The sequence below is a fragment of the Meleagris gallopavo genome, chromosome 15 (genome assembly GCF_905368555.1).
Source record: "Meleagris gallopavo chromosome 15, MGAL_WU_HG_1.1, whole genome shotgun sequence".
NCBI classification, from domain to species: Eukaryota; Metazoa; Chordata; class Aves; order Galliformes; family Phasianidae; genus Meleagris; species Meleagris gallopavo.
The window spans coordinates 15,783,497-16,041,287 of record NC_139418.1 but is presented as its reverse complement, the minus strand read 5'-3'; the positions used below and the strand labels follow the sequence as shown (position 1 = coordinate 16,041,287).

Here is a 257,791-nt window from a genome sequence, read left to right as displayed (position 1 = left end):
TGTAACCCTTCTGTAGGTTATAATAGGGGTTGGAGGGCTGAGGACGTGGCTGGAACTACATGAGCTGCGTGGTGCTGTCTGCCAGTGTGACCACAGGGTGAATTTGGCTGAGTGTCCCTTTTTGTGCGATACATCCACCAGCCTCTGCAGCACATATAGGGGGAGGGCCTGGAAAGCCTGTGCCCTCCTCATTGCCTCCTCTCCTTTGAATTCCTGTACTGATACACAGCCAGTGGAGAGGAGGATCTTGAACAGAGATTTCAGAGCAGTGCCATGTCCCACTGTGGGGCGCTGAGCCCCCCAAGTCCCCTCCCCTGCACCACACAGTGCGTCTGCCATCCACCTCTACCACCTGCAGAGATAATCACATTGGCCAGAAGTCACCCTTAGTTTTACAGCAGTGGCAATTGAATGCAGTTGGAGATGTGACTTCTAAATGAGAAGTGGTGCCACTAGGGCCTTCATAGGACAAACAGCTCAGAAGGGGCTCTGTGTCCCCATATATCTGTGCAAACATTCCTGCTCACTTTCAAGGCTTGAGTAACGCCACAGCTGGCTGCTAAGCTGTCCATAATGTCCCCAAGGTCAGAGGAGAGTCCCCATGTGAGCTTCTTTGTGTAAAAGGGAAAAAGGAAACACTTTGTGAAGCCACCAAACTAACCTCTGTGCCCAAAGTGCGTCATAAAAACCAGTGGAGGAAGGGGAGATTTGGACAGTTGCCAAGTGAAGGCCATGGGGGTATTTTTCTATGGGGTATGAACTGCTCCGTGCAGCCCTACAGAGCTCAGCAGTCGCAGAGCCACCAGGTGTTCTGAGTTCTGTGGCTCTGTCTGTCCTTAGGCTGTACCTGTATGTGTGCCATGTGTTACAAGTCTTACTTGTTTGCTGGGGCTCTGGTGGCTTTTCAGTCGATGCCTTTGGAAGGAGATCTCCCTTGGTGCTGGATGGCTGGAGCCCAGCGTGGCTTTGTCCCATCCGTGCAGAGGGGAATGTCTGCAGCCCTGTGGGGTTTTGCCATTCGTGGGGATGCTTTGCCATTGTGTTGTTGCACCTGTGCAACATCAAATCCATATTGCCCACAGCAGCATTTAATAGACTTCTGATGTCAATTCAAAGTCAATAACTCAAGATCTTAATTGCAGGTTGTGTCCAAACTCTGGTTCACCTGCCATTATTTCTGTGTCAAATAACTCCCAATCTTTGGCATAATATATTTTTTCTCTGTGGCCCCAGGAAGTAAAAACAGCATTGTGAAACACGCTGCTGTGGAATAGTGTTCGTTGATCTGGAGAAAGAGCTCCAGAGTGCATCCTTCTCTCAGTGGGATAAATATCAGAGTTATCTGATCAATTGGGCAGTTGTATGGAATGACCTATTCTCTGGTTTTGTTTTTTGATGTACTCAGTGGCAATAGAAAGGAAGCGTTTCTTAAGAATTAAGAGGAAACACATTTTAAATCCCTTTGCTTCTAGTAGAGTCTTCCTTGCAGAGGCAGATGTAGAATTGGAGGCCTTCTCTGCTCTTTGTGTGCACAGCCAGGACCTCAGCTGGGGGCAGCCCCAGGGAATGAGTCTGACACCCTGTGGGTGCAATGCTCTCCATGTACAGCAACACAGCACACAGAAGACATAAGCAGCATTTGCACAAGGTCAGCGGGTGGTTGCAGCTGTACCTGACACAGAGAGCGAGGAGCAGAGCCCTGACCTTCAGTGCAGACGTTCATTCCCTGGCATTGTGCTGAATGCATGAATTGCTGTAGCTTTAGGGGGAAATCTGAGAGGCTGATTGCAGAGCTGAGGCCCTGCTCAGCCCAAGAGATGGCACTATGCTTCCATTTCACCGCGCAACAAACCAGACTTGGTGTCTATCGTGCCTCTCTCCAAAATGCTGCTTTTCCAAGGCTTTACATACAGTGAAGTCCATTATTGTGAAGGCCACAGTGCTGCCAAAAAAAGCCTTCAGCTAAAAAGTATATATCTCTAAACTAATAACACGTAATTCCAATGAAAAATAACACGCGGGGAAGGAGATTTTCTCAATTATTGATGGCCAGTGTTTGTTGTATTGTTGTGCTGAGTCTGAGGAGCCTTGATGGAGAGATGCAGCTCTTGGGGTGAATGGCACTTCCAGGGGTGTTTTATCAGTGCTACAAAGATGGGCCCTGGGGTAACGAGTGCTAATGGGGAGGCAGGGAAAATGAAGGCGATATGAGTGGGGATGGGAGTGGGGGGAGTATCCCCATGAGGGTGGCTATCCACCTCCCAGCCTGTGGGTTACTGAGGGTCAGAACAGGATTTAAGCATCAATCATGCATTGCCACTGTGGTGGGCTGCTTGGGGGAGCTTGGCTGTGTAACCCTACTGCCAAGTGTCTGTGCAGGGGGAAGGCCCAGAAAGGAGGTGCCCACTGAAGGCCATTTTAAACATGAGGCATAAAATACTTGTTCTTGTGTGTTGGTGTGGGACTTGGGTGCAGTTGTGTGGGTGTTTTTGGAGAAGGCGCTGCTACATGCTGTAGGTTTCCTGCAAGTATCTGGGTTGTGACACTGCCCTGCCCTGGCAGCTGGCTGGGATAGCTGGAAGCAGGGTTCAGCTCAGTGACACATCTCTGTAAGTGTCTGTGGCAACGCCTGAAAAAGAAAATTTGGCCAAGAAATGGAAAATTGGCCAAAAGATGGAAATGTGGAGGTTACAGGAGCGGAGACATCAACAAGCTGAGGGATCTGAAGGCACTCCTGCTCCCTGCTGAATTCACTTAGCCAGATTGCTTAATTGGAGGTGATAATGCAGCATTTTCTGATCTGGCAACAGCTATGCTGCAGTGCATGAAACTGGCTGAAAAGCTCAGGAGTAGCAGAGCAGCAGATGAAATACCCCAGCAAAGAGGGCAGGATGAGAACAAAGTTTATTTCATTAAGGAAATGCAAGAATAAAGGAGCAGAGCTTTTCAGAGCAACCTCATTAGAAACCCAGGCAAATTAGTGGCATTATGGTTTATTAAATATCATTCGGCCAAGGACAAAGAAACCTTGCAGCTGAAAGCAAAACCATAGTGACAAAAAAACACAAAGAGGAACTGTTTTCTCTCTTGAGCTCTTCCCTTCCACATAACTCCTGGTCTTAGCTCTTATAAAGATGAGGCCCATTATCTAAATGTGAATCCAGGATGGGACTGATTGGGTTTGGCACCTGAAGGGAAACATCTCAGCCAGTAATTGCATGTGGTCGTGTCCTCAGAAGAACGTGACTGGTGGAAGTGTGATCCCAAGGTCCATTTGTGGGACCAGGCTCATGTGCACTCATTTATTTTTTTCTTTGAAAGCTACTTTGCAGCAGTATGTGTGTGCATGAATACGTATTGATTTTATTAATGAAAATTAAGCATGGACAAATTTGTCTCTGGAAACCACAGGGCAGGGGGAAGGAAGGTTGGCCATGCTTAGCTTTTATGTGGTTCCCTTCTTCAGGATTCTCTGCACATCCCTGCCAGACCCTGGATTGAGATGCAGGGCTCCCCACTGCCAGGCTCCTGTCTCCAGGCTGTGAGAAGGATAAAACAGAAATAAAGATCTCCCAGCCAGCTGGATGTTATGCAAACTCAGAGCCATTTGGCCCCAACCTGAGGTTTGGGGACAGAGATACTCCCACGATCAGAAAAGAGAGCAGAGATTGGGGCTGTGGGTGCAGAGGTTTCCTAAGAGTGAACCCAAAATCGCAAAGCTCTGTTGGGTGTGTGGAGCAGGAAACAAACCTGGTGTGAAATAAACGAAATGCTGCCTGGCCTGTCCCCATAGTAATGGGAAAGTGCTTTAGGATTGCTGCACAGGGACACGAGGGATGGGGCCAAGGGTGATGGGAAGCAAAGCCATTGTGCCCCTCTGTCCTGACTCGACAAATGCTATTTCCATACCTATGGGGAAGGACTCCTTTGGGCTCTGAGTTGGGCACTGATCTGACACAAGGAACTTCAGATGGCGCAGATGTTTCCAGATCTGAACGCTTTCTGAGTTGGGATCCAGAACTTCCCGGAGCTGTGATGAGTTCAGTGCTGCTCACAGCCCAGAGAAAATCATTTCTGGAGATCTGATGATGATTTTTTTTTCCCCCTCTATAAAACGTATTTTAAAGGGCTTTTGTTGCAGTTGTTTTTTCGTTTATGCTAAAGTGAAAGTCAGGAGAAATTTCTATCAACAGTAATGCATGAAGCATATTGGGAATTGTTTGGGTCAAAAATTTTGCCCTTTTGTAAAACGATGCTTTAGGAATATTAGCACATATATTGGTTATATTAGCAATCTGTTTACCCAGGTAACTGAAGGCGAGTGCAGCCTGCTGGTTTCACAGGAAGACAAAGACAGAGTGGAGAGCGTTTGTACGATCCTGCATATAAATGACTTATTTATTTTGATAAGATTTTACTGAAATCCAAAGGAGAGATCGGAGTATAACTATAAAATACTGATCAGCATGAAATAATGCCCGCTTTCTGTGCCTGATGGGCCGAGTAGATGGGAACACCTGCCTGTATGGGCACCTTTGGTGGCTGGATAACCCATGTTCTCGTACTGATAACTCCGAAGGGTTTGACCCTCTTCTCCTCCATCACATCCAACAGAGGCAGCAGCACTTGGCTTTGTCTCCTTGGGCATCAGTGCTGCTGGCAGCAACCCTATGGAAAAGCTGTGGCACTCTCCATACACCCAGGGAGCAAAACTGAGTGCAAGATGCTCTCCTCAAGCTGCGTGCTGGCAATTTAACCAAGGTGCAAGATCCCCTTTTCTCCCCATTTCTGCTCCTTGTGTTGCCGTCTCCCGCAGGGATTCAGATTCTCCCCTGTTCCTTCCCTTTGACTCTCACCATGGTGGCTGGAGGTGGTGCACCCTCCTTTATGGCCGTGATGCTTTGCTGCCTCTTGTGAGGCCACAAAACCCTCTGACAATTTCACAGTAGTTTGGTTTGGGTTGGAAGGGACTTTAAGATCATGTAGTTCCAACCCCTGTTATAAGCAGGGACACCTCCCGGGAGGCCAGGTTGCTCTAATTTGCCTTGGAGGAGCCCAGGAGGATGGCTACTGGGTTGCTCTTACTTAAACAGCCAACCAACCAAAAAAAGCAAACAAACTCAAAAACAACCAGAAACCAAACAAAAAAAAAAAAACAAAGCAACACAGAGAGAAAGAAAGAAAGGGAAATAAGAAAATAATTTCCTTGTCAAACCAGCAGTGCTACAGTACCACTTCTGCAATTACAGTGATCGTGCATGCATAAGTGATGGGACTTTTACATAGAAGAGAAATGAGAAAAAGGTCTTTTAAAACACACTTTAGTTTCACTTTATAATTATGTGGATCCAGGCTGATGCATCATAGAGATATCACCGTGCTGAAGTATGAAATTGTTTGAACATTTATTTTTATCCCAAAGCAGTGCCATGAGCAATACTTCAGAATATTCCAAATTGACTGGAATTGTATTAGTCATATCTTTATGACAAAGACAGTAATTTAGGTTAGTGTAGAGTAGTTTAGATTGATGTAAAGTAGATTTAGAAGGTTTTGATTTCCATCACTGAAGAGCTGAAGGGTCAAACTGTAAATTAGAGGAGCACAGGGCAGAGCTGGATGTCGGCGCTGTGCAAGTATGAATAGTGCCAATATAGTTCAGAAATATATGTTATGCAGTGGAGAATTTGTACACCTGGGCAATGTAATCAAATGGTGGTGATGAAGGAAGGATGGGATTGTTTTGAAGGAGCCCTGACGGCTGAGTGCCCATGGGCACAGTGATGGCCATCCTCTTGCATGGAGCACAGCCGATTCACTCACCATCCACACCTATTGCCTGCTAGGAGTGAGCTTGAGCATCATTGTCTGCAGTGAAATAATTCATCCCAGAGAAGAGGTGCATGAGATAAGCCTGGATCCCTGTGCACAGCAGCATAAAGACACCATTCCTGTTACTTCTGTTGTTGGTACTCCAAGGAGGACCTGAAGTGTCCTTCTCCAGAGAGAGCCCCTTCCCACCAGGGAACTGCCTCTGAGCATTCCAGATTTCCTCCATTACTTTCACCTCTGCCAGAACCTGGGGGCTTTGATGCCTGCTCTTCAGCTAATTGTCTCCATGCACATGAGTGGAGCGATACACATTCATACTGGCTGCCCTCCTTGGGGCTCTGTGTGAAGACAAGGGCATCTCCACAGCACAAATTGCTTGCTGACAGTATTGGATTGCTTGGTAACCGTTTGCTTAGGGCAATTACCACTAATTATTTAACAGAATTGGAAATGCGGAAAAATAATCTATAAAGGGTACTGGGGACACATTACTGTGTGATAATGGGATTTTACAAGATAGGCAAAAAATGCCCAGCTCCAAAAGTGTCAGAGCAGACGTACAAAAAGAAATATGCTTTTTTGCTACTTGTGAAATGCCATGAAAAGAGTAAATACTGAACTGTGTTGCATCAAATGCAAGCTTAGGTTTGGGCTGGTATTTATTTATGGAGTAAGCTCTTCTTGATAATTTTGGAAGTACATAAAGTGCATCTAATTTCATTTCCCCAGCTATGTACCCATGGTTCTGCCTAAGCTAAAATTAACAGTGTTTTTTTGTCTGGACCATCTGTAGATGTAATTCTATCTTGCAGAGTACAAGCACACCCATTCGTAGCGTGGAAATGACTTCACTCTCAGTCCCTCTGAGGGGAGAGGGAGGAGAAATGCTGAAGTCCACGTTGGGTGTTCCCTCCCCTTGGCCAGGATTCCTGCTCCTGTCCCTTGTCCCCCCTCAGTTGGATGACCCAGCCTGAGCTTAGATGTATGGCAGTCAGTCATTTTGTTTTATTGCTGCTGCACTTTTGTCTGTAAGATGAGTGTGATGGAACCTTTTGTATCAGGTGGATGGTGTGAGGGCTGTTCAACTGAAAATGGTTTTGGATTGTCAATTGGAAGAGCAAGCCCAGGTACTGACTATGACTGGTTCTGGGCTTCACTCCATGTCTCCAGTTAATTGAGATGGCAAGTTTATAAGGGGCGAATTGTTTGATCACACGACCCTACAGGAACAGAAACGGGTGATGGGAGGGTGCAGCTGTAACACACTGAGGTGGGACCCTGTCCCCTCGGAGCCCAGATCCTGTGTTCTCCAGGATATCACGGAGCCTCCCTGTGGCTGCAGGGCCGTGCTGTCCCATTCTGCTCCCAGAGAGGAGCTGAGATTTCCCACTGCCCATTCCTTGTGCCTGTGGCTCGCTGACAGCGTTGTGCTCCCCTTGATGCCAACACAAAGTCATTCTGTGCCCTGAGTGCTGGCTGTGTGCTGGTGCTCTCCTGTACTGTCCCACTGGGTGCTGCTCTGGCTGTTGAGCCACCAACCAAAAGCACCACTGCAGGACTGGCTTTGCTGTTTCTGCTTTCAAGGAATATGCCATATTCCAGCTGTCAGTTTGATATTAGCACCAAAACAGTGTTTATGCGTTTGAATAAACAAGCAATTATTTGGATCTGATCTAGACTTGATTAATTCCTACATCTTCTTTTGTGCTTTATCACTTTAATTACTCTAATTGCTGGTATTCAGGAAACAATCCTTGGGCTGCAGCATGGCCTGGGAAGCACTGTGGGAGTTTGTTTACCACAAATGTGGCCTGTTGGATATTTGTGTGTGGGACAGGATCCAGAGAGGAGGATCTAGAAGGGATGTACAATAACAGTAATAACATGCATCAAGATACAATGCTTTCTGCTGAAAGGTAGTCTAATTAGTAGCGCAAGTTTGTTAACAAGCACTAATTGCAGCTTTTTAGTTGTTGCTTATAATTAGAATTCTCATTCCATCAATTCGCATTTGTTGGAGTCTCTTGGGAAAAACTCTGTGGTGCAGTCCTGTTGGTATGGAGTAGAATGGGTTGTAAGGCACAATGAAACCCATCATCTGTGGGGCTGCTCGGTGTTTGCTGAGGTGAAGCACCTCTCAGATGAGGTGTCTGTGGGCAGTGCTCCTGTTCATACAGCACTGCACGATGCTGGCAATGCTGTGCCCACTGAGCGCTGCTTTTAATGCAGAGATCTGGGCTGCTCTGCCATCAGTGCTGGAAAAAATACTCCAGTAGTGCAGATTATCAGATGTGCCCATACGTCTTCCACTCAAATGGAGCCTCATTGAATTGATTCCACATTGTTCAATCTAAGGAGCTGCTCATGGGCAACAAGATGTTCTTTAGTCGCATTTAAGTCATAATGTTATCCCTTTAATCACCTTCACATCCTGTGCTTTGGATGCTGGGATGGCTTGTGCCACTGGTGGAGGCAGCGGGGCTGCATCACCACGTGGCTCTGCAACCCCTAAACATGGGAAGTGAGGGGAAAAGCAATGCAGCCAGCTGGCCTGAGCAAGTGGCACCTCTTCTATGGCCATTAGCTGAGCGAGGTCATTGGTTTGATAGAGAAGTGCTTGATAGAGGGATATAACAGTGCAAATTAGATTTCTTGGTTAAAAAAATCTGCAATTAGAGATAGAATCCAATCAGCTGATGATACCAGGTATTTGCTAGGTAGCACTGTTAGATGCTGTTGGGAATGAATGCATTGGCACAGAACTGTTGCTTGTTTCAGAAAGTTCTGCAAAACCACAGCATGACCAAACCAAGAAAATAAAAATGTGAAAATAATGGGATCGGACTCTGCAGTGCTTTTCATAACCCCCTGCTTCCCTATCTTCATACTGACTCACATCATTATGCAAATGCCACAAATTGCAATAAAATCAATTAATGTGCTATCACATCCTGTAGAAATATTCACTCGTTAGTTTATTGCTGAGATAGTACTTCTGCTCTTTTTGCTTATGTCCAAGGCGGAGGAGGGCAGCAGTGCTCTTTTCCCCCTAGTGCAGGAGAGCAGTGGCCAATTAGTGCATCCCATTGGGTACAGAGCACTGGGATGGGATTCTGATGCTTCGGGACCTGAGGGAATAGAACAGGGTGTTGTCCAGCCCTGCTCCAAAATTTGAGCTTGCAATCTCACCTTGGAGTGAGTGGAGGCTTAAAAGGAATTTTTTATATGAATATTTCCTCCTCTGATCCAAAAGCCCCTCTGCCTACCTGGGAAGGGCAGCCCTGTCCTGCAAACTGCAAATTCCACATCACAGCAGCACAGCAAGGATGCAGCAAATCACTGCGCCTCTCTGCAGTGCAGAACTGGGTCCCTTTTTTGTGCACGTATAGTCTCTATGGGACACCAGGGAGTGCAAAGAGATACCTTGGCTAACTCACATTGCCAGGATAGAAAGATGTGTCTGGTGTTGAAAATAGAGAGATCTTCTCCCTAGATCATAGTGCATAGGTGGTTCCATTCCCAAAGGGGAAAAACAGAGAGAGAGATTTATGTAAAATCTGTGTCTGTCCATAAGCTGAGAGCCGAGTGCTGCTGTTCTCAGGGTGCCAGTTCTGAAGGAATTTTGCCCAAATGCCATTTGTTGCAATGCTGAGGTGCCCACATTGTGGGATACTGCTTTGACTTTGGATTTAACAAGGTCTGAATGTATATATCCGAGGTCTGACCCATCTGAAGGGTAGTTTGGGGGAAAGTGCAATTGCCCTATAAATAATTCACTTTGGTGCCTGGGCTACCATTCACTGTAGCCCTTTTAATACCCCATAAACTCAAATGTACCATGCTATTTCTCTTCGTTCCAAACTGCTCTCCCAGGGACAGAAAATGGAATAGCACCATCAGACCATATGCTGTGGAGACCAGAGAACAGATGAAATTGCAGCAGTGCTGACACGTGCTCTGTTTTTCTGGTTGTAAAGTTCACTTGATAAAGCAGAGCTCATTCCTTTGTCTCTATGTAACGTGTATTGAGAAAGCATTAATGTGACAAGTCCTATTTGGGGCACAACGTCATCTCATGTTTTCAGAGTGCACGTTGGGCTGCTGGACTGAGCACCAAACGGAATGGGCCACGCTTACAGAAACAACAACACGTTTTTCCTTTAAATGCTACCGTATTTCCTCATCCACCCTTTGTTGGAGGTTGGTGGGGAGAAATTGTGGTAGCATGCCATGCATTTACCCTTAGTGGAACAGCATGTGCATGGTTGTTTCTGAAGTGCAGAACGATGGGCTCACTGGCTGATGGACTCCTTGAATTTGTCGATAAGAATTCCCAGATGGGTTTTTCCTGAGTTATAAAATGCACAGCACCCTTAAGGTTTTGGTCCCAGCTGACAGGAGACCCGGATCCCGTGCTCTGCCTCGTCCAAGCCTCCATTAAGCAGTGCAAAATCGGTCCATTTATAATTTACTTCAGGGCCTAAATCTCAGAATGATGTTGAAATGAGTAAAGCTTCCTGGAAGACAGCCAGGACCCGTCCTTCCCCTTCCTTGTGCCTCTGGAAGAAGTGTTTTTTCAGCACAAAAACTCAATTAGGACAGCAGAAGGAAGCTGCAGGGGCTCCTCCTGGACTGTGTCCTCGTTGCAGTTCTCTGCACCCAGTGCTGGGCACAGGGTCTGTGTGGGGGCAAGACTGGAATGATGAATTTGCTTCCAGGTCCCAAATCTTTCCTAGCCTGGCCTAGTATCCCAAGTCTAATTATACAGTGGCGTCTCTTCTCTTAGTGTTTAATTAGTTCCTGTTTTCCCAGTGTCATAAGTCACTAATTACTGCTAAAATGAGGTATGAGATCGTGGCTCCACGTGCCCTGAGTACTCTGCAAATTCCAGATTGAGCTAAAAAATGTTTTCCCATCTTAAGATGTTTCCAGCACCTTGAATTTGGAATAATCCAAGTTTAGAGCTCCTCACAGCAGTGTATCCCTTGGCTGCCTTTCCAAACAGGGTCTGCCCCCCAGCCCTGAAAATCACCTCAAACCCCACGTCCCTGCATTTAGTGCAGTCCCATTGGCAACTGATCAGTTGCTAACATCCCCACAAGGGACACATGAATTTTGCCATACTTTTTTTTCTGAAAACAGCATTGCTTTTTCTCCCTTTGCTTGCTTCCCCATCGCTTCCATTTAAGTTTCAGTGTCAAACAAGACACCCAGTGTCCCTGCCTCTGTCTCTAGGTGACATGTCACCCCTGCCTTCAGGCTGCAGGGGCAGGTTCCATCTGTATGTACCATGCTGGAGCAGCAGCAGGCTCTGGGCTGCTGAAGGAAAGCAGCTTTCTAACGGCTTAATGTCCCCTTGGCCATAAGCTTAGCATTAACCACATGCTTAATAAATCTGCTTTCGTGCAGTGGGGCACAGAGCAGGTGACTGAGCATTGGACTTTTCCAGGCTCTGTGCCTTGGCTAGCTTGTTCCATAGGGCTGCAGGAAGTCATTGAAATGTCTCCAGTGTACGAGTTTACCCAACTGTAAAATTGGGTCTAATAAGGCTTGCTTACTTTACACCTAAGTTTAATTTCATCCTGTTGACTGTGAGATGCCACATGCAGCAGGTGTAACTGGTGGTGCTACACGTGGGCAGCACAGGGCTCCGTCCATTAGCAAAGACATGCTTATAAGAAAAACTGCAGAAATCAATCAGATAATTTACCTGGATTGTGCAACCCTGCAGGCAATGAGATGAAGGTGCTGGGAGGAAGCACATAACAGAGGGATTCCATCACTGCCAGCCTGGAGCTCACCTTGCAGGCTCCATTTGGGGAAACAGAATCACAGAATGGTTGGGGTGGAAGAGACCTTAAGGATCATTTTATTCCAAGCCCTGCTGTGGGTGCCAAGAGCCTGGGGAAGCCTCACTGCACCAGAACACAGGGACCCAGAAAAACACAACCAGAGCAATGCACTTGTGCCAGCTCAGCTGCCCTTGGGCTGCTTTGTTATGCTGTGCAGCCTGGGCATGCAGAGCCTGTATTTTGTTTTAAGTGCACACATTTATCACCTTCAGTGGTGATTTATAATGTGGAGTGGATTGGAAGGATATGGGACATGATTTGTCCTGACAGAAAGCTTTCTGTTCTTGCTTTTTTTCTGAAAGCTTGCATATTGTGGTGTGAGGCACTGGGGTACTGGTGGGTAGGGATGCCCCCAGCAGAAGTTGCCAGCCCTTATTGAGCTCCTCTGTACTGTGTGTGAGGCTGCAGGGCAGCAAGCTGAACCCAGCTTAGTCCCCTTGTGGAAGTAGTCCCAGCTTGATGGTGCTGAGTCCAAAACTGGTGGCAATCAGTGCCAAGAGATGGACAGCATGCACTGCATCATTTGCAAGCAGAGTAACCTCTCATTCCCACTCCAGAAGCAGCAGCTTTCACAAGGTGTTTAATCAGAGCCATCCCAGCCCTAAATGGGCCAATAATCACTTGTAAGATCACGGCTCCTATCTTGGATGCTAACTTTAATGCTTCCCTTGCACAGCGTTTACTCTCAGAGTTTGCAAAACGTAGAACACTTCTCAAAAATGATTTTCCATGGCTTTGAATGAAAAGTGACTTTTAAAGAATCTCTTCTATGAAGGGTAACGTCCTACGTTTTGCTTCTCAGCTTGTGTCAGTGGCGAGTTTGGTTGTGTTCTTACCTCACCCTTAAAAACACCTCCTCCCCACGTCCCACGTTGATGTTTCCATTGCACTCTGATACAAGCTGGCAGCTGACAGCCCAGGGAGCAGAGAGCAGTCCTTGGTGCTCAGCTGGGCTCCATCTGTGAGGCATTAAAGGCAATGAAGGGTGTGGAGAAAGAACAGTTTCCTTCTTTCCCAGTTTGGGGTGATCCTGCACGGACCCTGGTTTATGGGACCCTCAGCTGTCCCCTCTGCCCCCAGCCACTCTGGAATCCCAATTTGCTCTTCTTCTTCTAATCTATGCATTTGTTTGACCTTCGTGGACCTGTGCCCCATCTGCTGGGGGGCTCTGTGGTACCCCAATGCCCATGAACAGGTTGCCAGAGGTGGAACCCAAAGTTTGATGCGCTCTCAGTAAGCGTTAATGAACCTTGCAGGGAGCTGCTCACCGAAGGATGTCGAGTCCCAGCTGTTCTCCCCAGGGAAGACAACCTGGCAGAAATCTCACGCTATTTGCTGAAAGAATCCTTATTTTCTGGAGATGGTGCAGATAGACAGGAGATGGGTTAATCCTTGCTTGCAGGGGGATCGCTGCCCTTGGGGATCTAGGCTCCAACACAGCTGTTCTCTTTCCAAAATTATTTCTTTTTCCTTTTTTATTACCTCTTGGAGAAGCTGATGGGCAGAGATGGCATTACTGCAGCAGCAGATGCATTCACCCCTGCTGGGCACGGATGGCAAGTCCCAGGGCATCAGAAGAGCAGCCACAAACAGGGGAGAAGCAAAAAGCAAAAAACAAGCAAACAAACAAACAAAAAACCTTGAAGTTTATTGCTGCAATGTTGAGGCTGAACAAGTTGTGCTGGGCACAGCTCTGGCTTGCCCATAGGAATTATTTATAACCTACAAATGATGTTAAAATCTGCATTGTTTATCTTTGCATGAGTTACTGTGGACATCTTTATTTCGGAACATGCTATTGGGAAGAGCTAATGCCATGCTCTTACAGTATATTTGTTTCACCCTCCAAGCTGATGATTCCTTATGGTTCTCTGTAACTTAAGACAAAAGGAAGTGTTTTAGTTCTCAGAGGAGAAAATGCTGCGGCTTAGTGTAACAAATTTGTGGTATTACAAAGGATCTGCTCTCATCCCTTATTTATTCACGAATATGAATTGTGTTCCTACATTGCACATTGCTATAAAAAGAGAAGATGCAACACTTCTTTCAGGTGCTGTTTTGTTTTAGTAAATGGAAAGCAGTGATTGAAGCTTCTGATTCGGGTTTATTTCTGTCTCCCAGCAGAATAAGACAATCAACAATACCTAATATTGCTCTCATTTTTAAGAGAGAATGGATGAACCAGCTCTCTGCACATCCTCTGTGAAGCTAAATAAGCGTTTTGATTTTTTCTTTTCTTCTCCATTTGGTTGCAAGTGAATGTTGGTTATCACCAGCACCAACGAGGAGAAATCCTCCCAGTGGTAACTCACTGCTGTTCATATTCTCAGACAACAAATCAACGAATGCCCTTTAAATGAAGCGAATTCCAACTTTTCTCCCGTGGATGAAGTGCCTCTGGATTGTTTGCAAGGCTGAACAGGAAATCTTTGCCCCATGAAATCCCATGCAATAACTGCCTGGTGATCACTGAATGGGCTCCCTCACCTCTTGAACGCGTTTGATTGCCCACATGTTTTAAATTTGCTCACGTAACCATATGTTGAAAGCTTCCCCAAATGCTTCTTTGTCTTGTTTTCGTTCCCTGTTTTGATGTTCTAAGAACGCGACAGTCTGACGGGGCTTCTCCAGACTGTGCCAAGCAGATTGCAACCTGCTGCTCAGCAGGGAGCCCAGGCACCAGGCGTGGGAGGAGCGTTAATAGCAGGGCAGCCCAGCAAGAGTGTGAGGGAGGGAGGAGGACAAAGAATCTGTTTGGATGATTTTCTGACTTATTTTTAAGAATTGCTGATTCTTTTCCTCATGTTGTCACTGTACCCTTGTGTTTGCTGAACCACTCCAGAAAGAATAACCCTCTCTGAGGGCATGTAGTTTTCCCTAAGGTCCGTGGGGATGGAAAGGTTCTTGCAGTGGGCAGTTCTCACTTCCCAGTGGTGATATGCAGGCTGGCTGAAAAGATTGATGTGGGGGCTGTACGAGCTCCTGCCTCAACCCTCTGCTCCTCCAACGTGCTCATGCATTTGGGTGCACCAGTGGCCATGCCACGGGAAAGCTGAGATATAGAGGTGTGGGAGCAGCCTGCAGACAGCAGGGATGTGGGGAGTGCTGGTAGTGCAGGCTGGTGTGAAGCCAGCAGAAGAGGGTTTTTAGGTGTCTTTATGATAACTACCCTATATCAAGCCCCTCCTTCATAGCTGCTAAGCATTAGGAGCTAATGCAGAATGACTTCAGTTCCCAGTGCCAGCAGCTCTGGAATCTGCAGGAATTGCTCAGTGTCTTAAAGTAGCTGATTTAAGGTAGCTCCCTTCATGCCCAAAGCTGTTGTCACCCCTCAGCCTTCTTCCTTGCACGTTGGTCCAGCTGCTACCAGCTGTGCAGTTATCAGTGGAGGGATGCAGTGCTGTTCCTGCAGGCAGTCGAGATCTCATTAGTTAGTTAGTTAGTTAGAAAGTTAGGTTTTTTTCTTTCAAATGATGACTTAATATGTGGTTATTCTTCCATAACTTCAGGTTCTTGCTACCCTAAGACCATACATTTTGAGGAATTTTATGATTAAGTCGAATGAAAACAAAAATAGTTGCTTAGATCTGCATCCCTAAAACATGCACGTGTAAGTATTTACCTATTGTTTTTTTCATTTTCTTTGTTACTGAAGAACTCAGTTGTCCTCAGAGCAAGTAGAGGGCAGTTCTGTGAAATGTTACATCACTGCAGAGGTCAGTGCACGTGTCTTCCATTCACCACCACTAATGTACCTGGAACATTTTAAAACCTCACATGCTGAGCTCAGGTCTCTGGCACTGGAAGAGGCCCCTTGGTCAGCTCTTTGAAGAAGAGAATCCAAGGTCTCCCTCTCCTGGCTCACTGATTTTTGCTTTTGTTTCTCTGGATTGTCTTGTGACATCTAGATTGTCTGCAATTTGTGCTATGCTGATAACATTGTGCTGGGTGTTAGGCTCTGTTTGCAAATGTCCTGTAATGGCTTTGTACCAAAATTAAAGTGACTTAAGTAACTGAAAGAAGTGAAATAGGTTATAATGCTGGACCATACCCCATCCAGCAACAGTGGTGTGTTTCATAAAATCACAGAACCATTCAGGTTGGAAAAGACCTCCCAGATCCTCAAGTCCAACCCAACCCATCCCATCATGTCCACTGGCTGTGTCCCCCAGTGCCACATACCCCCATTCTGGAACACCTCCAGGGATGGTGACTCCCCCATTCCCTGGGCAGCTGTGGCAATGCCTGGCCACTCTTTGGAGAAGAAATTGTAGCTAATACCCAACCTGAACCTTCTTAATTCCAACAGTTCCAATTCCCAGCAGTTATCGGTAATAACTCTGTAAGAATTTTCATTCAGACAAAAAAAAATAATAATAATAATGTTATAAGGATATTATAATTGATAACACCCTGTAATCTCTGAAGACAAAGTGCTGCAGATCATCAGCATACAGCCCTCCTTCAGAAGCACACCACTGTAATTTCCTTCTTCAGGTCTTGCTCATGCCCTTGCATGTATTAAGTCTCCATAGGGATGATTAGATTCTGAATGTCTTTTAAGGTTATTCTTTTAGAACAAGGGCAGAGATTTGATGTGAAACATGAATTGTCAGCAGTCACTTCCAGAAGTGACATTCCCTGCTGAGCCCTGCTGTACCAATGTGGCACAAGCAGATACATGGGCAGCGCTGGTGGTGGTGGTGGGAGTGAAAGCTCAAGCTGAATGGGTTGTGCAAAACAGACAGCGTGTGTTTTTCTGCTCAGGAGTACCTTATATTCTTGTATCGGGTGGGAAGTGCAATTCTCCTGATCTCTTTGTGTGAGCACCAAGCGATGTTCACTGGGACTGAATGGTGGCAAACAGGAAAGTGCATAAAGAAAGCCATTTTCTGATCTCCAGTGTATTATTAGAATGTGGAATGGGGTGATACAAAATGCTTAATCCCTCTATCAGCATGGAGTCCTTAGCCTAAATGCTAAGTGGGAATGCCATGGCATGGCATTTAGACTGAGGGCTCGGGCCTGTTGAGGGATTAGACATCCAGTATGACAAAGATATGTTGATGTTATTAAAGGTAACAGCAACAAAAAAAGCCCCAAAAATTATGAGAGTAGAAGCTTGTACTCCTGAATGCCCACCAGCACGTGGCCAGCTCTGGGGCATCCTCACATTGCAGGTGTGGGAAGTGCTGCTCCTGTTCCTGCAGATGGCAGGAGGCTTTCCCAGGTGTTCCTTGCTCTGTACCTGAACACCTTGCTCTGATGTGCATCATGATGGCCACTCCCAACTGTGGCTTTTCCAGTAACTTGTTGGTAGGTTTGATGCTGCTCTGCTTTTCCCATCGATGCTGGCTATGGCCCTAATGTGAAGCACACAGAACTGATGTCTTGCTCCAGCCTTGCCTGCACCAAATCAGTGTTGTTCTCCTTCCCAAACCTGCACTGAGCTGAACACAGCACCAGGTGTAACCTCTGCACTGCTCCAATGAGAGGTGTCGTGCAAGTCCTGAGTGTTATAAAGCATTTAATAATAAAGTGTGCCTCTCAGAGGAGAAAATCCACAAATAACTCTGCAGTGGAGGGAACGCTCCGTTTTGTATTGCAATCATTGCTCAGCAAATGCCCTGGAGAAATGTTTGAAATGAGTGTGATATCTTCCAAGGAGATCAGTGCACTTCCAGGGGGATTTGGCTCACAACCCTCTGAAGCTTATGTTTCTATAGCTTTGATGCTTTATAGCCTTCTCTATTTCTGTCATAATCCTTCATTAGGTTTTGCCAAACTGTTCCAATTGCTATAGCAACTCTAATGAAATCTCGCTCCCTGAATAGCCACGCCGATTCCATCAGGCCACAATCTGCCCTTTGCAGCTAATTCCCTACCTTTCACTGCACCTCCTTTCTTTTTTCGCCTCTGAGTGGAGAATCCGCTGTGAGAAGGAGCCCAGAATTAGTAAGGCAAATATTTTTTTCCCCTTTTCACCTCAAACCGAAAGGTTTCTTCTGAAAGGAAGGGCACACATCCCCCAGGGACCATCCCTGCAGCCTTCCTGCTGCCCTCTCATTCTCCTCAGTGCTGTGCTGGCTGCCCTGCGTGCTCACAGCAGGGCGATGGGAGCCCACCTGGGCACCGAACAGCACACGTGGGGTTCCTTTCAAAGGCTGTATGAACCTGCAGGGAGCACCGTGCGTGTGCTGTGATAACATTTCTGCTATCTCACGGCTCTGAAAAGCAGGCTGGTTGCATTCAGTGCTCTGTCCCGTGGGTACATCTCAGAGCCCTCCCTTCCCCTTCTCTGATGGGAATCCAACGCTGCACTCAGCAGTGCCTTTGTTGGCATGCGGGCGCTTCTACAAGTGAATTGTAAACGTCTCTTTTGCCACTTTCCTCCTTTGATAATACATCCCTTGCATTTCTTCCATCAGCTGCCCGTGAATGAGCAGCTCTTCAGGCTGGTCAATTTAAAATAATTTGTTTAACTTTGAGTTGGGAGCAATAGGATGGAAATAAAAGATTGTGGCACAGTGCCCCGCGCTTCGGCCCAAGCAGAGAGAGCTGGGACTGTGCTCTGTGCTGGACAAAGGGCTCCTGCAGAATGAATGACTGTCATGGTTTCATGATTTTTCATTATCGGTATTCCACATCATAACATCATGCAATGTACTGGGGGTTTGACTGCTGATGCTCAAGTTCCGGGTGCCTGTCCAGCGGAGAAGAGCAGCTACGTTTCCCCAGGGGGCTTTGCGGTCAGCGAGGAGATATAACTCCCGGCAAGGTCACCTGATGCTCTCTTCTCTGCCTGCGCTGCTTCGCTTGCGCTTCTCTGCCTGCGCTGCTTCGCTTGCGCTTCTCTGCCTGCGCTTCTCGCCTGCGCTTCTCTGCCTGCGCTTCTCATCTCAGCGTTGTGGTAAGGCCGATCCACCATCAATTTCACATTCTCTCTCCTTATAAAATTCTGTTGATACCATATTTAGTAAATTACTTTGTTTTACCTCAGATTGTTGCCACTGTTTTCAATTATTTCGGGGTCCCTTATTTTCTTTTTTTTTTCCGGGGGCGCGGATCTGCGGATCCCTCCGCCCTTCTAGTCACGGAACCGGGCCGAACCAGCCCGTAAACCGTTGACATTCTTGGTGGAGAATGCGGGCAACAGTTGCTTTTTAGCTTTTTGAACAAATCTCTCTCTCCGCTCTCAGACAGCTTCATTGGGAAAGTTTATCTGTTTCACCAGTACTGTCTGAAAGCGTGACCTTGAAAAGTCCAGGCGGACGGCCAATACTCTAGGATATTTGTAAACTTTGAGCCTTGCTATCTTGTTTCTGTAAAAGAAAAAAAAAAAAAAAAAAGAGAAAAAATGCTTTCTCTACTGAAACTGCCTTTTAAGGGGCTGCATGCCACTGTCTCTTCTTTCTTAATGCTAAAAACATACTGGGCCTTAATTAAGTTCACCACTTTGCTCTATGGAGCAATAGGTATATATAGCCAATTGAAAACATGGATGGAAATAACTATGTGGCATCTGCATATTATGTGGCATACCATTCCAGAGGGAGCTGCTAATTTTACAGGGTTGGGGATTTTTAAGCAGGTTTCCAGCCTCTCCTTTGAATTCTTTATGCGGATTTTCAATGCTCACCTGATCACGTTATTAATCTCCGTGAATGTACTGCTCACCATTTCACTTATTATTAGTATTTATTATATTTTGAGGAAGTCTGCCCCAAAACCAGTAAATACTGAGTGGCAGGGAATGTGGAGAGGCCTGGGTGAGACTTTAGAGAGATGGAAATCTTCGGTGTCATGGAACTTTACTCCAGAACACCTGAAAGACCCTGAAAATTTAAACAGATATTTGAGACAGGAATGTCGCGGCTCAGGAAGATCTGAGGAGGCCCAAATTATTTGGGGCCTGGCTAATGCTTACCGGGCCTTATTCAATACTATCCTGGAGAGGGAGAGAGTTTGTGAAATTGAAAAGGAGAGTCTCAGGGAAACAGTGCAAAATGAGCGAGAGAGTATCCTGGTCGAGAGAAACAGCCTCCAATCTGAGAGAGATGCCCTCCGAATTGAGAGAGACTCCCTGCAATCCAAACTCAACAGTCTTCAATCTCAACAAGACACCCTCCAATCTGAGCTAGATACTCTCATAATCGAACGAGACAGGCTCCGAGCTGAACTGGAGGATGAGAGCATTGGAACTGACCAACCTGATCAACTACAAGAAGCACCACAATTGATGTCACTTGCCCCTGTAAGAGGACGGAAAATGAAACGAATCTCGACTCAGTTAGAAGAGAAGAAAGAAGAGGAGAGAGGTCCAGAGGAGTGGCTCCAAGATCCACAAGAAGCACCCCTAAGTCCAGGGGAGGGGCCCTCAGTAAGACCACGGTCACCGGCGCCAATGAGGGCAACAAGAAGTCCCGAAAGAGTAAGAGGTGAGCAAGATATCGTTACTATTGTTGATCGATCTCTGAAAATGAATGAAATTCGAAGTCTGAGAAAAGACTTTTCACGTCACCCAAATGAGCCTATTGCCACTTGGTTACTTCGATGTTGGGACAATGGGGCCAACAGTGTGTGGCTGGATAGTAGAGAAGCTCGCCAACTGGGTGGCATTGCCAGGGACTCAGCCATTGACAGAGGTATTAGTACATGCCAGAACCAGGCCTTTACCCTCTGGAAGCGGATGTTGTTAGCTGTAAAAGAAAGATACCCCTTCAAAGATGATCTGATGCCTGAGAAAAAGAAATGGGCTGATATGGAAGAAGGCATCTGTTATTTAAGAGAATATGCTGTGGTGGAAATGCTACATAGCCCCGATTTCATTCCTGACGAGCCAGACCAAGAGCATGATCCCGAGAGAGTCAGGTGTACACCAAACATGTGGCGTACATTCACAAAGACCGCACCAGAAAGGTACGCCAGCACATTTGCAGCAATGTATGGCAGAGGGGAAAGAAGACCCCTTATAAGTGAATTGGTTAATAAACTTCAAGACTTTGAGTTACATTTAAGCCCTCTGCGAGCTTGTGTTTCAGCCATTACAAAGGTAGCTGAAAAGCTGGACAGAATGGAAAACAAACAAGAAGATATAATAGACAAACTATCAACCGTGCCTGAAGCTGATAAATCCATGGAGGTAACGGATACATCAAATGGGGACCAGAATTCCCAAAACAGCCTATTGGAGGGGCTCATCAACTTGATTTCCTCCCAGCCGGTGGCATCTAATGTCTCAGCCATCAAAAGAAGACGTTCTCCTGCTCGAGCAAGTGACAACAGTAAGACCACATCACGTTTTGCCTTGTGGCATTACCTACGTGACCATGGAGAAGATATGAAGGAGTGGCATAAACAACCTACTCCTGTACTTCAAGCACGGGTAAGAGAGTTACAAGACAAATCAACCACCAAGGTGAACTTCTCCAAAAAGGTGATTGCTCCAGTTGCTGCAGACAATGAAGGTAACAAATAGAGGGGCCCTGCCCCCAGCCAGGGGGGGGAAAGGGATAATAGAGTTTATTGGACTGTGTGGATTAGATGGCCTGGCACATCAGAATCACGAAAATATAAGGCCCTGGTGGATACTGGTGCACAGTGCACTCTAATGCCCTCGAGTCACCAAGGGACAAAATCAATTTATATTCATGGGGTGACTGGAGGTTCCCAAGAGTTAACTATGTTGGAGGCCGAAATCAGCCTCACTGGTAAAGACTGGCAAAAGCACCCTATTGTGACTGGCCCAGGGGCTCCATGCATACTTGGTATTGATTACCTCAGAAGGGGATATTTTAAGGATCCCAAAGGGTATCGATGGGCCTTTGGAATAGCTGCTGTAGACACAGAAGGTGTTAAGCAGTTGTCTATTTTGCCTGGCCTGTCAGAAGATCCATCTGCCGTGGGGTTGCTACGAGTGAAAGAGCAACAAGTACCGATTGCTACAAAAACGGTGCACAGACGGCAGTACCGCACCAACAGGGATTCCTTGCTCCCCATTCAGAAGCTGATTCACCAACTAGAGAATCAGGGAGTGATTAGCAAGACTCACTCACCTTTTAACAGCCCCATATGGCCAGTGCGTAAAGCCAGTGGAGAATGGAGGCTGACGGTGGACTACCGTGGCCTGAATGAAGTCACACCCCCATTGAGTGCTGCTGTGCCAGATATGTTAGAACTCCAATATGAATTGGAGTCAAAGGCAGCCAAATGGTACGCCACCATTGATATTGCTAACGCCTTTTTCTCCATTCCTTTGACCAAAGAATCTAGGCCACAGTTTGCTTTCACCTGGAGGGGCATTCAGTATACCTGGAATCGTTTGCCCCAGGGGTGGAAACATAGCCCAACCATTTGCCATGGGTTGATCCAAGCTGCACTGGAACAGGGAGGTGCTCCTGAGCACTTACAGTATATTGATGACATCATCGTGTGGGGCAACACAGCAAAGGAAGTTTTTGAGAAAGGAGAGCAAATAATCCAGATCCTTCTGCGTGCTGGTTTCGCTATTAAGCGAAGCAAAGTGAAAGGGCCTGCCCAGGAAATTCAGTTCCTAGGTATAAAGTGGCAAGATGGCCGTCGTCACATCCCAACAGATGTGATCAACAAAATCAGTGCCATGTCTCCACCCACTAATAAGAAAGAGACACAATCGTTCCTGGGTGTAGTGGGTTTTTGGAGAATGCATGTTCCAAACTACAGCCTCATTGTAAGCCCCCTTTATCAGGTGACACGGAAGAAGAATGATTTTATGTGGGGTCCTGAGCAGCAGCAGGCTTTTGAGCAGATTAAACAAGAGATAGCCCGTGCCGTGGCCCTGGGGCCAGTACGGATGGAACAGGATGCGAAGAACATCCTCTACACTGCTGCTGGAGAGAAAGGTCCCACTTGGAGTTTGTGGCAAAGAGCCTCAGGAGAGACCCGAGGCCGACCCCTGGGATTCTGGAGTCGGGCGTACAGAGGGTCTGAAGAGTGCTACACTCCAACTGAGAAGGAGATCTTAGCCGCGTATGAGGGGGTTCGGGCTGCTTCCGAAGTAATCGGTACAGAAACACAGCTCCTTCTGGCACCTCGACTGCCAGTGCTGAACTGGATGTTCAAGGGAAAGGGTCCCTCCACCCATCATGCTACTGATGCCACTTGGAGTAAGTGGATTGCGCTGATTACGCAGCGAGCGCGGATGGGGAATCTCAACCGTCCAGGAATCCTAGAGGTGATCATGGACTGGCCTGAAGGCAAAAAGTTTGGAACACCGCCAGCAGAAGAGATATCACGTGCTAAAGAGGCCCCACCATATAATGAACTACCCGAAAATGAGAAGACATATGCCCTATTCACAGATGGATCGTGTTGTATTGTGGGGAAACACCGCAGATGGAAAGCCGCTGTGTGGAGCCCCACACGACAAGTTGCAGAGGCCACTGAAGGAAAAGGAGAATCGAGCCAATTTGCAGAGGTAAAGGCTGTCCAACTGGCCTTGGATGTTGCTGAACGGGAGAGGTGGCCAATGCTTTATGTTTACACTGACTCGTGGATGGTGGCAAATGCTCTATGGGGGTGGTTACAGCAGTGGGAGCAAAACAACTGGCAAAGAAAGGGTAAACCTATTTGGGCTGCTGACCTGTGGAAAGATATTGCTGCCCGAATAAAGAATATGGTTATAAAGGTGCGTCACGTAGATGCCCATGTGCCCAAGAATAGGGCTACTGAAGAGCAGCAAAATAACCATCAGGTAGACAGAGCTGCCAGAATTGAGGTGGCCCAAATAGATCTGGACTGGCAGAACAAGGGTGAATTATTTCTAGCCCGATGGGCCCATGAGACCTCAGGCCATCAAGGGAGAGATGCGACATATAAGTGGGCTAGAGACCGAGGGGTGGATTTAACTATGGATGCTATTGCGCAAATCATTCACGACTGTGACACGTGTGCCACAATTAAACAAGCCAAGAGAATGAAACCTCTCTGGGAGGAAGGGCGATGGCAAAAGTACAAATATGGGGAGGCATGGCAGGTTGATTATATCACCTTGCCACGATCTCGTAATGGTAAGCGTTATGTGCTCACCATGGTGGAGGCAACAACTGGGTGGCTTGAAACCTATGCAGTACCCCACGCTACCGCCCGAAATACCATACTAGGTCTTGAGACACAAGTCCTGTGGCGACATGGTACCCCAGAAAGAATTGAGTCAGATAATGGGACTCATTTTAAAAATTCTCTTGTAGGTACCTGGGCTAAAGGTCATGGTATTGAGTGGATTTACCATATTCCCTACCATGCACCGGCCTCAGGTAAGATTGAACGATACAATGGGTTGTTAAAAACTATGCTGAAAGCAATGGGAGGCGGTACATTTAAGCACTGGGAGAAGCATTTGGCAGAAGCCACCTGGTTAGTCAATACCAGAGGATCTATCAATCGTGGTGGTCCAACCCAGTCCAGCTCCCTACATACCGTAGAGGGAGATAAAGTCCCTGTTGTACATGTAAAGAATATGTTGGGAAAGGCAGTTTGGGTTATTCCAGCCTCTGAGAAGGACAAACCTCTTCGTGGAACTGTTTTTGCCCAGGGACCTGGGTCCACTTGGTGGGTGATGCAGGAAAACGGGGATGTTCAATGTGTACCGCAAGGGAACTTGATGTTGAGGGAGTGCAGTCAGTAATTCCTAGTGCGTGTGTTTATATTTTGTTTGTCTATATTAAGCATGATGTAGTGATGTGGAATAAGGGGTGGAATGTCATGGTTTCATGATTTTTCATTATCGGTATTCCACATCATAACATCATGCAATGTACTGGGGGTTTGACTGCTGATGCTCAAGTTCCGGGTGCCTGTCCAGCGGAGAAGAGCAGCTACGTTTCCCCAGGGGGCTTTGCGGTCAGCGAGGAGATATAACTCCCGGCAAGGTCACCTGATGCTCTCTTCTCTGCCTGCGCTGCTTCGCTTGCGCTTCTCTGCCTGCGCTGCTTCGCTTGCGCTTCTCTGCCTGCGCTTCTCGCCTGCGCTTCTCTGCCTGCGCTTCTCATCTCAGCGTTGTGGTAAGGCCGATCCACCATCAATTTCACATTCTCTCTCCTTATAAAATTCTGTTGATACCATATTTAGTAAATTACTTTGTTTTACCTCAGATTGTTGCCACTGTTTTCAATTATTTCGGGGTCCCTTATTTTCTTTTTTTTTTCCGGGGGCGCGGATCTGCGGATCCCTCCGCCCTTCTAGTCACGGAACCGGGCCGAACCAGCCCGTAAACCGTTGACAATGACCCGAGGCAGACCTCTGAACGACAGCATTCTAATGATAAAAACTGCATATTTCACAAGTTTCCAACTGAAAATTGGGGGAAGGTTGAATGGATTCGGGAGCTGAAATGGTCTGCCCAATGTGTATTAAGGGCTTTGAACGGGCATTGTGGGACTTCCATTATATCTCCCTGTATTCTACATGAACTCTGAGGCCTTCCTCCTGCCTCGTTTGTATATGTTTCTCCACAAAAGGAAATGAAAAAACTTCTTCCTTACTATGGGAGGAATACGGTTATAAAACCCAGAGATAGCACATATGTCTCCCATTGGAGGACTGCCTGACAACCACAGAGCTAAATTAGTGTATTCCATTCACTTTCAGACCATCACCTGAACTTCACCAGGAAATGGGATATTTAAAGTTGTGTGAGGAGTGGGAAGGCGACAGGTCTGTGAGTTTCAGTGCAGCTGCACTGCTCTCTGCTGATCGACGTGCTGTGCTTGATGGAACATGCCAGTGGTGTCCGAGGCTCTGGGGAACAATGCCACGTTAACAGCAAAAAAAGAAACCAGAGCTTTGGTTTCACAGAACACTCAGTTTGCAACAGTTTGTCTTTCGCTTCTTCTGGTGTGATGTCCCCGTTGTGCCCTCATCCCTACAGCCTCACCCCATGCTCCTGCATGGCCACCAGCAGCCGAGGGGCAGCAGGAGGGGCACTGCTTTGTAGCTGTGAAACGCAGCCACAAAACAGCACAATCTTGGCAGCGGGGATGTCTGTGTGCTGGGCTCAGGAAGAAATGGGGCATTGGGTAACCTGGTAGAAATGGGGAGCCTCGTGCCATGACAGACTGATGGCCCTGGTAAGGCCCTGCCATGGCTCTTACTCACCTACAGCTGTTCCTAATTTCTTGCACTGGCTGATGAGATTTGAAACACCTGCCCACATAGCCTGTTTAAGCAGTCCTTGTGTCTTGGAGGCAAAGATTTGCATGTCTTCAGGTGTAGAAATCTTGTAAAACCCAAGTCTAATTTCATTGCAAATAGGAGGAGGAGGATGCAGGTGAGCTGGCCAGACTGACAGTGTGGGTAAGCTAATCTAGAAAACTGAAGGTTGCTGTAAATGTCAGGGTTTTACTTTGCACACCAGCAGCAATGAGCTGAGCAGATGGGCTGCAATCACTGTGGGGCAGTGGCTGCAGAGAGGGCTGCAGGACAAAGCCAGGGGAGAGCTGTTGAAATCAAAGTGGGGTCTGAGTGGAGTGGGAATGTTGCAATGCCGGGGGAGTACAGGAGGTGACAGGGGGGTAAGGAAGATCTCCAGAAGCAGCGTAGGGTGTATAGGTTTAAAGGTGATGCCTCTGTGGCCAGAAAAAACGGTCCATGGTGAAAGGAGTGGTTGGTTCTGAACAGAGCCCTTCAGAAATGTTGTGGGCAAATACTGCCTTGTTGAAATTCTTTTCTGAACAGCTTGCTGTCCTGAGTTCTTTTTCCATGCTTGTGCATTTAGTTTTATGTCTGTTCAGTAAATACTCCATCATAATCTCGTGTCACCTCAAAGTCTTACAGGAGCTTGGCGGTACTTAGGAACCTCACTTTGCTCTGTTTCAGAATGCTGATTCCTTCTATGCCTTGTCTGAACTTGTTACATGTTTAATAAGCTGCCACAGCTGGCCGCTTTGTCTCAACTCTCTGCAAATGCTGCTTTGCTTTAACTTCTGCTAATCACCACAGCCAACCCACTCGTGTTACTGAAGTCACTAATCCCATGGAATATTGTGGTGTCACTCTCTAAAGCAGATAAAAAGAAAAACAAAACTCATCTGAAGCGTAACGTCAATCACAGAGAGCAGTTACACTCTAAGTGTTCGCTTCAGGGAAAGAAGAAACCTAAACCTCTGTCTTATTTCTTGTTGACAGTACATCTTTAGTTGGGAGTACTCACAAAATGCTGTCTAACTCAACGCATACAGGTTAAAATGCCATTTACCTGTAGCTCTGCTATTATCCACAGCAATTACAGCTTCCTCCTCCTGCGCCCATCTCAGTGGAAGGAGGAGGTAGGAGCATTTTGATCTGTGATCCGGAGAACAGTAGCCCCTTCCTCACGGAAGTTTTTCTGATAAAGGTACTGCAGTGGAGCTGAGAAGCCTTCAGTATTGTAGATTCCTTCATAATGAATGTTTTGCCAGCCAGAACATTCCCCTGGTGTTTTCTTTTTGCCAGATCCTATTTACGTTTCAGCCTGGCTTATTTACTGAGCAGTGTGCCCACATCTGTTCTGGTAGAGTGGAGGATCTGTTCTGGAAACTGTGTTTCTAGAAATCATTTCTGTGCTTAGGAAAATATCAGGAGCCAGGAGGGTTCCCTCACACACCCTCCTCTCCCTGTGACTCCCTGGGAATGTGACAGCAACCACAGCCAAATTCCTCACCCACTGCATTTCAACGTGCTGGTGTTTAGCTTCACTTTTCTGGCAGCACGGACACCCAGACAGGCAACAATGATGAACCCAATTAACCCAATTAATGGCATCACAGACCTTTCTGAAGTGACAGATGAGGCGGTGCAGACACTCGCTCCTTTGGGTGCCCTTTTGTCATCAGAGAACAAGGAGAGTTGGGGACCACCCAGTGATTGGCTGCTGTAATGCTGCTAATTAAGAACCTGTAGGAAGTTGGCCATAAAAACAGAACTAATCTCCTCCATCCATTTTGTCAATCCTGTGCTTGGCACAGAGTGATTGGATCGCGTAAGGTAATCTCAGTCTGATGGCATCTTTAGAAGGAGTGTGGATGAGTCAGTGAGATATCTGAGGGATGTGCTCCTGCTGTGAACTACTCACTGGTTGCTTGAGCTGGGTGTCTCCAGGGTCATCCATTCCTGCACCCCAGTGACTGCAGGGGACACTCTGGGGAGCTGGAGCAGCCAGGAGCTGCATCCCTCTGGATGGCACATCTTGAGTAAGCGCGCCTAATTGCAAATACACTTCTGTGACCTCTTGCTGCAAAACCATGAATGGTTGCTCAGCTTTGCAATCATCTCACAAAGGGGGTGAATGCAAATAGCAGCACCTCCCGTTTGTCACTGACGGATCCCACGCAAAGGAACTGCAGGAACTCTGCCTCCCCATCCACCAGCTCCCTTGAGCTGAGCTACTCTCAGTGCAGAGCAGCAGTTCTGGGTGAGCAGTGCAGGCAGGGAGCAGCAGAAGCTCTGTTTCAGAGGAGATTTTGAGGAAACTGCAGATAATATCCCAGACTGACTTATCCATTCAGATTAAATTGAGTGTAATCCTACCCCTATCACTATGCTGCTGAATGCACTTAGCGGAAGAGATTTATTTCCCCTCCTGTTATCCTTTCTTTCTCCTTTCCCCCTGCACTCCGTGCTGCTGAAGAGTTCAGGTTTTATCAAAGAAATAAAATACTTTAGCTTGAAACTTCTGCACTTCTTGTCATCTCTGGGAGATTTGGGGAGTAATGCTCATCTATTTCCAGGCTCTCTTCCTCTCCTCTGCTATTACAATTCAGCACTTCAGGGAACCATTCTGTGGGCAGACTTTAAAGGTTACTCCCTTTAATACCTTAATACCTCTTACTCTAAGGTATTCTGCCATTTTTCTCACTTAAAATCTTCAATTTTTGTTTTAAGTGACAAATGTCTCTTCCAAGCTCCCTGTTTCACACCTTTTCCAGCCCTGTGTCTCAGCACATCCTATTTCTGGTTGCAAAGAACTGCAGCAGTCCTAAATTCTCCAGGCTGCTTTGCAGTTTGCAGCCAGCAAATGAGGCTGTGGGAACACCCAGGTTTTCCTGCATGCAGTTCTGCATTCAAGAACAAGCTGAATCACGACACCATTCTTGGTGTTTTAAAATAATTTTGAGGAATAACTGAGAAATTGAGCCTTGCTGGGGCAGAGTAGGTTCTGATCCAGAGTAGGTGGCAATGTTTGGGTGTTGAGTTGACAGGTTGGTCTCATTCTCCACCCCAGGGCTGCAGGACCACTTCTTGCTCCTTATCTCCCATCACCACGAGAAGGGCAGAATGCATTACTCTTAGTACTTAATTTCATGATTTGTTGCTTAGTTACATATGTCATGAAGGAAAAGCAATAATGCTGCAATTTATGTAACTAACTGACAGCCCAAATTTGAAGGTTTGAATAGTGAATATTCACACCATGTTTATTCAAGCCATTATCTACAAGGGGGAAATGTCAAGAATAAATCCCACATCTTCTCTCGAACGTTTTTAAGGCAAACAAATGAAACTTGACAAATAAATTACTGGTTAGTCTGAACACTCAGCTGAGTTTTATATTTATCTCCATGTATGGCTGCATGAGGGGCAGCTTGTTCCTTTGCACAATGCTTTATCACTGCAACAATGGGCAGTTTCTGCTCTCTGAATTGTGCTGTGACATACAGTATAGCTGAGCCGGGCTCTGTATGGGCACAAGGGCTTTCAGGAAGGTGAAGAGTTAACTACTGAAGCAGAATGTCTTCAGTTCCTCCTCTACGTACTCTGTGCAAAATCAGCTGGGCCACATAGGAGAGCTGCTTGTTTTTCCTGGAGGAGTTTGTGTTTGGGGGTCTGAAAAGGCAATGCTTTTGCATTGCTGTACCATAACAAAGGTACAGCGGCTTTTCCAAAGGGCCATCTGTCCTGAAATAAGGAGAATAAAGAATAAATGAATTTCCTCATTACTTCTGATGAACTGGTGCTAAGATTTTGGTTTCCAATTTATTGTGATAGATTACTTCTAGAAAAGAGGGGATTATGAGTTTATAAACTTTATAAATTCCTCTATCTAAAGCACAGCTTCCCAAAACACCAGGCTCTGTTCTGTGCAGTGATCAGGAGGTGAGCTGTTCTGATTATTGGTGCACAAACATTTTTGCAGAAGTCCAGGAGTACAACCCAGCTTCTTGCAAAGTTGATAGGAACATTTCAGTGTAGCTTCTAACAGAACTTTAACCTGTAAAATGGCGCATGTAACTTTGGATATACTCTAGTTTCTTTATATTAATGTGAAGCTTGTCCTGCCCTGCATGTTAGAAGAGGATTTGCACTAATCTGACAAGTACTGACTGATCTGGTTTAAGTTGCTGGCCGATGTTCTAACTCCTGGAAGATAAACTGCATCAGCTTGTTAAGTGATGGAATTAAAAATCTGGAACCTGAGCAAAGCCCCAGCACTCTCCTTATGATTCTTCCAAGTTTACAAAGAAAGATATCCTATTGTCTGTGTTTACATTCATGTGCAAACGGTGCAGAAGCCTTGCTTCCTCAGCTCTGCTGCTCTGAGCTGCCCCAGAAGAGTTGTTAGACTTTTTTCAGGATGTTGCCTTGAGTTATTTTACTCATGAACCAGGATTTTTTTTTATGTTTTTTTTTAAAGCCAAATGTATTGCCAACTAGGAGTCCTGTAACAAAACCCCGGTGAGGACTGGATAAAGTATTGGTGCACAGGAATCCTATTTTCCATGACCCAGGGCAACAGCTCTAGCCATTTTTGGGGGTTCCTTGGAGGACCACAGTTAGTAGAACCATGGCTTTTAGTGATCAAAACTAGACTTGCCTGAAGAGTCATTTGAGAGTAGAAATTGGACCTCACATTGACTTAGTGATGGACGGGACCCTGCCATGGGAACGTAAACAATCAGGGCAGAGCTGATGTGAACAGATGAGCTCCACCGTGGCCCAGTAACAGAAAAATACAGTTCACCTGTCAAAATAGAGCATTGCACAGTGTGTGAACCGAGAGCACTGAGTACAATGGAACTCCCTCGTTAGGAAGCAGTGCTCTGCCCTCTAAGAGCCAAAGGCCCTAGGCATGACCCACAGCAGGGCTGGAAAGAAGCAGGTCGAGGAGATGTGCTTCTTCAACTGGCCTTGGGAGCAGGTTATGGGAGAGAGAAAGGCTTTGCTGTATAGGGTTTGGATGAACTGATGGACTGCACTTTTGGGGAAGGACGTGAGAGAAACCTGAGCATCCTGCCCAGCTGGCTGCAGTCAGTTCTTGTGCCAGAGAAATGCTCACGCTGGATGGCTGAAATGGCTCCTGCTGCATTCTTCCATTAGCTACAAATGCATTCAACCACACTCAGACATTTCTCAGGGTCTCTGCTCTGAAGGCAGTTAATTATCTCACTGCTGACCATTAATCTTAAGTTCTTTTATGGTGACTTGGATTTTCTACAACCAGTGTACCCAAAAGGGAACACTTAACCCCAGGGCAAGGTGGGCTAGTGGGCTGGACATAGCTACAATACCTGCTTACTTGTTGGTAATGTTTATATGCTGCTGCTTCTTGCTCCATGCTCTTCTGCTTGGGTGTTGGCACTATGGCAATGCAGACAGAAGTGTTTGTGGGAGAAACAGTGGAGTTCTTTCGCAGAATAATACAAAGAATCCATTTGTGAGCAACTTCAGCTTGTAGCATCGGCACCCTCAGAAGCTATGAATTATCACCAACTGCAATTGCAGGGTCGGCAACTTTTTTCTTAAGAAAAAAGCAACATTTCCTGCATCTCACCAGCAATCTCATCCATTCCATTCTTTGCTATATTGCTTCCTTCTCTTTGGGTTTGTAAGGAACTTTCGTTTCTTTGCCTCATTGTTTTCTCTGCTGCTCTCCTTGGTCCAGGGCTTGATTACCAGGGAATAAATTTATATAAGGTGTATTTAAATGCTTAAACGTGTTTTTAAGCAACTGAGCAAATTATTTTTTTCTTTCTTGTTCTGTGGTTAGGATATCGGCCTTGCTAAGTGATTAATCTGTCTTCTTGAACAGTGCCAAAAGCGTTGCATCAGCATGAGAGGATCTAACCTTTGAAAAATTCCCCTAGGAGCATCCGACCCAGCTGGGGATTTTGCTGCCAGCCAGAGCAGTTAATAAAAGAGGGAAAGCCAATAATGCTGCCAGAAGTTTTTGCCATACGAAAGTCAGAGAATCAGAGGCTGTCAAGTGTAATGTATGACATTATTAATATAAAGAATTTGAGATCCAAATGGGGCATTTTGTCCCAGCGATTGGGTCATGCAGAAGGTGGCCGAGGAGATGGAGAGTCTTCAGGTGGAACTTCCAGAGGGACAGCGTCTGGGCAGAGTTCTCAGAGGCATTAATCTTATCCTTGCAGGGGGAGGACATGAAGGGAGGAGAGGTTCCAGATGGAGGGGGATGCCCATGGGACACATCAGCCTTCTGTCTCTGAGGACCTCAGAGTGCAGGAAGCCTTGGATGCCGGTTGGCACCACCAGCAGGAAACCTGAGACTTTCCCTAGTGCTTTTCTACCTCAATTGCTGGCTGGTTTTGTTGTGTCTTTTCCAAATGTTACACACTGAAGTCATCCGTTCAGTCCGTGTGGGAATTTGCAGTGCCAGAGAAGAATTAATTACGCAGTCGTCATGTTTTCATAAAACTGTAGGCTGTTTGTTTAAATATGTTTTGTTCCTTTCGTGTAGATGATCATAGCCCTGATTATCTCAGCATGAGGTGCAAACGGAGCTCACACACACAGAGATGGTGTACTGGTATGGCTGGTTGGGAACCAGGCAGATAGGGAGAGATCCATGCAGCATCCTGAGTCAAGAAATGGCCTGGGGACCAAGGAGAGCTCTCATCAGCTTCTATGGAGTGAACAATTTGCTTGATAAATCCCATCCTCCTTACTGTGTGGGAACTGTCCACGAGAAAGCTGCTGTTCTTAACAATTGCTTAGTTTTAAATAATTCCTCATATCCACATGGTTTCCCTCACAGATGTTTCATTGCTGCTCCTCAGGAGGGACAGGTTGGGCTCTGGCATCCTCCATCCCTGATCACACCCCTGCAGCATATATTTGACACCATACACTTCTTTGCATGGATCTTCAGCCTAAAATGCCGTTTCTTTGAGCTTATCTGTCAATAAACAATTTTACTAGAAAACTGCCAGGTGATAAATGCTGCAAATTTGCAGATAGGGAATTAGTTTAACATGTGGATTGAGCTCCTTGGAGCTCAGCATCCCCTTATTGCTTCTCAGGTCCTCATCTGCAGCACCCTGGGCTTGTTGCTTGGTGTGTTCAATTTGTTAAAGCGCAGCTGGGTGTGTTGGCAAAGGGTGTATCTGCTTATTGTGGGATGTAGTGTTACATGGTGGCCTCTGAGCATGACATGGCACTGCTGAATTTGGAAGCTGAGAGCCCATCCCTGGTTCTTTGGGCAGGTCTGCAGCAGCACCAGGCACCCCAGTGGTGCTCAGCCCAGTTTGCCTACTTGGAGCTGGGGATCGAGCATCCCACTCACCCTATGCATCCTGTGCACCCCAAAGCCTTTGAGCTGTGAAATAGGGGAATATTTATCTTTGCAAACAGAGATGAACTCTTTCCACTTAGAACCCAGGGAATACTTACTTTGTTATTTGGTGGTTCATGCAGATCTGCCAGCAGCAGGAGGTTGCTGCTATGCACTGCATGTACATCTCAACCTGGCTCCCTTCCCCCTCCTCTCATTGCAAAGGATCATCTGTAACATCAACAAGAAAATTCCCAGTTCCCTTTTCCCTTTAGAAGCCTTCCAAGCTCGCTAATTAATGAACTTTTTTTCTCATTACCCATCACGTGTTGTTCTTCATCAGCTCCTGCTTGAACTGCAAAGTGGTGTTGAGCGGTCTTTGAGCCTTGCAGCCAGCATTGCACCCTTCCACCAGGGGAAATCTCTGGGTATTCACTTGCTTAGATACTTTCCCTTGTATGTAATAACGGAGCTTTCTCTCCAATGATTGAAATACTCATTGGTATGGTGAGGAAGGCATGCTGCTCATCCTGGTGCTGCCTGCAGCCTGTAGGCACTGATGTATTCCTCTAAACTGTTGAGCAGTTTGAGCTTAAACCTCTCTGCTCTAATAATATTTGTCTTACAATGCTGTATTAAAAAGAGGAAGAGTGAAATGCCACGAAGCTGGAAAGGCAGTGCCAAAACCACCATAGTGCACTCTTTGTGATGTCTCTATTTCAACAGCATTACAGCATCAACATGTTACTGTCTGCTGATAATCTGATAGAAAACATCCAATTTGTCTTGAGTGAGAAAATATTCAGTGCACAAAGTGCTGCTATTTTCAGACAACCCTGCCAGTGATAGGGGCCTCTGTTTGGTGGCTTTCAGCTGCCCTGCACCTTCTGCCTGCAGGAAGGCTGGGACCTGCTGGGGCCAGAACACCTGAAAGGAGCAGTAATTAAAGCCAGGTGAGATATGTCTCTGTGCTTCCAGGAGTGCTGCACCATGTTAGCTGCGTTTGACAAGAATGCTCTGTATTGATGGTATTCTGAGGGAAGAAATTAAGACCTGATTACTGATAACATTTAAAAAGTTAGATTTTTCTCACCTTGCCCTGTGTAAAATTGCACTTTTTGGCTTCAGTTCCAGCTCTTGCTGTGGTGTTTTGCCTTCAGAACTGTGCTGGGGAAAGGGGGTTAACACAGAGACTGCCAACATGTTAAGGTTTAGCTGTGCTAAGGGCAGGCTGGAACAATTGAAACATCTACAGTGAGCCTTCATGTGCAGGAAGGATAACTCACGGGGATGCCTTTCTGTTAGCTGCTGTTCTTCAGGGTGCTCAGAAAGTGGGGTGGAGCAGCACCCAGCAGTGGGATGAGGATGGGTGCTGGTGCTGTGAAGGTGAAACCCACACTCTGTGCTGGGATGCTGGGAGCAGAGCTCTGCCATTGGATGCAGCAGCTCATGGCTGCCCTTAGTGCAGCCACATGAGACAAATCGTGGGATTTCTTCAAATCCTTCCAATGTATCTGGGTGTGTGAATGACACTACCTTTATCTCTCCCGGTGTTACAAGTGTTGCTTTTTTGGCACCCATTGGTTTTAGCTGTCTTTCTTCATTTCAGCAGATAAACATTTCCAATGTGCAGTAATGCAGAGAGAAACCCTCTGCTTCTCAGTCTGTGTGGTCCTGGAGGAGCTGCTGTGTGACCCAGGGCATAGTGTAACATGCAATTCATTTTTCTCTGAAGTGGTATAGAAGCAAAATTAACACATGCTACGCTAGCGGCCCTCAGAGAGGGAAATGCAGAATCATAGGGGTTGAAAGGGACCTTTGGAGTAGAATCATAGAACCATTCAGGTTGGAGGAGACCTCTCAGATCCTCAGGTCCATCCCCAACCCACCCCACCATGCCCACTGACCGTACCCCCCAGTGTCACATCTCCAGGTATTCATAGGCACTTGCAGGGATGGTGACTCCCTTGGAGCTCTCTAAAGCATCCCATCAAATTTTGGACAGGTAAAACCTGCACCTGTACTACTGCAGAGCCTGTGTGATTCCAGGCCAGAGCCCATGGCTGTGGGGTGCTGGGAGCTGACATGCTCCTGCTCACCCCGATTTGGAGTGGGCCTCCAGACTGCCTCCAGGACAGCTGTGTCAGTGGTCACCTACCTGGTGACAAGGTGGGAGAATCAAAAGGGACAACACAAAAAAACCAGACACAAAATTTATCAGGGAAGGAAATTATCTAGGTTGATTACACTGAGCATAAATTCAACCTGGCTGGTGGTACTGAAGCCAGATGAGGAGATGGGTATGGCTGGAATGTTAAACTCATTTGTTATGATTTATTTAGCAAGATCTGACTGGGCTGAAGGGGAGTGACTGTCAAACCTGTCATTGTGTGTTGGAGGTGGTGATAGCTCAAAAGCAAGTGGTCATCTGGGACCAGACAGGGAAGTAGGAGCAGGGGAAATGCAGCAGCACCATGCTGTCCTGCCTGCATGCCTCATCCCAAGGGTCAGACGTGGAGCTGGAGAACTGGCTGCAGCCTCCTGGGGAGAGTCACTGCAGGAAAAGGATGGATTGGATGTCATTTTAAGAGATGTGGGGGATTTGGTCACCAAATTGAAACGTAGCACTTGGTGAATATCCGTGGCTGTGGCTTTGCTGTTTCCCAGGTGGATTTCATGGATTGCTGCTGCTCAGGGTTTCTTACACTCATACATACACTGATGCATGTGCACACAGTGCTCTGGAGAAGCCACGAAGCTGGAAACTACTGAACCAAATCAATATGGAATTTAAAGAGTTCCAATTATCATTCGCGTTCCTTTGAGTTATAGCCCATTAGTGGATACCAGAGAAGCAACAATTAAGTGTTCAGAGACTGCAAGCCAGGTTAATTTCAGAAGAATCAGGTTGATTTTCCAGCTGAAGATATCAGTAGAATCTCATTTCTTTCAATTTGGACATTTCATTTTGTTAGAGATACATTTGCTACGGTGCGTATCTTTGATTGCCCCTATAAAAGCAGCATTAGGGGCATTTTGCTGCTAACTCAGTAAGGAAAGATGCAATTGAAAACATAACCCAGGAACGTCTTCTTGGGATTTTTCTTACAGATCTGAAATACTGAGTGAGGGACGCTGGGAAGATCAGCTGCAAGTGGTATGGAAATGGAGAAGGAGGAGGAGGAGGGCAGGTCCAGTTTTCATGTGATGTTTATTTTGGCTCTTTATTCTTGTTGTCCTTATTGCCATTAATGAGAATATGCACAATTACTTGCTGTGCTAAATCAAAAGTGAAATGGTAACTTGGGAAGATAGAAGGCTTTCTAATGCTTGATCAGTTGCTCGAGCTCACCATTCCTGTGCCTATCTTGAGCTTTAAATATTTGCATTAAGATCCAGATTGCAAGTAACGGGTCTCAGAATAGCATATGAAACAGGAATGCTAAATGGAAATGTGGAATGTTAAAACTTGCGTTCTGGAGCTGGGCTTATCTGAGTGAGCAGCAAAGGCACTGCAATATGCAAAAGCAGTACCTCATAATGCCTTGTAGTCAGGTTGCGGGATGCAGAATTTGTTCTTCCAAGCCTGATATCTACAGTCTCATGCTGGTGCTGGTGTTCTCGGTGCAGGCTTCCCAGCAATCTGCTGGCATCCTCTCCTGTATTCTCCTCCAGTGAAAATGCCCCAGTGCAAACTCCAACGTTACAGCTTTCAGTGTTTGGGACTGCGATAATTCCTTGTTGAATTCTGATTTCCACTATCTAACTAAATAAATAGTGGCACAATGTTCTCAGCCACATGCAAAACAAAGCAGGCCAGCACCACTGCCCTTTCCCTACCACCCTCTGACCGCTGCTTCCTTTCCCTCTCTCCTCAACCTCATTTTCTGCTCATAGAGCAAACTCTGCCCAACCCCAGCACTGTGCAGTGAGAGGTGCTTGCTGGGGGGCTGAGGGAACTCAGGAGCAGCACTGCTGGAGCAACAGTTCTGAGACTGCTCCCAGCGTTGGTACTTTCAGGTTTTTCCCCCAGTTTTAGCAATTACACTTTTCTGCCTCTGCAGAGTTTCTGCTGACGGGACAGAACTGCTGGGAGCAAACACATTATTCATTGTGATTGAGTGCCTAGTAATTACTTTATATATTTTTTCAGTCCTCAAATTAAAACCACTTACTAGTAGGAACAGATGTTAAATTCAGGGCTCTTGTTGACTGTTAGTGTGACACACACACGAAAGGTTTTAAACGAGGAGGCTGATTGAATTTTAAATATGCTGATCACACCGTTGGAATTGAGTGTCCTGGAACCGGGGACAACAGAAGTGTTTCCAGGAGGAGATGGCAGAGGTGGGGTTTTCCTTTTCAAACTAAAGCACGAATCCTGCAGGCTACATACAGAACCGTACAGTGTTCTGCAGTACCAGATGTGGATTTGTGTGGTTAATACTCCAAAATGGCAAGAGAAGAGAATTTAAAGTTGAGCGTAGAGTTTATTTCCAAGTCAACACTTCAGCTACTCTGCAGGAATGGCATAGCTTTAGTTTGTCTATTTGTTAAAAGTGCACTTACCAGGAGATCCAGCACCATTGCTCGCTGTGGGATCAGTGGCCATCGTGTTCCACTGATCCCCACAGTCCTTTGCTTTAGATCCCAGCTCACAGTCCGAGCTGGGGAAGGTGATGGCTTCACTCTGTAAGGGCTGGTCACTGAAAGCACAGTATGTTATTGCATTGGATGGATGCAGCCAAGCCCGTGGATGTATTTATGAGAAAAAGGTCTATTGTAAGGTTTTGTACCATTATGTGTTCTATCACTCTGCTCGAGGTGGCTCTGATGGACAGGTGGCACCTTGGTTTGCTCCCCAGATGCTGACCACAAGCCATGGAGGTCGGCATGAAGGCAGCAATATCCACTTCCCCCACTGAAAGAGGGTATTTTCCAGCTGCCTGGAGGCATTCAGAGGGGTAATCACAGTTTGCTGAACTCTTTCCTATATTTGAGTTAGAGGTGATGCGTGCTTTGTACACTGCAATTCTTTTTTATAACCTGATTCGTAGGATTTATTGCACATAAGGAACGGAAACATGAGTTTGGAACATCATACAGTAACAATCACAATTAACATCCACAACCCGCCCGGGTGACCCCCGGTGTTCCACTTAAATCACATTGCTTTTAATTAAGATTAGTGGCCGAGTACTGCTTGTTCTAAAACATTTCACTGGCACTTCTGCAAGGAAATGCTTTAAAGTCTGAAAAGTGCCCACTTGTCCCCACGTGAACCAATGCCAGAAGGTAACAGCGGAGGGAGCGGAGTTTGAAAGAGCAGTTCTTGATCTTTTCTTTGGTGTAGACATACTTTCCTCTTGCATCCACGCTAACATACAGACTTACAGCACTTGCTGAACTTCTCAAAATGAGACAACTCCCACAGAGACAAAAAACTGTTGCACTGAGTGATCCTAGACAACCTATTGTCACAATAAGTGCCACATTACAGCAGCCTGGCACTGACACTGGAGAAAGTCTTGTGACAGTTGTCTTCTGGGGCCGCCGTGGTTTATGATGTTCATTATCCGTGGTTGCTAATAGCAGACATTGACCCTAATTGCTGTGAGGACGTTGTTCACGCTTATTACGTTAATGACAGAAGGAAGAGGCACTTCCTAAAATTTAGCGTGGCTTCACAGGAGATGCTGTGTTTATTTAACTGATTGATCATTTAAAGGTTTATTAAATGCCTTCTCTGTACAGAAACGCTGCGTAGTCACGTACGTAGGAATGAAACAATCCACACTACGGTTGTTGCAATCTGATTTTCATGTAAAAATTCCAGACTTTATGGACTTATTTACATACCAAGTCATGGTCTGGTCTCCTCGCAGTGTCAGCCTGCCACAGAGCTGGATGCAGCCGTGATTTTTTTAGTTTGGAATGACTGAAATAGAAGAGAACGCTTTGCATATTTTACTGACTTTTCTTCACCACAAAATTATTTCAGAGCACAGCTTTCTTCCAGCAGAAGGCACAAATCTTCCCCAGAACTGTGCTGCTTGTGCTCTTTGCTGGGACGAAGCCACGGCTTTGCTCTGCCCAGCGGACCCACGCTGTGCTCTCTGCTCGGTACCAGGAACAAAGCCATGGTGGAGATCTGGGGCTGAGCACCTGCAGCTGCGTGCACCCAGCTCTCAGTGCTCTGAGGAGTTCAATCACACCAATGCAAAGCTGCCCCCAGAGCCAGCGGGCAGGGCTGGGGTATCCTCCAGGTGGGAAGGTGCAGTCAGGGACGAGTGCTAGAACAAGAGCCATCTGGAGGGTCTCTGTCAGACGTGGTGATGGTGATCTCTGAGACAGACGTTGCTGAGCTGGTGAGTGAATCAGTGAGTGGAAGTTAAAAGCCGTAGCCAGGAGCATGGTGCAGTTCAGCTGACAGAGCAGAAGGAGAGGAGGTTCAGGGCAGGGCAAAACCAGGGCTGCTCTCTGTCCCTGGGTCCGCCTATGTGTTTCCCTAAGCTCAGCCATCAGCCTCTCAGCTCTCCTCATTCTGCAGTGCCTTGACTTATTACAGCAATTTAATTTGTGTCATGTTAAACTCATTGGCTTCTGAGCATGGAGCTCTGGAAGATGGACTGATAGAATTTCAGGTTCAGCAAAGGTCGTTCCCCATTTAACCCACATATCTGTTGCTGCAGCTTTTAAAACTATTAATCTGCTGGGAAAATCTCAGGGGGCAAAAAAGGATAAACCATACAGATTGGAAAGATTCCTTTTCCTTCTCCTGTCCTGATGGTTTGGGCAGATGGAGCAGCATTCCTTCATGTTGCTTTATGATGATTTTTGCATTTGCAACCACTGCTACCGAGCAGCTCAGAGCACAGATGAAGATGCTGCATCATTTGAAAAGTTTTCAGATCTGTGTGCCAAACTCATGGTTATGTCAACCTGCATTAAATCAGTCCTGCACCTTTTTAGCAGTTACTGCTTTGAACTTCTACATGAAACAGATACGCTGACCTTTACAGATAAAATACATAAATAAACCTTTGCTTAAACGTCCTTTAGAGAGCAAAGTGCTTTATTGCAGAAAGTCCCCAGTCACCCTTCTCTCTTACGTGCCAGAAAAACAGGCGAAAACCCACTGTCTGCAGGTTCAATGGCTGGGAGAGGAGTGTTTGCTACCTTATTTTCCATTTTATTTTTAACTGCATAATTCACATCAGGATGGAAAAAAGCAATGAAAAACCGCAAAACAGAAGTTAATGTTTCAACATACCTCTGTTCTCACCACCTTCCCAGCATCTGTGCTACCTAATAAAAAAGCAATCAGATGGACAGATGAGCTTTCCTGGCTCCCTTTGTTCCACAGACCGCGGGGGGCAACATCTGCTTCTCCTCATTCTCTTCCTCCTTGAGCAGGAAATTAAATACAAATTACTAAATTAAAGTAATGGAAGGAATTAACTTAATTAAAAATAAGAAAGCTGAGACTTGAGTGTTTTCACCTCTGTCCTGTAGAAGGTCATGCTGTTGGAGGGCCCGTTGGTGATGGAGCTGATGGCCACCACTCTGCTGGAGCACGGGTGGATGCACATCCACACACCCAACGTGGTGTCACCTCCCATTGATCTGTGGCTGGAATTGCTGTTGGTGGCTGATTGGTGCTGATCAACTTTGTTCCCAGCCTTGACAAGTCCACGAGAGGGGTACAGCTTCCCAGGTTAATCCATGGCATGAGCACTCGTGCAGCTCTGGGGGAGCAGTGAGCAGCCCAGCAGGAGTGCTGGATGTTCAGATGGTTCCAGACAGAGCTTGCATTTCTCACCATCCCACGATGAGCGCCTGGTTCTGATTTTCTCAGCACACAACTCATCTTTGCAGGTAGAGTTTCAATAGCTCTCATCAAAACTACAGACAATAGATCAAATATTTACTTGTTCCTTCTCGGGCAATTGTGGTTCACCAGGAGAATTCCAAGCACTCCAAGCACGGAGGGCAGCTGGGCTGCAGCAGGTGGGCACTGGGGTGATGGCACAGTGGTCCTCCATGGGGTATTGAATGGCAGTGCTGAGCACTGAGGGCATGATGTGGTTCTCAGTAGGAAAGGGTTGATGTTTGAGCAGAGAGTTGCACCTCGAGCTGAAGTGCTGAGTTGGAGCTTGGCTGAGGTCTCCGACAGTTAATTTTAATGGGTTTGAGATCTGAGCGGTGTGCTGGAAACTGAACTTGCAGCTTCGCTATTTAAAAATCAAATGATCTAAGATTCCTGTCTTCCTATGCTATCCAACCCCCCACCCTCAGGTAATATCTGCACAACCATTGACTATTTTATTTTGTTTCATTAGAAACCGTTGTGGCCAAAATAGGTTTTGCTGCTGGTGCTCACTTAACATCTCTTCTTTCATAATTCATCCCACTCACTCATCCTGAAAGAGATGCTCCTTTGCCATGTAAGCTCCTCTTCAAACACCCTTTTGGACCATGACAATACAGTGACTGTCTGTACAAAGCACTCCAGTCAGAACACCCCAATGACAAGGTACAACGGATAGCAATAAGGCCAACCTTTTGGTCGTAACCCAAAGGTGCAATGCATTTTTGTGGGACTTACAAAGGTAATTTAAAAACACATCCAAGAACTGTTAAAAAAGCAATCTGTACATGATGATCTGATTTCACTCAACCATATGGTCTTTATATGGTTCACAGCCTTTTTTTTCCACATGCAGTTTCCCCCCTGAATGGCTGCTTGCTGGAACAGCTGTGCAGGTACAGAAAACCCCAAAATCTAAAGCAGAAAGTGCAAGGATCCGATGTTTGCAAATAGATACGGATTTATTGCAGGAGAGGGGATATCTGCTCTGAGTGCTGCAGGCTTCTCTCTGCTTTGGCATTGATAGGAGGTCAGCAGATGTATGGAGACGTAATAGAAGGCTGGTGAATTTGCTTTGCAGCTCACATACATCTTATGTACCATATTTCATCAAAGACAGAAAGAGGAACTTGAGCGCAATATACTTTGGAAGTTAATTGAAGCAGACATCCAAGTCTTAAGTAAATCAGCTCTATATCATTTGACACACAACATTACTTCAATTAGTATGACTTTCACCATTATCTAGACAGAGGAAAAGATGTACCATGCTAATCAGAACATTAAAGTGACACCAGCATTTATATATTATGAATATTTACTCAACGAATGAATGCATGATAAATGAGACTGGACCAGAAATATTTCTGTGGAGGAGCTGTGCATTTCCCCCACCTCAGGAAATTCTTTCTTGTGCCTAACCCAGCTATCACGTTGTCAGTGCATCACATACCGACGCTTCTGCTCGTGCCATGGCTCGTGCAGGGATTTCTGCACGCACTGGAGCTGAGTTTTCTGAATGGCCATGAGTCTGAGGCAGCTCTCTTATGCCTATTTGTATGCTGGTTTACCTAAGTGCAGATAACAGATCAGAACCCGGAGCACTGAGCCCAGTGTTCACTGTTGGAGCACTGTGAGCACAGAGTCCCTTAGCTAACGTGTGGAGCATCTAAAGCTGTGCATGTTAAAGGTCCAAAGTCCTTGTGGCTGGGGACATGCATGTCCCCATCCTCCTTCGCACTCCCAGGGTGAGGTTCATGGACACAGCAGTGTCCATGTTTCTTTCTGGATGGTGTTTTCTTGGGAAGGGACGTCTTTCCAAAACCAGAAAAATGATGACATCAAACCTGCCCTCTGTTTAATATGGAACGTGTGTCTCCAAATGCTGACCCAGAGCACTGAGGTCAGGGGCTGCACTGAGATTTGCCTAGTAAGCCCACAAAGCTTTCTTGGAGCGTGTGCTGACCACTGACAGGGTTTGCAAGTGTGTCTGGTGTGGCAGATCAATTTAAAATGAAAATGCATGAATGTCATCGAGAGATATCTTCAGTGCTATGCTCATATGCCCAAAGGGACAATGTGGTTTTCTATTACTGCTCAGGAACTCAGTAGCACTGCTCAACTGGTTTGCTTTTGTTTTTTACGTTGTGCTGCTGGTTCAACCAGAAGTACAGACAAGCTGTATCAATGGCAGGAAAGCATTCAGCCTCCAAACCCAGGTTGCTCTAACATTCAAACAGTGGTCACTATTGAAAAGATGGTAGTGTTGTGCCTTGGGAGCAGGTGGGGGTTGGTTTGATGCTTTCCCTGAAGTTCACTGTTTTGTCCGTGTATCTTTTCTAGCACTTTTGGGTATAGGCATGCCACATCCATTGCAAGTGTAGGTGTGTGTGTGCTGAGAGGGCTGTATGATGACAGTAGGACTAGGTGATCTCTTTCCAACCTTGTGATTCTGTGAAGTCCCTTGATTTTTGAGGACTTGATACTGTGACTTTACTACTGATGTGACTTTTCTACCACAGCTTCTGCCTTTGCCATGCCTGTGTATGCATGGGGGTGGGGGAGAGTTCTGTATTTTTTGCCAGGTGTGGAAGTGACCTGATTTCCACACTTTGCCTTACATCTTACTGACATTATCTCGCCGTGGGACAGGGGTGAATGCAAGAGGAGCCGGGTGCGAGTTGATTCTCCTGCTATCTTATTGTCTGCAGTACATAAATCTTGAAAAGTGTGCTTTGAATGGGAAAGGATACCAACTTAATGATACATTTACTCTAACTACTGCGGGGCATGCACAGAATCCTAATGTGTGCTGCAGACTCTCCATTGTAACAGATGTTGCTCTCTGGTTATAAAGTAAGTTTATTGCATTAGCTGCCTGTAAGCAGTTTACTCTCTAAAAGATTCATAAAGTAAATTAAAATTATCTAATTATCTGTTATCTAATTTAATAGAGAGATAATCTTGGTCTTCAGATATTACACATATGTTATGATATTACAAGCCAGCATGCTAGAGATCCCTTTCTGTCACATATGGTCACGTCCAGAGCGGCTGCAACAGGAGGGCTCAGTGGGTTATCATCACTGTGTATTGCTATTTTCTGTGGGTGAGACAAGGGGGAATGGTTTCAAACTGGAAGAGGGGAAATTTCAGCTAGATGTTGGGTAGAAATTCATCAGAGGAGGGTGAGTTGCTGGCACTACTGCCCAGAGCTGTTCTGCCCCATCCCTGGAGGTGAGCAATGCCATGGATGGGCTCTGGGCAGCCTGAGCTGATGGAAGGAAGCCAGCCTGTGGTAGGCATGGGGCTGGGGGGCTGAAAGATCCCTTCCAACCCAACCATTCTATCCAATTCAGCTGTTCTGTGGTGCTGGGTATGGCACAGTGCTGGGCTGGGCTGAAAGCAGTGGTGCCCATCACTCAGAAAAGCACCTGGTGCTGTGGCACAGCCCATTGCCCTGTGCTTTGAGTTCAGCGTGGGAGCGGGGTGCTGGCTGGGAGCAGGAAGTCTTTAGGGGAGAATGAATGAGCCCTCCTTTTACTGTAATGCTGACATCTACATCTTGTCCTGTAATTTCCTGAGTCATTATAACAAATTGCTGGTGTTGGTGTCACTCATTTCCCCACAGCTCTCTTTACTCCCGGTCAGCATGCAGCAAGATGCAAATGGTATTTCAAAATGAAAAGTCATAGGTGTTTCCTGGATGCCATCCAGAGAAAGGAGCAGGGATTTCAGGCAGAAATTGGATCAGACCGCATGGAACAATCTCCTGAACATCTCAGACAGCCAACAGATGGTGGTCGTGACATGAAGAGCTTCCTCACCTGGGAAACACATGACATTAAGCAGCAAAAGTGTGCATTTAAATTAAGGCTGCTTTAAAAGGCTGTTAATAAAGAAAGGCCAAAGCAGCATTAATGCCGTGTCACAGACTTCTGCACTGCTGAAGGAGGAATAGAGGGACACTGTCCTGACTCCACGAAATGCAAAGAAAACCCACATCATCTTTGGGGAGCTGCTAGGACATACCATGTGTATATATACATATGTGTGTATGGAACACAACATTAGGAGAGTCATCATAGCTGTCAGTCACCTTTGACCTTCCTTATATCAAACTTCTTTCTCTTTGGGGCTTCTCACTGTGTGTCCGCCCCACATGAGCACGGGCTGCAGCTCCTACTGAAGCACAGCTCCTTTGCCAACAGAACTGCAAAATACCTGTAAAAATGGCAGAAATGTGGAAGCACAGAATATGAAATATAGGCCAAGGAGGAATTTCATTAGAAATATTGGAGAAAAGAAAATAGCAAACCAGTATTAGTTCATGGTGATGTTCAGGATTTCCCCTTTGCCGCTGCTATTCCTCTGCAGTGACTACAATGGAGCTCCTGAGATACATGTGTTAGTCATGAAAAGATGTCATGAGGTGCCCACCTCTAATACTACCGGGTTCTGTACCTGCAGGAGTGTGCTTTCTGTTGGGCTGGGCAAAAGTAGCAGCAGGAAAGCTGTGGCGCTGGGTTTTAATGCTCTGCGTTGTTAGCGATAACTACTTAATATTTTACTCATATATTCCTTTGGGTCCTTTTAAACAGCAGCCTTCCTAAGCACAGCAGAAAGAAGTAATGTGATAAATTAAGCTAGGTCAAAGAGGAGAAATTATTTTAAATGAATACAAACATCTAATTTGTCTGGACTTTTAATGAATTGAAACGCCAAAGTTGCTAGAGATGACAGCATTGTAAATCCTATTTATCTCTGCTAAACTCTCCTTATTTCTTCCCACTCCTCCTTCCTGCACTCATACATCAAGTCAACGTGGTGTGACTTGCTCTATCGAGGTGCAACCACCAGATATGGTCTCCAGTCCCACAGGACAACCCTTTGGGTCCAACATGAGGCTGTGCCAACCTGAAGCCCTTCCCAATGAACATGGGGAGAGTTTTGGTCAAGTGAGGAGATGGCAGCTGGAAGGGAACTTCATTTGCTGCAGGAAGGCTGAAAAATGTGTGAGCTCAGTTAGAAAATGCTGATTAAAGCACATAATGGAAGAGCTGCAATAGGTTGAGAAGGTGTCGGTGGCAGCAGGGCAGGGCTGTGCTGCCTGTGAGGCTGTAGGAAGGTGAAGACGTCAGTTTTAAACATGTACCTGCTTTATTCTGTTACAAAGGATGACAAAGCCCTTTTCTGTTGGTCACAAAAGGCTCATATTTCCACTCTAGTTGCTCATTCTTGGAGCCATAGCAAGTGCTCAGTAAATTCTGTCCTTCTGGGGGAACACTGCCACGTTGCACCACGTGGATTTGAGGGAAACGGTTTTTGGCCAAGCCAAGAACTTCTCAGAAGCCAAGGCTGTCCCTTAGCACAGGTCTGGCCACGGGCAGGGAACAAGCTGGACATCCCTGCGTTGCAAATACTAAAAAACACAGGTGTGCAAAAATACAATATAATGAGAGTCTGGGAGTTGGGTGACATCCATCACTACTGCCCAAAGGATTTTTCCCTGTCCCACAGACAATGGTGTCTCCTTAGATGGGGCAGTGCTGGCTGCTGACCCCAGGAAAAGGGACACTGATCTGCAGCTCTGTGCGCCCAGCACCCTGCAGGGATGATCTCATTCATCTGCAGTGACTCCATCATAACAAATGCTGTTCTGAACAGTGGCCACATTCTATTTTACAGGAAACAGACAGACCAAGGAGAAATCTGTTCACACTGTGCCGCGGAGAGTAAGATGAAGGCTTTTATTTACTTGGAAGCCAGTCAGGACATTAGTTTGGGTAATAAAGGCTGGCTGGGAAAAGGCACCCCTGGGGCTGAAGCTGTGAAGGCACCGGGCTTTTGGTGAATGCATCTTTGCTTTATGAGCCCCCTGCACCAGGGGAGGGATTTTTTCCCCGTATCCTTCTGGGTGAGGAAAAACTTTGATGGGGAAAAAGAAATCACGGGAATGCCATGTGGGACAGCAGCCTCCAAAACCCCACCAGAGAGCCTCCTGTGCTCTGCACCCACTGCTCAGGCAGCACTGGGAAAAGCCCACCTGCAGCAGGCAATGGGCTCATGGCTTGTAGGAGGGAGAGGAGCCAGGTTTTGCTTTTTGCTGAACCTTTGTCTTAGATAAAGCTGCAGATGCATCTACCACCTGCCTGTTTCCCTGACGTGGTGATGGCATGGAGCAGTGCACTCTCCTGGTTTTGCAGAGGGGAAGCAGATCCTGCAACAGGGACGGGAGCAGTGGGAGAACAGCAAGAGCAGGCAGTCAGCCCACATCCAAATTGCAGAAACCAGGCAGCACCTTCACTGCTGCCCTCTGTAAAGCAAGGTGCCAGCCCTGCTGGGCAAAGACATGCTGCCTGCACAATAGCTGTTAGGAGTGAACTTCTTCCTTGTCGTGTCGGGTGCGGATGGAGGAGCTTTGGGGTGTTCATTACCACATCCCAGCCCTGGAGCCCCCCGGGGGCCTCTGAGAGGAGAAAACAAATGAAGCTGCGCTCGCTGACCGTAACACAAATTGACTGCTGCTTGTGCTGATGTTTTCGACATAATTCATTTCAGCTCGAGCATGTTGGCTATCTGCATAATTTCTCCTTGAGTAGTTTTACTGCCATATGGGACACCGCGGACCTCGGGCTGCTGCTCTGCCTGTAACCCCCTCGCTGGAGTGATGCTCAGAATAATGCATGGTCCTGCAGCCTCCAAAGTGCCACCACAAGGGCTGGGGCTGCAGGTGGGACCCAGGGGCTCTGCACACCTCGCAGAGCAGCCCTGTGCTGCAGGAATGAGCTTTGAGGGGTCAGAGAGGATTTAACCTCTGAAGTTGGGGGTTTTCATTACCAATGATTTGAGCTTCGAAGGTAGGAGAGCACACAAGGAAAAGGACCAGCTGAGCCCTGCTGCACAGGAGGGGTTCAGAACCTCTTTGCAAAGCCTGTCCTTTACTGCTCAGCCTTAATGCAAAGCATAACCTCTAGCAGTGTTTGCTGCAGATAGCGTTGTTGACAAGCAGTCTTTCAATGCAGACCTTGTGTCTTAATTAAATGGAATTTGTTTCAGCAAATAACGCTTGTCAGAAGCACTTCTTTTTGCCTTAGGACTCTTACAAAGATGCCATCAGACATTTCGATAATCAGCCATCTGTGTCTCGGCGTTCCGATGGCTCCATTTGAAGGCAGACTTCTTGCCAGGCCAAATTTGTAATTATGAATGACAGAGGAACAGCAGAGCCATTGGAATGGAGCACTGTGCCCCAGGACAGCAGCAGCTCACCACTCCCGCCCTCCGTGCCCCAAACCCACTGCACCCTACACAGCTGAGCTCACTGTAAGAAGCCTTTGAGCACAGACTGCAAAAAGGGGGTGGTCTGCAGTCACCAACCACCCCAAAAGGATAAACCAGACAACATCAGCACAAGTTTGGAAAGTTTTACTGTGAAATAGGCAGGGAAAAAAAAAAGAAAAAAGAAAAAAAAGGAGCATTTACAGTGTTTCTAGAGAAAGCACTCCGTGGGATTGGCTTTCACCCCTCTCATACACCAGGTGCGGCTGCAAAGTAAATACAAATGCATCCCACCTGTGCTGCCCGGTGGGACATTGGGTGGGAGCTGCCTTTATATTCCCAGTGCTGCCTTCAGAGCAGTGCTTGCAGGACATCTCGGCAGGGAATCCACAAAGCACCATGGCTATGCTCAGGTATTTGTCTAGTTAAATGCAAGTTAATGTTGCTCTTCTGTATTTAAGTCTTGACAAAAGCGTTTGGTTTTTGTTGCTTTCTTAGTTAATGACGAGCGTTCATCAGTTTCCATGTATTCATTGGTTTTCAGTGGCCTTAGGGGAGGAATAGCAAGCCTTTTGCTGCAGGTCTGTCCTCTTAGTGGGGTTCCTACCTGCTTGGGCTGTCCTTTGTGGCTGAGCTGTGGGGATGGGGCAGTGGTTGCTGTAGGAGGGCTCAGCACCTTCCCAGCAAGGAGCTCGGGTCTGGTGCTGTGCTGTAAGGGTGCAATAATGGCTCTTCCCATATGTGTAATTAAGGGTATGATGAATTTGTGTTTTTTTTTTTTTAAACCATAGTGCATTGTCTTAAGTTGTGCTAAAACTGCTTATTTAGTGTAGGAGTTGCTGCTTTTCCTTCTAAACATAAATAAATAATCACAGTAACCTTTCCTCCTCCTCCCTTTCCCTTCTCCTCCCTCCCCATTTGATACACTAATACGTGCTGGGTTCTGGCTGTGCTGTGCTGCTTTTGCTGGCCAAAACTCTGTGACCTGTGTTTCTCCAATGGTTTGGCCGTGCTGTACTTTCTGCTGGCTTTTCAATGCTGTATTTTGAAGTAAATCTCTTGGAGGCTGTGTAGGAGTAAGACCAGAGTGCAATGCAATGCTGTGTGTGCAGCTCAGTGCAGCACCTGTTCCTGCAGGCTCTGGGGTGCAGCTGTGTTGAAAGTATGAAGGGACAGGTGTCTCTTCTTTTAATTAAAAAGTTACTGGCACCTGCCTTCCTGCTCTGCTGTCCTTTCACAATTTAAAAAAGAAAAAAAAAACTTTCCTTTTTCTCTCTTGTTCTTCTCTTGTTTTTCTTTTTTTTTTTTTTTTTCTGCCTTCTCCCACTTTCTTTTGCCGTGCTCTTTGCCTTGCAACTAGAAGCATTTGGAAAACACAAAAATAATTGCTCAGAGCTGTGATTTAGCAGTGGGTTGTTAGAGTTAGGCTAGTATGGTCATGTTGTGGTTGGACTTGATGACGAGCCAGTCATGCCTGGGAGGACTAAAGGTACCCAAGGGCCTTACAGTGAGGCACGTAGGAGCACTGGAGCAGTGCATGAAGAGCTTTGGGCATCGGTGTGGCCATGCAGTGATGGGGTAGGGCCAGGTCCAAAGCAGTTCTGTGCTGCTCCTGTCCCACATGGGCTATTAGTCCCATCTGTTCACACTGATACCTGAAGCAGTGGCTTTGCATTCTGGGGACGTTTCCACGTGTAAATAGAGGTAAAATGGCCTGCCTGTTGAGCTGCTTCTTCCAGGCTGGTGTGAAGCATGCTTTCTATTTTGTTCATTGAAAAACCAACCCCTTGGTGGCAGCAGGTTGGAAATGAGCTACACTTCAGTGTCTGTGTGCTCTTGGAGCAGACTGATTGGTCCTTGCTTCCCCACCTGGCTGGGAACTCATCCCGTGCTCAGTGCCAGACACAGCTACAGCATCTCTTTAGTAGAAACACAAGAGCTTTCCTGGTCCCCAGGGAGAGAGATTTCCCTGCTTCCGAGTGTTTGGGGGAACGTGTTCAAAAAAAAAGGAAGTGCAAAGCAGTGAGTCAGGCAATAAAGGTGATGTCAGATGTAATCCAGAATGGAAGCTGCATGCTGGCTACTTGTCTTGCAGGATAATCTTTGTTCATAGAAGCAGACATTAGATATTAGGAGAAATGTCTTCTCCAAAGAGCAGTCATGCACTGGCACAGGCTGCCCAGGGAGGAGGCAGTCACTGTCCCTGGGGGTGTTGCAGAAAAGGGCAGATATTGCACTGAGGGATGTGGTTTAGTGGTATGGTGGTGACTTACTGGTGGTCAGACTAGTTGAACTTAGTGGTCCTTCCAACTGTAATGATCCCAGGATTCTATGACTCTCCCCACGTTTTTTCTAAGGGGGAAATGATCCAAGCATGCGGTGGTGATTTATAGGACCGCAGTCAGTTACAGACTGCCCAGGGACAAATGGGTCAGTCCCAGTCCCAGGGGTTCAACAGAGAGAAAGAACAGTTATGTGATTCACTCTGTGGAAGTTTGCTTGGAATAATGCCCTGAATGGGCAAATATACAGGCAACATGTCATGCCAGTGTTGCACTGCTGATGAACAGCCAGGCCGTGTGCTTGTGTTCACTTCTAGGTCTTCCCAGCCCCAGGTCCTGCTTTATCTGATTTGTTGACCTGCTGTAAGGTCAGGTGAGGAATTGGCTGTTTTCCTCACAGAGCAGAGTGCTTGGCCTCTTGATCTGCTTCACACAGTGCCAAGCATGCTGCTGGGCGCTGCAGTAATTAAGACATAATCATGGTATTAATCAAGTAAATAAGTACATGTTGACAGGTCATCAGGACTGCTGTGTCTCATGTCAGAGTTGTTTGTGGGGTTAGCATGGCTCAATGGCCAAATCCCTTCTGCTGTTGGGTATCTCAACATGGCCAGGTCTCTTTTGGTTGAGCAGCTCAGCACTCAGCTGGCTCCAGTTGACACTGACCCCATAGCAATGCCAACCTCGCCCACTGAAACCTCTTGGAATTGTGTTACTTCATGTGGTGGTAAAGGGGGGAAAAAAAAAAGACTTGTGTTAAATGCTGAGAAAAGGTTGCTTACTGTCAGTTTTCATCTTAAGGCACTTGAGACTTTTCTCTCCAAGTGAGAACATCACGTGTGGGCAGTTTCAAAACAGTCACTGGGCTGCATAGGTAGAGAGGTTAAGTAAAAAATCCCATTTAGAAAATTGCAATATTGAGAGAAATACTCGGGGAAGATGGTATTTGCAGTGTAGTATTTGCATTGTAGTATTTGCACTAAGTATTTGCATTATACTGCTAATAAACATCGGCACTGACTGGAAAAAACATCTGATCTTGGGACCAGAGACTTACTGTCAACCGGGAATTTTTGTTTTCTGTGATCCTGTGTCAGAATACCCAACTTGTGTAGAACAACTAAACTGTTGTTACTTCAATTTCCTTTCAATTAATCACTGTGATTAATTACGTCAGTTTATTAGGTAGGGATTGTTAACTGGTGGAGCACACAGCGGGAAAGGAAGGGCAGAGAAGGCAGTGCAGCCTCCTTCTGGCAGAGCTGGAAGGCAAAAAAAAGACTTAAACACTTTCTGAGTATATATAAAATTTCTGTGTCGTAACAAAAAATAAAATCCGAGTAACAAATGTGCAGCACTTTAATGTCAGAACTGACCGTCATTGGAGCTGTTCACAAGTAGTGTGGACAATCTAAGTTGTACTTCATTTTCTAAGTATGATAATATAACCATTAGGATAATTTAGAAAACACATCACCAGAACTTGGGCTGAGGGGGAAGGAAGGGAACATCTTTGGAAGGTCCAAGTGGGAGTTTTCAAGTGAACGCTAGTCCAATATTTTGCGACAAACAGGGAGGAGTGAGGTCTGTTACACATCTTTCACAGCCTACATATAAACCAGCCTCAAGAGTATTTACCTGAACAGATATTTACAGGTTGTTTTTTTTTTTCTTTTAAGTATTCTTAAAAAAGTAATATTTGATCTATGACACAATGGACGTCTCTACAGGGAAACATAGGCATAACAAAATATTCGAGAAGTCATAAAAGAGAACACGAGAGCAGTGTTTGGCCTCAGTAAAACACATTTAGGATGACTGCAATGTATGGATACAGCTTTGCTCAAGAAAGGAGTTGTGCATATTTAAAGGTACTTACAAAGCTGGTCTCCTCCTTTTCTTGACATGGGTATGTTTCCTAACCAGATGAGTAGAAAATCATGGACACCATGCATTGCTAAGGGAAGGCTATGCCAATCTCTTTTATATGCCTGTGCTGCAATGAGGGGATAGTCTCTTCTAACCCCTATGGCTCATCAGTGACAATACATGTAGGTTTAAGCCTATGAGCGTTGAAGGGCAATTTAAAGGACGCCGTGTTGAATGAATTCATAGGATTCACCTCCTCTGTCTGTCTGAGCGGATTTGTATATGCCTTCTATAGAACCGAAATGGTTTAAATTACTTCACGTCTACAGCCATGCTGAAATGCTTCTCTTTTGGTTACAGTTGAGCACTTAAAGCACAGATCACCATTGCGAGTCTGCATCCTTTTCACTCCCTCGCTTCAAGCCCCTCTGTGTGCACTGTGAAACGGCTGACTTTAAGCACCTCTGCTGGAAAATAATTACTGCGCCTCTAAATATCTCTGGGTGTGTGTGTGCGGTGCTGGCTTCCATACAACTCTGGGCAATAAGGTCATGCTCAAAAGGAGCTGGGCCTTCCAAAGGACAGTGCGTGGCACTGATGCAGCAGATGTTTACCTGCGGGGAGAGCTTGCCCCCCAAACCAAGGCCGCATTTCAAAGCAGTGCTGGGATCCAACTGCTCACAGCTGTCTGTGCACAGTGGCTGTGGTGCTCCCATGGCTTTGCACCATTTGTGAGCCAGAGCTGCTCCTGCCCTGATTACTTCACAGTAATGAATATAGAAAATTACAAAAAGCAACTAGAAAAGTTTTTTTTTTTGTCTTATCGAATGGATCTGTACTTCTGTGGGAACTGAAGTGGAATTTCTTGATGCCAGCTGTTGCGTTCTTGGGTAATTCTGCTGGTTTTACATGAACTTCTTTGCTCATAACTAAAAGATAATTGGCTATAAACGAATGTACTGGAAATGAGGAGAAAGAAAACAAAGAATGGTTTTCCAGAATGTCTGAAAAGAAACAGGCAAGCAAAGGCTACAACTAGAAAATGCGTTTTCTGCTTAAAATGCTTAAAATACCTAAAATACCCTCTCCGATTGTAGTTATTTTATGAAGAGCCTAGCAACTTCAGCACTACTAAATATTTGATGAGAGCAACCAGCAACTTCCAGAAGTGCTGCTGCCTCCTACGGGACTGACTGTGATTGATTCTCTGCCTACTGAAGAGCAGATTTTGCATCCTGTGCCCAAGCTGACCATGCTCACAAAATGCTTAAGGACTAACACCTCCTTTTTTTTTTTTTTTTTTTTTTTTTTCTCTCTCTCTAACAAAATCTGATCCCTCCCAGTCCTTTCTGGCTTTTACACGCTCTAATGGCCTGGATATTTCATGCTGAATTTCTCCTATGCAATCTTATATGTATGCGTTAGAAGAGGCAGACTCGTAACATTGCTTTCAGTAGTACCAGGAGCAAAATTAAGCACCAAAGACAGCAAGCTGACAGTTACTATTTCTGTTGTGCCTCTTTCTGCAACCACATCCATGAATCCCAAAGCCAACCTGCAGAGAAAATGGATCGGTTTTCATTAAATCTCTCTCCCAGGTCTCTGTGGTTTGAAAACTGCTCTCTGATGGTTAATTTCCTTTGTCATCGTGTATTTTAGATGCAGAAATTGGGCAGGGCAGCTGGCATGGTGGGGGGTGGGGGGGAGAGAATGGGTGGTGTGAATATAACAAAAAGCCCTTCAATATGGAAACTCAAAATCGGTTTTGTTCTACAGAATCACTAGGTTTTGTGGCTTACGTGGTAGCTCAGTGGAGATATTTGCTTCCCAGCATTTTCTCATAACCACAACTCATACCCCCAAATAAAAAAATATCCCTTCGAAACCACTTCCTATTAGCAGAGCATACCTTGTATTATAAAACTTGCGAGTAGACCAGTGTTGTACCATGAAGCCTATACAGGGTTGGTTTGTTTTTTCTTTTTTTCTTTTTTCCCCCAGTGTAAAAAATATACAATGCTACTGCTCACTTGTTGCAGCATAAAGGTCCAACTGGTACTGTCTGCCGAAGGCTCTGCTGCCCCTTCATACCTCCCCAACCCAGACCACTGTGTTACCCCTCCTTATACCCGAAACCTCACAGCGTAACGTGTTTTGCCTCCCATTTATAACAAACAGTGACTCTTTGGCTGGCGTAATGAGATACTGTCCAAACAGCCCACTGTCTTTAATAATTCTGTTGTAGCTGCTCCAGGGCCAGTCTTTGGATGTGATAGGGTCCTTTAAATTCTTCAGTACATTCATTTTCCCTGTTGACAGCTCTACGACAAGCACATCTGTTTGCAAATGTGAAGTCGCATATATATAGTACTGATTGCCTTCGGTGAAAGAGGGTTGAAATGTCAGATCAGATACGTGTATGTTTGTTTGTAAGTCATAAATCAGCTTGATTTCCCCCTGGACGGTCACAGTCTGGACCTGGATCCTGCCTCCATCCCCATCCGCGCTGACCAGGAAGCGGCCATCCGGGGAGATGTGAGGTGTGCCCAGCACGGCACCATTGGTGCCAATGACAGCATCGGTGACGCTGTCGATGAGGAGCTGTGGGGCAGCAGCCCCCTGCTGGTCCCTGCACTGCACCAGGAAGTACCCCCCCAGGTGGGTGTAGGCCATGGTCTGTGGAGCACAGCTGTGGTTCCTGAAGCTGATGGTCTTGATGTGGGTCACTGTTTCCAGGTCGATCTTGCGGATGGCGGGTTTGGATTTGTTATAAATGAAGCCAAACCTGAAAGAGAAAACATGACACTGAAGTCATCTCCAGAAACTCAGGGATAAGCTTGGAGAAAGAAGGAAGGCAGCAAAACGGGGAGGTTCTGTCCTCTTTATTTTGTGTGCAAGTCTGGCTTCAGCAAGAAATTCCTCCTGTTTCAGTGCTTCTCCTTGTGCTACAAGGAGGAATTCAGTTACAATTAGCAACCTGATGCTGGAAGCTTGAGTGTGTGCTTGGCTAACGTTCTCCAGATTCCACATCTCAGTAACAATGACATCAGAGCTTGGGGTATTCTGTAGGCAGGCACTAACAAGCGAAGTATTCAATCTGTTTCAGATTCAATCTGTTTCTCTGGGTGGAGAGCAGCTCTGACTTCATGTACCCACTGAGTGACCCAACCCTGCATCCTAAACTGGAGCATCAGAGGGCAGAGCAGACTGTCCCAGCAGCCTGGAAGGTAGGAGCAGAACGAGCAAAGGTGGGCTGATGAAACGTGTCTTTGTTTTCTTACTCGAGAAGGCCGACAACAGTGAGTGGAGAATAAATGTTCTCTAGAAGATGGATGTTGCAGCAAAGCTGACCTTTGCTGAAGACAAAAAAAAAAAAAAGTCAGGAAAAGCCACGAAAGGTTTCAGCTTAATTTGAGCGGAGCCCCTGGAAGCAGCCTGTTTGTGTTCCCCTGGATTCACAGGTCACTGGTACTGTCTTAAAAAAAAAAAAAAAAAATTAATTTTACATTGAATCTCTTCTTGTCCATTCAGTGCAGAGGGAAGGAAATGAAGCGAGCACTTAATTTTGCATCTTTTCCCTGAAAGATGTAAAACTGCTCTTTGGAACATAGAGGACTGTGCCTGCTGCAGATAATAGATATTTTGCTTAAAACACTGCATTTAATTTTTTTCTCCTTAATCCATCTGTCAATGAGATGCTCAGCAATGATTTCACATCTAAGGACTAAGCCAATGCAGTGTATGATCCCATGAAAATCACTGGGCTAAGCCTCTCATTTTTCCATTATACTCACATCCATTAGAGACTTCACAAAATACCTGCAGTAGAGATTCACAGTGCAGTCTGTGTGGGGAAATTGAATATGGCACTTATGCTTCCCTTGGATGAATGCATTTTAAGTACACTTTAAAAGATGCTTCTCCTTACAGTGTTTTTTTTCCTTGAGACTTCAATTCTTGGCCAAATGCCTCAAGAAGTTTAAAAAAAAAAAAAAAAGTTCTTATCACAAACTTTAATTTAAAAAAGTGGGTCAGGATGTATCTCATGTGCATAGAGCTGCAGAAGAAGCTCAGTGCTCATGTGAGATCTGTGATGCAAAATCTCAATGAGAACCTTGCGCTTAAAGAGATTTTAATAGACAGCAACTTACCCTGGGAACTCATACACATGGATACAGTTCCAGATATCCATCCAAAATAACAGGCAGCCAAAAGACATATGCAGGAACATTTGCATACAAATATTTTTGGGCTCTCAGAAGAGATTGCTTAAATATTCACCTTCCTGAGAAATGCTGGTATCACCATTTATTGTTTCTGAGTGGAGAATTTAGCACATGATCCCAGTAAGTCTCATTAGACTGTGAGCAATTATTTTTTGGGCTGAAGGTGAGAGGGAACTGAGAAAGATCTGGCCCTGAACAAATGAAATAGGAAATTAGGCACAGCGTTGTCTGCTTTGCACAGGGAAACCTATCTGCAATTGCCTACATTTAATATTTCTCATGAAAGATCATCTGTTTGCAGCTGATGAATTGTACTGAAGGAAAAAAAAAAGCAACAAACAAAACAAAAAAAACCCAGCACATAAAAGGAGTGAAAAAAAATTCAATTATTCCACCTTCCTGTGTTTGAACCTGGATGCACCTCCTCATCCCAATCCATAACGTTTAGCAGCCACTCAACTCTCACTTATAACAATGGTTTAAAAGCAAACTGGAAAGAGGAGGTAGGGGAAAATGAAGAGTGACAGCCATGAAGTATGTCTTATTTTATGTTTCAGCAAGCAAAGTTATTTTGTATCACATTCAACCCCAAATCATTTAAGCGTCACCCTCCGTCCTCAGTGATCATTGCAGGGAATCTAAGCTTAATGTAAGGAGTTGATTATGATTTCTGGAGAGTTTAACTTAGTTAAACTGTATTGGTGACAGGAGATGATTAAGCAGTTGTGGTAATGTGGTAAGAAGAGTATAAATTGCTGTGAAGTTATCATCCATTTTGATTACTTCAATGGGAAGCTTCCTGTTCCTGCTGGGAAGCAGTCAGTATTACTCTAAGTTATTAGTATGTTAGTTATAAAATCTCATTAACCACTACATCACATTAACATTCAAAACTGATAGTTCAGAGAACTGATCTTCTTTCTAATGTGCACTGCATATCATTTTTTCCTGCTCAAACCCTGCTCCTCCCAGCCAGAGCCAAGATTTGAAGAAGCACTTGTAAACGTGGAAGAGCTCTGCTTTATGCCTCAAGCAGAACAAATCTTTACCACTAAGGGCGATAAATCTTTGATCCAAAAAGCAGCTTCCAGGCAGAGAAGCCAACCTTCCAACCACTGTGTTCCTGGTACCGACACACCAGGGCAATGCTGCACAGAAGCCCGGCTGGCCAAGCCAAGGTTTGAGCCCCCATGCCAGGGCCAAGGGAAGCCAAGATTTGTCCCTTGCTGTCTCACTGGTTTGCTGAATAACAACTAACCAACATGCTCAATCATTTCTCCTTTTTTTTTGTGTGTGTGACAATGATAACAAGAGTATTTAGCTCAATCACACGTCCATTCATTAACATCTGTGAAGTGCTGTACGGATGGGTGACAGGTCCCACGAGCAGTGAGCAGTGTGGCCACCGTTGCTATTCATTAAGATCATTTCTTACCTAACGTGATTAATAATAAGATTTGTAGGTGGTATAAAGAAGTCATCCACTCCTTTGAACGGCGTGCGGATCACATGCTGCTCCTCCCCTGCGCTCGCCTCCGCTATCACCTGCAATAAATACATAGGGAAGCAGAGACTGAGGCAGAAAGGTAAATACAGATTACACGGTCAAACATGGTACCTTGGCTTTTCCCAAGGATGTAGTAGACTCAAATTGATTAACGACTTCAAAATACCGTTTGGTGTGTAGCTGCCTTGAAAAAGTGGGCTAATAAATAGTAGTTGAGGCTTGACATTTGTAAGGTAAGTACACAACTCTGCTTTCATAAGGCATTTATATTGCAAGAAAGAGCAGTCGTGCGGAGCTGAAATAGCACGACAGCACAAAAACCACAATAATTTATTCCTCACTGTCTCAAACAAACATTTAGTTCATGGTCATATTTATTAATCTCACTTAGGTGCAGAGTGATAATTTACCAGCCTGAAGGCTCAGACACTAACTCACAGTGCTTAATTATCACTTTGAAGGAGAAGACCTGTCCATCCATCTGCCACACCATGCAGGACTCACGGGCTGTGACAAAGTCCCTTCTTCAGTTCCTCCCATTCTGTCCCCCAGCACAGGGACCTTTCCACTACCACAGAGACTCCTCACCAGACATAGAGAGGCACCTTTCAATACTTCAAATGTTCTCAGACAGTTTTGCTTGGCTCAAGATGACTTCAGTCCATTCATTAGGATACTCTGTTCATGCAATGCGCAACAGCAGTTGCTTTGAATTTATGACCACATAATTCATTGAGGAAATGCTAAAGCCTTTCAAGGTTTAGTTCAGGCAGCTGTTCCAGCCATGCCATTTAGATTTCTTCCAATTAAACTGCTCAAGAAAGATGTCTGTTCTTGCACAGTGCTTTCTCAGGGCCACAGACAGCACTGCATGTTTCCTTCTCAGGAGCCCATCATGGCCAAACAACAGCATCCCCTCAGCTAGCTCATGGGCCGTGTGACAAACCTCTGACATCCAAGAACTGGTGGAAATTTAGGGCAGCTTCCATGGTAGCATTTTTTTGTTCAAGAACATTTGATTGCGCTTCTGCTTGCCTCATAAATCAATTTCACCAAATGAGCTGCTGGTCACCTTTTGGGAAAGACAGTGGGAAAAAAAACCCAAAAGAATCTGCTGGTGTGGATGCTGATCTCACTCACCACATGTGTAACTAACTGCACTTTATAACGATAACAGAAAGCACTATCTGAGCTGGAGCCTCATAACAAGTTTCCAGCTGTGCAGATGGTGTGTTCTTCTCAATAATCACATGCTTGAGACATCGCTCCTTTAATTACAGAAACCTCTCACAGCTGGATGGAGGAAATTAAGTCAGAGAGAGTAAAAATAGCCCATTTTGTCTCCTTATAACCTGCACAGCCCCACTGCAGCCCTCAGGTGAAGTGAACTGGCACCGGTGCCTCAGAACCTTTTTTCCTTTTGCCTCCATTCTGTTGCTGGTGTCTTTTCCTGGAAATGCCCAAAGTGCACCCTCTGCATGTGCTGTTTTCAGGTCAGAAAGCACAGAACCCCTTCCCCACGCCATCCTCACGCTGTCAGGGAATGCTTTCATGCAGCTCTAGAAGCAAATTTTATGGTACAGAGAATATTCACCCTTCTTCTGTGGGTCTGGAAAGGTTGGGCAGCAAGTGCTGGAAATTAACTACTGCAGAAGGGAACGTCTGGCTGGATCAGATCAGGGCTGGTGTCAGATTGTCAAAGGACATACAGCAGCAGCAAAACGCCCAATTAGATGCCTGCACTTCTGTGCCATCGACACGAGACGAGCGAATCCCGCAGGGCCATGCAGAAAAGGAAGCTAATTGGGATGGCCAAACCCGTGTGCACCGCCGTGCCCTGAAAACCCACAGTGCTGCTGAGCACAGGCAGCAAAAAGCAGAGTCACAGAGACAAAATGTGTCCCTCAGGTCCTGTTTTGCTCTTTATGCCTCTTTCATGCCCTTGAGAGGTGGGTTTTTTTTTTTTTGGCTTCTTTTATTTTTTTGGGGGGGAGAAGATGTGAAGCTGGATTTACAGAACCCTATCAATGACTTCTTTTTACTTCATAATACACAGCTTTCAGAAGCACTGAACAAACTACCTTCCCTCTTATGGATTTGCATTTTACTCTGAGAAGAATACTATTGTGCCATCACCACTGGAAAAGAATAAAAGAAAGCTGAAGGCTTGTGAGAGGGAAGCAACAAAATAAACAGAGTTTAAGGAAAACAAGAAACAATTTAGTGCATAGGCAGAAAACTTGGCCTCCCACATTAAAGGCTGTTAAATTACTTGCAAGCAGCCCACCACCCACTGTGCTCAGCAATGGAAGGACTCACCTGCAGTGTTGGTGACGATCGCCGCATATCACCCCAGCTCAACACCCACACCTGGTCGTGGGATTTGTCATAATGCAGTTTGGTTGGCAAAGGGTCCACGTCCACAGACTTAAAAAAAAATAAAATAAAATGGGAGATGATACATGTTTACATAGTGACACAAATGTCCCTAGGCACATGGCAGTTATATTAGCTCACTGCTGACATTCCCATGTACCACTGCTACACTCATTTGTAAGCTTTGTACAGTTACCTTCAAATCAATCTGGGGATCAGCAGCAGCTCCAGCAATAGAAAAGCTGGCTGCTCGGCTCCATTCTCTGGCTGCACATCTTGCTCTGTTCCTTGCAACCAGCAACTCAGGGCTCAACTGCCCCTGCCCCACCTGCATCAGCTCATTCTTCCTGACCTGCTCAGAATGGTGAAGGAGCACCATTTTACCAGGGTAGCTGCAAACCCAACTGCAGACGCAGCCCTGAGATGATGATAAGCAGCTCATAAGGGATTCTTTTCCCGGCAGTGTGGTTTCAGAATAACACTGTGGTCCCATGGGTGAAAATAACACAGGTGCAGCATCACGCAGAGTGACGTCAGATCCCCTGGACAGAAACCTACTTTTGTTTTCCCATAGCAAAGTCTTTTGCCATCAGTGAATAAAGAGTTAGCTTTGTAGGTACCTGCACAGCTTTCTGTGTCTGGATGTCGATGACCATTACTCTGTTCTGCTTAGGCTGTGTCACATAGATGTATTTGTCTCGGACATTGACTGCGGAGGCCCAGAGGCAGGACTGAGTGCCTTCCCCTTCCACTCTGGGACAGATCTCCTCCTGCAGAAACAAAAAGGAGGAAAAGGGGTTTAATGTCTGCAAGTTCAGAGGCTGGAGCAGTATGAAGTTTGGCTTTGAAAACCACAGAAAACAACTCCACGATGGCTTTTTAAAAATTATTATTTCCTTTCTTGGAAAATGTGAAATAATTACTCGGCGTGGCACTGCGCTGCAGCCTGGCTCTGCCCCAGGACATCACGCAGCCGGACCTCTGGCAGACACACACTGCATTTAAATGATGATGTTGTCTGTGGATCTGCATTTTGAAGGACACCCTGGTTTATCAAGACTAGCAGTGCTGTCAGCATTTATATTAACTACATCACAGCTTTATATTTTTTCATACGTTCTTCATTTTCAGCTTGGGAGAGCCTGCCCTGTGATGGCTGTGAACAAAGACATGGGAGCGAAGCAGGCAGGGTCCCATCAGATGTGGCTCTGACATAGAAACTTCCCCCGTTCCAAAGGAACCAAATCGCGATGCCTTGGACCAAACCCTGATCTCAGCTGCCTTGTGCCCTATTCTGTTCCAGATCTCCTCCCTTTGAGCCCCGTGCACAACCTGTACTAGCTTCCGTGGGAGCTCACTGGGACCCTAAGTAGGAAAAACCCTAAGTAGGAAAAGTGACATGGGATCTCAGCAGAATCTTTCTCCTTCTCCTGACTTTCCCTTCTGCTGAGATGCTTTATGGGAACAAGCATTTGTGTTGGACCCAGCTGTGATGTGGAAAGGACAAACCGAAAGGAACGTGTACAACAGCACAAGTGTTTGGTTTAAATCCTGTCAGCACAGCAGCTGGGTCACTTTAAATGATGGCATTGCCCCTAGGGGGGAAGCAAATGGAGCAGCAAAGCTTGCTCAGAGTAAGAGGATGCAGAAACAAAAGCAGTGCCACCACCAAGTCTGTGTCAGAGCAATGAGTGGGAATACAGAGACTGCACCTGCAAGCAGCACAGCCCTGTCAAGAACTTGCTGGAAGCCACGTGCAAGGGATGAAGTGATACTACAGCAAGGTACAACATGCTGCAAAAGCACCAAACAGGCTCTGGACTGCCCTCCTCATCCTCAGCAGTGCTGAGAGCTCCTCGGCCACAGCACCAACCCCGCCAAGGAGAGCTCACCCCTCTTTTCTGCTACACTGCTTTGCTGCACTTCTAATAGCAAACAAAACCACTTTTAGTGTAGGAGCCCTCCTAAAACTGCAGGATGATATCACTATCCACATGGCAAACACTCAAGATGCTGAAAGGGAAAAAAAAAAAAAAAAAGCCAAACCTCCCTTCAGCATGGCAAAGGGCCCTGTGATATCTGCAGGAAATGCTGAAAGGTCTCTCTGTAAGGCAGCCAAATAATGGTGATAAAAATCCCTTTCATGCCCATCACTGTGCTGACATTCTCTCTCTCAGTGCCCTCTCTCTGCAGTGCTTTGCACGCCATTTCTCCAGAACCACCCCTTCAACATTTACAGCTCTTTGTAAAGGAAACACAAGGTGTGTACACCCTTCTGTAGTAACAGCTGAAGTGTGGGTTAATAATATTAAGTCCATGCTAAGGGCCAATCCTGGGGTGAGCATCGCTGAGTTTCCAGTAAGGTTTATAAATATGTCAGTGGAAAAAAAAAAGTCAACAAACCTAAATCAACAAAACATTATCAACCACGAATGTATGAGACTTGGAAGAACACCAAATGCAGGCTTACAAGAAGATGGTGACCCATAGCAGCAGTGAACTGACAGCAAGGCTGAACCCTTTTCCTCAGAAGGGAACCACATGCTCACCTCTCTCTGTTAACTGGGTCTTCCCTTAAAACTAAGCAAAGAAACAATTAAGAAAGCATCTCCTGAGCCTGTCCCTTGAGGAGGTGCAGTAGTTCACAGAATCACAGAATCACAAGGTTGGAAAGGACCTACAAGATCATCTAGTCCAACCGTCCTCCCATCACCATTACTACCACAAGCACTAGGCCAGGTCTCGCAGCTCCTCGTCCAGACACCTCTTGAACACTGCCAGGGACAGCGACTCCACCACTCCCCTGTGCAGCCATTCCAGCACCTGACCACTCTCTGAGAGAAAAAGTTTTTCCTCATGTCTAACCTAAACCTCCTCTGGTACAACTTGCGGCCATTTCCTTGGGTCCTCTTTGTTGCCTGGGAGAATGTATTTCTGTGCAGCACACACACAGGTCACTGGCAACGCCTGGCCTCCTGGAGGCCATCCTCTCCACATCCCTCCTTCCCTCCCTGCTGTGCTTTAATCTGGGAAATTGATCCCACACTTCTCCCACGTGGAGGTCTCTTAATTTTCAAGAGCAGATGATGCACCCTGGGGATGCTGTGCGAAGCCCACCAAGGTCCAACCTTTGAGGCAACGACAACCTTTCAAGAGACTAGGAAACATTCCCCAGCTGTCAGTGCAGGACTTACATAACTGGAGAAGATCCTCTCCTCGGGCCTGATGTGCCTCCGGATTTCACATTCGTTTGGCTGAAGGACTGTGATCCCATCATCAGAAAAGACATAGAACATATTCCCCACGCTCAGGCCTTGAAGGGAAATAAAGCAAAAGAAGCAGAATTTTTTCTCTATGTATCCTCCCCAAACAAAATCTGCCTTACATAAAGTCGGTCATTCGGATGCAGTCGGTGCATTCACAAAAATCAAATTTCATGTCACAACGAGGGCTTCAAGGAGTGAAGAGGTACAGACACCTTCAAAAATGCATTGCCTTGGTGGCTGCAGCCGTGCACGACTGTCACTGCTCAGCTCTACACCGATGTACGCAGCAGGACGTGGTTCACACAGCCCCTGCACGACACTGCAACCAACTCAGACTGCGGCTTTGTTTCCCTATGAGTTCATTCAATAAAGTTTGCTAATAATTTGAGAACTGAGAGAGAAGTTTCAGCTGAAATTAGTCATAGGGTTGTCCTATTACAGTCAACTTCTCATACCATGCAAGATGCATGCGCTTAAAGATGTCCGCAAATAAAAATATATCCTCTGCTTCCTTAAACTCAATGGTAGCCACCAAAACAAATACATTTTTGAAATCTTGCAAACTGTAATTCACAAATGTGGAGTACTTCAGCATTGCAATAGCACTCATTTATCCACAACAGGGGCATTCCAGGAGATCTGGGGAGCTGTCTGTCACTGCTTTGCTTTTAGGTCACGCTTTCTCATTTCTGTCATGCAGAAATGTCATGAAACACTGACAATTTAGTCCTTCAGCTACATGCAGTTGCAGGAATGTGCATCTTTAAGAAATGTTTGGGATCTTTTCCAACACTTGAGTTAGAAAGATCTGAGCATCATTTTTTTTTTTTTTTAATTATTTTTTTGGTACCACCAATAAATGTTTGCAATGACCACTGTCACCCCCAGTAATGTTGATAGTGTACTTATCTGCCAACAGTATGGTGTTAATTTGTAATTTCTTGTTAATTATATTTTAAGCTTAGAGAAGTAAGTTCCCAGTTCTACGGATCTGAACATCACAGCGCCTTCAGCTGGGCCAGTGGTGGCAGCTGCCTACAGAGTTTCTCACTTCTCAGAGGTGGACTGCAGGATTAAGGCAAATCATCATAGAAAACTTCACAGTATGAACACATATAATTTGAATAAATGTCTTTTTTGGAGAATTTCATTCAGGATAGAGTTCAGAGAGGCTAGGAGGGTTTTTTAACTCAAAAAACCCTCTAGTTGTGCCAAATAAGTGGCTTCAGAGTACAACTTCTCAGCATCGGGTGTTGCTGTTTGGACAATGTTGAAGCTGAGTCTCTCTACAACACAGCACAGAAATACCCCAGTTTGGGCACCGGGAGCTGGGATCCTCAGATGTGATGCCACAAGAGGGATCATGCACAGGGAAAAAAGGCACTGAACTCCCATTGACAACTAAGTTACCTTATTGGCTGAGTGCTCATTTTACGAATATAAGGTGAAAGCATTTCACTGGGGCATTTTGGACCAAAATCTGCACTCGCAGCATGCACACAGCTCCCACCTGCTGCAATGGGATTTGAGTGAACACATCAGAGGGCAGAGCTTGGCCCCACCTGGAATGAGTGCACACACTTCCACGAGGAAAAGGTTTTAATCCTAACAAGTGGAAACAGGCAGGCAACAAACTATGATCATTGTGAAGATGCTCACCGTTGTTTTCATGCACGATAGCAGCATGATTATTTGATGCTCCGAATACAATGAGTGTGTATTTCAGAATTAAGGCCTTAATTTGTCACAGAATTACTTTTGTAATGATTTCACCTCAGTAGGCTTTGACTGGGCAAGTCCCACCACTTACTTTGGAGTAAAACGAGTGCCAGTTTTCCTGGTGACTGGACACCATTTCCTAACAGCACCGAGGTACACTGAGGGTGCACCCTTGTCAGAGTTTATGGAATGAAATCAACATGCTTTTGCAGTCAGTAACCTTCACATTGATTTTTAAACAAAGCAAGCTTTTTGCTAGGCAAACTAAGTGTTCTGCTGTGACTTGAAAGGTATTGCCAAGTCTTGGTTGGGGTACAAACATGAACAAGCCCATGGGAACCAGCAAAACACGTCCTCTCTGGGACACTTGCTGGCTGAAGATGTGCCAACAACAAGAGCTTTCCTTATTTGAGGAACAGAGTGCCATCTAAGACGGGCGAATTTGTCACTGGGGAATACTCTCCTCTGATCCAATATGTGAATAATTCTCCTCAGTTTAATCTAAACGCTTGGAAGTATTTTAGAACTTACATAAGGTAACTAAAAGGCTTTCAGCTTTTTAAGTGCGTGCCTTTATATAACTGATGGCTGCCTGCTGCCACGATAGGCTCCTGTTATCCAAGAATAAAGCAAGCAACACTCACTGTGAAAACAAAGGCTGGCACGAAAACAAATCTCTACTTTACAATTGGGCTACTCACAGCTTTTTATCTACAAAAACTAAGAACTTACTTGCATATTGAATAAATATTGCATGAGCTTCCAGTCTCATGTTTAACTGGCAGGTCGTGCTATGTGCACTCACTTCTGGAGCTTTCCTTCTGGGTGGTCTATGAAAGGTGTTGAGGACAGACTGACTTAAAGTGACAAACTACTCGTGATACAGCTCTGACTTGCAGCAAAAGCTTGTTCCATGCAGTGTTCTGACTGGGATCTTCCTAAGGGCTGTAGCTGACACAGGCATTGTGCCGTGAGGATGTGATCATTTAAAGGGAGCTCAAGTCTACCAATCCATCTGTTAATACTTCCCCTGCTCACACAGACATTTTCACTTTAACAGAATATGTTAAAATGCAAAAACCGAGACAACATTCCTCTCTCCAGGCTTTCTCTGTGCCACATTTCACATGCTTGATTCCATTCAGTGGATTCTTTGCTTGGAATGGAGGTACTGGACAAATACTGTAGAATGTAGCTGGGAATAAACCTCCTTTAAAGATGCTGAATTGGTTAGGAACATCAGCAGCAAATCTGCTCTCAATGCCTGTGTTTTCCCTATGAACTGCTCATAATTTGTTAAAAATGAGCAAGGTTGATAAACATTAAGTCCAAATTGTTAAATACAGTTATATTAAGATTTTTTGCAACCAACTTTTTAGTTTTCTTTAAGCATTACTACGCTTCTACATCTGATAGAGTTATCCAACTCTTTAAAAAGGAGCACGAGGGATGATTAGATGCACTAAAGATTTAACTTTTGAGCAGAAGGGAAACTGCAGTTCTTAGTGCCTGGAATGCCATTTTAAGGAACACTGGCGGTATCAAGGCACTCTGTGGCCATGCATCAGGCACCTGCAGGTGGCATATTTGGGGATAAAAGCTGGAGAACTGTTTCATATGGTCTCCAGCTGGTTGCTCTGGGTGGGTGCACATCCCTGCACTACCAGTAGGACCTCAGGTGCACCCCGGGGCAGCACTGGTCACTGAGGGCTGGCACTTTCCTTCTGCTCCCAAAACCATTTGAGCAAATCAGAGAGCTGCCAGCCAGTGCGTGGAGCACAGCTCTCATTTGGGTAGATGCAGACGTTCCTTATGAAATGGTCTCCAAAGCCCTTTCCTAAGCAATCACCTGAATAGAGGGGCGCTAGCAGCAGGCAGCTCTGCTGTGCACAGAGACCTCTGTGGGGCTGGAAGGGCTGCAAGGTCCCGGCTTCCCCACATGCATGTGGCAGACCTAAGCAGCAGCTTATGCCTGCACTCCTTGGGCAACTCAAGAGCCTTCTCCCTGCAGGATGCCCACTGTGGGCATCTCACTGTGTGTTTTAGAAACGTTCACAGTACTAGTGCATACAAAATCAAATCAGCTCTGACTTCAGGTGCCTCCACAGTATATTTGAGTCAATTAGCTGTTTAGGATGCTTTACCTCTCATTTAGCTTCCAAGGTACGCAGATGTTGACCTTGTGCAGGGCACACTATAAATTTAATCAAACTAAAGATCTCAACTGCCAATTAAAACAAGGAGAAACGGGGCAACCTTTACCCTGCATCGATTTAAAGGACAGAGGGAAGTAAAACTTGAGGGATTTTTTTCTGCTTAACAGACAAGAACACCATTTTGTTGCTCACCTAGTAAACATCAATACATGCTACTGAGGAGAAAGGGCTTGAATTGTTTGCTTACAAATGCAGCATATTGAATTTATGCCTTACTCGGTCGATTATGGTAATTTGGGAGCACTTCTGACACTTGCATAATTGTTAATGTAGCTTGAGAATCTCAGGCTACTTGCTTTGGTGGCAGTTTATATGAAATCCGCATTTTTATGTATTTTATTTTTATCTATTATTATTTCACGGTGGGAAGACGTAAGAAGCTATCAGCAGGATTGATATTGCTGGAGCAATACCTCTCAATTGAATACTTTAGCTTTTAAGCTTCTGCTCTGTACGTAATCTGGTAACTGCAAACGTTGGCAGAGTTAGTGGCAGGTCAGTGGAGAATGGCCCATCATGGAATTACTAAAGCAGACAAGCACATTATCACTACGACAAAAGAACTTTACTGCAGTACCTTCCTCTCGCCACAGTATGTTTGCAACTGCAGCATCAGAAAATTGGGGAAGCCAGAAAATAATCAAGAAAAAGAAAAAAAAACAACAAAGAAATGTCAAAATTTTCATTGTAGCAAGTAACTGGATTAATATTCACGTTTAAATGAACTGTTTAACTTGTGAAAAGTCCGAAACATTCATCCCAACACAGCAAACCATCAGGACAGGTGCTTATTTCAGAACACATCTGCTCTGCTTAGAGGCAATTCTGAAGCTATGACGCGGGCAGAATCCTCGCTGAAAGGAAGACAACTTCAGCCTGTGCAAAGATCAAAGTCTTACAGAACTGAAGATGCCATCTTTAAATGTAATTGGAGGTATGGTACAGGCTGTGACTTTCCTATGAGCACACATGAGATCTTTCAGAAGCCGGAGATGGGCAGTTATGGCAGCTACACGCTTTGCAGCATTTCTTCTCTGAATTTCATGTGAGAGCTGCGTTCTCTTTTAGGATTCAGACCCTACATCTATATTTGAATTTCTATTTAGGATACATCCAATTATTTTTCAACATACTGTAATTTTCCTTGCTCGAGTATTCATGATATTAACAAGAGTACATAAATCTGTTTAATGAGGAAAGGAATATATTTCCCGAAGAATTGCCATGAGAATGCATATTTATGGCCAACTTCTGTACTAACAGCCAGAAAATAGCAAAAATCACATTTGCACCCAGACTTTTAGTATCACCAAGAACCCAGGCAATCTCCCAGGTAGTTAAGGCAGCAGAATTAGAAAGGCTCAGGCCTCTGTAAGCTTTTCCATAGGGACGACTAATCACCTCCTTCATTAATTGTGTTCTGGGGACAGCACAGACAAGGCAACAGTGCCACGCTCCAGTGGGAGACATGCAGCTAGGAGTTGCTGTGCGAACATTTATCTCTGAAGTGGAAGATAATTTCATGCCAAGGGAAACCTATTTTCTAGTTAGAGATGTAAATAAAGACAAAAATAAATAATCCAATCAGAGCATCTTTCAAGCATCTAAATATTTGAGAAATTCAACTTGCAACTAGCTGAAAAAGTCTTGTACAGAAAACAAAAAAATGTATTCTGAAACCGTATCTCGTTCCACAAAGTATTACATTTTGGATTCTTTGACATCTAAAATACTGCCAGTTCGTTACTTCAGTAAAGCTGTTACCCATACCAGCACAATTCTGGCACATGAAAGGCACCACTGTCCTGCACAACCGGTTTTATTTTTACCTTCCCCACACAATTCCTTCTCAAAACCATAACCAATCCTTACGACTCAGAGCCCCACGTAATGCATGCAATGGATTAAATTATTGAACTGCATTTGTGTCATCTCACTTTAAAGAAAGAAATACGTGGTAAATGAAGCTTACGGGTCTTTCGTGCAGAATCTTCTATGAAAAGTGAAGATATGTCCTCATCCACTCCCACTTCATTCTTAGCAATGCAGGTATAGGCACCAGTGTCTTCATAGCGAACACTGCTGATGTGGAGCTCACTCCCGTTTGCTGCAAGAGAGAAACCCATGAGCAGAGCTCCTGATCGCTGCTATCCAGCTCCATCACAGCCTGCTGTTCCCACTACATCAGCGGGGGCTTTGGGGGAATCCTTATGAGGGCTGATGTGTTGCTTCTTTCCATCAGCACGTATGAACTTGGTGTCAGAAATGACCAAAGGAAAATCCTGAGGATACAGTAAGTTAAAGGTATGCCTTGTTAAATATTGCTTGGTTCAGTGGGAAAACAAAATTAACACATTGGCTTTGCAAATGGTTTTTCACCACATCACCAAAAAGTTGGGTTTGGGAGAGGTCTCTCTAAACTCCTCCCATCACTTTGATTTTCCAAGTGGGATCATTATCCAAAACCTTTGGAAGATTTTGAGATGTTGCACCCAAGACAAGAGTAGCTGTGCTACCAGTGCTGGTGAAGGGCTGCAGTGCATCGCGGAACAGTCAGGGCAGCAGGGAGCTGTTTTTTAATTAATTTATTTGCACTTTGCAAAGAAATCCAATTGATTTTCATTGCGTCTGTTCCATCCTTATTTGCAATGTAGGGACCAACAGAAGGTGGCTGAGAGAAGACACAAACAAACCATGTAATGCCTCAGACCCAAACAAAATTTAATGCACTGTTCCTCTGATGTGCAAAGACACACGCAGGAGGAAAGGCAGCGCAGAATCAGGAGCAGTGTCTTTTAACAGAGCACTGTTACCACTTATATCAATCAATACTGTATTTCCCGAGAAATTCACCAGAGAAAAAGATAAAAAGGAAGAACAGGGGCTTTACAACACCATTTTCAACAACTGTGGCTTAGTGAAAGTACAAGAACTTCCAGCTTAAAGTGCAAAATAATCCTCCTTAATCCCCATCTACAATACTTTAATTAATCACAATTCCGTTCTTACCTAGGAGCGTGAGCTGTTTGGATAGTTTTGGCACGATATCCATGCCGTTCTTCAGCCAGGTAATTCGGGGATTAGGGATGCCTTCAGCATGGCACTTGAGGCTGGCCGACACGCCGGGCTCCTGCGCCTGCGTCTCAGGGTAGACGCGGATCACCGGCGGCACTGCGGGGACACGGAATGGAGATGCTGAGCTCAGCCACCAGCCCACGGCTCTCAGCTCAAAGCTACAGCCCAACTTGGAGCAGAACACAGGAAATAATAGAAGAGAACAAACTAATAAAGCAACGCCAGGGAACAACTTGGAGGTTGGATGTGGTGCTTAGGCCATTCTGGCTTGCCTTCGTTAAGCGACTGATTGAACTTGGGTGAAGTTGGATTAACGCCTAAGGAAGGTATTCATACATTGAGAAATTAAAGTTTAAATTCTATTGAATCCTTTTAAGGGAGGAATTCAGGCCCTGCGCATTGTTTTCCTATTAGATAGACCACAAGTCAACATTTTAAATATGCATAAGAAAATGGCCTATATATTTACTACCTGTTATTCTAAACAAATAAAGGGTTCGTAACTTATTCTTCTGAGAGGCTTTCAAACTGTGACTTACCTTGTTTCAGGAAGGCACCTCTGAACCATTTAATACACTAAATTGGCAGAACGACCAATTATATTACCATTTCAGACAAGCCCATCGATTTTCAATCATGCTGCTTTATTGCTCAAACCAACCAGACTTAATACTTCCCATTAACTATTTCTTAACAATATTCTCACTTTCTCTGTACAGTGCTCCTCCTGGCACTCCCAGGGCACACATATTCAAGAATTAAACTTATTAACAGTTTTCAATGATAAAATTTTTGGGAGAACCAGAAGCATTCCAGTTAGCAGTGCTGATGGCATTGGAAGGGTGATCTTGGGCTGCTCTGCTCCATAATCAAGTGGTCAGCTTTGAGCAACACAGGAGTTGTTGGGACTCAACATGCACCTATGGGAAGTTGTTCTCTTTTGTAAATCCATCCTCAGAATCACACCTGGATGCAACATGTGGGTCTGGGCAACCCAGGGGCCCGACTCAAGGAAAATGAGCCACTCGTGCCAACGTCAGCAGGGGCTGACAGAGGGTCAAGGAGAACGTGTGAGCGTGGATGGAGGGCACAGCAAAGCACAAATGAGTCAGTAAAAAACTTCCACTGGAAAACACTGGTTTAAAGTACCTAACTCCCTACTGTGCTTTTACACAGTCCATCGTTAGCCTACAGGACTGACAAAATTAAACACACTCAACAGTTGCTTTACAATAAAATGAAATCTGGGTTTGCAGCATGCTATATATCCATACATCCATCTGGGGATAGTTTGAATAATTACGCTCACTAGCACACACTTTACATCTTTCTATTTCTATTTTTTTTTATGAGCCTTACCAGAGAGAGACGTATTTTACCCCTGTCTAACCCACCAGCTGCTTAAAAAAGCACTGAGTCATCAGCTCTGGTTAATACTTGGAATGAAATCAGCCATGACAGAAAGCCCTCAAGTCTACTTGTTTTTATAGCTTTAAAAGAGAGAGATTGTTCAAGTGTAATCTAAGAGGAAACGCCTGGAGGCAACTGGGAAGCAAAAAAAAATGAGGACATTTAGCAAAGGCATATCTTTAAATCCCGCTTCTGCACTGGCCAGGTGGACTTATTTCCTTTTCTTCCACTTCTTTTGTTTACAAAGAAAAGGAAATATGGCTGTAAGGAGCACACGGCAGTCAGCACAGCACTGCGTGAGAGGTTTTTTAATCAGGAGGATACCAAAAAGTTAAGACTTTTTTTTTTTTTTTTTTTTTTTAAATTGGGTATGCAGTTTCTAAATAAAAGCACTCGCTTTTTTTTTTTTTTTTAACCTTCTCTTTATGCCATTACTGTCAGGACTGATGCTCTGCCTGACTTCAGGAGATGCCCAATGGAGTGGGAGAAGAGCAGAGAAAGCTCTGCAGCTGGAACAGCCGGGGCTGCTCTGAGCATCAATATGAGATACAGCATCCATGTAGTTTGGATGAATAAGAGTCAGGAGCTTCTAATTCCTGCTATACCTTGGAAAGCAAATTTCAATTTCTATGAGCAAATATTTCCAGGTACAATAAGAAACTCATTTCCATCCACTTTGACAGAATTGTACAAAGGTCCTGCAGCCAATGCCTGTTTCACATGAGATCTGTTTGCTACTAAGAGCATTTGTAGAACTAAATTTAGGTCCACTGAAAGCCTACGTAATTTACTGAGGTTCAGAGATTAATCACAGAATCACCAAGGTTGGAAAACACCTACAAGATCATCCAGTCCAGCCACCCACCTACCACCACCATTTCCCCATTAAACCATGCCCCTGAGTACAACAAGAAGCAGGTGGTTTGCCTTCTAGAAAAACCTCATTAAAAAGAATGTCACAGGACTCAAGCAGGTGAGATTCCCAAACCCCGGTGAAGCCAACTGGTGCTCAATGATCCAGAGAGCTTCTCCAACTCTCCGGAAGGAACTCCTTGCACAATGTAGCTCAGGGGTCCCAGACACTGCATCGACATTCTGTCTGAAAACTGGCTGAACTTGAAATTACAGCAAGGTGTACATCTCTCAATAGTGATTGCTAAGGAGACTGCTTGTTTTTTCACCTTGCAAAAAAACGTGTTGCACCTCTGTTCTTGCTTTCTTATCATTCTCCTGCTCCTTTCATTTTAAAACTTTTTATTTCTCCTCACTTGTCTTGCATAATTCATTGCACAGGTAAATTATTGCATGCAGCTGCCTTGCGATAACAGCAAACTGCAGAATGCATTTTTATTGTCCTTGTTACAAATTAATACATTCCAAGTAAGCACACTTTACTTTAAACTTGCAAAGATTTCAGCTCCAGACTTTGGAATATATGGATTACCCTTTGCTATTTCCCTTGGTGAATATATATCATTACTAACCATTACTGTGCCTGCAGCCAAAGGCAATATAAAAAGGCTATTATCTTAAGCAAAGTTGAAAGAAAAAAAAAAAAAAAGGCACTCAAACAAGTAGGAGATTAGGTAGGTTGCCTACTACTGCATACTGAGTAGTCCCTTCCTTACAGTTCCTTACAGTAAAACGACTCAGGTGATAAAGCACACGATGGGTACAGATAGCACTATCAAGCCCTAAAGACATGCATTGCTGCTGCAGCACCTATATACTGCAGTGGTTATTTAAATTAACATGTTAATCATTCATTTCAGATGGTTTAATCTTCCTATTTATGAGTTGAAAGGAGTTTGCAGCCTTATGTATTTTCTCTTGAAATGCCACATTAACAAAACCTGTGTTTAAAACATCTCTGTTATTTGAAAACTTGTCCTATTGGACATTGGGCTGAAGATTGAATTGTTTTTTTTCCAACTAGTTTCAAGGAATACAATATTCTGATTTATGCTGATGTTTTGCAGAGTGCAAGGACCAAGGAAAATGATGCCCCACACTCAGCAGTCTCTTGATTTGCAAACTATCAATTTTCATAGTTGATTACAATTTTATGAGATTCTTTATCCTCACCAACTCTTTTTCCTCTTGAAAGTGATAAATGGCCTTTCTTCCCTGCAGTCGGTGCATGCTGAACACATTTCCCAAGCAATATCCATACGCAGGAGAGAACATAATTTTCCTACTGTTCTTCACTTTTCCTGATCAAAGTCACAGCACCCAAGATGAATTTTTCATTCTTAAACTCAGTGCTGCCTTTCAATAGGTTTGTTTTTTCCACAGACACGAATGGCCACATCTACAAAAGCACTGATTTACATGTTATAACTGCTGGGAATCCTAAGGTCAGTGAGCTCACCCTAAAGATACCCCAACCACGTGTCACGTGTGTTGCTTTGTGCCCCTTGCCCAGCAAACACCACCCAATGGTTTGGGCCATCCATGGGGTGGGCTTCGTGTTTTCTGCTTAGCAGAGCTCTCACCTCGGTCTGTCCACAGGAGCCTCTGGGTCTGTCCGTATTATTTATGGGATCCCAGAAGAGCTGAGCAAGTCCCGATGAATACTGCACAGTAAGCACTGCTTCCTGTAGCCCTGCGCTAAAAGCTCTGATAAATATTTCAGTGGATTTGCTCAGTAGTTTGCACAGGAGCACCAGGGCAGGATTGTTTGGATACCTGCCCAGGTACCTCAGAGGACTGCGTGTTTCACCTGGTTCTACATATTTAGATGTGAATACAAGGGAAGCATTGTATGGCATTCAGCAAAACCATTTTTTTTTCCCCCCTCTTCAGCTAGGTCAGAAAAAAAAACCAAAACAGAGCACGCAAAGAGGGGGTACGTGGCTGGGATCGGATTATTTTAAGGAGAAAGAGGCAATAAAAGGAAAAGACCTTGTAAGATGAAGCTATGAGCCTCAGCAATGAGCCAGACAGTACAAAAAGGATCAGAGGACCCTGGGAGAGGGGCTGCACCTCCCAAAGGCACTGAATCAACTGAAACCTGCCCAAAGCAGGGGCCTGCCTGCACAGACACAGAGCTTGGCAAGGACTGGGGATAAACCCACTGCTTCCAAGTGGTTTTTCTTTTGCTCCTTATTCCCCATAAAGAAACTTGGAGTTTTCTCTATTTCAAAAAAAAAAAAAAGAAAAAAAAATGGATTTTTTTTTTTTGTAGAATGAAATAGAACAAAACAAAAACTAAATCCGAACTGTCTGTTTGATGTTAGAAGTGTATTATCCCCTCCCTGGGGGAGGCAGGCAAGCAGATACATCCCAGTTCTGGCTGACTTACTGCTGTCACATCCCCTTACAGCTTTAGCCTAATACGGAACAGCAGCAGCAAAAAGTCCACATTGAAGATGGAGTTTTTAGTCTGATACAGACAGACAGAGAGAGTCCCCAGTGCTGAAAAGAGACAATGAACTATACTTAGATTCTCTACATCTTCACTCAGTTCAGCTCAGCTTTTCCCCTCTTCTCCTGTCAGGAGAAATTCCTCAATTTGTCCTTTACGGCTCTAAAAAGCAAGAAGGATTTCTGAGATGTGCTCAGCCTCGGGATGTGTCTGAGGGTGAGCAGCGTTGTGCTGCCATCGGCCCTGCAGCCCCACCATCAGCAGCTACATAAGCAGGGACACCAGCAGGAACTTGGAGATGTGGGCAGCCTGCAAAATCCCGGTTCTGCATAACCTAGTGGCTCCTCTGGGAATACCAGGTGCTCTAAAACAAAGTGCTTTCATTCTACAGCGTTTTCATAGAATCATTCAGGTTGGAAGAGACTTCTAAGATCACCACATCCAGCCCCAGCCCACCCCTATGCCCACTGCCCATATCCCCAAACGTCACATCCCCCCACTCTGGAATAACTTCAGGGACAGTGACTGCTCTGCTCCCTAGGCAGCTGTGCCAGTTCCTGACTGCTCTTTGGAGAAGTTTTCCCTCATACCCAAGCTGAACCTGCCCTGGCACAACGTAAGGCCATCCCCTCTCATCCTATTGCTGTTACCCAAGAGCAGGGGCTGACTCGCACCTCACTACAATCTCCTTTCTGCAGCTATGGTTTTCTAGTGAGCCTGGGCTGACAGCAGAATGCACGGCATTTTTCTGCAGTGTTTAACAACCACGTAGCAACACTGAAAATACAACATATAATATAATAATCATAATTATTCTTTTTTTTTTTTGTATCATTGAGTTCTTGCACTAATAAGAAAACCCACATGCAGCTACGCTATGGAACTTCCACTTAAAAAGCAAACATGGAGCTCAACCCAAGCAGCAGGCACAAGCACACTGCAGCTCTGAAACACGAGCACAGTCCTCCCTGCACTCTCCTCAGCTTTCCTCCCATTCTGGTTTTAGTTTCAAAGCATTAGGGCCTTAAATTCTCAGTGATGATAAAGACTACATTGTCGCCTGCCAACTAAACTCCATTCAGGCCTCATAATATATCACATAATATAATGGGATTAAGTTGTTAGCATGCTTTCCTTTCAGCTGCCATTCGTCAAACAAATAGCACTTTGAGGAAGGAAACCTATTTTCCCAGCTGCAGCACACACAATCTAGTTATCCATATTGCTCAGATTTTGCAGTTTACTCTCTCAAAAGATGACAAATTATTATGTGGAAACATTAAGTCTGTTTTCATTCAAATCAAGCGGATGCTTCGCACTCTTCCCCAGGCACTCGCTATGGGTGGAGCACGTAGGCATGGCCGAAGACCTGAGCTGCAGCCAAACTTACACCCAACATCTGAGCACTTCCTAGAGTGCCTAAATGTCTCTACGTGCTGTTTCCCTTTGTATCAGCCTCTGTTAACTGGGTGTAGTTATCTGCTCTCATCTGTTGATAAGCCCTCTTTGGCAGAGGTCTCTGCACACCTATAGAAGTAACTAAACAATAATTTTCCTTGTAAAGGATCTACTGTAACAAAGCTGCTGATTCAATACATTCATAGCAGAACGCAGAAGAATCTGAAGTAAAGAGGGGATTGGATTTATGTCAGCACAGGTTTCAAGTTGGACAGTGATTTCGTTGGTCCCTTGCACTCTCATTCTCACCCCAACAAAGAGTTGGGGCAGTGACATCTGTATCCCATTCCTGTGTGAACTGGACACAAAATGGGAACATGAATCACACCCAGAGGGCTGGATTACCTGTGGGATTACATCACACGGGTGCAGTGCAGAGGGACCCTGCAGGCAGGGGCTGAAATGCGTCCCTTGCTCTGTGCAAGGGGAAGGATGGGCACAAAACAAGTGCCCCACAAACACCCGTCTGAGTCAGCGTGATTTTAAACTCAGCCCAAATGGGTCTGAGCCCAGAGAAAAGATGGCAAATATCTGAATGAAAGTGCCACCAGGCTCAAACATGGCCCAGGAGTGGCTGAATGAGATGCTGGAATACGGCCCGCGTGTTTTTCTCACTCGGAAACCATTTGCCCTCATTTTGCAGCCCAGCGGGTTGTGCCTTCAGCTGATGTGAACAGCCCTCTGCTGAACCAAGCTGGCTACAGCCAGGTAATGACTTGTATATAGCTGTGAGGTGGATCACTAGTTTTGGAAACACAGTGCTGTATTTATTTAAATATCCTAGCCTATTTCATGCAACAGAAATTATTCTCTGGAAAATGAAAGTATTGAAGCAACAAAAGCAGTCATTAGTCCAAGAGAGGCTCTGAAACACCGCTCTAAAACTCTCTGGAAATGCTACACAAACGGTAAAACAAGCTGTCAGTGCCAGTTACAGCCCAGCTAATGGCACACACGTCCCCCCATGCTCCCTTTCTTTCGACTGCCCGTGCGATAGCACAAGTGAGCCAACTGCTGGTGCCTTTGATCTGCTACACAAAGCCAATTTGTTGCGTGGCTCTTCGTGCCTTTGTGCGAAGATTAACCCGCAGCTTTGCTTACAGGAACGTTTTCAGTGGATTGTCACACATGCCATTTACTAACCATTCACCTGAAGGATGTGGGTCTGATACAGCTCTTCGTAGCCGTAGGCATGACAGGTGTAATTGCCCATGTGAATAGTTGTTACCTTGGTGATGTAGAGGGAATCGTCTTCTCCAAAATCCTGTAGCAACAAAAGACAGGAAAGGCACCTTATTATTTAGTAAAAGTGTGTTACACGCCGCGGGAAGGGAGGTGACCTGCTCAGCGGTTTGGAGAGCAGCACAGCTTGGGAACACAGCCTGAATTCCGAACAGCAAATTTCAGAGTTCGTAAATCAATGCGAAGAAGAAAATGAGCAGCAATTTCAGAGTAAGGCAAAGTAACTCATCTGAGAATATGAACTTTTGTGCCGGTTGTTAACAAGGTGCTTTTTGCACATAAAAAAAAAAAAAGATAGCAATCTCCAGCTGTTTAATTTATAGAGAAATTTAACATCTAGCCGTTAACCTCAGGTGCACAGCACACAACTTCGGGGCGGGTTGAGGCTTCCTTTAGCTGTGCTGCTCCTCAGGAAACACACGGTAACCTTGAGACTTGATGAGGAAGAGCTGAGGCTGTTTGTCAGCTCTCAGACCACATCCCAGGCAGAAGAAAGGGGAAAAAAAAACAAAACAAAACAAAGGCTTTCTTTCAGAGAAACTTCCTTGGAATCAGCCTGCCTGCATCTATAACTGGCTGACAAGTATCCTTCTTTTTATCCCTTCCCTTTCCCATGTCTGCTGTCACGCTGCAATGTTTGGTTGTCAGCAGGGTGCAGGTCTGTTTTTAGGGAGGTTTGGGCACTGAATATTTTGCATAACTCCTCTGTTTAGGAATATATGTCAAATTATAGTTAACAGAACAGTAGCACTGATGGGTACACAAAGCAGCTTCTTTTGTTACTTCTATTTACAGCCCCCAAAGTGTTCATACCTTCACGGAAACTCAGAAGGATATATTTAAAGAACAGTTAATGAGCTTAAAGAATGATTTTCCCTTAATTAACTCCATGCATGAAGTATGCTAAATTCAACTCCTCGCACAACTTCATCACAAAAGTAAGGTAAAAAGCAATTAATAATCAGGGTGGCATGAAACCAACGCAACAGGGGGAGTGTTGGAGAGCTGGAATGGCAAAGTCACACTCCTTGTGCAATCCCTCTGCCTCTCCTCCTCCCCACAGCCCAGCCCTGGGCCAGCAAAGGCAAGTGTGGGGTCTTCCCTAATTTTTAGACACTACAAGGCAGAGTTTGCAGGTGGGACGACATTTTGCTTCTCTTCTGATCTGAGGGGGACAGAAATAACAGCACTGCTGCTGCTCTGACAGCGCCGTGGGCACAAACGCATGCACGGATCTGAACACGAACAAAGCCAAAGATGCTCCTGAAATTCGTTACCTACAACCAAAAGCATCTCAGATACGAGTGGTGCTTTGGGCGTCAGGCAGATTGGGCATCCAGAACAAACAGGCTAAGCTACCCAATACATCACAGATATACACACTGAAAATTTCCCATTTCCAGCATTTGCCTGCTTCCTGGCCAGCTAGATCTTTCCTGCTGAACAACAAAGGTGCAGGAATAACTGCAGATAGAAGAGCTATCACCCCTGCTCAAATGATATTTGCACGAGATAGAGAAGACGCATGCAGCAGAGGGGACTCAATAACAGTTTTTCAAGTTAAGCCCAAAGCAACTCAGATTGAGTTCAGGTCAATAAAAGCAGGACGACCACTTTTATGGAATGATTTATACGGAGTGGTGGAAATACAGTAGAATGCAATCTTTTCAGTTCTAAGCACATCGCTTCCTTTAAGATATCTCAGGAAAATATTGTGAGTGCTTGGTTTGTGCTCTGTAATTGTCTTTTTATGGACAGCCTGGTTTTTTTCAATCCGTACAAATGTATTAATGTAATACATTTAATACAATAACTCCTACAAAAAACCAACTGATGCCAGATTACAAGAAAAATGCATTTGGAGAGGAAGAGAATAATCCTGTAAAGAGAACCTTTTGTTAGTAAAAAAAAAAACATGGTTTATAGCATTTAAAAACTATTTTCTATCTTCCAGCACTTAAAAAAGGTCATCAAATACAATCCAGGCAGTGCTGTACCCTTCCTGTCAGGCTCAGAAGGGAAATAATCTGCTCAACATTAGAGCTCACATGAGACCACAACGTTATTGAGAACCCCAGGGTTCGGGGTGGGAAGGAAAACGTAATCACCAAATTTAGGTTCAATACTGAATCTCCTGTTGCTACAAAAAGAACACTGAATTCTGTAACAAATCAGTGATTCTTCCCGTGTGCTTATTTATTGCAGCTTACAGTTTCTCCCTGCATTTCCCTGTGGATGTAATTACTGCATGAAGATTTCACGGTTACATTTGATATATATGCATGCATTCTTATACGCAAACACTTTCTGTTTATTCTCTGTTATATAAAGATACAATTTTTCCAATAAAACTTCTCAAAAACCATTTACCATAAAATCTTTTTAGAGTCAAGTTCTGAGCTTGTTCCACCATCCATCCATCCTCCCACCCACCCCTCCATACAAACACATTCATGTAAGTTTCTTGGGGAGAACTGGAGGGAAGAGGTTGAAATAGGCAAAGGGAACGAGAAGAATTCATGCTTAAAAAAGGCAGAGGAAACATTTCTGTGTGCTTTGACTTTTTCAGATGGCTTTGTCTTGCAAAGCCAAGTTCCCAAGTCACCACGAGCCTGAAAGCACTCAGAAGGAGCCAGAAACATCTATAAAAATGATGTAACACAAGTCTTCCCCCCTAAAGCTATCACACCTTTCAAGCAGAGCATCTCATGGCTGCCCAAAGTCACACTGCTGTGCAACTCTGGGAGCTGGGTCTGCCCTACAATTCCCCCACAATGCAGAAAGGCAAACTGCAGAGACATCTTTATGTACAGACCCATGGCAAAGGATAAGCAAGCAGGAGAAAGGGAAGAAAGTCACTTCTGGGGCATAGTTATCCTCTGTTACTGCTGAAGCTGAGTTTTCTCGTGAAGGGGAAGAAATAGAAGTGATGAAAATCTAGGAGCAAGAGACAGAAACCCTTCTAACAGCTACAGAGCAACAGCAAAGCTTGCAGGAAAGCAGTCAGGTAAGGACAAGGTGTTCTCACCTCCATTTTATGAATTTCATTATAAGATAACATTATATGTTCTGGGTTAAAAACTAAATAAATAAATAAATAAAATCAGCAAGCTGTGCTTATAATTTCTCATAATTGATAAGGTCGTCTAGTGACAGCTGACAAATGGACTCCCCCAGCAGTTCATCTCGTTCTTTCTCCCTTTTTGGAATCAAAGTTCTCTGCCCTTCATGAGCTTCTTTTACACCTTGCAGCTACCCTTCAAACAAATATATCTCGGGATACATTTGAACTTTTCAAGATTAAAAGAAAGCCACCACCCTGCACTTAAATTGATAACTGCTCAGTAATCTGAAAAACACAACCCATGTTGCCACTGCATACACTCCATTTCAAGAAATAACAAAGCAGATAAAAAAACAAAAAGGATATGCACTTTTTTGTACTGAATTTCCCTTCCATCACCACTGATAAGGTAAGGCATCAATTCCTCCAAACAGAAGATTTTTCATATTTATTTACCCATTCCTCCTTTCTAATACATTCCCTGGTCATGCAATCTGCTGCTGCTCGGAGACACGGTGCTTAGAAATGTGTAAAACATCACCTATTGCTTGTAAATCCAGCTCCTGTTCTGTCACAGGTGCAATGCATTATGGAGCTGGAATGCCACAAATCTCCAGCTCTGACACACTGGGATGGCAGTGGGCACAGTGCTGGGGCAGCCCACTGACTGCGATGGCATCCATGTGCTTCCCTTCTCAGAGCTGTTGCAGAAAGCTTTCCAAAGGACTTGGGGTTGTTCCGACACAGAGGGGGAGCATATAGGAAACGCTTTGAAATTTTGGCAAAAAGGAACTGTTTTCCAGGAGGTCTTATTTTAAAGAGCAATTAGCATATGGCAGATTCAGGGTTTTTTTTATTTTTATTTTTTTTAAATCATAGAATGGCCTGGGTTGCAAAGGACCACAACGCTCATCTCATCTCAACCCCCTGCTTTGTGCAGGGTCACCAGCCACCAGATCAGGCTGCCCAAAGCCACATCCAGCCTGGCCTTGGAATAGAAGGCCAGAGTAACTCCCACTTACTGGAAGAAAACAAACTCAAACTAGTCTTAAATGGTTGGAAGGAAGAAACCCAGATGAGCTCAAGGAAACACAGCTCCGGTTCCTCCTCCAGACAAAGCCAGTCCTGGCACTGAGGCTTGCTGGTGTCACTGGTTTTCCACTAGAGGGAAATCAACGCTGTCACACTTTCATAGCAACCAACACAGAGATGAAAATTCAACTGTTTGCTTTAAAAAGCCAGCCTGATCCTCAGAGTCCTGGAAATCTCTCTCCGATAATGCTTACGGGATTCTAAAACAAAATGTACCCAAGCATTTAATGAGATGCAAAATCTCCAACAATGGCCATCACTTGGAAAGTGATTTCTCCACACTAATCAAACGTCTCTGATCTTTTTTTACAATAGACTCGTGAGTGATTCATATAAAAATAATAAAAACTAAATTAGTCATGGCCTCTTAAATCACTTTCTTTGGTGCTCTTAATAATTCATTTGCAGAGACAAGCTGAGAACTTATGCTTCATTAATATTATTTGTTCTTGGTTTTACACACGGCATCTTACACTTTAGTACTCTACATGGAGAAAAATTCAGCCTTAAGCAAATGCCAGAAAACTGTTGCAAACAGCTCAGTGGGATATTAATTTATCTCTGTTCCTGTTTTGCTGCTTAAAGAATTTAGCACAACAGAAGACTTTGCTGGTGAGCCAGAAAAAGTTTTTTTCTTGAATTTTTTGGATACAGCCTTTTAAAATAACCGTACAATTATAGCACAGATAAAAATGGATGACTTTATATCCTGAGAAACCCAGAGAGATGATAGGATGAGGAAAATCCACGGTGGGTCTTCCTGCTGGTGGAAAGGAGGGATGACTCAGTGAAGCGTGTCTATTGATCGGATTTACCACCCATTGCAGAGAAAAGCAGTGAGTCTGATCAAACAACAACTGACTCTGGGAGAAAACAGGATGCAACAACTCCAGCTTTCTGCCCACGGCACAGAGGCAGAGACTTTGGTTGGTAACCCAACTCTTGGTTGCATCAGCCTGAGCAAGCGTTGGACAGCACATCTGATTCCAAAGAGCCCTCATCCATCTCACCATCACAGCTCTTCTGATGCTTTCTGTAAGCATGCCAGCCCAGTTCGGCACTTGACAGTAGTTGATTTTAATTGGCTCGCTCCTTTCTTCCTGCTCATTTTTAGAAATTTCACGCTGTATTTATAGTTCTTCTCTGTTATAAAACCCAGACAGAGCGTATGCAATTCATCTCTAGGAGAGTTACATCTCACATGTCTCAAAAATTTCACAAGGTCTGTGCCCATCTGTAAGAAGTACAAACCAAACCACCCAGGCTGCTGAGAGAAAGCCTTCCTCCACAAAAATGACAAGTTTAGGGAGGTGAACCCTTATCATCTACGGACAGTTAGGACCAGGTGAACAACTGCACTGTCCCCATGCAAGTATTCCTGCATCTGCAGTAACCACCTGCAAACTTTGGGCTGTGACACAAAACTAAGCTCCCCCACTGAAGGCACCAAGTGGATACAACTTCTGTGGTCTTTACTATAGAAAAGTGAGAAATGACATTCAGAAGATACTGTAAGCATTAATTTTCCACTTGACCTCTATTTTAGAGCCTCCAAGACCTGAGACACTACAAGCACTGAGTAATTTCTTAAGTTTTGATTCGAAAAAGAAAAAACCTTGGCTTTAAATATGCAAGTTCCTGTAACGTACTCACATCACTGTATTTACTGCAGCATTCAGGATGACATGGGGTTTGATCATCTTAAAGGCCTCATTCCTATTAGCAGGATATTAAGTGGGGTTATTCACACCTGATCTTTTTATTATTTAACAATGGAATTACTTTAAAACCATCAACAGGGACGTTTCTACTTCATGCAGCCTGTTCTAACGAGCAATCTGGTCCAGGTGACTTCTACTTTTAAGGTGGGCCATTTGCTTTGGTCTCCAAACATTACACAACTGAACCTGCATGAAGTTGGCACCTGTCTCTTCTGGAGAGGAGCACTCAAGACATCAAGAATTTGGCATGTGGATCTCATGTTGGATGGACACCCTCTCCCTGTACTTTCTACGAGATCAGCTAATCGATACACACAAGTGACAATAGCAAATGAATGACGGCCACACATTGCTAGTTCCCAGGAGCTGTGCTTTTTAGGGCCATTATTGATTTTTCATCAGACTAGGAGAAAGCCTTCATTCCCTGAGTGCCTTCCCTGAAGGGAGCTGGCTCTGGAGTCTTCCATTTGTTCCTAGACGAGGATTTCTTTTGCAGAGAAAGGACACGCTACCCTACTCAGCATCTGAAGAAACGAAGAAACCCACGTTTTCATCACGAGCAACAGAGAGTGCATTTCTGAACCAATGATCTAATGTAGATCTGGGTTAAACTGTACAGATGAACACATAAAGAATAATGAGAGCTGCTCACGAATTAGTTCAAGCTATTTGCATCGTACTTGGTAACTCACCAAATTCTTATCTACCTGTGCTCTGTTACACTTGTTTTCTTATGATAATATGCTCTTCTCTGTTTGTGTACGTTTTCATTGTGCTGCTATAGATAAGCTTTTGTTTACAAGTTTTGTTCATAAATTTATGTATTTTTCTCCAGATAATGTTAAATCACATGAAACAATACCCTATAAATACATTTAACTCCACAAGGAGGTTTTTTTATGTTTTCAAATTGAGGAATGCTTTCATAATCACAGATTTAGGACAGCATATTGCTTTTTCTTGGGAGGCAGAAGGATATTGTTTTGAAAGATAACACATTTTAACCAGTTTGCTATTTGTAGTGAAACATCAATTTGCAGCTATCACAACCTCACCCGTTTCAGCTACACTAGTTATTTTCTTCATCAGAAAAGTTGATGTGACTTTTTTTTAAATACAGCTGCAAAAGCATTTATAATGGATAAATAACCTGGATGGGAAATGTATGAATAAATAATATTTTCATGCAAAAAGCAATCTTAAATGTTTGCAAGAAAAATCATTTAATTACATGTACCATTAAGATGGCTCTTTTGTACCAGCTATGTGACAACTCATTAACAGAGCTCTTCACCAACAAGACAAATTAATGTTGCTTATGAAAGCTTCTGATTAAGAGAGAAACGGAAAGTTATTAATACTTTGTTGCCACTCGAGATATCTCATAAAAATGATTTAAGTAAAGCACATAAACATCCAGGCATTACAGTAATCTTCAGCCTCTCGGTTCTGCATGAATTTCGGATTACTTTGGTTTTTGTTGAACTTGTCACTTCTAATATTAATTTGGAACGCCGTCAACCTTCTCATATCACATTTATCAATCATCTGAGGGGAATAAAGCCACAAAGGACTTTGCAGTGGTTCCTTCCCTCTGCTGTGCTCATATCGTCTTTGAAGAGTTCTGTTTCTTCTGACTTGGACCAATATTTTCATCTGATTTCCTCAATTAGCATTTAGAAGAGAAAGAGTTTAATTGAAATATAATACAAGGATTTTTCCAAGTGCGTGAATATCTTGTAAGTTTCTATGTGATTACCACTGTGCCAAGAGCAGGGAGGATTTCCTTGAACTTAAAAAGGTACAATTAATCTCCTGTTGCACTTCCAATTAGTCAAATTGCTAACCTTATTGTGAAAAGCAGAAATGCAATTGAGTTTCTGCTTGAGGCACTCTAAAAGAAAACTGAAGTAATTTCATTAACTGACTTCAAGTGTATTAAGAAGCACACTGCCTTCACTTCCCTGCTGTCGATGTCCTTAAAGAGATGATTGTTTCATGTCCCTTATGGTTGCTGACCCACACTGCAACCATAAAGCAAACACCGCAGTTCTGCCCCTGGTGCCTACAGGCAAGAGCTAACCCCGAGCACAGGCATGCTCACACTTCCAAAGGGCCACCTCCACCACCAAGTGCACCCAGCCTTCAAGGGCCCACCTGGGCAGCCGCAGACACACTGCCCAAAGGGGGAAATAAAGGGGTCACAGTCCCCACACTGCCTCACCTCAAGTCACCAGCCCAGAACGCAGATGGAAATGGTATATATGGAACATGAAGAGCTTTACAGTTTAATTAAAGATGGAAAAGATGCTGAAGTGTTTATTAGATTAAAAAAACATTGACGCGCAATAGCACCAGGTGTTATATGACGATGTGAACTGACACACAAAACATCAAAATTGAGCATAAATCCCGTTTTGCTTCCTTGTAAGAGCCCGAGTGCTCTGTTTATATGGTTTCTCAGTGATATCAATTCAAGCAGATAAAAACAACTATATATTTTTTTCCTGCTATTGCATAGGACTGTCCAAAGAGCGTGTAATCATGCAGATCCAGTTTATGTTCAAAGATCTAAGTCTTCCTAACATTTAGCAACAAATGCTCAAGTGAATTACTCATAAGTAAGCCAGAAGTCCACTTGGACCAGCACTAAATTATGAAGGAACTGGCATTTGAGCTTGAAAATTTACTGCTCCAATCCTAATTAAAATAGTTGGGTTACAAAGCCTCAGAGCCACATGCTGTCCTCCAGGGATGCCTCTGTGCTCCACTTCCCAGATTGTCATTCTGTTCTCCATTCACACACCAGCTTCAAATATTCTTTAAAAAAAAAAAAAATAAAATAAAATCAATGCGATCACAACCAAAATTTCATAAAGACAATACAAATGCCTGGAATTTTCATTAGTTTGGGCCAAAAGATTCTATTACTACTCTTGAGCCTCCAGAGGATGAGGAAATAGGATTTCAGAACAGCTGACTCTCACCTTTAACTCAATTGGGCTCAGCAGCAAATCTGAGCCTCAAAACAGGACATCTCAGATCCACCCAGCAAACATCACTGCCCATAGAAAGGCTCCTTCTACATTCTGATCACACAAAGCTGTTGAGTTTGCTTGCTGTGGATTAAACTAAACATGCTGGCAGCAAGTGTAATCTTTACTCAGCTTAATCTGCATCGAGAAATAGATCTGTTCTGAAGAATATTTGGACAGGACCATAAGCTGTCAGGTTGGCCATTTTCCCACTCCAGGAGGGAACGGCGGATTTTGCGTATTGCATCTTGGTGGTGTCCCATGTATTTTTAGTGCAGTGACCCATTATCCCAACCACAGCTCTGATGGATGGCTGGAAGAAATCCTATCAGCTCTGCAAGCCTTGGGCTGGCTGTGCAATCCTAAGCATCCTCAGCACTGCTCCTTACAAATCCGTGCCAACACCGCAGTGGGATGTTTGCTGGTTTCACACTGCATGCCATGCTCCAAAAGGCAACAAGAAATGCATTTGGAAAAGGTAATTCTTGCTTTGAGTAAAAGAAAAATTTAAATAGCTGTAATTACTGAATTTGTGTGTACAGTAATCACTTACATATAGCGTGTACTAGGCTCCTACTAAGGCAGAGGCAACAAATAATGTGTTATGTTGCAGTAAAGAGTAAAACAAAGACTTTTTGCATTTCAGCAACCCCAGATACACAACAATTTAGGGAGCTATGGCTGTAACAACTCTGAACTGAGTGGTTATCAAATTAACAAGAGCTGAACAAAAATATAAATCAACTCTTTCTGTAGCGTAATTAAAATAAAAACTGATTTACCGTGTACTGTAATGCAAAGAGAAATTAAATACGGACCATATTTTTTCTACATGACTCTCCAGTTTCTCCATAATTAAATGTTATTAAATAAATGAGGAAGTTTACGCCATTACTCAGGTATTGTTTTTACTATCACTTGTGACTCACACATCAGACCAGCGCTGCGAATTAAAAGAGATCCATCTCCCTTCCTGCCACGGTATCACCACACCCTGCTGAATTACCCCCTATTTTGAACTGCTCATCAGAAAGCCTGAGCACTGAGAGACGGGAGCAGGCTGAAAGGCAAGGGAAAGGGGAGAAACAGATTTACTCGATTTAGATAGAGGAGAGATTTCACTGCCAGCCGTCAATGTGTTGTTTCATGCTCTCGATGAACCTGCAGCTTTGTACTGGGAATGAGAAAGCCGAGAGGTTAATGGTGTGGAGAGCTCCTTTCCCTGCTTTCCAGGGCTGCTCTGGTTGCACTGAACAAGGAACAGGGGATGAAGTATCAATGCTAAGCAAATTGCAGTAACCTGAGCATTCCAAGAACCCACGCTCTCAGCTATGATGATTAAGACATTCCTATAAAAACAGAACATCATGCCAGCTTTGTTTTTCATGACAATAACGAGACAAAACTTGTTCCTTTCAAACTATCCGCTGTTAAATGAAGCCGTATTCAATACACAAGAAGGAGTAACTCAGGACTTACATTGATGTCTTCCAGGTCAAGGAAGTTGAGGATGATGCCGTTGCGCTTCCAGATGATGGGTGGCCGCAGCGCCCCGCGGATGCTGCACGTCAGGATGGTGCTGAGGCCCACTGTGATGGTGGTGATGCTGACCCGCTGCTCCTCGGGCAGGCTGAGCTGGACCACCTCTGCAAAGGAATAACACCGAATAGCACCAAGGTTCCCTTTCTTCTCCATTCCAGGAATAACTTTGAAGGATTTTAGCAAGGCGTTGGGTGTTTAAAAAATAAAAAATAAAAAAATCTCCAAGCAACAAAGCCAAGAGGGAAGCTTTCCCACTGAGAGGCCCGCTGCCATTATACTGCCTCAGCGAGACAGAAACTTGGCCTGGGGAATGAGCCTCTCCCCCCACCCCCCGAAGCCCCTCTGTCCTCATCCCACTGCATTTGGTCCCAAACAGGGACCAAAGAGATGGATGCTGCCTTGCCCCAGGCTGTGTGCTTTAAGAAAAGCAAAGTGCAGCATTGCTGACACTACAAAACACCACGTGGGCTCGTGTTATTCCCTTCCTTGCACGAGCTGGCAGAGCTACCCTATTCATCAGGCTCATTCTCATGTATCTGCAGTGTGACCCACACAAGATCTGTGTATCACTTGCAGTGTCTCCGCACTGGGAAGATTTAAATGCCTCATGCACTTTCTTCCGCTGACTTTCAGTGACTGCAAACACCATTTTTATCATTTCAAGTCAGAGCTTAAGATGTGATATCGTCTTAAGAGTTAACAGCTTTTGTGGTAAAATCCTCTTCACCTGGCCTCCACTACAGAAGCGTACTCAATAAAACCCAACACCTACTTCTTCAAGGAACATCTTCCATCTCTTCATACCCTCTACATGAAAAACTGCTTTTAAAACTCTCAAGTAGCAATTCCGGAAGATCTGTTCATTAAAATATTTGATGTCTTCCCCAACCTGGGCAGCCGACAGGATTCACTTTAGGGCTCTTTCTGATGATTGCGAGCCCCTCGTGTAGAACCCACTTGTGCAGCCGTACTGAGCAGCTCTGCATCCCTTCTCCACCCAAGTGAGAAGTCAATTCAGTGTGCCACAAACCATATTCACTACCGGAGGTCCGAGGCTGATTTAGGGCTGCAAAGATCAATACATTGCACGCCGTGTCTGCCAGCCATGAGCTGTTCTCCCACTTAATATTCTCAGCACTGCTTAGAAACACCATGAGTTAAAATAAACAGCTGTCAATCTATCAATCAAAAATTAGGAAAGTCTGACCAACATCATGCTATTACTTGGGGTGCAGTCACTCCCATAGAGTGGACACAAGAAGAGGCTGGCCATCAAACTTTCATGCCCCTGAAATCTTAAAGCCCAGATGGAGTGACAGAGGAGGAGCAGGAAGAGGAGAACATCACCACCCACCGTCAGGTTAGCAGCAAAGCCAGGAATGAACACCTCATTAAACACCACCTCATTAAGCCACACCTCATTAGGCATCACCCTTGGATATGTGCTGGAGGAGGAGATCTCATGCTGGGGCCAGTGTACGATGCAGTGCCCCAGCTCTGTGCCTTCACCCCCCGCCCAAAGCATGTAAACCCCATAGAGGTGCTGATAACAGTTACTTCCTGCATAAAAAAAAAGAGCTCCTTTTAAAATATTTTTTTATTAATAAAATATTTGGAGAACACTTGACAGGATAAAGAATCAATAATTACAATAACTCGTAGCACGGAGTAGAGCTAATGAGGACCATCTCTTCTTGAGGAGAAATGAAATAAAGGATCATTCATTTGTGAGAATTCTTTTTTCCTTCTTACAGCTGTTCTCCTTAATTCTATGTGCCATTTCTCACACTGCCCAGTCCCCAAGCTCCAGTGGTCCCTTAAGAAGACACCTGGGGCGGCTGCCACACATCAAGGAACTGAATCAGATCAAGATGGGACTTTTTAGGCTACAGCATGTATGTAATACAGATAGATCACTTAAATAAATCACATACCCCCCTCAAAAACTTCTATGGAATATATTTGAAGGCATCCTATCATGACCACATTGACTTTCAAGAGTCTTTCTATTAATAGAGGATTATGTTGTGTGGTTTTAGTCACAGCTTTCTTGGCATTGCTAGAAGAAAAAAAAAAAGCACTTACACAACCAGGTGCCTTGGGATGGAAACGGAGATGCCCTGTGAGGAGATGAAGGTTGTGCTCCTTGGTTTGAAAGCACAAGTCTTCTTAGAAAAATCAGAATCTTGTACTTAAGCTGCAGACCTCAAACACTCTGATGCTGGTTGTACAAATTACTCAAGTCACCATAATGATTTTGGGTGGAATCCTCTAGATTAAGTATTGAGCTCCTCATTTTATTTTTAAAAGTCTTTACGAGATAAAAGGATTTTTACCACACACATAAAAACCAAACAGAAATGAATGGGGAACATTCAAAGCATGCTCACTTGAAGAACACAGGCTGGAATGGAATCTGGTCCTAAAATGGGGCAATTTCAAGTTTATTGGGAAATTCTGCAGCACAGTAGCTCTGTATACATTCCATGGATTCTGCAACTACCACTCCTAGCTTATCCCATTTATCAAGCCGTGTCAAACCTTGTATTCTTCATTGATATTTCATCTGAAGCAAATTCTCAACCTACTGCAGCGAGAGGAAAAGTGGTTCTTGTAACCCATCTGCCACCAATAGGATCCCAACGCTTGTGACTCAACTTTGGGTAGATCAAGACAGGGGTACCACCTGGGTAACAGCTTTACAAAGGAACAGATGCAACCACGTTTGCCTACGGCATTTTGCCAAATTCCAAATTAAATCACAGTCACTAGGACTGGGCAGGAGGGCGGTTCAGGGAAATCCTGCTCCTCACAGCCCTTTTTTCTGCTGCTATCCCCATCCCAGAGGGGCTGTGACGCAGTGCAGATCATTGGGCCAACCACGCAGCTGTGCCGCCATTTAAATTTCTCGCAACACGTTTGAGATGGTGAAGGCTCACCAATTCCTTTTCTTGTTAAAAAATGCCAAGATACCGCCAAACGTTTCCCTACACCCCTCCTCCTCTCCAATTTTATTTCTTAAGGCTCTAAAGCAGGAGTTGTGCTGCACCTTTGCACGCTCTGCATACTAATGCACGCAGGTATTACTTGTTGTGCTGTTTTATCACGGAAATCTTTCCTCTGCTGTCATTTGCAGCCCGCCAAAGGCAATCATAATTTCACAATGAAGACATGTATAATTGAGGTCATTATAGGGAGCAACCTGGAATGAGCATCTATGGAGGAAAACTCATTGATTTAGCACGGCATAGAGATAATTTACATAGTAAATGTCGTTTCCCTGCGTGCCTTTACTCATGCTACACTATGCAGAAAAAGATTTCATGTTTTTTTTTTTTTTTTTTTAAAGTGCTTTGTATCATTAATTAGATCTTTTCACTTAAACCTAAAGAAAATATATTTTTAATATACATGGTTACCACCTTTAATCATTGTTACTTTTGTTCACGGGCATCTCATCCCGCTAAAACAGAATACGGAGCAAAGGACTTTATTGCTTAGAGTATGCTGAAGGGACAAGGAAATAATTTTTTAATCTTATAACTGGCTCTTGGATAGTACACAGTGTACCAAAACATAATGCTGCTGGAAGCAAGGGATGGGAGAACTCACTGTTACAGAAAGTCTCCTGCACAGATCCTCCCCTCCCAGTTAACTCACACAGACCTTTAGCTTGGGCAATGGAGCATGGGTAACACAGCCCCAAACATGCTTCCCCAGCAGTTGGTCAAGTTAGGACTGATTTAATGGGATGCAAACTTTTGCCTTCACTCAGTTCCCCAAATCCGGCAGCTGTGTTCAGTACTGAGGCAGTACGCCGGTTATTGCCTTATGGCCAATACTGCAGCACAAAGGTCAAGGGTGATATTAGCATTTGTTTCAACAGATAGAAGTCTTCTTTCTGATCACAGTTGCAGGTGAGGACCTAACTGATTCAAGAAAGCCAAAGCAATTAGTGGGTAAGAGGATAAAATAAGATATTCCTTTTTAAAAAAATTACTTTTTCTCCAATATTTTTGATGAAAAGCATTTGGCTTGGTATAGAGAAGATCAGTTTTGGAACCTCTTAAACCTGAGAGTATTGCAGCTAATGGATTTTAAAATGACTGTGCTGCAGGTGAGGTACAACTGACCATGAGATCTGGCCAGCCAAAGAATGACTCCAACAAGAGGTGATACTGTCTGGAATGGGATGTGGTCACTGCAAATGTTAAGGGCAGTTCACAGTGGGTCTGGATGTGTAAAATGCTGCCTAACACACTTGTAAATTACTCAGATTAGCATTATAGTATTTTCCAAACACCCTGTGATTTAGATTCTACCCTACTCCATGGAGCAAATGAGTGAATTAATAAAACCAACGCCACACAAATCACCCCGGGTCTGCGTGCTCATGCAAAGCTGTCACAGTGCTGCCTCCAGGACCAGCTCCAGAAGAAGTGTTGCCATGTTAACACAATTTGCTGGAGATTAAGGCTCGACAAGCCCATCCTCTCCAGCAATATTTACATCCCCTCACCTGTCTGCTGGCAGTGATGGATTACCCATCACCCAACCTGAGACGAAAACTCCATTTTCCAAACACCAACCTTGAATTATGGGAAAGCCAAGAATGTTTGCATTATTAATTAACCACATTAGAGCTGTTAATGGACTCGATGCAAGTTGTTCACCATTAATTAATCTGGAGAATTCCAACAGCTCCCACCTGGGTTCAGAGCAGGGGATGGGATCGGGCTTCTGGCCTCACAACCTGCAAAGAACATCACCAGCCCTCCATGGGATGCTCAGAGAGTTTGGCTTCCCAGGAAAAGAGCGACCACAACCCAGCCTTCCTCCGAGGCGTAGAGGTTTAACTAATGTGAATAACAAAATGATTTCTAATGCTAAGTAGAAATGCTCATACCTCAGCTGTATTTTGTAGCTATAATAATTCAAGTTCTTAATGTAATTTATAAATCCTCGGGACCTTGGGCATGCTACTTCAGGAAGTATCTTATTGTAAATTCTCCACTAAATTAGTAATGCTGTTTTCTAAGTCATAAAAAGGCATAATTATACTTCTAGCAGTATGAGAGAATTCAGCACTTCAAGCCCTCTTCTGTCATTACTCAGAAAGGCCATGGGTGAGGGCTCCTCAGACAGGTCCCAGCATGGCACGGGAAGCCTGCAGCCCATCTTGTTGCAGAATCTGGCATAAATACATGCAAAACATCAGTGATATCCAGCACTGTGCTGCAGGACAAGACCCTGTCTCACATTCCTGTCAAGAGTGGACACCCTTCTAACCTGTGTGAGTAGGAACCCAAGATCCAACATGATCAAGCAGATAATAAGGAAATACTGCAATGCCTTTTCCCACTTTTCAGCTCAGCTTTGCCACATGAAGTTGTATCAAGAGCGTTCACATTGCTAACAAGCTTGCTAAAACCATTTATATTGACTTTCAATCAAAAACAGCTTCTTGATGTACTGTATTCTAAAGATCAATTTCTTTTCTTTTTAAGAAAACAAGCAGTACACTTTCCGTTGTAAAATCCCATCCCTGCCCTCCTGTTATTAATCAGAGAACATTCACTTTGTGCAGAAAGGGATAATTCATTCATTCTTGAAAGTACATGAATAAATATAAGTTGCTCAGTGCTTAATTATCTAATCTCCTGAGGGTGATAAGTGATGGATTCATTATGTAAATAGGCACAAGTAGTCTATTTTAGAGAACAGCTTACATAAATGCATTTGTTTTTATTTTAAATTCCTATTTCCCACATATTGAGAGCAGTGTTGATATGATTAATTTTTGATAAAATATTCCCATGTTGTGTCAACAGTGTCCTGCCTACACCATAACAGCCATGCATTTTCCCAGTCAGTTTATTAATTTGAAAGGTAGAATTGCTAATGGCCCGATAGTCTCATCATTACTTCTGGTAATCGTGATCGTTGCAACACTTGACTCCAAAGATTTGTCTCTTTTCCTAAGAGTCAAGAGTGCCCTCCCAAGAACCGAAGGACACAAGTACCAAAGTTTTCCACTGAACTCACAGGAAAAAAAAAGAACACCGTGGTTTGGGACAATTGAGAAGCCTCACCTGCTCTCTGTAGTTCTGCACTTTACTACATCCAGTCGGAACTGAAAGAAACCATTAGTAGCAACTGCAGTTTCACCACCCCAAAAGCAATAGTTGCCTCGTGCAAAAGGCTTCTCATTACTGGGAGTATGGAGGTTTTTGCCATTCCATTATCAATTCCTTAGCTTCAAAATGGGAACTCTTTGGAATGGTTCTTCCAAAGGAATGGAACTTTCAAGAGAAGTCACTATCTATATTTAAAATGTGGTATTTGAGTTTCAGAGGACCAAAAAATATGAAACTACTGAGCTTTTTTTTTTTTTTTGAACTTCAATAAGCTACAGTAGCTGAACTGATTTATACCTGATTTAAGGCAGAAAAGGATAGCTTCTGGTATGGGACATGGCATGCCAAGTTTCTCCCAGAAGTGAATTTTTATGGCTGCACTATAAACCCCTAGGGTTTATCATGGAAATGCTGTCAGATCATTAAGTACAGCATGACTTGTGGGAACCACTGTAATGTGTACGTAAATTACTTAGCAAATAGAGCAGAGTCAGGCTGCAGGGTGCGTGGGGTCCAGGAAGCATTCCCATGCAATGTAACAGCACCGAGACCCCTGAAATGGCTGCATTGAATGGCTGCAATCTTATCTTCCCCACCCATTTCACTTCAGGGTCTGGGCCAGCAATATGCAATAAATGTGATAAACTGAAAAATGCATGAAACAGGAAACAAGGAGCCGAGAAAAAGGGCTCACACTGCTTTTAAAGCCTAGATTAAGGGTTTCTTTAAAAAAAGAAAAAAAAAACAACAGAAACCCCGAGCATTTCAAATGGCATCTATTTATTTCCTTCATACTCTCTCATATTATTGCGTTCATAAACCACCACGTCAATGATACCACACTCTCAAGTTGTAAATAAGCATTCATAATAGTATTCACAGAGCTTTCACTACTCTTTGTATGGATGACTGCAAACTTAGTTGTGGTAATTACATGGATCTGGCATCTTTCCTGACTGTGGCCACACTCAGGACACTTAAAAAAAAAAAAAAAAAAAAAACACAAGGACTCAGCTTTTCCAGGCTCACACCATCCAACTGGAGCTATTCTACCCTTCTCCTTCACCTTCCAGCCATTGCTCACTTGGGTTTTGCTTCATTCAAGTCACAGTTCAGCCTCTCCCCAGGGCTTTTTTGGTGCTTTCCATACCAACAGCAACCTTGCTCTCAAGCCAGCAGTATAAAACCAGAGCACATTTCACTTGAAAATTGTGGTTATGTAACTGGAGGAAAAACAAAGGCATATGCAACTATTTCTGTCACGTGCTCCGGGCTCACACCGCTGTATGGAAATGCCTCCTCCAGGCTGCAGAGTGGGATGGCTGATGGCAGGACCTGGCTGCCCCAGGCTGAGCTCAGCATACCCAGAGGAACTGTTTCTCCATGTGCTGCTGTCCTGCCTTGGAAGGGCAGGCATCAGCCCAATCTGATGTATGCTGCAGCAACACGCAGCTCTGGAAATGAAGAAATGGCACAGATTTGCCTGGGAGAACTGCACCGTACTTAGACTTACAGAATCACAGCACGGTTGGGTTGGAAGGGACCTCACAGCCCTCCCATGTACTCCTGCTGCAGGCTGGCTGCCCTGCATCAAATCAGGCTGCCCAGGGCCCAGCCGTGGCCTTGGGCACCTCCAGGGATGGGGCAAAGCCATCCACCTTCTGCCAAGGCTAAGGCACAGTGAGGCTGTGCTGCAGCAGCCCCCCCGATAGCATCTCCTGTTTTAAAAACATCCGTTGATAAGAACTTCTGGATCAGCACTCTCATGCACGCCCTTCCATCTTGCAAACACAAAGGGTAGGTGAAAGTCAGAAATGTAAAGACGGCACAGAATTAATTTGGCAAGAAGCAGATAATTAAAAATAACATTTCCTTCTGGTGAGGTAGGTGAATGGAACCGAAGCACAGCGAGCAGCCCCTGGAGAAGAATCCCCTGCTTCATGCTCTCAGCACATCTTTTGTCCCAGTTAAACCTTTCCCAGCCCAATCCCCTGCAGTTCAGAAGCTTTTCAGAACCTGCAGAAGGGGCCGGGCCATGCCCAGCGCTGGTACCAGGCCCAGCAGGCAGTGCGGATCTGCTGCACAATATTGAAGCAGCATTTGAAAGCCTGGCATTTCCGTGAGTTTTTATCTCTGCAGGGAATTGCAAGATGGACAACAAAGGGCTGGGAAGCAGCTCTGCAGAGAGGGTCGGAGTTGGGGATGCCTCAGTTTCCCGGCAGAAAAGCCTGAGGAAGAACCAACCCATCTGGAAAGGTTTCTCAGCATGCGAGGCAACAGGGGCTGTGCAAATAGCCACAGGCGTGTCATGTCTGTGGATTTCTCATTAAAATCCCTCAGAGGTTCACAGATAAAATCCACATATAAAACTGAAATTTAATTATACAAAAGTACTTTGAAGCAGAGATTTGCAGTGACTGCTGCAACTTAAATTCCAGTAATACAAGAATGATAAATGCTGCATCGCTGGAAGTAACAGGGAAAACAAATCATCTGCGCTATCATACAAAAAGGCATTTTGAAAAGCAAGATATGGCAGCAAAGCCCAGTGCAGCCAGTACTCCTTGTGTACCAAGCAACAACATCAGCTTCTTGAACCTCTGCAATCTTCAGAGCAAAATGATTTATAGGAGCAGTCCTTTCTTACAGATGCTATGACACATAACCCCAGACACCAGCAGGGCCAGGCAGTAGGGCAGCAGCTGTGGGACACGGGCAGCACAGGGCTGCAGCCCCTTCTCCATCCTGCAGCACAGAGCAGACCCCTTGTTTACAAAGCAGCTGTGCAATATTTTCATTCTCTTATCTTACATCCTCGACTTTATTTTCAACTACTCACATTTGGCTCCGACAGCAGAAATGGTACATTTCTTCATGTTTATTCCCTAACATCCTTTGCTGTTAAATCCCCTTCAGAATCACCTTTGACACTTGCCCTCAGGGGCTGTGCAGCCTCACAGCAGGATCGCAGCACCAACATCTCTCAGCCCTCCAGCCACGGCCCTCCTGAGCCCCAACTGCTCCAGCTCCCACCATCCCAGTCCTCCTGCTAGTACCCGGTTTCCTTCACCCCATCCCAGTCTCCTCTCCTCACTGCTTCATTCCTTGAGGCTCAGATGAACACAGACTGCCCCTCCCTCCCATCCCCACCTCACCATGCCAACTGGATGCAAACACAGCTTCAGCCACCTGTTCCAACCCAACAGTATGTAAATAATGGGCATATTTAATAGGATCATAGAATGATTGGACTGGAAGGAACCTTACATTCCATCCAGTCCCAAGCCCTCCGTGGGCAGAGATGCTACCAACATCAGGCTGCCCAGGATCTCAGCTATTTCTATTGCTCCTTCCAAATAACCCAAGAATCCGTAGAGTTGGCAGGGACCTTTAAAGGTCGTCTAGTCCAACTCCCTTCAATGAACAGAGACCTCCACAGCTCGATCAGGTTGCCCAGGGCTTGATCCAGCCTTGCCTTGAAAGTCTCCAGTGATGAGGTGTCAAATTATTCCCTTCTTGGATCCTACCAGCTGCATCTCATCAGCTCTGTGCTACCAACCAGGTCCTCCCTCTGCAGGTGGGACCACAGCACTGACACTCCTCTGTTTGGTAACTGGTGCTGAATACTGACTCTTCAGACCACGTGCAATAGGTACATGCCTTACTGACATTTAACAATCACAAACTGGAATTAGCTCAATAAACAACATCTGAGGAGCACGCATTGCTTTATGTGCAATGAATTACTCCTGGTTAAGTCTGTAATGTAAATACAAATACAGTCTTTAAATAAATATTTAATTTACAGCAGCCCAGAAGAAACTGAGTGGACCAAATGAAAGCTTGTTTAATGCTAAATTATTTGCTAGCAAAGCGACCATATGCTGAGTGCCACAAACAACAACATTCATCACATCAAGAGTCTGGGGATATTTTCTTTTAAGATCTTTGGCACAGCACTCATCACAAATATTACCAAGCAGATGCTCTGTTTTTCCAAGAAACAATTCACTCCTAACTACAAACACTTGGAGGGTGCATTGCCCCTCAAAGAGGCAGTGAGAACATGCTGGGCTCAGCCAGGGAGGGACATGGTGGGAAAGGGAAGGCTGGGTGGGACTCATCTCTCCTAACACACCTGACTAACTCCTGACTTGAACTACCAGTGCAGATCTATCAGGTGACTTGGGATGGTTTGTTTGTACCTGTCTGGTCTGTCTGGTCAGGGCTCATCGTAGTGCTCAAATTGCAACCCCACATGCTGGCATTTACAAAACATCTTTTCCATTACATTGTGCACACAGGCACACACAGACCTTGACCCCCAGCCAAAGCGCTGCTATATTAGATCCTTAAAGTAACCTTAGGAAAGCTCTTACAAGGAATGAGATCTCAGGCTGGGAGTGAGGCAGAACCATCTCAGGAGTAGTTAAAGCAGCATCCCTTCCTCAGAGCTGGCTTTTACCTGAGCAGCCCTCCTTGCCTGCTGCAGCAGAGCTTCTCTCCCCTCTATTTTATGCAACTGTGCAGAGCCACAGAAACAGCATATGGAATGCATTCATTTCCTCACCAAAGGTCAGATACAAATTAGTGCACCATAAAAAGCCACTATCTCAAGCACTGCTGCCTCGTTTGCTTTTCCTGGTATCTTATCTAAATAACAGCTCTGAGATAGGAAAACTTCAGAACACAGCATTAAGTGTAGCTACTGCTCACGAGGATAAAGCAAAAGTTAAAGATTTCCAACATAAAACCTATAGCCAATCTGAGTACTAACAAGATCAGTGCCTGGTTTGTGTTTTGCCAGTAAGTATAACCCATTGTGTAAATTACTGCTTTGATAATGGAATGATTTTCACAAATGTAACATGACATTCAGCCACTAGGATATAACACATACCTGCAGGGCATTTGGTGAACAGCGTTCTGCTGCACTTTAATTGATGTACAGTCCTTTGTGGCTTGTATCCCTTCAAAGCCATTTCACATCTGACAGCAGACACCATGCCTGACAAGGTCTGGTGAGATACAGCACGCCAAAAAGGCCCAACCATGACCAAGGATTCTTGGTGCAAAGCTTTGTTCAAACACATACAGAAAACAACTCAAAGACTGAGTTTTTCTAGTAGTAGTTATTAATTTTAAGTGGAAGGGATTCAATAATAATTATTTAAATTATGCAATTGGAACCAAGTGACAGGAACGGTCCTTCACTTGTCTTATAGTGATGTTTCACCTTTTACCAAACCTCCAGTTTCTCTACCCTTCCCTTCACTACATCTTCATTGAGCAACGCAGCCAAACACCCTCTCTGTTCCACCAGTGCTGATTAGCTCCTGTGCTACAAAAAGGGCATCACCAAATGAAAAATAAAATAAAATCAAAGGATCATTTGCATTGGAAGGAACCTTGAATATCATCCAGTCCAACACCCCGCCATGGGCACGGACATCTTTCATGAGATTGGGTTGCTCAAAATGCCTCCAACTGGAGCAAAAGTCAGAGATATTGCTCCTTTAGTCCAGGTCCACATTAGATGAAGCAGGGCTACAGTTCCTCACCCCTTTTCACTGAGCCACTGAGTGCATGTGACCTCAAAGCACAGCAGCATGGTCCCAAGCACCAAGGGCTGCCTTGCACAGGAATCTCTGCTCTTGGCCCCAGATTAAAACACTGCTATCCCCATAATTTTACACCCCCACCCACAAAACCATGATGATTTTGTTGTACTTTATGCACTTCAAATCATTAACACTCAACATAAATCAAGAACAATGCTCATAGAAGAATCGTCAAGGATGAATTGCTGAAGTCAGGGACATATTGTGAAAAAAGACTCTTAATGATTCAGAGTAACGTATGTCAGATGTTTGAGCAAACAAAGCATTCATAAACTACTGCAGAACTGCTCCTTCCGAACTGAATGCAGCCTTTATTCCCGTGCTACAGATAACAGTGATTGAAGGAAGGAGAAGGGCCAAGGACACCAAACCAGGTAAATCACTGTTCCCCAATATGTCAAGCAAGGCAGCATAGAAATATCATCTCTAATACATTCTACTGACTACTACTCTGTGGAAAATTGCTTAAACTATTTTTCTAGATTTTTCACTTAGCAATAGCTGAAGGTATGAAGTATTCATCCAAATGTAGGACACACGTTTAGAGAAAATGCATGCTTATCTACCAAGGTCAGAAGGCAGAACTCTGGAGCCCTGCTCACACACAGTGCAAGGGCTCTGCCCAGCAGCACCGTATGCCCTTGTCCTTGTGTGTCCCCGAGCACTGCCCCGGGAGGCTCTTGGCTGCAGCCTCTGCCAGAGCACCGGGGGAAATCACATGTGGGATGGTCTCAGAACAGTCCTGAGAAGACTTTATGTCTGAAGCTCCAGGAGGACTACATTACTGAGGGTAAGTTTGCTGCAGCTTGCAGTGGGAGATCCACATCTGCATTTGTTTTTTTGGGGCACGAAATGCAGCAAATGCCCAGGAACTCAAGAGGGTACTACAGGACTGAAGAGGATGCAGTGGTTTACATGGGGTGACTAATATAGAATGGGAGACATTGGCATTTGTCCAGATGTCAAGGTTGACAACAACTCTTCTGCTGCAAAGCGTTATGGGTGAATCTTAAATGACTACAGATGGTCAGGTGTTGATTTTGTATGTCCTTTGAAAGACAGTACTGTCAGCAAAACAGTGCCTTCTAACCAAATTTTGAAGTTCAATCCTGTCAGCAGGAAGCACTGGCTCTTTAACTGACTCATCAAAACAATGGTCTCTCAGTTTCCTCTGGTGACATTCCATTCAAGTACTGCTCTGTTGCTGGTTCTCCAGGACAAGAATATCTGCACAATTCATAATTTATTTTTTTTTTCCCCTCCCAGCAATATTCCTTTATGGAAAGAACGTAAAACCCCTTGCTTTACAGATGGTGAGCTGAAGCAGAGACAGACGTTATTTAGCTGCAGTTACACAGTGTATCTGAACCAGAACCAGACACATGCCTTATTTCCCAAGGTTACTCTTGCAGCCTCTCTGAGATTACTTTATAATCCCATTATGGGTGGAATTGCTACGTACACACAGCTGCCTTCTTGGAGAGCTCTTAAAACGTGAGCAGGGTCTGAGCTATCAGTGACTGCTATGTTCTGCTTTGACCTTGGCTTATGCTAAAGTTTGCAGAAGGGCAGAGAAGGGACAGTTACAACACACCTGAAAAAACAGACTCAGAAGCAACTGGGGGCTGGAGTAAAATACACAACCACTGAACTAACAGCCTGGCACCAGAAGAAACATCATCACAAGACTTTCTGCATTCTCCTGCTATTATACTGCACTATAAGTCATCTGAATCTGCATTGCTGCAGTTTTTTGGTCCTTGCTTGGCCTTTCCACGTGCTACAAAGCCCTATGCAGCCACATGTTCCAGAGCAGCGTGCTGCCCCATGGCAATGGTGCTGTAACACTATACTACAATGGAAAGCAGAACAATAGCAGCAGGGTGGCAAAGTCCTGGGCTGCAGCAAGTGTGGATAAGCCCAAGCGCAACAGCCATGGACACAGAAACAAAAGAAAGAAGCTGCTTACCTTTGGAAGACCTCAGATAGGCAGGAACCTCCAGCGAGATACCCTCACCTCCACTGCCAACCCTTAAATGAGGCCTGGACCAGGGGTGGATCCTGGCTCCAGCCCTTCAGGTCACTCAGCTGCATTGCATGCACCTGAGCTCCCCTTGTTGGCCCTGCCTTCCCAGCGGGTGCTCCATCACTGTGACTTAACATTTTCACTACAGATGCCTATGAGAAAAGGGCAACAATTCACCCCCTCACTTTGCTGGCACCTTTCTGGCCTCTTTTCCATTTCACAAAAACTTCTCCTTATTCCTCAGTTGTGATGGAGAAGATAGCAGTGAGTTGCAGGCAGGATGCTCCCAGCTCCGCTCCTCCTGAGTCTCATCAGCCCAACACTGCTGTCACATCTATCAGTGGAGATGTATGCAAACAGAAAACACAATGGACTAACTCATTTATTTCCACTTGTTATTGATGACCTTTCATGACTTTCATAACTCCACTTCGCTCCACCACTCATGAGTTATGAGGTCATCCGTAACTCAGGGAAATAAATGAAGTTTCTCATCAGTCTATTGTATATCCCATTTATTACCTTTTTATTACCAACCTTTAAAGTTTTATCCCCTAGTATCTTGTTTTACAGTAGCATAACATTAAGATGCAGGGATGTATATGAATCAGGCCAAAGCGGTTCCCTTCAGTTGCAGGAGGAGTTATGCTGATCCACAGACACAAGCACCATCATTTTTTATGACCCATCAGACCCTATCCAAGATCCCCTCAACCAAACTGTGCCCGTGCTGAGGATCATCTGCTCGTACTAACTGAGGAACAATGCTTTCTTCTGACTAATTTCTGCTAAGGTCATCTGTAGAACCAGGTTTGCCATAGAAATGACACAACATGTCACACAAATCATTGCCTTGAAGTTCTGGAGCAGGTTTTTGAAGGTTAGCTGCAAGAAGATAGCATGGCTGCACAGCACTGCATACAACAGATTCAATGACGATCCTTTAAAAAGCTTCAGCTGCAGCACCGCTGTGCAAACGCACAGAACGCTTTTGTCTTTGGCCTGTCAGTAAAATGCCAGGAGAATAAATCAGATGGTACAGTTGTCCTCAAGGTAATATTCAGATTTTGCTTCATGCAACAGAAAACCACAAAGAACAGGAGGCTTCCCCCCAGGTTCAGAAGCAAAGCAAACCATGAGGACAGCTAGAACTATCTTCCAGAAGTTCTGCATGACACGAGAAACTGCAACTGCAGAAATGAGCTGTTGATCAGTGCTGATAAATATGAAATAATTATCCTACATGCAGAGAATCTACAGAGGGAACAGCTGCTAATTGCTGCAGCCATGTACAACACCTAATGGGACGTCAGCATTGATTTATTAATTTATTCACGTTGACCAGAAACCTTTCAGACCATCATTTTCAGCAAGAGCATCAAACCAAAGCTATTATGGTTTGAGGAAACAAACAAAAACATTGTGCCTTCTCTTCTTGCTCACTGTACCCAGGTGGCTTTGGTAAGGAGCAAAGTGTCACTGCCCCATGAGACCAATGCTGCAGCCTCAGAACTGGCCTGAGACTGAGGACAGGGCGCATTTAACAGCTCAGTCACATGGGAGGACAGAACCAGCATTACCCATGGAAGCTTTCAAGATGTTAAAGGATTGGAGACCGGATAATACTGATATATTGCAGCACTCAGGAAGAGTGGAGAGCACTATAATAAGGAAATACGAGCAGAATGGAGAACTCAGAATAACTTCATAAAATAAAACAAGCAGATCTTCCAAAATAATTTTTTTCTGGCAATTAAGTGAAGTCAAGAATGTGGAGGGAGCACTGGCTGGTTTCTGAAGGGAAAGCTAGAAAATGAAGTGAAATAACAAGGAAATTATTTTCTCCATAGGGATCCGAGCTAAATTCCATAGTTTATGGCACCATTTCCATTGATGTTGCCCTAACAATACAAAGGTCACTGCATACATCTCTGAAGCAAGGCAGGGGACTGGTGAGTCCAGGCACATGAAATACATTCAGAATTTTAAACTGGAGGATTTTGTGCTAAACAAACCACTGCTGCACATCCATATCCAGGTTATGTCTTACCAACTCATCTGTTTATAATAAATGATAATAATTTCACTCGTGATGCATCTCAAAGAATGCTGTGTGTTATCTGCTAAGGCTTCACACCATTTGTTGAACAGATTAGATAAACTAAGGCAAATGTAGCACTCCTGCCAACTCTGACCCAAGGCTGGCAGCTCATCCTAGGAAAAGGACAGCAGAACTCAGCTCTTCTCCCTGTTAGGATGCTCAACACCCTGTAGAATCAGGTCTGTTTTATTTGCAGTGGGAAATACCTTTATTCAGTATCCTTTCTTTCCATAATTCCTCCTGATTTTGTGAACCTTCTTTGCAGAACTGTCCTGAGCCCAGGAAGAAGCTGGGTCTATAGCAGCTGAGCTGCAGAGCACACAGCCTGCAGAAGGTGGTGTTGGCAGCAGAGCAGAAGCCTTTTACAATCCTTTACAGGTGAATAGGGAAAACTCTGTAATGTTCACCATCATTATTGAGTATAGTTATTAGCTTCGAACGCTTCCTAAAACAAGCCTGTCATTAAGACAAACTTCTTGTTAATGGCAGGAATCTCCCAGCAGAAGCATTAAAAAAATCTGCAGTGCCCTGCATCATTAGCTGCCTCAGAAAGCTTCTCTGCTATTCCAGCCCCACGTCACAGTGCCAGGGCCAAGTTCTGCTCCACGCTGTGCCACTTGCACCCTGCAGCCTTTCCCACGTGCTTCCTGCTCTCTGTAAGGCCTGTCATGGCTCTGCCACGTGCTGGTCCCTTCTTCTGCACTGCAAAGAGAATGGTAATGGTGCCCTGGAGGCTCTGTTCCCATGTCTCAGACTGTCCTGCTTTCATATAATGTTATTTATAACAAACCAAAATGGCACAATCCAACCGAAGAGAGCAGCTGGCTCCTGATAGTGATGTGTGGAATCAAACTCTATAACCACAGAGCCGTCTTAAAGCAGGTATGTTTACCTCCTCACTTCAATAGATGCGATCTACACATCCGGACCTTGGAACTGGAGAGTCCCGCTGCCATTAATAGAGAGCTCTGTCTTAAAGAACAGAGAGAAGATCAGGATGCCCGTCTGCACCTGGTTAGTGAATGCAGTGAAAGCCAAAAGTAATCAAGCATGAAGTTAATAAGAAGTCCTGGATGGGGTGGGATGTAGAACGGGTATCTCGGGAGGGCTGGGTGCCCACTGTCATGCACTTGCATCACCTTTCTGTAAATAAAAGCCACGTTTCCCATTACAAAATGCAATAAAAGCAGGTAAATATTTTATGAGCCTGAGGGAACCTGACAGTTTTTTCCCTCCTTAGTAGGGCAAAGGCAGCATTAGCTCTCTGTTTCAGTACAAAAGAAGTTAATATTTTCAGTATTATGCACTATCCATAAATCCAATTTCATACCAAGTGTCTCCCAGCACCACGTGTACTGTGGGAACAGTCAATTTTAGGGATAGACTACAAGGACTTGTTTAAATATTTAATATTTCATGTTTGTGACTCCTGATTCCTGTCTTCCAAGTTCTGATTTTTCACATTACCTTGGCAATAAAAATTGTAATCATGACAGAGGTGTCTCTGAGACTCTGCACTGTTAATAACACCTGACGCCAGCAAAAACCATCCTGCACTTGAACTGACCTTGGCAAAGGGACTTCTATTGACATAACTGAGTTTCCACGGTTCTGCTCAAAACAATAGAAATACATCTTCTGTAATGCAATTTCAGAACTAGCTACTGGGCTGAGGGCAGTTTTGATTTTATTGATATTAGTTTAGTGAACACCGCATATTGTAAAACTGATAGAGTGGGAAAATGACTTCAGTAGATATCAAATTTGATGGAGCTGGTAGCTGACTGCCAACCTAAGTATGGCAACTATCACCTAAAGAGGTACTCAGTATTTCACTGGGGATATTTTAATGTTTCATATTCAGAATAACCTCAAACAGTGGCCCTGAAAACAATAAAACATGCTTGTGTAAAACTGCCATTTATGTGCAGTTACACTTCATTATCCCTATAATCTAACATGGTGGCTCAAAGAAGAGAACATGAACATTTTCTGAGTGATTTAGCAGGATGCTTTAATGATGTATTGAAAATGAACATTGACCCTATGTAATAGGTGCTAAACTGACACTCTTAAAGCACTCCATCCGTTTCACTCACACTGACTATCCTTCCTAAATCATCAGCGTGTCACTTTTATGATGCAGATCCATCCATTGAAGCTATGGGACTGTGAAATGTCATAAAAGATGCAATAAGAAAAAAAATAAAATTAAGTTGCAGGTGGCAAGTATTAGCATTTCAAAAATGTTCTGTTGCATTACACTATTATTCCACTTTTGTCAAGGGGCAACAAGATTCAATTCTCACTTTAAAGAGTCTGTGCTGTTGAATGCATTAGCTCAGCGTGCGAGGGACGCCGGTGCCAGCTGAAGGGCATTCCACAGCATTGGCAAAATGTATTTAGGACTAAATTTGATAGGACACAAGGGTCAGCCTCCTCCTCAGATGACAAAGCCATGATTGCTTCTTTTCTTCTCTGCTGCGTTCCGTGGCTCCCAGGCTCTCTGCAAATTATAGCGTTGAAAGTTTGTGCCCACCAGAGAGGCTGAAATCCAACTGACAGTGGCAAGGGAGTTAATTGGAACCCTGAAAGGTCGGGGGCTGCTTCTCCACTTGGCAGGGTTTGTCCGAGCGTTCACGCAATGAGGACGGAGGGCACTTGGTTATGGAGAACAGCACAACAGCCCTTCCCTTCAGCTGAGTTCTAACCCTTGAGCTTTAAGCGGAATGGAGATTATAAACTGAGTTAAATCCCCTGAAATCACCACGAGGCAGAGAGACACTTCCCATGCACGATGTCAAGGACTTTTAGTACTCTTTATGGACCTACGTGAGGCTCTGAGTGGGGCTATAATTAAAAAGAGTAATAATCAATAACAATTTCCTAGAGAGGAGCAGGTGGCACTTTGAGGGTACGATGCCATCAGACGTTCCCATCTTCTGAGGTTCAAGGACTCACTCTGGCTCTCACTAAAATCTGCCACCACCCGTGGATTTTTGTACCAAAAAACACCTCGGGAGAGCAAAGTTACCAACTGAAATGTGGTGAAATAACTCAGTGAACCTATTTCTATCTAGCAGCACCTAGAAAATTCCTTGTACTGCAATGCGTGAGCACCTCGAGAATAGCAGCATCTATTTATCAGACCCTGGGAAGAAGGGAAAGGGGAATGAATGTCCACCCAGGGAGTGGGGCAGGCACTGTTCTGGGAGTGCTGCTTCTTCCTAACTGACATCTGGTGGTTTTCAACTTAAACCAGCAGCCTCCATTGGAGTCTTTCAGATATCTAAGCGTGTGAATGTGAGAATGCATGTACAATACATATGCACACAGCTATACAGCCCCAAAGCATGCTTCAGTACATGCACTTCTATAGACATCCCCCAAACCCATTTAATTTCCAAACAGAAATGCACAGGAAATACTTTTTCTTTGACAAGCCTGATATTTGTGCAGTGAGTGAATTGGGAGTGATTCACCCCTACAGAAAGGAATTTGCAAAACATATTCTAACTGTTTACTATATCAAACAGTTTAAATTATGGCTGCACTTTATCTTCCCGTTCACAGAAGGCTGGCTTTTTCTTTATAGGCATTCATCTAATGGAATTCTGTCTGTACTAGTTTCCCCTGGTAGCTGGAGCCTTCAGTCAGCAGTTTCCTTCCTGGAATGGGTTTTTATTTCAGTGGGTTCTGGAGTATGTGTTACTCAGTAATAAGCACTAACCAAGCCGGGTTGATTAAAGATCAATTAAAGGATAATAAATTTTAGAACAGATTGTGGCAATAGAAGATTGCTGTGCCTTTCTGCCTAGGACTGCACATCTCAGCAATGGGAAAGCTGAAAAAAGGACATTCTCCTCGTTCTCTTGTGTCAGCCAGTGGAGGCTGATCTGTGTAGATACGGGATGGAGGGAAACAGGAGGAAGGAAGATACAGAACTGTAGAATCACAGAATCCATCAGGTTGGAAAAGACCTCTCAGATTCTCAGGCCACAGCCACCCCACTGTGCCCACTGAGCTCCAGTGCCACATCCCCTGGTTCTGGGGCACCTGATTCTGCTTCTTTCAGAGCAGAAATTTCTCCCAGTATTAAACCTGAAGGGTATGGGGTGGGAAGGGGCTGGGAGTTGCGGTGTTCCTGGCAGGGAGCGGGGTGGTGGCCATGAATTTCCTAAGGGATGCCACTGTGCTACTTATCAAAGCCAGGTCCACTTCAGGACTTAAATATAAAACATTTTTTTATACCCATATAATAAAACATTATTTTATACCCATTTGATCTCACAGACATTTCTGCCAGTAAGTGAACTGCCAAGCTCACTAACACCAAGCAGCACTCAAGAGGGTCTCCTACTCCTCCTACCCACAGCCCTCACACAATTACCTGCCATTCATTAACGTGATGGAAGTGCGTGAGACAGACAGAAGCGTAGGACGGCTCTGTTTGACTGACTCACCAAATCTCCAGGGCAAACAGAAGACATTTTCATCACACTGGGTGAGCACGAGCACTCCCCAGCCACACATCCATGCTGGGCTCCATGGATCTCAGCCATGTGTGCTGGCTGCTCTGCCAGGGCAGTCAGCAGTGCAAAGGATTAACAAGCACAATGAATTCACCAACACCAAGAGAATCCCCCTCATTTGCTCCAATGATTCTGGCTCTGGTGCTGAGCGCCCAGTCTTCTCCCCAGAACAGCTGGGGAATGAACAATGGTTTCCCACATGGACATTTCTTACGTATCATGCTAGATGTATGCAAAATGTATTAGATCTTAGGCTTGTACTTAAGGTTGCCCCCAGCACTGCTTTTGTTGCGAACAAACATTTAGAACTGACAACAAACAGACTTCAAGCACACATCAGAGAGGAACTTTATGACACCACGGAGCCAAAACCCATCACATTACCTGCCTGGTTTTGAGAATCAGCGAAACACACACACAGCATCTGTCTTTTACCCAGCACTGGGTCTTAGCATTTCTGGGGGCTGAAGTTTTAAATATCTTTTAATCATCCTAATATTCTTATTATTGTAATATATTACCAGGATATTAGATTGTGATTCAATTACAAAATGTCATCTGCAGGTAATTTATTCCTTGCTCGTTATTAATGGAATACTGTAGTCTCGGTTTTTTCAGACAGCAATGCAACTCACTGCACTACTTCAGAAAAAATCAAATTATATTTTACCCCTTATCAGCCAGTGGAAGACCCGCTTTTGCAAAGGTCTTGCTTTGCATTTTCTCCACCTGGGCTGTAAGCATTGCTCTGTTCCTGTCGGTGTCGCTGTGCCGGGTGATGCTCCCATTGCCCACATCAGAACTGGAGCAGCAGTTTGCAGCTGAGCCCTTCTTGGTCCCCCTGCATCCATAAAGACCAGTAGCATGTGTAGGCGATAATAAGGTTATGAGGATGATTAAAAGGTATTTAAATATTAAATGCTTGCAAGCAATGCCTTCAGCAAACTATTCTGGGTACGTGCAGGGCGCAGACAGAGTCCAAGCTGCAGGCTGACTCCTGCTGGTCTGGCCCCACGCAGACTCCACATGCCATTTATGGGGAAGGAAATGAGCTTTGCTGTGAAGCCTATGGAATTGAAATACCTGTCCCAGCAAAGCAGTGATGTGCCAACCCACTGCACCCGCAGCAGGGATACCACAGGGGTTAACTTCACCCCCCAGCCCCGACAGATGTTTTTCTGCCCACTTTTTCCCTGCTCTCCTCAAGCAGTAAATGGGACCAAGCAGAGCACCCTCCTGGCTCAGCCCTTTGCTGCAGCTCAGGTTCAATTTGTTCAAGCGCAGTCGTGGGTACTTTGTTTGTCTGTGGTTACTCAGACTGAAATAAATCAGCACACAAATCTAACCCCGCTCCATAAATCCCCGGGAATCTTTAAAACCACACGTGCTCCTGTGACTCCGTGCCCTCAGAGCATTGCTCAGTGCTCTGCTCCATCACGCTGCTGTGCTCTGCGCCCACAGCCACAGGGGCTGGGTGCAGGAGAGCCGTGCTGGCAGCCTGGGTGAGAGCCCAGGTAAATGTATGAGCCATCCTTAACTGCTGGAGCACACTGCATGGCAATCTGCATCAGAAATTTAAAGAGTGCATTTTAATGAGTTCCTCTGTGCTGGCATCTTGCAGATGTCAAGAGAGAGCTGCACGGATTGATCACAAAGTGTTCTTTCTGCTGGGGGTGTTCGGACGTGAGGTTAAAGGACCCCCCCACTGCACTGATAGATTCCTCTGCTCTTTCCTAATTAGAGGCAGATAATCACTGTGACAGTGATAAATGCCACTGCGCACAGCACATTTAACGTTACAAATATTACAGTGTGGTTCTTACTGCTGTGTCAAAGCCTTTTGAAGCAAATTCCAGACTGAGATTATGAAGGAAGGTTGTAAAGAATTTCCTGCTAGAAACCCATACACACCCCAGACAAGGTTACTTCAAGGCCTGCAGATCTCATTAGCAGACTGCTGCTCAAGCAAAGCACTCGTCTAACTTTCTGGTTATGGCTCTTGCAGAGTGTTTAAATCCCAGCAATGCACGGAAGCAGCAATTCAGCATGAACGCCCCGCTGGATGTTACCGCTTTGTTGTCATTAAATTTGCATGAGTGCAGGGAAACCCCAAATCCAGGAACACGTTTCATAGTAGGTAAACGAAAGGTTCTGGAGCATTTTTCTAATCGCACAGCCTTACACAAAATGGTTTTAGAACAGAAGGGGATCCACAATCCCACCGCATTTGAGAGTAACGCTGAATTATTGAAGTGAAGGTTTGCCTCTAGCTTTGGACAATGCTACCCTCGTGGGAGTCCAACACCTCTCACCATGTGACATTCCCAGGTCAGACCCTCACACTTAATTGTCCTAAATGCCCACTTTTCTAGCAAAATCATTAAATCACGCCTGAGTACCAAGGGAGCAATTTACCTCCTTCCCTGCCCAGCATCTGCCCACTGGGAGCAGAGGGAAGCTTGCTCAGAATCTCCTCAGCCTCTGCAAATGCTGAATGCAATTTTGCTTCCTCAGACCTCGAGCAGCTCATTTCCTGTGCCCACGACGTCCCCCTGTGTCAGCAGCAGACCCCTGAGAAGCTCTAATGAAGGATCAATAGAAAAATCACATAACACCTTAATGCTGATTTCCCTTCTCGCTGTAGTTACGTTATTAGTGTCACACTTCTCGGAAAGGACCGTACACGCTACTTGAATGGACAAGCAATAATGTATTGAAATTAAATTAACAGCTCTGCGTGTAACAGATTGGAATAGCCTAATTTTAAGTTACAATCATTTAATCTAGAAGACAACCAAGCAAGCAAACATCACATTTTATAGGCATCACTTCATCTTTATCTACTGCAAGGTACCAGAGAGCTGCTGCCTGGGTGCTACATGTAATGTGGACAGAAATACAGTGGAGCAACAAGACAAACTGGAACTTGGTGTGACCACGAAAATAAGATGGATCCTGCCCTCAGCCAATTCAGAAACCAACTCTACCTTCCTCTGTGCTTTTCTGTTTTTAATTGTGGCACATCATCATTCCCCACTGTTGGGTTTCCACCTTAGCAACAGCCATGGAGGTGACCTTCCCAGCACACTCCTGCTAAAACCCAATTTTTTTCTTTCCTGCGGAGATAAAAGCAGTGCTTCCCCCGTGGTTGTGCTCCAACCCCCCAAATCCTGCAGCACTCGGTGTGAGCCAAGCAATGCAAAGGCTCCAGGGGAAGGCACTGCTACCTCACTGGGGCACCAATGTCAGTGTGCATGTAAGGGTCTAACCAACTCTAACCAACTTCCCAGCTAAATTATGCATATTAAAACCTACCAAAAAGTAGTGTTTGACTTTGGGAATGGAAGAGAGCAGTGCAAAACAAATCTGCACATCTTCAACACAGGAACACATTTGCAGGGTAATTACATAGCAGGAACTCTAATGTAATTAAAAATAATGCAATATAAATTGTTGGGGAAATTTAATATTTTAGGCATGCCTTATTTCTTACTCCACTGAAAGCAGAGTTATTTTGATTCAGATCCAGGTGGCAGGAGGTTTGCAAATAAGCCAAAACACTCAGCGTGGGTATTTCATCAACCAGAACGATACAGAAAGATCACTTTGGGACTGCTAACAGCACTGAAACAATCGTATTCATGTTGGTATTCCATTAAAATTTTCGGGATTGCATCAACAACTTCAAGGTTGTCTGTGGGTTTCTCTCCCTTTGTCGTTATCTCCAGCACACCCATGAGTTTGTGACACACAACAAGGCAGACAGCACACCCATGAGTCTGCGACATTGATGCTGAGTGTGGGCAGACATTGCAGAGGTCATTCAGGACTGAGCTGCCCCACGAAGGTGTGGGAGGGCATAGGGGCAGCCTGAGGCTGACTGGGACTTTCTCAGCACGGCGGTGATTTTTTATGCAGTCCCCTATCCTGGCAGAAGCTCTCTCGTGTTCATACTGTCTATCTCGGTTTAAGGATGACTGATGCTGCTCCACCTTCTTTTGTCTCAAACCTCACTAACCCACATCAATATGATTCTTCTATCCCAGTGTAACTACATCATTCACTTCAAATATGCCCAGATACAGAAAGCAGTAAACCTTCCAGCACATGCAAACAAGCTGCAAAGCACATGAGTTCTGTCTTTAGGCAAAATCAAGATCTTCTTTATTTTCTCTCTGTTCAGAAGCGTGAAACACAAACCCTTTGTGCAACCCTCCAGTGATCTGTCGGAGAAGGACACCCACCCCTCAGAGAAGCACTGCTGGAGCATGCACTGCTGGGCGCAGGAAGGCACTCTGCTCTCTGGCTCGTGCAGCCTTTCCCCTTCTTTGCAGGAGCTGCCATGCAGGGACGGCTCCTCTGGCACTGATGCAACCAAGAGATGCTGGAAAGGTCACCCTTCAGGCACCTATGTCTCTCCCAGCCTGCTCCTCTTGTCCTTCCCCCTGCACTTGGCACGCAGCTACACACACCTCCAAGAAAACATCTCCAAGCCAGGTGCCAAGATTTGAATTGAACATTTGAATTTGAATTGCATTGCTACGCAGCCATCCTGCTTTGCAAAGACACTTATATTGCTTTATTTTCCACTGGCCCCACTCTCCAGCAATTAATGGCACCTAGCAGGAGAAGCTCCAGCTGCAGTTCCTCCACTGCTGCTTTTGTAGACTTTTAAAATAAATACGGATGTGGTCAGCTTTTGGTGAAATGAAAACAAGGAAATCTGCTACGCCCTCCATCAAAAACAGCCTTCCAGAACCACTCATTTCAAAGTATTAAAGCAACTACTCGGACTTTTTTTCCTATTTTTCATAATGCAGGTCTCTTCTGCCTTCCTTCCCTCTTTCTTGTGTGTGTGTGTGCCTATGATATTGTGAATTCATTGACTTGTGAAAGAAGTTTCAGCTTGAAGGGTGATTGCTCTATCCCAAGAATTTCCCTGTTTGTTATGTTGCAGGCGTTTCCAGCACCTCCCATCCCACCTCACAGGAAAGCTTTCCCAATCAGTGCATCACAGATTAATGAGCAATTTCATCAAATGTCTCCTGTTCTATTACACTGCTGTTAAACATTTTGTACTTGTACCTCAGGGCTTCCAATGGGTTTCTCCTTCTCAGAGCTGTCTGGTGCATGCAGCCAAGACGCAGGACAGGACAGAAAAGGACAAGATGTAACCTACCAAGCTCAGCCGCTACCAGCCTTGTTTTACCCAGTAACCCAACAAGGGGATCAGAAGAGCTTTTATGAACCTCATAAAGGGATCTCAATGGGATGCAAAAGTGGGTTAACAGGAATTCCATGAAGTTCAACAGAGAAACGCCCCAGGTGGACAGAAAGATGCTCATTCCTGCAGGATGGAAAGGTCCAGCTCCCCCAGCCATGCAGTGCACTGTCTGTAGATGGTCTGAAGAAGGTACGATGTAGCTACAGGCAGAGGCAGCCATGCCCAGCCCGGACCCCTGTACCCCTTCCTGCAGGCACCCTGCCCAAGCCACCGCTCTGCCATGAGGAACCAAGCTTTGTCCAAACCTCTAGCAAGCTGATTTGGCAAAAAACGAGAAGACATACATCTGAATGTTGGCTTGCATTTCAGATGTGCATTAAATTTCCCATCAGTGACTCTATCCGTCTTTCACTTGCCATGGAGCTGTGTAGATTGTTTACAGATAAACGAGAATGAAATGTAAACTCCCTTCAGATGAGTAAGATATACAGGCCATGTCACCGGGGCTCCACAGCACACATTTATATAAAACAATGGCCTGCGTATGCATGGAAGAGCAGCTATTTCTATTTGGCAGTGACACTCATCCCTGCCTGATATAGAAGTATCATTACAGCAGGCCCCAGCTGGAATTGTTCATAAAGAGCAGGATTTTATTTCAAGTGCACCAGTCTAATTTCAGAGATGTACACACGAGTCTATGAATTTCTGCAGAGATATAACGTTAGCCCGATGATAGTGTATTTTATTAAAGAGAGGCTCTAAAATAGCAATTTCATTATTTCCATTTCTGCAGGAACGGTAACAAATTTTATCTACTTGGCTGGGATCAGTTGGTTGATTTGGGGCTGCTTGTCAGCTAAAGATTTGGGTAAAAAAAATGAGAATGTGGCTGCTGGGCTGATGGTGGGCCAGGCATCACGGCTGCTGCTCCGCACCGGGCTGCGTGATGGGCAGGATGGGCTGGTGATCCTGAGGCTGTGACATCACTGGGCCAAAGAACACGCTCTGAATTATGAGAAGTCATAGAATGGCCTGGGTTGCAAAGGACCACAATGCTCTTCCAGTTCCAACCCCCTGCTGTGTGCAGGGTCACCAACCAGCAGCCCAGGCTGCCCAGAGCCACATCCAGCCTGGCCTTGAATGCCTGCAGGGATGGGGCATCCACAGCCTCCTTGGACAGCCTGTTCCAGTGCCTCACCACTCTCTGAGTGAACTGGAGGTGATTATGAGAGCATAGGACTGTTCCTTGTTCCTATGCTCTCATAATATTTGGCTAATTTATGGCACGTTCACACTCCTGTGTAGGGATTGTCAGAGATATAACCTCTGTGCTGGCACATGGTCTTTTCTTCCAATGGGGAAAGAAGGGGATGTCAAAAAAACGATTCATCCTGTGCTCTTCTGTTAAAATGATTCTGCTCAGACAATAGGGAGGAGTAGCACAAGGTAGACTTCACCAGCACATCTCCTCTTGTCACAGAGTAATAAGAATAACCACGTAGCACAGCTTTATGGGCTCACTCCTCTCCCAGCCAAAGCTTCTGCACTTCCAACCATCCCCAGGCTTTGCCAGCACTGATGCTCCCTTCAGATAAGAGGATTTTTAGGTTTTCCAGTCAAGGTCGATGCACCTGAGCACCTTCAGCAATCAGCAGCCATATTCTGCTCACAACTTCAGGAGGAGGATAGGCAGGATGCTAAATAACCCAGCTGCCATCTTTCCACTCTCACTGTTGCAAATTGAGAGCTTTCCTAAGACAGTCCCATTATTAATGCTGTAAATCTGTTATACATTTTATTCAAACATGCAGACAGGGATCCACGACCCTTGTGACAGGTAATTTACTGTAAGGGACTTACAGGAGAAACCTTGTAAATCAGTTTGCCATGTTTTAAGAGAGAAAATTCTCAGCCTGAGATGAAAGAAATTATCTTTCTTTATGTGCATGTGAGACTGGGGAAGAACCATGGGTTTAAGATTTTACTAGGACCTGAACCACTGGGACAGTTGGCTGCTGGGTCCTGCTCTACTGCTTCCTATGCTTTGTGAAAGAGATATCTTTGTTTTCATTGCTCTTTTTCAGGCACAAATGAAAAACAAAGATGTGAATGCATTTTTCTGATGTGGGCATTTTTCCTTTGTGATCACCGAACAAAGAGCTCTAATTTCTCTTTTCAGCCTGCAGAACAAACCCTCCAAACACTCGGCTTCTGCATTCGAAGGCAGCACTGCTCCCTACTGTGTGCTGGGACTGCTGCAGCCCGTCTCCAGGCTCATCCTCCCCAGATCTGTGTTGGATTTGCCAATTCAGACAGCGGAGCAGCACTCGTACACCCACACCTGCAGCTCTGCCTGCAACTGGCACGGAGCAGCAGATGGGTGAATGTTGCCACAGAGCCCCTGCCTGCACAGAGACGTGCAGTGCAGCTGGTGGAACACGCTCAATGTGCTTCCATCCTGAGTTTTAAACCAGCACAGACCACAGAGCAACCTTTCTGCTGTTACAGATTTGGTCATTTGTTCTCTCGCACAGATTTTTAAGGATCTGGACTAACACTTCCCATGAATGTCAGGGATGCCAGGCAATGCCCAGCACTGACGACAGCACAGTGTGATATCCTCAACCACAGAACATCTGCTCTTGTGCTCCTGACCTCCCATCTCATGTCCCTGTGCTTTTGGGACATGAAATGCAGGTGACAGCATGGCTGGCATCACCTGGCGTTCTCCAGTACCACTCCCTGGAGCAAAGATGGGATCAGCAAGACGTCTTGTTTTTCAAAACTGCGCATAATTAATTCAATAACTGCACTAAAGAGCAGCTTGGCAGGCAGAAACATGAGGATATAATTAAAAATGGACATAACTGAGATCTTGAGGAGGAAACAGAGAGAAAAGATACCCCAAAATCAAACCTAGACATCCTGAAAAGTAAGGAGTGAGGATGAAGTACATTAGGAACAATGCAGCAGTTATTTGTGTACTGAGTGCAAAGGCACCCAGCCTGCAATAACTCTCAGTAACTCTCCTTAATCCTTTTCTTGAACTGAATTGCACAGTACAAGCAGCACTGAGTCCAATTCAAGCAGAGAAGCAACAATATAGGCTAATCTGTGAAAAGCTTGTTTTTAACATCACCGGTCTAACATATGTATCACAATATAAACTGTAGGAGTCTACAAACTGTCTCGGGCTTCGCAGAGCTCCATATGCTCCATCAGTAATTATTTCAATCCTAAAATATTTATTGGGTCGGACTCTCACGCCGGCTGCACAGCAGTGAGCAGCACAAATCAGCTCCTCCTGCCTGCGCAGGGCAGCAGCACCATGCCAAGCACCCCACCACACACTGCCTCAGGTCAGCACAACACGTGCTACACTGAGTCACTGCAGACCATTCTTTTTTTTTTATTATTTTATTTTTATTTTTTTCCTGGTGCATCTGGTTCTTAGCCAGAGAAATGCTTGGCATCTCGTGGCGAGCAACTTCCATTTCATTAATTAATTTCTGAGCGTTTAAATTCAGAACGGAGAAGTGAAACCTTCTGCAGCTCGGCGCAGGGCAGCTCCCAACTCTGCTCTCTGCAGTGTCATTTCACATTCATGAAATAAATGAAATACGTAATTGGAAAACTTGAAATGAATTTCAAGCCCATTAGAAAGAGAATAATATTTACTCCAAATGGCAACATTTCTCATGAGATAAGAAAAATACACAGAGTCCTACAGCAGTTCTACTGGCCTGGAATGAATTAGGAGTGAGAAAACAGCCGTGGTTATGTCGTAGGACTTCACCATCAGAGCTCGTAGTCCGTATCAGGCACATAATTCTCACAAGATAAAACAAGTTTTACTACCAGTTCTCCAGCACTGAATTTAGGAGCTGATGATGCCTCCCAACAGCCAGAGAGTCGTTCAGAGCAGTGGTTTCTACTCTTGCTTCTACAGCCCCATCTTTAACCAACTCCACATTACGCGGAGAGTTGCAAAATAAACACATTCACACTTGTGCAGAAGGTTTCAAGAAAACATCTCAAAAGAACATGGGAGATCACTGTGCTAGCATTACAAATGTTTCAAAAAGGCATATATACACACACAGACAGAAACGTGTATGACGCCCAGACCATTTTGCTGCAGCTGGCTATAAAGTGTCCTAAGTGCTAATTCTGGCCTGTGGGAACCCATCACTTTCCACTTCTGTTGCTGAGCTCTCAATGCAATGCCCTCAATATGTTTGCTGATTCAATGGAAAAGAGCCTAAAACCATCCTTTTTTTCTTCCATCACAGGAACTATTTTTGGTGTCCAACGCAAGACAGGAAGGAAAACAAGGTTGGGACACAGAAAATGAAATCTCAGAAGAGCTGAGATCCTGCAAGGCCCCTCAGAGTGGGAACATCTTGATCACCCAGTGCCACTGGTGCTGGTTATCTGCAATGCTAACACTGGCAATCATGAGCTCACATGCAGCCCACCTGCTGACACACTTCCCATTGCTTCCCACTAGCACAAAGCTCGAAGTTCTCCTAAAGCAACCGAAGTGCTGCCACACCAATATCCTCATTTCCCAGGAAAGAAATGTTCTGCAAATGCACAGCAAAGCTACCTGGCTCCCTTTGCAGACCCCAGCAATGCACACAGGCAGACTGCTGAGTCCTTTAATTGATGCACAGAGCTTCTTCCTTTGCTCCTTCCCCTCATTCTCGTAAATCCCTCTTCAATTTGTGTAGAATATGCTCCCGCTGGGACCTCTGCTAACCACCTTCTCTACTCTTACAAGGTTTCTCGTGCTATGGCAGCTACTGCCACGACATTTATTTTCCACAATCATTAAAGAGGAAAAAAAAAAAAAGGATTTTGTCATGTTGAATGAGCTCGGATTTGAATCTTTATCTGATTTTCAGGCCTGATATATGAATCCTTCTAAGTTTCCTTTTCTGTAGCTCCACAGTTATACTCTTTCATACAAAATATTTGCTAAAGAACCCACACGCTGCTCTCAAAATACTATCTTCCACTGAATCAAGGCATTATAATAAGCCAAGCGGTGTGCATTGTGCAGTGTATGTGATCACTCAACTCTGAAATAGTTTCCATTGATGCCGTGCACAGCGAGAGCTAACAATCCCGCCGCAAATCAGGTAATTTGTTTTGAAATATTACCAGTTAAGTACTGCAGTGCTTTCTTTGATGCTCTGGAGTCTGACCTGAGCTGGGAGAGTCTTTGCACTCACCGGGAAAAGCAGCATCAGCCAACCTGCGCTGGGAATAAAGCAGGGCACGCTGTGAGCATTGGCTGCTGATGGCATACTCTGCTCACACAATGAAGGGGATGGTCCTCATTTTTCCAAAAATTATGTGGAAGAGAGAGTCAGCTCCAGCAAATTCAGATTAATGGAAGGTTGGTTGTTTGGGATATAAATAAGGGCATGCGAATTGTAAGTCTAGATTAAGAGAGATGGACATCAGGAGTGAAAAGGCAAAGGTTAATGCAAGGCACTCATAAAAAAACAAAGCACTCCTTCTCATTAAAAATATATTTTCAGCTTCTAAATTGAGCCTGAGTTTTATGGGTGATGGGCAGTGATGTACACTCAGTACATTTCCTACCATAACACGAAAAGGCATGGATGTGCTGTAGGGCCCCATATGGGTTTCCAAACTTTTAGACTGCCTTATATGATTAGAGCAATCAGCTCTTTCCTGGAGGGACAGAAACGTTCTGGTAAACTACAGCTGACAAATATAATGAACAATTCAATTTCTTGAAGATTCAATAAGCGATAATCTGAAGGGTAAAGTTCCCTGTTGCTGACAGCTGCCAGGTGAGAAAGGGGATTTGGTTTTATTAAAGACAGAGCAAGAACCAAAAGGTTTGTATTCACAGGGATCTAAGCAAATACATGCTGACAAGTTCAACGTTTTGGGTGGTTTTTGATAACATTTGAGTCCAACTTTTGCAAGGTTATAAAACATCTCTGCTGTTGACAACCATGAGCTGCTGTGCACAACAGATCTCGTGACTTTGGGTACAGGGTAGGACACAGACCTGTCAGATTTAATGCTGAACAATGGAATGAAACACTGTGATGTTGAGCAACTCCGAGCTAGATGATGTTGGTATGAATGTAAATCCCATGACAAATCTATTAACTCTGCAAAGATCCACACCAGGCTTGCCATCCCATTCTGTTACAGCACACCGTGGCCCAACCACTCAGCATGCTCATTTACACTCCTTGTTTGATTGCCTGATCTGGTTCCCTTCAGTGTGATGTCCACAACTAGAAGGACTTACACCTGCATTACAGCTACCTTCTTAAAAATCATAACGTTTATAAAATTATTCTCTAAAAAATACAGTAGTTCTCTGGAAAAAATGGCTTTTGCACCAATTATAAAGGAAACAAACCAACCAAAGACAAAACCACTGCTCTGAAGCTAATAATGCACAATGTTCAGGCGCAGGCTTTCCCCTTCACTGCAAACGCCGCGGACACCTGGAAGTTATTAGATACAGTAATCATTTCTACTTTGCCTCCAGTCTACATTTTTCCTCTGGGTCACTCATGAGACATTTTTAATCCTATAAAAAAAGAAATGTAATTCAGAAAGTATTGATTCCAGATATCTTTTCATCTTCCTGACTCCCAGCCCTCCTGGTTGCAGCACTGCCCCAGCCTACATGTGGGTGCAAGGCACCAGCTCACGTGCCTCACATCTCACCATCATCTTTTTCCTTTTACAACCAGAAAAAAAAAAAACCAAACCTGGACAAAACATCACGAAAGTGTAGGTGATGGTGTTTCAAAGCCAGAGCAGTGCTCAGCCAAGAAGCCCTCGGTTGGCTTTCCCACGTTAACAAAGAGCACGGATGATGACAGTGCCCTTGTGTTGGCCACGGTTCCTCTCAGAGGTATTGATTCAGGTTTTTCCCACTAACTTTAGTTTTTACTGAGTGGTGACAACGTTCCCAGTCCGTCAGATGGAATGAAAGCTAAGGTAAAACATCACCTTCCAGATGAATGGAAAACTCGGGCGGTTCTCAACTGACTGCAAGCATTAAAAGTCTCATCTATCTCTTGGCAGTCCAGGTATAAACTATGGCTACTTGGCCCAATTCCAGCTTAGTTAATTACAATCTTACATAAAATAATATCCTGTCTAATTTAATCGGGGTATGACATAACAGAGGATTTATACTAATCAGAAAATTCCTGAATAACAATTCATTTAAGAAGCAATTTCATTATGGATTTCTATGTATTAGTGGAACTTTTCATTAGAAATGTAAGCTGTAACCATCACCTTATTACATTTTTGCAGTCATCCATCCTAAGGTTTAATATGATTGGCACCGCTGTAGCATCTGAATATCTTCTATGTGAAATCAATAGCAGTATCAAAGCCCCATAACTTGATAATGAAGTTTCCAAAAGGAGAGTAGAGCCAAAATCCTTTCTCTCATACATCTATTGTTTTATCTTGCCATTTTAATTTCACGGTTTTTCTTGTGTGTGGTTTTTGGTGTCGTGTTTTTCTTTTTCTTTTTCTTTTTTGGGTAGTTGCCTTTTACAGCCACGCAACACTCATAGGAGAACTTGTACAACCGGACATCACACTGATGCTTGGAATTAGCCAAGACTTTTGGCCACACAACTTTTCTGCAAGTGGATCCTTCAACACATCCAAATCAAAGCTCCAGGACGGAGACTGGAGGCTGATGGTGAAATGCAGTTTAAAGGAAGGAGGAAAACACACATCATTGAAATAACACTGAAAATCAGGGCAGCAAAAACAAAATCCTGGAACAGGCTGCATGGCCTCATTGCCTGTCACAGCTGTTTGGTGGCTGTGGATGGTTTCCCATCCGTTTGAAAAGGTGGGCACAGCAGCCCAGAGCCCCACCACAGCTCAGACCCCGACTTCCCACGTTCTGCTGGGAATGTTTAACACATTTCATGCATTCAACACACCAAACCAAGGTGCAAGCTTAACACACGTGCAGGTATTATAATTTAGCACCTGGTGGAATAGGGCATTTTGGCCCTCTGTAGGGCTTGGCACTGCCCACAGCTGCCCACGAGCCGTAATACAACACAAATACAACACAACAAGTATTTGTGTGGCCCATATCAATAAGTGCAACCCAGAAGGAGCCACTGCCCCACACAGCAATGTAACTGCGTGACGAGTCCACAGCTGGAATGAAAGCTGCACGACAGCGGGGAGCAGCACACAGCGTGCTGGGAGTGGCACATCTCCCACCCCACACACAGGTCCTCCCTTTTTATTTAATGCTGGGAAAATAAATTTCATTGTAACAAGAAGCTTGGATAATTTCCTCACTGAGGTTAGGCGCTTCTTTGACTACACCAAGTGCTACTTCCAGCAATAATGCCTTAAATCTCCCTGGGCAGGGTTTGATGGCGCAGTAATAAAAATGTCTGTGCCCTGTTTATTCCTCAGCTCCTGCAGCAGTGGTGATGAACAGCACGTCAGACTCTCTGAGCACAGAAGCACCCTGGCTGCCATCCCTGCCGGCTCACGGCTGCTCGCCTCCTGTTTATTACTTTCTTTCATTGGAAAATCAGATTTGGGTACAGCAGCATCTTCCAGAGGGTCTGCACACCAGCTAGCACTGAGCGGCACTGGCTCGTCTCTGCCACGGAAGCAGTGGCTGATGATGACTATTAGTGTTCAGCCACACCAGCTCCACTGGGAACAAACCTCACTGCAACGTGGCCGATCCAATCATGACAGCAACTCCTGCTGTTAGTTTTGGCTTTTTTTGCCCCCTGGAACTGATCAATTTGGGCACCAGTTCAACATTACATCATAAAGAAATATATTTCCTGCCACATGTGCAATAAGTAGGTTTGGCCTTCTAAGAGGGAAGCTGTTTTGAAGAGAATATCCTAATGATGTGAATTTTCTTTTTCAATTCTTTTGAGAGTCAATAACCCTGGAAAAGCCAGAGATTCAAACTGATATGGGTACCTCAGTGCCAGATCTGCAGACACAGAGAAAGATGAGGAAGGGTGTTGTCACACTGCAGGATGTTCCCTCTTTCCAACAGAACTCTTTCTCAAAAGGTCAACGCCATTGGAAAACTAGTTTGATTGGCATGGAACGACCTTTCCTCTTGCACTGATAGCAATTAACACAGAAGAAGAGATCAGGGATGCACTGCTTCCAAGGACCTGGGACTAGTAACAACCTCAACATGCAGGCAGCTCTGTGAAACAACAAAGTGCAGGGTGAAAAAGGCAAATTCACCTCCTGGCTGGTCAAGGATGAGACCCCAAATCCTATCTCTGCTCTTGGGCCACCACATCAGGAGCAGCATCCCAGCACGGAGTGAGAAGAGCAAAGGACCAAGAGAGGGATGCCCTGCAGGCGCTGACCCTTGGAAGATCCCACTGCAGGAGCTCTGGGGCTGTGTTTGGGTTCAGTCCTGGTGCACAGTGCTCACTTTGCGTTTACAGCGTGTGTGAAGAAGCCCATGAAAGCAGGCAGCATATTCCCAGGGAGTCACTGAACAGCCCATGCACTCCTAAGGGCGTCCCATAGCTCCCCAGCAAAGAGTCCTGAACATCATTTCTCCATCTCAGTTACACAGCTGAACTGCATACCTCATTTATGAGAAGCGAGATAAGGGGAGCCTGGCCCACAGGGAGCACAGAGCCCGAAATTCATTTCATTTAGCTCACAGGCACAAGACTTCTTTTTCTGTTGAATTATTACTAGATAGCATTAAGATGTATGGCCTGCCAAATATGTTTAAATGACTTTTTGGTCTCCATCATCACCATGAGAAAGCTAACAAAATCTGTCCAATCTATCTAAATAGAGATGGGAGGGGGCTGGGAAGAGACGGCAGGACTTAATGAAGCTGTGAAGAACTGAGCCTTTTAAAAGAGCTGATAGACACGAAGTAAGTAATTATAAAGTGGTAACAATGGCACAGTTGCCTTGCTGGATTCTCAGAGTACACCTGTTAGAACAGCTTGGTGTGTTTATTCTCCCTGGTCTCTAGGCAGATCTCTGGTAGAGCTGCTCTCTGACAGAAGCACCAACAAAAACTAATTAAAAAAATCAAAATTCCCAAAGAAAACTGCAGATTTACGTACTTCTTACGTAATGAATAAGTAGCACAGATTAAAGACAGGAAAGAGGTTACATCTTTTAAAAGGGATAACGAGCAAAGGCAAACATGCAAGAGAAGAAACATGGATTTAAAATCTACTACCGTTGGGTATTCCCGTAAGTGACACAACTAAGGAATAGAGCAAATGTTTTCCTATTTTAGTTCTGGACAGAGCTTCCTGCACCTCCCATGTTCACTGTGTGCATTTTTTACCAGAACATCAGCAGAGACCAATAGAACACATGGAGGGAAAGCCCCTGCCATGCTATGAGATGTATCAGTTTAATGCAGCTCTGCTTGTTTTGGTAATGGTACTGCTATCCCCAAGGAGGGTTAAAATACAGAAAACCTCTTTGGAGAAAGAAATTGGTTTGAACTGTATTTTTATGCAAATAAAGTAAAGATAAATTCTGCGTCCTCTCTTAATATATTTCCACTTGTCCGCAGATGCAATAAGAAGAAGCCAATTGAAAGCTTTTCATCCCTCCAAGAAAGAAAGTCTAAAAGAAAAATGAGTACTCCACACAAAGCTGAGCAGCCAATTTGTTAAGCATCCGTGCAAGTTCCTTCTGCTTGGAGCGACAGAGCAATCCCAACAAGGGCTGCATCCTGCCACGTGAGCTGCATCAGGATTAATTAGCTTGCATTATGATGTCTGGATGTAAAGAAGGCAAACAAATGAAGCGGCATTTCTCTGGGTTCGGTCAGGAGGAAGCTGAGGAGGCTTTTGGCTCCTGTGAGGGAACAGACAGCTTAAAAGTGGATCAGTTCAGCTGCCCCTCATCTCACGGACTGGCCGAACCTCTGAATCTTAATGACAAGCAAAGCAGAGACACAAGGTTTGGAACAGTCACAGTGAGATATGCTGAAACCACACACCGGGTGAATTGCTTAGACTCTTATTCTTTAAAATCTTTCATGAAATAAAAGCAGATGAGCAGCATCTATTCTGTGATTAACCAGGATATTCTACCAGGGAAAGCAAAGCATCATTCACAGCTCACTCATTGCTATTACTGTTACTACAAAGGGACATAACAAGGCAGCAACTTAAGAAGGAACGCCGGAGCATCTGCTTATGCTCAGACAGGAGCATCTCCACAGCGCTGGGGTAGCACTGTTCTGTCAGCACCAGCACTGGGAGGGTTGGCATTGGTGCCCGAGGAGATGTGAGCTCCCAGGGATGCTTCTGTGCTGCAGGAAACGCAGCAGAGCTACACTGAGATGTGGGCCCCTCCCTGCCCTCCTGCAGGAACGCTTGTACACAACAACGTCTTTTTGTTGTTCTTATTTACTGTTTCCATCCAGGTAATATGATGGGAAAAGAGCCATTCTTTTTCCTCCCGTGACAAGGTTGGTGATTTAAGGGACCATTGCTGCTTTTTAAAAAATCCCCTCCAAGGGAACTGACAGGTGGTTCGCTCTGATAGATTCAGGTTCACTGATTTAAGGACACAGCCCTGGAGCACAGACAGCGCCGCGCTCCCTCGCTTATTGTTTCCTACGAGGTACATTACAGCTTGTGGCAGGCAGGCAGGCCGGCTGCCCCACGTGCTGCAGGGCCCACGGGTTGAATGCTGCCTCAGAAACTGTTTTGTTGAAGAACCTTTTCCATCTGATTTCTTCATCTTCTCTTGCTGCTACAGAAAAGCCTAACGCAGCTTCTTTCTACAGCAATGAAATGATGCATTTTTTTTGGCAAACCTTTCTCTCATGGTGCAAGCTAAAAGCCTCTACCTTTTATGATCACACTTAGGTTACGCTCACATATTGCAATAAAGCACAACAGCATTTAAAACACAGCAAAACTTGGCACCTTGGTCCTATGGTCGCTCGGTGGCCAAAGGGGGTTGAAAACTTCTCAGCGTTTTCCTTCAGCCTCTCTGTAAGTCAGTGCCATTATTGCAGACACTTTCAGGATCTGTCACTGCAAAAGGAGCACCCAGACAATGCTACAGCACTGATGGCAGAGCCCTGGGGAGCCCTGCGGTGCTGACTGCATGACAAGCACTTCTCTGAAGGACAAAGGATGACACTGCGGCTCTTCAAACCCAATGCCAATGCTGTAGGTGGTTTCTCTCAGCATAACTGCTAGGAGCCAAGCACCTCTGAAGGGTGGAAAAAGCAAAAGGAAAATAATATTTAAAAAAAAAGAAACCACGCTTTTCTGAAAAATGGCAGCCTAACACAGCACAGAACCCTTTCCTTCAGACAGCAGCTGCCCTGCTGCTCAAAGCAAAACCAGAGGGAGAGCGGAGAGGAAGAACTCAGTTGGATGTGGAGCTCAGTGCTATGATTTAGCGGGGGCTGTTAGAGTTAGGCTAGTTTGGTTGGGTTGTGGTTGGACTCGATGATCTTTAAGGTCTTTTCCAACCTGAGCAATTCTATGATTTTATTCTATGATTCCAGGTCTGTGCTCCTGGAACTCATGCTTGAGCCAATTTATCCAGATGATGGGTAAAATCCAAGGAAATCTATCACTTCCATTTAACTAAACCCTGCAATGTGACCAGACTGGGAAGTTGACACTGTAACTGTGAGCATGTGAAATGGTGAATATTTTTCCCCCATTAGGGATGACTGTTCCCACTGCCTTGTTCTCTGCCAAGAAACACCTCTCCCACAGTACAGCCAACCCAAATTAACACACTACAACAAAGATACATTCCTTGGCAGTGGGTGTTTCCAACAGTCTCCCAGCCAACGCCAGACACACCACAATTCAAGGAGAAGCTGCAAAAAAGCAGTTATAAGAAAATTACATGATGTGAACTCTGTGTGCAGCTCTCGATTTCCTGCCCACCATAATGAGAGAAGAACTCCTGAAGTGTTATTTCTGTATCTCCACCTGCTGTGAGACAAGATGCTAATGCTGATACAGAACCGCCTAGGAAGAGCCTGCAGCATAGGAATCGTGGTGCCTTTCTTATTTAAGTACCAGCACATTCCTTTCTGCTTTGGATAGGGAAGGGACAGGGGAGACTGCCCACAAGTAGAGGAGACCACGACAAGTCCTGCAGCAGGTATGGCTGTGGGGGATTTCAGCAGTGAAGCAACTTTCATTCTCACTCTGATTAGGAAAAGATCTATGAGACAAGAGGCATAAAATACCCCAGAACTCTCCAGACTGTCATTGTGAACTATAGAGAGATGCTATAGCCCCTGACAGCTGAGATCCATCTGCTATTGACACAGGATCATTTCCACGTGGCAACGACATTTTCAAAACATCCCCAAGATATTTATGCTCAATATTTTTCTAGAGATACGCGAGGAGGAGGCTTAGAAATCCTTTAATGGGAATTGCTCACGTTCCTCTTGAGCCATCATTCGAACTCCCTCCTCTTCACATCTACTGCAGAAAGAGACAGGTATGAAAAAAGTATGAACTAATAGAGGAGAGAAAGGCAGCCAGGTGAGGCCAGGGAGATGGCAATAGAGCGTGGTGTGCCAGGATGCTGCTCCTGGTTTGGGCACTGCTGAGCTCTACTCACCCGCTGGAGGCAGCAGTAATGCTGCTAACAAAATAATGAAATAAACGTATTGATGAAAAAGATAAAAATAAGAAGAAAACAGTTTCTGTTGCTTTTTGTGCTGCTATCCCTTTAGGCTGTCATTAGTTTATTTATTCACTATGAAGTAGTCACAGGCATGTGCCAGTGGAATTAGACAGCCAGAGGTCTTACCAGCTTAAACCTGGAATAGACAAAGCAGATTGGTGTAAGAATTTGCATTTTGTGTATAAACTTGGTACAAGTGACAGATTCACAAAAAAATGAACCAGTTCTGTTGTTTCAAGTGACTAAAAATGGTTTTCATCTGACATTTTGTGAAGCCAACGTGAAATTGGTTGGGCATCTCCATCCAACTCCTATGGGGCATCACCCACAAAAACTAATAACTACAACAATTGTTATAATAACTGTAGGAAACAAAAAATCCCTGCACGAACCACAAATACTTCACCAGATATTACAGCCTTTTCTATGAGAGACTTGTAGCTAGTCCTCAAAGTAAATTATCCAGAACACTGAGAGAAAAACAATGAAATTGCTTTGCTACAGGCCCTATTGTTTTTTCCAGAGTTTCTTTTGTTATAGGAAATTGTGGATCAATTAGTAACTATTGATGCATTTTTTATTTTGTGGGCCAGTGTTCTAAAATGTGGAGATGTGGCACTTGGGGACACGACCAGTGGGCATGGTGGGGTGGGTTGGGGCTGGACATGGGGATCCTAGAGGTCTTTTCCAACCAGAATCTGAAAGGCATCTGAAAGCCTGATGCAAGATTGCAACTCAGCTGCCACACGGGAGCATTGCAGCGATGGTTCAGTACAACGCGGCACCAAGCCCCTAAGCTCCCCCCTTAAAGGAAATTGCACCTGTCAAGTCCTCCCCTACCTCACATTTAATGAGGGGAAAGCTAATCAATGAGTGCTTGGAGCTGCTGGTCTTTTCCCACGAGTCAAAAGAAGGAAGCTAGTCTGCCACTCTTCTTTATTTTTTAAAGCTCTTGTACGCGTGATGCCTATTGCAGGGAAAATCTTTTATTCCCCAACGTCCTCTGTTAAAGAGCTTTTACAGAAAAGGAATCCAACAGTTCATTACTTCTATCTGCTCAACATACTTTTGACATAATTGTATTAGTGCCCAGTTGCAGGGCTTGAAAAGGGAAAGCTGAAAAGCAGCTCTTTGCCATTGGTTTATTTATTTGTGGGAGTCCTGTTTGTGTACTAGAATACAAACCATGTTATTTGCAGTTCATATAATTTGTTTAATGCACTGCGTTCAAGAGGCCACCCGTGCTAATGCATCAAAGGAGTAAGCGGGTTACTCTCTCACTGCATTTAAGAAAGGAAAAGACCTACTTTCTGAGCCAAATCCCTCCTTGTTGATACACTCAGCTCTCAGCAAATTCGAATCAGCGAGGGAGCAGAGGAAGGGAACTGGGGAAGGGGAGAGCCTGGGGCTGCGAGGGGCACACAGCAATGAGGGGATACCAGCAGCACCAACAGTGCTCACCTGGATGCCAGCAGCCCACTTCGTTTTCTCATTGACTGAGTGCCTGTCTCCATCCTGGGAGCTCAGTAACGCCAGAGGGAAGCGCTGGTTGCTGGAAGATGTGCTACATTAGCAGCCCTCTCCAGCCATGGCCACAAACCCCCATGTCTGACAAAGAAAATGCATTTCTGTTCTCTCTGAAAGCTATTTGACTCGGTAGGTGTCCACGCATCACCACAAGATGAATGAGTGTTATGGCCATTATAAGTTGCTTTCATCTTCCATTCAGCTATAGAAGCTGGATGTCAATGCATTAATTACAATCCACAACGCCTGTTCATCACATTATTCTGAAGTATTCAATAAACACCAATTAACATATTGGAGCCTTTCCACAAACACATCTTGCCTGACTTGGAGCGAATGGATTCATAAAAACACACCATTAAACCAAGTAAGGAGGAAAAAAAACCATTCTGTAACAAATTTAGACCTGGGCATGCTATGTTTTAGTAGATGATCGGTTGGTAAATTGCATTTAAAAGCAAAGCAAGTCTATTAGCCCTGCCAGAAGATGCATTACGCTTCCCAACAGGCTCCAAACCACTCCACTTGAGTGAAACACACGTTTGTTGGGTAGCTCATAATGCACTTACATCGGCTAACGGTGATACAAAACCAACAGCAATTAGTGCCAAAACAAGTGGAGATGTGCTCAGTCAAACAGTCAGTATTCATGCCCATTTTATACCTTCTGAAGCCCGTAAATCAGGGCTTACGTCTGGGGCTGGAGACAAGACAGTGCTACAGCATTCTGGCACAAAGCTTTTTTTCTTACTGTAATGGAGTGCAACAGACTCTGATACCAGTGATGACCAAATGCAACCAGATACTGTCAGTACTACTGAGACTACTTTGCTTTTTTTGTTCCAGAGGAGTATAAACCCAATTTAGAGACGCGTGTGTATCAGCTACCGATAGGAAGGTCCATTCATCCCCAGCCAAGCATGGAGTCACAGTCCAGGATGCAGTCACAGTCATCCTGTGCAGGACTTGCACGTTAAAGAAGAACATGCCAGCTTTCTCTGGATCATTACAGAAAGGGGATGCCTAAGAAAGGAGATTTGTTGTTTCTGATGCAGCAGAACTTCCTGGTGTAAGTTAGGAGGGAATGAAGAGTTGGCAGCCATCAGCCGAGGAATGCTGCTTTCTTCCAAGCAATTAGGCCCCGTGGATTGCTCATTTCTAATTGTTATAAAGAATATGAAATGATGATTTTACACGTGGACTTACACCCACAAACAAGAAGACTGTCCTCGAGAGGAGCCCTCCCCTTGGGAAGCTGCTTTCTGGCAGGGGACACAGCATGGCATTCTCCTGTTTCATCATACGAGCATTAGCAAAAGTATTCCTTCCAGCCCTCGATTTTATTAAGAGTATTCAAGAGGTCTGTGCTAATGGAGATAGATTAGACAAGCAGAACAACATTAAGCCTGGACAGGCAGCAGCAGCACTGCGTTTTCTCTCATCAGATTGCTACAGGCTCAGAATACAGCTCCCGAAATTTCATGGCAGAAATGATTTGTTTCTCCCCAGGCAAAGGGCTCCTTAGATCAATAGCCTTAGGGAGGTGAGTGGAATATAAAAGGCAGACATTCCTGCAGCAAAATTTTTAGGATTCTACCTGCGAGAGCTATCAAACAGCAGCCGTGTGACTGTATATTCAACATATGCAGATGACAGCTTTTGTTGTAAAGAGGAACGCGGGGGTGGTGGTGGCACTGCCTGAGCCCAGCTGATACACGGCACGACTGGAAATGGATCCTGGGCCCTCACACAGCCCAGGGACAAACTAACATGCTTCTCCCTCCCTCCCACCCCTCCTTTTTTCCTTTTTTTTTTTGCCTGGCTGGGGATGCAGATTTGGTTTTGGCGAAGTGAGGAATGATGGATAACCTCTGGTACAACGGAGCACTGCACAAAGCTGGATTTTCTACACAATTAAAATGGAGAATCAGGTCACAGAGCCAGACAGACACCCAGGGAAAGTCAGGCTGGGCAGCATCTCGTGTCCTGCAACTTCAAAACCAGCCTCTGCCTGAATGCAATTTGAGCAGCAGCTCCATCAGAGCGGAGCTCTGCACTGAAACCACACAAAATCCAGGAAAGCCCCATGAGATACAGCTCATGTTGAAGTACACTCTGAAAGCATGTTTTCAAAGTTACCAACGTCTTTCAAGCTCTCACATGTTCCATTTAATTTCGTATTTCAAAAGCACCTATAGTTTTTGCAATCACAGCGTGAGGATATTTTTACTCTCCCTTTTCACCCTGCTCCTTTTTTGGTGCTTTGCTTTGGAATTAATGTTATTCCCACTCCCTTACGTGCTTCCATCTGTCCCCCCTTTCCCCCCATACACCAGGGGAGGCTCAGGTTGGATATTAGAAAGAATTTCTTCTGAGGAGCAGAGAGGTGTTGGCACAGACAGCCCGGGGGGGGGGAGTCCCCATCCTGGATGCTTTCAAGGGAAGGGCAGATGTGGTACTTAGGGACCCGGTTAGTGGGCAGTATTGGTGGTGGGTGGATGGTTGGACTAGATGATCTTAGAGGCCTTTTCCAACCTCAATGATTCTATGACTCCATTGCCTCTCCAGCATTTCCTTGGGGCTGTGATAAAAAGGGCTGCTGCATTTCAGCTGGGTCAGCATCAGTGGCACCTGCCATGTTTTTCTGTAGTCAGCTTTTCATGGTGAACAGAACGTCAACCAAAAAGAAAAGCCACAGGCTGACATATACTTAGCACATTTTTTTTTTCTTCTGGTAAATCACAGCCACAGACCCCTTCTGCAGGCAGCAAGTTCCCAGTAGCACTGCTGGGATGCCCTAGCAAAGACACGGGGTCTGAGCATGGTGTAAAGGATGGTCAGAACCATCCTTTTCAGTTCAGCCTGTTCAATCTCCTACTGCTGTTTTTTTCAGTTCCTATCAGGACATTCTGGATTTGTCAAGGAGATTTTCTCCTGTGAAGAACATGAAATAAAAACATCTCGGCTGTGGCTGTACGTAAATCGTATCACTGCGCTGGGGATACGGACTGTACTCAGTAATTTTCTGATGGCTGCTCTGGCATTTTGATTATAAAATTAGCACTGCAGCTCAGCAGCACTGTGCAGTATCAATGAAGCATGTGCTAAATGAAGCAGGAACTGGCTGATGGACAGATCTCAGGGAGCAGCTCCCACTGGGGACCGCTCTAGTGGGGCTGTTTCAGTGGCATCACATGGAGCTGAACTTAAAAGGCACCGTCAACTCCCAAAAACAAATATAACACAATCTGAGGAGAGGTACTGGCAGCTAACGGATCTGAGGCAGGTGTTGGGTAACCGTATGGTATATTAAGGAACAGTTCTGACCTTAAAATTAATGGATCTGCCAAAGCAGTTGAGGAAAAAAATTGGAAGAGCATGTAGATGGAGAAATGATGCAAAGCATCCTTGAGATGCCTGAATGGGAGAACAGAACACACGGCAGCATTCCTTAGATGATGCACATTTCACAAGGCAAACACAGCTCTAGCACTCGCTCACCATAATTTAATAAGACATTTAGTGAAAAAAAAAAAAAAGGAATGACAATGTGGGAAGTCTAGGTCTGACTTTCAGAAACCAGCTCTGCTTTTGCGAGAATGGAACAAAGCCGTAGGAGAGCCAGCAATTCCACATCCCCACTCAATGAAAATGCAAATCATCACATACAGATCTCTACCCGTACAATCTGAAGGTGTGGATGCCACAAAGAGGGGCTGTCAGTCATTTCATGAGCTCACCAACATTTGTATTTGCTGTTCGCTGACGTAACTTTGTGTCTGCAAGCAACTGAGAATAGTGTTATTTGTGCGTAGGAGATTGCTTCAGTGAACATTGCTGGTACGGATCAAATCCTTTTTTGAGAAATGGCATTTGCCTGGTTTTATGCGCCACTGAGTCACTCATAAGCACTTATAAATATTTAGATATTCTGCTCCTGCAAGAGTGTGCGTAGACATTTGATATGGTTTGCACTACATCACCTCCGAAGCACAACTCCACACTGCAAATTCCTTCATTTAAAACCAAGATTAACAAATCAATGCACCCTGAGGAGCAGTTTAAAACCACCGGTACGTTGTATTCTGGTGAGTTTTCTTTGCTATTTGTAGAGAATGGATTTCCAATAACAACTTGTAATTAGTTCATTTTCTCTTATTCAGTCATTATATATTAAGCCCGTTGACATTTTCCAGACGGTATCTTTTGAAATGAGAGGTATTTGAAAAACTACTGGAGATTGGCAGTTCCAACCATGTGCACCACCAGGAGGAGATGCTCTCTGCCTTAACTGGCAGCAATTCCTTACCAAAAAACCACAAAATCATTCCAACCATGCCTACCCTTACCAGAAATTTTCACTTTGGACACGAAGGTACAGAAATCCAGCTAAATGGCTTAAAAATTCTTTTTTTTGCTCCACGGTTAGCTTTTAGCTTATTTGTGCACTATCACATTCATTATTCCAGAAATCCCCCCCCCAGAATTGCCTTTATCCTCAGCAACAGGGCTGCATGGCACCCCTCAAGGCAGCCTGGAGCTGCTCACATTGGCCAGCAAAGGAAAGCACATCTTGTTCCCAAGCATTGCAGCACCCCAAACATCGCCGCCAACCCAAAGCACCGCCGCGCTGCTCTGCTTGCTGAGGCGTGTTTGAAGTCTGGATATCACATCGCTCACAGGAGAAACAAATCAATGTTGGTAAGCTAATGAATTATTTCCAACTCCGTAGCAATATCTGCAGCAACATGAAAGAAAAATCACATACAAAGGAGATTGCAGCTGAAGAGGCTGAGCACGGTGCGCAAACTGTCAATATTTTTGGACTATGATTTGATCCTGTTGATAACCGATGCTACAGTATTGCTAAAGAGAACACCTCAAGCAAAACTTTATCTCACAATATAGTTGTCCAATATAATTAACCAGGCTTGACCAATCTGGCTGGGAGATAGCAGCAAAACATGTCCAACCCTATGTGCAACACCGACAGGGAGGACTGGGCTGCAACACACAGCCCTGGAATGGAACTCACAGCTGCAACTCCTGCTGGACACCTGGGCTGCCAGGCAGACGTGAAATACATTGATTGCAGGCATTTCCAAATACACGTGTCCGTACTCCTCAAACACAAGTTATTTCCATCTTTCCTTATGTCCTGAGAATAGAAGCTCTCCCACGTGCCCTGCAGCTCCTGCTCAGGCTCTGCTCCTCTCCCCAAGCACATCTCTGCCTGTCCTGGCTGGCATGAAGCCTCAGTGTTTGGCTGACAGCTACAAAGCTCTGTCTTCAAGTCGTACCCAGAGAATCACCCCTCAAAAATAAATCTGCTTTCTACTCTGCTGTGCAGAGTCAGGAAGGCACAGCCCCGTGTGTCTTACAGCCTGATGTGGAACAGAGCTGCAGGAGTTTTAGGACCTCTGCAGGAAGTCTGGAGCCCGACCCACTGCTGCTCCTCTGCACTGGCACTGATTTACCCAACAGCCATGCCCAGCCCTGGCTCCTCATTCCTTTTATTTGCTCAAATTAACCCACAGTGCATTGTTCACTAAGTATTAAGGACAGTTAAACACGGGAAATCTGAATTAAAGCAAAATCAGAGAACAGCACGAGCTTCTTACAGAGAGCACAACAGCACAAACACGGCCAACACCAGCAAGTTGAGGAGTGAAAACAGCACGCTGATCCTGCAGCCTCTTCTGCAGCCATTCCTGCACTAAGTGGATGGTTGGACTGGGTGATCCTGTGGGTCTTCTCCCACCTTGGTGATTCTGTGATTCTATAAATGTGTTTAAACTGTTGTTTGTGTTCTTTAGGTAACAGCACATCTCACAGCCAGCAGCATTTCCCTGCTGTCAGAACAACAGCCATGGGGTAGGAAGGATGCTCACAAAAGGCCTTTTCGTGCTCTCTGAAGTAGAGCAAAATGCAGGCAAGCTGTCAGAAGGGCGTGCTGCTTAGGAGAGAGCCCTAGTTGGCAGCATGCTAGAATTTAAGGGGATTTTATCATAGGGTTAATAGCTTCTTATTAGCTAAACAATGTTGACAAGATAAAGCCATTTTGATGGAATGCATGTTTTCCCTCTCTTCGACACATTTGTGTTACAAATGGACCTGTCCACATTGATGCTAATATAGATCCAGAAGATTACACTGATTTTCTCAGCTAGGCTTTCACATCTGCCAACCTGCTACTTTCCCATTAGGGAAGACAACAGAAAAGCCAAAAGTGACATGCCTAATTCTAATGACCTCCAGTCAGATACTGTTCCAGAAGTTATATCCAAAAATCACTCATCTGAGTGTATTTAAAGCTCGACTCAGCTGGGCGACGTGCTTGCCAATTTCCTTGACCATCTCTGTGCTGATTAATTAGGTGCATGCTCTGCTATAGTACTGATATAAACTAAGCTTCTTATTTATTACTCATCTATTGAATCTTTTCTGAAAATATCAATAAGAAAACAGACAAGTATACTTAGTAGTACACTTCCTATTTTTGGAATGTGAAAATCTTTGAGTTCATCATCTTAAAAATGAATTTCTTTTCATTACTGCCCTAATCCTGTTTATCTAATAAAACTTACTAATAAGAAATTAGAAGACACCTAAATCTTGTTCTTTCCAGAGCTGCCAGGAGAACATTTAAACTGTCTCAGATGTTACTCATCGTGTACATATGATTAGGATGATTTGGAAAGTGATACTTTAATCCTCTGCTAATAGATATTTCCATTCATCCTCATACACAAAAGCAAATTTCTAAAAATTGCGTTCTTGGTATTCAGGGATAAAAGAACTTTCAGAAAAAATAGAATAAAGATGATACATTAGAGAGGGTTAGCAGGAGGGCTGCTATTTCTATCCGCAATCTGATATTCTGCATTGAGATGCATATATAATTGATCAGCATGATTAGAAATGATTATTAAAAGCAGCACCTATTACATGTAGGAGTTGTAATGGTGAGACCAGGTTTCAATAAGGCAAGGCATTGCATTTCTTCTCACCCACACAGTTTTCATTCACTCTCAGCTGACCAGCGGGGCGCAGAAGCAAAGACGCCCTTCGGACCTTTGTGGGCCCCAGAGGGAGAAGCTGGGTCAAAAAAAGGCAAGAGAGAACCATGGAGCGAGGAGGTACAATTCTGTGGCTCTGTAAGCTGCAGAAAGGCCATGAGAGTCGAGAAAATGAATTGCAACTTCAAAAGTATGGCAAGAATGACAAATTGGAAAGCTGTTTGCTCTGTCAAGGTCATCTTCAAACCTTTCCAAACTGCAACACCGCACCGGAGCGCGGCACGCTGAGACAGAGCTAACGGAGGTTTGGAGAGGAGAAATCAGATTGAGATTTCCTGATGTCACTGACTTCTGAAAGTTAGGTTCCTCAATTTGCAGAGCAGCCATCCCCGCTGCTGGCACACAGAAATAAGTTGGCTGAATTTTAAGCAACACAATGTGAAAAATGTGCCTGATGCTGTACTACAAAACTACTGTTAGGGGCCAGGGCTGCCTCATAATGAAGCACAAAGCTCATAAACATATTTTTGAGAAGTTGTTCCCAGACAGTGCAATAAAGTAAAAGAAACCAGACTTTAACCAGACACTGAGGTTCACATGCAGAATCTTGTAAAGTCTCCAAAGTTGCAAGCAACGTGCTTTGTTTTTTAACTGAGAACCAACGACCAATAAATGCCCTGGATAAAAGCAGGGATTCTGGGAAACTGACAATAGAGAAATCTGAACTTTAGTTTCTTTTAATATTCAAAATCCTTTAGATAAATCCTCAATGTGCCTTGCTTTTTTGCAGCAATCCTTTCAGTTTATCGATTATTTCCTCTGTTCCTTGGCTAATATTTTGTACCTCTCCTATTTTCATTGCCTGCTTAAAATTCACTGAACCAAGAACTCATACAGATGACTTGTGGAATTTAGCTTCACGTTCGTGTGACTTTGAGAACGCGTTGATCCAAATACACTCCCAAATAACTGCATGTCAAACCTTTATAGCTGGGGTAACTCACTCGATCACCTTCTTAACGGATGAAGTTTTATGTTTTACTGTATATCTGCAGCTTTGAGTGTGCTGTGTTGAATTAAATATATATGTGGTTCAAATAGGTGTAAGGTGATTACTGGGGCTAGTCTGAAAGCACATTAAGTGTTATTATCCAAACTTGTTTTGTTTTTTTTTAAATGAAAGTCAAGCAAACAGAAAACCTCTTTAGAAAAGGTGACGTTTGGCAAAAACAGTTTGTACATATTGTTTCCTCAGAGCTACTCAGGAGCCACACGCTCATGGCTACATACATGGCCCTCCCCCAACATCTCTCCACTGCCACCAACAAGATGCCATCAGCCCAAAGCATGAGAAAACCCACAACACCACCGAGTCCCACACGCTTTTACCAACCTCCTGGCTCTTGCCCACCCTTTGGAGCACAGCAATCTTTAAAAACAAGCCTTACATTAAATACAAAAAGGGATCATTTTTGCTGGCCATGCCTGGGCAGAGAGCACTGCCGTCTCAGATATTCACATGCTTTCAACACTGAGGACAGACAGAAGCATCAGGACTTACGGAAGGCCGTGTAGAGCTCTTGCAGGGTTAAGCGCCCATCGTTGTTATAATCATCAAACCGGAGGAGGTCTTCCAGTGTACAATCCAATAAATCATCTTCCAGATCCTCTTTCTTCATTACCTGCAGCAAAGAAAACACTCAGCCTCACTGTAAAGCTACAGACAGTGGCTCTGAGTCACCCAACAGATGCACCATTAAATGATCCTTGGGTACGTACCCACCTCTTCCTCCTCACAGGGGCATGGAGGATGGTAACAACTTGGTCTCCAGCACCATGAAACCCTCCAAGCTGGAGCTCTGACTTGGCACTAACTTGGCTCGGGGTGCCAGCTGCTGGCCCTTGTGCATGAGAGTTCTCTGAATGCCTCTGAGCAGCAGAGGCTTTGGAGAACAGCCACTTCCATAAGTCAGCAGATTAGGACCAGGTTTATAGGGCAAAGAGAAAAAAAAGTAACGCTCCAAAAGCGCTTTCACCTTCCCCTTTAGGACTAGAGCAAGCAAGAGATGATGGTATGTTCAAAATGAATGCGTTTTTCCAGTTCTCAACAGTTTGTCTCTTCTGTATGCTAAGGATTTCACACATTCCACATGAAAAATGAAGAGAGATTTGAAAGTCATACATCCAAGTTAGCAAACAGCTAAACTCAGACCTAAGCAAAATGAAAACAACGGCTTCTCTGAATTTATTGTGGAACATGAAGAAAACTCCTGAAATACTGCATCTCCCAGGCAGGAAGGCTTTTGCTGCAGTCCAGAGACTCTCTTATTTACTCCTCTGGTCTTGGCCCATTATATCGAAGCAATTTAAAGTAATAATGCTAAAAAAATGACCCATCACCTAGCCAGTAAAAATGTTCAATAAAAGTGAGATCAACCATAACATTCGAGATCAATCTTCTAAAGATGGAAATTTCCCTTTGTCTATCTTTGTATTGAAAATTGATCAGCTTTTCATCAGACTACAAGTTTTTTACTAGTCCTTTTGATTTAATGTCAGGAGACAAAAAAAAACACACACAAGGCACTTCAGCTGCAATGTGTTCAGTAGATTTATGAATCTGACTGGAAAATACGTTCAGGTTTTAAATGGAAATACCATTCCAATTATTACCTTTGTTAATAGATTTGTGTACCATTGCTGCAGGACTACATGGGTGCTTCACACTGCAGGGAAACACAGTTCAATGGAATCCGTTGGCAGTGAGGACACAAAGAGGGCTCTACACAGACGGGATGGATCATCTGCTGTCACTGTCTTGCTCAAAGCATTTGTGTAATGGAAAGTAACAAATAAGCAAAGGCCCTCACTGCATCCCAGTGCTGGAGGCTGCCCTGGCACTGGACTGTCCTTGCTGCAGGGACTCTGCTTCCAGTTTCTCCTTTGGGAAAAAACCCTCTGCACTGAGCCTCCTAAAGACCCCTTTCAGGCTTTAAAAATGACTGTTTTGTTTCTTGCTTTTTTTTGTGCGCGTTTTGTTTCCTGCAGCAGTGTGTGCTACCTGCCTCAGGTTGTTTCTTGCAGACAAGGTTATGGTGCTCAAGAGACTATTTTTCTTTTAAATAAAACAAAGAAAATGCACAACAACAGCTCATCCAGCGGCCAGAGAGAATGAGATCACATGCCTCCCTGTGCACCATGCTCATTTTATCTGCCTCTACCCATGGGCAATAAAACTCCCATCTTCGGAGGAACTTTAAAGATGTGGTGAGCTTCAGATTAAAAGAGCCAACACAAATCAGTCACAGATCTGCCTCTCAAGGCAAGAAACTTTCTCTTAAGGCTGTAACATTGAAAATTAAAAATTGCTCATTGCCTACAAAAATCCCTTGGAAGCAGAGTGAATAAACCAGACAGGTGAAAGCAGATGGAAGGCATCCTGGCTTGGAGCTAAGAAGAAATACAGGCGGAGTGAGAGCCCCAAGGTTCAGGTGGTGCCCAGCACAGCCCAACCTGCCCACACTGCCCCATGGGGCCCACAGCACTGCAGCTCAGCTCAGGATTAAAGGCATCCCCAGCCCCTCTGCACTCAGCATTACCTGGTGTTGCTTTGTCTTTTGAGAGGTGCTGACACTTTGTGCATCAGCCTTTGTGCGTGCACAGAGGACGTGTGGCTGAGAGGGCTCCAGCTGAGGGCTGGACTTTGTCAGTTCATTACATTGCAGAAAGCAAGAGAGCTGCAAACATGTTTACTGAGTTTGATGATATAGTTAGAAGAGAAGAATTAAAAAATAAGCTAGCAGACAATTCCTTTGCTTGCTGTCACGCCTGGAGCCCTCTGTGCTCTTTCTCACACTCAGATGTAACTGTGCAAAATCTGGCTTTGAATTCAGAGAGAAGAGCTTTCTTATCCCTACCCGTGCCTTTATAAGAAATCATCGAATTCAGATGAAGTATTGTATATATTCATAGCTCAGATCTAAGGGAATTTATGCTGACACTTTGCATTGTGCAGGCAGGACTGTGCATCATGTCAACAGCATCAGGATTAAAATTCAGAGCAAATCCATTCCAAGTGGTCCTGCTTGGGGAGCAGTGAGCTTGCTCTGTCCTGCTTGCTCACTGCTTGCTCATAGAACATAGAGAACCACATCAGCGTGGGGACACTCTCCCACATCTGGTGTAGTGCTGCTGCTCATATTTATAAGGATGCTTTGTCAAATTTTCACACTAAGAAAACAAGTTCAGGACACAAAGTAATCAGCACAAGTGCCTGTGCTGGTTCACTTTACCAATTAGATGAATTCCAACAGCACAGCAGGCCCATAATTAGAAATAACAGTTTCTTCAGGCTCTCACCTTTTCAAATGTCATTAGGATCAGCTAATCAAAATTTCAGTATCTGCCTCAACACCCTGGCAAAATAAACCTCTTAAAAATATTCTGACTTCACTGTCGTGTCACCGTACGGTCCAGAAAAGAGGAGGAAGAAGAAAAGGATTTCTTCTTAACTTACATAGAATCAAAAGCTACTTGGAAATGTCTGAGATGACTGCTTGCAGTGAGGATTATCAGCTATTCTCAGGAGCAAGGATGATGGTGGAAAACTGCCACGTTGTTGTTGTGGAGGATCACCAAGTGTTGGACACCACGCCGAAGATGCAGAGGCAGACGTGGGGGCTGCGACATCACCGCTCCCCCTGCTGTCGCACAGCCAGCCTCTCCTTTCCAATGAGAAACACAACCCACTCCATTTGCACCCAGCAAAGCACCCACCTGTGCCAGCTCCGAGCTGCTGAGGTGCCCATCCCTGTTTGCATCCAGGTGCTGGAAGAGCTCCTCCACCAAAGCACGTTTCTGGGCAGCCCCGTCGGCGGCTGGGCGGCGCGGTGGGGCTGAGCGCTGCGCCTGCAGCTCCAACACGACGCCCTTCAGCCGCCTGTAGCTGGCCATGGTGCACGTGTCACCTGGAAGAGAGGGAGGGAGGAATGCGTTACTGCACGGGGATCCTTTAAGGGATTCTGCTTCTGAAGCAATGATAAATATGGCACAGCCAAAGCCGGGCTGTCTGCACACACGGCACCGCGCCGGGCTGCGCTTTGCAGCTCCTGCAGCGGTCATCTTTTGTAGGAGCTGACAGTTTGGCTGAGCCCTGCTGTCAGGGCTGCCTCCAGCACGTTGCCTTGCGGATTATAGGGCTTTGCGAACAGACTTCCATACTTGTAATCCCCACCCACATCAAATTTGCTCCACATTTGTCTAAATATCATCAGTCCAGTGATCACAAAGTAAAAAATAAATGATAGGAGGCTGGTTTGAGACACGAACACTCCAGGGTTCGTGTCTCAAACCCTATGCAACACACGGGACTAACCCTTTTGGGGTAAATGAAGCACGAAGCCCACAGGGACAGAAAATACATCTCACTCTCAAGGTGTTAGAGGAAGCCTCAGACACAGCACGAGGCTCTAGGCTGGTGGGGAAGGATGGCGTGGAGCAGCCTGCTGCCTGCAGTGACACTGCATGCTGCCACAGCCACCTCCCTCGACCCCTGACCAGGGAAAAACGTCATGATCAGTCAGAAGCCCTCAAGCCGCTCGCTTTGAAGTGACACCAGCCTGGCTGGAGCAATGAGACCGAACCTTTGTGACCCTGAAAGCTCCCGCTATGCTCGCAGCTGCCAGCAATCCTCTGAGCAGTGCTCTGCTCTGATTTAAAGGCATCCTCTTAGAGAGAAAGCTGACCCACGTGCCCGGAGCACCGAAAGCGTTATTGCCCTTTTCTGCTCTACTGCTGTCAGGCAAAGCTTAGCAGAATGAAGTGTGGCCACTTTCCTGTTGGTGCAAATCTGTTTGCTTTAGTGCAAAGCACAGCAGTGCCCGCTGCTCCTGCTAGATGCCCTTTTCTCTGTGCTTCTATTCTCTGCACTGGTGGTTTTGAAACAATTCTATTTCTGCTCTTATGCTGGACTAAATCTGAGGGGTCTCTCCACTCTTTAAGAGACAATGTTCTTGCAGATCAGTTCCCCAAAGACTTCAAATGTTATTCCTCTGAAAAATAACAGCAGGTTGCCATACTGACCACCAGCCTTCCTGTCCTTTTATTGCTGAGCCGCATCATTTTTGGACCTCTTGTCCCACTACAACTGAAACCCAATTAAAATTCCAGGTGGGAGGCATTTCTCTGATAGCAAACCCATCTACTGGCAAGATTTTTTCCCCTCTCCTATTAAATGCTCATAGCTTCAAAAACATCGTGACTTGAGAAGGTGGAAGGGGACAGAGGGGCCGAACATGCACCCACCACTGGGGCCAGCACCGTGCTGCTCTGCCAGCAATAACCACACAACCAGGCTCAGTTCCCATCCTGAACTCAGACCCTTCCAGAGGAGAGCTCCTCACTGCCCAGCGATACTGAGCAGCCCTAACGTTTTTCCTTCTCTCTTAAACAACCATCAAAGATCTCAATTGGAGATCAATCTCATGGGAAAACAAGGCTTCTCCGCAACTCAGTTGCTATCAGTCTTGTTTATTTGTTTTGCCCTTCCCCCCGCCCCCATTTGATAGCTATCCTGAATGTGGCAAGAAGAAATGTCTTCCTTACAATCATGTGCTTATTTAAAAGAAAATTTGATTGCCTTCTCCAGCACAATCAGACAATTTTGCAGTCTTGTCATAAATACGGATTTAGCCACTTCAATAATTGTTTTTTTCCTTTCTTTCCAGTCAAATCTTAATTCTAGAGATGTATCTCAGGCAAACGAAGACAGGGAAAACTACTTAATTTGCTTCCCACCTTATTCCTGCGTGGTGCTTCCCATTTGCTGGATGCACCATGATGCCCACAGCTGCATTGCCAAGAGGGAAGAGGCAGTAATCTCCTTCACCTCCTTACACCCCCTATGCTCTATCCACACGCTGACAACAAAGATTCCCCAAAACTGCTCGTCCCCAAAACGCACAGGCTCACATGGCTGCAGGGCAGCCCAACGAGCCAACCTGGGGACTTTGAGAGGGATATGGCTGTCACCTCCAGGCAGATGCAATGCACATAAAGAGTGAAAGAAATGAAACTGGAGGGAAGACAGAGCTGGTGGCAGCCTCAGCAGCACACCCCAAATGCTGCTCTGTGCTCACATCAAAACATCAAAAGACATTTTTCTCCATAACTGCAGTGGCTGCTGTCAGGGACCAAGCAACCAGCCCAGCCCATCCCAGCAGTAAGGTAACACCAGACCACACACACAGCAAGGAAGCCAGCAATGACACAATTACACCTTCTATTTAAAAAAAAATCAGCTCTGTTTCACATTTTGCTAACGCAAACCACAGCTCTGCCCCAGCTGCCCTGCTCCAAAACCTCATCACCTTCCCTTCCCCTGGAGAAAACAGCACTGCTCAGCTCTGCTGGACGCCGTTCCCTCAGCACCTCTTAGCAGCACGGAGGTGACAGATTCCCCAGCTCTCACACCTCTGGCCATCCTCCCCTGACACCTGTGACACCTGAGCCTGGCAGTGATGCAGAAGCAGTTCCTTCAGGACAAGGCACGTATTGGCACTCGGTAGCACACAAGGGAAAGAGAAAAAGCAGTGAAGTTCTGTCATAGAGATGAGAGATTCCTCATTTGTGCTCCTTCAGTGGAACTAAAAGATTGATGAGAAAACGTGCTAAGGCTTACATATAAAAGTGCATATAAATAATTAAATAATTTATATATTTAATTTCATTATAGCAAAAAAACAAACAAGCAAAACAAACAAACAAACAAACAAAAAAAAAAACACGGGAAAAACATTCCTGGTCAAAGGACATGCCCTGTCTGACCCAGCTTCTCAGTACACCTGGCCAAAGCACTGGTTTCACTGCCATCCTTTTGTGGGATGTCAGATCCACCGGCACAGCCTGGACCTGATGCTCCTCTAAAAGCAAAGGGAAGGCACTGCAGAAGACTCCTTGCCACTGCCCTCCACCAAGGACACGTGTAGGCAGCTTGGATCGTTTGGCAAGCCAATGCTAAGGTTAACCAGGTTCTCCCATTACAAAGACCCTTCCCGTTCCTTACCAGACATTGCTCTCTTATCCTTAATCCAGCCATCTTCCCCATGGACTCAGCTCATAGTCCTTTGGGGCTGTTGTACAGTCCTGCAAAGCACAGCTCAGTGCTTTCTCTCCTCCCCAGTCCCATCTCCTGCTGTCAGTGACACTTATAATCTTCTTACACCGTGCCCAGGATCCACCAGCTTTATCTGCTAAATACTCTCTTTAAGTTTCTGGCAGCACTGCTGTCTCTTCTACGTTTGCTGTTCTTTCAGGTATTATAACCACAGCTGCTACTTGAATCATAGAAAAATCGTCTTCATGCCCTCTCACCCATTCCCATTCTTGTCTGTGCTTTGCTAAGTGCCCCCAGCAGTTCCCTTTGCAACATGAGCTCAGCGCTAGCCACCGACTGCTCGCCCTGCTGGTGTCTCTCGGTGGGGTTTCCTTGTTAGCACACCCCGGGCACTTGGGCTCCGTTTGCAATTGCTGTCCCACAGACCCCAGAGCTGCCTTGTTTGGAGCCCAGACTCCCAGCCTGCACACCAGGAACTGCCTCTGCTGCTTTTTGAGAAGAGTGTTGGAGCACTTCTTCCCTGCTCTGTTTCTGAGTGCTGGAGATGCCTCTGTGTGCAGCCCAAGTGCCCGCTGCTCCCATCTGTACCACCTCCAGCGGGGGAACCTGCCGACTGCACAGCTCTGGGGTGAGCTGAAAACTGCTTTTCTGCTTCCATGCCTTAAACTGGGTCTCTACACACTTGATCATCTTTTTCCACTACTTTGTAATAAGGATCGGGTAGGAAAAAAAAAAAGTCACGCAAGTTGTTTTTCCATTTTTCCATCTGTAAGCACGATCCCAATAGGATTTATTCTGCTGACTGCTGAAGAAGAGAGCTCTAGGCACACTGTAGGCTCTTGATATCAAAACTAAGATGCTGATCTGCTAGTGCAGGGCTTTTTTTTTTTTTTTTAAAGTTAATAGCGTTAACAACATGTAATAGTATGTCTTCAGATCTCAGCTTAGGAATTTATTCTAAATTGGAATGGAAAATGGAAAAAAAGAAAAAGAAAAAAAAAAAGTCTACTTTCCCCATTCCAAGAGACTGCATCACTGCTTTTGATGGCCCCTCTGCTTTTTGAACAAGAACCTAATTTGACAGCAACACTTTGTACAACAAACAGGAGCCTTCCCTGGGATGAGCTGCATGCTTTTTGCCCAGCTGTAGGATGCCCTGGGCAGCACTGCCTTTGTTCCCATCACTCTGCTGGAGGTCAGCCTGGATCCCTTCTGCAAACCTGACATCCTCCTTCGTAGCCCTAAAAAGAAAACGCTGGAGACTTTCAAACAACCCCTGCACAAGGAGCAGCTCCTGGGATGAAACTTCAATATACTTGGCCAGGCTCAAAAGACAAGGATCTCTGATTTATTTCTTTTTTTTTTAATAGAGACATGAAACACATCCTCCCGAAGCACCCACTGCCATCCCCACGCCTGGGGATGCGGTGGTGCCCCTGGGCAGGGATCTCAGTGGGTCCCCAGCCATGCTGGGAGCCCTCTGCAAAAACAAGCCCTTCTTATCTGCTTACAGCGCTTCCAGAACCAGTGAAGCCTGGCACTGTTTGCATTGAAAAAGAAAAGAATGACAGGCAAAAAAAAAACAACCAGTAAGACAAAAGAAAAGAAAGGAAAAATCCAGCATATTGGGGTCTGATTGCCAAAGTGTGGCCAATAACTGTCACATTTACATGCTCTGCTCACCCCGAGCAGTTCTGTTTCTTGTTCTGTTTTGCTGCAGCTACGTAATTCGTCCTGTTTAGCACTTCTGTACGCTTTGGCAGATAAAATATTGATCAGCCTGCCAAGAAACACAGAGTGCCATTCTGTTTTCATGTCAGAACTCTGTAATGAACTGCATTTATAAAGACCATCCTCTTTGTGAAAGGTCAGTGGTGAATGTGGCTAAACTGTGATGACAGATCATTAATCCAGTTCCCTCAATAATTGCCCTCTTTAAGAATTTTACTGCTAGTTTCTGTGAATTGCAGTGGGATTTACAGGAGGATCCCTGCCCGATCTGAGCCCAGGCAGATAACAGAAGCAAGGCTGGGGATTTGCTGTCCTTCACAGGAATATGGTTAAAATTGAATAAAACCAAAAATCAGGTGATGAAATGCAGAACTTCATTTGATGGACAAACTTCTCTCGCTGTAAAATATTATTTTGCAAGGTGCTTTACAATGTGATGATTGCTGGAAACAGCAGTATTTCCTTAAATAAAAATAAAAAATGATATGCATATAGAGCAGCAATCCCGTAGTGCCCAGCATTGAACAAACCTAACACCTCCAGCACTCTTTGGAGGATGTGAGCCTCACAGAAGCTGCACTTGAGCACAAGCCCACAGAACCCAGTACAAAAGTGCAGTGGTTGTTCAGATCCAGGCTAAGCACCAAGCAGGTGACGACCCACACGTGTAGCTCTATCAAACCTTGTCTGACCTGCCAACCCCAAAGGAGGATTCCCCTCCAGCCCACCAGCACCACTCAGGACCACCTCCCACTGATGTGACCTCCAGCAGCGCCACTTCTCTAAGCCACACTTCATTGCCACGAATTGCTGCTGGGAGCAGGAGGCACCACGGGGTCACTGTGTTTGACAGTTCCCCTTTGACCACGCTGGCTGTTTTTGGCTGTTCCTAAGGCAGTTTGCTAGCACTGGGAAGAAATTCAGTGTGGGATATGGGGACACATGTTTTCTCATGAGATAGTTACCAAAAATACCATTTGTGGGCACAATTAAAGGAATTTGAGAAAGCCTTTTTTCTTCCCCAAGAGTCCATCCTTTCATATGCTTTATTCAGGCTTCGTGTGGCATTGTTAGAAGCATCAGAAAAGGACTAAACTAAAATGTTATGGGATACAAATTTATTTATGAGCGTAGCTCCTTAATTCTTGTGCTGTTTACAGCTACATTGCCTACCAGCAATGGCCTATTTTCATGCATACCAAATGGAAGTGCCTGCATGTCTAAACTGAGAAAACGTGGTCCCCAAACATCAGACTGCTGAATGAGAACGATGAGTTTGGGAGTATGGGAGCTGTTGGCACCTGCAGCCCCACAGCCTGTCTGACCTGGCAGTGCATCCAGGGACAGGAAAATAAAAGGTGACTTCAGTCCTTGTAAATCCCCGTTCCTCCAGGCCAATTTTCTGCCTCTATCTTCCTCTCCCTCTAATTGCTCTGTTTTGCACGTGCATGGAGATATCAGAGGGACCTCCCTCCTGCTCTTCCTGAATGGCTGGAATGAAGGAAAAAACCCTTCTGTCCTCTTGTGAAAGTACATGGACAGATCCCATTCTGAGTGCTCTGCCTGCTAATGAGCAGCTCACTGCTCTGAGAAGCGTACTGAAAAAGCTGGGTGAGATGCAATGATTGCCCACAACACAGAGAGATCTGTGACTCTTGAGCTCCCCCCATACACACAACACTGATTTTCATGGGCTGGAAGCACTGCGTTTGAGTGGAGCCGTTTTCAGATGAATAAAAATTAACCAAATTTTAATCCAACCAGTCACATCAGCCATTTGACTTTAGCTTGTTCAGAGGATGCTCTGTATAAAATAGCAAGCAGGGCTCTGCAGCAATCATACTGCAGGTTGCTACACTGCAACATCCCTCTAATGTCTGATAATGACACAACAGCATCCTGCTGCCACTGAACAGCACCAATGACCGTGATCTTGATTAGCACCGAGCAAAGAGCGAACTGGAAGCTTGCAGGCAAAGCTGGCCCATGACACTGTGCTCCCACTGCCTGCCCATCTGCTCTGCTCATAGCTGGACCCGCCAAGACTGAGGAGCACCTCCTTTATTCCTGATGTGAATTTACAAGTTAAGTGAAAAAAGTTCCCACCAGAAGGAGCAGATGTTTAACATCATGCAAATTTGTGAATGTTAGCAATCCTTTGGCTGCTATTGCTGAAAAAAATCAATTAACAACAAAAGCCAAAACTTACTGCTTATCTTAGGGATACGTTTCAGTTAATAAGATGTACATTTATCAGATATCCGTATATAATCTAATAGCAACCGGGAGCTCATGGAATATAATCACAGAAATGGGACAGGATATACTACAAAGTGATAGCATTAAAAATTAGACATTTATGACCTGGGAGAGCTAAAACTCACCTTAGCATATATTCATTTCAGCATCTCATTTTACAACAAGAGAAAGCATCCATCTACTGCTCTGTGAGCTTTGAGAACACATTCAGAACTTGTAATGTCAGAACATGAATTCACCACTCTATAAACAAGAACTATCCCAACCTTACCCCACTCCCTCCCAAACACGAATGCCCACATGAATGTGCACCTCACTCCCAAATCCACAGCAGCATCCACAGCAGCCAGGGATTCCTAAACATTGCAGCAGGGCTGTGCTCTTGGCCCTACAGGACATCGCTCCCAAAGAGGCACTTGGGCAGCATTCCCAAAGACTCACTTTGCACAGCAATGTAAGTAACAGCAGCGCCTGAGCTGGGAGAGTTTTCTGTGTGCTGCCATAAGCAATCCAGTCTATTCCTGATGCCTCTTTTATCGTTCGCTGCCTACAGAGCGCCGGCTTTTATTTTGTGTTAAAAATTAAAAACGTTTGTCAAGCCCTAGAGAAGCAACAATGCCACGAATATGGAAGCACGCATAGGAACACAGCACGAAGGCACAAGGCTCAAAGTGAGCCCTGCACCGCTCAGCCCAACCACGCACAGAGCACAGCCCAATAACAGAAAGCAGGAGCACATCAGCCACAGCTCCCAGACAGAAGGCTGGTGGTGTCCAATGAGCGATTCATTAACAGCACAGCCTGCTCTGCTGCGTGCCTGCCCCACCATCTGAGCTAGGTACACATGGACCACTCTGTGCCTGTCCAGTGCTCTCATGTCACATCATCTTCAGACTGTACTGCTCTTCCTTGTGACGACAATTCAGCTACATCAGCCACGTGGCACCCCGAGCTGCAGGCTGCGTGGGGAGTGAGAGGCAGAGTGCCACACAACTTACTGAGATCAGTAACGTCAGATGTGGTTATCAGCAAAGGACTGTGGCTCCATGTACGGATAGAACTAAAGCAAGAGATGGATAAGAAGTCAGAAAGGAAAAAACAAAGACAGCAAGGAAAAAAAGTTAGACTTGTAATCACTTCTTGTTGCAATGCATCTGTACGCAGACACCAGTTTGCATCCGTTGCTGTGCTTTAATTTTAAGTCTTGCACTGGAGAATGCTGCTTTTTAAATGGAGGGAATTGATCTGGTAGGATATTAATGTTTGAGGAGCATTCCTTCACTGATATAGAAACCAAATTTTCTCGAGCAATTAAAAAAATAACAACAATTAATAAGAATTGTAAAAAATAATAAAAAAAAATTCCCTGCAGCCATTTGAAGCACCTGGAGGCAAAATCTATGGCACATCCACTTGTGTCACTGAGTTGGGGCAGATCAGCTCCCTGCAGCAACAGCTGGCGATCAGCTGCTCCCCCCAGCAGTGACACCAGGCAGCTCAGTCCCTCGGACCCCATCCTGCTGCAGCCATGAGCAGCCCGGAATTCCCATATGGAAAATCTCAGATATCCCAAAATACAAATGAACCAAACGGGCTTTTGTTAAATAAATGGCTACTTCAGCTGCTGATGCTCTGCAACCTGCTGCTTGACATTTTACAGTCCTCCACCTTATTCCTATTAGAGGAAGCAAAATTGGCCAGATTCCTCTGGGATGTAACCAACACTCACTTTCTTACAGCTGACTGGCACACCTATCAAGTATTTCCAGATAGCAAATGCATTATTTTGAAGCTCTAATAAACCTTTAAAACCCTCTGGCACTAATGTAAATTTTACAGACGCTGCTGTGCTCTGAAACATTTACCTTTCTAACCAACTCACTGGCTTCTCTGCTCAGAACTCCATTGCTCTGCATTAGGGACCCACACACCTGGCTGAGCCGCCTCTTACAGCCATCACAGCGTCCAATCTGTGCATGGGATGAGTGGGCCTGGGCGACTTCAAGCTGCCCCTGGTGATGTGTGGAGTCAGCAGCTCCACTAGACTTGTTTTTTTTCATTAGGTATTGGTTAAGCAGCTCTCCCCACTCCCTTGCAGGGGGGATTCTCGCCCCACAACCACCAGCATTTGGAGGAATGGCTGCTGGTGGGATACACTTCCCCACCCTGCACTTGAACCATGAAGTCCCTGAGCTGCTCTTGCTAAGTAATGAAGGACAACGCGATTACAGCAAGCAGAGTATTTATTATTGTTAAGGATGTGTGTAATGGTCTGATAATGATGTGCTGTGGCTGTTGTTCAGCTTGTCATTAGGAGACCTCTAAGGCAACTCATTAGTAGATCGTAATGTACACCCTCCTAAAGGGCGTTATGGCAATTATAAAACACTGACTTCTAAGGAGGAAAACCTGCACAAGGAGGGAGAAAGTACTTCTAGTGTAAAATAAAGAAATAAAGAGAAGTAAGAAGTTTCACATAAAGCTCTTAAATGATCAAAGGACAACATTTACAGCACAATCATACACTGCCCCAGAAATCAAGAGCTCAGGAGAGCCTCCTGTGATGGACAGTCATGGTTCAGCACTTAATTATGGGAATTCCTGACTCAGTCAAGTATTAAATCGGATCCTTTGCACGTGGCAAAGTGCAAAGGAGGACTCTGATTCCTACACACCACCGTGGCCCACTGACTACAGCACTATATAGGCACACCATGACCCGTCCACACCAAAGCAGCTGCAGCACTGCACTACGACCTGAGAGCAGCAAAGAGAAAAATACAAATCTGTGTATTGAGCTACAATTTCCATCACTACAATTTCCATGCTGCTCCTCCTGTCCTCTCCCATTAAAGACCAGGCAACAGGAACAGCTAGATTTTTATTTCTACTTAAAACTCAGGCACGAGGAATAAATACAGCAGATCAAGAAACAGAATGAATAAATAACAACTCACAAATACAACGGGCTGAATTTCAGGGAAGAACACTCCTGTTTCCACATGGGACTTCTTATTTTTTCTCCCCTAAGCGCTGCAATGATAGATGATGAATGGGACAGCATCTGAGCTCTGGAAGTGCTCTGCTGCTGACAACGCAAATAACCCTTCTGCGATCCAGGGTACCAATTGTGGAGTAGATCTGCTGGAGGCCTGTCAAGATAACAACATCCCTGCTCCGAACCGTCAGCAGCAGGATTTTTCATTATATATGTCACTAAAGTACAGAGGGAAGCTTCTTACTGTAAAAATAAGAGGATGAAAATATGTTTTTCCTGAAGATTTTCAACACCAAGAGTGACAGATATTCCGGGGTAAAGCACGAGTGACAAATCGCTGTGTTGTGATCTGCAAAAGCACTGCACTGAGCCTGTGCTGGGAGGGAACGAGCATGGTTTTAGGGCTGGGATGCCAGCAGCGATGGCTTCCAGGGAGCTGCCTGCCAGATGGCAGCGGTCTGGGGTTTCTGTCCTTGGCCCACAGAGCCTCAGCTTGTGCTCTGCTCTCCAAGGTCCACCAAAGAAAGGGGCTCCCCAGGTTTCCCTTCAGAACTTGGATGAGGATTTCCTGTCCCATGGCAAACCCGCACTGCCTGCTGCACAGGACGTGGGCAGCCCAATGGTACGTTGCATCTCAGGGCAAGAAAGAAAAGGGAACAGAAGGAAAGGCATTCAAAGCCAAGCTGGATGTGGCTCTGGGCAGCTTGGTTTGGTTGGCACCCTGCACATTGCAGGGGGGGGTTGAAACTAGATGATGGTTGTGGTCCTTTTCAACCCAGGCCATTCTATGATAGCACATTGCCACACCCTGCCAAAAGGAAGAGCTTAAGCCAATTTCACAAGACTATTCCAAATGCAGTTGCATTCAAATGTAATTGCCATCTTAATACTTTCCTGCCCAAATGGCACTACAACAAAGAGACCTGGCAACAGGAGTGAAACTGTTCCATACACCGCAACGGTTTTTAATTCAATCTCTGTTCCGTACTCCTAACACTCAGAATTTGAGGCACATGAAATACAGCACAAGTGACAAATACAGGACACATATCCATTAGCTCCCAGGGGACCTAATGCCCTATGACCTCTCACACCCTCCCCAGGCTGTGTCTGAGCAGCACAAGGCACAGCCCTGCCCTGCTGCGCACACCAGGATGCTGCTCTGTCCCTGGGGTGCTGCTGCCTCGCTGTGCTGCACTCTGGAGAGGCTGCTGGGGCACTGCAAAGTGAGCAAGGCTCACTGAAAATGTGATGTGATTGAGTTTGATGTAAGAAAGTTCTTCCACTATAGCAGGTTCCATAAGATATTAAGACATATTTATAACATGCCTACTTTGCCAGTGAAAACTGTTCCTAATCATCTCAGGATTCTGCTAAACTCACCTGCAAGCGTGCAAAACTGTGCATTAATGAAAGAGAAACCCAAACGGTTTATGTAAAGTCTTGCACCAATATTGCTCCCCTCATCTTTAGCAGTGCATAACATACAGCAGCTACAGAAAACGGGTGAAGGTTTCTGTTCTGTGAGGTCTGCCAAGGAATGAACATCATTTAGCAGCAGGGTCAGGTCCTCGGTCACGTCAGGTCGCTCTCACACGCCATGTGGTTTTGTGATGCACAAACCAGGATGTATCAGTCTAGATTTCAGTTAAACCATTTGCAAAATGAGAAAAAGTAAAAAGGGGATTCAGTGTTTAAGCTCTAATTAAGAATTTAGCCAAAGCACACAGCAGGCAATGGGCATCAGTTGCACTGCCAGCCCCGATTCTCCCACAGCTACTGGCTATCTCAGAAGCATCTCCAAACTACAGCCAGGCACGTTAAAACTGCACAGAATTTGTAGTTTGCCATATTGTTATCCCTTCACTCTTAAAGCAAATTAAAGGCGAGTCTATTAATGCTGCAGTTTCAGGATGATGGCATTTTTCTCCCATGGAAAAAAAAAAAAAAAAAAAAAAGCAGAAGATTCATCCTATGACTGGATAGCTTTGTCTGCATTCACTTCAACTTAACAAAAATAAATTAACCTCTCCTCCCACTGCTGGTTGATGCCATCTCTGACAAGCAGTGGGCAGTTGCAGTGATGGCAGTGAGCTCCCAGCTGCAGCTTCTCCAAGAAGTAAAATATCCTCTTGGGTTTTGATTTTTTTTTAATTTTAAATGTAATAGCAATCAAACATTCAAAAACTTCCAGAACTAATATTCTAAATTTTTATGCTTCAGAAGCTTGGATATGTAATACTGCAAAATGTTTTGATTTCTGGTCAATCGAGCAGAAAATGCACCTACAACTGTCAGATACGTCTATTCTGAGCTGTGAAAAAACATTCTATTGCTATCTAATGTAAGGTAGCATCCTGTCATCCCAATGATGCCAGCCCAAAGCCCATCGGCCCGGCTCATATTTCTGAGATACTGCAGGTGACCCACATAGAAAATGTGATGGTGGCATTCCTGGATAAATCTGTAGCAACAGTGTAACCCTGTCACATTAAAAAAAAAAAGAAATGTAGAATGATTGCATACCCAAAGCAAGGTTAAAGGGAACAGAAGGTCAGCAGCCACTCAGCCTGTGCAGTCTGAAATGTCTGTACAGCACTGGCATATAGAGAAACTACAGAAATGCATTCTCGCACAGTCAGTTCTTTGCAAATCACTATGCCCAGCATTTCTGATCCCCTCTATCTTGCTGGAGAAAACAACCAACATATGTCAAGGCCCTGCACAAACCAGCAACCATCAGCAGGACGACATTTTTTATGACGCTCGTTAAATTTTGATCATCCTTCCCTGCTATACACAAAGATTGCTCTTTGGCTAACTTCCCCGCTCCCCAGGTCACCATCTTAAGCTGTGTTATTTACTGCCTTTGGCTTCCAGTTCACTCACTGAAACTTATCTGCTCGTAATCACAATTAGATTACTGCCCAACAGTTCAAGGTCATCCACACATGACCACCTTTAATAGCAACCATTTACATAAAGAGGAAGAACGATTCATCCCGCTGTGGAGTACAATTCTGTCTGTACCAAACAGGTCAAGTAACACAGCCGTGGATGGCCACTTCAGCCTTGCAAACTATCACATTATCAACATATCATACAACAGAAGGGTAAAAGTCATCCCTGAGCTCTTTGTGCCAGAGGATGCCTTGATGCTCCTTCCTTTGATCTCAGGGAGAGATGAAGCAGGCATGAGAGATCCCAGACAGCAGGATGAATGGTGTAAGCCCACGGGGAACAGAAGAAGCCTAGATAACTGGCACAGAGCCAGGCAAAATGAATCCCCTTCTTTAGATTCCGGATCAGGCCTGTGTTATGCACTCGGGCTGCTGAGGAAGCATTCAGCAATACTGGTGCCCACAGCCCATTGGTGCAAAGTGTTAATGCCCTTGTTGATACAGCCACGTCTTTTCCCCTGCATCTCCCTCCCAACTGACTCTTCTCCCTTTCCTTCCATACGTTCCATTTGTAGGAAGTCGTTATAGGAAGCCTGAAGTATTGAATTCCACAGGAAAGCAGCCCAGAAGATTTATGGGATGTTCCCTAACCCGGGGAAGCTGGCACAGCCCCATCCTGCTGCATACGACCTCGCTCTGCCACGCATTACCAGAAATTTTTGTCTTGTGAGCTTTGTGGCATACTGTCATAACTGCTTTCCTAGAGATATTCAAATGTCAAAACAGTTCCCCTGCTTCTATTCATTGAGTTTTTAAAAAAATTAAATGTTCATGTCAGATAGGAGAACTCTAGTTCTCTTAAAATGTCTTTTAACCCAGAAAAATGAAGCCTGAAATTTGTGTTGGAGCGTTGGAGGCCAAGGAGACCGTGAAATCAGATTATTTGCCCAAGTTTAATTTATTAACACCTCAAAGGACCTTTACAAAAGCCTTACCAGACAGGGGTATGCTCCACGAGCACATGCTATCCATGGAGGGATGTGAAGAAAGGAAAATACTAGTACAAGGACATTTGGCTAATGCCATATTCCTGGGTTCTTCACTTCCCATGTGCTCACCCTCTGTGCAGCTGCCAGGAAAGGATGCAAAGACGACCAGAGAAGAACCCAAGAAAAGACATGAATAGCACAGCTGAAAGGGATGGTAACAGCATATTTAAAACAACACCTGGAAGAAGTATTTGCAAGTGGGGAACCTTTAGGTCATAAAATTAATGACTGCAGCTGTAGTGTTTCCTTCAAGGAGTGAGATGCTGAAAAGTCACAATTGCAGAAGGCTTGGAGAGAAGAATGCTGACAGATTACAGCAATTGCTAAGAAAGGATGCCACCAGCAGCCTGCATCATCCCACCACGATGGCTCTGCTGTTATAGAGCCTCAAAGCTTATAGAGACTGCACTGGTACGTACAGAACGGGAACCATCCACAACATCAAGGCAAACTCCCTAACACCGCCATCCTTTTTGTGGTGTTGTTAATGATATCATCAGATGCTATTAACAAAGCTAATCTTCAAGCACCAAGTTCAGCAGCTATTGCATATCTCCACCCCAATCTAACAGTCATCAAGTAGAAATGAGCTTGAAATTATCTAAAACTCATACCAAGGGCTTTTGGGAGGCAGAGAGGGGGGGAGGGGTTGGGGCCAACTTTTAATTGTACATTTTACAAGCTGCTGCTAAAACTCTTTCTAATTACACAATCATGGCCATGAATACTGCTGCTCAAAAACCCCACCGCCTGCATCTGTAGGAAAGTCACTCTTCCCCTGGGGAGCAGATATGGAGCAGATATTACCAGCACGTCCTCATCTGCATACAAAGTCCTCTCAGCCTCAAAATTAACGCAGATTAGAAAACACTGTAAGAACCACTTTTATGAGACTTCAGTTGAAGGTTTTGATGACTACCAAACTTATGAAAATTAAATAAACAGCTGCATGCTGTGAGCTAGGAAATATGCTGATCTGCATCGGCACGAATACTTTTACTCCTTCCAACTTCAGACGAGGAGCTGAATTAAAAGGCCCTCAAATACAGATTGCAACTTAGACAAGGACATCTGACGACAGAATTCCTCCTGCCCAATAAGGGCCAGCAGCACAGGGGAGCACCAATTTACAACCTGCAAACTCAGAAACACTTCAGCCTAAACTCTCCTGGGGCAATGCACTGCACTGCACTGCACAGGGCATGCACACCATGCTAACAACTTTAGATGACTGCATGCACACGAGTACAGAGCTGCAACTCAGGTCTGAGCTGCCAGGGCACAGAGGAGCTGTTTGCTGCCTAGTGCAGTGCTGGCATCCTTGGTGCTATAAATTGCACCTACACTGCAGCAGCTGGCTGCTGCATCCTTAACAGGTGCAAAGCTTCAGATATACACCTGCTTCTGCAAGCAAGCATCCTCTGCACATGGAAGCTTAAAATCAGAAAAATCAATATTAAATTAAAAAAAATAAATTTCCTAGGAATGGAGCGGTACTGCAAGTTTGTCCTCCCTTAATCATCAAATGGTTTGGGTTGGGAAGGACCTTAAAGACAACCTCTCTCCAAGGAAACCAGGAAAAAAAATATCAGTTATTTGCAAAAAAGGCATCTCAGGAGTCAAAGCCAGGAGTTTTCAAAGGATCATCTGTGCCTATTTTGGACTTGCTTAGTTTTATTTTTCTTTCCTTTTCTTTGCAATCTATACACAGCATTCTTCAGTGGGGGTCCATCTTTTCTCAGCTCACCCAAGCCTGCAGCTGTGCTCGGTGAGGGAGAGCTGGTCACAGCATCACCTTTCTGCCCTTAAAGCCTGCAATATCAGCCATGACTGCACCTTGGCAGAACGACTGTTTACATGCAACTCTCATTATGTTAATGTAGAACAGAAAAAAAAATATCATTTCATTAAAATAAGTAATTAGGAACTCTATTTAAACACTGGGGAAAAAAGAAATCATTTTGGAGTCAGAGGTTTGGCTTCTTTGACTTGGATGGAAAAGTCTCTCCTTTGGCAACTTCTCAGCGCACTCATACATCAGCTGTTAAAAATATATTGTGAAACACAAAATGAAATGAATCACATCTAGAACCAGTTTGGACAGGTTTCTGTGTTCTAAACAGCATTAAATTCAAATCCGGGTCTTGAAAAGATCACATCAGCTCATTAAATTTGATAGAAAAATGAGAAGCGGCCTTACTCATACCATGCTTACTGGCTGTATATCCTTACCAAAACAGCTGTGATTAGAACCCTTCAATAACTTAATGGAGCTAAATTTGTGATTTGGATCACGAATTTAAACCTAAATGATAAGTAAATACAAAGGCAAAGCGCTTCAGTGAATAACTACCCAGCAGCCAGACAGCAATGCCAGAAAGAGCCGTGCTTTGAGCCCAGCCCAGTGATGTCCGCTTGGACCAGATGGGCAACGTGCTGCTTTTCTGGAAAATCTATTGCTTATCGATTCCTCTTTAGCGCAATTATTCAGACATAAGCATGCTAGCTTGTAATATCTACCCAGTGCAAACAGTTCATCAAGCTGTATTTGTGATTGCAGGCTATGCTCTATTTATCTCATCCTCGAGCTCCACGGGTACACAAAACTGTCATTTATCTGATGTTGAGGGCAGCACAGAAGTTCCAGCTCAACGGGGTGAGCTCCGTCACTGTTACCATTCCCCTTTCTGATGTTCAGGTAAGCAAGAACTGGCACTGCTTCACAACAGACAATCTCTCCTCTCACCTTCCCCAACATCACAGAGCAGGTTTGAGTGCTGAGATGCGACTGACACCACAGTGCAGCACTGGAACCTACTGTTGTGTTTGTGTAATGTGTGATCAGGCATTCTGTAGTAGCACCAGCCTGCTCCTTTTGTGATTTGCCAATGGGACTGCAACGCCACACAAGCCCTCTGAGCACTTGGTTTGGAGCTGAGACTACAGCAAGAAGTACAAGGGAAGCAGCTGATCAGCAGTAGCAAAGAGTTTTTACTTAAAGCAAGATGAGGAGCATTATCCACCTGTGAAGAAATCTTCAGGAAAGTCTACTGTTCTTCCACCGTTATTTCAAAATCAACAGCATTCCTTTTATCTGGGCAATGAATAAGGAGCCATGCAACAATTCACAGCCGCCCTTTCTGACCTCTGAAGCAAAGCAGCCATTAGAGGAAATCAGATGCTTTCTTCCAGCACTGGCTGGCAGGTGGGGGGCTGAGCTACCGGAGGGCAAACAGCCCACAGCTGACAGCTCTGAACCGACCCATCCCTCTGGCAGGAGGCTGATGGCACAGGCAGAAACCATGACTGTCAAAGGAGAGCGCAAGGAGGAAGAAGCAATATAAATAACTACAATAGGATGAAATAAATGTTACACCAGGGCTCACATCATTCAAACATGAATGAAGCAGATGATATCCTCCTTACAGATGGGCAATTTCTTCATTAAAACAAGCAAAGATGATACCTTCACTGTCAGAGACACGTGCCCTTGCAGTACTGAAGGCCAACTGTACCCTGGGCTGCACCAGCAGAAGCATGGCCAGCAGGGCAGAGGAGGTGGTCCTGCCTCTCTACCCCAACATGTTCAACCCAACAGAGCAGATACAGTGGAAATGGGATCTGGGGACAGCATGTCTTGGAAGCTGCGTTCCAAGAGTCACTGAGCCCCTCCATCTGTCTTCCTTGAGCTCTGACATGAAAGTACTGTGACTCCTTCTGTACAGCCATACAAAGAAGAAGTTATTCCTGTGACACTGGGATGTACTGAGCTCATTTCCAAATATTTTCACACATAATGGCTCCCTCTGGTATCAGCTCTTCAGTGCCTCTCACCAAGCAGCTTTGGCCTCCCGGGAAGCTGCTGCAAGTTCTTGGATTTCATACAAAGCTCTACCCATGGTCTCTGCCTCCACTGTTAAATTTGGCTGAAATTACTCAGATGGATCCAAATGTGCTACAACAGAGGACAGTCAATTACCAATACCACTCTACAAAGGCGTCTTGTTTTTGCAAACCGTGTTTAAATTACCCACAACATTAGGAAGATGCTTAGGACTACCCTACCTCTGACTATTGAGAAACTGCCAGGTCTCAACACTCTGAGTCCTGCCTGAGTCAGCACTGAGACTACTGCCTCAAAGCTGCTGATGCTTGAGCTAGTTTCTCCCCTGGCAAGGCATTCGGGCAAGGAGCCCAAAGGATATGCTTGCATTAAGTTTCCATATCAGTGTGTCATTACCCTGCATGCACAAGGAGCCAGCTATTGCTTTGTTTTTCATTTAATCCAGAGCTGCTGATCTATCTGCAGCACCAGAAGGAGGCAGAGGGTCGGCTGGGGCCAGCACCACACCTCTCCCATTGATTAATCTATTCAGGGGATCTGGAAGGGAAAGTCATGCAGATGGAGAAGAAAAAGCACATCTGTGGTTTGGTTAGAAAGCTTTTATTTTGTAAATGGCTGCAACACCACCACAAGAGGCAAGAGCAAACCTTAGTTGATCGAAGAACCAAAAGCAGCTCTATCTTGGCCATCAGTTCTGTATTTCAGATCTCAATTTATTCACAGCAGCCTGTCATTCTTGGATTACACAGGCAGGCTTTAGGTTTGCAAAATCTGGGATACTCGGGAGTTATCTTTCTTAAAAATAAATCAGATTGAAGATCTTTCCAGAGCTTCACATTCACCAAATGCAGCCAAAGGTCAGCAGTGCTTTGCTGAAGGAACCCTCACTTTGCTATGAAAGACTTTGGGCTGTTGGGTTGGGAGGTGTGCTGGACATGTGCTAACGGTGCAGTGTTTCAAAGACAAATTAGGGTGCTCTACCTGGCACCCCTATACTGGTGTATCTTCCAGCACACAGAGCATCCAAAATGCTTTAATTTTACTCAGCTTCAGCACTTGCATTCCAAGAATCCAGGTTTCTTTAATAAAACTAGCTTAGTGCAAAATGGGAGATATTTTCTTGAGGGGCATTTTCCCCCTTTCTGAATGCTAATTTTGTGTTTGCTGGTTTAAACATCTAAGGCAGCTCAAGGCAGAACACAGCTAGAGATAAGGAGCCATTCAGAGCATACCCTGAATTTTCAATGTAGTATTTTAATTAATATATGAATAGTAATTCTGTTCAAAGCTTTTAAAAATAAAACGATAGCTGTTTATTAACAAGGTGATTGTGTTACAAATAAAAATATCAGACTTCTGACATTATGTATGAATTTCATCACATAAAACCATGTCTGAAAGGAAAAAAACTGTCAAATTCTCCAGCTGTCACAAAACTTCTTAAAAAGTCAAGGCCACATCAAGTGCTCTAAAATAAATCCTTTTTGAAACACTGTTTTAGAAATAAAGGCAACACTGAAATCGTACCCTTCATGTGTCAATAAAAAGAGGCAAAGCTCTACAAGGAAGATTCTCTTTTCTTCTTAAAAACCATTGAAAGTCACTTCTGAGGCAACTTTCCATTCTGATTCCCACAACAAACCACGGCGAGCCAACCTGCCCCAAGCACAGCTCTGGCACTAAGAGGCACAAACAGTTCTGGGCCCCATGATTCTTCAACCCCAAACATACTAAGAGTTGCACTACAACAGAACTCTGTTTGGAGCCAGTGAACAAAAGCCATGCCTTACATCTGGCTAAATAAAATCCTGAAAGTTGATGTATTAGCAGTTGGGATGGTGATAAAACGACCACAGTGGAGACACCTGGTGCAGACAGTCCATGCAGGAGCCCACACACTGCTGCCAACATCCCTGCCCGCAGGGGCTGCTCTGCTTGCCGATGCTGAGAGCTACATTGCTAATGCTGCCACTCTGGGGTTATTACACGCCAAAGACACGATGACAAAACTCAAGTAAAACAGCCTGCATGCCCTGCCTACCAATATAAATGCGTTTAACTTAAAGACATAGTTTGTATTGATCCTGCAGCAGCTTTTTCTCTGACATTAGCAGGAGTTCTACATTCGTCTCGCAGGGACCAGCGCATCATCTGTGCCCTTTTCATTTGGATAGGCCTTTATTCAATTAGACCCACGAGCCTGGGAACAACCTTTCTCATTTTGTAGTATGTTGAAACCAGAGCATCTGATCTGACGCAGTTTGAATGTTCCTCTAAGCAGAGCAGCAGGTAGGAATTACGTCTTAATTGCAGCATCTCTCCTCGACACACAGCAAGACAAATCCTTGTTACCAAAAGGTTTATTTTTGTTGGTTGTCTTGAGACAGCTCATTATAAGCGATCACCAGATGTCACCCATTCTTCATAAGCATACAATGGAAAGAAATTTTTCCTGCAAAAATCCCTTACAACTGTCAGCTGAAGTGCAACAAGAGATTCAAATGCACCATTCCTGAGTACTTCAAGCTGCATGTATTATCCCTTTCTTTATTAATTATCTAAGATACACCTACTGAAATATGAAAGATGCATTCTAATCGTGTCTACACTAACAAGCTCTTGTGAGCGGAATCATAGAATGACCTGTGTTGCAAAGGCCCACAGTGCTCATCCAGTTCCAACCCCCTGCTACGTGCAGGGTCGCCAACCAGCAGCCCAGGCTGCCCAGAGCCACATCCAGCCTGGCCTTGAATGCCTGCAGGGATGGGGCATCCACAGCCTCCTTGGGCAACCTGTTCCAGTGCCTCACCACCCTCTGAGTGAAAAACTTCCTCCTAATATCCAACCTAACCTCCCCTGTCTCAGTTTAAAACCATTTCCCCTTGTCCTATCACTATTTATCCCCTCCTGTTTATACTCTCCTTTCAAATACTAGAAAGCCACAATGAGGTCTCCCCAAAGCCCTATTTCACCCCAGTCTCCAGGAGGACCAAGAGATGCCCAGTCCAGGGCTGGTGCTCAGCACTGCAGAGCCCCCCCAGCAGCCAAACTCAGCAGTCCCCAAGCTGCCACATTTCAAGTCAGCAAAGCAGAATGTCAGCTGGAATGGGGCCATGCTCCTCCATCTCGATTTAAAGGAAATGTCTAAAAGTAGGGTCAGAAACCAATGACAAACAAGCTTGTCACCTAGAGCCATGTGTTTCACCAGGGGAATTCCCTGGGATGAGAGTGCCCAGCTAAGGGCTCTGATCTGCACACCTCTGGTGTCCCACTGAAACCTGCAGCTCTGCCATCACCAGAGGCTGAAGTGTCTCTGCCAGGCAGGAGATCAGGGGGGTATTTTCAACTCCTAATTTCCACAGGCAAATTAGATCAAGGAGACTTCCTAAAGTAAATGATACGCTACAGTTGCCATAATGCTTTCCCTATTTTCAGTAGAATCTATTTCACATCAAATTTGGTCACTTTGTTCTCATTATCAACACAGCAAAGTGTTTGAATGACTGTCATCCAAAATATATTAGGCCTTATCTCTCTCATCCTTCACACACAGGTATGCAACCCGGTGCTCTGAGCATCTAATCTATTTTTTACCTCTTGGGTTGCTTCGAGAGAAAAATATTCTGTGCACAATCTGTGTATTGCTACTTGCAGATCTGTCAGTTATATTTATTTTACAAGCAGTTTAAGGCACGATAAGTGATGGAAAGATTTTACAACAAACTACCAGCATTGTAAGAAGCACACAGCACTGATGCACTCCTCAGCCCCACTGACTCCCACTCCCAGTGCCCACAGTGAGAGCAGCCATGGCTCCAATTGGGATCCACAGCTGCCCCCTTCCTACACGTGGCCCCTTGGCTTTGCTTCTCAGGCATGCTTAGAGTACGCACGCATGGGTAAAAGATACACCAGTTTGAGCTGAGAAAGCATAAACGCATCTGCAAAATTTGAGAATCACTATTAGGACCATGAGTGCCTTTTGACCAAACTCCCCCGAGATGCCTGGGCTCCTGCCAAATAATTCCACTTCTGCAGAGGCTGATTTGGGATAAGCCTCCATCATCAATTGGCAAAGCTTCATTGTCATGCTGAGGCTTACGGAGGAATTATCACCACCTGCCTGAGCTCACAGTGTGGGTTACATCGATTCCATTGTGCATCCATAGAAGCTCCTCTCCTCCCCTTGCAGCCCCAGCACCAAACTCACTTGTACAGCTCTGCTGCCGGCCTCAGCACCTGTACTTCCACCCCAAACGCAGGGAAAACATTCAGCAAATTGCTTTAGCTTAGGCTGTGACCCATGGACAGTATTTTACAGTAACAGCTAGATCTGAGAAGAATGAGGAAAAACTGCTTTCAGCTGTGGGATGTGAGCAATTAAACCAGAATCCATTAAAATGACAAGGCATTAGATAGAGTGCATGACCCTGTAAAGTTACTTTGTATTAGAAATATATTCAGCTATTTCTACACATGAACCTGGTCTGAAGATAAAGATTCATCTAGTTAATATTAAGGGATTTCTGCAGCCATAACTGTTAAAAGCAGCTACTTAAAAATGTAAATTTGAATGCAAGATCCAAACGTCTTACACAAATGCACATATTTGCATTTTATTCCACAAGTTATATTTGCATCCACTTTTTTGTGTATTTATTGCAGTGCAATTTGTGAAAGCACTGACAATTAAGCCTTAATCCAGCCATAATAAAACGCAAAAGCATTTATATAAAAAGCAAAAAAATTAAATCCTGACTTCAACAAAAGTTGTTACAGGCCTCAAAAGCCCAAGCACCATGAAAATCCTTCATCGTTATAGCACATAAAAGCATATTCATTCACACTGCCTCAACCCCCCACTGACTCCACTGTGCACAGAAACTTCGTGATCATAACCAGCACCTGCAAAGGTTCTACATAAAGCCCAGGGTGCCATCAATTTTTGCATGCAATCAATGATTGGCAGAGAAAACCAGCATTATATCACAGAATCATTAAGGCTGGAAAAGACCTCATAATCATCAGCCACAACTAAGCAACCCACCCTCACCATGTCCACTCACAGATGGGATGTGTGGTGCATTTTGCCTACGTAACCATCATTTCCCACCTGAAAAGTCTGCACAGAGCAGGTGTGAGGGTGTAGTATTTAGGGATCTCCGCAACAGATGGCAGAAACATGGAAAAACTGATAGTATTTTCAGACATTGGAGAGCAAAGCTTTGGAAAATAGCTGTTAGCATCCTCATTTGCATGAAGGAATCGCACAAAGGGTGCATAAAGGCACCAGCCATGTGAGCAAACTTTTAATGGTGGAAAGCGTTTGGTTAGGACAATAAATAAGACATGCTGAGCAGCAATTTTTCCAGGGTTAATTTGATGCAAGCACTTCTGTTCTCACTGGTATAAAAGAAGCCCTGCCCTCCTCTCCCTCCTCCCTGGAGGGAAGAAATTCCTTCTGCCCCAAGAACAGCATTAACACCAAAGTCAGCCCGGACCTGCCAGCCAAAGACTGTGCTGTGGGGAATGCAGGCAGCAATGCAGGCAGCAATGCAGGCAGCAATGCAGGCAGCAATGCAGGCAGCAATGCAGGCAGCAATGCAGGCAGCAATGCAGGCAGCAATGCAGGCAGCAATGCAGGCAGCAATGCAGGCAGCAATGCAGGCAGCGAGATGTGGAGGTGGGGAGGAGCGGGTGCTGAGGGCACCCAAAGATCATGAGGTCTGCACAGCGAGCAGCACCCAGCTGCCTGCCAAGCTGCTGAGTGTGTGCCAGCTTCCTGCTCACATCACGCCTCTTCAGGCTTCTAACAGCTTGAGAACTGGAGGACATCAGCTCTAAATCAGTGCCTCACACTGCCGTACCACATGCGGCGCTGCACCGCAGCACTCTCCAAAAGGGTGAGCTGCAATTAGTTAAAAATTATTACTGTTTATCCACGCTGAGAATCCCTTCTCGCATCACAGCTCAAAGCCCTGCAGCAAAGAACTTTGCTTTAAATATACATAGACAGCATTTTCCCCACAAATTCTCAATTTTGTTTTACGCTCTTTAAACATTTTATTTTGTTTTACAATGACAGACTTGATTACGAGGTATTAATTTACAGAGATGTTCTGAGGGGAAATTGCTTCATAAAAGTAAAATTAGAAGGCATGAGTTACTTCCCTTCATAAACTTTTCCATTTTCTATAGCTTAAGAGGGATTTAATACTGTATTGAAATTCTGAGTGTCAATACTTCACCTGCACAGTTTCCCTGCTGTAAAATTCCCACAAATGTTCCCTGTGTAGTTAAGGATTAAAAACTGTTCTCACAGCAATAAGTTAAGGACAGCATGCTGATGAAGGCCCTACATCAGTTCTGATCAATCAGTGCTAGGCTGTTTTACAGATGTGTATATCCAGAATTCAACACTTGATATTTTCACTAAACAATTACTGGAAGTCAGGGGGACAATCCAGAAAGACAGACTGAGTTGCTCCAAGCCATGGAATTCCCTGTAGTAAACGGAGGCTGAAGAGACTTATGGAGGTGGCCAAGAGCCTGCAAGGAGATGATGTCCAGTGGGACGTGTCTCCTCTACCAAAAAAAAAAAAAACCCACAAAAGAATACATCAGTTCTCCTCCCTGCACTTCAGGGAGGCAAAGGCAAAGCAACCCTTCACAGAGCAGTGGTATCAGTACAAGCAGTGACTGCCACTATAACCAACCCTCAGTACTGCTGAGGTGTGCAGAGAAGTCATGCAGCTACCACCTGCCACAGCTGCTATGCTCCTATGTACAGTTCCTCATGTGATTATGAACAATATTACTGAGCTCATGCTTTGCAGACCAAAGGGAACTGCAAACTGCCAGCAGAAATATAATTGCAATAAACTGCTAGCTAATATCTTATTCTGTGCTTTTTGTGATGGAACACTCAGGTTTTTCACTTCTGTAGCAAGTATCAAGCCAAACACAGTAATAACAGAAGAACTGAGAGCAGCGCTTTTGGAAGTGCTCAGAAGTTTCCTCACGCTGCATTATCTACCAGTGAGCTCAGAGCAGAAGATTTGCGTCAATGTTACGCGATTTTTTCAAAGCCTTTAAATGTCACAGATTAAGGCAGGTGCTTGCATGCCTCCCAGAAGCATGCACAGCTGCATACAGCACAGAGAGGCAGGACTTAGCATCAAACCTCTGTGTGATCCATCTTACCTACTTTCTCAGCATTTGAAATCTCTCAAAAGGGACAAAACTCACTTCGGCTCTGCTTTAAACAATACCTGCTCACTCACAATGTAACTCAGCCTGAGACCGAGTTGGAACATTATTTCTATAACAGCTTAAAGTACTTTCTTCCATACATTAAGTTTTTTTCCCATTGATCAGAGCAAGGATTTTCAGATGTTCATCTTCACCATTCAGAAGCACTGCAGGATGCTGACCCACCCAATGCTCGGAGAGCTGCCCTGCACTGCAGGCCTCCTCCTTATCCCAGCTTGTATCTGCAGCTTCTTGGCTTTCCCAAAGGAAAAAAAAAACACAGCAGTCCACTGCCTGGCACCAGGAGCACAAGAGCACTTTGTTGGGTGAACAGAAGCAGGAAAAAATGGGAAGCTTAAGTGAGTAAAAACATGCCCATTTAAAGTAAGAGATTTTGGGCTCCCAAACTGAAACACCTCTTTAAGCAATCTGGCAGATGCAGCTTTCAGCTGCTTTCTGAGTGATGAACACCATGAGACGATGTTAAGAAAATATCAGTAAATAGGTTAAAGATATATTTAGAGATGTGGTAATTCTACCTGATTGCTTTGAAAATGTCAGAGTTCTCCCAGCTCCTTGTAGGGGACAACAGCTTTTCCTGGAGCCTTTTTGAGGAGCAAGGAGACAAGGCTCAGGGATTCCAGGTAGCTGCATGTCTGCTGGATGCACTTTGGGATAACTGGTGGTATTCTACATGTGCTATTGTCAGGAAAAAGAAGTTGCATTGCTCCATTTGCAGAGCTTAGACTACCAGAGATAAGGCAGCACAGATCAGATGCCATTACAAACAACAGCTGCTCTTATGACCCTAACAGTAGGGAACAGGATAAGAAGCAGTTCTTAAATATTTCCTCAATTCTTTCTCTGTTTTGAAGTCTCCAAAACAAAGGTGAGTGCAATAAAGTGTAAAGGAGATGCATATGACCTCTGCTGATTCAGAGCAGGTGCTCTGCAGCACGACTGAAAGGGAAAAAACGAGCCATATGTCCATGTAACACAGGGAAAGACAATGCAGAAAAGAAAAAAAAAAAAAAAAAAGAAAACACTGTTCCCAAAATTATATTCAGTAATTTCTGTCCATAGGAAAATGCTGTCAGTCTAAGAAACTGAGGCCCAGCTGGAAGAGCCTGGCAGAACTGAGCTGTTCAGGTGCAGAAGAGCCCGAGGAATTGGCAGGAACCGATGAGCCCAAAACTGCAACCTGTCCATGTTTCTGAAGTGACCCAAAAGTAACTGTGCTCCGGTCTGCACAGACTCATTATGTAAAATAAAGCCCAGCTGAATGCCAGCGGGGGCTGCAAATGCCTTCAATTACCTGTAGGTTCTGTTCCAGCAAAGGTGCGGCCAAAACCTCATGGGCCCAGTGGGGCTGGGCTTTTTGTCCTGATAGCCTTGTACCTCCTCAACTCCGCACAGCTTCAGCAAGATTTTCTGCTGCTCTGTTTGGCTCTAACAAGCCATTTCTCCATTAAAACAAAACAAAATGTGTCTGGGAGAATTAAACATTTTCCAGAAAGCCCTGTGTTACTGAGATGCCCAATTATGAGTGCGAGGCAGATGCACGCCAGGTGTGCTGACACCTCATATCTGTGCTGGACATGAGGCTCTGGCCCAGTGCTACCTGGGGTGTCCCAGATCCCAGTGCTCCTGCTTCCTATCAATTACATTCTCCAGAAAACAGCCACATCTCCCTCCTGCCTACAGCAGGGCCAAGGATGAAGTCTGATGATTACCAGCGTATGGAACAAGCGGGGAAGTCAGAGGAACTCATGGATGGAGATGCACAGCACTGTGACCTCCCCCCCCGGCAGTCCCATCCCAAGGCAGCACTGCAGTGGTTTTCTTTCAGCCTGCCTTATACCTCGGGAAGAAGAGCACAGCAGAAGACAGAGCCCAGCAAAACCCATCGCATGGCAAGGGATGCCAAGGACAGATCTCTTGGTACTTCAAGTCCTTCTCTCGTGTCAGCCCAAGCACAGCTCTGATACAAAACAATGGTAAAAAAAAAAAAAAACAACCAAACCAAACAAACAAAACAAAAAAAGAGGTTCCTGAGAGCCCACAGGCACTTTGCTATAGCATTTTACCCGCAAGGCACCCAGCTGCTGTGCAGGGGACACTTCATGCAGCTGGTCCTGCCACTCATCAGCCTTTGACATGGTCTGAGAATCCCATTTCCTAATGAGACTTGCTCTAATTGGCCAAGCAGCTCCTCCCAGAGGAGCCTAGACAGAGCTCCTGCAGCAAACACAAAGCTAAAACCCATTTTCCACAAATAGCCAGGAACATTTGCTTGCTGGCAACACGCCTGTTGGTAAACCAATTTGCTAAAATATTCACAAATAGCAAACTAAAGGGCCACAGATTCAGCCAAAGCGATTATAGACAAAATTAAAATAAAATATTCACCGCAAATGTTTTTGCAGCATTTCCTCCAGATTTACTGAGAGGGGGGAAAAAAAAGTCAATAAAATCATAGTAATGCCAAAAATCTCAGCAGAGGGAGAGCAGTGATGAAGGGAGCTGTGCCATGTGAGCAGGGCATCAGTGTTCCTAACCCTGCAGGAGGAACCAGGGCTGGGGCTGCTGGGCCAGGACAACAGAGAGACAATACTACTGCCCAGCCAAGCGCTGCCTGAGCACTGGCTGCAAGGCAAAAGCTCTGCATGTATTCTGGATGCAATCAAGTTCTGTCCCTTGAGGCTTTTCTATGCCTTGATCATAATGATCTGAACAGGATAAACAGATAAAATCCCACTGACACTTCTGTTTTTCCCCTGAAATTGTTTCAAAAGTAAAATTCCTCGTGTTGTCCCCAGACAACAGGTGCAGTCACTAAATTCTCTTTAACTGCATTGCCCATGTGGCAGAGGCAAAGCAAGCAAGCAGGGAAAAGCAAATCCCTGAGACAGAACCTGAAAGGAAACTGTAATCATTATGGGAAGAGAGAAAACACCAAGGTTTTACAGGGGGACCCTCTGCAGGCGAACCTGTGTTTGCTCATCAGGCTGTCTGCAGTGAAAAGAACCCCCACTAAAAGCAAAACAAACACCTTCCTTTTGTGTGGACTCCTCACACCACAGCCTTTTCACTATGCAGGTTACATTTAAGCAAGTGTGTTTCTAGCTCCACATTGTGCAGTTCTTCCCACCTCTGATTTTTTTTAATTGAATGAGCAAAATAAACCCAAGCAGTGCTTTTTTCCACTTTTTTTCCCCCATACTTTTATTACTGTGGGAGTTTTTTTTGCTCAGCAAGATCCTTACGAGATAAGGAGACTGCAAGTGCAACTGTAAAATTGCAGTATTTCCTTTTCTGTCCCAAAACCGAACACAGAGCCACTGTTTGCGTAGCATCACAGCTGGATAGGCTTCAAAGCCTGCTACTGTGAGTGCCGTGCACAGCACAGCTCCCTGTTCACAAACATCACTGTCCACAGCCACATCTCTGCTGACTGGAACTCACAGCCCCAGCCAGACCTCCCCTCTCCTTCAGCCCTGCAAACGTATAGGAAAAAGAACAGCACGTGCCATGGGATTTTTGAGGGATTACAGAAGGGATGATTTGGCAAGAGCTCTGATATCTGCTTCTATGATCTTGAGGAAGCCTCTGGTTCCCTCCTAAACTGCAGACTTTCTCTCTGTAGAATAAGGACTAACATTTTTCCAGTACGTAGGGCTGCTGCAATATCTAATTCATTAATCTTCGTAAAGCCTTCTTGGACACTGATGGAAAACACAAAATACTATTAGCGTGAGCCTCCCATTTCAATCTCACCTGAAAATCTTCCTTGTGGGTCTTAATTTGAGACTGATCACTCTACCACTGCGAATAGGATCTGCACATTTGTTACACTGTGGAGCTGAGGCAGGAAGGGGAGCTAAAACTGATGGAAGTTTATGGGTTTTCCTCAGCCACTTAACTGAATCTACAGTATAGGGTCTGATGGTATTCCCCAGCATTCAGAATCCCAATTTGTACCAAGGATTTTTATACTCAGCACCCAGTGAAAGTAGCATTTGGGCAGAACACCTTTTAATCAGCCATTCTCAAGTGTGAAAGCACTCCTAAATCTCTTTGCCTAAGTCTCTCTTAATTCTAAGATGTATTTGATATACACAGATTCCATGACTTAGTTTCCAGCAGCCTTTACTGCAATCGAATCATCTCAATCTTTAACGCTCATCTCAACCTTTCAACCTTTTCAACTGTCTTTTAAAGTGATCTCCTGGTCTTTCTCAATTGTGGGTTGGTTTTTTGGGGGCCTTAAAGAACATCCACTTCCAACCTCCAAAACCAGAAACAGGAGCTTTGTCAGTAACTGCTGCTCACTGTGACTCTGCCTCCAGACCAACAGCTTTCCATACAATGAAGGCTTTTGTTCACTTTGCATTGGATTCTAGAAAAAACATTAGAATGCAAAAGCCAACAGAAGTCATCCTACACCTCTTCCAGTGAAGGAGGACAACCAGCAGCTGGTTTTGGAAGGCTGTAAGGCTCTTCATGGTTTTTCTGGCAGCAGCAGTATGCTCTACATGGTATCGTCACTATCATTAAATGTTTCAATAAAGAATAAATTAAAATTATCCTTCCATTGAGAATTAATAATGCTTGCAACCACAATAGATACAGGAGGAAATCTCAGCAAGCTGTTTGGCATCAGAACACCAGATTTACAGAGAAAGAAAGCATCTTCTATTCAGTTAACATTTGGGATAAAAGGCAGGTGAAATTCTGCAAGTACAACAATGGATGGAAAATAATCTTACAAATCTTAGACATACTCCTACAAGATCCCTATTACTGCAGCCAGGAGCAAACCACCTCGTGTTTGCATTCTACATAAATCAATGGATCTTCCACAGCCTACCCCAAAGACAGATGCAGTCAGTTTATATAGGAATCAAGTTGTCAATCACATTTTAAAGGAATCAGCCTGACAATCGAGGTAAAACTGATCATTCCTCAAAAGTCTCAGAGGAAAAAGCTGATAAAACAGAATGGGAATAACAAGGAATCCTTTGGATATTCAGAATCCTGAAGTTCCTGAAGTATTCGTTGCATTAAGAACTGTATTAGCCCTAGTGAAATGAAACAGAAACCTCTATTATATAAAATGCTTATCTCTCTTTCTAACATTTGAAAGCTCTAGCATGCTTACACTGGGCACCAAAAAGATCATTAAAGGCCAATTCTGCATGCTGGAGACCGCGGTCTCCTCCCCAGAGGCATTAATTACACAAATCCCAACTCCCCAAGCCCATCTCACTGCCACCAGCCTGGCAGCAATGTTGCAGGTTCAAATTGGCAAATATTAACTGTGGGCTGGAAAACGTGCCATTAACTCACACTCCAATTTTTCCACCTGGGAAGCTGCAGGGCTAAATGGAGCAGGTTTCTCTGCAGCCTGCAGTCCAGCCAACCAAACGGATCTGTTTTGCCACCACTAAATGAGAAAAACACTCAATATATTCTCCAAGAGGTTTTGGAATGCTCTTTTCTAGAACAAATGACTTCTGCAAGTAACAAAACACAGCACTAACACATGGACAATAAATAAAGTAGCGAGGAAACAAACCACCACCACCTGAGGCTGAATTCATAACTACTGAAGATTGCTGCAGTCCTACTTTGCATGAGTTACCAGTCTGGTTCTTTTTTTATTTCTCCTCCTAGTTTGCAATTCTTCTTAACATTTAAGCATTGAAAGTTTTCTGTCATCGTGCAGAAGATTATAACGTTCCATAACATAAGAAGAACAAACAAAAACCAACTTTTGGAAAATAGGAGGATGGACATATAAGAAGTCAAAAAAGAAAAATGCCACTTAGGCTGTGAAATGGTGAGACCATGGATAACCCAAAGGTGGGAGAGGCCTCAGCACTGAGACCTCCAGCATCACCTCCTGCTCTGAGCAGGATGTTCAGGGGTGCTTCCAGCCAGGTCTGGGGTGGCAGAGTCTCAGGAATGGGCATTTGGCAATGCCTACGTTGGGAGGCTGCATAGAGGGCTTGTGGTATGAAACGTCCTCTGAGCAGCACTGCAAAGCTCAAACTCAGCAGCAGGACTGCATGCAGGATGTACGCAAGGCAGGCAGGTGCTTTTCCACACCTTTCTTTCCATTTTCCAGCCCAAATCAGTGCAAAAGTATGATTTATTATGAGGCAAAAACTGTCCTTAGCTAAGAAGGAAAATTAGAAGTATTTCCTTAATAGGAAAAAAATACTTTAAGTAATAGCAGCAAATCATTGAAAAAATTACCACTAACATTTTGGGAGAGGGTAGAGAAAGAACAAGAACAGGACTGAAATACCAGAGCATGAATGGGTTTTTATAATGTCCCATTTTTCACACGAGCTCTGTCAGGTCACATAAAATTAGACATTTAGTAGAAGTTGGAATAGATTAAAAAAATTAAAGAATAAGGTAATAAGAACAGCTACATTTACATAATGTGAAGCTCAAGAACGTGGTCAGTTGTGCTGCACTGAATCCATGTGAGAGCTCCAACTAAATCTGACCAGCAGCAGTAGAAAGTCACTGCACATCCCAGCGAGAAAAACTGAGCTTCTCATTAAAGACAATAATGATACAACTGGATAAACAGAGTATGCCAGAGCCAGAGGAGATAAGGAATGAGTTTGGGCAATAACACGGCCACCCTTCCTCTAACAGAGCTGAGCTGATGCTGGGTGTTTTAGGATTGTTGATCTCACATGAAACAGCGAGAGAGAAGAAGTGGGAAAGGGGAGGAATATTACTAAATCTTGGAAATGGAAAAGCATGGCACTAAACACAAGAGCTGTTGTTGTTTTTGGCTTTTTCCTAGGATATGCTCACTGCTAGAGAAGTAAGTTGTTCCTGTGTTTGAGGAGAAAGGGGAGAGGTAAGAGAAGAAAATCTGTATTGAGCGCTGCATGTGCAGCTTTTGCTGGCCAAAAATAAGAGGAAAAAAAAAAAATAAGTGAAGAGACTGAGTGGGTGTAAGAACTCAAAAGGAAAGAAAAAATGAATAGAGTGGAAATAAAGGAACTGCTGCCATGGAAGAGCAAAGTATAGTCCAAATCACTGAGCAAAAATAATATAGCTGCATTATGTGAGGCATTTATTCAGATAGGAACATTCCAAGGGCAACTGCTCATTTTGCACATCTGTGGGACAATTGTCATTACAAGCACAGGCATCTCTCTGGTTTTCAGTTACTGGAATGCTTTTGGGGAAGAGAAACCTCTTCTCTTTGGCAAGGAGCAAAATCATTTTCTCCTGATGTGTTTTGTTACAGAATCAAAATCTCCAAGCAATTCTGTGACAACAAGAACACAAAAAAGCAGTTAAAATATGTTTAAAAAATATATTAAGTAAATAGAAAACCATGAAGTCAAGATGTCTCAAGCAGAGCCTTGTTCAATGAGAGAATGAAATTGCTTCATACCAGTGAAGACGGACCAGGGAGGGGTTCAGCAGCTCCGTGCAGGAGGATAATTCATCAGAGACCTCTGGATGTAGGGCTCCTGCTTTGTGGCACTCCCCTGTGGGTTTCAACTCCTAAGGAAGGTTTCCTACCTATTTATGGACTGTTTGTCAATCGACCAAAAGGGGAAGGTAGGTACTTTTCTGCCTCTTTCAACTCCTGGATCTCAGCAACCTCCCCCAGCAGGGCCAATGCTTCTAGTCACACCATGAAGAATATGCTGAAAGACCTCAACCATTCCCCAACATACCAATGCAGGAGAGAAATAGAGCTCTTTCCTGTTGGCTTTGTTATCAGCCTACTACGGACAAACTGAGGACAAAAGGGAACGGAGGTTATTTTTACCTGTTGCACCCGACAGCCCTCCAGTTTGTCACTGATAACTGGGCAAAGCAGCAGAGCACACAGATGCTGCCGTGTACTTCTGTGCAGGGCTTTCAATCCTAATTGAAGGAGCCAACTGAGACAAAAAAAACATGAGGAAGCCCACTCAGCAGCCTAATTAGACTCAAATAAGTAAACTGTTTACTTGAGGGAAAACAAATAGCACATGCCCATGATATATACCTAACATCTAGGTGAAACAATACATCTTGCACCTTTCAGATACTTCTCCAGTCACAAAACTTACATTTACAATGCTACTGTGCATATCTGTAGATTAACAGCTTAATATAAATCTACTGATATAAAGAAGTTGTACTTCAGTCTCCTGTTTGTAAATCAAGAATGACAAAGAAATGAAAGGATACGTAGATGGTTACCCCAGGAGCCACATATCAGAAAGAAAAGCTGAAACCAAATATTCCTCAGTCCTACTCTGCCTGTTTATTCTCCCTTAAGGTAAACTCCTTTTCTCCTACATTTTATCTCTGCAGACAGTCACGAAAAGTACTTTTTTATTACTCATGATGGAAGCGAAGAGAGTTTGTTTCTTTCTTTCCTTCCATAAAGCTTTTATTTTGCTGGAAAGCAGATTTAAGGAATGCCCCATTGCAAGAGTTTAAGGGTTACTTTAAACTGGGACACAAAACTACAACTTGTGACATCATTTCATGGCATGTTCAGGAAAGCATTCAAGCGTGACATTGTATCATTAGGTATAATACAGCCATTCCAGAGGCACTGATTACCGCAATGAGAACTCATCTTCTTTAACAGTATATGCGATAAGGAATGAATAAAAACCCAGGCCAGAAACATCATTGTAAAAAGGCAGGCTATGTACAAGAATGGAAAAAGCCTCTGTAGGCATCTTTTGGGGAACTGGAAAAGAAAAACCTGTAGCACTAAGTGGGATTCGGGGGATGCTGAGCATCCCTGGAAATGAAGATCTGTATTTTCCCCTATCCACTCCCAATCCTTGGGGTTTAAGGTCCCTTCCAACTGTAACCACTCTGTGACCCAAAAACAAGTCCTCAGAGTAAACAAGACTTTGCAGTGTTGAGCAAAACAGAGTGTAGACAAGTCTTGAATTTTGGGGCTGGTATCTCAGGACTTCCTCAGCCTAGAGAAAAGAAGGCTGAGGGGTGACCTCATTGCAGCCTTTCAATACCTAGAAGGAGCCTACAGAGAGGAGGGGAATCAACTCTTTGAAAGGGTTGAAAACTGCAGGACAAGGGGAAATGGTTTTAAGTTGAGGGAGGGGAGATTTAGGTTGGATGTCGGGGGAAATTCTTTACAGAGAGAGTGGTGAGGTGCTGGAACAGCTGCCCAGAGAGGCTGTGGATGCCCCGTCCATCCCTAGAGGTGTTCAAGGCCAGGTTGGATGGGGCCCTGGGCAGCCTGGGCTGGTGTTAAATGGGGAGGTTGGTGGCCCTGCATGTGGCAGGGGGGTTGGAGATTCATCATCCTTGAGGTCCCTTCCAACCCTGGCTATTCTGTGATTCTGTGTTCCTATCTACGAAAGGTATCACAAAGATAAATTAAGTCTCTTTATAAAGAGCTTCTTTAAACGGGCCCCTCTTTCTTAAGTAGACTCTTCTACCATCACGCACTTGCAAGTGTTAGTAAATGAGCACTTCTGATGGACAGCTGTGCACACAGTCAAACTCCTCAGGGCCTCAAGTGCCCATTGAGCTGAAGATAAAAGAATTATTTTCATATTTGATCACATAAATGTCACTGGAGATATTTGCAACAGCCCACTCTAATCTTTCTGTAGGTAGATGGAGGCATATTCGACAATCAGTTTTCAAGATATACTCCAGTGAGACCCTTATATGACCCCTCATTAGAAGTAAAATAATTTACGACTACTTCCACTCTGTGGCATTATATCACACTCCTCCCAGTACCGCAGCCTCACTTGATTTGTGACAGGAGGTACACAGCCCACGAGTTATTAACAGGAAAAGATAAAACAACAGCACTTCAGTGCAATAATGATAATGAAATTTACTATCGTACCTGTCCAACAACAGCAGATGATTGCATCCTACTGGTAAACCAGAACTGTCTTTAACATCATCGCAGCTGAATTGCTATCACAGCTGAATTCCTCCTGGACTCAAGTCTCATGACACAAAGGGAGAAGTAATGCAGGAGCACAAAGCTTCTCTGCCCCTTGACATTCCTGTTTGTGTACTTCCTCCTGCACATGGTCTCCATGTGCTTTCTTAGCAACTTCATTGCTTTCCAAGATCAGAAGAGCAGATCCACACCAAGTCCAAAGCAAGGCTTCAATCTTAGAAATTTCAGGTTTATTATTTGCAGGAGCCCATATTGCTATGAGCTAAATCTCAGCAGTAAGCCATCTATTTTTTCCCCTCTGCATTTCATACATAATGATTTGGCTATAAAGTTGATCCAAAGATCAACTAGATCAAAGATCTGGAAAAAAAAATGTCACAAAATAGCAAACATTTTTGAACAGCTGCATGTAAGCCTTGCTTCAGAGCCCAAATACCCAGCCTCAGAAAGCCATTTGAAGTGTTTCACTTCTGGGCACAGACATTCTTACAACCAACCGATCTGCCACTTCTTTTCTGCAGGAGAACATCTTCAACACTTCATCATCTATTTGCCTGTCATTCTTCTTTGGTTCTGATGGTATGTTTCCTGCTTCTCTAACTTCATTTCAACAACTTTTCTCCTTTGCCTGTGTCACTTGCCTACATGGGCTAAAGTCTAATTATCACTGAGGTGCTTTTGGGGAAACATCGACCCCATGAAGATGACAGATCCCTAAATGTCCCCAGCACAACCACACTACCAAATCTGTCAGACCCTCACTGCCAGGGCTTGGAGAGCAGGCAGTGAACGATACTGCTCAGCTGGTACAGATTCAGCTTCTACATTCAGTATTAGGAGACAATTATTTTTTTTCCCCTCACTTGTGCAACGGATTTTTGTTAATACTGTACACATTTTTCATAACGTCTTAGTCCTTGTCCAAGCCTTAGCCAACAAATCAGCTTGTAAAAGGTTATTACACTGGAAGCTGTCAGTACTGAATACAGTATAACTGCAGTGCACTCAAAGCAGCACCAATGTTAATTATTTATTCGATCACAGTTTGATTACATTTTGGGTGACAACACGCAGGGGCTTAGATAACTGCATAAAACATTGCATTCTGTTCTACAGAGACCCAGAATAAATCATCCTTTATAAATTCATCTCTCAGAAATAAAGCACATTACTCAGTCATTTACCAGGATTACAGTAGGATGAGTGATGGAAGTTATACAGAAGTATTCATTTTTAATGATGTCCTACCTTTGAAGAAACAGTCCTTGCTGTGGATAATGTAGATTTTCTTCCTCTGAAGACAGGAGGCTCGATGTAACTGACAGTGATTTTCATAAAATTTGCCATCAGATCCACATATTGGCATGTAGCTGGACTTGCAGTCTTCTATACACCTGCACTCAGGCTGGTTGGTGTCCCTGTTCACCACACACCTACTCCCTCGGCCGCAGTACTTCTTCTCACATGATGCATGGAGGCCATCCTGACCATAAAGAACTGGACAGAGAGAGAAAAAAAAAAATCAGTGTTAGCAATATAGGTATATATAGCAATATATACCTAACAGACCATCCTTGTCTGCTGCACAGCAGTGCACAACCCGTACAAGTGCAGAAGCTAAAAGGTTCCCAAGGCTAAAAGCACACTCTGAACAGCAGCACGATGGCAATCTGCAGAGCATCTCCACTTCTGTGCTCCCAGACCTCCAGCTCTGAGTCATCGAAATCTCAAGTATGTGCTGAAAGTGCTTCCCTGAGAAGTGGTGGACATGGGGCTGTTCATTCTTCCAGGCTTCTGCAAAATTAGACCCTAGAATAGGAACTAGCGAGAGTATTCCAGCGCCAAAAATTTGAGCATGACTTGGACTCAAAAAGCCATTCTGAAAGCCCACACTCCGGCAGACTTACTGGATATAATGCTCTGAATGTTACTGTAACTGTCTGCTGTTTGATACCATTAAAAGGCAAACCGAGCTGCCCCAGTGCTGTAACATTTTCTGCTTCTGAAGTCAGAAGGCTTGCAACAGAACGTTATTATAATTCATACAGGACAGGATACTCCCAAACAAGCCACTACTCAGAGCAATAATTAGCATTATACTCAGCAAAGAGAGTTGGAGGGAATTGGATTATTCTATGCTAATTGGAGCACACAAAGCAGCAAATTGTAAAGGGAAGCTGCAAAAGGCACGATTAAAGGAGGAGTAAACATTTAGCAGTGCACAACCTGCTGCCTGCTCTGCACAGCCTCCCGACAGCAGCCACCCCTGTGCTGTGACTCAATCCGGACCAGCAGAGCAGGTCAGAAGCAAACCCCAGCTGTCCACATTCACCACGCGTAGGATTGACTCTCGGTGAGCTTTTGCTGTGTCCCAACCTCTCACCCCAAAACCTCCATCACACATAATGGAGATGTGAGGAGCATCAGCAATAGCTGCTTCAACTTATGGTCCTATTTTTTTTTAATGCTAATTTCCTTGCTAACAACCACACAGTCCCTGCTTGCCCAACCACTTCAAGCCACATGGAACATCCCGGCGTTGAGCCCACTTTTCATCTACAAGCAATGCAGGGTTAAAGCATGTTCATAAAGATGAGTAAAAGTTCCCACAAACCCCATTTGATTTGGTCCCCGTTAAGTCTTTGTTTTATTTGAAAGGGGGGGAAAATATCTGCTGCTGGAGGATTAACTATTTGACTCAATAACTCATTAAAATTCTTCCAACCTTGGCAAGCTGGGTAATATTGACTTTTCCTGACTCATAATAAACTAGAAGGTCAGAGCATATCTGAGCAGTGCAAAAAATACAGTCCCTGGAAAGCATATCTAAATATTCTTTATTTATTTACTAATTGTCCCAAGGTTTCTGAAAAACATCCTCAAGAATACACACTTTGTGACCTCCAGGTGAGCTCACTGCCAAGGGCACCAGCGCTCAGCCCTGCTGCCTTTTGGAGCAGCACAAAGGCTCAGGTCAGCTCCTAGAGCATCCTAGAATCACCGAACCACTAAGGTTGGAAAAGACCTCTGAGATCACCCAGTTCAACCATCCACCTACAACCAATGCTGCCCACTAACCCGTGTTCCTTTGTACCACAGAGTGCTCCTCCCTTCCCTCCTCCTGTTGGCGCAGGGACCCACACCATGCAGGCACCAGGCTCATCCATCACTACAGACCTCACCAAGACATGCACTGGGCACAGTGACCACCGTGAGACTTAAAACCAAGATTCTGGTGTTACTGCCTACATACACGTAATTCAGGTACAACTACAGCACAGCCCCCCTGTGCTATAGCTGCAATTCTCCCTAGTCCCAGCACCAGCTGAGCACCACACAATGCACCTCACCAGAGGTTACTGCCCCTCCTGCTGACTACATCCTGCCCCAATGGCCATCACACACAGCAGCAGCACAAAGTCCTCTTGAAGCCTCACGTATTATGATTTTTAATATTAATTTGGCATTGCTGAAAACAAAAGCAATTCCTATTGCAAAGACAAGGTTTGTTGTTTTTTTTTTTTCCTTCTTTTTAAACAACACAGCAAAGATTTGTTTACCACCAGCTTACACAGCAAAGCACTCTGGCTATTCTATCACCACCTGGTTACTATGGAGAAGCCTCATAAAGCCTGTGTGCTTTCATGTCTCGCTCCTTTTGTTCAGTTTGGTTTATTCTGTGTTCCCAGATGAAGAACTCCTGTTTGAACACTCAGAAAGGGAGGTGGGCTGGACAGCCCACAAACAGCATGGAAAGCAAGAGCTGTGTATTCAGTAATCCAGACAACCAAATCCATGATAGCAGCACATGAGCAAGCAGAGTGTTAATATAGGATTTCTTTGCCGGAATCTGATAACGCTGCTCATAGCCCCTTAATTGAATTACTCCCTGAATATTCCTTGGAGGAACTGAAGGTCCCCACACGCACACTCAGCCATGCAGACAGGCCCTGCGCTGAGGAAGAGTAAGAAACACAGCACACAAAACAGCGGTGGAAAGCCAGAGGATGGAAGGTTTCCAACGTAAAAGCTCTGCTGTCTTTACCCAGGTAACCAATCAACCCCCAGCAGCACCGCACACCAGGACCCAGGGCCAAACAGGCAGGGCAGCAGCAAACAGCCATCGTTAGCTCTGCTGCGTTATTAGAAGTGACCGCATTCCTCACTCTTACAAGGATTATTAAAAGCAGGAAAGGTAATCAAGTGAAATCACCAAGTAAGTATGCGTGGTATTTAGGAGCCTCACTGCACAATATAATTTATTTAATTTATTAGTCGCAGCGAAAGTCATACACTTAGGTTAAAAATGGGTCATCTTGCCAAACAAGCCACTTTTCAATGCTAATTAAGTTTACCCAACATGGCTAGTGACTGAATTGCGGCATTTCAAGTCAGCTTGCTGGAGAGAGGAAGCCCATTTGTGTACATCCACAAATCCGCATCACTTTCTCAAATCAGCTTCTGGCTGCCCATGAGAAATTTGGAATTCCACTCAAAACCCAACAAAGTCGGGGTTCAGGCAGTACAATAATCGAGTTTGGGAATTGTGGAAGGTGCTAATGGCTGCCTTCATCTCAAGCAAGACCTAAGGAAGTGAAGATGCCATTGCTCTGTTTAGACACTGGAGGATACGCATCCTTTGGCTGCTCGTTAATTTATAATGACTTAGGCAACAACTGCTATTACATGTCACTAAACATGTTACAGATCAGACTTGAGCTATCAGGTAATTCATTGTTTTCTACATCCAAATCCAACCCTTTTCCTTATCTGGGCAAAGCTCCCAAAGAGTTCAGGGAAAGGCTGGGATGGTGACAAGCACTGACTTCATTTAAGACCAAACAGACAAACCCATCACACACAGAGCAAAGCCAAAAACCAAACAGCTCTATCATATTGCTGCTCATAGAAGGTTGCTTACATGCTGCAGAAATATAAATTACTACATTTACATTTAAGAAGCCAGTTTGTCTTCAAGGAACAGCGCACTGCTGCAGGACACCTCATTTCATCTGTGAAGGAAAGAGCTGAGGCTTTACATCAGAAGAACTGGAGCCAGAACTGGCAGCTTTAATTATGAGGAACTGGAGATGGGTATAACTACAACTGGAAGCTCTCACTCCAGCTGCTTCCAAGGCAGATGATGTAAAGCAATAAAATAAAATCTTCTGTAGTTGTAAAAACACTCAGTCACCAAACCTCATTTGTTGCTTCTAAGAAGGAACGCAGTGAGCTCACAGGTCAGCAGCCACTCCTCCCCCACCTTGACGCTGAGTTCCAACATTTTCCTTTGCTACGTTAAAATAATCTGCTGTGGTCTGAAGCACTGCACCTACAAGCACTTTTTACTGCTGTAAAGAATACGCTGCTGGTACATGCAGATGTCCATTTGCCAACTGAATACGTAGCCAGTGTGCTTGAGCATTGCTCTGCTGCCTGCTCACAAACAGATCCACGCACACGTAAGAGTGATCTGCCACAACTTCACTCTTTGCTGGCAACACGGCATCCAATGCAGCAGCACGAGGCCTCAAAGCTTCCCTTCCCAGCACATTTTTAACACGTGCCTTGAAGTAACAAAAGTTCAGATGCGTGACTATTGCACCTGGCTGCTGCTGTGAGCAAATGCCTGTGCTGCACACCTTGTTACTACTGCAATAAAATAAGAAAGGAAACAAAGCAAGAATTTCATAATGAACTGCTCTATGAGTTTCTCTGTTTTTCGCTGTACTCCTGTTACGGAAATGGTGAAGTAGAGAAGTTGCAGTGAAACTCCTGGCGCAGGGAATGGCAGCAGCACAGCCATTAGCTCTCTTACTTGCCCTTGGTGCTATAACTTATTTATTCTTACAAAGCAAAGCCAGCAACTTGTCCTGGAGGAAAACACAGAAAATGAGTTGTCTTCAAGTACGTGTTTTTCTAAGGATGCAAACTATTTGGTTCCCAGGCTCAGAAGATAACTGGGGGGAACATCTTGGAGCAGGAGGGGAAGGATGCATCAGCCTCTGCTGAGGAGCAAATCAGTCACACACTAATTTGGATGTTCTACAGGGAATGAAACACGGGGTGACACACAAACCCTCCTGCAAACAAAAATTACCAAAACTTCTCATTATTTCAGGTTTCCTACTGAGAATTCTTGCAGAGTTTTAAAAAAAGAAAGATAAGCACGTAAAGGAAAGGGAAATTGCATGCAGGAGTCCCATGGGCAGTAATTACGGGGCTACACCAACACTGAGGGTCTGTGCCTGCCATTTAATACCAAAGACACTGCAACTGCTCCACGTTCAGCAACGACATGCAGTTGTTCTGCAAAAAAAACAGCACGAAACACTCAAAATCATGAAATAGCTTTCTCTATCAATGGTTAGATCTGAAACTAAGAATCAATGTCATCTCAGTGTAATTAGACTAATTCTTGCCCACTTTCAAATCCAGTTAGCCACGGTGACACCAAGAGCTTGATTAAACTACATTTTTGGATGGCACTTTGGTTTATGAGGGCACTAACCTGAAAAACAGCCAGAAGAAATCAAAAGATCTAAAGCAATGTGAAGTATTTGCACAGATTATTGAGGAAGAAACATGGACCGAAACAAGACCATACATATTTAGGTCCTTGCCATGAAACTCTACCACGCACAATTTGCCTGATTGTTCTGCTATTGAAAATACTAAAGAGGCGATTCATAAAATTGCTCTTTACTCAACGTTTACCTAAATTTCTCTGTGATAAGTACTTCATATTGAAGGCAATTTTATCCCATCGCTGCTGTGCAGCAAGTGGAGATCTGTGCCCAAGCCCGCACTGCTGAGCACATGTTATACGGGTGCCCATGCAGATGCTGCCTGCAAGGATGGGACTTGGTGTTTCCTTCAGCACCCACATTTAGCCTGTTGTGAACAACCTGGTACAGCTGGACAGTATGAGCACACACACGGATCTGTTGTACTTGATCACACATTTAATTATCTCAGTGCTGCACAGCGTGAATAATGCAGAAACTTTCCAGTGTCGGATCTTGAGGGAACAGATCATATTAATACTTGGGTTTCTTTGACAAAACTCTGTGTCAGAAGAATACACTCTTCTGAAGAAAGGCAATGAAATTCCCACAGGTGACTGCTCAAAACCAGCCTTGTTGCCTTTAATCTCTCTCATCAATCTCCTGCCTGCCCCAGCCCCTCGCTCCCCCTCCCAGGACCTGCCTCGCTCTCCTTGCTTTCAGTTCCCTTTCATCCTCTGACCAGCACAGCAAGCCCCAGCACTCTACAGGCTGCAATAAAAGCTATGAGGAATCAATAACAGTGTCATGCATCTTTCTGCTATTCCTTCAATGAAGTTCTTGTGGCAGAGACTGTGAAGAGGGTCAAATTCAATAATGAAATAACTACAGGTGACGTGCGTGTCCTCCTGGTGAATTCTCCAATCATATTACCAACAGAGCTGCCAGAGGCAAGCTGAACAAACAAGATGCTTCCAGTTGTCCATGTTATTGAGCTTTAAACCCAGCCCCATACATTGCCTTTGCTTTGTTCCTGGTTTTCCCCCAGACACAGAGCTGCAGCAGAAGGGGGACACGCACTCGGCCATCATTCATCACACCAACATGAAAGTTACAAGGCACCTTGTAATATCAGCAGTGGTTCCAGAGCAAAAGACTCCATGTATCTCTCTAAGGGGTACTCTAAAGTCTGTTTTCTATTTTTTTTGTTTTTTTTTGACTCATTACCTTCCAATAACACCATTTACTGGAAAAGTATTATTTTGTTTACTGTATATTTCTTTTTCCCTTACACATGCACAAGTCAAACATTATTTCACACCGCATGTAATTTTTTTTCTTTTTCAGTTTCCTATTTGTTTTCTCACTCAGTGCATCAATTTCTCAGGCTCACTGAGTAAAAAAGAACAGCTCATTGCATTTGCCTCAGAAAACAACATTTTTCTAATAATATATTTTTGGTTGAAAGATGAATAGACAGAACTTTTATAGTTAATACTCACTGTGTGCCCTTATTACATTATTCTGGAGTTCTGCTCTCAGTGAACATCACCAGTCTTGCACCTGTCTGTACAACTGCCACTGCTCAAGGTTTCAGGGTGACTGATTACAGACATCACAGCAATACCAGTGTCAGCACTTCCCTTAATATTCCCTTTTCTGAGGAAGCACGTTTGAACCCGAGAAATGAAGTCTCATTCTTAAGAAGCATTTTGCAGGCATGTCCCGAAAACGGACGACAACAGGCTGCAGACTTTCACAGCTAGGAAAAGATGGAGAGCAGGACTGGGTACGACCTAAAACACAATGATCAGGCTCCAGGTCTTCCAGTAACTTCCATGTTCCACTCTATTATTAGTGTTACCTGGAAGTGCACCGTGGCTTGGAAGAATGGTCTTTGTGCTGCTCCACCAGGAGCAAATACCCAAAACATGGATCCATAGCAGAACCACCTCTCCTACAGCAGCCATATATGAAGTTCTCAAATCAGGCACCATCCTATACCAAGGGAAGCTCTTACCCTCAGAAGGAAGCAAGCGAGAGTCTCCAAATCCACTTCCAGGGACACCCCAGCTTTGTTAAGGCAACACACACATAGGCTCCTTTCCTGCCCCCCCCCCCAACCTGTGCTGATTTTCATGGTCAGGTTTCCAGACAGAGCCCATCACCAGCTGCACGCACAGCCTGCAGTCACTCCTTTCATTTGGTACAACACATGCAGGAAGGCAGACAACTGGGGGAAAATTAGGGGCTGGATAAAGCTTTTGAGAGTCTTATTATGAGCATCAACATCTTTCCGTAAAACTTGACAGCTGCTGAATATAAATTGAGAGAAAAAGGAAAAAAAAAAGTATTAAAGCTATTTAGTTGTAATGGAGTTTGTGTTAGTGCAGGTGGTTTTTTTACTTCTTGGTGAAGCATAATGCGTGTTTGACTCATGACTACTTCACCTGATTGAAGAGACAGCCCCAGCAATGGGATGAGCAGCATTCCTGTACCACATCTAAATCAGCATCAGCTTCCTGCTGGAAACTGCTGAGATTGCACTGTGGCTTTTCACATTTTTTTCCCCCAAGACATTTCATTTATGTTTTCCTGACTCGATGCCTTCGAGCCTCATACATTACAAGTGCAAGAGCTTGCTGGTTATACCAAAAGTGGGAGCTGGTAGCTAAACAGGGCCATTACAGGGAGAAATACAGCCACACAGCACCCAACGGGCATGCATTACATCTGCGTTGGGATGCAGGAGGATATTTTTATAAGTCAGTTTTAAGCCACTCCTCAGAAAAAGAAATATCTGTTGGAAGGACCCACTCAGCTGCTCCATGTGAGGGAGCTGGTTGTTGGCCTGCACACATCCCGTTTGCATTCTTAATGAATCATGTAATCTCGGTCAATGAGAAAACTGCAGTGTGCAAGTGGGTGCAGCAGAAGAAAGCCATGGGAGGAGCCTGCAGCCACCGGTCAGCTGCTGCACTCTGACTCCTTCCTCTCCATTGCTCCTTCAGCTTTGCAAGGAAAAGGGAAGCCCTGAGGACCACCAGCTGGAGGAGCAGCTGGCCAGTATGGTGCAAGAGAAGCATTTCCCAGCTCAAACTTGCCTCCACCAGCTCTGCCTCACACACAGCCAAAAATCATTTTTTCAGCTGCTCTAAAACCACAAAATACTTGAGCTCCAGATGGCACTGCCCTCACCTGCATGTCCTCCAAGAGAACAGCAAGACCTTTCCTCCTCACCCTACCTGCTGCCCAAACACTGCACCGAGAGAAACATGCTGTGGAAACACATTTCATTGAGATAGCAGCTAAATCTTAAATACATGTTACTGCCCAGCAATGGCAACGGGCTCAGCACTCACAGCTGTGCCAAGCTGGGCTGGCTGCGGGTTAAGGATGTTTTCAGAGGGAATGCTGTATTCAGATCTGCACAGTGCCAGGCAGATGAGCCAGTTTTAATTGGGATGTCACCAAAACAGCCAAAAAATAAATAAATTACGTCCACCAAAATCCTGAGCTATAGATGCTGCTCTAGCAACAACCTGTCCTCAGGTGCAGGACACAGCAGTGCCTGTAAGCCTTAACTCAGTGCTGGCCAACTTGAGTGAGCAGCAGGTGCTCCCTAGGCTTGGAGTCAGCCTGAAACATTGCCACAGCACCACACAAATCAATAATCATTTGCATTCCACTTTCCCCATTCTGTTATTTTTAATTAATCCCCTCCCCATCCCAGAGCCAGGCACCATTTCTGTCTCAGGAACCGCATTACTATTCATCCCTCTTCTCTACAAACTCAAGGTGATAATTTTAAGTTTCTGGAAGATTTTCTCATATTTCCTTGTCACGTTCCAACACTCTCTGTATATTCATTTGTCAATCATTTGTCCATAGTTTCAGCCTTGTTCTGACAGATATTAAAAATATACTGCACCAAGTGGTTGGAAGCATAGGCATCAACATCTTAATCTCCTAAATTAAACAAGAGACATTCATTTTATCCCCATTTACCCTCCAGCAGTTACTTCTCTCCATACTTCTACAAAGAAGGACAGAAGAATTAAAGCCATTTCTAATGCATCGCAAACCTTTTATTCCCCCCACATTTGCTCTTGCTGAGGAAGCAACATGAAATGCATTTACCTGATGAAGAGTTACAGCCTACCAAACAGGTAACACAATAAACTAAAAACCTACTAAAAAGTTTGCTTGGAAGTGAAGACTTCAAATCTCACACACTGTTAAAACTGACTCAGATGGTATCAATACAGAAACGGAACACCAACACTGAAACACTGACATTAACTACTTTGTTTTTATTCTGAGGAGTAGGAAAATCACCAGCTTCGCTGCTTGTGAGTCACAACAGAAAACAATCCAGAAGAGGTGAAAATAGATAAAAATAACTGTCACAAATTAAGGGTTTCTGCAGCAAGTGTTACTTGCTTTAAGTATCATGATCTGAATTTTGTCAATTTACATAGGTGGGGATTTGGACTGGTAGATATTACAACCAGGGAAGGGATGGGCTCAGCCATGTGAGATGAGCCCACCTTTGTGACATCCCTCTGCCATTAGCAGATGACATTAATGCAACCACCACCTAGAAAAGAGGATTACAGCTGTGGGTCCCTGCAGGGCACCTGTCCCAGTGGGGCAGAGCACAGCCCTGCAGCCAGCCTCCCTGAGCTGCATCCCTAGGGAACTCCTGGGCCACGCTGTACCCGAAGGCAGCAGTCTGCACCCATGGTGCAGGAGCAGTATTCGTTCATTCATGCTGGGAGAGCACTTGGAGAGCTGAATCTGAAAGGGTACATATATAATAATAGCACATGTATTCACTGCTTTCCCTTCAGAAGTGTTCTGTATGAGGAATAAAAACAAACACAACTGATAGAAATCAACACAGCATTATTTCTCTTGGAATACAAAGGCCCCTGATGGAAACAAAAGGGTCACATTTAATAGCAGAAAAGGGAAAGCTTGGGATAAAAGGCAGGAATAAGCCACAATCATCACTCATCAACATCAGAGCGCATTGGGCTGAAGCAGCATTACAGGGCTTTTTATTCTTTTAAGATAGTAATGGAATAAAACGTATTTCAGCACAGGGCTTATCTCTGCCCTTAAGCTGATCCACACCAATACAGCACAGGCCTGATCCTACAAGTAGAGGAGAGGAGTACAGACACCCAAGGCTACAGTTACACCTGACCACAGGTTGGCTGTAGGAAGAATCCAAGCAGCTTCCAGCTGAGCCACCAGGTGAGGATGCCCAGCACACAGCACAAAAGGACAGGCACTGCGTTTCAGACTGAAGACTGGGACTAGGCTTTTTCCATCAGTTTATAATTCAGATTCATTCCCTGGTGCCTTAGGAAAAAAAAAAAAACAAAAAACAGAAGTAAAATATTCATTTTCAAACTTAGGAACAAGGGAAGAAACTCCCCAGTCTGCCTTCACTATCACTGCCCCTGGCACAGGCACATGCAGCTCTCAGGCAGCTTAGGAAGTGGATCCAAGGAAAGGAGATCTGCCACAGCCCATTGAGAATACTGTCCAGAAAGGAATAAAGAAATTAGAGGCGCTGTATTGAACTCTACAGTGAGAACAGGCGTACAGAAACAGCTTTTACCAATTTACCTGAAATTACAGCCATCCTTCAAGCTACCTTTTAGTTATGCTGGCAGATAAGCAGCCTTACTATTTTATCCCTCAGAGAGAAAAAAAAAAGTTTGAGAAGCTGCAATAAACTTCAAAAATTACTTTTTTAAAGGGACTAGATATTAACTGCACTTTGGCACAGCTGATAACTTGCAAAAGAAGTGCATAAGCAGCAACAGGACGACTGCAGAGGTCTAGGGATTAGTTCACTAAACAACATTTGCATTAGAGAAAATGCTGCTCCTTGCCCATCCAGCATGGCTCATCCCATTGCACCCATTGCTTACGGCTGCAGCTCTCCTCCTGTACCCACACACTGCTCCACAAGGAGAGATGTTGCTTCAACCCATCAGTAATGGGTGAACATTTCCAGAAGGCAACATCCAGCAGGCACGTTGTGGCCAGGGTAAATAGGATTACTGGCAGCAGTGAAAAGTTCAGTCCTCTGCTCAACAACACACCAGGGATAGCAGCTGCTTTCCAGCCTTGGACTGCAAATATCATCTTGCCAAAGCTTTCTGTGCTAATGGGGCCTATTTTCTCTATAGGGAAGAAAAAGGCAGGGAGAGAATTCAATTTTTATGCTTCCGAGTTTCCTACTGATGCACATGTATTTGACTGCTCCTGTTCCCATTAACACCCAGCATGGGCGGATTTAAACAACTTCAGAGCTGCTACAAGCTGGGATCATCCAAGAGACAGAGCAAATGCTTAAAAAAAAAAAAAAACAAACAAAAAAGTTGTATTTCATGTAAAGATTTTTCTGCACTAAATAATACAGTATAGATTTGACTTAGGAAAAAAAAAAGCCAACCAACAATGTACTTCTCAACAGAAATACTCTTTGGAAGCTGTGGCACAGAGCAGTGCTGCCTGCCTCTGTTTGCACTCACAATTCTCACCAACACCTCCAGGAGCTGCGCTTGCAGAGCAGGGTCCCGCAGGGGTCCTGGAGGCAATGCACTGACTCCAGCACGACAGGGACTACACGGCTGCCTCTGGTTTAGTCAGGTGGAAGAACACACACAGTGCTCGTTCTGGAGGAAAAAAAAGGTCTGAAACGGTCAATGAAAGAAATCCCTCCAGGATCCAGCATGAAATGGAGTGAATGAGCAGCTGGAGAAAGGGAGAAAAGCACATTGTTCTCAGAGTGTGATGGCAGGAGTCATCCTGAGCCAAAACTAAGTTTCCCCAAAGTTCACGTTGGAAGTTGTACTTGTCTCAACAGCACTCATGTACAAGCATGTGAAAAATTGAAAACAAGCTCTATTTGTGTGTAGATGCCCTTCCATCAGGAGCAGGGCTAGGTTTCCCAGGAACAGAGTTTGCTGGGGGAAGAAATAAGACCACTGCTTCCCGATTTGCACCATGAAAACCTCAAGGCATGTCCCAGTCAGGAGCCCGATGCTGCAGCACAGGGGTCCCACTGTGGGATATATCTGCTCCCACTGCAGTCAGAGTGCACACTTGTGCTGCAATTTCAATCTATTTGATACTGAAATGTTACTGCAGGACTAGACAGCATCACACAAGAGGTGCAGATGCATTTAACACAGCCAGCAGCAAATACATACTTATTAAAGGGGAAGATGGGAGAGTGAAAGATTCCTCATTCAATATTTGCACTTAGAGCAAATATTCTGCTTTGACAGAACAAGAAAGGATCTGTTTCCCCCCCCTTCTCGTGTATCCTTCCCAGCACAACTGTTTCACGTGTTCAAACCAAATAACAAACGCCTGACTGTCTTTGCAGACATAAATTGGGAAACAGCAAAGAAAGCTGCTAACACCGAGCTTTGTACTGCGTGGTCCAAAGGGAGTCCACGGCGGGGACAAGGCAGAATGCATTAAATCTCAATTAGATCACAGTACACAACAAAGCACAGAACATTATCATCATATTTGCTCACCCAAGGATTAAGTGGTTTCCTTCGGAGAGGGCTGTGCTTGCAAAGTGTCTTGGGGACCGAGTGGCTCTTTGTGGTGGCGAGCAGCCACTGCGCTGCCTTCTCTTAATGACTTGCACCCAGCAAATGCATCTCATAACACAGCACTGAACGTGCTCCTGTGTGACAGACTGCGGGCTGCAAAGTGATTTAGCTCAGCATTTTGGAAGTGCTTTCTGAGTATTTTTAGCCTATGTAGCACACTGGTGCCTGCCCAGATATGCCAGAAAAAAAAAAAAAATAGTGATGTAGAAAGAAAAACAACAGCAAAATATAGAGAAAATACCGAAAAAAATAAAGCTTTGGTGGCATACTTACATTACTGTAACAGTGTACTGTTTTAGTCATTTTAAAGCATCATGATTTAGGCAACATGATGGCACTAAGGAAGGTGGTTTAGTGATGGGACACAGTAGGTCAGGTTCACAGCTAGACCTGATGGCCCTGAATGCTCAACATCCACAAGTGCTCAAAGTGATGTGTGCAAACAGCTGATTCCCAGCACCACAAACACAACGGCTGGCACACACAGCCAGGCAGCAGCACACAGCCTGGGCTCCCAGGCTCCATCCCAGTGCATATCCTGACACAAGCTCCAGCAGCAGGATTCACTCAGCCACACAGAAGAGCTTTCACCCCAACCCCTCCTCCTCAGAGCCAAAGGCTTGCTTTCCCTCGACTTCAGAGCCCTGGGTTGGGTTCTTAACCTCAGCAATTCTTGCCCCAATACCCAACTTTCCCAATTCCCTTCCCCCACTCATTTCCATAGTTCTAACCTCACCTGCCACCACTCTAAGCACAAGATTTGCCTAAAAATCTTCCAACACTGGACAGTTCAGATGCCACCAGCAGTGACAAACTTCACCTAACCAGCCACCGTGAACTGCTAGCTGTTCTTTGGGAGTGAAGTGCAAAGTGCAAAACTTCTATGCTGTTTGATTAAAGCCAGTGAAATTGATACGTGCAGAGTGGAACTGGCCTCCTCCTGGAGGCCTAATGAACCTTAAAGCCCCATGGCTGCCCCCAGAAGCCTTCCTGCACAACCCCTGGGTGCTCTACAGCTCAGGTGTGAGCATCTCTGCACTAACTGCCCATAGCAACAGCCATGGAAAAAGAAATAGTCATATTTTACAGGGAACCCAAGTGCAACAGGAGGGCAGGTGCTTCCGCTGTGTATGTGTGCCTGGCTTATACAGTTTACAAACACTTGCTGTTGATACATCTTAAAGCACACAATATTCACTAAATGCAGTGGAAATTATCTCAAAAGTGGCAGCACCTTGACTTGCTCGTGCAGCAGCACTGTGATACCTGCACACTGCATTAAAGCCCCTTGGAAGGCTTTACTCTCCCTCCAAGCATCAGAACGAGCAGCTGAAATCACGGCAGGACCAGCAACCTCAGCAGGGTCCCCATTACCTTCTGAGGGCACTTTTTGGACTCGCACCAAAAAGGGAAGGAATCGGGTGCCACACACTGGAGTTAGGATTTGTGAGGTATTAATAAAACTGATTAAGATAATTTTTTGCACTGCAGTGGCAAACAAACTGCTTCAGCTCAGTGTGTTGATAACAGGGCTGCCAGTTATTAAAACTGAATTGAATGGAAAGTCACCAGAGCCCCTCCATCCCCTGTGCCTGGCACAGCCCAGCTCTGAGCATTCAGACACACTGCAGTCCCCTCCAAGTTACATTAAGGGGAAGCGAGCTCCATATTGAGGGGAATTCTGGAAACACAACGCTGCTGCACAACCAGACCATCACCTATCAACATGGGAATTGCTCAGCCAACAAAAGCATGGCTTGCCAAACACCCTGAACCACACACGTACCTCCAAGAAAGCCCATCACAATATTTTCTCTAACAACCTAAGCTATTATTTTGCCCTACAATGAAGATCAAGACTTCTACAATGGAGGGATCTCCTGAAAAAGGACATCACGCTACCTTTCAGAAACACATCTGGAGCAAGTAGCTCACATCTACAAGCCCTGAGGCTTTCTGCCCAGACATAGAAACAAAGCACTCCCCTGCCCCCAAGGAAATAAACACCCTGCCCAAAAATAGCTCGAGTTCCTGATTTCAAAACTCCCTTAATGGTTGGGATTCAAGCTATATGGTCACAGCACAAATTATATTACACATCCCCTGACTGCACACACTGAGATTATGACTGCTCAGTGCACTCAGCATACAGATGCTCACAAGGGAACACTAAAAGCAAATTCTGGCCCTGTCTATCATCCATAATTCAAGAGAAATCAGGGTTAAAAAAAGTGCATGAGCAATTGACATAATTTATATGCTGCGAGTGGGAGAGTTGGCAGTCTCTCGCATCATAAAGTTTAAATAACAGTAGTTTAACACCAGATGTATCCGCAGCTGTCCTGAGCATCGTGCCATTAGCTCCATTACGGCACAGCACTATTCCTCCCCTTGCTCGGTATCCAGCCCTGCCCAACCAACTACTGGTGAAGGCAGATTTCCCCAGGAATCTCAGGAACAACCAGGCAAACACGCACTGCAGCACAAAAAAGCACAAAAAAAACTCACCTTGAAAAGTTTTGTGATGCCATCGATTGTGAAAGGTGCTACCTTTAGAATTAAAGGAGGAGAGACAGGAAGAAGCATCGGCATCTTCAGTGCAGCCAGTCCTGCAGCAGTAGCACCAAGTTGTGGAGATGCAGCTCGGAGCTTTGATCAATATAGTGACATTTACCTTTAGAAGATACACTTTCTTTCTGTTGTAAAATAACCAAAAATATTCTTCTTCCCACTGCCTTTACACGAGGGAATATCAAATTAATTCAGTGTGTGTGCACTGGGGGGTATTAATTGATTATTCAATCTAAACCAGCTTTTAGTCAATAAGTCCTACTGAAGCTTCACTGAAACAAGAGAAACCTGGAACGGCTGCAGCATCCTCCCAGCATCCCCAGGTTCACCCACAGTGTACATTTCCAGGAGAAAATCCAAGCTCTCCAGAGCTGAAGTATGACACAACAGTATTACATTATTGGGCAACGTTGGGATGAGGCACAGGGAATAGGCCACCAAAACTCAAACCTGTACAAATCGCTTCTTCAACTGATTTGTTCTCCACCTCCTCGCTCCCACTGCAATTTGCTATAGAATGACTAACAAGGCAGAATATAACCAATACCATCCACAATTACAAAGTTGAATTTGATGAGTTCCAAACCCAGAAAGCTGAAACCAAAAGCCTGCAGTCCAGCCATGCCTCCTCCTCTAAACCCAAAGTCTTCTTGCAGGAGGCCATGCATTTGCAGAAACCACAAGGCAAATATGAAGACAGAGCACTGATGAACACTGCCATCCTCCTGTTGGTTTTGCAGTACCTTGCACATATCAGGATGCCATCACTGCATTACCAGTCCAAGCACCATCTTTCTGCAGTTAATGCTACAATGCAAGATTGACAGTTTTTTTTTTGCTTCCTTCATCTGTGCTCAGCTGGGAAGTACAGCTAAGCTGTGTTTAAAACAAGAAGTCACCATCAGCACAGAGCATCAACACTAGGTCAAGAAATCCCTTTTCTACCTCCCAAGAGCAGATTCAGCATCTCCACAGCATGAAGATGAGACACATCCCAACTTCTTCATGAAACACAAAACTTGGTGAGCACACAGCAACAAGAAACATAGTGGGGAGGGAGTCTGGGTCATTTTTAGGGTGGTTTTATTTTTCCCCATCTTCTGATTTCTAAGCAGCAAAGCAGGACCAGAACAGGTATGATAGCAAGTGATGCTAACACAGACCTAAGTCTTCCCCTCTTTCTTTTATAGTCTCAATCTCTCTCTCTCTCTCTCTCTCTCTTTTCCCCCTACCGCTCCTGATGTGAGCAGCACCTCTGCTCCTCAGTGTCACTGCTTCCAGGGCCATGGCTCTCCCTCCCAGCTGTGCCAAGCCACATCCCACACTACCTGAAGGAAAAAGCCCCCGACCATCTTCTGGGCTTTTTTCCTTCCTCTAGGTCATGATCCAACATTCTTATCAGAGCATGCAGAGCACATTGTCTAGACAAACTGCTCCTGCAGCAGCACCCAGGAGCACGGCTGCACACGGGATATAAAAGGCACACGTCTGAAATATGGCACAGAGCATCCCTTTTAACACTGCCACGTGAACTGCCAGCATAAAGCACTTCACATGGGATTTACAGCACCCATCTCCCTACCCAGGAGGTGAGGAGAGAAATCCGCAAAGAAGGCAGAACATAATTTAAGTTTATGATTTATATTCTTTCTTCCAGTAGCCAGAGAAGAATTTAAATCAGGCATTTCCAGAACTTCCCTGAACATCCAAATCTCCACATATATCCACAAAACTCAATGAAACCTCAGGATTATGTTATTCCTCAACTCACAAAACACAATATATGGCATCCCTGCTGCCACTTCATACTGACTTAGTGTTACAGTTACTGGCACATCTGGAACTAACAAACATTTTGAGCAAATTAATAAGATGAGTGACTTGCTAAAATCTCTCCCTCTGGGCTAGATACCCTACAGCTTCCTGAATAACGAAAACATGGAGGAAAGAAAACCCCAAGCCTCTTACTCCAACCTAACAACCAAACACAGAACCTCTGCAGCCACCCTTCTGCACCAAAGGACACATCTTCACAGAGTCTTCAAGATATTCTTTAACACATTCTCTCTTGAAGACTTGCCCAGCTCCCCCCAAAAACTACAATCCCCAAAGGAGAAAACAAGAGAAAGGAATCCCTGAGCCACACTGGATCATATGAACCACTGGCCATGCTATAATGCTGCTCTGGGGGGCTCACCTGGGACACCCACCTCTGCCTGCTGCCACACTTCCCACTGCTTTGTTCCCATCCTCTTCTATGCTGACTCTACAACTAACCAGAGCAACAGCAAGGCAGCAAATGGAAGGGGGCTGGGTTTATCAGCAGGACAAAAGGGGCTCCCTGCCCCAAATGAGCACCACCAGCTGCGATGCATTAACAAGGTGACCTTGCTCTGCCTGCCACACACACCTGGGTCCCATCATGTTCAGTCAAGAGATCAACCTCACCAGGTGTAAACAGGTGCCACCTTACATCAGAGCAATGAATTTCCCACTTCAAATGAAGCACAAACCCCACAAAATAGGAAACTTTGGAAGTGTCAAGTTTACAGCTTCTAAATCCAAACCACTTTAAGTACAAAAAGATTCTGCCCATCGTATGCTGTCTGCATAACCTCCCGGTGAAAGCCTGCCCTCCCCAATCCTTGCAGGGACTTCTGCATTTAAAACACCTTCAGCTGCTGAGCACAGAGCTTCAGTGCTGCCCCACATGTTCCCAACAAGGCACAGCCCAGCCCAGCCCAGCTCAGCCCCTGCCCTGGGACATGGGGATGCAGCAGCAGAAAGCAGCAAAGCTCACAAAGGCAAGTAAGGCAAGTTCTGCAGCATGATGAAACGCAGGAGAATCATCCAGATCCAGCCAGAGGGAACGTCACACCCAGTAACTGCAGTTCTAATTACTCAGGATCACGTTTAATACTTCTGCTCATCTTTAGCAGCATTTTGTCCCTGTACAACATTACTAAATTTACTGAGCACAGTCAAGGTGCCACTTTGCACAAGCATGGATGGGAGGTGCACATTTAACAGCAATGCAATAAACTAGACATCCTTTTTTTCCCAGAAGCACAATCAGGGTCCCATCCTGAATCCCCTGCATGTGGTGGGAGCTTTGCTATTAATGTCTGTGAGAACAAGAACTCCTACCTGTATTTATTCCCTCTGGTCTACCACGCTATATTTAAATCCGTTTCCTCAATAGGAAGAAACTTAACCAACCTGGAAAATAACAAATCAATGCTACCTGCATTGTTTTTCATGTCTGACTACACCATTAATGCCGTGTCAGACACCATCAGCATCAAAGGAGGCATCAGCCTTTGCCAGAACTATAGCATTTCCTGAATGAAAAAGATATGAGCAAACCTCTTAAATTCCCAGGACACTTTTCCTGCTGAACTTGCCCAGTTCGCCAACAGTGTGATGCCCTCCATGGCCCTGCCTACTCAGCCTGTTCATACAGTGCTGTGCTGGGAGTTTCTGCCCCAGAAACAAGAACTGTGCCAACCTGCCCTCTGAGAATAGAGACTTCCTTACAGAGCAGCTGGTGAAAGGTCTGGTTTCCCCATCAGTTGAGATGATCCTGAAGGTCCAGCTGGGAGGCTGCTTCCCCTGCTGGAGTATGGGAGTTTGTAAGCATAATATCCAGACAGAACTCAGCACTGTGCTGTCAGACAAAATTCTCATTCTTGTAAGCGCAGCACCCTGACAGCTGCAATATGTCTGCTGTGTGGTTAACAGGTGAGATTGGTTTGCAACAGGACTGAGAAGCAAACTCCAAAAACATACAGGTTTTCACGCAGATCTTTGTTTTCCTTATGCACTTAATTGCATTTTAAGCTGTTCTTAATTCCAAGTGCCATACAGTTGTATGCTGCTTGCTGCAGGGCTCCCCAGGAACCCTAAAAGTCAAAGGCACAGGGCAGTGTCACAGCCAAGGATGCAGACAGCAACCACAGAGCTGGATGAGCAGAAAGGTTTAAGTCAAACTGAATACAGAACAGGAGAAAACATAAATAGCTGTAGATAAAAAGAGTTAAGTATGGAAGGACTCCAAAACCAGCACTTGTGGTTAGCAAACATTATCCTGCTGAAATTCAGAGAAGTCTTTTCATGTACAACATTATTTCATATCTCCTCCCCCCAAAATTTGGAAGGACTGTGGTAGAATAAGAGGGGAAAAAAAATCCTTGTCCCTCTTTTCAAGAGGGAACTTAAATATATTCCACTATGCAAAGTTGGCACAGCTAAGAACACCCAGCAAACATTGCACACTGTTCACAAAGAGTACTTAACATCGTATAAGACAATAAAAAGGCAGTAGAGATTTGCAGACCATTGCAGACCAAGGCTGCCTGTCATACTTAGATTAAAATACAAACCCATGTAATGTATTCTCCCTGTTAGCTCTGCTAAAGCACTAACCGGTGCGTACTGCAATCGACTTTGGAGAGAGAAAGGGCCATGTCTTTAAATACAAAAGAAATGCATTTGCTCAAGGACAGGAGAGCTCACAGCTCCTCCTTGCACATTGAGGGTCTTAAAGCAGCAGCTATTTAACATGTCTCAAGGACCAATCAAGAATGCAATAAATTCTTTAAAGAAACCTAAAGGGCCTCCAAGAACCCAGGAATAAATAACAAGTTCACACAGCTTTATTTGCTGTCCTCCCACCTGCACAGTCCCCACTCACTGTGCCACCTGGGCTGGGTGCTATGGGGAATACCCAACAGCAGGGCCTTGTCCAGGTAGGAAGGTGCCAACCAGATCTCTGGGCTCTGCTCTCATCCACACACCCATGGAGCCCCAGAAGATGCAGCCGAAGCACCCAGCCACGTGCCTTCCCACATGGAAATGCACACTGTTTGACTTGGACCGCAGCCGTGCTGGCAGCAACATCTGCATCAGCACAGCCTCACTCACTGCCAGTGCCCTGCTATGCCAGGCAGCCAGGAACACGGCTCAGACCTGGTATGTTTTAATCAATTCCTTCTCCAAAGCTCTGCAGCACAGTCGCATGACGGTCAGTTTACAGAATATCAAAGCTCTGCCTCTGCGCTGGATTGCTGCGGACTGAGAGCAGCCATTTTAGCAATTAACTTATTTTTGGTAGCACTGTTTACTTCTGCAAATTTGAGTAATGCTGTTTCTCCCATCAGATACCTTCTTTTTAGACAGAAAAAAATAGCTTGAGTGCATTAAAGCATTTTTCATCTCTGTTCTTCACATGCAGTACTGAACTTTAAAATATTCAAAGTTTAACCAATTGATTTTGCTTCCGGCAAATCTCAGTTGCAGGCAGCTCTGCAGTGAGTGCAGCCTCTCACTCTGAAATAACTACTTCTTACCTAACCCGATCTATTCACAGAAGAATGAACAAACAGCCATTAATACAGATCTAAAGTTAAGAAGACAGAGCAGTCAGTGCAGAGAAGGGGAGCGAGAGTACAGAGTGAGAAACTTTAGTGATGGAGCGTCCCAACATCTGCTGCCTTTGCTGAGCAGTATGGCAGGAACAAGAAGGATGCAGGGCAGCAGGACTGAGGATGCAAGGTGTGGGTGCCCTCCTCTTTCTCTTACCCGTGGCATTTCTTGTTTGTTCAAGGATTTCATATTAGGTTCATCTTTGGAAAATCATGAAGGAATTTATCACTGTACTCCTTCAAAATGCCATGTAAATATTAGCTGCCCTTCCAAGCTTAATCGCTGTGCAGTAGGCATTATCAATGTTATTCTTTATGCAGGGAGTTTCCAAAAGCAGCCAAAGTGAGCACATCCCCATAAACCCTTCACTTTTTCCCATCACAAAACTGCCATATGGGATGGTGCTGTATGAAAGCAGAGCAGGAGGAAGATGGCACAGCAAAAGACAAAGGCCTTATCCCCCTAACTTTGTGCTCCTTATCAAAATTCAGTGCTTAACAGCAAGGGGCACGGTGATGAGGTTAGAAATTGGGACCAGAAGCATTACATGTAGATTACTTCTCCCCATCCCAAACTACTGTAACTTTGCACACTTCTTCCACACTGAAGCAAGAAAAACAATACTGACCCTACATAAACTGAAACGCTGCGCTCACCAGCTGAATGATCCCGATCCCCATGGCCCATTTTCTATTAATTCTTTAAGACTTGGCTGACTCTGAAAACAGGTTTTCCTGCTTTACAATCCACTCTGCCCAGCGAGGGCAGCTGGTAGGCTGACTGCTGGGTGCCGGCACTGCAAGGCAGCCACACCAAACCCCTCCCTGGGCAGGCACAGCTCCCTGCTGCCACTGCCTGGGCAGCCTCCCCTCTGCCCAGCACACAGCCACCCTCCTGCAGCACAGGCAGCACCACCCAGAGCAAAGCCTGGGGGCAAAGCCAGCGCTCTGCAGGTGCTGTGACAGTGCTAGCGAGCATGGAAATTCAGAATAGACAGAACAGCAAGAAATAGGACAACGTATTCATTATTTTTAATGAGGTCTTTAGAAGTAAAAATGGTAATTTTGCTTTTTCTTTTACTTAACAATAGAGTTCTAGGAATGTGAGAAAGAGAAATACTCTTATTTACGATGCCTTAAAGAGACCCTACGGGCATCCTGCCCATCTATTATGGCTTCAGTTTAATTCAGCAGCTCACAACCTTTTAGCATGAAAATGGCAGTCAGATGAGTGTAAACTTAGATGCCTTCTCGAGATACAGTATCACACTGCGGAAATACCATCCCAACTGGGAAAAAAACAAACCACCATGAGAAGCTGTGACGTCCAGAACTTATCAAAACATTTGCATGCTTTTCAAAACACATCTTGGCACTCTTCTCTGAATGACAATAATACTTTTCTTCTTTAGTGAGACATATCCATGTATACATGAGAGAACAAAATTCTTGGCTGGGCTGTCCATGCTGCTCTCCATGAGGCAGGAGCTGCCCACGCTTACTGCTGTGCAGCCACAGCCCTGCCATGCACTCAGTGATTCGCACTGTTTTAACATAACTCTTAGTGCTCAAAAACAAACAAACAAACAAAAAAAACACCCAACAACAACAAAAGGGTATTCACAGAGCTATTGCAAGGTGCAGGCCAGCATTTAGGAGGAAGTTTTTCACTCAGAGGGTGGTGATGCACTGGAACAGGCTGCTCAAGCAGGCTGTGGATGCCCCATCCCTGCAGGCATTCAAGGCCAGGCTGGATGTGGCTCTGGGCAGCCTGGGCTGCTGGTTGGTGACCTGCACACAGCAGGGGGTTGGAACTGGATGAGCACTGTGGGCCTTTGCAACCCAGGCCATTCTGTGATTCTATGATTAATTTTATATCTAATTTTATATCTCCTGAAAGGATTTTTAAGAAGGATAGTCCCCAAATGCTGATAGGTATGGACAACTCCAATGCTTATCAGTTCCACAGCAGGCGTTGGACTTGCAGAATGAAAACACGAGTGACTTTTCCTACAGCCACCACCTCACAATATTGCATTATCCCACAGGACACCCCTGGAGTAAAATCTGCTCTCACCAGGCAGATCTGTGCAGTAGGCCAGGACTTATTCCTTGGCAGTCTGTCACCACCACCCTGCTTCCTGGAGGGTGCATTCAGACATGGTTCTGCAAGCATTGTCAACCACTCTATCAATACCTTGACTCAGGCCTTGAATCCCTGACCTTATTAACAAGGAAAAATCCCCCATGTCAGCTTCTCTATTTGGGGAGCTGTTGCTGTCTCTGAAGAAGAGGAAAAACACTGTATGCATTAATAGAATAAACAACAGATTTTTCAAGGGATGACACCATTCCATTTCAGTTTTTTGAATGCATTTCAGACATCACACATTTGCAAATTTAATTGCAAATTCTTCTGTGGTTTTCAGTTTAAGATTGTATTTAGATCCTCTGGGCCTAAGCAGAGCAATGCTGTGTGTTTACCCACCAAGAACATTGTAATTCATGTCCTAATATTGCTTCATTAGTCTGCTTTGCACTTTCCAGATGATGAAAGCAGGTCTTAATTTTTCATGAAGAGGAAAATTACACCTTTTTGCATGGTAAAACAACTGGGTTAATTGTCCACATTAACGTTGCATCTGTTTCCCAAGAAGCCACCAAGTCTTTCCATCAGAACATCGTAAATACAAGTCAAAGCACAGAAAGCAACACCCTTTCCTTCAAGCATGCCAGGCCAGCAATTTGAATCTGGTATGTAAGCTTTGTTTTTTTGTGATGATCCTACAACCAACATGCCCTTTCTGCATGAATTGGGAAGTCTTACAACACTGCAGATATGAGAGTTTTAATTTGTATGATTGCTTCATCCAAATTTCCACATTCAGCTTGAGTGTTGTATGTTTTAGGGAAAAAACAACTAAAAATATAGAATATTTTCAATACTTCTGAACACTTTCATGAGCCTGAATAATTTTCGGAAAGTTTTCTTATTGGTTATGATTGGTTCTTATTGGTTCTAATTGGCACACAGGTCATCACATTCACGGTCAGATTAGAAGAGAGACTTCAGGAATCGCCAGGTTCCAGAAAGAAACAAAACAACCATCCTTGCCTCTATGCAAACCTAGCACTACAAATACGTATTGATTTGTAAACTGTTCCTTTTGTGTATTTGAAAAAAATACCAGTAGCTGATAACAAACAGGTTCCTTGAGACTGAATGAAGGTTACCCATCCCAAAGCCATCCAGCACACCACACAGCACTTTTATTTAGGACATTAATTAGAGTAAGGGAGATGACTGGCTCGATGGACCGAGCCTTGGCTTCTCCAAACCACAGACAAGAGGGGCAGAAAACCCAGAAGAGTGCTGTGGTTTGATGAAACCCCGGTTACAAGCTCAGCTGGTGGGTACCAGCCAGAACTGCACAGAGCTCTTAACCTGCAGGATTTTAATCTGGACCTGAACCAGCCCCAGCAGTGGGAAAATCAGACAACATGCCAGCAGCATCCACTTCTTTAGCAATTTACAACTCCAAGAGATAACACAAGCACCCCACTCGCCCAGATCTCCTTCTCACTTGAAATGAAGTGACAAATTGCATCTAAAAGAAGAACTTTAATGAACAGAAGTGAACTTCTAATGAAGGCAGTATTGATAAAATGTCAAGCACGGGGGCTCTGCTCCCAGCTCATTTAAATACACAAGGAGGGGGAACACAAGGAGCTCCATTTGCCTGCTGTCCAAGCAGTGCTCATCACCCACAGCCCAGTTCTGGGGCAGCAGCAAGAAGGGAGAGCATGAACAGGAACTGCTGGGCACAGATCTGTGCCATGGAGCATGCAAAGCTCCACAGGACTGTTCAGTGCACTCACTCTGGTACAGTGCACTGCTGCCATCTCCCTGGCAGGGTGCTACACGTTTCATGTATAAAAAAATAGGAAGACTAGAGAAGATGAGACTTGTTCCCACTGAACATAAAACAGAAATAGTAGAAAAAGCATGACAAAACCATGAGAACCCATCAATGCTGCACTGTGCCATTCAAAGCTCCATTTATGTCATCACACACAGGGACCTGCAGTGAATGATTTTCATGTACTTTTAACACAAAGCACACTTCAATAGACAGGGCTCTTAATGGCCTCTGGTTTCATCTGTCTGTGCAGCATAGTTGGTGTTCTAACCTGCACTCCTCTCCACCTCACTTTGTGGAGGATGTCCTCCAGAAGCACAAAGCCAGTACTTACCAACTCGTAAGCTCGTGGTTCTGACATCCCTCCAATGGATGCTAACCCCTCCTATCTCTCCAGTATGCAATAAGAAATGTTGGTTATAGATGGTGGCAAAGAAACAAAGATGCTGCTGCTGTTCACATTGTGAAAGATGATGCATTCGAGTCAGACTTACTACTGTACCCCAAGCAGCTCCTCCACGGTGACACTACAAGCAACAGGATAAAAACAGCTGGCCTGCTGGAAGACTGGAATCTGAGCATGATTGATTAGACTGCCCCTGAAAAATAATATTTTACAAAAGGGAGAATCTAAATGGAGGCAACAGAATGGCAATTTTGTGTGGCAAGGACAAGACAAATCTTCACTGCAGCAAAGCAGGATGCTTCGGGCTGAATTTTATTGGCTACTTCAAGTCTTGTCTCTAGCAGGCATTGCATCCTAGATAACGTTTTGTCCCCATGATGAAGGCTGAATCATCCCTTTTCAGGATCTAGCATTTTCAACATAAAACAGGAGAAAGGAGCAGAACAATAGCAGAGGATCAATTAAAATGTGTTTTGACATTTTTACTGAAAATAGCAAAGAGAAAAGAAACAATCCACAGAAAAAGATTTAGAGCTACCAAGATCAGAACAGTTTGACATCTGTGACAACACACACATCAATCCCTCAAACGCAAATTGTATTCTCATTTTTATAGAGTTGTGGGCATTAGGCAGTTTTCTCTTTATGGAAGACACTCTTGCAATGTTTTGACTGAAAAAATAAGAACAGCAGCCTTGAGTGAGGGGCTGGGCAAGATATTGTGGCACTTGGATGTCCTTGAATCAATCTGAAAGCATTTACAGAGGTACTGAAACATTTATCAAAAGGACGTCGCCATAGATGCATTTTAGAGTCTTATCTGTTTGGTTTGCCAGCACATTAATTTTCTGTTTTCAGTGGCAATGTTGTGATGTTTACAACACCCCTTCATTCAGTTTTAATTAAATGTCTCCCATCATATTTACTCCAATCACACCTTATTATGAATAGCTGAGTTTTGTTATTTACGATGATGCTTAGTTTTACTATAGCCTCATCACAGGATGTATTTTACAGCTTTCTGTCTTACAAATGATTGGACATTACTGCTGCAATATTACAGATCAAGTAAAATTAATATCCCCTTTTATTTCTCATCTTTTTTTTTTTTTTTAATCAACCATCATTTTTTAAAGTTATAATCAAGACACCATACAACTGCAAAACAATCTAACTTTAATCACTTGTTTTGTGTGTCAGGAAACAAAAGCTTATCATTATCAAGAGGGGCATCTAAGTGAGAAGTTCGTTTGTATGCACAGTGATGAACAGGTAGAGCAGGTATAACAATATAAATCCACATCCAGCCTGAATGCATTTGACTCCATGTGAATGAGGAGGGAAGAGCTGCCCTCTGGGCAGCACAGAGATGATGGCCCTGCACAACTTTGGCCAACAAAGATGAAAAAAGCATGGAAAATATTTCATGCAGCATTGCAGTGCTCTGCTCCTTTCTCTTCCCTTGCTCTCTGCTGACCCTTACCCTGTGAAGCATCACTATGGGCATCCTTGCAAGGTGTATTTTAAAAACCTTTTGTCCTCTGATGGAACACAGAGACTGCAGTGACTGGCTGATCTGCTCACTTCATGTTGCTATTGGTTTCCAAAGTCATTATTTGACTTTTCAGCAACATTCTCACTCCTTGTATGAGACATTCAGCTGCACAGAAGAAATTAAGTCAACGATTTCAAATGCTCTTGATAGAAATGCTTAAAAGCAAGGAGAGGCGTAACAGGAGTTCCTCTGCTTCAAGAAGTGTTAAAACATGGAATCACATTGTACACTCTCCTAGAATTCTGATTTTGAAATGATTTGAAAGGGTTTCTGGATGTGACTGAGCTCTGTGTGGAGCTGCAGGACTGAGCTCTGTGCAAGGAAGAAGCTCTGTCCCACGAGGCTCTGTGACATGGGGACATTGGGGCCAACAATGGCTCAGGGCTGGATGCCCAACTTAGATGGCACAGGGAAAGATGTTCTCTGAGGATGAGATCACAGTGCAATCAGGCTGAGCAACTGTGCAAAGTGGGACTTGGGAATCTCCAACTAGAAGTGGAGAATTGGCATTTGGAATCACTGTTATAGGTCACTTCCTATAAAAGAAACCCAGAGCTTCTCCAAGGCTGAACAAAGTCAGGAATACCTTAGAAGACTGCAAAATATTTTTAGCTGTTAAACACTTGAGGAAAGAATGTGTTAGCCAGTTCAGCTGCAGGTGTCAATTAATTCTATTAGTTAAACATACTCTTGTAAAATAATTAAGCTTTACAAGTCCACAGAAAAGGTTCTGTTTTGCCCTTATGTTGTTTGTGGGAGGATCATTAAAACTTTAGATACCAAAAATCACACGTTGGATGAGATCAACAAGCATTCAGTATTTTTCCCAAGGCGTGCAAAAGCTACATCACATGCTCACATTGCTCAAATTATGTGCTAGTTTCTCTCAATACTTCAGCTTGCAGTGCTGTAGCATTTCTTCCCAAGAACAACAATTCCAAATGAAAAACCCCCTTAGCTTGATCCTTTCCGAGGCTGAGACAGACTTGTAACTGCTTTCCAAGATGCCCGCCACCAGTGAAAATGTTCTGCAATCTCGTTACAAAACCCTCTGACTCCTAACACTGTACAGAGTGGTACATGGGTTTCCATAAACCCTCAGCTTCTCTGATTGCTGGGCGAGCTGCATTTCTACCCTTGGCAGGCAGCCGCAGTGCATCTTCCCTCCCCAGCAACAACTAGGAGAAGCTTCCCATTTAGCTTCTATCTTTTAAGACTCTCTGGAGTATCCTTATTCCCAAGCAAACCTGCTCTGCCTGCTCCTCCATCAGTAGCTCCTATCTTAGCCTCTGGAAGCCAGAAAGCAATATCACAGGAAAAAAAAAAAAAGCTTGTAATATTCTAAAAATACCCTATAAAAGATTGTGATTTAAGTGCCTTATGCACAGATCTAATTTAAACATACTTGGCTGGCCAGAAAAGCATCACTTTTGGCACAAAATGATACATCTACCATGATCTTTCTCAATAGGAGCCTGAGCATTTTTCAGCACAACTTCCAATACTTGTCTGTTCCCACTCCAGACAGCTGCCTCCCAGCTACGGACACACCAGCTCCATACCCCATCTCCAGCTCAGCCCAAGATCTGCACCTTTCCTGGATATCAAGTGAAACCATGAAACAGGAGGAGGACGAGGAAAGCTCCCTTGCCCAGAGCATCCTGATTAAATTGCAAATTCCCAACAGTGCCATCTCCAACCACAAGGACTAAATCCCACCTGCAACAGAAGCCTTCTTCCATGAGCTGCTCTCCTTCCCAAGCTTTTCCTCCCCATTCCTGCCCCTCTGCTTTCTGCTAAGAGCCCTCCCTATGAAAGTTAAAATTAGGCAGAGCAAGAGAGAATTAAGGTGATGGATGCAATTAACTTCTTATTAACTTGAAATGTAGATATCTTGGTTCTCTCCTTCCTTATTGGAAATGTCTAAGACCAGTTGTCAACAATCATGCCAATAGCTCCTTACTTTGAAAATCTGAACTGAGATGAGCTGTTCTTATCAAGTAAAAACACACTGGCAGTGATTTTTGACTGTGTCATCTATCTTAAAATCTTACTAAGGAAGCACTTTCTTCAACAGTAAAGTATTTTAATCCACAGCATCACAGGGACCTCTTCTTACACCTGTGAAAGAGTGGCCAGAGTCACGGCGTGACCCAATTCCAAGGGCTTAGAGGAGTGCTTAGACAACTTGAATGAAAACAGATCAGTATGTTTACTACTGCATTTCACACTGAAAATATCACCCATGCAAATCATTTTATCAAGCCATTTTCTCAGTCACCTTGGTTATTCCCAAACTGATTGTGCCAGCAAGCGCTCTGCCGCATCGGTAAACTCCTGCACACAGCCAGACCATTTCTCAAAGCGATCACAAGAAAAGCCTGTTCCTGTTCTCCTCACCATTGGAAAGGGGCCATCCCAGCACAGCACCAGAGAAGGCACCACAAAATCCTCTCAAAAGGATGCAGAATAAATTAGAGGCGTGCATAAATACACAAACATTTGCAGACATACACAACAGCAAACAGCAGCAACTAATCCCATAAAATCCTCTGAGAGAACAGAAAGATTTTTCACTCTTTGAAACGTGATAATGAAAAAACAATTCCCAGATGCTCCACCAGATGAAATCATCTTGTTTGGAAGTTTATAATTATATATGTTAAATGCATCGGTCCACTGTCAAGATTAGTGATAATGATCCTACATTTTTAATAAAACCCCTCATCCCTAGGGATTCAACGTGAGCTTATGCAGGCACTCCAGGATCGTGGCAGCTACCTCTGCCTCGAGATGTGGCAGCTGTTTGATACAGCTGCACATGCTGTAAACAAGGCACCACAGCACAGAATAAATGGAGGACGTTTGTCAGGAAGGGGGAGGGTACAGAAAGAACTCCCACAACCCTTGATGTTTCCATACAAGAATTCGAAGACAGAAAATGATGGAATGGGTGTGCAGTCCCCGAAGACAAAGCAGGGAGTCCCTGCTCTCCTCCACAGCCTCTTGGCTCAGAGCAGTACTGGGACCAGCCTCCATGCTGCCCTCTAAATGCAGGCTGGTTCCTTTGCCCACAGGCACAGCCTGGGTTACAACAGCTCACCAAAACCTGAGTTGCACTGATGTAAGCATTGCATGCAAGTTATGCCACTTTGGTAGGAACAGAAGAGAAGGATCAGCCCTAGTCCTTCAAGAAACACTCTTCAAGCTGCCCTTGAACTACAATTTCCAAACAAGACCTTCATTTTCTACTTTCAGGCATAGCCCTTGAGCCTTTCTGCAGGTAACCAGAGATGCTGGAAAAGAAAATATTTAACCTCTTGGTTATGAGGACAGAGTTCTCAAGGTTTTTAAAAATCAAACAGTCAGCAGAATATAATGCTGCAGAGAAAGGCTCACAAGTCATTACTGGAGATGTTGTACGAAATGAGTACAAGCAAAAGAGGAAACCTCCTTCAGTTTTAATGGGTTTGGAATTAAGCTCTTTGGAACGGAGAGCAGCCCGTAAGGGACGCACAGCCTGGCAGGGCTGCATCCCACCACTACAGATGTTACAACTGATCACAAATAACCTCTGCAGCAAAAACCATCTCAGTGCTGCAATTGAGGTATGAAAGTAGAAGGATGCACTGCGATTTCTGACTGCTGCATCCTTCGCCTTCTTCCTTACTATACAGACAAGCTCAAGCCACAGAAATAGTGGAGGGGCTTCAACCTTCCATAAGGGCTTGTGGTACTTATGCATATTCCAAAGAACTTCTCCCAGAAAACCACACTTTAACTTGCTGTTAACACTACAATCCTAAGGTTTCACACAGCCACTCTTCCTTATCACAGTGTGAGGCCAAACTAATCAATAACAGGCTGTTAATGCCAATGAATTCACACCAGCAGTTTGTTCATAAAATGAAAAGTTACTGAAACAGAACTAAATATTGCCTAAATCAAATTAGCTGCGCTCACAATAAATAATTAAAGCAATAAAGTAGTTCATAAATAGAGAACAATTTAATTAATTTTCCCACCAGGTACAGAAATATCAATCCAGCAGCAAGAGATGGGGCATATAGGAAGGCAGGGAAGTGAGACACTCCTGTATCTGCAGACACTCAGCCAGCACAATAGCAAAATGATTGTGTATATACCAAAAAAATCAAATCCAAGCAGTAATAGAGTACTTGGAAAGAATAAGTAGCTATTGGGAGCCAGATAACGGGCTCAAGCAGAGAGACACTGCCCACGTGAAATACATTTTGTGAAGCTGAAGGATAGGAAGGACAGAGAAGGATGGATTATTTGAGCTAAAATCTTCACAAGCTTTAGATAAGCAGCTGTATTTGTGATCTATTCCTGCCCAAGACTCCACATGCCCTCTCCAGTGCTCACCATGACCACAGACATCTGTAAAGGCTTCACTTCTCTCTGTCTCCTACAGGTGGGCACCCAGGACCCCACCCACACCCCACACACACACAGCTGCTTCCTTCACAACTTGGTATCACAGGTACACACATTTTCCTCTCAGCCTGAACCAAAACCTTCAGGGATGAGTAAAATCAGCTGAAATAACGGAATACAAAACTGAGGAGATTATGCAGGTGTCAGCTGTAGAGCATTGCAATACCACAGTATTAAGTGTATTTAAGGAAGGCGCTACAAAATATCAGCATAGCAGTTACCTTGGGCTATTAAAATGTTTCTGACTCCCGTCTAAGGAAGGCAAGCACAGACTTGGCAATCTCATCTCTCTGTAAAGCTCAGCCTTCCCCAGAGAGGGCTGTATGAAGCTATCTCGCAGTTGTGTATCACAACAAGGTACAGCAGAAAGTCATCTGAGGCCAGCCATGTCACAGAAACATCTATCAAAAATAATTCAGCACAGCTAACAGAGAAGTCAGGCTGACTTTGACAGCTGAGCTCTCCTCTAACAACACTCCACCTCCAGCACATTTGGTGCCATTCACCTCACGTGGGAATTGCTGCTGGGAGGGTGCAAAGTGATGCAAAGCAGACAGGAGGTGCTGCTCCTGGAGGCACTGCTGAGCACTGAAGTTCATCCGTTTTTGTTCTGCACACAGCCTTGCTCCAATAGAGGCTCTGTAACTCGACCACCACAAAGGTTGCCTCTCAAACTTGGCTCATGCAACGCCACAAACCAGGCACTTAATAATTATTCACTGCACACCACAGCATCCTTTCGTATGTTCAGCATGATCTTTCCAGCCATCAGTGAGATGGGAGACCAAGCAGCTAAAGGCCAAATTTGCAAACACAGCCAGGTGCACAGCTCCCAGCAGAATCAGAGCAGGGTGAGCCTGGCAGCAAGAAGAACACGGGAAACAAAGGCTCCATGAGCAGGTCTGGCCCAAAGCAATGCAGTGGTGACAGGCAGGAGGCCCTGCTTTTTGGGGCAGGTCGGTATATCTGTGCAGAAGTGTGGTCTTAATGCCCCGCACACCAGAGCACACTGCAGTCTGTCAGTGTTAAAAGGAGATCCCAGCAACTGTTGCAGCACACCAATGCTAAAACCACCAATGCCCTGGGTATCCCTTTAGATTTGCTCTGATGAGTACACCTAAGGATGTCAAGTTCCTCTGCAACATTCAGAGCTCAACTGGAAAACCACCTGCTCTGAAAACACACATAGGAGAAATAGTAGCACCAATAAGCATTAGCAGCTGCCCAGTAAATAACTTCCCCAGCAAGCAAATCTACCTGTTCAGCTCTTGGTCTGCAGTCCCTGCCTCACCTTCACGAATGACTAATTTGATTTTAAAAGATTTAGATCAGGAAGGCGGACCAGACTCAGGGCTTTCTTCTTTCACGGCACTAGGGTCGTCGTCGTCTTCAAAACAATCTTCTTGCTCACCCATTCTAATTGCCATATGACAGAAATTGCCTCTTCCTGACCCTCCTGCGCCTCCTGTTGGGTTTTCCTTCCCAGCATCAAGCAGGCTCTCATGGAGCCTTTTCATTCTGCTGCTTTTCTTTCAAAGAGGATCTGATTCAACTTGCCCTTAGCCAGTAAATTTATTTCCAGATAAGAGAGCCTGAAAGCTCTTTCTACAAAGACTTGAAGAATTGTTTTTCTCTGCCTGTCCACACATGATGCAACATTGCAGTGCAAGCCTGGCAGGAACCAGTACTTTTGAAGGGCTGAGATTTGCAGGAAACCAAGCACAGCCAAGGGCAGACCTGCAGGGCAGACAGCTCTGCTCCACACCCCATCAGCCTGGGTCACCCCCAACCTCCTCCAGCATCACTGCTGTGTACATGAGACCAGAAATAAACAGCCTCATTTTTAGTTTTCATTAGGCTCCCAAAACCAAATGCCTCCCTGTAACTTTACACTGAATATCAGGCAACATCAGAAACACTTGTAGACAAAAGGTGGAACTGCACTGTGGAGAGGGGCTCTGCTGGGTGAAGGACAGGAGCTCAGCAAACCACTGTCCCTGCCCAGTCCCTGAGCCCAGGCCCCCAACCTGTGTGTATTTTCAGCAGCTTACTGTGGCTGACTCAGTGTCATCTCCTGAACCCAGACAGAGCACTGTTGCCTTCTATTGCAGAGCGTATTGCTGGCACACATGCACACAGTTTCACTAACAGCTTTATTTTAAGGATACCAAAATACTTTCACCACCCCACGCAATGTTACTAAGTTTATTTGGTGTTATCCTCACTTTCTACATGAGAAAGAGAAAGGTTACTTGCTGTAATTGAGATAATACAGAGGCTTTTAGGACAAAAAGGCCATATTCAATATGAATTCAATACAAAACTCTGAAATTCATTCAAAAGCATGCACGCAGCCAACAAAGATACAAGAAATTCCTATTAATTCCTACTATTCTCAGAATTGCATGAATAGAAGTTGAATTATTTCTGAAGCTCAGACTCAGCTAGAGGTATTAGGCTCCAAGCACTCAAGATTCATTGAGTTGCAGTCCCTGAAATGCAGACCGAGGGACAGGGGTTAGCTGTAACATAAACCCAGTGCATCCATATATTCAGCACAAGTCGTGCTGATATAGGATGAAGCATCACAGCACCAGAGTAACAGAGGCACCAGTACCTCCTTGCTGCTGTCTCCCGTTTTTCCTCTTACAACTTGTATCAGATCAATGGATATTACTTTCCCTTTAAACTTGCCTCACTGAAATCATGACAAAGGCACAAAACAACGACCGAATGAGGTTTGCACACAGAAAGCAAAGCGTACCAAATCACTCAGACTAATATAGCTCCAGGAATCAATAGGAGTATTTTTAACCACTCTCATAAATCTCTGCTCTGCTTCTGCTACTGGAAGTACCAGAATAGATGGAGTCTCTCAGGCATCAACAGAGTCAGATCTGCAGCACTTGGGTGTGCTTCTGCAAAAGCCTCTGAAAGAGGCACCACGACTCCCTGAGGGACACAGTGTGCCAGGGCAGGGGCACAGCTCACAGGCTCAGTGCACCAGTCATTCAATCTTAAAAGAAACAAAAAGACTAACCAAAAATGACAGAAAAGGCGCCAACCACAGAGAAAAACACTAAAAGCTACACTACAGTTTTGGAGGATAATCTGCAACTTAAGTGTCTTGCCTTTCTTCCTTCTTTAACGTATGCACACCGTTATTTGAAGCTTATCAGAGTCGTTGGGATGGGATCAGCAAGGAGCACAGAGTGCCCCAGCAGGCAGCCACGAGCTGCTATGTATTAAGGCTGAATGCTAACCAGGACCTGAAGGATTTGCTTCTGCCCTGCAAGGGAGAGGCACATCGTGGCTATGAGATTACAGAGGATTGACATCTTGCTAGTGTTATGAAGTTAAATATTATAATTAGTTTTAAGTAGATTTTTATCTTGGAAATCACAGCAGCTTTGGTGATGTTCACATCCCAGTAAGCCACGTTGTCCTGTGTCCTACCACCACAGAACACCCTTAAGCCTCGGCTGCCAGGTCAGAGTATATATAAACACAATATACTTATATATATTTTTAAAAGTCCTACATGTAGCTGGCATCAAATTAAATATTCTCTGTCAAAACTGTCATTTTGTTTTTGGCCAAAAAAAGAAAGATTAGAAGCAACTCAGACAAAGGAGATAAAGAAGGGAGACCTGAAGGTCATTTTTATCTTAATAGCTGGAAAACACACAATTAGATTTTGACAGCAAGTAAAGAAAGCAGAATGTGTTTACAGTAACACAAATCAGCAAATTCCATTCAAGAATAAAGAGCTTCAATCCAATATCTGACAATTGCCATTAATGTTCTACACCTGACAGACTACTCCTGCACTCAAGTTCCCCTGGTTTCCTTCTATCTCAGTTGGCATAATAAAAGATACTGCTTTCTCCCTCCAAGCCTTAGCTTCCATATCCTAGCACCTGATAAATAATGGACACAGAGTATAGATTTTTATCTTAAGAAGAAAATGTGTGTCCTCAGCAAGGACTAACCAAATCCTATCTAAAGGGTTTGGCTTTATATGGCTTTATACAAATTCCCAGTAGCTCCAAGGTATGCTCATGGAAGGAAACCTCAGATCTTTCTGCCATATGGAATGCCTCAAGGGAGATGGATGGTGCCACTGGTGACATCAGGAAGCTTCCTGAAGTTAAAAGGAAATACTGCCAAAGGTGATGTTTGTGGAGAACAACTAATTAATCTTCATAGCAGCATTTGTAGCAATAATTAATGAGAAATTTGCCTCACCACAGATACAGTGAATTACAGAATCACAGCATCAAGGTTGGAAAAGACCTCCAAGACTATACAGTCCAACCATCCACCTACCATCAATATTTTCCCCCCTAAAACATCTTCCCTTAGTACAACATCCATACATTTCTTGAATAGCTCCATGAACACTGACTCAACCACCTCCCCAGGCAGCCCATTCCAGTGACTGACCACTCTTTACTTTCTCCTTTTCCCAAATATCCAACCCAAACCTACCTGGTGTGACTTGAGGCCATTCCCTCCAGTCTTATTGCTGTGTTTAGCTTTTATGTTTAGCTTCATTTTTATACATGAAGCAGCAAAATCTAAACTCATCTCTTCTCATTGGAAATTAATTTAAAAAATTGAACTTCTTTGTATTTAAGTCAGCATGGGTCTCAGCTTTAAAAACTAATAGCTCTAATTAATTCTACCTTATTCTTGTTCACAAGGAGTTTAGCCACAAATTACACATTGCTGAGGAGATTTTGCTTGTGCAAAGAGTTAAGATCTAAATTAACTAAGTGCAATGGACATAGTTCCAAGTGACAGAGAGGAGGGACAGTAATGGTGTCCCATCAATGCTGCTTCCCCCTGGAATGCCATGCCACTGCTGCCCAGCGTCCCTCCCCTCTCTTCTCTGCCCTAAATCAGACTGCTGAAAGGAGTAATATTGTTGTTTTGACAGAAATCCTGTTATCCCATGGGAATTCCTCTGAAAGAATACCAATAGGTTTGGTTTAAAGGAAGTTTGAAGCTTATTGCTGCAAAACCACAAAAGTGAAATGGAAGCTCTGAAAAGGGAGAGCATCCTTAGAGTGCCGAGACAATGTTGGTTTATCTAAACAAAAGAAAATAAGTTGGGTAATTTTAATGCTTCCCCCTGCATTCTTTTTGTTAAATGAATACAACAAAATGTCTATTAATTCTGATACCTGCAGCAGCTGAAAATAATGCTTCAGGCTTTCCAAATAATCAGGGAAAAAAGACCCCATGGCAAAAGTCCATGTTGGGGCACACATTCAGCAAGGACGGCATGCAGAGCTGCTCTCACAGCAAGACCAGACTCTTCCCCTCTGGTGAAGAAGCACCTTGTGAAATAATCATAGAGCTCCTACCTGTTGGATGGGAGAGAGGTGAGGGAGCAGGCAGGGGACTTTAATTATTGCTTCTGTTTTAAAATACTAGAGGTACACAGAGATGTCTGAAAGAAGACAGGGTCATCTAAGCAGCTGCAATACAGCTCAGCTCTGATAAACATGCCCTGATGAGCACACTTCCTTTGAAGAGTGAATTATAGCCCCTAATACACAGATCAGCAAGGATTTGTTCTGATGATGCTACTTGTATCAGGTGAACATTAAAAAGTGGTAAAGAGTTGTTTTTAGAAGTACTGCATTCTTAAAGAAATCTTTTCAAAGCTCACCCTGAGCTGGATCAGCTCCCCAGCACTTCCACGCTCTCCAGAGATGCTTTAGGACATTCCAATGGCAACTGCAAACTCAGACTTGAGGCTTTGCTAAGTGAGCATTTCCTTTAACCCAGGTGACCTGTTTTGAATACATTTAGAGATGCTGTCCAAATACAAACCTTCAAGCTTTGGGGGGCATTTATTCTACTTTCAAATAGGAAGTAGGGGACTTTCTGCTTTCCACATTCCTTTACCACTACCTTCATATGAAACTTTCCTTTAAGATGGTGCTGAGTACTGAGAGCAGTCAGGGCTTCAGGGATAACTCAAGATACCTGCATGGGCTTTGATTATGCCCCATGCTGGGACTAGCAGCAAGGAGTGGCTTGGCAGTGGTTTTGAGACTAACAGATCACTATGAACATTTGGCAGCCCATGATGGTAGCTTACCCTGTCAGTGGCAGAAGCAGCTATGGGGGTATAAAGCATTTCTGTACACTTGCACAGTAAGGATAATGTAGTCCATTTAGTGTTTTCCCTCTGTCAGTCATTTTATTGCTGAACTTCCCTTGTAGTTGAGACACTGCTCAAATCCCCACTCCTGCATGCTGGGTACATCCCATCAGTATCTTCCCCTGCTATGGGCACAGGAATATCCAGCTCACGAGCCAATTGCAACAATCCCATCCTTTATGAACTGTTGTGTCTCTGTACAAACATACCTGGCAATGGATCATCCCTCATTGACATGGATGCCAACAGTCAGACTTGATGATAACAGCTGCACAGGGCTGCCTCCAATTTCCAGCTTCATTCACTCTATTCCCAGAAAATAAAGTTTGCCATACTGTTGATTTTGCTAAATGTGGTTGGTGAACTTATTTAATGGGGTATAAGGAAGAGTTAAATCCTAAACCTAGGATTATGATGTAATTTCAGAAAAAAATAAGTCAGTGAAAAGAAAGGCTATGGAAAACAAAACAGGAAACTTACAAAGGATAATGAAAGATCCAACTTATGTAGCTCTGAGAAAAAGTGTGTTTAAATCATTCAAATATGTAAAGTAAATTCATAGTATAGGCAGCTTACATCACAGACTTTCAATGGCGGAAGGAAAACAAATAGATGAAAGGTCACTGCATACGATTGCCACCTGCTTTGTGGTTGCAGTGAGAAGCTAAATTGAAATCTTGTAAGAAGTGACATTTTGAAAAACTTCCAATTCTGCAGATAGAGAACAGGGCACTTTTTTTCTTGTTGTACTGTTTATTCTCCAAGCAAGAGCATAACTTCAAGCTATTATCTGCTGGCTGCACAAGGTGCGTTTCAGCTGTGGTCTTTCTACCAACTGTTCCATACAACAAACTACAGCAACAGACACTGATAACCCAGCAGAGCTGAACCTATACACTGAATAAAATTAGAAGCCAGGCTGCAGCTTATCCCTTTTGAAGGAACAGGCTCTGAAATCTATAGGTCCTATAGGTCCAGAAGCACTTTTCTCACACTGATTTCATGCTGGTAGAATATGTAGCTTGATTTCTTAAGCATCCAGTAGTTTTCTATGTAACCAGAAGCACAGCTGGGCTGGGATTCAGTTCTCCTGAATGTCATATCTTAGGGGCAGACAGAAGTCAGAAGGAAGACATTTTTTAACCTCACCAAAACTGAGAGGTTAAAAGGAGTGGTCTTAAGACAAAGCACCTCTGAGAGGCAAGGGTGAAAAGAGGGAGGAGAAGGGGCTGGGATGTGAGGACCACAGTCCCACTTTCTAAATGAAAGGAATTCTACCCCTCATACCTCATCCCACAAGGGAAGTGGCTCTCAGTGGTTATAATGCCTTACAGTTGTATGCAAACCAACAAACTGTTCTCATATTCTCCTACAGATCTCATCAAACAGCAAACAAGCAGTATGGCATAGATAAATAACCGCTGCCTTGTGACAAACAAGGAAATATTTATGGAAGGCTATTAAACCTTGATTACTTGTCTCAGAGACTGGAGCAGACTCAGAATCACCAATCAGCTCTGCTGGCAAAATACATATTTACAAATGCTTTAACTTTCAGAGTTTACCCAACGGACCAAAATGGCTTATTCATTCTATTCTAGCTCTATTTTGGTCTACCAAATACAGTAAATGTGCTGTTAGGTGCACAATGAAAACCCTTTTAGAAAAGTAACTGCATCACGTTATGCACACGAGTTCTTTTCCAAACACCAAGAACAACTGGAACATTTTACAGACTCATAATTTCCTATTAAAAATATACTGGCATACTAATCACCGAGCTGAAATCTGGCTTGGAAGTGTGCAGTCTGAAAGAAACACTCACCAACACAACACAGCCCGCTGAGAACACATTCACTGGGTATTTCCTACAGCAGCACCCAAGGACTTAGCTTACGAGCCAGCCTGGCCCCAGGGTTTGCTGAGAATTTGACACAGTGGAAGATGACTCTGGACCCACAGGTACGTACTGCAAATGCCACCAATCTCACCTTGTAGCCACTGCCCTGACAGAGTCCAGCAGCACCAAAGGCAATGGAAGGGCAGCATGAGTGCTCCCTGCTTCAGCTGGGCTAACCAGGAATGCTTGGCACACCACTGCCATCACAGGTAAAGGCCACAGCCACCTGGTTATGGCTGCTTGAACTAAGAGAGCACAAAGAGGGCAACTTGTCTTCATTTATCTCATCTTTGGGCAGCAAGTTGAAGCCCTGGAATATTAACTTAATTGCTCTGCCTTGTGATAAAAGCTCAGTTTAGGAAGAAATGGCATGCTGATACCTGATAAGGCTAACTGAAAATATACTGTGCTCTTGCACATTAAGTGGCCTACCAGCATATTTCAAATCATGACTTAAATTCATTGAGCCCAGAAGCAATCCTGGACATTGGGATCTCTGACTGTAAGTCCGCAGTCTGCTATTTTGCTGGTTCGATACACAGTGGGTAAAAAGACTTGAATATTTACGTACTACACTCTGCTGCATTTACTAGAAACACCTGCTCATTTTTCTTTAACCCTCACAAAACAGTTTATTGTACTGTGGCCTGGCAACTCAGGGTTTCCAGCAAATATGCACCTTTCAACATTGTTTGCAAGCCTTCTCAATAGGGGAGAGGCTTCCACACCGTGCACTGGGCTCTGTAACAACTGTATTTGACTTCAGTGATTTACCAGCAGCCCTGTCTAACAGGAGAGGGGCTGGGAACAGAGATCAGGGAATGCAACTGCAATCCACAAAAAGGGCAGGAAGGAGGATCCAGGGAATTACAGGCTGTCAGTCCAACCTCAGTACCAGGGAAGATTATAGAGCAGATCATTTCAATTGTCCTCTCTGTGTTGTGGGATGACAACTGAGTGATCAGCTGCAGCTGGCACAGGGTTATGAAAGGCACGTCCTGCCTGGCTTACCTGGTCTCCTTCTATGACAGGATGACCTTCTTAGTAGATGAGGGAAAGGCTGGAGATGCTGTTTACCTGGTTTTTAGTAAAGCATTTGACACTGTTTCAGCATTCTCCCAAAGAAAGTGTCTGTCTGTGGCTTGGACAGGTGCACAGGTTGCTAAATGAAATATTGTGCCAGACTCAGAGACAAAAAGGATAGAGAGTTTTTCAAACATGCAGAGAAGAGGGTGACAACATCAAGGAACGAGAAAACAGGAGTTAGAAAGGAATGACTGCTGAAATTGGGCTCCTGAAGGCAGGTCACAAGAAGGAAGCTGCCAGTCTTTTTCATGTGACAAGTGGTAGGAAAAGGTACAGCTTTAGGTAGCACCAGAGGAAGTTTGGATTGGATATTAAGAAGAATTCCTTCATGAAGAGAGTGATCAAGCTCTGGAAGGGGCTCGGTTTTGTTCAGAATGTTGATGGTGTTTGCATCCACTCATCCTTGCTCAGAGCCCCATGCATGTGTGCATAGTGCCAACAGCTACAATAAGGCAGTATGGGCAGATTATTAACTACTGTGGCTAACACCAGCAAATGAGTCAACTATTTTGGGTCCTTCTCCCTCCACATGGTTTTACTCTGTTAACTCACATCACCTAGAGCCATAAAATATAACAAATTATAATTAAACACTGATGCTGACATATGTGGGAGTGAAGAACTTTGTCCAACCTCTACTCCCACTTTGGGTTAGCCTGCCTCTGTAGAAACACGCCAATTTGATACATACATAGCATACACACAGAGGTATATACATTTGTGTAGTACCTTTAAGTCTAAATGTCATTTGAATTACCTGACAGCCAAGATCTTTTGGAGCACAGCTATTGATTTCCAGGAGATTTGACCAGGACATAAGGAACAAAGATTTCTTGGACTCTAGCAATAGGAAGAGAACAATGGGATGGGAAATTAATAGGTGATTTACTATAAAAGAAATTACAGCTGATTGCTTCACTGTGTCCCTGAAGGGGCTGAAGAGAAAAACTTGGCTGCTCCTGCCAAGATTTGAGAGCCTTTCATCTTCCGTGGATAGGTGGAAATTTGCGATGTGCAAAAGGAAAAGATGAAGTCAACAGAAACTCTAAAGGGCATTACTGTTTTATAACCATGACTCAGTTTTTCATCTAGGGCATAAGTGGCAAATAATGAAATTTTTCTTAAGCTATTGGCAGGATCCTCCACCCCTGCTAAACTGATGCACGCCCAAAAACTTTCAATAAAACTACTGCAACTTCTGTGTTTTCTGTTCTATAGTCTTCATGGTGACCAGTAGTTCACTACAGCAATGATGATTCCATATCATTAAATATATAAAAATACAAATAAGGCTTTCACAATACTGAGCTTGAGACTACTTCAAAGAAAAGGCTTCAACCTTTTAATGCTGAAAAGACAGCCAAAGTTCAGGTCTTTATGGTAGTTCGATATTATCTGTTTGAATAAGCCTGGAGTTACATCTCATTTAAGATTATATGGACAAACAAAGTGGAAGCAATCTGCTTGAACATTTCTTGGCTGAATGGTTTAGAAAGCATCTTTTGACACTAATTTGTTGAATGGATGATTGTGAGCAACATAAAAACAAATTAAAAGTTTTATACGTGTTTGGACTAGATCCTCAGCTAGTAAAGAGAAAGAGGTCCATTAAATTCAGCATGGCTTTGCTTGTTTGTGTCTGAAAATCTAGCTCTCTGCTTAGTGACTATCCACACATATGGTCATACAGTTCTAGTCTGCATACAACTTATTCTGGGTACTGAGCACCCTTTAGCCCTGCGCTGCCAAAAGCAGTAGGAGCATTTGTCAGCTCCACAAGTTACAGAATTAGACCTTATGTGGTTAATTAATCAGGAAAACCACCAGATGCCCCTTCTACTGAATGCACAGAATTAGATGTGGAAGTACATGGCTTTTATACAAGTTATTTTCCTCTTTAACAGGAATCAAGGTGGATCATATGAACATATCTACTGATCAGACAGTGAAATCTCTATCTTCGAAGTTAAGCCCAGCCACTGTAAAGCCAAATGCTCACAGGTGTACCCTTCGGAGCTTGGTCTGGCACTTCTGCTTGCTATAAATTTTTTAGCCTCCAGTTTTCTGCTGAATGCTCTTCTCACTCTTTCACTAAACTCATGCATCATCCACTGGCCAGCATGAACTGCAGCTTTCCTTTCAACCCCTGTTCTTGCCCTGTTGTGTCCCACCAGTCCTCTTGCACCTTTTCACTATCCTCAGCAACTGATATGAAAATACAGGTTATTAACATTTTTACTCAATTTCCCTTTCTTGAATGCTACAGGAAACCAGCAATAATGCTAACATCTGACATCAGAGACATCCACACCTGGACAGAAGGGCCAGATCACACCCTCCACTCACCTCCCCAGTGCAGGGAGCTCATCTGCTCAACATACACTCACCAGAGTGCCAGCAGGCATTGAGATGAGAATAATTCAGAAAGTAAGAATTTTGAGGCAATACTGCATCTTCACTGCAAGAACTGCATGGAGGCACAGTTGTGTAGATGTATAGAGTAAATAATTAGAAAGCATTTAGATAGAAAATGTAAGAAGGCTGGATAGTTTGGAAAAGCCTGCTTGCTCTAACTTGCTCCCCGACTTGAGTTTATAAGAGCAAGAAAATGGTATTCAAATCCTGCTTATTAACCACATGCTGGGTTTTGTTTTTCTTTTTAAAGAAGGCATCACAAAATCCTGTGTCTCGTGTCACGTTCTTTTTTCCATTATAGGAGTATAATGCAGATTCAAACTGCACTGGGTTGTGTCTGAGAGCAAAATTTCAACTCGATGGGATTAAACGGGAAGTACAAAAATATTGTTGCAGCTTCTAATCAGCTACCAGAATGAGTTTTTTCAGTTCACAGAGCATTTTTAGCTTCAAAGGATAATAACCAAACACCAGCTCGACATCCCAGGAACAAAACAGATCTGCCACCTCTGCCGCTTAAATTCAGAAAGAAATCAGTCTTCATACATCACAGAAAAAGCTGTCTGCCAGCTGCAGTCAGGGAGGCATCTCCCCTCCATACCACAGCAATTAAAAGTTCATGTAATTATATTTGATCCCGTGCCCACAGAAGCCAAAGGAAGCCATTCATCGATTGTAATGGGCTTTGGAGATGCTTCAAAATTTCTCCAGCATATGCAGTCCTGACTCTGGAAACCAAAAGCATCCCAGTTTAAATAGGCTTATCCACAGTAGAAAAAAAAAGAAGTGTTTTCACATCTTTCTTCCATCTATTAAATACAACCCTACTAGTCCAGGCAGAACTGACCATCAAGTGCCTATTAAATGGACTATTTGTTGAAAGAAATAAGTACAGTGAGTCAGTGTTTACCCATGGACCATCTGACAACGACCAAGGCTTTATTTCGTTTGAAAGAAGGAAACTCCTTCAATCTAAAGAAATCAAGCCTTTTGCCCAAAAAGAAAGACATCTGAGAAGTGTAAGCCAGGACTGCCCCCTACTCCAGCAAAAACGTTTAAAATTGCCCTTGCACATCCACAATCACTAGATAACAAAAGTAATAATAAATGTAATAAATAGAATATGCTTGCTACAGCCCTCTTATTTGTGGTGACTTCTGTTTGATATTTTCAAGTTTCATTTTTTCAGCTTTCAACCACAAAGCCAAATATTCCACCGGGGATGGGGAATGACATTCACAACATTCACCTTCTCCAAGAAGAAACATTCGAACCTCTTGCAATCCTCTCTAGTTTCCTCAGGTGAAAACAAGTCATGATCCCCAACAATTACTACTCTAAAGAAAAAAGCCTCAGTTTTAAAATCAGATCACATAATATAACAGTTTATAATAGATTGTGTGCATTTATTTTTTTTTAAACATCCCTGTTGTTTTTTTTCTAGGCTTAAGTATATCTGCTCTGCAAACACTGAACGCTCATCAGGTTCCTGAAGGAGACTTGTTGGATTGTTGTACAGGAACTTCTGAGGGCTGACTTCAGAGATGACCATCCTTAATCATTGCTGAGAAATCCCCAGGCAGCTCAGCAAACCCACCGGCTTTATTGACCAGTGTGTACTTACCATGTTGGCATTTTCTTCCCGAATTCCAAGGAGTTTGCAGTCCTTCAGACACCTCATTTCTGAGACCACACTGAATGGCAGTCTTCTTGGCTGCCACTCTTTTCTCCACTCCCTCCACACCTGTACCTAAGCCTCCTGACAGATAACTCCTTTGGCAGAAATACACTCAGTATAATAAGCTTTTGTTTCACTCTCAAGAAGTGCTTTCTGTTCAGAGATTGCTACATTAAACCCTCCAAACAGAAATCAAGCCTTGCCCATTCTGTGAAGACAAAAAAAAAATCCACCTGAGCCTGGAAATTCAGTGTTTAGAGCCACTGAACTCAAAATCCAATCACTACTGGCAAGGAACATTTTCAGAGCACCTGCACAACCCATAAACTCAGTATTACTTCCAAAAATTGTTATTTAAATTCGTAGGTGTTCTGGATACTTTCGATGGTAAGTAGACCTTGGAGACCCAAATCACATCTCAACTCAGACTTGTGGTACTTTCACAAAATTTTGTTCATTAAATTCTTTTTTCCACCAGAGCAAGACTGGACTCAGTCTGTACATCAGTAATGAACTGCACCACACACTCTACAGTTAGATAAATGCCTCCACATCTAGGAAGCAAGACTGTTTCTCTACATCTTAGATCCTCTTCAACAACCCAAAAGCCCTCCTCAGATTGAGGCTGACTGAAGTCTGATAAAACAGAATTTCCTCATTAGAAAAGCGGTAGAAAATCATTTGGCAGAAGTTTGGTCAAATATACACGTGCCAAAAACCTAACAAAATTTCTTCTACAGCAACAGCTATTATTTAAATTGTTCAAGTCCCTCTGCTGTCTCAGCCTCACTGGGCTGCAGAGCCCTGGCCTGGAAAGCCATGACCACCATGAAAAACACAAGAAATCCAGTCATTGCCCAGATGACAAGTTACACTTGTACCTGGCCTTTCCTTTCATACAAAGGAACAGTGCTAGTTACAACCTCTTTCTGATATACAGGATGCCCAAAGCAATAAAAGTAGTTACTGAATAAAAACAGGGAAAGCATTCATTTGTTCAACAGCAGAGTGCCTCCCACTTCACATTATACAAACAGAGATGAAACAAAACTGCATGAAAACTTTCAGAAAACTTCTAAACAAAATCAAAAATGAGTAACCAGAAGGAGCTCTTTGATGGCCAACTCTTATGCAGCTGCCAGGAACCACCAATGAGCCGCTCACAGCAGCAAGCAACCATTACTAACACCAATGCAAAGGAGTACGCAGGAGCAGGACCTGAGCTCAACGTTCAACGTTCTTGCACTGTGTTGGAGGGGTTGGGGGATTTGAAGCACACAAATGCATTGAAAGCCTTGTTCAAGCCTTTTTTCCACCCCTAAAATGCTCCCAGGGTCAGAGTTCAGATCATCTGCTAGCACTCCAATTCTGACTTGCACCCCCACGACTGTCACGTAATTCTGTGCAGGAAGAAAAACTTTGCATTTAAAAAAAAAATCTACAAGTCACTACTTTAAAAATCTGTCAGGCAAATGCTAGGAGGCAGCCTTTGAAATCTGGCAGCAGTACACCCTTTCAAATGTGTAAACTCATGTTTGTTTTAAGAAGTCACTGCAAGAATACTCAACACCAACAAGCAGATTGAAAGAAAACTTTCCTACCTTTTCTTCTTGTGACTTCAAACCTTCCGGATATCTATAAGGAAAAAGAGAATTGTTTGTGGTTTTTTGAAAAGTACAAGAATTGTTCAAAGCCAGCAAGAACAGAAATCCCTAAAAACATTAGTCACTGTCACAGAGAAGCATCCATGAAGTTCTACACAGCAGCTGAGTAATTGCAAATAAACATTTAGGTTTGTTCACAAATATTTTGGTAGATTAATACATCACCTGAAGTGATTCATCATTCTGCAGTAGGTTACATGATAGAGCACAATACCTTACCTTAAATTGATTTTTTTTCAGTTGTTAAAAGGTTTTATTATTTTTATTAATATACTAAGAATTTGGGATCAAGGGGGGGAAGAAAGAATTAGAAATCTTTAGCAGGACCTGTCTCAAATACCTGAATAATTTCAGAATAACCAGGGTACTCGTGCTCACTTCAGTATTTGCACAGCTACATCTGCTCTGTTTCTTGCAAAGCATCACTACTACCTCCCACCATACACCTTTTAAAGACACACACTGCTTAAAGTCCCAGTGGGTACTGCACTCCCAGACAACTTATCCACTTGTACTAATGGTGGTGATACTTCAAGGTAATAAATATTTAATTTCAAGTGGGAAAGTTATTCACAGATTAATTACAAATGCTTTCAATTTCCATCACTAAATTATTTCTTGTAGCCAGTATTGAATACAGTGGGGTCAGAGGCCATCCTTCCCATTACCTGCTCCGTGTCATTTTATCCTGGACACTGCCTGCTCATACAGGATCAGCCCCCTGGGCACAGTCCTACAGCTGGAAGATCCCAAAGATGCTCAGGTGGATGCCAGCACAGTTTCTACCAAAGAAGCTGGGGACGCATCAGATGCCAGCACTGGTGCCAGCAGCTGCTTCCCACCCAGCCCCATGCTGGCACCCAGGGCTGCCCTTGCTGCATTAGATGAACCTTCACTAACAGCTCACCTTCTGCTTCCCTTTTTTAAAAGCTGTTTTCCTATCCACATCCCCTACAGCACAGACACAGGGAACAGCAGCAAGCTTTCTGGCCTTGCACTAAACACTCATTAAGCAGTCTTTTCATCTTGTGGATATGCTTTATTTAACTTCATTTCACCCCCTTAGTGTTCATTGCTCTCAGATGTTTATCTGAGAATGAAATAAAAAGGTGTTTTCTTTCCTCCTTTTGATAGGAAAATAACACACACAGCCTTCCCAGCCACCTGAGCCTTCTGACCCACCTGATGCTTATTATGGTTTTTATTTGTGCTTTGTTTGCACTTACAAATAACTCCCTGCAGACCGTGCTTAGACAAAGGGAAGTAAAACCGTGTAGTATGTCATGAAATCCATCCACATGCTGCCACTGGAGCACACAATGAGAAGAAAAAGCTTTTCTATACGACAGAAGGTAGAAATAAGCAGAAGCAAAACAAGCTCAAGGAGAAACAGCAGCACCTGCCCCGCTGATTCCTGCAGGCCTTGCATCTCCAAACCTGGAGGCACCAGACAGGATCACATCAACACGAGGAGTTTCACACACAGCACACACTACATGGCTGCAGCTATCTGTTTCCAGCCCTTTCTGTCCTGTCACCCCAGGTTCCAGCAGTGACATCGGGGCTCCCAGCCAGGCCTGGTCCTCGCTGCAGGCTGAGGATGAAGCCCATCACACGCCTGGGCCTGGCCTGCTCCACCCCAGAGACAAACTGTAGCTCATCCATCATCACTATTGGTGTGCACACCACAGAGGGAGATTCTCTTCCCTGCAAGGGACAGACACGCTACCTTGAAAACAAAGTTCTCGCCAAAAAGATTATCAGAAAGGCAGAAATAGGCTCCTTGGAACCCTCTGTGCTAACAGAGGGAGATAAACAATAAAAAGGGGTATTTGCTTATAAAAACATTTATTCGTTATTCCCCATAGGATTCTACCTCAGTGATCTTGAGAAATATGTGAAATGGCAGTCAGGATTAGTACAGACTTCAAAGCATTTATCCTCTTTAGGCAGCAAAGCTCCGAGCTGTGTAGGCAGTTACACTCCAGGGACCTCTCAAAGCTTTTCAAAATATTAGTTTGAGAGGTGGGGCACAGGATGAAAAAATCCAGACACAGCCTGGTATCATTAAGCCTGTGTACACAGAATATATGCAAAAGGGAAGAGTACTTTTAAAGTTCCTCTGGAGTCCCTCGCTGCAACAAGCTGCTTGAATTCTCTGCAGTTCAAAGGCTCAGAAACAGTAAAACTAATTATGACTATTATATTGATCAAAAGGAAAAAAAGACAACCATGCACTACAAAAAATTCAAGTGTCAACTCTCTTGTATTAAATACCCTTTTGGTATTTCCATGAAAGAGCTGTAGAAAAAAACAACACAAAGGTTGGTCTTCAAAGTTCCCCTTCTTTCACACTGCTTCCCTTTATAATAAGAAGCCCTAATGAATGTAAACTATCAAAAAAAAAAAAAAAAGACAGTACACAGAGGAAAATCTTGATAGCAATTCAACAGGAGAAGATGAGGTCATGCTGCAAAACATCGCTTCGTTACCTGGGAGAATATCAGTGCCTGGTACACTCTCTCACAGAGAAAAGGCCAATAGTATCGAAAGCAGGAAGTATTGCAGAAATGTAGACAGGAGCTGAGAAAGGGAAAAAAGAAATACCCAACAGCTGCGGTAGGACCGCAGTGGCCACAGAAAGGCATCAGCTCCAGGTACAAACAACTCAGTCCCCCCAAGTAAAGTGGAGCTACAGCAAGGACTCGTTTTGTTCTTAGTTTGCCTGAGCCTCATTTCATTTTTACAGCACAGAAAGTAAGAAATGATGCTAATTTCCCTCCTTGAGGGTCTGCTGAACAAGGCGACCTTTCTATTAACGATCTAACACGCTGCTCAGACTCACTGCTGGTACGGCTGGCCACAGCACAGCACTGTGACGCACGCTGTGACGGCAGCAATCCTCACAGAAAGGAGCAGTCTCCCCTTCTTTGAAGAGTAAAATGCTGTTCTCCAGTAAAAAATCACACAAGTTTTAATAACATCAGCAGAGAACCAAACTGTTTTGATAAAATGCCATTAAAGTTCTCAGATGCATTGCCTGAGGAACACTGTTCTGCAGAAGACAAAGCAGATGGTTATATATTAGATTTATTCCACAGCCACCTTTTGGTGACTGCAAATTTCTTTAACTAAAAATCTAGTTTTACCAGAGCATAGATCATAAGTTTTCAGTGAAAAAATTTATCCCTTCTATAAAACTTCACGAAAACTGTAGCATTAATGCAACAGAGCAATTTTATTTGTCAAGACTCAATTTCGGCACCTATTTCCTTCCTTTTAAAGTCAGTTAATCGAATGCAGAACAAAGGGCCCCTCTGCTCTGTATGTGAAGTGCCTAATCATTGTTTATGTGGAAATCAATGTAGTATGTTTGCTCCAGCATTGCTTTTCACAAGACAACTACCTACTGGAAAACTGCTCTCTGAAAGACCAACCAAACCTCCATCTACAAATCAGAGCAGTTGCAGTGTCATTAAGTACAATTATTAATTCTATCTAGGTTAGATGGAACAAGGAGAAAGAGCAACAGTTCACTGCCTTCTATTACAGCTTCACTCCCCCAGTAGCTGCTGTGGGGAAATGTTACACACATCCATGCATGATACTCATGCAATTTAATGACTTTTTTGCACCAAGTCTTTTTCTGCTTTTGCAGAAAGGGAATGATGATCTTTTTGAAGACAACATTGAGATGTCCTGCCAAGACATAATAGCCAGTTTGTGTTACAGGCTCCTGATTAATGCTAAATCATGGGCGCACAGAGTACTTCTGGAATAAGAATCACATTTCATTCAGAACAAACATGGGTAGGTAGAAAAGATTTGTACAGAGTTAACTGCAACTACACATAGGGAATACATAATGTAACACACTGCTTGGTGGCTGAGGAGCTAGAAATGGATTTACTGGCAGTCATTAGTGATAGAAATAAGAGGGAGTGCAGAACAAGGCTCCTCATCCTGAAACACTGCTGAAAAGCATGCAGAGTCCAGCACTCTCAGGAATTACATTAAGTAATAGCACTTTATACTCTGTTTCTAATTGATGTGCAGTGTACATTCATAATCCACCAAAAGGGAGCAGAAAACCTTCTGTAACTGTTCTTGTTTTTTGTCCCCACACATCCACATGCACTCCCATGAAAATCCTGGCATTCTGATTTGAAGAGTGAGAACACTGCAACATTAGGAATTAAACAGTCACAATTACATCTGAAATCAGGAAAGGCAAGTTCCTGTCTGCTTTCCTTCAGCTGAAACCAGAATACCGCTTCTTATAAACCCCTCCCCCCCCCCCCCCAGAAGTACATGACCAGCAGCAGAGCAATAGCCCAGTATAACATTTTAAGGAGTGAATCTTTACAAAACAACGCCTTTGTATTTCTGTTTCTTTTCTTTCCTTAATTCCCTCCCTTTCACACACCACTATTTAGATATTTGTAAATGGCTGTGCATTTGCTATTCTCATCACTCAAGCATGCGTCTAACATGTACCAAGTTTGGTACCAAACAGCCCTTTAAGGGGCAGTTTACAGCAATTCAAAGGATCATTTTGCAGTGTTTTCAGTCTTGTCCTTTAATACTGATGTCTATTTCATCACTAGATGATGAAATATCCTAGTTAATAAGGTTATTTACTTAAAATAACTATAAGCAAATGCGAGTGTAGGGGACTTGGCCAAAGCCAACCAATGCAGTGTGTGGAAGAGATGCAAAAGAACAGGTAACATTTCAGATCCATGGTCCTGCTGTTGCTGGACTGTAGCAATCCTCTAAGTACTAACGACAGGACTGCAGTGCTTGCACTTAGATAAAGCAAATTCAGCACGTGCAGCTGCACTGATGGTGGGTCCATCAGAGAGTTAGACATTACATCTGCGCACACCAAGTCTCCAGGGAAGTGCTCCCAGGATCAGCCTAACTGCTGTACGATTTCCAAATATACAGCCCTAACTCATTTAGCAAATTAATAAAAAAGTAGCTGTTCTATTAGCAGAGTGATATGGCAGGGATCATTTTCCCCCCCTTCAGAGCACGTTCTTCCTTATATCAAGTAGGGAAGTCAAGAAATTTGCACTGACACCTAATGCAGGGTGGGTGAGCCACTCTACGTATGGGCTGCAGCACATGCAGCTGTTATGACAAATATGCAGCATGCTTTAACAACCAGGATTTCATGTTTACAGTCACAAACAGTATAGTTTATTTTTAAAGAACAATGTTAACGAGAAAGAATATCCACCTCACTTTTTTTGTCCAGGCACAAGAGAAAAAAAAAAATCACACTACTGTTTAGAGAAAGCTTGGAATTGGTACAGAAGTTGGAAATCCAGATTTACCCTGTCTGGTAAGAAAGAGAGAATCTTTAATGTCCCACATCCCACGTTATCATCTGCTCACGTAAATGGTCACCAATTGAGATAATCACTGCCTCTGATTTTACACACTATTTTTGGACTTCAGATTAGAATCTCAGGTAGAGCTTCATAAATTTCCACATTGTGATCTGGAAGCTCAGGGGAAGCCTGTTACAGGAATTCCGAGTACGTAGATGTATCCTTTCTAATATAAAAAGCCAAGGACTGCCCTGCTTGATGCTAGAAAGTACTGTAAGTCACGCTGCCTTCCCTTAAAAGCCATTGCTATAGCCTTTTGTGAATGGAAGATACACTACACATGGGAAATAATGGTTGGTACTTAGTATTTTAAGGTTAATTAACTTCTGAAGAGAATATCAGAAAACATAACCCTCCAGCACATCATACCCAAGTTAAAATCATCTCAGTCTTTTTTTTTCCCCCCCCAATTTGCCAAATAAGTTTTAGTTCGATGTTATTCTCTGCTTCAGGCATATATCAGCATTTCCCTACCTAGATACAATTTTTCACAGTTTGCTTAACTGTGACATTAGAAACCAATGCAAATTTGATTCCTGCTGGGCAGTCTGTGCCACAGCTCAGCAGAGCCAGGAACCCCCATCCTCACAGTCCCTCCATTCCTCAAGAGGCAGCATTCAGACCTAACCCAACCCAACTCCAGATGAAGGACCCTAACGTGTATCCAAGCACCATGAAAATATTCCATAGTATTCTCAACTGTGGATATGCTGATACCCAGGGCACAGAAGAAAAGCTTTTCATCTCCAAAGGGATAATACACCAGTTGAGATTTGGAATGGTCTACAAGCAGCAGTTGCAGCTTATTAGAGATGCCACAGATGCACGTAACAAGGAGTGGGTTATCAGTAAACAGCTGAGTGATACAAAAATAAATGTAGGCCTTGTTTGTCTCCCTTCACCTTCATTAATGTTTAAAGGAGGGACAGGCTGGAGCCCAGCACAGATTTTAATTCAGCTGTTTCTTTCCTTCCGTTTTGCAAACTGACTTACAGGCAGGAAGAGCACACACACAGCAGAATACATTACTAATAATAATTCCTAAAATAAATACCAGGATATTAGATCTTCAACTGCATATAAAATTGATACACTGCGCCTGTCTAACTCCAAGCTCATGCTCTGAAATTATGCCTCTATTTGAATTATAAGCAAAAGCTTTTATCAAAAGACTTTGCAGTTTTGTATGTTACTTCCCAAAGAGCTCCCTTCCCAGTCAGATTCAGAAATAAAACTTTGCTGGGGGAAGGAGCACAAAACCATCCCCATCACTCCCCTGCTGCTCAGATTAAGCAGCTGCAGCATTAAGTGAAACAACATGCAAGAACCTGCAGGTGATTAGAAGTTCCAGGAGTAACTGATGCTCCTGGAGAAGCACAGTTCAGTCTGTGCGTGGGCACCAAGGGATGGCTCACCCTGTGCAGGAGGGTTGGCACCACACAGCTGGCTGCAGTCACAGTGCAGGTGAAGGTGACATTTATTACGTGCAGATTTTAAGTGGTTCGGGTGCCATGCAAGTCATAACTAATGAGCAAGTCAAACAATAGATAATCTACACAGCCAAAAGCTTCCAGATGCCAATAAGAAAACTGTAACACCTTAGAAAAGAACACGTTTTCAACAACCATTAGCATAAAAATAAGTAAGACTTGGCACAGCTACACATGATGCTTTGAGGCTGATTATGTAATTAAAGGCATAAGGTGACAATCGTAGGCAAAAATGATCAAGGAACCCAAGTCCGAATGAGATTATTTCCACAAAATCAGAGCAGCTCTGGTTCAGTGGCCCAGAAGAGGCAAAATGCCCACCAACCTGGGAGCTATCAGTAACATCCCAATACCGCCTTTAGACCAGCAGCGACACAGGATTATTCTCAACTTTCACTCTATCCAGCCATTACCAAATATGCCAGGCTACCTGCCAGCTGCACCCTGCAAAACATAATAATACAAGATTTAATGGAAGATGCAGCACTGTGCCAGCATATTTGTGTTCCCTTCTGCAGGTGGAGTCCTGCTGATGACCTGCAGCAGTGCTCTGATGAACCACCAGCTGAGAACTGTGCCTTCCCCTCTCATAAGAGAAACTTGCCCCAGGAAACATGGCAAGCAGCCTGGCTTCAGCACAGACAGAAAAGCAGCCTCATACTGACTGCAACAGAGGGAAAATATGAATGTTAACTAAGATACTTTGGTACAGTGCTCCAGTAGCTGAAAAAAAAAAAAAAAAAAATCAGAGTTACTATGAGTGACCTCAGAGCACTGACTCTGAAACTGCATTCCTGAGAGCTCCTTCCCACACAAGGAGGGAACAGAGATCCCAGAACCCAGACGTTGCCTCAGAGGCACCTCAGAGCCCTTCTAGGAATGCACAGAGCTGTCCGTGAAGTGTGGCCACCTCTAATCATAGAATCATAGAATGGCCTGGGATGAAAAGGACCATCTAGATCCAACCCCCCCGCTACGTGCAGGGTCACCAACCACCGATCAACCTCAGCACAAAAACAACTTTGCCCAATGCAGAGCAGAGCCTTTTCCATAAGTCTCACCCCAGAGCTGGTAAGCTCTATATACTCAGGAGTTTTGACACGTACTCTGCTCAGAAGGACTTGGTTCATGATGGCTCACCCCAGAAAGCTGCAGATCCCAGCTGCACAGCGCTCCACGTGCAGCACCCAGGAGCTGTAGAAGTGCTGGAGCACCCCGTGGAAGCAGCCTGAGAAGTTTCACAGTGCAAAAGCAACAGCAACATCCTCCAGAATTAATGTGGACCAGGCAAGCTGATGCTTTTCAGCGCAGTACTAACACCATCCTCTTTAATTAGGTTTCCTATTTTAGTTCATTATATACCCAAGGAAGTTCAGACTGCCTCCACATGTTTATTGCTATTCCAATCAAGACTAAAAATATTTCAGAAAACAAATCTCTTCTCAGGAACAGCCATAAATCTGAGAGGTGGAAGGCTGAGCATCAGGGAAACATCAGTGCAGTGCTGGAAAGTTAATTTCTCATGCAGAAGGGCTGTATATTGCAGTCTGTGGCCTCAAGACTTATTTTTCCCTTTATAAATGCAAAGCACAACCGCAATAATTCCACAACAGACCACGAAGAAATCGATTTGGCAATCTGAACATAAATTAAGTAATATTTTTGATTCAGTAAACTTGTTGTGATCTACATAGGAACAAGTAGTAGTGAAGGTCAGTGACCCACAGCCAAGCATTTGCTTTGATGAAGTTTGTAGGCGTTTCAGATCAGAGCACACTCCAAATTATTTGGCCTGTAAATTAACCCTTTATGTATTCCCAAAGCAATTTCAGAATCACTAGAAGCTTTTCCATTTGTGATTCAACATTTTAAACGCATGTGAATGAAATTACATATTAATCAGCAGCCACGTTTTTGGTAACTAACAAACATTCCTAATGAATAAAGAGCAGCATGGCGGGATGGCACAGACCGCAGCCTCTGAGCTGCCAGATGCCACGGGTCCCATGGATAAACAGCCACCAGCAGCCAGCACAGGAGATGAACTCCCATCTGATCAAAGCCAGATATCACTAGAAAAAGATTAAATGGCTTGTTTTGTTACAAAATTTATTAAGACTAAATTTTCTGAAAGATAATGAATGCATTTTGAGGGAAAACAGCAGTTCTCAATTTCACTGCCCTACCTTAAAGCTGCGTTCAGTATTCAGATTCATTTTGGTGTTGCACCATACAAGCATCATTTTTTGGAACAAGCTTTCCATGCAGTTAATTTATTAAAAAACCTGAATTCTGACACCCCTTGAAGCTATTTTAACTGCATCCTTTGTACATTAAAGTTTTAATATTCACACCTGATATCAATTCTGTACAAATCGGAACGAATACATTTCCAGCTTAGATCCTTTCACCTCAAGCAACATCAAGTAATTGGTGCAATAACTTCATGGTTTTTAGAGCAAGATCAAATGAATGAGCGCCTTTCATGTCCTGTAATAGTTCTACAGTTTATATTAAAAAAATCATTTGAGTAATGAATTTAATTATTCAGGGTAACATTTTCAAAAATCGTAACAAACATGCATTAGTGAGGAATGACTTCATTTTGAGATGCAAAAATACGTCAAAAACTTATTTTTCTTTAATAAGAGGGCAAAAGTGATCTAAGGCAATACAGAAACATGCTTAACATCACAGTGCCTGCATACGGTGACTCCAGATAGCAACAAAATACAAGAGGAGATGAGGGCAACCATTTCCTTCACTTTTGCAGAACAGAGGAGGACACCTCAAGCAAAACACCTGTGGCAGAACTCAGAATTGCACAACATCCAACTCCATTCAAAGGATTGTCAGGCCTGCTAAACAGTAAAAAGCATCTTTTTCACTGCCTTGAGCTGCTGTACTGTAATTAAGCACACAAACAGAGGTATTTGTAGTTGGAGTCAGCCAGAAGAAAAGGAATTCTCCAAGTAGAACAAAAAATCCTGAGACTTAAATAGATCTGAGTGCTGCAGGAATCCATCACGGGCTCATCGTTAGCTTGGCACTGACTGCCAGCACACAAGTGTTTGAGGCAACGGGAGTCAAAAAATACCAGTGTCCTTCCTCTTGCCTCCCCACCAGATCCCACTTTCAACCATTTGAGCAATCATTTAGCAAACATATAGTAATCAGAAACTCATTAAATAACTAAAGTTGTTCCAGTATTCATTGTTCTATTCTTATGAAAATCACATTTCTGGAGCTTTACGGCCCTGCTGTCCTGCCTCTGTTTCAGCAAAGTGAGAATCTGAGCAGAAAGATCACACTGCAAATTCTGGTGAGGACAGCCTACATAGGACACATCACAGAGCAGGGAACAGACTCCTAACCAGCATCACCACAAGGAAAGTCAACAGTGTCACCTTCAGCACAGAGTGGGTTCAGCTGCTACACCACTACCACAAACCCAGGGCTTGAATGCTGGCGAGCATCACCCACTGCATGGATGCACCCACCTCCCCTTCAGGCCGTGCATTCAGGTCCCCTTATGCTGGATCAACATCACTGTCACTCATTAAGGCCACACCACCACCTCAGCACGTTCCTGACAGCACTGTGCTTTGCAGCAGGGATCCTGTGGCCTTTTAAGCTTGCTGGTCCCCTCAGAACTATGCATGCCTCAGTTTCCCTTTGGCTAAGCAGAGAAAGGACTTCCTCAGGTTTCACCTGAAGTCTCAGTGACTCAAATAGATCCAGGTCAGAGTTCGCTCGTTAAATTTAGCTCAATTGTCCCAATGCCCCAGGACAGAGCGTACCACGGAGTCTTTGGGGGCTGAGACCACATCTCCACTACAACCAGGTGCACAATTTTACTCCCAGAGCTGCAGCTTCTCATACTTCATAGTCTCTACACAATCACTGTTTCTCTGCTGACCTCCTCAGCATGTGCTTTCTACAAATACACAGAGATATAAGCCCCCACTTGTTCTGTCTTCACAGTACAGAAAGCCTGAGAACAGCACAAACAGGAGCTGCAGCAGCAGCCGATCTGCCGTACCTCTTGGTGCAGCCTCCCCAGGTCTGAGTGCGGCCGTCTGCTCCCATCCAAGTCCATCCATCCCCTTGTGAACGACAGGAAAGCCCCAAGCAAAACGAGAGACAACGGAAAACTTCTTGACTTCATCATTTCACGTCTGTTGAAAACAAGAGAACAGTCATGAAACAGCCTCAAAATAAAACCCAGCTCAGACTCAAGAAAGGGGCAGGAGCCAACAGAGCCCACCTCCACTTCATAACTGCTGGTGGGGCTTTGCAGACTCCCATGGCACATTCAGTGAGACACAGTCTTCCTATTCTGCACCCATCAGTGTGCAGGCAATGAATTCCCATATGGTAACAGCTTTGTGAGCTATTTCCCCACAGGGCATGCTGCTCTCAGCCTGCTCCTGCACAACCCCTGTGGAATTAGAGCACTGGGATTTCCAAACCTGTAATGAGCAGCAAGCCATACCAAACAAGGTGATGTGACTAAAAATCATTATTCCTCTCACAATCAGAGGATGATGCTGCCCCGGGGCAGAGGCTGAGCTCAGAGCTGCAGGGCCAGCAGCAGCTTGGGGCTCCAGCTGGCACTCAGGAGCTGCCATGCCTCTCCCAGGTGACAGCACCTGGCCAGTGGTCCCTGACCCCACCAAAACCTGGGAGACCCACAACAATTCGGTACCAAAGAGGTCTGATGTGTTGCTCCCACCCCTCATCCATGTCAGCCTCTCCTGAGGCTGTGATTTCTCCGCTCTCTGGCAGGGAATTAGAAGATGTGAAACGTGGCTTTAAGAGTGAGCTTGTATTTTTTTAGTTCAGAAGAATACAAATGCAAGCTACTCATAGGGTTGCCAGGTGGAACTGCTGCATGTTTGCTTATGTGTATAACCCCAAGCTAATGCCTGGAAGAGCTGCCAAGAGCATCCCAAGGCACAGCCAGCTCCAGGAGAACAGCTCAGCCAGAGAGCTCCGCATCTCCACCAGACTGTGCCATTACTTCTCATAAAGAAAATACCAAAGGAGTCCTCACCCTGGTTCCATTTCCACAGGAGCTGAGGCAAGCTTTGACCTTTCACAGCATCTGCTAGCACAGACCATAATGAAGCATAATGACCACTTAATGAAGCAGGAGATGGCATTTCTATAACATGCAAGTGACAGGCTGCTGCTTGGTTTGAGCAGTAGGCATTAACAAGACATGTTACCTGCTAATGGCAAAATTAAGCCCAGCTGTATTAAGTCACCGTGACATACCTTGCCTCGACAGAGCTCATTTTACAGCTCTTTCATACTGTGCATTTGCTGCAGGGTATGTCCAAGGCTTGGTGCACCGCTATTAATTTTGGAGCCGTGACCATTCACACCAATGCTGCCTTGGTCTGTTTGCTGCCCAAATACACTGCCAACAACGCCAGCACAGCCAGCAGTCGCTGCACACCACTCACCCATGCAGTTAAGGCATCGCTTTTTCTCAGCGCTAATGTAAACACCCTGAATTGAGAGCACTCAGGACGAAATCAAAATTTATTAGCCTTTCTAAATTCCAATTAGAAGCCTCAGATGTAATGTTACTGAGGCTACAAATAAATGTTTAATAAACCAAAGTCACTATATCAATAAGCTACAAGTACATTGTTACATTATGGATTGCTCTTACAGAGCAGTACTATTTCTCACGTTTTACAGAGGTATTTGGTATTCTCTGTTGATAGCATCACAGCAAATACTCTCACTTTGCAGTTCTGGAGACCTCTCATTCGTATGCTGCTTGAAATTCCAGTCCTAGAGCAAAACAGAGAGCTGGCTACTTTCATGTGTATTTAGTAAACAACTGCTGAAAAACACTATGATGCTTGGATTAGGATGCAATAACACTAATGAATCCAACACAATCACAGCACTGCAAGCTCACACACAGAGACCCGGCACAAAACACGCTGCTGCACAGGTGAAACCATGAACAACATCTGCAGCTAAACACGAGCAGCCCCCTGGGATCCAAGGGGGGAGGGTGGAGTGCCACCCACCTGCTCTCTGCAACCTGTGAGAGCAACCAACCAACCAACCTCCTGTGCAATGCAAGCACCGGAATTAAACCCGACTATTTTCAACTAAGGTGAGCACCACATTTATGACATCTCCTTTGGTTTCAGGGCAGTTCCTTCCAAAACCATTCATGCTCTTGTGCTACAGAAAAGCTAAATTCACCTGCAGCTCATGGCTCCTTGCACTGATCTAGAGCTGCAGCCTGGCTTGCAGCTGGCATTGCTTTACCAGGAAAGGCTCCAGCAGCGCAGCAGCACCATTAACAGCCCAAGAATGGTCCATCCTGTACTCAGATGGGTTTGTGCACACACCAACACAGGGATAAAAGGCAGAATCAGTGCAACGCATCTGAATGAAGAGAACAGCAAGCAGACAAACCAAAGGCACCAGCACAGGTCTCAGGGCTGCTCCAGCAAAAAAGAGGGTCACCTTGAAAAGACAGGGACGGATCCAAGGGCCGGTGGAGCACTGAGCCCCCGAGCTGCTCAGAGCACTCGGTGATGCACAGCCAGCAGTCAGGCTGCCGGATCACTGCACAGAGCTCACAACTTTTTCCTCCCCAGCACAGAAGAAGCGTTTGGAATTCCTTGAGATGACCACAAGGAGATGAAGCCATTCACCCAAACCAGTCATGGGTTTTCTGTTCAGGGCTCCTTCAATCGCAGCTTGGTTTTTTGGTTTTAGGGCTGAAAAATTAATAGCTCACAATAGCTTTCAATAATTTCCAATGAGCTTCACATTAGAATGAGAATCAACTTAATTACCTGAAACGATGGCTGTTGCCATAGCAAAAGGAAAGCATTCAGACCAGAGCTTTACCTCTGTAAATTGGCTCTGATGACACCAGATAAGAATCTGATCCTCATTCCTCTGCCACCAACCGCTCCGATTGCTTCAGCCTCATCTAAACAGCATTTCTGGGCTCTGCAAGTAACGCTGACATCCAGAAATTCTCATCAAGTGTGAGAAAGTTACAAAATTAAGGAAAGATCCGTTCCAGAAAAGCCTTTCAAGCACGGCAGAAGGAAGGCAATGATTTCAGCCAGCTCTCTGCGCCATCTGACACAGACAAAGTTTGGATGCATTAAGAACTCGCTGGAACCAACTGCACGACTGCTGCATTGCTTACGAGCAAAAGCACGCTTATGAATATTTCAAAGAAAATTTCACTTTCAATTCTTCAAGACACTTCAGCGCTCCCAGAAAGAAACGCTGGGAAACATCAGCCCCGCGGGGACGAAGGACCACGAAGAAACTCCCGAACCCGACAGAGCCGTAATGCTGCGGGTTGGCTCCGAGGCTCAGCGCACGGCAACACCGCAAAACCACTCATTCCCAAAGCAAGAAAGCGCTTTAGACAAGACAGAATGCCCGGGATTGCCACCAGTAAGAACCGCACCGCTCCGCCGCGGTGAGATAACGGCACAGAGGCGCCGGATGCCGAGCACCGCCCGCGTCCCCCCGCCGCTCCACGCGCGGACCCGACGGGGCGCTCCGGCTCCACAGCGCCACCCGGAGGCCTCCGGGAGAAGCGCCATCCCCACTCGCGACCGCGGCGGGACGCTCAGCACCGCGGACGTCGGCATCGCCCGCTTCGGTGCGGCCCTGCCGCAGCACTACGCCGGGAGCGGATCGCCCCGACCCCACGGAAGGAACCTTCCCCTCTTTTTCCCCACGCTGCGGGACTCGGGGGGCGGAAGGAAGATCGCTCTCCGAGAACTGACGAAGCCGCAGCATCCCCGGCAGAGCGCACGGCGGAGGGTCCCCCGCGGGCTCTCCCCACACAGCAGCAGCGCTCCGGGATCGCGCACGGCGGAGGGGAGCGGAGGGGCGGCGCGGAACCCCCGGCGGGACGGGAGAGCTGCGGGCACGGCCGCGCGGAACGCACTCACCTGCGGGACGGCGGGACGGGGCGGGAGCGGCGGCGGCCGTGTACGCGCCGCGGGCCGGGGCGGCCCTATTTCTGCTCTCTGGGCCGGAGCCGCCTGACGTCAGCGCGGCATTTGCATATTCCACCCAATCGCCGGCACCTGTGCGGGACGGCGGGACCGCCCCCACGGGGCACGCGGGGATGGGGACGGTGGCACGGGGGGGACCCGACGGGGGGCACCGGGAGCGGACGGCGGGGCCGCACCGTCGGGGGGCGGAGGGCTGCGGCGCCGTCCCGGGGCGGCACACCTGGAGTTGGGGGGCGGGGTCCCAACCGCCCCGTGGGGATCGTGCTGCCCGGAGCCGGCAGGACGTAGGAGGGTCTGCTGGGGAAGGGGGATCCGAGGGATCGTGGGGGCATCCTGAATAGGAAAGGTGTCGGGCTGCTGGGTTTAGCCTCCGCACACCCCAAATTTGCAAACTAACTGCCCCGAGCGCCCTGCTGTTGCAACCTCACAGCGTGTAGCCGCTCAGTGGGGCGGACATCCACGGGGATAAGGGGAGAACGGCGCAGCCAGATCACAGCTGCTCCACCCCAATGCACTGCCAACGTCTCTGCGACACGGGGTTGCCCTGACGAGGCACCAAATGATCCCAGTGGGACTGTGCAACTCACCAGCAGCACAGCAGCACTCTGTTTCACAAAGGGTTCCTTTTCTTTTCGCGGTCGCACAGAAAACAAACATTAATATACACTCATTCTCCTGTTCGCTGTCGCATCTGGTTAAAAACAAAAATAAAAATCAATCAAATCATTGCTCATTTGTTTTTTAAAAAGTGTTGAGTGTTTACAGGAGAAGAGCGCAAAACCGGGCTGCAAAGAGGATTGAGGGTGTTTGCTTTCAAAGGCACAAACTGCATCGCAAAGGAGCAAATGCTCACAATTAGCTGCAGAAGGAGATGAGCTGCCTAAACGACTTGATAAAATATGGTAATTTGTGTGTTCCTTCGCATATAGAAACGTCCAGCCGGATCTGAGCGTATTAAATAGGATTTGTCATTGGTTTTGGTGTGAAAGGAATGGGACCCCCCCGCTCAGCTGTTTGAGAAGACACAGATTGCCCCAGGAAAGCAGCCCTCGTCTGGAAGAAAATCTGCTTATTAAAAATGGCTTCGAAAAATTAGCTCCCAGAATGGCAGCAAGAGGCTCTCTGATGAGCACAAGCTTCTCTGTTGTCACTATTGTTCATGGCAGGAAACGCAGATTGGTCCAACAGGTCAGTGCTCACGCTTTGTTATGGCCAGTGTGATGCTGCACCTCCAAAATACTCTCAGCATTTACAAAATAAAGAAACAAGAATAGATGTTCTGCCTGAACAAAGTGCAAAAGCTTGCAGGGACTCCGCAAGAGAAAAGCCCAAAGAAAATAGAAATAATATCAGCGGAGACAACTCCTTCCCATTTCCCAAAGGAAAGAAAGTCTCGTTGCTTAACACCATTCATTCCGTGGAAATGAGTGCGCTGTCAGCTTGAAGCATTTGGTCATTTCTCTGCTTCTTTAAAAGATGGGCATAAACACGAGATGTACTCATAGACACCTGAGGTATCCCCACAGCCTCTATTTGTTTCCACACACCGTGTGCCAGGCGATGCCGCAGTTGGCACTCAGTGCTCACTTTGCATAATCTGGTGCAGTTTGAAAGGCACAGACTGGGGGTGCTGAGATGGTTGGGAGGAGCAGCGTGAGAGCAGCAGCACCTGGCCTTGTCCTTGGGCTGGGCAGAAAGGCGAGCCCTGGAACACAGTACCAAACTTGGCTTTCCCCACCAGGGTGATCCCACTCCTCCTTCCGCCCAGCTGTCCCCATTAGCAGGGAGATTTGGGGAAATAACCCTAAATCTGGCCATGCTGCCCTACCTGCCCCCAGCCCAGAGCACCTCCAGGCCCCTGCATCCCATCCCGAGAGAGCTGGGTTCTGCAGTTCTATGCCCATGGCCACTGGGTCTTAACGGCTGAGTGAGGAGCATCTATGGGAAAATTCAGCTCATGGAAGGTGCTGCCTGCTCCTCCATCAGCTGTGCTGACTGCTCATCATCAGGCATCCCCAGAGCCCAACTTCTTCTTGTGTTACAGGTGTAGTTAGGAACCAAAACCCATTTGGGGGACTTCTCTTACACACTGGTGTTCTTTGCAATTCTCCGATGGTTTCCAGCCTTCCCAACCTGTTGAAAACATTTCTAAAAAGAAGAGCCCTTCCTCACAGCCTCACCCTCTGGTTGGCCCCATCCCTCTTTTCAGTGCAAGCTGCACTGAGGCAAAGTAAGCTGCAGAAGCCACCGCTTAGGTAAGGGAGTTGTCAGCGTCTTCCCAACAGCACCTTCCCAAAGCCTCTCTGCTAAAGGAGCCAGGGGGGCTCTCTGGGAGAGCTGCTGTCCCCCCACGCTGCGTTGCTCAGCTGCAAAGCAAACAGCTCTGATACAGAGCTGGGGAAATAAAGGAAACACGAATACATTCCTCATCTTTGGGGCCACGTGAGTTTGAAGCAAAATAATTCTTGTTTTCCTTTGAACTGTGAATTGGAGAGGCCCAAAAGACAGTGATTAGAGCTGGGAGGAAAAGAAAAACAGATGAATTTAAAGACAGACTGCAGGAGGGGAAGATTCCCACACAGAGAAAGGGCAGAAACAAGATTTTGCCATTATTTTTTCAGTGGGATAACCCAGTGGAATGAGAATGAGGCATTCTCCCTTCCACGCACTTTAAAAATATATATGTGTGTTTAAATCAAACACGAAGAAATCAAATAAAAGCACTTTTTTGAGGGGAGTTGAAGCAGGGGGTGTTCAATACAACGTGGGCACAACCAGAGGCTGTGAAAAGGAGAGAGCTGGGCCAGGTCTGGGCTGTGCTGTGCTGAGAGGAGCTGGAAATGTGCAAAGTGTTGTCAGCTCTGACAGCTGCGGCTCCGTGAAGTTGATGAGAAATGTTAAGCAGCAGATTGGCAGCGCGGAGCCCCGCGCCACTGATGATGCGATGGCGTTCAGCAATGACCGCGGCTGTTAGTTTAAGGGAAACAGTTTTGAAGAACAGATGGTCTTCTCTTATTGGACTTCAAAATGGGGGGAAAAAAAAAGAAGCAGCAATGAGCATAGCCAAGGCTGCCTGCTTCTACCAGCAAAGGAATTAACGGTAACCATCTGAAGTAATTCCAAAATTCACTCCGTGATCTTCAGAGGAGGAAGATGCGATTACCGCTTTGAAAACTCAAGCTTGGAATGACAGCAAATCATCTCCCCCCTCTTTGTCCTGCCCTGCTGTTCAAATACAGTAATTGAATGCGAGTTTTCGAAAGAACATTGTATTCAGTGGAAAGAAACAGGCGAGGAAGTAATAGGACAACAAGATTCATGCTCACCACTCCCCGTTATTTGAACCAAGAGCCATAATCAGACCTGATTAAAATAAGAACTCAACCGCAGACTCAACCCGAACTAGGATATTAAACAAATACAAATGTGACGGGAGTCACAATTCAATTATTAGGAGTCCATCTTTTAATTGCTCATTAAGATGGCAGTGTGTATCTTTGCCCACATACGTTTAGCAAAGCCTTTTTGCTTTGACAGCGCATAAAAAAATTCTCCATGCCAACTGTATATCTCTTACTTTTTAAGTCAACTTTAGAGTTGCTGGTTTTTCATTATCTTCTTGGTCACAAATTAATAGTGAGGAACAAATTTAATAGCAGCCTGAAACCTTTGGAGATTATGTTGGCTTCGTGTATCTGTGCTGGTTAAATTACCATTTATTTCTGCTTAAATTTAATACGGTCATCTTCATACAAACACAGACTCAAAGCCCGCTCTCACAGTATAGCATTCGCAGACCGAGAGGCTGCTCTGAAAAGCTGACATGGAGCTCAGATATGAACTTTTCCAACCCCATAGGATGCAGCAGATGGACAGGAACGGGGTCAAGAGCCAAAAACAAGCAGGAGTCTGCAGGCATCATTCTCCCATTGCACAGCCAGCAGGATAGCTCAGGATGGGCTCACACACCAGCGCCACATCCTTTAGGTGGCCAAAATGGGACTTGGCTCACACCTACAGAGGTGCTGCCCTCAGTGACCCGCTCTTCATTGCCTTGGCCATGCTTTAGTAAGTGATTGCTCTGTTGGGCCACTGGCCCTGGCTGCCTGGCAGTGCTGGTAATCGCAGTGCTTCGTCACTGCCGTCGGAGCTGCCAGCCTCGAATAATAAAAAAATAAATCGTAAAAGATGTTTTATACCAAAGGAAATACTAAACGTAGGAACAGCGGTTTGATTCATTTCACAGCTGTAGTCTTTTTTGATTTGTTCGTAATTTTCTACACTACTGCTTCCAATTTGATACTGTCTGGGCCCGGGATGACAATACGAATGGGATAACAGATGATGAGCTCCAAGTACCGAACACAATCAGAGTCACCCTAAGCGGACCCACAGTCGATGTGCCGTTGGAGGGAAGAACCATCGACAAAGACTGGAATAGGAAATCTTGCAGGGACTCGAGGCAGAATTCTGACTTCTTGGGAGCTGTCAGTGCAGCTGCATATGGGATGTCAGAATGGTCCAATAAATAACCTCAGATACCCGGATTAAAGGTGATGTAGGACCTTCAGCACTCCTCTGTTCCCATTGCCCTGTGAGATGGAGGGCAGAGGGCTGGCAGCAGGGCCAGGGACTACGCTCAGAGCTTGGGGAATCATGCTTTCCTCTGTTTTCCTGCCTCAACATTTTGTTGCTCTCCTCGCCCAGATGCACTGGAGAGATCATCAAAGACAGTGGACGGTGTTTATCTGAAGACAAGAAAGCACTTTGATCCATAGGCACAGTGGATAATAAGGTGTTTAGCTTTGTTTCCAAGCTCTTTGGCAATTCACAGTGCAGTCATGCCATAGGAAAGTCCTGGTGCATATTTTGAAGCATATGGTGATCTGTTTTTTTTTCAACTTGTTTCTGAGAGGAATGCTTAAATGAAGAGCTTTGTAGAGCTGTGAGGACACAGGTGAGCAGGCAGCTGCTCAGAGGCAGGGGCTGCTCACCTCCTCCCAAATTCCCCATGCCAAAGAGAAAGGTGATGAATGAAGCATGTAGGGATGAAAGAATATGCACCAGAGCAGGAGAAAAATGAGCAAGAAACATGAATCTGCTTCGTTTAAAACATGTGAAAAAGTTTTTTGAAGCATCTCTGTGTTTTAATCTCATCGCTTAATAGGTTTTAATTTATGCCAGTGCATAGTGATGCTGTATATCAAGTTCAAGGAATACACTGGGGCAAAGGTGACTTGGCCATGGATTCCTTAAATATCCTCTGCAGACAGATGGCTGGAGTGTGGGCTGTAAGGAAGAAGGCAAGCAAAGAGGATGGTGTTCTTCGAGAAAAATTGAGAAATGCAAATGGCACCAATGCAAATGGAAAGACAAACCCTTGCAAAGCATTAGCCAGGCTCAGCTCAAACAGCAATGAAATGATTTAGAATAGAACTGTGATCATTTAGAATTTTTAAAGGTGAAAGATGTGATTTTGGTAATACCTTAAAATTAAAAGGCCAGCCACTCCATCTTTAAAATGATGGTTTCTCTCCTGGAAGAGTTATCTCACTGTCAGTCCATTAGCAGCCAGCCAGAACCCATCCATACAAAAATAATTGGCTATTGATATACGGTAATGCTGAAAAGTTATTCTTATTTTTGTTCATTGCTACAGAAAGATGTCCTCTCCAGCTACACTTTCAATCATTATAAATGCTACCGTGAAAAACTAAAAACACTTCTCAGAGATGGATTAAGATCTACTTCACAAATAAATATATTTTATCACTAAGATAAGAGGCAAACGTCACTGGCACTGAGTGCTTTATACACAGTAGAGACCACTTACGCTGGAGTTTTCCCCTCCTGGTAAATGAATGTCACTGGCTCTTATGGTCCCCCCACACCAGCAGGCTCCATCACCGGGTTGGGACCCACTGGGACCACTGAGGATCAGCCTATGAACCACAGCTGTGGACCCTCCTTTCCTCTAAGAGGCAGACCAGGAGAGCTGCGAGTCCCTCTTCCCCACGCTCCGGTGAGGACCGCATCCTGCACCCCAAATCCTCCTGCAGGACCCAGTGCTGGAGGGGCCAGCAAAGCAGGGCCAGCAAAACCCGCTGCCACCAGCAGCCCTCGTGCCCCAGCAGAGGTTATTTGTGCAGCGGTTGGAAGGTTGTGCTCCAGCCGTGCCGAGGCAGCACCAGATGCTGCACTTGCCAGCTAAGCACCCTTCAAGAACAGCTAATAAAACCAGAGGACATTAGGCTTTGCAATGCCGTATTTTACAGATAAAGAGTCTCCAGCTGGAATAGTGCTACGATTTGTACTTCCTGGCGGACAGATCTTTGGCTGCGCTGCAGCACAATCTCAAGCTGAAGCAAAACAAGGAGGTATAAAACAGGAGCTAGAATGATGCACGGGGAGATGGAAAGGTGGAGTGGAGAGTGGGGAAGTAATTGCATTTGACAGAGAATTTGGGGGACCGTGGTATGAGCCAGTAGGAGAAATTTCTCATGCTTAAAGCTCAAACATACACCGGTAAGAAAGCAATGTGTTGAGTGCCTTCAACAATCTGCCTTGGGACCTCGGGTAGATTTTAGGCAGCTTTGCCTTATTTATGACTTTTCTCCTGTAGCAGTGCTTGATAAAGTACTTTAAGGAACAAAAAAATGATAATAATAAATATTACATTTTGGCTGCTAATGGAATTATTTCTTCATACATATTGTACTTGTTTGGTCAGATTTCTACTAATAGTTTTTGTTACTTCGAAACCGCTTTTAGAAGCCAATCACTCTTAGTCATCACTGTGTTATCCTTTTAGCAACACTCTCCCACAGTAAAAGAAAATGCATTTTTTTTCTCATCTCTTATTGTCAGAATAAACTCCTGGGTACCGCAGACATCAATGTTTACTATTAAATCATTTCCCTGCCAATTCCTTGTAATCAAATCTCCCACCAAGTCAATAGCAATAACATTTTTATAAAGGCATTGTCTCCCTCAACCTATCAGATGCTTTCTGATCTTTAAATTTTCCATTCTGAAAATAACAGACTGACCTGGAGGAAAGCATCAGGTCTGCCCAAGCCTCACGAGCAGCCGTGTAATTGCTCACACCTACGAACGCTTTGAGCTGGGGCTCTGATGGCTTCGGACAGGTTCCTTAATCACAGCAGTGACTTTCAGCTTCTGTAGGAAAAAAAAAAAAAAAAGGCAAAATCAATCAAGGAGCCAACAGCCCCACTGGAACCAACAGTGATGTTTCTGCTGTGTTCAGTGGGACCAGATGTTGGCACTGCAGAATGATGTGTGGTGCTGCACTGGGTGCATCTGCAAATATTCCCTGTGTGGAGGAAGCACCGTGGGTCAGACAAAGCCAAAATGTGGTGGAGCACCTCAGCTGTATGCTCACAGCTTGCATAGAGGGCAGCAGAAGCACTGCATGAATGGTAACTGCAGCAGTAGTGCTCCTACTTGAAGCTATTAGCAAACGTGGATAGGGACAATCAGACTAAATGATCTCCAGAGGTCCTTCAACAGGAGGGAGTACAACTGTTTGCAAGGGTGACAAGTGATAAGACAAGGGGAAATGGTTTTAAACTGAGACGGGGAGGTTTAGGTTGAATATTAGGAGAAAGTTTTTCACACAGAGAGTGGTGAGGCACTGGAACAGGTTGAGGATGCCCAAAGAGGCTGTGGATGCCCCATCCCTACAGGCATTCAAGGCCAGGCTGGATGTGGCTCTGGGCAGCCTGGGCTGCTGGTTGTGACCCTGCACATAGCAGGGGGTTGGAACTGGATGAGCACTGTGGGCCTTTTCAACCCAGGCCATTCTCTGATTCTACGATCCAGCCATTTCGTGATTCTGTGATAGTTATGCTGTGCTAACAAAACTCCCTGTGCTGTAACCCCACAATCAAAAGAACAAAGGATTATCCCAATGACTCGGTTCAGCCTTATGGAGGGCTTCCCTTATGGAGGGAAGGCTGCAGAGAGGCATTGGGATGGAGCAGGGTGCTCCTCGGGGCACTCAGTGAAAGCACAAGACTCGAGGTGCAGCAGCACCACTCAGCAGTTTCAGGAGTTCTCTCTTTGCAGACACGCAGCTCACTGCAGCCCGAGGTACTTGGCTTGGCTTGAAGTCTTGCTACTGCTGATTTGGTGCTGCTGTCATCTTCCTGACTCCAACACTTCCAGCACGTACATCCCTCTCCTCTGATTTTAAGGATAGCAGAGGCTCTCTCAAAGCCACAAAGAAGCCGCCCATCAGCTGGCTTAGTTCTTACAGTCACAGCACTGAATCGGCATCAGTGAACGACCTACATCTGGCAGCCTATAACTGAAGAACTAAACTAACTAGGAGCCAAAGGTCCTCAGGTACAACAAGGGCAGCGATGTGTTTGTGCTCTCTCAGTTTTATGTGAGCTTTGGTGGAGCTGTTGAGATAGGAAGAAAAGGAAGTTTTCTTCATCAGTTCATCTTAGTGTAATAACCTCAATATCACGGTTGATGTCATGGTCCTCCATTCACTTAACAATTTGTTTCCATACCGACAAGCAAAAGCAATGGTGTTACTTAAAGAGACTTTAATTTGTCTAACTCAAAGGTATTGTGAAGAAATAGCAATGATCCAAAAGTGACCACACTGATGAGTGGGTTTCTCCCCAGGGCAGCTCGCACACCCTTACCCACTCCGAAGATGAAGTACAGAAGTACTTGTCAAGCACTCCTCATCTGCAAGTACAAGTGACAGAGCTACATCTGTGTAAGCCATAGTCACGAGTTTCATTGATTCTGATGGGTAATTTATTTCTGACTTCGCAAGGCAACCCCTTAGAGACCAGCAGTCAATACTGGTAGAGGTGGATTAGCACAATAACAAATCATTTGGGTCAGTGGGCAGGCAGCACAGTTATTATTACTATTAGCTCGGGCTCAGACGGAAAAGAAAGGAAAAAGTTAGTGTCAATTGCAGGCTGTATCTATCTTGTTTCTCCTTTTTCTCTGGCAGGGTTACAAAACATGCTGCTATTTTTTATTTATTTTTAATATTGATGCATTTTAAACAGGAAGAAATAGAGAATGGGGACATCTCTAGTCCCTATTCTCATCTCACCTTCTTCACATATTGTGTAATTCCCCAATGCCTGGGAACCTGTTCAAAACTCCTCACTGTGTCAGCATGCTCAGATCTCGGGGGATAAGACCCGCAGCTAATATTCAAGACAATGTATTCTTGTCTATGAATAATATGAAGAGCTGAATCCATTTTTTCTTCTTTATTTTTCAGCTCTCACATGGCCTTAATGAGGATAGTGAGATCCTGTCTCCCTGCGGGCATGTGGGTACAATCAAAGATCTGCATTTAAACATTCTTTCAAACCCCAAACCCCAAAATGAAAACTAAAAAATAATAATTCCTTCCTTCCAGGCTTCCTGAGCAACATACAAACAAGTCTCCGTAAGCAAGTATAACTTCAAACCCAAAAAAGAGTCACAGCATAGAGAGAAGCGTGGCATGCACCCGTCCTGGAGCAGGGATGTGAGTGTTTCTCCTCCAGCTGATAGAAACGTGCACATCACTGTGTGTATTCTTGGGAATAACTGCAGTGAGTTACCCTTCAGGCACATATTGGTGGATCATTCCCATCTCAATAGCCCCAGACTTCACCTCTAACCTGCATTTTCCTTTGCTAGTTAATAAGGTTGATTCCTGCGTTCTTGTTTAGATAAATCCCCCAAGTGCTGCTGGAGTGAGAATGGATTGCCAGGCCAAGACTTGGTGCCAGTGGGACTGGTGGAGCTGGAGTACAGGTTCTGTGTAATTCAGCTTTGAGAGCTGAATGCAGCTGGCTATGATAGTGCTGCTTTGGAGAACGGGAAAGTGGGCAGCAGTTACACAGATATTCATGACTAAATAAACTTTTCTTGCGTTTCATGGGAGGTTCTGAATATTCAGAGCTTTTGAAATTTACATCATTTCAGAACTGAACAAAACTTCAGTGTCCTACTGGAAAAGTTACACGCATCCAGGCAGGAGTGATGCTCCAGGAGCCCAGGGACCACGCTCTGATCCCAGCAAGCATCCAGGAGGGAACCCAAAGGAGAAGGCCATGAAAGACTTAACCTGCTAGCTGGAAATTGTTTGTCCAAGCTATGTGATGAATACTTATAAATAAGAAATACAGTAGCACGGGCTGTGGTTGGCTCAAAAATTATCCACAATTAATAAATTGACCCATCCTATGCACTGTCTTATTTTCTCTGACATTTTCACAAGCTACAAATCTGATAATACAATTAAGTGACAAGTTCAATCACTTCTTTATTTCATGTATATGTATATTATAATATTTTATAGCTGTATTATAGAAAAGACTGTTTACTCTCATTGTATCTTCCCTACCATAATTCAGAGCTTTGCTTGCCTAAGAAATTACTTGTCTGCATTTTGATTAAAAAAGCAAAACCTCATTGTTCCTGTGGCAAATGAATTCAGCCTTTAGATGAAACTCATTGTCACATCCTTTTCTATGCAGCAAAAGCATTCAGCTCCTGGAATGGGTTTAACCTCTAACACAGCACTTCTGTGCCCGTATCTGATCCAGCCTCGATCCATTTTTCTTCCAAAGCCTCGTCGGTGTTTGGGCTCTGCACTTAGTTCTCAATGAGCTGCCTATAACGCAGTAGATACAGCTCCCTGGAAAATGACACACAGTAACTCTGTTGAGTTTTTTATTAGCTTGGATAGGTCTTTTATTTTAGCAAGGTTTTTTATTACCTCGGACGGCTTCGAATTGGTTCTGAAGTGGATGAGTGAAGACCTGGAGATCCAATTTTATACCAAGAGTCATTAATTTTTTTTTTAACCATAACCCCTTGATTATTGATTGTTCTTTACTGTCACTGCACGACACGCTGGTTGAAGTGAAGCAGAGTGCACAAACTTCCACAATTCCTTACCAGAGCTCGGACAGGATGCAGCAACCCGCCAGCAGAAATCCTCTTCTGCAAAGGATGCAAAGAGGTGTCGGATGTTTCCTCCCATCACACTTCCTCCAGGCACTTTCATCCCTAAAAAGCAACAGGTTTTGCTGCCGTGAGTGCAAAGTTGTGGTGTTTTGCAGCCCCCCCTGCACACAGCCTCCTATGTCAGTTAGCAGAGGGTGAATTCTAGATGACTTGGTTCAGATCGATACACACACGCCCGAGGCTACAGAGTACTGACTGGGGGCTCTCAGCTGAAGATGTCTGACCCGATGCATCTTTCAGCTCCTTGCTTTGTAAAAAATGTCAGACTCCCTCTTCCAGCAGCAGATTTCATTTTCAGTTGAGTCAAATTGAATTGCTACTTATTTTTTCATATGTTCTGCCCTGGACTGGAAGATAATCTGATCCTTTTTATTCCATGACATTTGTCAGAAAAGATCATAAGAATGTTACAAAGAAAAGAGGTGTCTGGAAGTCTCAGGCAACGGTTACTCTTCTGTCCATTAATCCACATATGAGGGGTTCTCTGAAAGTAATGCCTCCTGTTTTATGATGGCCCATGACAGCAGAGGCAGATATTGGTGGAATGGCCTTGGAGGTTGAACCTTCCCACCAATATTTTACTACCATATCACAGATGGCTCATCTGACAGACTGGCATCTGCCACGGAAGTGTGAATGAAGCAAAGGGGTGGAAGTGAATTCCACCATGTGCAAAAAATGGCACTCGTTGACATTCACTGGCATTTGCTGAATGTTTGTGGAGACCAACCAGTGGATGTGAGCACAGTGAGGGGTGGTGGTACATTTCAGCAGTGGTGACAGTAACAGTGGTCCCCTCCACTGGGACAGATATATATGAGCACAGCATGCAGCTCTTGTTCATTGCTGGTTGAAACGCACAGCTAATGGTGGTGATTGTGTTGAAAATAGTGTTTTGCAGCTAAGAACTTGCTCTGCCACACAGTGTTACTGTGCTCTTTGTATCAGTTGTTGTTTTCACGAAAAAAAAATGGGAGGCATTACGGAGGCATTACTTTCAGAGCAACCTGCATATATACACAAACCCACCAAATTTTAGCAGCTTATCATTCCATATCAACACCTACATAAATCAGAATGGACTCCATTAAAAGAAATGAGCACAAATGAGTCAGCTATACCAGCATCAAGCTGCAGAAGTGCAGAAACATGGAACTATGACTAATAAATAGAATGCAATTGATAACATCCAGGCCTATAACATGGTCTAAGGCCATTCCAAACCAGCATGCAATTCACCCCAAATCCATCTCCCTTTTGCCCAGCAGTCACTCTCTTCATTTGCGTTCTTTGAGTAACACTTCCATGGCTTCAACGTTTGTTAAATGTGAGCTGATCTCATAATGGGGATCCTTCATTGAGAATAAAACAATAAAATGACTGAGATCTGGGAAAATGACCAAGAAATTAATTTCCTTCTTTTTTTCTAAAGGAGACTTCGCCATATTATCAAACCATTTAAATACTCTACAGCTCTGCAACTAAAACACTTTGCAAAAATCTTGATTTTTTTTCCTAAAAAAAAAAATAAAATAAAAAATACTGGGAATACAGAATTTTCTCAATGAACCACAGTACAATTTCATCATAAAGTCAGTTGTTCAATTAGTATTCAATTTCTGTGTACATTTCACCCTCTCCATTTTGGTAAAGACAAAGAAATATTCTGTAGATGTTGATGTTATTTCAGATGAGTGCCCAGACACTGCTGGGCTTTGTCCTCATGCCCAAAAGTGCTTGCAATCTGCAAGTCCATTGCAAAGGATATAACAACAAGGGAAAAAAAAAAAAGAAGGGATCACAAATTTTGCATGTAATGAGGACCACTGAAGTATCACTGGGTACATCGTGCTGGCAAGACACCTAAAATGAAAAGAACAAAAGCAGCTCATGTTGATGACAGGAGGTAATGTCATATATCAGATGTGACCACTGGGTGAATTCTACTTCATCAGAAATTCTGTAAAAAGCTCAGCTAAAAATGGATTCTGTTTGTTTTCAGGGAATTAACGGTGCAAATAAACACAATTTAATTCCTGCATTGCTGTGAAAACCTTAAAGCCAGACTCATGTGTTTTTCTGTAGCTTGGTAACAGTGCTATTAACAACCAGATGCTCTGAAACTAGTTTAATATCATTAAATTATTATTTTCGTTGGAGTGCTGGTTCTAATCCAAACAGAACACAAAGCAAGGCCAAACAACTCCAACATGAAATGCCACATGGCAGAAAGACCCATGCACACACACTCTGCATTTCCAGGAAGCTGCACAAGAGGAGCAGCAATGTCGTGAGACCTGAAGCAAAGTGCATCACGATGGAGCAGGGTGTTCCATCTCAAAAGCCCAACGGCTGATTTCAATTTCACTGGGATCTTAGTGGCTAAAAAGTCAAACAACGGCATGGGGCATTCAGAGGAAGGAATCAGATGCGTGAATCCGTTAATAAAATTAAACACAAACAAACAAAGCAACAAGCAAAACAACAAATAAACCAAACCAAAACAGCTACTTGTTTAATTTCCATACTTAAGAAAATGCTCCAGCATTAGGCTTAGAGCACCTTTCTTGAGAAACAGCGGGGCAGCTGCTCCCTGCCCGCACCAGGAAAGGACGTGAATTTGGGGCTGGAATTTGCTTTTCCATCATGTTGGTGTAAGAGTCACCACTCCCATGGCCAGAGCCAGAGCCCAGCCACCATAATCCCACGTCACTGGGTGCCATTGGGTGCTACCGTGTAACCCAGCCTGGCAAGAAGCTATGTGCAACCCCTCAATCTCAAGGGCAATTCCCAACTCTGTATCATCATTTCACATCAAAATCCACTGTTCCTTCCTGAGAGCTGAGCTTTCCTCCCACCAACATCTCCTTCATTTTTCTTCAAGACTCACAAGTCTGAAAAATTCATCCAATAACGTGCAATGTCAGCAAGAGGAACTGGGAACTAAGCTCATCTGGGAAGACAAATTCCTTACCTGAAGGACAGAGTAGGTGGCATTAACTTGGCTAATTGTTTACTTGCTTAGCTAATCTAACATAATCTGCAGTGATTAGTTTTTGATTTCATGCTGGATGAGTATACTGCTTCTGTGTGCCTTCCAGTTAATTTGTGGGTCATATCAAAAAGTCATTTTTATAACATGTTTAATTCTCCAAAGGTAGCAGAGAACAGCAGCCAGCGAGACGCAGTCCAATAGTACTGGTATTAAAAGGGTCATTAAACTCAGCATTAGGGAAAGGTCTTTGTTTAGGTTGCATTCACTTTGATTAGGAACAAAGTGTAAGCAAAAGTATGCGGGAGAAATAGTCACATGCAAAATATGTTGTACAGCCTTGTGTACACAGCTATACAGTGCTTACAGACACTGACTCATAGTCAAGCTCCTTCCAAGAGAGGTCTTTAAAGATCATAAAGCCTCAGTTTGTGGGCTCAATATGCCAAGGGTGAATATTTTATAATGCGAATAATGGAAGTGCCATTTGCTTGATAATTCATTAATGTTTGCATGAGAAGAACAGGGGTAATTTTGAGCCTGATGAAACGTTAGAAATGCAGAATTTGTGATCACATTTGAGTTTTGCTCCTAAAGGGCCTGAAACTTTCCCCACAGAAAGGGGCAGGGTCAGAATTTGACCCAAAGAAGTTAAATCTTAGCTTTGATGGAGGTACGTACCTGAAATATATGATTTATTGCATTTAATGCTATGCAGTTAGAGCGTATAAACAATACTTTCTGCATCACAAGAATATAGAAATACTGTTCTAGATAAGAATGAAAAAGCTTGGATGGCTTCACGGGCCTATAATAGGTAGCAGAGTTCACAGCCTTCACCTTGAAGTCTCCAGTCGAAATTTAGATTGATCGTGACTAAAAGTAATTTCTGTCTGACAGCTCATGTGAAGAGAGTTACTTCGTTTCATAACAAATGTGTGGCCAACAGCCTAAAAATTATTATCACCATTTAACAAGTCCATTGGCAGTCCCAGAGGCACCACGGACTGCTGGAAGTCAATCCTGCCTGCCTGGATCAAGGGAAGCCAAGGTGGGAAGGAGAAAAACAGAGGCAAATCTATGAGTGTTATAAGTCTTCTGGGGAAGATCTCACAAATTTAATTGCTTGAGCCTCTCTGCAGGAGCAAAATTTACCTACTTCCTCACACAGTGCTGCTGGCTGGCTCATGGATTATTTTTATTCCATAGAACTGAGTATTCCAGCCTGTGGGAAAGAAAGAAGCTATAGTTTCGGAGGTTTTATTATAGAATAAATAAACTAACAAATAAACAAAAATATCTGGCCAGCAATATGGAAGATCATTCAAAGAGAGATACAAAGTCCCAAAAAAAAAAAAAAAAAAAAAAAAGAAATAGGATCCTAGAATCATTAAAGTTGGAAAAGACCACTAAGATCAGCGGGTCGTGGCTGCTTAGGGAGGAGATGAGTTTCCTCAGAGGCACTTTTGTGTCCTAGGAGGGAGAGAGGCATCACAGACGTGTTCTGGCAAATGCCAAAAATGAGGTCCTGCTGAGCACATCACCTAAAATGAGGTGGGATGAGTCAGGCCACGTTAACTCAGCACAAAGCTCTTCTGCATCTGCTGCATGACAAAGACTTTCCAGTACAGCTCCTATTACCAGATTCAATATACATTTTTCTATTTCAAATAAAACTGAAGAGGCAATGAAGCAAAGCAATAAGTGTATATTCATCCAATTTTAAATTATTTTTCCTCGTATCTGAGAAAAGTTCACTGCCTTTCCCAGAGCAATTGATATGGTGCAGAACAAGAATTTAAAGGACTCAGAAAAAAAAAAGTTTGTGAAATGTGGGTTTAAACTTTTCTAAATAAATGTGCCAGACAAAATGTTTACCAGTGTTTCTGTTCAGGAGCCTGAAATGCAAAGTGATTTCTCTGACCAACCACAGCTGAAAGTATTCATATCATTAAGAAGTAATAATCTGTTATTAAACTTAAACAATAATTAAGGATTAGTCATTGCCTATTAGCGACAACCCTAGGAAGAGAAAGTTAGTGTGAATTAAGGCTACTGGCAAAGCACGTGCTCAGTGTTATTGTTTTAGTCACATCTCACATTGGCACTGCTTCACACATCTTAGCTACACATACAGAATATGGGAGCAAATCCAACGAAGCCACACTCAACAGCCTGAATTTTACAGCTCGGGTTATGGGATGTTATGCAGTACAAAGGACCCATCAAGAAAACCGTTCACGGACAAAACCCAAATCTTGATGAAACCAAGTAAATTATCACCGTGACAAGAGATTTTATATGCGTATATTTATCTATTCCTGTGCATGTATATGTGGTAAGAGCCTGTGGATTGATTTTTACAAAAGCCTGGATAGGTCTATGTTATAGAGAAACTGCATATAATTGAGGATTGAATTATTTATTATGACCCGGGGCAGCTTTAAATTACGAACTTCTTCACATTTGATTTTTATGGCACAGGATATCAGCTTTCTCCCCTCTTCCTGCGTGTTCCACCTTTTCTTTGTCAGCTCAGTTTTCCCACACAGTGCGTGGGACAAAGTCCGTCCTCAGGTGGACGAAATGGCATTGCTTTCAGTCACTGAGCGATGTATGTGTGCATCCAAGGACTAGGCTTTGTTCTGTGTGAAGCAACCTCTCTCACTGATTTATGCCGTGTATTTTCAACAGTGCAATAGCCACACTGCATCATTTAAACAGCAAACATTTAAATTATCCAAAACGCTGAGGTATGCTATTTGTGCAGGAGAGCAGAAGAACACTTTTAGGTCGAGAAAAGTGATTATTGCCATGGCTACCAGCAATTCTTAAGCACCACAATAACCTCTATGTTCAGACAGAAGTTGTTAGGGTGGCAAAAGACAGCGTGGATGTACTTTGTGACAACACCACTGACTGCAGAAACAAACACACGGGGAAGTTCTCAAAGTACAACTGAAGCATGAAACGGAGAGGAGGTGGCTGCTTTGCATCTCCAGGAATGGTGCACGCACTGTCCCTGTCCATCCATATCCCCTGCAGTGAAAGCAATACAAACGTCATGTCATAATCTAGTAATTTCCACAATCCTCCTGGTTACCAAGAATTCCTAGATCTCCAGTTCCATTTTGATGTGGATCTTACTATTCTTTACTAGTTTACTTCAAAACCTCTGGATTATCAACTTCATGTTAAAAAAAGAAAAACCTGCATTGGTGACATTTGCCATTGGTTCCCAATTTGTCGCCACTGAAAGGCTTTGCTGTAAAGGATTTGTCAGAACAGTGAATGTCTAGAAAGTGTGACATTGAAAAGAACAATATCTGGCCTCCATAGCAAATATTTTACACGTACAGAATGAGCTCCTTGGACCTGCTCTAAATGATGATTAATTTTGATTTTTTCTCCACCTAAAAGCAACCTAACTTTAGGCAAGATGCATTCTTTTAATATTTTATAGCATTGAAAGTCATTTCAGGTATTTAAGCAAGTTTTGGCAGATGTTTGGTTTTGTTGGCCCCATTCTTCTTGTTGCTTATAGAGAACTAAACTTCCAGAATCAGCTATAAGGGTGAGCAATGCTCAGAAACCCTTGACTTCAAGAGGTCTGCACCGGCATCAAGAAGAGATGCAAGTTTGTCTGATATCCACCCGTAGCTCATCCCCAGCTGAGTTCCTGATGAAATCTTGGTCAAGTTGAGTAACACCTAAAAAATATTACAACAAGAATGGACACCTGCTGCAACCTTAAATATTGGCAAAGTATCACAAAAGGGCCAGTCAGTCATGGCAGTGCCTTAGGGTTTCACTTGCACCAGTGTTTAGAAAGCAGCAGTTTCTGGCTTCAGCCATCCAACAGCAATGGTGGTGGTGCTCAGCTGTGGAAGCTTCGAGCAGGTGAGTTGCTTTGTTCCCTGGTCAGGATAAGAGTGCATAAAAATCCTCTCTGCGTCACTGATCTATTTTTGCCAAGAAAATAGAGTTTCAGAGATCCTATTGTGAAGGCTAAGAAGATATTAAGTTGTACAGGGAATCATAACGTTTGAAGACTGTGTTCCATCACTCTTTAAAAAATCCATAGGTTGATGTGAGATTATTGAAAAACGCAGTCATACTTCTAACTCCAGCTCAGTCCTTTTAGACTGTGAGCTCATCAGAGCATAGAGCATCTACTATTTGGAATTTATGTCCTTCCTGGTACAACACGGCCAAGTTTTCGATAGTTTCTCAAGTTGTACCGTAATGAAAATAATGAATACTTCTAGCTGCAGCACAGCCCCAGTCTGGGAGAGAAGGAGACAACAGTGAACACTTCTAAGCCATTTACTGGTTTGGGAGGGTCAGCTGCAGGCGACATCATGACCAAGTCATACCTAAGTATAGGCTTAAACCTCACATTTCTCTGCACCAAATTGCTCACCACCGAGTGTCTTTCAACACAGGTTAAAAAAGAAAAAAGTAATTTTCATCGTGGCGGAAGAAAAGCACTAAAGCTTCTTGTGATTGCAATAAAGAGAAAAGATATCATTGAGTGATGCATCTGTCTGCCACGTCTGGGAAGGGTATACAATGTACTCTGACTTAGCCAGTGCTCACTTCAGGCATTCAATCTAAACAATCATTT

At 44.5% G+C, this 257,791-nt stretch overlaps 1 protein-coding gene across 7 annotated transcripts; it reads right to left on the bottom strand.

The window, feature by feature from the left end:
* Positions 1-51,984: 51,984 nt before the first annotated feature.
* FSTL4 (follistatin like 4) lies at positions 51,985-239,182 on the bottom strand. Of its 7 annotated transcripts, none has more exons than XM_085236443.1 (16): positions 239,085-239,182; positions 235,163-235,298; positions 224,169-224,202; positions 178,068-178,316; positions 141,508-141,698; positions 138,293-138,413; positions 88,766-88,932; positions 78,276-78,396; positions 70,832-70,993; positions 69,795-69,929; positions 63,816-63,934; positions 61,242-61,391; positions 60,565-60,672; positions 58,174-58,283; positions 55,794-55,868; positions 51,985-55,297 (listed from the first exon to the last, which is right to left on the bottom strand). In XM_085236443.1, exons 2-16 carry the CDS (start codon positions 235,289-235,291, stop codon positions 54,598-54,600), a joined length of 2,571 nt encoding a protein of 856 aa, XP_085092569.1. In that variant the 5' UTR covers positions 235,292-235,298; positions 239,085-239,182; the 3' UTR covers positions 51,985-54,597. The 7 variants fall into 7 exon arrangements, with proteins under 7 accessions (XP_085092569.1, XP_085092567.1, XP_085092568.1 ...); XM_085236441.1 differs by lacking the exon at positions 239,085-239,182 and adding an exon at positions 236,824-236,841; XM_085236442.1 differs by lacking the exons at positions 55,794-55,868; positions 239,085-239,182.
* Positions 239,183-257,791: the final 18,609 nt, after the last annotated feature.

Coding starts and splice junctions, on each gene's coding strand:
- FSTL4 (XM_085236443.1), bottom strand. CDS start 235,291: ATGATGAAGTCAAGAAGTTTTCCGTTGTCTCTCGTTTTGCTTGGGGCT. Junction 178,317..224,168: donor TGAAGTCACAAGAAGAAAAG/GTAGGAAAGTTT, acceptor CTCTCTGTCCAG/TTCTTTATGGTCAGGATGGC. Junction 61,392..63,815: donor AGAGGATCTTCTCCAGTTAT/GTAAGTCCTGCA, acceptor TTGTTTCTGCAG/GAGGAGATCTGTCCCAGAGT.